General features: G+C 40.6%; 4 protein-coding genes, 1 long non-coding RNA gene and 1 pseudogene across 6 annotated transcripts; 3 read left to right on the plus strand and 3 right to left on the minus strand.

Moving 5' to 3' along the window:
* Nucleotides 1-1,708: 1,708 nt before the first annotated feature.
* INTS2 (integrator complex subunit 2) lies at nt 1,709-65,551 on the minus strand. Its single transcript, XM_039476859.2, has 25 exons — nt 65,232-65,551; nt 63,704-64,181; nt 61,721-61,859; nt 60,068-60,170; nt 57,364-57,477; nt 54,127-54,257; nt 53,707-53,880; nt 47,814-48,040; nt 44,149-44,274; nt 38,824-38,895; nt 38,625-38,739; nt 36,405-36,473; nt 34,384-34,518; nt 32,170-32,346; nt 30,516-30,624; nt 22,102-22,206; nt 17,530-17,694; nt 14,757-14,958; nt 11,545-11,670; nt 9,614-9,812; nt 6,261-6,512; nt 5,793-5,900; nt 5,552-5,657; nt 4,361-4,537; nt 1,709-4,254 (listed from the first exon to the last, which is right to left on the minus strand). The coding sequence occupies exons 2-25, from the start codon at nt 63,994-63,996 to the stop codon at nt 4,085-4,087; spliced, it is 3,594 nt and encodes a 1,197-aa protein (XP_039332793.1). The 5' UTR covers nt 63,997-64,181; nt 65,232-65,551; the 3' UTR covers nt 1,709-4,084.
* Nucleotides 65,552-65,652: 101 nt separating this feature from the next.
* Nucleotides 65,653-94,763, plus strand: LOC141581779 (uncharacterized). Its single transcript, XR_012514511.1, has 5 exons — nt 65,653-65,791; nt 73,915-74,015; nt 84,336-86,357; nt 90,915-90,977; nt 94,297-94,763. It is a non-coding gene; the product is annotated as an uncharacterized LOC141581779 (long non-coding RNA).
* On the minus strand, nt 79,758-201,140 carry MED13 (mediator complex subunit 13). 2 transcript variants are annotated; one of them, XM_039476325.2, is made up of 30 exons: nt 200,951-201,140; nt 198,862-199,096; nt 188,689-188,857; nt 166,280-166,425; nt 164,949-165,146; nt 162,519-162,713; nt 160,928-161,090; nt 160,623-160,733; nt 146,600-147,283; nt 131,424-131,637; nt 128,797-128,878; nt 122,600-122,721; nt 120,502-120,592; nt 120,155-120,369; nt 119,671-119,867; nt 117,404-118,320; nt 111,189-111,350; nt 106,843-107,066; nt 104,624-104,813; nt 103,200-103,662; nt 101,281-101,500; nt 100,135-100,326; nt 99,418-99,641; nt 95,738-95,880; nt 95,057-95,215; nt 94,758-94,943; nt 92,182-92,330; nt 89,604-89,777; nt 84,373-84,473; nt 79,758-83,714 (listed from the first exon to the last, which is right to left on the minus strand). In XM_039476325.2, the coding sequence occupies exons 1-30, from the start codon at nt 201,014-201,016 to the stop codon at nt 83,582-83,584; spliced, it is 6,525 nt and encodes a 2,174-aa protein (XP_039332259.2). In that variant the 5' UTR covers nt 201,017-201,140; the 3' UTR covers nt 79,758-83,581. The 2 variants fall into 2 exon arrangements, with proteins under 2 accessions (XP_039332259.2, XP_074244170.1); XM_074388069.1 differs by lacking the exons at nt 166,280-166,425; nt 198,862-199,096; nt 200,951-201,140 and having other exon boundaries at nt 188,689-188,779.
* On the plus strand, nt 130,865-130,973 carry LOC120366930 (5S ribosomal RNA; annotated as a pseudogene).
* On the plus strand, nt 139,272-139,712 carry LOC101037908 (guanine nucleotide-binding protein G(I)/G(S)/G(O) subunit gamma-5). The gene has a single exon (XM_003929082.4). The coding sequence runs from the start codon at nt 139,306-139,308 to the stop codon at nt 139,510-139,512; it is 207 nt and encodes a 68-aa protein (XP_003929131.1). The 5' UTR covers nt 139,272-139,305; the 3' UTR covers nt 139,513-139,712.
* Nucleotides 151,555-160,616, minus strand: LOC141581778 (uncharacterized protein C9orf85-like). The gene is made up of 3 exons (XM_074388070.1): nt 156,644-160,616; nt 155,962-155,968; nt 151,555-155,806 (listed from the first exon to the last, which is right to left on the minus strand). Exons 1-3 carry the CDS (start codon nt 156,784-156,786, stop codon nt 155,714-155,716), a joined length of 243 nt encoding a protein of 80 aa, XP_074244171.1. The 5' UTR covers nt 156,787-160,616; the 3' UTR covers nt 151,555-155,713.
* Nucleotides 201,141-288,358: the final 87,218 nt, after the last annotated feature.

Below are 288,358 nucleotides of genomic sequence, written 5' to 3' on the forward strand. Positions count from 1 at the left end.
CATAATACTGAGTGCTTTCCCGGATACTAAAGCCAGAGAGAGACGCTGTCAGGTTCTCCAGCACCAGATCACTTCTACCTCCATTAAGGCTTTTATCCGGCCGGGCGCGGTGGCTCAAGCCTGTAATCCCAGCACTTTGGGAGGCCGAGGCGGGTGGATCACGAGGTCAAGAGATCGAGACCATCCTGGTCAACATGGTGAAACCCCGTCTCTACTAAAAATACAAAAAAATTAGCTGGGCATGGTGGCACGTGCCTGTAATCCCAGCTACTCAGGAGGCTGAGGCAGGAGAATTGCCTGAATGCAGGAGGCGGAGGTTGCGGTGAGCCGAGATCGCGCCATTGCACTCCAGCCTGGGTAATGAGCGAAACTCCTCCTCAAAAAAAAAAAAAAAAAAAGGCTTTTATCCGCCTTCCATCCCACCTAAGACCATTTATTATTTGCCAATAGTACTTTAATTTACTCAAAGAAAAGGAGATTCATCATGATCTTGCCTAATTATGTTGTTTGTTTTGAGATGCATTTTTGCTCTTGTTGCCCAGGCTGGAGTGCAATGGCGCGATCGCAGAGCCATTGCATTCCAGCCTGGGCAACAAGAGCCTCGCAACCTCCACCTCCCGAGTTCAAACGACTCTCCTGCCTCGGCCTCACGAGTAGCTGGGATTACAGGCTCGCGCCAACACGCCCAGCTCATTTTGTACTTTTATTAGAGACGGGTTTCTCCATGTTGGTCAGGCTGGTCTCGAACTCCCGACCTCAGTTGATCCACCTGCCTCGGCCTCCCAAAGTGCTGGGATTACAGGTGTGAGCCACCGCGCCCGGTCTAAATTATGTTTTGTATTTTTTTTTTAAATTCTGTATAACCTAAACTTGGCTCAAATAATAATATCTCCCAAAGCCAAAACCTAATATTGCTTCTCAAATTCAAGTTAACTAGTTTCCAGAAAGAGTTTGCTGGGAAGAAAAAGCAGGAGGGAGCTAGTTGATTTGTTTGCCTCACTGTCAACTGTGATATCTTACCAGAAATGACAAAACTTGTAATTATAAACTCTACCCTTTGACCTAGTAATCTGAGCTCCATATATTTATCCTAAAGACATAATCTAAACGAAAGAAAATGTGATACCTCAATTGACAATACCTATTTGTAATACTGAAAAAAATTATGAACTTCCCAGTCTAGTAATATAAAGGTGGTTATGATAGATGAATTCAATACATTATGAAACCAATAAAATTGTAAAAATTAAACTTGCACCAGGCGCTGTGGCTCATGCCTGTAATTCCAGCACTTTGGGAGACTAAGGCAAGCAGATCACCTGAGGTTGGGAATTCAAGACCAGCCTGACCAACATGGAGAAACCAGGTCTCTACCGAAAAAGCAAAATCAGCCGTGCGTGGTGGCACATGCCTGTAATTCCAGCTACTCCAGAGGCTGAGGCAGGAGAATCACTTGAACCCGGGAGGCGGAGATTGTGGTGAGCCGAGATCACGACATTGCACTCCAGCCTGGGCAACAAGAGCGAAACTCCATCTCAAAAAAAAATAAAATAAACTTGCAAGAAAAAAATCCCATATAAGGTTAAGTGAAAAAAAGCAAAGCAAGGATAATGTTTAAAAGTAAATCCCTAAAAATACCTTCAAATTATTTCTCTTTTATAATTTCTTAAAACACCAAATCTTTTGAGTCACTGCTCCAGGATAACTACTCTCATAAATTACTAAGGGTTTCAATTCGCTCTCAACTTGTATTGCCATTTAATGTATGTGGCGTAAAAGAAAGGGATACACGTCGGCCCTTGGAACCATACAGGCCTAGAATACAGTCCCTTGAACTGTTCCCTTCAGGTTAACTCTACTGGAATGAAACACAAAAAAACTACAGGTTGGTTTGATAAAGAATATGTATGTTTATAAATCAATATTCAAAATAGCTGCACACATCTGTTTTCACTTGAATAAAAAAATCCCATTGTGACAAATTTTATACCTTTAACTTAAAATACATGAATATTAACATTTACTAATATATTTACACACTTTATTTACATCATCAACAAATCTGATGAAAAACAGCAAATGTGATTATTTTAACACAGCAGGTTATGACCAGTCTTTGAAAATTGATCCAGGAATGTATACTGCATTTAGTTAGAAAACATACTTTAACTTTTTCTGAACTCCTAGGGCATATCTATTCACATAAAATATCGCAAGGCCTCAGTTTAAAAAAAAAAAAAAAAAAAAAAAGGAGCAGTTGTATTTAATCTTGAGACTACAAAACTGCCTTGTCTAAAAATATGAAAATTCTTATGCTATTTTTAAGCATATGCTTTTATTTTTCACATCAAAATTACTTAATTGAACATTAAGCATCTAATAAAAAGTTATAAATATTCCATCACGTGATACTATGCACTTCATGATTTGAAACAGCTACAAACTCATTCTCATAGAACATGAGGTAGGGCCATTTTACAAAGGAAGAAAATGAGATGTGACTATTTACTAATGAAAAGGCTGAAGTTAAATTTCATTTCTTAAAAACTACACCTTCTTAGTACCCTCACTAATTTTTACAAGTGAAGAGGTCTAGCTGGGTGGCTCACACCTGTAATCCCAGCACTTTGGGAGGCCAAGGTGAGCATATCACCTGAGGCCAGGAGTTCAAGACCAGCCTGGGCAACACGGCAAACCCTCATCTCTACTAAAAATACAAAAATTAGCTGGGTGTGGTGGTGCATGCCTGCAGTCCCAGCTACTCAGGAGGATGAGGCCTGAGAATTCCTTGAACCCAGGAGGCAGAGGTTGCAGTGAGACAAGATCACCCCACTGCACTCCAGCCTGGACAACAAGGTGAGACTCCACCTCAAAAAGAAAAAAAAAAAAAACCCACAAGTGAAGAGGTCAGTTTCAAGTGGGGGTAAGGAAGTGTGTGATTGAGGTATATCTCAGAGAGAAAAAAGGAAAGTACTTTCTACATTGGATACTTAATTTTTTTTTTTTTTCAAATGAGGATTACAGTTTACCTGAATGTGTCGGCCTAATCAATGGAAGTTACTGACAGAGGACTGCAAAATCATTCAGCAAGACAATATTTTCTACATTTTAATTTTTCCTGAGGTTCAAACACTGCAACTTCTTACTCACAGATCTTCTCAAAGTAATGTATGAATTATAATCCTAATGACAAGCCAAGTGCTCTTTAATCCAGTGGGTTTTATTGCTCTACCTTCATGTAATTTGATACATATTTCCCCCCTCTGGGCATTAGGTAAGTTAATAAAGCATTATAAAAATAAATGTAAAACAAAAAACTAAATGAGATCTCTCATGTTCTTCTTTGAACAAAGATGTTTCTGTAAACACTTTTATACCAGTATCTTAAAATTCCAAATTATTCAAGTACCTCTTCAAACATATGGCTTCATATATTAATAAAAATTGAAGCAAATATGTGAAATCTTTAAATCCTCATCTGTAATTCCACAGAAATCATTTACGAAAGCTATGTGCCTTTTTAAAAGCTTTCTCAATACTCTTTCTTGAGAACAAGAATTCCAACTTGCATTACTATCACTTGCATTGCAAATCTTTTGAGATTTCTACTTGGGTTTTTAACTCCTAATATTTCCTTAATTCTCCTTTCTCTTTACACTTTGTCCTCTCCCATCTTTGCATCTTTGTCATGCTCTGTTACAAGCTCAGAATTAAAATAAACAGTAGGGCTACCCACAGACTCATTTTTATAAGAAATTAAATTAAAGGCATGGCAGTCTTTCTTCACTTCAAAAGCTAAATACAAAGCCAAATTCCCTTTCCAGTAATGAGTTTCTTACATGTGCTCCCAGCGGGAAAAAAAGCTCAGCTACTACAATATAAACATACCAGCAAAGTAGATCCAAAGACGTGCCAATCAAACACAAGCAAGCATAATTCTCATAAAGTTCTAAATTATATTCATGTTGAAGTGTTTTAGTGATTGCAAGACATTACTGTTCCCATTCAGTTTAGAGTTATAATATGCAGATTCATGTTGGGTGTATGCAGCAAACAGTTTCATATTTGGGTTTTAAATTTTTTTTTAAATTCCACTAACACTCATATTTATTATTTCGATTACTGTTCTTTCAATACAGTGACAGAGCTGTACATCAGGATCCATGCTTCCAGTGTCCCTGGATCCATTTTTATAAGATGAATCTTTACAGATTTGAGACCATCCACTTGGTTTCTCCTTTATTTGTTGAAGACCTACAACATAAGAAAAAAAAAAAATTAAGGCCAAGAAATCTGGAAAGCAATTTGGCCTTTTTGTTTGAGATATTAAGATAATCCTTGAATATAAGTTACCACTTACGTGTAATTATTGGATCAATGTCTCTTGTCTGAGTGGCAACATCAGAGGCACAAACTTGCCCTATTTGGATCAGCAAAGACATAATATCCTCATACAATGGAGGAAATGCTCGACAAAAAGACACCAAACTTGGCAGAGTTGGCATAAAAAAAGCATACCGCTTAGCCTGGGTTAAAACTGTTGGAAAGAAATGAAACAATATTTTAGTTTACAAATATAAAATCAACATAGCTTATATAACATACCAATGGGTTCTATGCTCTGTACTGGAAATATGAAGTTCTCTAAACACAGCAGCCCCTGTCTTCCGAAAGCTCGCAACCTAGTAGCCTCTGTCTTTATCCAAGATACAAATTATGCCCAAGTTTTGCGATAAGTACATGACATGTATTATTTCATTGAATTCCTACAATTTCATGAGTGACCAAAGTACTATTATGACACTCATTTTACAGATGAGAAAATTCTTTAAAAAGCCTTAGAGAGGTTAAGAAACTTGTCAAAGATCACAAGCTAGTAAGTGGTGGAGCTGAGACTGAACTCAGGCAGTGTAAACTCTTAACCACTACAAATAATTGTAACAGGACGTAAATACAATGAAAAGAAAAACGACAGGGTATCATGGAAATATTATAGTGAGAAAGAATACTAAATCAACTAAGTCATAACATTAAGGGTTGAATTATAATTCATATATTTTATGGTAGTTTAAGACCATTTTATTCTACAAACCAGAAGGTAGTTAAAATGTCAGAATATGTTTTAGAACTTATGGACACATCTAATATATTTATCATTCATTTATACATATGCTGATATTTTTCTGGAACTGAGCATTTGTAATAAATGATCTTGTTTTCTACTGACATAATTATATTCAGAAAGTATATTTTTTTCCATTTATAATATCTAGAAAGCTTTTATTTACAAATCTATATATACTCATTCACAAAATGAAAAACACAATTTGCCCACCTATTCATTCCCACTACACTATAAATCACATTTGTAAACAGAAAAATTTTCAAAAGAAGAATTCAAAAGATAGCATAAATTAAATTAGTATTAACACATATTGTATCACATTGTCTCTGAGTGACACAAAAAACATATTACATCACTAAATTCAGAAAATACGGGTACTATTAACAATTTATGCCAGGTGTTTGTTGATGCTGATTGGCTACATACCTGTTAGCAAAGTTCCCATGACATTGACAGCTAAACGAGCCACACTAAGTGACTTTGGTAATGCATATTGGATACACAAGTGAGAAAGCAACTGGATAGCAAATATCTGCAATACAAAATCCAGATATTACATGTTTCTCAAGACTATCTTTAGGTATTAAAAACTATAAAATGTTTTGTATAACTAGTAAGACTGGAGAGAGAGACAGCAATTGTCCCAAAGCTCCAAAATGCTCATTACCTGTTTTTCAAGTTCTGGCTGTGCAATAAGCTCGGGTATGAAATCTAGACAGATGTGCATAGATGGAATACCTGCGACCGTCAGAGGCAAAAGTTCGCATGGATAACCCTACCTCAACAAGAAAGAGGAAAAAAGTCAGAAATAAAATAACTATAAAAGTCAAGTACAGATAAAAATACAAATGAAAGATTTCATTTCCTTTCTGTAAAAGTTGCTCAGAAGGCTACAGTGCCCTATATGTAACCTGGCATTTCACTTTTCTGATTCACTAGAATAGAGATTAAATTATCAAACATTTCATTAGGTTAAAAAAAAAACAACTAAAAACCTGGATTTTTCTCCATATTGCAAAGGCCCATGGATCATTTGTGTTTTCTTTGGTTTCTAAATGATCCCTGCTAATATAGTATTCAAAGCCCTCAAGAAAAACAAAGTTAAAACACAAAGCATCATTCTTTGGAAACACACCTGAAAGTGAACAAGCTTGGCAATGTTGGGATCTGCAATGTACATTTGATGCAAGAGACAACAGATAAGGCACTGAACTTCTCGAAGGTTACAGAGCAAATTGTCTTCTCCTTCCTCTATTCCCTTATTTGGAGTGCTGGTGGTAATAACACTCTGAACATTTCTTAACAAGCTATCTGGATTGACACCATTTGCTTTCTCTTCTTCAGTAGGTAAGCAAATCTCTAAGAGAATCTGAACAGCTGCACTATCCTAAAAGCAAACAAAGCATAGTAAATGTAAGAAGTTTCTGAGAAGTTGGTTTAAAAACCAAATCAGATTTTATTTTCACATGAACAGAAATGAAAAAATAACTAATTTCTTAAACACACACACACAGAGGTACTTATAAGAGCAAAAGTGAGCAATCCATAGAGCAGTGATTCTCACCTTTTTAGGATTATGAACCCCACAGAAATCTAAAGAAAATATAACCTCTCCCCATAAAAATTAACATACATAACCAAACAGCATTACATAATGATGTCACACATCTCTAGACACATCCATGGACTCCAGTTTAAGAATATCTACTAGACCAAAACCTAAAATGCAATAAAAAAAAAAAAAAAGAAAGAAAGATCTACTAGAAGAGTGTTATCAATTCAGTTATATCCAAAACAGGCCCTAGGCAAAAATGACTTCTACCAGAACATCCTTTCCTTCCTCTTAATCTCCCACTTTTCCCAGGATGCTATCCTGATTTCCCTTTTTTTCAACTTGGCTACCAACTACTTGATTGCTCCGAGGTTATTGTTAATAACGCCTAAAAGTGACTTCCCACAGCTCTTTAACTTGAATACAGACTGTTTAAGGCTTTGGTTTTACAAGGAAGGAGTCTACCTTACCATCCATTCAACCTGCACAACTCATTGCTCAGTCCACAGGCTTGAGCATCATTGTATAGAACAGTACTTTAAGGGGTAACGGCAACACACTTGAGGACTCTATATAAAAAGGAGAGCTGGCCGAGTGCAGTGGCTCACACCTGTAATCCCAACACTTTGGAAGGCTAAGGCAGGTGGATCATGCAGTCAAGAGATCGAGGCCATCCTGGCCACACTGAAACTCTGCCTCTACTAAAAATACACAAATTAGCTAGGCGTGGTGGCACACACCTGTAGTCCCAGCTACTCAGGAGGCTGAGGCAGGAGAATCACTTGAACCCAGGAGGCAGAGGTTGCAGTGAGCCGAGACAGGCCACTGCACTCCAGCCTGGTGACAGAGCAACACTCTGTCTCAAAAAAAAAAATAAATAATACAGCCAGGCACAGTGGCTTACACCTGTAATCCCAGCACTTTGGGAGGCCGAGGTGGGCAGATCACAAGGTCAAGAGATCCAGACTATCCTGGCCAACAGGATGAAACCCTGTCTCTACTAAAAATACAAAAATTAATCCCAGCACTTTGGGAGGCCGAGGCGGGTGGATCACGAGGTCAAGAGATCAAGACCATCCAGGTCAACATGGTGAAACCCCGTCTCTACTAAAATACAAAAAATTAGTGGGCATGGTGGCACGTGCCTGTAATCCCAGCTACTCAGGAGGCTGAGGCAGGAGAATTGCCTGAACCCAGGAGGCGGAGGTTGCAGTGAGCCGAGATCGCGCCATTGCACTCCAGCCTGAGTAACAAGAGCGAAACTCCGTCTCAAAAAAAAAAAAAAAAATTAGCTGGACGTGAGCATGTGCCCGTAATCCCAGCTACTCAGGATGCTGAGGCAGGAGAACCGCTTATACCTGGGAGGCAGAAGTTGCAGTGAGCCGATATTGTGCTACTGCACTCCAGCCTGGTAACAGAGCAGGAGAAAAAGGTAGACTCTCATGGTTTCTAATCATGGTGCTTGGGGAAAGGGGGTTTTGGTATTTGGTTATCGTTATTGTTATTGTTTGTTGTTGTTGACTCAGGAGCCAAAGTGCCTAGGAGTGAATCCTGGTTCTGCCATTTACTAAATATGTAACGGTGAGCAAGTCACTTAACTTCTCTGGGTCACATTTTCCTAATCTGTAAAAAATTGAGATAATACTCTATACCTCATAGGTAGGTTATAAAAATTAAATGAGTTAATATATTTAAGGAACTTAGGCTAGTACCTACCATATGGTAAGCATTATATAGATGTGAGCTTTTATGATCTTCAATCCCTTATCTGAATCTCCTAGGAACAGATTTATTTTATTTTTGTTGATGTTGACAGAGAGTCTCACTCTTTCACCCAGGCTGGAGTGCAGTGGCACAATCTCAGCTCACTGCAACCTCCACCTCCCTAGTTCAAGCCATTCTCCTGCCTCATCCTCCCAAGTAGCTGAGACTACAGGTGTGTGCCATCACATCCAGCTAATTTTTGTATTTTTAGTAGAGACAGGGTTTCACCATGTTGGCCAGGCTAGTCTTAAACTCCTGATCTTAGGTGAGCTGCCCACCTCAGCCTTATGAAGTGCTGGGACTACAGTCATGAGCCACGGGTGCTTGGCCTCATTCAACAAATATTTATTGAACTACCTACTATTGTGTGCCAAGTATTGCTGCAGGAACTGAGGATATAGTGGCGAAGAAGACAAAATCCTTGGTTATTTGTTTCTTAAGATCAAGTGGAAGGAAAAAAATGTCAAATTATGGAGACAGACAATAAACAGAAACATAAATGCAGGTATAGTAAAATGTCAGGCAGTCATAAATACCATGACGATATAAGCACTTCAACTTTATATTTAGAAAAGTTTTTTGGCCGGGCACAGTGGCTCATGCCTGTAATCCCAGCACGTCATAAGGCTGAGGTAGGCAGATCACCTAAGATCAGAAGTTTGAGACCAGCCTGGCCAACATGGCAAAACTCCATCTCTACTAAAAATACAAAAATTACCCACGCGTGGCAGCATGCACCTATAGTCCCAGCTACTCAGGAGGCTGAGGCAGAAGAATCACTTAAACCTGGGAGGTGGAGGTTGCAGCAGTGAGTCAAGATCACACCACTGCACTGCAGCCTGGGTGACAGTGAGACTTGTCTCCAAAAAAAAAAATTTGTTGACTGAATGAACATATAACTCTAAACTCAGAATAGGTAAATACTTAAATTTTATTAAAGTATAAATCTTATTTAAACAGCTGTTTCATTCATATCATGAAGATTATTCCTGATTTCCGAAATACAATATATGTGATATTCAGAACCAAAGGTAATATCGTAATTGATTCTATAATAAAAGAAATGCACAATATGTCACAAAGGACACAGAGGGCATAATATGCCATCTATTCTACTGATTACATTAGAGGCCTTGCTCTTTTTGACTAAATTTTACTTTAGCAAAATTTACCTGAGCAGCCAGTAATGCATTTTTCAATTCTTCTCTGGTAACTTCCGGAGCATCAGTTTGTCCAACTAAACCGATTGTATTATTCTGGGAAGGCCTGTCTTGCTCTGCTGTTTCCTTCAGATGAGCACTAAGGTAGGCTTTCGATGCAAGAAGATATCCATTCAACATGTGTAGAGTAATATCCATCAGTGGGGGACATCTAAACAAGAAAAGCAGAAAAGATAAATATATCAGAAAGAATTTAAATTATAAATTAGCCAGAACATGATCAATCTAGTTAAATTGCTGAGAAAAACCTGAGTAGCATATAGTAGCTTTTCTCACTGAAATATTCATTCTCAAAAGTTTAATATGTACTTCTTATTCTTTATATTTCAAAATTATATAAATAGTATCATTTGTTTCATCTTATTAGCTAAAGTCAAATATGTATAATGTAAACTCTAAAGAAAAGACGACGGAATGCAAGCAAAACAATAGTGCATGAAGAAAAAAACTGTAATATGTGTACAAAGAGCTGATATTGTTTATAAAGAGCTCTTTAAGTCAATAAAAAATATACGCTAAAATATAAAGAAGAAATTAAATGGCCAATAAATATAGTTAAATATCCAATCTAACAAGAATATAAATTAAAATGGGAATCTATTTTTACCTATCAAACTGGAAAACATTATATAAAATAGTGCAGTAAAGTATATAATATCAAACACTGCTATGGAATGTAAACCAGTTCAGCCTTTCTACACAGTAGAATGAAAACATGAATTAAAAGTCTTGAAAATGAACACGATACTTTTGCCCCAGTAATTCCATTTTTCGGTTCTAATGAAATACTCAGCATGGGGAAATGAACATGATCACCACAGCACTATTGATAATAGCAAAAAATTAGAAACAAAATATCCTAGGGGATTGGGTTAAGCATAGTGTATCTATAAAATGGAGTACCATGTAGCCAATTAATATAAGAATATAAACTAGGCAAGGTGGCACACCTGTAATACTCATACTGTTCTTTTTCTCAAAGTACCATCCTTGACTCCCTAATCCCCATCTTTACACTATTAGATGAACGAATACTCACCTAAACCCTATGTCCACTCTTCTTTTTTTAACGTTAAATAAAGCAGTGGGAGTGGAGAAGGAACAAAGAAATCTGTGACTGGTTGTGATCAATCAGTTGTAAATACCACTACACTCCAACCAGCCCTAACTCCATTCTTTAAAACACTACACACGCTCTCTCTCCTCTGCATCTTTCCTGAACTTTTAAGAACATTTATTTACTACACCATTCATCCACATGACCATATTATTTAACTTACCACTTACCTGTCTTATGTCCCCATGTAGATGATAATCACTTTAAAGGCAAGTCCCTCAATTTACATATTTGATAGTATTTATCATAACAAGTGTAACTCAAAGATTAATAATAGAAATAAACTAAATTCCACCTTTTGAAATGAAGCCACTTCAAAGCAATGCTTAAGTTTAGCAACTGGTAAGGATTCAGAACCAAATGTGGAATCAATAAAGCTAACATCACTATTGGGTATGCCAAAAAGGTCACAGTATTAATGCAGTTAATGATTCACAAGGTACCAGTTTTTTAAAAACCTTTTTAATGTGAGAGCAGAAATAGTGTTACTCTTTACTAGTCTAAATTGTGAGAAAGAGAAAAACCACTATTGATGGTACCAAAACCAAGAACGACATTTCTCTATTAATTACATATTAAATATTAAAATGAATATAAATTTCACGAATAAACATGAGTAAAAAAATAAGACAAAAAAAAGGACAGGTCATACTGCCTAGTTATCTGCAAGAATACTAAGATATAAGTTTAAACTGAATTTCATCAATTTATTTTGACTCTTCAAAGTACAGCTCTATAATAAAAATGAAACTCAAATGGCATGTACCTGTGGACTCTCTGGTCACACCTTAGGACAATGAGAGGATCTATCATCAGATCATTCTGAGTATATTTTTGTTGTCGTACAAACTTTATTGAAGGCTGAAGTGCATTAACCGTCATTACCCATAACCTGATGAGAAAATAATCACATGTTCAGAACAGTTGTTATATACTTAAAAGCTGTAGCCATCCAGTCCTTTCTATCCCTGGAAAGTTATATTCAATAAATAATTTAAAAATAGGTATGAATGAACTTTGAAAAAATGTAAGCTAAAGACATCTAACCTATTATAATATCTCTAAAAAAAACAGAGATAAAACAGTGAACACAAAGTGGTCTCAAAAACGTTCACAGTTGTAATGGAATAATCATGGCATATAAAATTAAAACCGTAGTTATAACATACTTGCTATGTAACTCTGTGTAAATCACTGAGGCTCTCTAAACTGTTTCCTCGTATGTAAATTAGAAATGATGTAATACCTGTAAATGAAATAAGACCAAAATATTCCGTATCTGGTTCCATAAATATGTCATTATTCTGCATTTATCATCATAAAGTCTCCAAGTGAGAGGCCACTTTGAGATTAAACATTAATAGATGATAAAAGTGGTTACTAAAATGACTGCACATCATAATTACTAAGGGATATGCCAATATGGAAGGTACTTGATCTTACAGTGAAATCCAGGAATCCACCAGAGAACTTCCCCCTCTTAGATATGAGTGTACAAACAAGGATCATCAGACACTTAAAGAAAGCTTTTACTTTGAAAAAGATTAAAATATACAAACAGAAACAAAGGAACTCCAAACATACACACACACACACACACACACACACACACACACACACACAGAAAATGCAGAAATAAGGAGAAAAAAAAAATCTTGAACTACTAATATCCTAAAAGAATAAAATATTTTATACATGAAATAAGAACAAGAGGCATTTCAAAATATTCAGATAACAAATAGCTCTTAGAAAAATTAAGAAGAGGGCTGGGCACAGTGGCTGACACCTGCAATCCCAGAACTTTGGGAGGCTGAAGCAGGAGGATTACTTGAGCCCAGGAGTTCAAGACTAGCCTGGGCAACACAGCAAGACCTCATCTCTACAAAAACTAAAAAAATTAGGCACGGTGGTGTGCAGCTATAGTCCAGCTATTTGGAAGGCTGAGGCAGAAGGATCATTTGAGCCATGTGTATGAGGTTACAGTGAACTACGATTGTGCTACTGCAGTCCAGCCTGGGTGACAAAACAAGACCCTGTCTCTAAAAAAATGTGAATAAAAAATAAATTTTTAAAAAATGAACTAGAAATCTACACTTAGGCTAAATGTCAATCACATAGGAGAATAATTCAACATCTCAAAAAAGCTTCCCACACTCCCTTTCTCAGGAAGCAAGATGAGTGTGTGTTCCATTCACTAAAATGAGGATATAAGAAAGAGAAAAACATGGAATCTCAGGATACAAGTAATGCTATAAGAAAGAGAAAAATATGGAATCCAACAAAGAAGAGTAACAATAGCAATTCTAGGATGGCAAATGTGTATGTGCCAGATGGGAACATGAAGACAGAAAGCTATGAAAGGAATGTCTCCAAGAAAAAAAACAGAGTGTTTCTTTTGTCTTTTTTCAGACAAGGTCTCACTGTCACCCAGGGTGGAGTGCAGTGGCACAATCTCCACTCACTGAAGCCTCGACCTCCTGAGCTCAAGCAATCGTCCTGCCTCAGCCCCTCAAGTAGCTGGGAATACAGGCACACGGCAGCATGCCCTGATAATTTTTGTATTTTTTGTAGAAACAGGGTTTCACCATGTTGCCCAGGCTGGTCTTGAACACCTGACCTCAAATGATCCACGCCACTCAGGCTCCCAAAGTGCTAGGATTATAGGCATGAGATAATGCACCCGTCCAAAAAAATGTTAATGATACATTTTCTGATGTGTTACAATTAACTGTGAAGTAAATATCCCCTCAATAATGAAGCCTGGGGATTAATTAGTAATTAGTTATTGAAACCAATTTAAAAAAAACTGAGCAAATGAAAACAAGGTAACTATTAACTAACCCAGGGTATACGCTGAGTATGGGGAAGGGCACTTGCATAAGAATGAAATTATAATCAAAGTATCATCACATAACTCAATTATGAAATCACTTCTGTAGTAATAATAATATGCACATTAAATACTGCTTTAACAAAAATTGTAATATACCTGTGTTGGGAGAAGCAGGAAAAGGGGAAAAGCATATTAGAAGAAGTGGGACTCACAGGAGAGGAAGCAAGAAGAGAGCTAACTAAGCTTCACCATGTAGAGTAGAAAATCAAGATAATTTCTAAATTGGAAAATCAGGAAATCACAGTCATTATACGAGATACATGGGGAGGATATAAATGCCAAATAAAAAGATAAAAGAGCTGAAAATGGTTGTCTCTGGGAAGCTAAAGTCAAAAATAGAAAAGTGTGAGGCAGACCTTACATACTATTTAACTTCTTAAGCTATGTGCATTTACTGACATAAGTAAAAATTACATTTCCAAAGTATAAATATTACCAGATCCCACCCAGGCCTACCGAATCAAAATCTCAGTTAACTCAAGCCCAGTATTGTTTGCTAGACCTGTCCAGGTGTTACTGATGCCATCTGTGAACCAGCAGAGACCCAATGACTAAAGACAAATTTTGCTGCACACTGAAATCACCTGGGGAATCCTTTTGAAAAGTACTGATGCCTAACTCCCACCCACGGTCTGATTTAATTGGTGTGGGTTCCAACCTGGGGATCAGCAGTGGTAAAAACTCTCCAGGTGATTTTAATGTGTAGCAAAACTTGGAACAACTGCAAAGATGCAAGATACAACAGTAATCTAAATCATAATAAGCCACAAGTAACTATACATGATAACCCAAGTTTCAAGAACTTCCTAAAGTTGGAAATACTGTAATGTTTCCGACTTTAGGAAGTTCTTGAAACTTGGGTTATCATGTATAGTTATTTGTGGCTTCTATTTCAATAAAGTTTACTTTTACTTAAAGATACAAGAACTATTTAGTAGGCTTCAGAAAGGAGATATTGCCATATACTCAACAAATACTTCTATAAGTGGTCTTGTGAAAAATTTTTTCAATAATTAAGTTTAGGTTACTGTATATTATTACTGCTATAAAATTATCTATTACATGTAACAATACACTGAATTTACCTTCTGGGCATCACAGTATTAAGAACCATCCATAGTTTATTGACTGTTTGAAGAATTCTCCGTGGAACCCCTGAATTCAACAGCTGGTTCATATTAGATGTTAACACTTCTGCATATGGTATAAGTTCACTGGCAGAGAGTAGGGTCAAGTGTTCTATAATCTGCATCACTTGTGTGTGATTTACTGGGACAGCTGAAAATGCTAAAAAGAAAATTTAGCAATCATAATCTAAATTCTATACAGTTTATCAAGCAGGAAGTAATATTGTTCTCTCAGACTATAGGCCAAACAAATCAAGAAAACAATTTGGCTAAAAAGTAACTATAGTTACTTGCTATTATTTCCTATGGAAACCTAGATACAGTTTCAACTAAATTTATTAAAATAAGGGCCAGCCAGATGCGTTGGCTCACACCTGTAATCCCAGCACCTTGGGAGGCTCAGGTGGGTGGATCACTTGAGGTCAGAAGTTCCAGATCAGCCTGGCCAACATGGTGAAACCCCCCTCTCTACTAAAAATATAAAAATGAGCCAGGCATGCCGGCAGACACCTGCAATCCCAGCTACTCAGGAGGCTGAGACAGGAGAATCGCTTGAACCCAGGAGGCAGAGATTGCAGTGAGCTGAGATTGTGCCAGCACTCTCCAGCCAGGGTGACAGAGCAAAACCCCATCTCATAAAGAATTAAAAAAAATTAAAGAATAAGAGCCCTAAGAAAAACTCATGGAGATGTCGTTGTTCTTTCATAAAGAATGAAAATATCTTTTTAAAAAAATAACATTAATGGGATGGGCGTGTTGGCACACACCTGTAATTTCAAAAATTTGGGAGGCTGAGGCAGGAGGACTGCTTGAGTCCAGAAGTTCAAGACTAGTCTGGGCAACATGGCGAGACCACATCTCTACAAAAAGTAAAAAACATTAGCTGGATGTGGTGGTGTACCTGTAATACCAGGTACTCAAGGGGCTGATACGAAAAGATCCCTTAAGCCCAGAAGATGGAGTCTGCAGTGAGCTTTGTTCCTGCCACTGGACTCCAGCCTTCAGCCTGGGCAACAGAGTGAGACCCTGTCTCAAAAAAAAAAAAAAATCACTTTACTGACCCAAAGACTAATCTCATTTTCTTGGTGATTCAGACTGCTTTTATTTTTTATTTATTTTTTCATTTTAGAGATGGGGTCTTGCTACATTGCCCAGGCTGGTCTTTTTTTGTTTGTTTGTTTGTTTCTCTTGCCCTTACCAATTAAGAGCCCAGAATGGTTTTGAATTCCAGGCCTCAAGTGATCCTCCCACTTTGGCCTTCCAAAGTGCTGGGATTACAGGCATGAGCCACTGCACTCAGCCCAGGGTAATTTTAAAAACAGGACTGAAAGGAAAATATGCTGAAGTATTGCTTTTGATAGCTAACATTCATTTGAAAGGTTCAAACTTCTTGATACTTTCCTCCAGGTGGCCCCCTTTACAGGATGTAAGCACCCAGAAGATTGCTGTTACTAAAAAATATCTAGAACTATGCTCTCCAATAATCACTAACTAACCACATCTGGCTATTGAGCACCTGCAATAACTAGCTCCAATTGAGGTGTGTTGTTATATGTGTAAAATATACAACAGATTGCAGACTAGGTGCAGGAGTGTAGTGAGGGGTAAAATATCTCATTAAAATTTTAATATTGATTACTTAGTGAAATAATTGGCAGGCCAGGCATGGTGGCTCATGCTTTTAATTCCAGCACTTTGGGAGCCGAAGGCAGGCAGACTGCTTGAGCCCAGGGGTTCAAGACCAGCCTGGGCAACACAGTGACCTCTTCTCTACGAAAAATACAAAAATTAGTTGGGTATGGTGTCATGTACCTGTAGTCTCAGGTACTGGGGAAGCTGAGGCAAGAGGATTGCTAGAGCCTGGGAGGCAATGAGCCAAGATTGTGCCGCTGCACTCCAGAATAGGCAACAGAACAAGACTGTGTCTCAAAAAAAAAAAAAGTGGGGGTAGAAAAAAGAAATAATATTGGCCATATTTGGTCAAATAAAATTATTATTTAAATTGCTGTTGCCTGTTTCTTTTTACTGGAAAGTTTATAGGTGTGGCTCGCATTATATTTCTATTTAACAGTGCTGATCTAAAACATCCTCCATTAACAGCAAGTACACAGTCCTATTCCACTACACTTACTTCTAATCAGTTTAGAACCTTTCTAAAACCACAGCACCTTTTTAGTGATATAATACAGGACCTATGAGAGAAAAGATACAAGCACATCAGAAATAAATGGTTAAAATTCCTGGCGAGGCTCATTTGGTTCATGCCTGTAATCCCAGCACTCTGGGAGGCCAAGGCGGGAGGATCACTGAAGCTCACAAGTTTGAGACCAACCTGGGCAACATGGTGAAACATTGTCTCTACAAAAACTAAAAAAAAATCAGCCAGGTCTGGTGGCTCACATCTATAGTCCCAGCTACTTGTGGAGCTTAGGTAGGAGAATTGCTTAAGGCCAGGAGCTGGAGGTTGCAGAGAGGTGAGATCATGCCACTGCACTGCAGCCTGGCTGACAGAAAAATAAATAAATAAAAAAGGAAAGGGAAGGAAGGAAAAAGGAAGGAAGGAAATGGTTAAAATTCCTTAAACCCAAAGAGTATTTTATATACTTAAAATATATTCACCAAAACATTGTTATATCCACTGGAAAGTTCTGTATGATTGTAAGATTTTAATTAGCCTAGCATCTCCTTGTACTACAAAAGGGGTTAAAGGAGTATCAACAATTTACTGTACCTTCTTGGAGTTGTTTGGGAGAATGATTTTTAGCATTATTAGTCAGGAGCATTCGCCGTAGCAGGGCATCAGTCCCTGTGATTTCTTCTTCACAGATCCAGTCATCCACAATACATAAATGTGGGTAGTTAGTAGCAAGGAGACGTAGTAAAGCTGAATGCAACCCTTGAAAATTTACAGGAAATCAATTGGATTCTTTATGCTCAAACACCAGAAGCTTGCCCACCCCTCTCATTTTTATCAAGCTATCAGCCCACAAGGAAAGAGAATTATACTCTAAGTTAGTGTTTCTCAAAGAATGATTAGGGCACCACTAGCATCATAAGCTTGGGAAAGTTTATTTCATGTGCAGAATGATGAATACCATCCCAGATGACTAGATCAGATCTCTGGAATGGAGCCCTGGGAATGTGCACTTCTTGTGCATGCAAACTACAGTTTAAGAACTTCTGTACAGTAGTCTGAGCAAAGGAAACTGCCTAAATGAAGATCCCCAAGTAATATGATAAACAGTGAGCAGGGAACTACTACTTATATAGAAAGCTTTCAACTTTCTTCCACCCCACGCAACATAACAGTCTCTTAAAGTTGTTTGAGATAGCAATGGTTCAAGAGTTCAGGGAAGAGGAAAGAAAAGGAAGAAAAAATAATGTCCATTTGTGGGCTATCATATAGGATTCGGAAAAGGTCCTACTCAGAAACACTGATAGGGTTCTGTAGATAACATGCCCTTTCCTCTAACCCTGTTGAGAATCATCGCTATAGATGTGTAAAATTAGTTGCCCACTTTGAATACCTAAAAGGTCTCAGGTAGTTTATGTCCATTTTTTCACCTCTCCCTAACATTCATACAAAGTAAACAATGCCTCCACTCTATTGTAAGGAACGAAACAGGCTGAAAGACATTTATTAATATTAACAACCCCAAAGTCACACAGCTACGTATGTCAGCCAAGAGAAGCAGTACTGATGATACCCGCAACAGGGGGTATTTTTTCTTGGTTCAAGCAGAGTTAAAGGAGTTCAAAAGAAATAAGAAAACTTCCTGTTACCAAACCAAAACCTTGTTTATAACATTTTACCTATATCACAGTTTGACTATTCACGACTATTATGTATAATGTTAATAATGAGAGGCCGGGTGCGGTGGCTCATGCCTGTAATCCCAGCACTTTGGGAGACCCAGGGGGATGGATCACTTGAGGTCAGGAGTTCCAGACCAGCCTGACCAACATGGAGAAACCCTATCTCTATTAAAATACAAAAATTAGCCAAGAGTGGTGGTGCACACCTGTAATCACAGCTACTCGGGAAGCTGAGGCACAAGAAGTGCTTGAACCTGGGACGTGGAGGTTGCAGTGAGCCAAGATCATGCCACTGCACTCCAGTCTGGGTGACAGAGCAAGGCACTGTCTCAAAAAAAAAAAATTATGACACCATAAAAATGTCTCCTTAATGAATTAATGAAGTACGATGCTAAGTGCTTCGTACATAAGTACCTAATAAATATTGTTGCTATCACACTATTATCATCATCATCAGAATAGTAAGACTATGCAGTAGTAGTAGGAATCAAAGTACTCGAGATCTAATTATCCCCTTATTATGCAAATCAAATGATACCACTGCTTAATCCCAGTAGAGAAAATATCCAATTCCTTTCTCATAGAAACAACTTAAAATTGATGTTTCTGTGTTTGAAAAGACATTGTATGCCAGGCACAGTAGCTCATGCCTGTAATCCCAACACTTCGGGAAGCCGAGGCAGGTGGATCACGAGGTCAGGAATTCAAGACCAGCCTGGCTAACATGGTGAAATCCTGTCTCTACTAAAAATACAAAAATTAGCTGGGCATGGTGACAGGTGCTACTTGGAAGGCTGAGGCAGGAGAATTGCTTGAACCCGGGAGGCAGAGGTTGCAGTGAGCCAAGATCGCGCCACTACACTCCAACCTGGGCAATAGAGCAAGATTCTGTCTCAAAAAAAAAAAAAAGAAAGAAAGAAAGAAAAGACATTGTAACAATAAAAAATGGCATTATTTTAACATTTGAATTTCTAAATGCATACAGGAATATATGTACAGTTAAAACTGTACCCAACCAGCACAAAAAAGACTGCTTGTGAAAGTGTAAACTTATCGACATTTCATACTTTTCAATAAAGCATTATCAATTGCCAAATGTTGTTAAAAATAACATTTTTTGGAAACAGATTATACAAAGAGGCCAGGCACAGTAGCTCACACTTGTAATACTAACACTTTTGAAAGGCTGAGTGGGGCTCTTCACTTGAGGTCAGGGGTGCAAGACTGGCCTGACCAAAATGATGAAACCCTGTCTCTAATTAAAAAAAAAAAAAAAAAAAAGCCGGGCGCGGTGGCTCAAGCCTGTAATCCCAGCACTTTGGGAGGCCGAGGCAGGTGGATAACGAGGTCGAGAGATCGAGACCATCCTGGTCAACATGGTGAAACCCCGTCTCTACTAAAAATACAAAAAATTAGCTGGGCATAGTGGCGCGTGCCTGTAATCCCAGCTACTCAGGAGGCTGAGGCAAGAGAATTGCTTGAACTCAGGAGGCGGAGGTTGCGGTGAGCCGAGATCGCGCCATTGCACTCCAGCCTGGGTAACAAGAGTGAAACTCCGTCTCAAAAAAAAAAAAAAAGATTATACAAAGACATAAGTAAATAAACGCTGCAGACATCTAGCTAACAATGACCAGTGAAGGCTTATGTTTCTCCTTGAAACCAACCATGATAAAGAAAGAAAAAGGCACGGTGGCTCACGTCTGTAATCCTACCACTTTAGGAGACCAAGGAGGGTGGATCACCTGAGGTCAAGAGTCTGAGACAGGCTGGGCCAACATGGCAAAATGCCATCTCTACTAAAAATACAAAAATTAAGGCCAGGTGCGGTGGCTCATGCCTGTAATCCCAGCACTTTGGGAGGCCGAGGCAGGTAGATCACCTGAGGTCAGGAGTTCAACACCAGCCTGGACAATATAGTAAAACTCGGTCTCTACTAAAAATACAAAAATTAGCCGAACGTGGTGACACACACCTTTAGTCCCAGCTACTAGGGAGGCTGGGGCAGGAGAATCACTTGAACCTGGGAGGTGGAGGCTGAAGTGAGCTGAGATCACATCACTGCACTCCAGCCTGGGAGACAAAGTGAGACATCATCTCAAAAAAGAAATAAAAATACAAAAATTAGCTGGGTTTGGTGGCAGACACCTGTAATCCCAGCTACTCAGGAGGCTGAGACAGGAGAATCACTTGAACCTGGAAGGTAGAGGTTGAAGCTAGCTGAGATCACACCACTGTACTCCAGCCTGAGCAACAAGAGTGAAACTCCGTTTCAAAAAAAAAAAGAAAGAAAAAGAAAATTCCAACTTAACAGAAAGAAAAACACCCACACTCAAACATTATAAGAGGTATTTAATTAAGAAAAGTCTCTAGAAAATTAGCTACACATGGTGGCATAGGCCTGTAGTCCCAGCTACTTGGGAGGTGAAGGTAGGAGGATGCTTGAGCCCAGGAGTTTGAGGCTACAGTGAGCTATGATCACTCCAGCCTGGGTAACATAGTAAGACCCTTTCCCTAAAGAAATATATATATATATATATATATATATATATATGAAATATATATGAAATATATATATATGAAATATATATGAAATATATATATATGAAATATATATATATCTAATTTCAAAAAACACGACTATATTTCTATGTAATATGATGTATAGTAAAAATATTACAATATATCCATACTATAGAATACGAAACAATCAGAAACAGTAAGGCAGATCTACCTGTACCGGTATGTAAAAATGTTCAAGACTCCAAGAAAAAAAGCCGCAGAAGAGGCAGGGGAGGCTGGGTGTGGTGGCTCATACCTGTAATACCAACACTTTGGGAGGCCAAGGTGGGCAGGTCACTTGAGGCCAGGAGTTCAAGACCAACCTGGGCAACATGGTGAAACCCTGTCTCTACTAAAAATACATAAATTAGATGGACATGGTGGCACATGCCTGTAATCCCAGCTATTTGGGAGGCTAAGGCATGAGAATCGCTTGAACCCAGGAGGTGAAGGTTACAGTGAGCCAAGATCATGCCACTCAAGATCTTGTGCCTAGGTGACAGAGTGAGCCACTGTCTCAAAAACAAAAACAAACAAACAAAAAAAGAGGCAGGGTACAATACTCTTCAGAGTTTAAAAGAAAAAAAATTTTTTTAACTTGTATAAGTATCTGCTAGGTTCGACCACATAAACCTGCTGTTTCTGTAGCTCTAAATTAGTTGAATACCTGCAATTTCACACAGTTCAACCTATAGGAGGAAAAAGAGTGAAAATATATACCAAACTGAAAACACCTAGGGTTGTGTTTTAGGGGGCAGGGTTGTTTACAATAACTGAAGTAACAGATTTACCGAGGGAAGCAAAGAGGAATTTCACTCCTGAATTGTCCAAATTTTTTACATTAAGAACCTATTACACTTTATAACATTATAAACAGTAAGGCTTTTTTAACAATAAACTTTAGCAATAAAATGCAAATAAAACATACCTCCCAACTCCTGCTGCAGCCCTTGAGCCTGTCGAATAAGGAATTTAATAGGAATCTGATCCATTAAAGAAGAAGAATATGATTTTGGCTTTCTTTGCATGGCAGCTATCAAAGATTAAAAAAAGTGTAAAATAAATAATATGTCCAGAAACAACAGCAGTCTTAACCTTCAATCCAAATGGAAACAAAAACAATGTCAAATTACTTTTAATGCACTTAAACTGCAAATATAGCATATAAAAGATAAAGAATGTTATGAAAACAAGTGGCTACACAGGAAGAATAAGAACATACCTGGGGCAAGATCTGGAAAATGCCCTAAAATTGAAAACTAGTCAGAAGAAAATTCATAACAGGTGAGAGAAGCCATGTGCAAAACTGTCCTACATTAAAGAACCAACAAATGAGTCAAGATTTTTCCCAAATCTAATTGGGAAGATCAAATGTGATCATGAACATATGGCCTAGAGCTTCATGATTCCAATGCATCTTATAAAAAGAAACTGTGGCTGGGTATGGTGGCTCACGCCTGTAATCCCAACACTTTGGGAGGCTGAGGCAGGCGGATCATTTGAGGTCAGGAGTTTGAGATTAGCCTGGCCAGGAAGGTGAAACCCCATCTCTACTAAAAATACAAAAATTAGCCAGGTGTGGTGGTGGGAGCCTGTAATCCCAGAAACTCAGGAGGCTGAGGCAGGAGAATCACTTGAACCTGGGAGGAAGAAGTTGCAGTGAGCTGACAGCATGCCACTGTACTTCAGCCTGGGCAAAACATGTGAGACTCTGCCTCAAAAAAAAAAAAAATTACGGTTCCTTTTTTTTGAAACAGAATCTCACTCTATCACCTAGGCTAGAGTGCAGTGGTGTGCTCTTGGCTCACTGCAACCTCCACCCCCCAGGTTCAAGTGATTTTCTTGCCTCAGTCTCCTGACTAGCTGGGATTACAGGTACCGACCACCACACCAGGCTAATTTTTGTATTTTTAGTAGAGACGGTGTTTCGCCATGTTGGCCACGCTGGTCTCGAACTCCTGACCTCAGGTGATCTGCCCGCCTCAGCCTTCCAAAGTGCTGGGATTACAGGCATGAGCCATCAGCTAATGTTATCACATTATATACATTAGTGGTGACTGACATTTTTTTCCCCGAGTCACTCTGTCACACAGGCTGGAGTGCAGTGGCTCAATCTTGACTCACTGCAACCTCCACCTCCTGGATTCAAGCAATTCTTGTGCCTCAGCCTCCCAAATAGCTGGAACTACAGGTGCCCACCACAACACCCAGCTAAGGTTTGTATTTTTAGTAGAGATGGGGTTTTGCCATGTTGGCCAGGCTGGTCTCAAACTCCTGACCTCAAGTGATCCACCAGCCTCGGCCTCTCAAAATCCTGGGATTACAGGAGTGAGCCACCATGCCCAACCTAATTCTTTTTAAATTAAGTTAGGCAATATGAATTGGACTTCCTTCTCTCATAACTCCTACCTTCAACCAGCCATGTCTACCCTTTTTTTCCCTTCTAAGTCCATTTTAATTTCTGTACTTTTGCTGCTATCCTAATTCAGTGCCTACTCACCCTTTGTTTAAATATCTTCTATGGCCCACCTTCCCTGTCTCCAATTTAATATATCCTTCACCCAATGGCCATAGTCCTCTTATTTAAATATATACTTGGCCACCTTCAGTGAATACTCAGATCATACAAAGTAAATGTCCTTGCCAGTCAACACTATCTCTGTCTCATCTCTACCATATTCTATATGCCTGGCACCCAAATCTCATTTCAAGGTACTTTCCTTTACACCACAAGAATATATGAGAATCTCAATCAGGGTGTTTGTAGTTCGAAAAAGGATATACAATGTTTACTCTTTTATAAACAACAAACAGTAAAGCTCAACCATTTTTCGTTTAAGGACAAGAAGTATGAAAGTGTAAGTGTTAGAGTAAAGGTTAAGAATCACTGTCTATATAGACCACATATATATCATATACTCTCTTTTTTTTTTTTTGAGACGGAGTTTTGTTCTTGTTACCCAGGCTGGAGTACAATGGTGCAATGTCAGCTCACCGCAACCTCCACCTGAGCCTCCTGAGTAGCTAGGATTGCAGGCATGCGCCACCACCCGCTCCCCACCGGCTAATTTTGTATTTTTAGTAGAGACGGGGGTTTCACCATGTTGGTCAGGCTGGTCTCGAACTCCTGACCTCAGGTGATCCACAGCCTCCCAAAGTGCCGGGATTACAGGTGTGAGGCACCACACCCAGCCTATATTCTTGTTTAGATACAATCTCCTTTTCAATAAATTAGCATAGTTTTTAATACGAATCTTTTATGAATTAAGAAAGCATCCGAAGGCAGTTAAAACGATAGTTACAGGTTCCAGAAATAGTCAAATCCTGGTTCCAATACTTACTACAATACTTAATACTAACTTTGGGAAGTTACTTAACTTCCTTGTGCCTCAGTGTTCTCCCTCGTCAAATAAACACACCACCACCTATCTTACAGAACTGTTATGAGGGCTTACATGAGTTAACTGTAAGAGTAAACAAAGGCAGGGCACGGTGCTCACGCCTGTAATCCCAGCACCTTGGGAGGTCGGGGAGGTGGACGGCGGGGGGCGCAGGTAGGTGGGTAGAGGACTTGAGGTCAGGAGTTCTAGACCAGCCTCGCCAACACGGTAAAATCCTATCTCTACTAAAAACACAAAATTTAGCCAGCGTAGTGGCAGGTGCCTGTAATTCCAGCTACTCAGGAGTCTGAAGCAGGAGAATCACTTGAACTCGGGAGGTGGAGGTTGCACTGAGCTGAGATCGCATTCCAGCCTGGACAACAGCGCAAGACTCTGTCTCAAGAAAAAAAAAAGAGCAAACATACATGTGTCCAATTAAAAAGCAGCAAAATTATTTCATGTTTCTATATACGAAGACTTAAAGATGTAAATTCTCTCTAAAATAATCCGTAAATTTAACATAATTGTTCTCAAAATCCCAATATAATTTTCATTTGTGAAATTTAACAAAATCATTATAAAGTTCTCAGAAAGATTAAATATGTAAGAATAGACAGAAATTCCAAACAAGAACTGACAAGGTCAAAGGCACAGAAAATGTCAAACATAAAAAAGAAAATCTGGGCCGGGTGCAGTGGCTCACACCTATAATCCTAGCACTTTGGGAGTCTGAGGCAGGTGGATCACCTGAGATCAGGAGTTTGAGACCACCCTGCCAACATGGTGAAACCCGGTCTCTACTAAAAATACAAAAATTAGCCAGGTGTGGTGGCACATGCCTGAGGTGGAGGCAGGAGAATCACTTGAACCCGGGGACAAAGGTTGCAGCTGAGATCATGCCACTGCACTCCAGCCTGGGCTACACTCTATCTCAAAAGAAAAAAAAAAATCCAGAAACAGATATAGGTTTTTAATAATACTTTGACATACGTAAAAGCAGTCCTCTAAAGTCATAGGAAAATGACAGGTATGTAATGTTAATAACCAATTATGAAAAAATAAAATTAAACCTGTAATCCCAGCACTTTGGGAAGCCGAGGCGGGCAGATCACGAGGTCAGGAGTTCGAGACCAGCCTGACCAACATGGGGAAACCCCATCTCTACTAAAAATACAAAAATTAGCTAGGCATGGTGGCATGTGCCTGTAATCCCAGCTACTCAGGAGGTTGAGGCAGGAGAATTGCTTGAACCTGGGAGATAGAGGTTGCAGGGAGCCAAGATCATGCCCCACTGCACTCCAGCCTGACAAAAGAGCAAGACTCTGTATCAAAAAAAAAAAAAAAGAAAAGAAAAGAAAAGAAAAACTTACAGTTTCTGGGCAACATAGCCCTGTCTCTAAGGAAAATAAAAATAAAAATAAATCAACCAGTTGTGGTAGCATGTAACTATAGTCCCAGCTACTCAGGAGGCTGGCAGGAGGATCACTTGAGCCAATAAGTTTGAGGCTACAGGGAGACAGAGTGAGACCCTGTCTCTAAAAAAAATAAAAATAATTTTTTAAATCATATAATTTTTCACAGTCTTTAACCTAGCAGTTCACCGAGGAATCTGTCCTAAAGAAAGAAATAATCATGACTGTGTACAGAGCTAGCTCTAGGAATATTCATTCTTCAACTGTTTATAATGACAAAACTTGGGAATAATGTAAATGTCCAACAATAAGGAATTTGTTACAAGTAATGTGGCCAGGTGCGATGGCTCACACCTGTAATCCCAGCACTTTGGGAAGCAGAGGAGGGTGGATCCCTTGAGGTCAGGAGTTCGACACCAGCCTGGCCAACACAACAAAACCCCATCTCTACTAAAAATACTAAAATTCACCAGGCATAGTGGCACACACCTGTAATCCCAGCTACTCAGGAGGCTGAGGTGTGAGAATCGCTTGAACCCAGGAGGCATAGGCTGCAGTGTGCTGAGATCGTGCCACTGCACACCAGCCTCGGTGGCAGAGTGAGACATTGTCTCCAAAAAAAAAAAAAAAATTAATGGTACATAATTATGAGAAAATATTATGTAGCTAGTTAAGATTTTTTTTAATTACCATAACAGGTAAATGTTTAAATGTATTATTAGAGTAAATAAGGCCGGGCGCGGTGGCTCAAGCCTGTAATCCCAGCACTTTGGGAGGCCGAGGCGGGTGGATCACGAGGTCAAGAGATCGAGACCATCCTGGTCAACATGGTGAAACCCCGTCTCTACTAAAAATACTAAAAAAATTAGCTGGGCATGGTGGCACGTGCCTGTAATCCCAGCTACTCAGGAGGCTGAGGCAGGAGAATTGCCTGAACCCAGGAGGCGGAGGTTGCGGTGAGCCGAGATCGCGCCATTGCACTCCAGCCTGGGTAACAAGAGCGAAACTCCGTCTCAAAAAAAAAATAAAATAAAAATAAAAATAAATAAAAATAAAAAAATAAAAAATAAAAAAAAATAGAGTAAATAAAAATATACATTATATCTGACCCCACTGGAAGCAAGAAAAACAAATACATATATACATACGTATATATGTATGGGTGTGTGTGTGTATATATGTGAGAGTGTGTGTGTGTGGATGAATGGATAGATAGATAGATAGATAGATACAGTAATTTCAACTTTGCAAAAGCTATCACATATGCAATGACTGAAAGGTTTTCTACTGAACTTCTAATGGTGATTACCTCTGGGCAGTAGAATTACAGATGGTGTATGCTTAGTTCTTTTCTCATTTCCTACATTTTCTCTAGCAAACACACTTCTCTTTTTTTGAGACAGGGTCTCACTGTCACCTAGGCTGGACTGTAATGGCACAATCACAGATCACTGCAGCCTCAACCTCCTATGCTCAAGCAATCTTCCTACCTCACCCTCCCAAGTAGCTGGGACCACAGACACGTGCCATCACATCCAGCCAATTTTTGTATTTTTTGTAGAGACAGGGTTTCACCATGTTGCCCAGGCAGATCTTCAACTCTTGGGCTCAAGCTATCCTCCTGCCTGGGCCTCCCAAAGTGCTGAGATCACAGGCATGAGCCACTGTGCCTAACCCAGTAGACATATTTTTTAATAAACATTTTTATTTTTAAAACCAGCTATTTTACATAAAGTTAGATATGTAAACTAGGTAAGCAATGAAATAAGCTTAAATTATTAAACTGTTACTCTACAATACAGTCATGTAACCGTTAGAACCCTTTTTTGTCAAAATTTGATTTAACTCTGTATTTTACAGCTCAGAAACTTTAAGCTGTAAAGAAGTAACATCTGTCAACATTTGCTTAAAAGCTCCTGCATTTTCAAAGAGGCAGATGGAATAACTCTCTTCTCAGAAGAAAATAATTAACTATCAAGAGCAAAGAAAAAATTCAAGTTCAGAATTTAGAGCCAGCAAACATAACAGTTTCCCAAGTACCATAGGATGTGTCTTGTTCTGCTGGTGACCAAGAAGGAAATTTCACACGTAACAGAAGGACAGAAGAAAAATTAAAAATTTATAAATGAAGTGAAACTTAAGGGTGAGTTAAATAAGTAAAATTTTTAGCTACTAAAAGAGTGAGAATAATCATGTTTATGATTCTACTGGTTACAGAAACAAATAGTTCCTTTTATGTACAGTATTAATTACTACTGTCTTAAACTTCAAAAATATCTAAAAATAAACAGTTTTACCTAGTAATAATGTTTTCAGGTGTAATAAAAAGGAAACAATTTTTTTTATCATAAAAACTTGAAATGAGCCGGGTGCAGTGGCTCACACCTGTAACCTCACTTTGGGAGGCTGAGGCGGGCAGATCACAAGGTCAAGAGATCAAGACCATCCTGACTAACACAGTGAAACCCCTTCCCTACTAAAAATGCAAAAAATTAGCTGGGCATGGTGGTATGCACCTGGAGTCCCAGCTACTCAGGAGGCTAAGGCAGGAGAATCGCTTGAACCTTGGAGGCAGAGGTTGCTGTAAGCCAAGATTACACCACTGCACTCCAGCATAGGTGATAGAGCAAGACTCCATCTCAAAATACAAAAAAATAAAAAATAAAAACTTGTAATGGTAACGTTCATATTTTAACTAGGTATACAGGGATTTATATTATTCTTTTCGATCAATACTTAATCACTATTTAACTAAAACTAATATACACACATTTATTATAAATATTTTTAAACAAATCAAAATATATACACAAACACTATTTTTTTTTTTTGAGACGGAGTTTCGCTCTTGTTACCCAGGCTGGAGTGCAATGGCGCGATCTCGGCTCACCGCAACCTCCGCCTCCTGGGCTCAGGCAATTCTCCTGCCTCAGCCTCCTAAGTAGCTGGGATTACAGGCACACGCCACCATGCCCAGCTAATTTTTTGCACCTTTAGTAGAGACGGGGTTTCACCATGTTGACCAGGATGGTCTCGATCTCTCGACCTCGTGATCCACCCGCCTCGGCCTCCCAAAGTGCTGGGATTACAGGCTTGAGCCACCGCGCCCGGCCCACAAACACTATTTTTAATGGCTATGGTATTCTAATTCTGATACTAATACTTGGCTTTATCTGAAATTTCAGCATTCCCTATTTGATCTTCTGTAGCTACTTAGCAGCTCCTAATAATGTTTATTATAAAACCATGAAATAGTTAGCAAGCTATTGAAGCTACAACACAATTTCATAGCCAGGAATAATTTTTTTTTTTGAGATGGAGTTTTGCTTTGCAACCCAGGCTACAGTACAGTGGCGCGATCTCAGCTCACTGCAACCTCCACCTCCCGGGTTCAAGCAATTCTCCCACTTCAACCTTCCAAGTAGCTGGGACTACAGGCATGCGCCAGCACACCCAGTGAATTTTTGTACGTTTTGTAGAGACAGGGTTTCACCATGTTGGCCAGGCTGGTCTCGAACTCCTGACCTCAAGTGATCCACCTGCCTCAGCCTTCCAAAGTGCTGGGATTATAGGTGTGAGCCACCACACCTGGCTGCCAGGAATAAATCTGAGGCAGAATAATTATACTTTTGGCTGAAGAAGAGCAAAACTCACTCATGCCATGACACAGCATGCAGCTGTTTATTCCCCTTTGAGATGAGAAACTAGACTAGAAAAAAATCTCCTAAACCAGGAGGAAGGCTTCCCTAAGGCAAGGTCAATCCCTCCAACTGTCTTCTACATCCCATCTACTTCCACCTATCAAGGACATCACTCCAGGAACTGTCCCTCCCCTGCATCACCAAGCCTTCCCTCTCTTCTAGATTATTCCCAACACCATATAAACATTCTCCTAGCTCTTTCATCTTTAAAAAGCATGATCTCACTGCAACTTCCACCTCCTGAGTTCAAACAATTCTCCTGCCTCAGCCTTCTGAGTAGCTGAGATTACAGGCATGAGCCACCATGCCTAGCTAATTTTTGTATTTTTAGTAGAGACGGGGTTTTGCCATGTTGACCAGGCTGGTCTCAAACTCCTGACCTCAAGTGATCTGCCCACCTCAGCCTCCCAAAGTGCTAGGATTACAAGCGTGAGCCACCGTGCCCAGCCTTTTCTATTGTTTTTTATTAGGTTGTTACTCTTCACACTAATGGAAGGAGACCAGGCAAAGACTGAAATCAAGAAAAAAATTCAGTTACAGCTCCATCAGGTTTATCTTTTAAATTTATATTTAGTAAATAAGACCTATACAACTGTTAAAATATAGGCAATTCTGTTATCTATTAATTTGGACTACTATAAGGAGGATTGAGCCATAAATTGTGGTTATGTACCCAAACATGCCTGATTTATGTATCAATTATACAATGCCCACATTGCAAAGATGATAAAACGATACTAGAGTTTGTTTGAATATTGCCCTTCTTTTATCAAAAAGCAGTTTGGAAAGTAACAAAATACAAGCTAATAAAATACTACCACTAGAACCACTCCTCTATGCATAACTTACCTAAAGTCTTTGTGTTTGCTAGAAGAGCTTCCTCATAAGACAGTATATAGTAGAGCACCAAAAGCTGAGCTGTGATACTGAAACGCTGATTAAGGCGAATGTTGTCACCCTGGAGGTAATATTATAAATACTTTTAAACACTGTTGAATTTCATGAGTGCTTTTTCTTTTCTTGGTAGTAAAAGAATCAAAATAGACTATTCAGCATTGTTGCTCCTAACTCAGGTAAAACAGGAGAAATGTTGCTGTGTTTGTATTAAACTCAAAGAAACAACATGAAATCTGAGACGGCATGAGAGATGAAAGGCAACACGCCTAGGTGGTCTTTAAGATAAGACAAAGAAAAGACTTCAGCTACTATTCAATAGCAAACCCATCAGGCTGCTTCTGAAAGACAAGAATCCCAAGTATTATATAAAATTACCATGAAGAAAAGAATTCTTACATATTTTATACTTAACTATATTTGTGAAAAATGCAACTGTTTTCCCTTTTAACAAACTAGGGAAAAAATACTGTCATCAAATTCTCCCTAAATAAGCCAGGAGCAGTAGCTCATGCCTGTAATCTCAGAACTTTGGGAGGCCAAGGCAGGCGGATCACCTGAGGTCAGGAGTTCGAGACCAGCCTGGCCAACGTGATAAAACCCTGTCTCTACTAAAAATACAAAAATTAGCCAGGCATGGTGGTGCGTACCTTTAATCCCAGCTACTCAGGAGGCTGAGGCATGAGAATCACTTGAAACTAGGAGGGAGAGCTTGCAGTGAGCTGAGATTGTGGCCACTACACTCTAGGTAACAGAGACTCTGTCTCAAAAAAAAAAAATTTCCCTAAATGAATCTAGGTGTAGCTTAGATTCCCAGGATGCTGAACAAAGCTATGTTGAATGTATTGAAATCCCACACAGTAACTGGATCAAACACACAATCTCCAGGGCACCCTTTAGACTTAAAATGAAACAAAAAAAATTCTTGGCCAGGCATAGTGGCTCACACCTATAATCCCAGAACTTTGGGAGGCCAAGGCGGGCAGATCGCTCGAGGTCAGGAGTTTGAAACCAGTCTGGACAATACGGTAAAATCTTATCTTTACTAAAAATACAAAAATTACCCAGGTGTGGTGATGTACATCTAGAGTCCCAACTACGTAGGAAGCTGAAGCCAGGCACGGCGGCTCATGCCTGTAATCCAGGCACTTTGGGAGGCCAAGGTGGGTGGATCACCTGAGGTCAGGAGTTCAAGACCAGCCTGGCCAACTCTGTCTCTACTAAAAATGCAGAACATTAGGCAGTTGTTATGGCAAGCACCTGTAATCTCAGCTACTCAGAAGGCTGAGGAGGGAGAATAACTTGAACCCAGGAACTGGAGGTTGCAGTGACTCAAGATCGGGCCATTGCACTCCAGCCTAGGCAACAAGAGCGAAATTCCATCTCAACAACAACAACAACAACAAAAATTCTTACACAGTGCCTATTTACCAAACTACTTGGAACTAATACCATTCTTTTAATTTTTACAGGTGTTCTAAGAAAATTTAATCTTATTTTAAATTCAGAACTACCTAGAAGTCCTCTGATAGGAAAATAAGAATATGGGATAAGTCAGAAGAATTAAAAGAAAAATAAGCTAACAGATATAAAAGAACCACTATTTTACCCCAATGACTCCTTGGAAAATATTGAGTATCTCCTGTTCCGTGACTGGTTGATTTGTGGCTTGTGGATTAGATTTCGATGCAGGAGTAAGTATGGAATTTATGTACACATCAATCAAAGGAAGTAACTGAGGATGAAGTGGAGTAGAAGTTTCACACAGCTGTCTATAAATCCAATCCTAAGAAAGAATGTTATAGACACTGAATTAATTGTGGCAAAAAGAAAAAGCAAGCAAAATTATAGAAGTACATACAGTTTTACATCAACTATGAATCAGTAAAACTATTAACTTTTGGCAGTTCCAAATTATTATCTAGTATCATAATTGCCTTTGATTTTAAAATATGAATTACTTTTATATCTGTATCATCTTAGGTGTACCTTCCACTTGAAGCTTGCTTTGGGTTTAATCTGCTAGTTTTTAAGTAGTGGGAAAAACATTTTAAGTCCCTACCATATCTGTATTTAAAGCACCATATGTGTCATCATGGGAGAGCTCACATTAGACAGGAATTTGGATAGAGAGATAGGTCCTTCACAGCAAACCCTCAAAGAGACTAAGAAAGTGTCTCTGACAGGCACTTACAGAGACTATGACTTAACTATCGTTGAATGGAGGACATGTAAAAGGTTGGGTGTGCATTTGACTTCTTAACTATTTTACTTGCTAAAAATATAAAGCAGCAGAAGATGCAATCTAGCTGGAAAATAATTTCACAAAATCAGAAAAAACAAGGGACAATCAAAAGTGATATATAATGTATATATTATTCACTGTTCTTTATAAATAAAAGAGCCTCTGAAAAAGGTTCAGACTACTTCACTTCCTGGGTTTCAATCTTCTCTTTAGAGGACCTTTTAACTGGTAGATATAGCCAACTAAGACAAATCAAAACATCTAAATTTTAAGTTAGGTGTGAGGTGTCCTTGTGATAAATCGAAAAATACTAGTCACGGCTGACCAGCAACTTCTCTAATTTGTAAAACAAAACCAGGCCCATTGCAGTGGCTCACACCTGTAATCCCAACACTTCGAGAGACCGAGGCAGGAGAATTGCTTGAGACCAGGAGTTCAAGACCAGACCAGCCTGGGCAACATAGGGAGACCCTGTCTCTACATAAAACACCTTTTATGCCAGGTATGAGGCCAGGATTACACCTGTAATCCCAGCACTTTAGAAGGCAGAGGTAGGTGGATCACCTGAGGTCAGAAATTTGAGACCAGCTTGGGGAACATGGTAAAACCCTGTCTCTACTAAAAAAAAAAAAAAAAAAATTAGCTAGGCACAGTGGCAGGAGCCTGTAATCCCAGCTACTTGGGAGGCAGAGGTTGCAGTGAGCTGAAATCACATCACTGTACTACAGCCTGGGCAACAGAATGACACTTCGTCTCAAAAAAAAGAAAAGCCAGATGTGGTGGCTCGTACCTGTAGTCCCAGCTACTTAGGAGGGTGTGGCAGGAGGATTGCTTGAGCCCAGGAGTTTGAGGTTACAGAGAGCTATTATCATGCCACTGCACCCTAGCCTGGGCGACAAAATGAGACCATGTCTAAAAAAAATAAAAATTAGAAAATGGCAGTTTCTAAGTATTCATGAAATAGCCATGTGTCATTATTGAGAATTTAAATGGAGTATTATACATTTTGAAAATGTTATACTGTTTTAAAAATCTGAAATTACTGTATTATTATAACTACATAATTATAACTATACCCCTAATTACTATACTTACATAAATGACTAGTAACTTAGCTTAATACCAGACATTTCCTACATAAAACCCACAATAAAGGCTACAAACTGACATACAACTAACTGGGGAGAAAGCATTAATTTAGGTTGTTCTTTGAAATATAAATATAGGCCAGGCACAGTGGTTCATGCCTGTCATCCCAGCACTTTGGGAGGCCAAGATCACAGTAGTACTTGAGGTCAGGAGTTTGAAAGCAGCCTGCCAACATGGTGAAACCCCGTCTCTACTAAAAATGCAAAAATTAGCGGGCATGGTGGCGCACACCTGTAGTCCCAGCTACCTGGGAGGCTGAGGCTGAGGCAGGAGAATCACTGTAACCCGGGAGACGGAGGTGACATTGAGCCAAGACTGGGCCACTGCACTCCAGCCAGGGTAACTAAGCAAAACTCCACCTCAAAAAACATAAAAAAGAAAAATAAACGTAGGGTCATGCTTTTATTTTGCTTATTTGTAGGGGCATACTTTTATTGACACTTTGTGCTTGGTAAAGGAACGGCTCCTGAGAAGCTGGTAAATACAATGAATAGGCAAAAATCCAGTAATGTTGGCACTCAGGTTGCTGGTGACAGGGACCCGAACTGCATGAGCAGTGACAACCTAAAAGGGAAAAATAGTATTAGTAATATAATAGAACTAAATATAAAATTATTTTGAAAAAGAGAGGATTAGTAAGTAGACTGCCAACACCTAACACAAGTGTGGTCACTAGAAATGAATGATGAAAATCAATTATTACATGTTTTAACTGTCTTTGAATGCTGAAGAAATGTACAGTTAGGAATTTACATAATTCCCCAATTTTTTGTTTTTAAACATAGATACATACACAGTGATGTGAGAAGGTTAAAAAAATAAAATTTTGAAGCATACGATCTGGGCTCAATGATTTGAGGAAGTCACTTTATCATCTGAATCTTTTTCACATCTACAAAACAGGACACTGCCACACCTGCCTCAAAGCATTGTTATGAGGGGAAAATATTCTTTTTGGAAAAACATCATATGAGTTATAAAGCGCCACATAAATATAAATAGAAATATTTATTTTCAATATGTCATACATAGCCTCTAATTGTTTTTTAAAGACCTTCTTCAAAGTTGCCTTCCAATTAGTTCAAATTTAAAGGCAAAAAATAACATATGATTCTCCCAAGTGCTGTATGACTATTGGTAATTTAGGAGGTGCATATACATGTTGAGGGTGAGAGGGAGAGTACAATATAGGAATAAAGATATTAATAGTCATAAAAAATCAAAATTATGGATCCATGAGTACTCACTCAAGTAGTTCATTTTTTAAGACATACATACTTCTTATATTTTAAGATTTAAATTAACAAGTGAATCTGGGAACTAATTTTAAATTTTAGAAGCCGGGCGCAGTGGCTCAAGCCTGTAATCCCAGCACTTTGGGAGGCCGAGGCGGGTGGATCACGAGGTCAACAGATCAAGACCATCCTGATCAACATGGTGAAACCCCATCTCTACTAAAAATACAAAAAAATTAGCTGGGCATGGTGGCGCGTGCCTGTAATCCCAGCTACTCAGGAGGTTGAGGCAGGAGAATTGCCTGAACCCAGGAGGCAGAGGTTGCAGTGAGCCAAGATCGCGCCATTGCACTCCAGCCTGGGTAACAAGAGTGAAACTCCGTCTCAAAAAAAAAAAAAAAAAGAAAAGAAAAAAAAATTTTAGAATAGAATCCTTCACTGAAAAATAAAACATCCTGGCCAAGTACAATGGCTCATGCCTGTAATCCCAACACTTCGGGAGGCTGAAGTAGGAGGATCACTTGAGATCAGGAGTTCAACACCAGCCTGGGCAACATAGCTAAACCCCATCTCTTCTAAATAAATAAGTAAATAAATAAATAAATTTGCTGGATGTGGTGGTGTACACTTGTAGTCCTAGCTACTTGGGAGGCTAAGGCAGGAGGATCACTTGAACCCAGGAGTTCTAGGTTGCAGTGAGCTATGATCATGCCACTATACTCCAGCCTGGGTGACAGGGTGAGACAAAGAAAAGAAAAGAATCCTTAGGCTTATCCATGGACAAAAGTGCTAAGGCTAAGTACATGTTAAGTATAAGAATAAGAAATTTAGACTCTAGCCTGTAATCTAGTTAGAAATGAATCTTACAGCCTAAAGGTTTAAATAGGTCTTCATTTTATTTTTCTCCAGACACATTAAAATGATTGCCCCTTGAGATGACCTATCATTGACATCTAAGAGTATGCTAATCACTATCTACTCAAAGTCTCCAAAAACATATAAATTTAAAAGATGCTTTGGTATGTTATGAGTAATTTTAAAAGTGTCTTTTAAATGGATTATTCTTTAAGAAAGTTTCAATGATGAAATAAATCATCAGGAGTGATTAAAAAGAAAACAGACCATATTATTTTCTTAAGGTAAGACACACAAGTTTTCTCCCAAAGAATATTGTAAAAGAAAGCTAAATAAGTACCCAAGAATAAAAAGAATTACCTGCTCAGTAAAAATTTCCTGTGTGAAGATCGTCTTCATCCTGCTCAAGGAGCTTGGCTTAATTACAATCTAAAATTACCAAAAGAATTCCAACAGCATGTAAAAATAAAATATATGAAACACAATTTATTCCAGGGAACTTATCTAAAATGGCTGTGATATACATTAATGTTCAAATGTTCAAGTATTCTACTCTGTTTTAGAAGTGCTGTCTCAATCCAACATTAAAATGTTAATACTTAGAACCAATATAAAAAGCACTTAATAAAGACTATTATTGCCATTTTCAGTCAGCTAGGGGAAACAGATTATATACTACTTGGAGCTGGGATAGCTACCCCTCTGGGAGGTCAAGAGAAATATATATGTGTGTGTGTGCATCTGTATATACACATATATACACCGAAAAATAGACGTATATATGTATACACAGATACACACACACACTTATTGCACATATCACACCATACAACAAAAGCACTCAAGTAGATTAAATGTTTAAATGTAAAACATGAAAGCACCAAAAAAACCGGAAGAAAATGTAAGTGATCATTTACATAAACCCAAGAAAGGAAAACATTTCTAAGCATAAGAGCAAAATAGAAACCACAAAAAGAACACTTAATATACTATATAAAAATAATAATGATAATAATTTCCACATGGCAAGGATAAATGGCAAAAACGACTGAAAAAAGTCAATTACAACATATTGAACTCTCCACTTTTAAAGATACTGTGATATACATCACTGACTTAATATTATAGTAGCTTTTCAAGAAAAAAAAAGTACGAGTTGGAACACTACCACTTTCACATTACATGGCAACTGAAAATGAATCCCAGTTTCTTTTGTGTGTGTGTGTGTGTGTGTGAGCAACATGGCTGTTTATTCACCTGGGTGCAGGTGGGCTAAGGCCGAAAAGGGCGTTAGCCCCAGTTTCAATATTGAGTGAAATATATGTCTTGAAATATATGAAGTAAGATGTAAAAGATATAATGGTATATCTTTCCTTTTAAATCAGTGAAAAAAAAAAAAAAAATCAAAATCCCTGCAGAAAAATTAGGATACTGATAAGCTTTTCGCAAAAGAAATAAACCAGTCAAAACACACAGATTTTAAATACTCAGGTTTCACTAGTAATCACAGAAATGCAAAATAAGTGAGACCACTGTTTATCAATGAAATTTACAAATATTAAAAAAAATAGTAATGCTCAGTCATGTTGAGAGTTTAGGAAAACAGGAGTTCTCACTCACTAATGATAACAGTTAAACTGATAAAATATTTCTAAAATATAATCTGGCAGTACTCATGAAACACCTTAACATAGTTATACCCTTTTCCTTAGCAATCATCTTCTAGAAATTTATCTTGAGAAAATGATCCAACAGATGTATGAAGAGATACATGTGTGAGTGCCTATGTGTGTATTTACATAAACGAGGATATTCGTCTAAGCATTATACAGAAACTAAAAAATCTACATGGGAAATAATAAGGGATCCAGTAAGAAGATCAAACAATGGACTGTAATACTATGAAGCCATTAAAAATCATATTTTGGGCCGGGTGCGGTGGCTCAAGCCTGTAATCCCAGCACTTTGGGAGGCCGAGGCGGGTGAAGCATGAGGTCAAGAGATGGAGACCATCCTGGTCAACATGGGTGAAACCCCGTCTCTACTAAAAATAGAAAACATTAGCTGGGCATGGTGGCGCGTGCCTGTAATCCCAGCTACTCAGGAGGCTGAGGCAGGAGAATTGCCTGAACCCAGGAGGCGGAGGTTGCGGTGAGCCGAGATCGCGCCATTGCACTCCAGCCTGGGTAACAAGAGCGAAACTCCGTCTCAAAAAAAAAAAAATTATATTTTATTAGAATATTTATTGATATGAGTAAATGCTCATCATATATTAGTTTTTTACATCACAACATACGTACGTCACTTTAAAGAAACAACAGACATCAGAATATTAATAGTAGTATACTAGGTATCTCTGAATCCTGGAATTCTATCTTTCCCTTTTCTGTGCTTTCCAAGGTTTTTGCGTGAGTATCTATTATTTTAGTAAATAAATGTTTCAAAATGCATTTTTTTCTAAGTGCTCCTGATGAAACTTCTATTAAACAACTAAAATTACTTAAGTGAAAACAATACAGTACAATAAAATGTCCAACTTAGAAACCCCTTCTTTTTAGAAAGAACTTAAAAGAAAATTACCTTCATCCCCAAAGTGGAACAGACCAAGTCAATGATAGCACTAAGCTGGTTGCTGTGAAAGTACATAGCCACCAATAATAACATCTCCCCAAAAGAAGCAGAGACGCCTGAAGTACTGTCAAAACAAAATAAGAAATATGAATTTTCCAAAGACAGAAGAAGAAAAGCTTTCTCAACTAACTAAATCAAACTATCTTACCTCTCAAAATACGCTTCTTCTTTTATCATCCAACTTAGCCACACCACCATCAGTTGTTCCTGTTCAGGCGTACTATATAAAACATACCAGAATGTCACTGGTTTAAATTAGATATACTAGTATATGAATAAAAAGCATTCTGAAGTTATTTTTGGTAGAAACTATTTTTCCAGTCCTATTTTCAAATATCAAGTCAAATTAATGGCTTGCTGAATTGGGCCATTAATTGTCATTGAGATATGAAGTAATTCTAGAGCTTAAGAATGAGGACCTTTGCTTTTTTTCATGGATCCCCTCTCAAAGTCTTAGTTACTGCTTTCACAGGTTGGAAAGAGTAAGCTTCCTCACATTCCTCAGAAAACAAAGGTCTCTGGGATTAACCTATTAAAACAGCTGATACTTACTTCATATAGAAAAAAGTCTAGTGTTGGCCGGGCGCGGTGGCTCAAGCCTGTAATCCCAGCACTTTGGGAGGCCGAGGCGGGTGGATCACAAGGTCGAGAGATCGAGACCATCCTGGTCAACATGGTGAAACCCCGTTTCTACTAAAAATACAAAAAATTAGCTGGGCATGGTGGCTCGTGCCTGTAATCCCAGCTACTCAGGAGGCTGAGGCAGGAGAATTGCCTGAACCCAGGAGGCGGAGGTTGTGGTGAGCCGAGATCGCGCCATTGCACTCCGGCCTGGGTAACAAGAGCGAAACTCCGTCTCAAAAAAAAAAAAAAAAAAAAAGAAAAGAAAAAAATCTAGTGTTAACAGTTAAGCATCAAAATACCGCAAACTAGTGCCAGACAGTAATGAGCACTCCATCCTATGGGAAAATGAAATTTAATTTACAGAAACCTTATGAGTAGAATTCTAAATTATAGAGAAATAAATGATTACTAATCATGAAAAAAAAGGCAGTCACAGGCTTACCAGATATGAAAAATGGCTATAAAAACAAAGTGACTTTTTTTTTGAAACAATATCTTGCTCTGTCACCCAGGCTGGAGTGCAGTAGTGCAATCATAGCTCACAATAGCCTCAACCTCCCAGGTTCAAGTAATCCTCCCACCTCAGCCTCCCAAGTAGCTGGCACTACAAGCGTGCGCCACTGCACCCAGCTAATATTTTTTATTTTTAGCAGAGAGGATGTCTTGCTATGTTGCCCAGTCTGGTCTTGAACTCTTGAGTTCAAGTGATCCTCCCGCCTAAGCCTTCCAAAGTGCTGGGATTACAGAGGTGAGCCACCATGCCTAGCCTAATAATGACTATTTAAAGGGAATTCCTAATTTTTTTTTTTTTTTTTTTTTTTTTGAGAGACAGTTTCACTCTTGTTGCTCAGGTTGGCGTTCAGCGGTACAATCTCAGCTCACTACAACCTCTGCCTCCCGGGTTCCAGTGATTCTCCTGCCTCAGCCTCTCAAGTAACTGGGATTACAGGGGTCTGCCACCACGCCCAGCTAATTTTTGTATTTTTAGTAGAGACAGGGTTTCACCCTGTTGGCCAGGTTGGTCTTAAACTCCTGACCTCAGGTGATCCACCCGCCTTGGCCTCCCAAAGTGCTGGAATTACAGGCGTGAGCTGCCAAACCCAGCACTAATTTTTAAATTGAAAGGTAGAAGCTAATGTTGACTTGTGAAAAATTTTTCACCAATCTCTTTCCACCTCATGCAGTAAAAATAGGTGAAACAAAAAGCAAATGAAAATACGCTTCTTCTATTACTAAAAACTAAGAAAATTAAAAAGATCCTTCTCAGCTATACCTAGACCATACAACTAATAAAAAATAGTGTTATGCGGTAGAAAGATTACAGCCTTTACAGCCTACCACACCTGAGTGAGAATCCCATCTTGCTTATTACTAGTAGTGTGATCTTGAAGAAGAAACTCAAATAATCTTTCTTTTTCTTTTTCACTGTATCTCTAAAATCTTAAGGAGGTTTTTTTTTTTTTTTTTGAGACGGAGTTTCGCTCTTGTTACCCAGGCTGGAGTGCAATGGCACGATCTCAGCTCACTGCAACTTCCGCCTCCTGGGTTCAGGCCATTCTCCTGCCTCAGCCTCCTGAGTAGCTGGGATTACAGGCACGCATCACCATGCCCAGCTAATTTTTTTTTTTTTTTTGGTATTTTTAGTAGAGACGGGGTTTCACCATGTTGACCAGGATGGTCTCGATCTCTTGACTTCGTGATCCACCCGCCTCGGCCTCCCAAAGTGCTAGGATTACAGGCTTGAGCCACCGCGCCCGGCGGTTTTTTTTTTTTTTTTTCGTTTTTTTGTTTTTTTGTTTTTTTTTGTTTTGTTTTGTTTTTTTTTTTCTGAGACGGAGTTTCGCTCTTGTTACCCAGGCTGGAGTGCAATGGCGCGATCTCGGCTCACCGCAACCTCCGCCTCCTGGGTTCAGGCAATTCTCCTGCCTCAGCCTCCCGAGTAGCTGGGATTACAGGCACGCGCCACCATGCCCAGCTAATTTTTTGTATGTTTAGTAGAGACGGGGTTTCACCATGTTGACCAGGTTGGTCTTGATCTCTCGACCTTGTGATCCACCCGCCTTGGCCTCCCAAAGTGCTGGGATTACAGGCTTGAGCCACCGCGCCCGGCCAACGGTTTTTTGTTTTTTTTTTAAGAAGTTTTGCTCTTGTTGCCCAGGCTGGAGTGTGTAATGGGGTGATCTTGACTCAGCAATCTCAGCAACCCAGGTTCAAGCAATTCTCCTGCCTCAGCCTCCTGGGTAGCTGGGACTACAGACACACACCACCACAGCTGGCTAATTTTTATATTTTAGTAGAGATGGGGTTTCACCATGGTGGCCAGGATGGTCTTGATCTCTTGACCTTGTGATCCACCCACCTAGGACTCCCAAAGTGCTGGGATTACAGGCGTGAGCCACCGCGCCTGGCCCAATAAAGCCGTTTTCTAAAAAGCAGAACAAGATGAGGGAAAGAAAAAGAGGAAAGAATAAGAAAATACGACAATCATTTCAAAAAATCCAATTCCAAATAAAAGGAGATTTCAGACAGAGAACACCCAAGAAGAAAACATTAACAACAAATTAATTCAGGGGAATTTTTAGAACTGAAGGACATGAGTTTGCAGGTTCAAAGGTCTTACTGAATGCCTAGGACAATAGACAAAAAGAGACTCAGACTAAGGCATATCATCCAGAAATTTCAAAACCCTAGGGACAAAAAGCTAATCCTACAAGTTACCATATTAAAAATGAATAGGCCACATAAAGGACCAGGAATCAGAATGTCAGACTTCTTAACAACACTGGAAATTAGAAGACAATGGAGCAACACCTTCAAAATCCTGAAAGGAAATTATTTCCAACTTAGAATTCCATACCCCATCAAACTATCAAATCAGATGACAGAGTAGAACAAAGATATTTACAGAAATATCCATTCTCAAAAAGAATTTACTTCACACATACCCATTCTAAAGAAACAAAATGGGGGCGGGGCGCGGTGGCTCATGCCTGTAAATCCCAGCACTTTGAGAGGCCGAGGCTGGTGGATCACGAGGTCAAGAGATTGATACCATCCTGGTCAACAACGTGAAACCTCATCTCTACTAAAAATACAAAAATTAGCTGGGCATGGTGGTGCGTGCCTGTAGTCCCAGCTACTCGGGAGGCTGAGGCAGAAGAATTGCTTGAACCCAGGAGGCAGAGGTTGCGGTGAGCCGAGATTGCACCATTGAACTCCAGCCTGGGTAACAAGAGCGAAACTGTCTCAAAAAAAAAAAGAAAAGAAAAGAAAAAGAAACAAAATGGCCAGGCACAGCGGCTCACACCTGTAATCCCAGCACTTTGGGAGGCGGAGGCAGGTGGATCACCTGAGGTCAAGAGTTCGAGACCAGCCTAGCCAACATAGTAAAACCCCATCTCTACTAAAAATACAAAAATTAGCTGGGCATGGTGACAGGTGCCTGTAATCCCAGATACTCAGGAGGCTGAGACAGGAGAATCACTTGAACCTGGGAGGCAGAGGTTGCAGTGAGCCAAGATCATGCAACTGCACTCCAGTTGGGCAACAAGAGTGAAACTCCATCTCAAAAAAAAAAAAAGCAGCGAAATAAGGAAGCGATGAAAAAAGATGATAACATGATCACGGCGCAAGCAAATAAAAGGATAGGTTTTCTTTTTAATTTTTTTTTTTGAACAAAGACAGGGGTCTCACTATGTTGCCCAGGCTGGCCTCAAGTGATCTTTCCTCCTCAACCTCCTGAGTAGCTGGGACTACAGGTGTGAGCCACCATGCCTGGCTAAAATGATGACATGAGGTAAAACAGGAGATCCAGCAAAGGAGATATGAAGCAAGTCTCCAAAATGATGAGTACTTTGTACTACCAGGTATAACTGGTAACCACTCCAGATCAAAATGCTCCTGAAGGAATCTCCTCAAGAAGATGAAATTGATAGACACCTAATGAGTCAAAACATCTGGAGAGAAGATTTAGACTGGCAGAGTTTGAGGTTACATGAATGGTACACACAACACGAAGAAAGTTAAAAGCACAAAACAAAAACACAGGATAAATATTCCAAAAAATAAATTTCACAAGGAAGTAAAAAATAATTATATAATACATGGTTGAGCTGTCAGTGGTTTACATAATCATAACAACTACATATTGATCTACTCTAAATTATTATAACTGTACTAGAAGAATGAGAAGATAGGAAGGATATGTATGGATGTATTTAGGACAGAGAAAAAAAAGAAAGAGAGCTAATTTCTCATCTTTCATAGAGGGAACTCAATAAATAATAACTAAAAGCAAAAATCAAAGAGGTATCAAATACAAACATGTTATTACAGATGTAGCGGTGAAACTAAAAATAAACAGCTAAAAGAATTGAAAAACACTTGAAATGGGAAATAGGAAGTGGGGAAGGAAGGATGGACTGCTATTAGCCTTAACAAATCAAGAACTCTTAAGTCCTTTTAACAATATACATATAAAACTTTAATAAACAAAATGAATCAGATGCTACTGATACCTTTATATTTTAAAAAAACACACACAAATAAGCTGGGACCAGTGGCATGTACCTGTAGTCCCAGCTACCTGGGAGGCTGAGTCAGGAGGATTGCTTGAGGCCAGGAGCTCAAGGCTCCAGTGTGCTGTGATCATACCTGTGAATAGCCACTGCACTTCAGCCTGGGCAACAAAGGAAGACCCCTTCTCTTAAAAGCTGGAAAAAAACAAAACTACAACTGTCCAACCTAGACCAGCTTTTGTAGAAAGCTCTTATCTAATACTATACACGCATTTTATTGAGTAAATAAAAGTAGACCTTGAGAAAATAGAGCGATTTATAGAGTTAGGTACCTGACAAGTGTAGAAAAGGCCAGTAGCATACAAAAGGAAAGTGAAACAAAGCGAACTCCAGCTGGCGTAGCAGGAGGACGGCTCGTCATCAACTGCAGTAATTGCTCAGCTTCTTCTTCAGTTGGTCTAAAAGGGAATACATCATCAGGCTTTACATTTTTAGTTGGAAGGAAGAAGAAAAAGTGAATTTTTAACCTTTTAGATACAAATTTTAAACTTTATAATGATAACTCACTATTTATCAAATCTTTAACATCTCAAATTGTCAATGCAGAACTGTTGAGAAATTACAACTATAGTGTTTTACTGTAGACACAGATACAGGCACTCCTTACTTTGCCCTGTAGTATGAGACCATAAAAATGACCATGCGAGCTGAAATCATGCAACTTTATCTTAAAAATCAATAGTGAAAATTATGATTGTACTGTAGCCTTTAACATTTTTGTCTAAACATTAAAAACTGTGTTGATTATAATGCATAAGCATTTTTTTTTTTTTTTTGAGACAAGGTCTTGCTCTGGCACCCACGCTGGAGTGCAGTGACAGGATCAGAGCTCACTTCAGCTTTGACCTCCCAGGCCCAAGTGATCCTTTCCCCTTAGTCTCTCATGTAGCAGGGACCACAGACATGCGTTACTATGCCCAGCTAACTTTTTCTATTTTTTTTTAATTAGAGAAAGGGTTTTGCCATGTTCCCCAGGCTGGTCTCAGACTCCTGGGCTCAAGCAATCCACCCACCTTGGTCTCCTAAAGTGCTGGAATTACAGGTGTGAGTCACTGTACCTAGCCAGGAATTTTTTTTTAAATAGTAAAACTAATATTTTTATAGTACTCTCATTGAAAATATTAAAAACATTGGAAATCGAAGTGTTTTCTTTTCTTTTCTCTTTTCTTTTTTTTTTTTTTTTAATGAGATGGAGTCTCGCCCTGTTGCACAGGCTGGAGTGCAGTGGTGCAATCTCGACTCACTGCAACCTCCACCTTAGGTTCAAGCAATTCTCCTGCCTCAGCCTCCTGAGTAGCTGGGACTACAGCCACTGGCCACCGCTCCCAGCTAATTTCTGTATTTTTAGTAGAGATGGGTTTCACCATGTTCACCAGGCTGGCCTCGAACTCCTGACCTCACTGATCCACAAGCCTTGGTCTCTCAAAGTGCTGGGATTACAGGTGTGACCCATTGCACCCAGCCGTAAAAGGGTTCTATTTCTTCGTAAAAACTTTATCAAGAGTAGTTTAAGGGAGTTTGAAAGATGTTGTATACTGTTAACGATTGTCTGCCCATGTCCTAACTGAAATACCATGATTGTTTATGGAAAGTATCTTTAATAAAGCTGGATACAGTTTGTCTTGGAAAGAAAAAAAAAAAAAGAGTAGCTTAAACAGCCCTTGCCTCCTTCCTGTGATTATATAATGTACAACATGAAGTAAGCATCTTTTTTTTTTTTGAGATGGAGTTTCGCTCTTGTTACCCAAGCTGGAGTGCAATGGTGCGATCTCGGCTCACCGCAACCTCCGCCTCCTGGGTTCAAGCAATTCTCCTGCCTCAGCCTCCTGAGTAGCTGGGATTACAGGCACGCGCCACCATGCCCAGCTAATTTTTTTTGTATTTTTAGTAGAGACGGGGTTTCACCATGTTGACCAGGATGGTCTCGATCTATCAACCTCGTGATCCACCCGCCTCGGCCTCCCAAAGTGCTGGGATGACAGGCGTGAGCCGCTGCACCTGGCCCAGTGAGCATCTTTTCTATCCTTGGTGAATTGTCAGTCTCCTCCAAATTTGGATCAGCTGCCAATATTTTATCCCTTGTACTTTCAGTCACGAAATATCTGCAAGCTCTTTTAATGTAAAAATTCAGGCCAAGATCCTATTCTCTAGAACATATTCATTCTTTGGTCACATTCACTCTTCTCATTTATGTCAACAGGTTTACCTTCACGAAGTTCCTCTGGCTATTTTATCTGGGATCTCTCAAACGGTAGCAGCGTCAACATTCTCAGAGTCAACTACTTCTTCAATTTATGTTTGGTTCAAATGTCATTTTCAGCATTACCATCTTTTGTTTCCTTGCTATACTTTCATCTTTATTAGCCAATTTCCTCTTCCAATTATCTGTTTTTGGAAGATAATGTTCCAAAAACTGTTTCCATGTTTTGGAACATGGGTTTATTATGGAGAGAAAGGAAGCAATACAGGTTGAGTATCCCCAATCCAAAAAATCCAAAATATAAAATGTCCTAAAAATCCAAAACATTCTGAGTGCTACCATGAAGTAATGAGCTCAAAGGAAATGCTCATTGGAGCATTAAGGATTTCTGAATTTCTGAATTAGGGATGCTAAACTGGTACGTATAATGCAAACATTCCAAAATCTGAAAAGTTCTAAAATCCAAAACACTTCTAGTGCCAAGCATTTCAGATAAGGGATATTTGACCTTTACCTATTCTGCTCTATGTGCATGAATCAAATAGCAGCTGTGCAGTAACCAGTCACAGACAGACTTTGAAAGAAGTGATGCCATTGGTCACTAATCATGATGTACATCTGTTATTTACTTAGTGATATGCGGCCTGAGGAGCTCACAAACTCTATACGTATAAAGTATTTGCTTAATGGCAACTGAAACGTGAACGTGTGGAAAGACCAGAATTATTTAACTAAACTGAGGTAACTGAAACTCATGCATATTGGAGACATGCAAATGAGGACTGTATGCACAATTATTAAGAACATTATTTAAAAGGATTCTGTATAGTAACTAAATAAGAAACACTGTACTGGCCAGGTGTGGTGACTCATGCTTGTAATCCCAGCACTCTGGGAGGCCAAGGCAGGCAGATCACCTGTAAGGAATTCAAGACCAGCCTGGCCAACAGGGTGAAACTCTGTCTCTACTAAAAAAAAAAAAAAAAAAAAAAAAAAAAATTAGCCAGGTGTGGTGAGGCAGGAGAATCGCTTGAATCTAGAGGCAGAGGTCGCAGTGAGCTGAGCTCCCACCACTGCACTCCAGCCTGGGTGACCGATGGAGATTCTGTCTTTAAAAAAAAAAAGAAAAAAGAAACACTATACTTATTAATCACATCACATCAATTTTAAACAATTTATGATAGCACTGTAAAAGGAAACAAAGGAGAGATTTACTTCAACTAGTCACTGGGATACGTAAAAGATCACCCACAGATCATTCACTATAGTTTAGTCAAGCTGTGTTGAAATTATAGGTTTCTTTAAATTATGATTGGAAATTGATAAACTGCTCTAGCTCCTCCCATATTTGTATAGTTCTGTTTAAAATCAGAACAAAATAGATGAATACATCTCTGCTAGGGATTCTTGGCCTTAGGATTTCATTCATTTAAAAAAAAAAAAAAAAAAAAAAAGACAGGGTTTCACCATGTTGGTCAGGCTGGTCTTGAACTCCCGACCTCAGGTGATCCGCCCACCTTGGCCTCCAAAGTGCTTGGATTACAGGCGTGAGCCACCACACCCGGCCCGTGAATTTCTTTCTTCTTATAGGCTAGCCTGCTACCTCAGATTCTGTTGAATCTCATGATTGAACAGAAAACTTGAATCCTCTAAATAAAAGGCTTTTGACTCACTTTCTTGAGAATAGAAACAAGAAAGTAAAATGACAAAAAGGTAAAATATCAAACTATTGAATACTTGAGTCCAGCGATCCCCATCAAAGCACAGTACAGACGTAAGAGTGCACTGGCTTTCACAACATGCTCTTCTTTCAGCCCCGAATACACAGACACATTGGGCTCCATGTCCACATCAGCTTCTTCCACAATTCGGGTGCTTCTTACTGTGGGAAGAATGCCCATCAACTCCAGAAGAAGTTGCCTTCTCATCTGCCATAGGACAGAACTGCTGGTCTCTCTTTTTCTCTGTAAGAAATATAGATCATAAGAGGAAGAAAGCATAACGCATTTACTAAACTGAAAAGGAGCTAAAACACAGCTCCCCATTTAAACACTTTCAAATTGGCCTATTTGAGGAGATTGTCATGTCTACAGAATCTCATTTTAACCATTCAAGCAAACTAAAAATCCACTAGTTTGAAGAATGAATATTCACCCTAATTTGGATTGGTTGCAAATGAAAGACTAAATTAGCAACAATTTGAATTGTGGAATATTATTTAAATGGTACTTTCAAATACATAAAGACTAACAAAGTGATATGTGGTATACGAGAAAATGCTCAGATTTTGAAGACATAAGTTCTTGGGTTTTTTGCTGTTTTTTTTTTTTTTTTTAAGACAGAGTCTTGCTCTGTCACCAGGCTGGAGTGCAGTGATGTGATCTCGGCTCACTGCAACCTCCGCCTCCTGGGTTCAAGTGATTCTCCTGCCTCAGCCTCCCGAGTAACTGGGACTACAGGCGCATGCCACCACGCCCAGCTAATTTTTGTATTTTTAGTAGAGATGGGGTTTCACCATGTTGGTCAGGATGGTCTCGATCTCTTGACCTGTGATCTGCCCACCTCGGCCTCCCAAAATGCTGGGATTATAGGCGTGAGCCACCATGCCCAGCCAAGTTCTTGGGGTTTAAATGCCAGCTCTACTATTAGATAACTATATACTTTTAGGTATGTTAGTCAACCTCTCTGAACCCCGATTTCCTTAGTGACAAGGAAATATTTTATCAACAATATTTACCTTATAGAACTCCTATAATTAAGAGTTTACAATTCTTGGCCTGATGCAGTGGTTCACACCTGTAATCCCAGCACTTTGGGAGTCTGAGGTGGGCAGATTACTTGAGGTCAGGAGTTCAAGATCAGCCTGACCAACACTGTGAAACCCCATCTCTACTAAAAATATAAAAATTAGCTGGGTGTGGTGGCGCATGCCTATAATCCCAGCTACTTGGGAGACTGAAGCACAAGAATCACTTGAACCCAGGAGGCAGAGGTTACAATGAGTCAAGATTGTACCACTGCACTCCAGCCTGGGCAACAGAGTGATACTTCGTTTCAAAAAACAAGAGTTTACAATTCTATAACCCCCACAGTTCTTTAGGCAGGGACAATGTCTTAGTCATCTTTCACTCTGCACAGTCTAACATTGTGCCTAACATACAGCAAGCTCTCAGTTTGTTAAGTAGATGAATGAACAAAGATAATACATAGCCGGGCGCGGTGGCTCAAGCCTGTAATCCCAGCACTTTGGGAGGCCGAGGCGGGTGGATCACGAGGTCAAGAGATCGAGACCATCCTGGTCAACATGGTGAAACCCCGTCTCTACTAAAAATACAAAAAATGAGCTGGGCATGGTGGCGTGTGCCTGTAATCCCAGCTACTCAGGAGGCTGAGGCAGGAGAATTGCCTGAACCCAGGAGGCGGAGGTTGCGGTGAGCCGAGATCGTGCCATTGCACTCCAGCCTGGGTAACAAGGGCGAAACTCCATCTCAAAAAAAAAAAAAAAAAAAAAAAAAGATAATACATATACAAAAGCAGTTCTAAATGACACAGGTCTAGCCAAATGTTATTATCTTTTAAGTGTTCCAAGTAAAACATGATAAGCCTGCTTTAATAATAACAGTAAAACGACAACTACAAACAAGATGAGCCTGCCAAGTACTTAATGCAGTACCTGGCATATATAAAGCATCCAATAAATAAATGTTAACTTTCTTTTAAAAAGCAAAGCTTAAAATCAGTTTTCAAATGGGCTATGAAGTAGAACTTGAATATTTTTAAAAATTGTGATTCAGTAGCATAAAAAGTAAGACTACAGGATCTGAGCAGTACACATGTTATCTGGCTGAGTGACCTCAACAAGTTAAATCGCAATCTATATTAGCTCCTTCATAGGAACTCTATTCACAGAGTTATTAGTTTTTGAACATTTAAAATATTTTGCAAGTTAAAAACTGTTGCAAAATACATATACATAAGCAGATGAATGTATAAAACAAAATGTTTATACAAGCCGGGCGCGGTGGCTCAAGCCTGTAATCCCAGCACTTTGGGAGGCCGAGGCGGGTGGATCACAAGGTCAAGAGATCGAGACCATCTTGGTCAACAGGTGAAACCCCGTCTCTACTAAAAATACAAAAAATTAGCTGGGCATGGTGGTGCGTGCCTGTAATCCCAGCTACTCAGGAGGCTGAGACAGGAGAATCGCCTGAACCTAGGAGGCGGAGGTTGCGGTGAGCCGAGATCGTGCCATTGCATTCCAGCCTGGGTAACAAGAGCGAAACTTCGTCTCAAAAAAAATAAAAATAAAAATAAAAAAATAAAAAAATGTTAATACATACAATGGAATATTATTTTACATTGTATTTACATTTTTATAGATTTAGGGGTACAAGTGCAGTTTTGTTAAACGGATCTATTGCATAGTGGTGAAGTCTGGGCTGTTGGTGTAGCCATCACCCTGATAGTGTACCCTGTACCCAACAGGTAACTTCTTATCCCTTACCCCCTTCCCACTCTCCCATCTTTTGGAGTCTATGATGTGTATAATCCCACACTCTATATCCATGTGTACACATGATTAGCTCCTACTCATAAGTGAGAATATGCAGTATTTGACTTTCTGCTTCTGTTATTTCACTTAAGGTAATGGCCCCCAGTTCCATCCATGTTACTATAATACATCATTTCATTCTTTTTTATGGCTGAGTTGTATTCCACATTGTGTGTGTTTGTGTTTGTGTGTGTTTATATACATATATATGTGTGTGTTTATGTACATATATACATATGTGTGTGTGTGTGTATCACATTTTCTTTATCCAATCATCTGTTGACGGACACAGGTTGATTCTATAAGATTGCTACTGTGAATAGTGCTGCAACAAACATACAAATGCAGGGATTTTTATGTAATGATTTCTCTACCCAGCAGTAGCATTGCTGGACAGAATGGCAGTTCTCCTCTAAATTCACAATGGAATATTATTCAGCCTTTAAAAGAAAATCCTGACACATGCTACAACATAGATGAACCTTGAAAACATGATGCTAAGTGAAATAAGCAAGATACAAAAGGAGAAATAATGTGTAATTCCATTTACTTGAGGTAGCCAGATAGGGTAAACTCATAGAGACAGAAAGTTGAATAGAGGTTACCAGGGGGTAGGATGATAGGGGTGAATGGGAAGTTATGTAATGGGTACAGAGTTTCTGTTAGGGGTGAATGGGGAGTTATTGAATGGGTACAGAGTTTCTGTTAGGGATGTTCTGGAAATAGGCCGGGCATGGTAGCTCATGCCTATAATCCCAGCACTTTGGGAAGTGAGGAGGGCAGATCACCTGAGGTCAGGAGTTCAAGACCATCTGACCTACATGGTGAAACCCCATCTCTACTAAAAACACAAAATCACCTGAGGTCAAGAGTTTGAAACCAGCTGGCCAACATGGCGAAACCCTGTCTCTACTAAAAATACAAAAAGTAGCCAGGCGTGGTGGTGGGCACCTGTAGTCCCACCTACTTGGGAGGCTGAGACAGGAGAATCTCTTGAACCCAGAAGGTGGAGGTTCCAGTGAGCCGAGATCAAGCCATTGCACTCCAGCCTGGGCAACACAGTGAGTGAGACTCTGTCTCAAAAAAAAAAAAAAGTTCTGGAAAGGAAGAGTGGTAATTATTGCACATTGTGAATATACTTAATGCCACTGAATTATATACTTAAAAATGATTAAATGGCAAAATTTTATGTTATGTACATTTTACCAATATAAAAACATATACACACATATATATTAAAATTTTAAAATATAATAACTTATTTCAATGACTTAATGCACCAGTTCTCATGAGTCTGGCCCAGAACCCTGGAGATTTCCAATATTCTTTCAAGGAGTCCAGAAAGGTATTAAAAATACTCAGACATAGGCCAGGCACGGTGGCTCACATCTGTGATCCCAGCACTTTGGGAGGCTGAGGCTAGCAGATCACATAGATCGGAAGTTCAAGACCAGCCTGACCAACATGGAGAAACCCCGTCTCTATTAAAAATACAAATTTAGGGCCGGGCGCGGTGGCTCAAGCCTGTAATTCCAGCACTTTGGGAGGCCGAGGCGGGTGGATCATGAGGTCAAGAGATCAAGACCATCCTGGTCAACATGGTGAAACCCCGTCTCTACTAAAAATACAAAAATTAGCTGGGCATGGTGGCACACGCCTGTAGTCCCAGCTACTAGGGAGGCTGAGGCAGGAGAATTGCTTGAACCCAGGAGGCGGAGGTTGCGGTGAGCCGAGATCGTGCCATTGCACTCCAGCCTGGGTAATAAGAGCGAAACCCCGTCTCAAAAAAAAAAAAAAAAAAATACAAATTTAGCCAGATGTGGTTGCACATGCATGTAATCCCAGCTACCTAAGAGGCTGAATCAGGAGAATCACTTGAACCCAAAGGCAGAAGTTACAGTGAGCTGAGATCATGCCACTGCACTGCAGCCTGGGCAATAAGAGTGAAACTCCATCTCAAAATAATAATAATAATAATACTCAGACATTATCTTTTTTTCTCATTTACTCACAAAAGTACAGTGAGGTTTTCCAAAGGCTTCTATGAAGCCAGACATTGAAGAGATTTGAAAAAAAGAAAAGAAAAGAAAACAACATCATTCTTCTCATTAAATTTTGTTTGGGAAAAGACAGTTTTCATTTAAAATACCTTATATTCACATTTAATAGGGTTATTATTGGCCAGGTGCGGTGGCTCATGCCTGTAATCCAAGCACTTTGGAGGCCAAGGCGGGCGGATCACCTGAGGTTGGGAGTTCAAGACCAGTCAGACCAACATGGTGAAACCCCATCTTTTCAAAAAAAAATAGGGTTATTGTTGTCTGTTTTGGGGTTTTTTTTTAAGAGATGAAGCCGGGCGCGGTGGCTCAAGCCTGTAAACCCAGCACTTTGGGAGGCCGACGCGGGTGGATCACAGGGTCAAGAGATCGAGACCAACCTGGTCAACATGGTGAAACCCCGTCTCTACTAAAAATACAAAAATTAGCTGGGCATGGTGGTGTGTGCCTGTAATCCCAGCTACTCAGGAGACTGAGGCAGGAGAATTGCCTGAACCCAGGAGGTGGAGGTTGCGGTGAGCTGAGATCGCGCCATTGCACTCCAGCCTGGGTAAAAAGAGTGAAACTCCGTCTCAAAAAAAAAAAAAAAAAAAAAAGAGAGAGATGAGGGCTCACTATGTTACCCAGGCTAAAGTATAGTGGCTATTCATAGGCACAATTATCATACACTATACCCTAGAACTCCCTGGCTCAAGCAAGCAATCTTCCTGCTTCAGCCTCCTAAGTTGCTCAGACTGCAGGCACATGCCACCACATCAACTGTTGCTATTTATAAAAGAACTAAATAAATATTTCAAATATTTATGTGTAAATTTTTAATATGATAAATATGAATAGAAAAAAGCCACATAAACCAAAATTCTTTGGTATCCTCAGTGATTTTTTAAAATATAAGGAAGTCCCTGAAACTAGAAAGTGTGAGAAATACTGGTTTAATGACTTCATTCAAAAAATGTTTTTTCTCTTTTACTAGCTGCTAAAATATTCTGATCCTTAGCCTATAAAGATATTTAAACCTCACCTGCTGTCCATTTCGGATAAAAGTTCCAAACCAAGTCCGGACTTTTGCATTTGTTCCAAGAAGCAAACCACTTACAAAACAAACCAAGTCACTCACTCCATCTTCGCAAGCTTCATTTTTAGTATGATCCAATGTCAAAGCCACACCAAGGCCTGGCAAGTGACATTCTTCCACCTAACACAACAAAGATAACAAACTGAATTCAGTATTATAAGCAAAAAGAGCAAGGATGCTTCCAAATCTAAAGTGTCTACAGTTTAGAGGAAGAAATCCTGAAAAACACAAAAACCCAGAGAGGGAGGTAACATATCTAGTATATAAATAAAATTCCCAACCTCTACAGGACTCTAAAACCGTCTTGAGAATAGTTCTTGGATGTAATACAAAGGCCTTTGTCTAATGCAACACAGGATCACTTACCACCATGCCTCGGACCTTGAGGGCCTGAGAAGGGTTCATTTTACACAAGAAGCGTAAGGCATCTGTCCTGCGCCGTCCTCCAAGACTTTCTTCATCTTGTCGTTCTCCATTTTTTATCAGGCCCCTACAAACTAAAATGATGAAAACCATCTTCTTCAGCCTTGAGAATTAATTATTTATGAAGATGAGACATAACAGAAGAAAAAGATTGGAGAATTTCAAAGCACAGCAACAGAAATTGGCCAAAATAAGGCACAGAATGAAAAGAGACTTAAGAATAGTAAACTGTGGAACATTACACACTCAAACACACTTGCAACCACAGTCCCAGAAAGATACAGAAAGTAGCCGGGCGCGGTGGCTCAAGCCTGTAATCCCAGCACTTTGGGAGGCCGAGGCGGGTGGATCACGAGGTCAAGAGATCGAGACCATCCTGGTCAACATGGTGAAACCCCGTCTCTACTAAAATACAAAAAGTTAGCTGGGCATGGTGGCGCGTGCCTGTAATCCCAGCTACTCAGGAGGCTGAGGCAGGAGAATTGCCTGAACCCAGGAGGCGGAGGTTGCGGTGAGCCGAGATCGCGCCATTGCACTCCAGCCTGGGTAACAAGAGCGAAACTCCGTCTCAAAAAAAAAAAGAAAGTAGAAGACAAAAATAAATTTGAAGAAGTTTTCCCTAGTTGAATGAAAACTCTAAACCCAGTTCAATTAGACCTAAGCAGGACAAATACAAAGAAAATCGTACCAAGAAACATGATACATCAAATTTCTGAAACCAGTGATAAAAAGAAAATCTTAAAAGTAACCAGGGCTGGCTGGGTGCAGTGGTGCATACCTGTAATCCCAGCACTTTGGGAGGCCACCACAGGTGGATCATAAGGTCAGGAGTTCGAGACCAGCCTGGCCAACATGGTGAAACCCCGTCTCTACTAAAAATACAAAAATTAGCCAGGCGTGGTGGTGGGTACCTGTAATCCCAGCTACCTGGGAGGCTGAGGCAGGAGAATCACTTGAACCCGGGAGGTAGAGTTTACAGTAAGCTGAGATCGTGCCATTGCACTCCAGCCTGGGCAACAGAATGAGACTCTATCTCAAAAAAAATAAAAAAGTAACCAGGACCAGGCGCAGTGGCTCACACCTGTTAACCCAGCACTTTGGGAGGCCAAAGCTTGTGGATCACAAGGTCAGGAGTTTGAGACCAGCCTGGACAATATGGTGAAACCCCATCTCTACTAAAATACAAAAACTAGCTAGGCATGGTAGCACACACGTGTAGTCCCAGCTGCTAGGAAGGCTGAGGCAAGAGAATCACCTGAACCTGGGAGGCAGAGGTTGCAGTGAGCTAAGATGTGCCACTGCCCTCCAGCCTGGGCAACAGAGCAAGGCTCTCAAAAAAAAAAGTGCCAGGCCCGGTAGCTCACACCTGTAATCCCAGCACTTTGTGAATCACAAGGACAGGAGTTCAAGATCAGCCTGGCTAAGATGGTGAAACCCCATCTCTAATAAAAATACAAAAACTAGCCAGGCATGGTGGCAGGTGCCTGTAATTCCAGCTGCTCGGGAGGCTGAGGCAGAGAACTGCTTGAACCCAGGAGGCAGAGGTTGCAGTGAGCCGAGATCGCGCCACTGCACTCCAGCCTGGGTTACAAGAGCGAAACTCCATCTCAAAAAAAAAAAAAAAGTAAAATCCATGACAACTGACATAAAGTACAAGAGGAAAAAGAAAATAAATAGAAAACAAATAAGAAGATAGATTCAAACCTAACCACTATAATAATCACATTAAATGGTCTATGTATACAGTCTAAACACTCCTATTAAAAGACAGTCACTAGATTAAAAAAAAAAAAAAAGACCCAACTATACCTGTCCACAAGAAATCCACCTTAAATATAAAGATATAGACAGATTAACGAGATGAAGCAATATATACACCATAGAAAAACTAACTGTAAGAAAGATGACATGGCTGTATTTTTCAAAGTGGACTTCAAAAGAAGGAAAATTACCAGGAATAAAGAAGTCTATTTTGTCATGCCTAGCACTTTGGGAAGTTGAGGCAGGCAGACCACTTTAGCCCAGGAGGCTGAGACCAGCCTGGGTAACATGGCAAAACCTCATATCCACAAAATTACAAAAAATTAGCCAGGCACAGTGGTACACACTGGTAGTCCCAGACACTCAAGAGGCTGAGGCGGAAGAATCACCTGGGCCTGGGAGATTAATGTTGCAGTGAATCATGACTGCACCAATGCACTCCAGCCTGTGTGACAGAGGGAGATACTATCTCAAAAAAAAAAAAAAAGTGTACTTTGGAGGTTAAAAAATCTCTACAAGAGGCCAAGCACAGTAGCTCACGCCTGTAATCCCAACACTTTGGGAGGCCGAGGAGGGCAGATCACTTGAGGTCAGAAGTTCGAGGCCAGCCTGGCCAACATGGTAAAACCCCATATCTACTAAAACTACAAAAATTAGGTGGGCATGGTACCATGTGCCTGTAATCCCAGGTACTTGGGAGGTCGATGCAGGAGAATCACTTGAACCCCGGAGGTGGAGATTACAGTGAGCCAAGATGGCACCTCGCACTCCAGCCTGGGCAACAGAGTGAAACTCTGTTTCAAATAAAGAAAGAAAGAAAAAAAAAGAGAAAGAAATCATGTATGACACAAACAAACAAAAAAAATATATATATATATAATTCTTTGCTACATCACACTTAAATTTGCATGTCAATACAAACTTTAAACTCAATACAATTTGTGAACTCAATATTCTTTAATAAATACTAACAAACTTTTAAAAGATAAACACTCAAGGCCGGGCGCGGTGGCTCAAGCCTGTAATCCCAGCACTTTGGGAGGCCGAGACGGGTGGATCACGAGGTCGAGAGATCGAGACCAACCATGGTCAACATGGTGAAACCCCGTCTCTACTAAAAATACAAAAAATTAGCTGGGCATGGTGGTGCGTGCCTGTCATCCCAGCTACTCGGGAGGCTGAGGCAGGAGAATTGCCTGAACCCAGGAGGCGGAGGTTGCGGTGAGCCGAGATCGCGCCATTGCACTCCAGCCTGGGTAACAAGAGCGAAACTCCGTCTCAAAAAAAAAAAAAAAGAAAAAAAAAAAAAAAAAACACTCAAATAGAATCCCATTAATGTTTCTTCTTAGGTCAAAAAAAATAGGTCCTATACATGTCCAAGCAAATCTCTTCAATATTCTACATTAGAATTATATTTACCTTCGTTAAAACTATCAGGAACATTGGCCACCAAGAGACACAAGAACCAGGCACCATTTCTAACATGTAGCAAGGCTTCAGCTACATCAACTATAGGAAGCAAGGAAGGGAGCTCTACAAGAAAACAAAATCGGTATTAGTATTTGTTAACAGTTACACTCCACCACACCCAGGTAATTTTTTTTTTTTTTTGTGGAGACTAAATCTCACTGTCTACCCCAGGTGGGTCTCAAACTTTGGCCTCAAGCAATCCTCCAATCTCAGCCTCCTGAAGTGCTAGGATTATGGGCATAAGTCACCATGCCTGTCCCCAGTGTTAAAGAGTGATATTTCTTTTTTCTTTTTCGAGACAGGGTCTTGCTCTGTTGCCCAGGCTAGAGTGCAGTGATGTGATTATAGCTCACTGCAGCCTCAACCTCCTGGGCTCAAGTGATCCTCCTGCTTCAGCCTTCTAAACTGCTGGAATTGCAGGTGTGAGCCACCATGCCCAGCCAAGAGTGACGTTTCATTGCATTATTAAATATATTTTGACATTTCACAAATGTCATCTGAAAGAAATTAAAGTACTTTCTTTTCACAGTCTAGAGCTAAGCTGTCCAGTAGGATAGCCACTAGCAACATAAGGATGCTTAAATTAAATTAAAAATAGTTCAGTTCCGGGCCAGGCGCAGTGGCTCAAGCCTGTAATCCCAGCACTTTGGGAGGCCGAGGCGGGTGGATCACGAGGTCGAGAGATCGAGACCAACCTGGTCAACATGGTGAAACCCCGTCTCTACTAAAAAAATACAAAAAAATTAGCTGGGCATGGTGGCGCGTGCCTGTAATCCCAGCTACTCAGGAGGCTGAGGCAGGAGAATTGCCTCAACCCAGGAGGCAGAGGTTGCGGTCAGCCGAGATCGCGCCATTGCACTCCAGGCTGGGTAACAAGAGCGAAACTCCTTCTAAAAAAAAAAAAAGAAAAAAGAAAAAAAAAGAAAAAAAGAAAAAAAAAAAATAGTTCAGTTCCTCAATCACACTAGCCACAGTTCAAGTAATCCATAGCCATACAGAACACTGAACAGCACAGCACAGAACAGTACAGGAAATTTTATAGAACTGGTCTAAAGAGTTATTTTCAAGAAAATCTTATTTACGTTTTTTTTTTCTTAAGACAAGGTCTCACTCTGGCTGGAGTGCAATGGCACAATTATGGCTTGCTACAGCCTCAATCTCCCAGGCTCAAGCCATCTTCCTGTGTCAGCTTCCCAAGCAGCTGAGACTGCAGGTGTACCCCATCACACCAGTTTTTTTTTTTTTTTTTTTTTGAGACGGAGTTTCGCTCTTGTTACCCAGGCTGGAGTGCAATGGCGCGATCTCGGCTCACCGCAACCTCCGCCTCCTGGGTTCAGGCAATTCTCCTGCCTCAGCTTCCTGAGTAGCTGGGATTACAGGCACGCGCCACCATGCCCAGCTAATTTTTTGCATTTTTAGTAGAGACGGGGTTTCACCATGTTGACCAGGATGGTCTCAATCTCTTGACCTCGTGATCCACCCGCCTCGGCCTCCCAAAGTGCTGGGATTACAGGCTTGAGCCACCGCGCCCGGCCTTACCAGGCTTTTTTTTTTTTTTTTTTTTTTTTTTTTTCATTTTTTGTAGAGACAAGGTCTCACTATGTTGCCCAGGCTGATCTCAAACTCCTGAGCTCAAGTGATCCTCCTGCCTCAGCCTCCCAAAGTGCTGGGATGACAGGCTTGAGCCACAGCCTTCTTTACAGTTTTCTATCCTCTTCTATTTCTATCATTCATTTCTATTATAGAGAATCTGGAAAATACAAAAAGGTACAAAAAGAAAATTAAAATCCGCTATAATCCCATCATTGAAAGTTAATATAAAATGTTTTCACACGCCTGTAGTCCCAGCTGCTCAGGAGGATCCCTGGAGTCCAGGAATTCAAGATTGCAGTGAGCTATGAACCTGCCACTGCACCCCAGCCTGAACAACAGAGAGACACTGTCTCTAAAAAATAAATAAAATATTTTAGCCGGGCGCGGTGGCTCAAGCCTGTAATCCCAGCACTTTGGGAGGCCGAGGCAGGTGGATCACGAGGTCAAGAGATCGAGACCAACCTGGTCAACATGGTGAAACCCCGTCTCTACTAAAAATACAAAAAATTAGCTGGGCATGGTGGCTCGTGCCTGTAATCCCAGCTACTCAGGAGGCTGAGGCAGGAGAACTGCCTGAACCCAGGAGGCGGAGGTTGTGGTGAGCCGAGATCGCGCCATTGCACTCCATCCTGGATAACAAGAGTGAAACTCCGTCTCAAATAAATAAATAAATAAATAAATAAATAAATAAATATTTTAATTCATCATGGGCATTCGTTTTGCTTTAACTTTTAACAAAATGGGGATTATATTTTATTTACCACTTTGTCCTTTGCTTTTTTCACTTAACATACTGTAAACATTTTCCAAAATCAGTAATGAGCATTAAAATAATTAAATCAAAGATACCATGTTAATATCTGCATAATATGTGACACTATGAAAATAATAAAATTTACTTAATCATTGTCCAACTATTAGTCACTTTTGACTTCAACTTTTAAAGTATGTATTTGTTACATGATCCTTAAAATAACAAAGCATACCAGGCTAAGAAGTTACACAGTATCATTTAATAAGAAACTATATATGAAATACATCTTAGCACTCAGTACAGTACCTGCTTGTAAAATACAAAGTACATCTGCAGCTTCCTCCAAATATACTGGACTCTCAAAAAGTTCAGAAGACTTGAAAAAAAATTCTCCATTTGACTCAGACACCTTAAAAAAGGAAAAAAAAAAAGATTTGAAGTCTATTAATTTAAGATAATTAAATCCCTATTTTTATAATTATTTCTTGAGCTCACAGATTGTCTCTTAATATATTACTAATATACCGCAGCAGAATATGCAGCATTCAATCAATTTCAACAATTTAACCACAGACAGCAGTCCTGTTAATTATTCAGATATGGGAGTATCAATCTCAAGAACTGATTTCTGTCAAAATATTTGGAGACAACTGGAATTAAAGGATAAGGCAAGCCAAATGCAACCTACATAAACTGCTTTTAAAAAGCCAAAAACAAGCCGGGCGCGGTGGCTCAAGCCTGTAATCCCAGCACTTTGGGAGGCTGAGGCGGGTGGATCACTAGGTCAAGAGACCGAGACCATCCTGGTCAACATGGTGAAACCCCATCTCTACTAAAAATACAAAACATTAGCTGGGCATGGTGGCGCGTGCCTGTAATCCCAGCTACTCAGGAGGCTGAGGCAGGAGAATTGCCTGAACCCAGGAGGCAGAGGTTGCGGTGAGCCAAGATCGTGCCATTGCACTCCAGCCTGGGTAGCAAGAGCGAAACTCCGTCTCAAAAAAAAAAAAAAAAAAAAAGCCGAAAACAGTCAACCTAAAGCAGTTTAACAAATATAAATTCATGGCAGGGTGCGGTGGCTCACGCCTGTAATTCCCAACACTCTGGGAGGCCAAAGAGGGTGGATCAACTGGGATCAGGAGTTCGAGACCAGCCTGGCCAACATGGTCAGACTAGCCAATCATCTTACATCTAATTCAGCATTGATACTCCCTACTACCATCATATATGAGGCTGTTAATGCTCATCCAGTGTCTAAATGAATCACATACATTTTTCAGTTATACTTCATTACACTTTATAGGAAGAATTATATCCTATAAAGGTATTAATTGTTAATAAATTTGGTAATCTGAACAAGTCTTAAGATAAATCCCCTTCTAAATTTCAAGAAGCCACTGTATGGATTCCATGCAGAAAAAATCCCTCTGATAGAAAATGCAGAACAGGTATAAATGAGAGAAAACGCTGATTAGAGAAAGCCTTTAAGGCAGACGTGTAACATATTTTCAGCCTTTCAAAGGAAAAAATATATATATAATTAGTAGAGTAGGCTGGGCGCGATGGCTCACGCCTATAATCCCAGCACTTTGGGAGGCTGAAGCAGGTGGATCACCTGAGTTCAGGAGTTTGAGACCAGCCTGGCCAACATGGTGAGACCCCATCTCTACTAAAAATACAAAAAATTAGCCAGGCATGGTGGCAGGCACCTATAATCCTAGCTACTCAGGAGGGTGAGGCAGGAGAATCAAATGAACCTCAGAGGTGGAGGTTGCAGTGAGCTGAGATTACGCCACCGTACTCCAGCCTGGGCAACAAGAGCAAAACTCCGTCTCAAAAAACAAAAAAAGAAATAAAAGTGGAGGAGAATTCAACCTGCCTGCCTTCTTGCCTCTTTTTCTGTCTACCTCCTTAGCATCAAATCATGCATACTTTGAGCTGTGGTTAAAAGAAATGCACCTTGTTCATAATTGCCAACAGTTCACTAAGCACAAGACGCAATCGACGAGGTGAATCACTGTGTTCAAACTCTAACGTCAGTCCATGCTGAAGCTGTGATACCAGGATGCTCTCTCCACTGCCTCCTCCAAGTTTATGTCTAATGAAGCACAAACATGTAAAACAATTATGAGAACACTGGTATGAAAATAATTACCTAAAAATTATCTTTTATTGAAATAAGCTACAAAAGGACATATAAAATATTCCAAAATGTTCTGTTACTTCTCAAATGCTATTTAGTTTGCCTATGTGTTTCAGGAATTCATATCCTACATATAATACTCCACCACAACTGACAATTAACACTCACTTCCACTAATGGTGGCTTGCTACTAGATTCACAATGGGCAGGGAAGGACATAGCATCTGCCCAGATTCTTTGGGAATATCTTTTTTTTTTTTTTTTTTGAGACGGAGTTTCACTCTTGTTACCCAGGCTGGAGTGCAATGGCACGATCTCGGCTCACCGCAACCTCCGCCTCCTGGGTTCAGGCAATTCTCCTGCCTCAACCTCCTGAGTAGCTGGGTTTACAGGCACGCACCACCATGCCCAGCTAATTTTTTTTGTATTTTTAGTAAAGACAGGGTTTCACCATGTTGACCAGGATGGTCTCGATCTCTTGACCTTGTGATCCACCCACCTCGGCCTCCCAAAGTGCTGGGATTACAGGCGTGAGCCACCGCGCCTGGCTCTTTGGGAATATCTAAGCTTTAAAAGCCTCCTTGCCAGGCACGGTGGCTCACACCTGTTAATCCCAGCACTTTGGGAGGCTGAGGCGGGAGGATCACGAGGTCAGGAGAGCAAGACTATCCCGGCTAATACAGTGAGACACTGTCTCTACTAAAAATACAAAAAAAATAGCCAGGCATGGTGGTAAACACCTGTAGTCCCAGCTACTCGGGAAGTTGAGGCAGGAGAATCACTTGAACCCAGGAGGCAGAGGTTGCAGTGAGCTGAAATGGCGTCACTGCACTCCAGTCTGAGTGACAGAACAAGACTCCATCTCAAAAAAAAAAACCGGCCGGGCGCGGTGGCTCAAGCCTGTAATCCCAGCACTTTGGGAGGCCGAGGCGGGTGGATCACGAGGTCAAGAGATCGAGACCATCCTGATCAACATGGTGAAACCCCGTCTCTACTAAAAATACAAAAAAAATAGCTGGGCATGGTGGTGCGTGCCTGTAATCCCAGCTACTCAGGAGGCTGAGGCAGGAGAATTGCCTGAACCCAGGAGGCGGAGGTTGTGGTGAGCCGAGATCGCGCCATTGCACTCCAGCCTGGGTAACAAGAGCGAAACTCCGTCTCAAAAAAAAAAAAAAAAACCCCTCCCAAGAGGCCAAGACCAGTGGCTCATACTGGTAATCCCAGCACTTTGGGAGCTGGAGGCAAGTGGATCAAAGTGGATCACCTGAAGTCAGGAGTTCAAAACCAGCCTGGACAACATGATGAAACTCAATTTCTACTAAAAATACAAAAACTTAGCCGGACATGGTGACAGGTGCCTGTAATCCCAGCTACTCAGGAGGCTGAGGCAGGAGGATCGCTTGAACCTGGGAGGTAGACGTTGCAATAAACTGAGATCACACCATTGCACTCGAGCCTGCGCAACAAGAGTGAAACTCTGTTTCAAAAAAAAAGCCTACCAAGTGATTCCAATAAATCCCTCTAATCTAGGGGAAGTTACCCTATCTACTTCCCACTGAAAGTAACTGGCCTAGTGAGTTTAGCCCACATACAAGAGCACACTGCCAAATTTCTCTAGACAACATTTTATAAATGGAAGTCCAAAGATTCTAGAATTGTAACTATCAATAGAAAAGACCTAAGTAAAATGCCCTCCTAAGTAAAATTCTCATTCTCTCTTTTCTGCAGAGCTCTGAAAAATATTTGACTCCCCATTCTTTGGCAAATCCAAATCCATATATTACATAAAATAACATTACCTAAGCTGCTGTTCTTTGCTGGCATCTTGTTCTAAAGCATGAAAGTCCACAGACAGCAGTGCAACAATGGAGTTGACAGCTTCCACTCCAGAGAGAAGGCGAAGGATGAGTTTCTTATCCTGAGCCCAGCTTTGGCTCTGGTCAGCAGGTGCACAAAGTGCCATCCGTACCAAGCAGGGCAGGAGAAGTCTTAATTCTGGATCACTTAAAGATGCCAGGCGAACAACGTCCACCTTCTGCATTGCCTCAAAAGCAAAAGGGCTGACAAACTGCAGACTTGTACACTCAGTCATTATTACTATTGATCCTAATGGTAAAAATACAAATCAAAGTAGGAGTTTAACTTCCGCGTGTATGAACACCCAACTTTCTAAAAGCCCTCAAAAACGTGGTGTATCTTTAATAGGCCCCTATGTTGGCGATGTTTCTGGCACAATCAAGACAGGGCTTCTCTGTCTCCCTAGGTTTATACTGTCATCTGGAAAATGAGAAAGAAAACAGTATATTAATGACTCTTGCAGCCTCAGAAATCTTCTGCTCTAATACTCATATTTTACAAAGAAAGAATATGAAGCCCAGAGAGATGAAGTAACAGGCCCAAAGTAATATCACTAGTTAGAGGCACAATCCAAGGCTGAATACTCATCTACTAAAATCCCAGTCCAAGACTTTACTTTCTCCACTATATCAGTCACATAAGCGCCACAAAATGTAAACAAAATTAAGTGAACGGTCATCGTTAAGTGCTTTCTTTCATACCCCGATAGTTTCACGTTACTACCCGATATACGTAAAGAACTATTTGGCTTTTTCTCATCCTCATCAAGTCGCTGGAAACATTAGCAAATCACCTCCCTGGGCAGAAGCAATGCCAGATTGAAGGCTCTGGAGGCCACATCACTATCCTGTGTCCCCCTGTGTTCCTGGGCAGATGTGGGGGTGCTATATGGGAAAGACACGTCTCACTAGGGCGCTCCTCTGTCTCCAGGAGTCAGGAGTCTCCAGGTACAAAAAGGAAACAAACAAAAAGGTAGCTGGCCGGGCGCGGTGGCTCAAGCCTGTAATCCCAGCACTTCGGGAGGCCGAGGCGGGTGGATCACGAGGTCAAGAGATCGAGACCATCCTGGTCAACGTGGTGAAACCCCGTCTCTACTAAAAATACAAAAATTAGCTGGGCATGGTGGCGCGTGCCTGTAATCCCAGCTACTCAGGAGGCTGAGGCAGGAGAATTGCCTGAACCCAGGAGGCGGAGGTTGCGGTGAGCCGAGATCGCGTCATTGCACTCCAGCCTGGGTAACAAGAGCGAAACTCCGTCTCAAAAAAAAAAAAAAAAAAAGCCGTGGGTAAAAACTGCCTGGTTTCCAGGGAGGGGCCGGCTGATGGAGCGGAGGCGCCAAGACCTGTGTGCTCCTCCATCTCGCCCCGGTCGCAGCCAGAACCAACAAGTCCCTCCGGCTGAGCAAAGTCCGGCCACTCGCCCACACAGACCGAAGAACGCGCTGAGGCCTGAGAAGCGCACGCTTCGTACCTTAAGATCTACCCTCCAAGCCTGACGGAACCCCACACGGACTCCGCGTCCTAGGCGTGGGACGCGGCAGAAATCGAGAGCGCGGTCCGAAGTCGGGCCTAGGCGATCATCGGGAACCCCAAACCCTCGTTGTGCCCCGAGTCGACTCGGGGCACCGAGAACTCAGACGCCCGGACCAACCGGGTCGTCGATACGAACGGGGAAGGATGTGGGCACCGCACAGAGGCAGAAACGGGGCTGTAGGGACGCGAGAGCGGGAGACTTGTTCAACCCGCTCCCAGCACCTCCATTCATCGCCGGCGTCTGACTCCCGTCGGCCACCGTACCGGCCTGAGGGAGGGTGGCGGCGAGAGGAGCTCCGGGACACGTGTGCGCGTGCGCAGCCCCGCCCCTTTCTCCGCCCTTCTCGCCCGGCCCTACTTCGTCGCCAAGAATTTGGACATGTGGTTCCAGTCCCTATTCCGGAGCGTGCCAGTTCCTTCCTTTCAGACCAGCCACCGAGTCCCTCAGAACTGCAATTTCATCATCACTGGATTGCCACGGCATTCAAATGGCGGAACGTATGTTAAAATTGTTCCCACTGTTCTTCGACACTAGTGGTACCAAACTGTACCTGCCTGTACCTTCCCAACACCAAAACTCTAGAATCCCAGGATTTGTAGAAGAATTTTAAAAAATTATCTAACCCCGAGGCCGGGCGCGGTGGCTCAAGCCTGTAATCCCAGCACTTTGGGAGGCCGAGGCGGGTGGATCACGAGGTCAAGAGATCGAGACCATCCTGGTCAACATGGTGAAACCCCGTCTCTACTAAAAATACAAAAAATTAGCTGGGCATGGTGGCGTGTGCCTGTAATCCCAGCTACTCAGGAGGCTGAGGCAGGAGAATTGCCTGAACCCAGGAGGCGGAGGTTGCGGTGAGCCGAGATCGCGCCATTGCACTCCAGCCTGGGTAACAAGAGCGACACTCTGTCTCAAAAAAAAAAAAAAAAAATTATCTAACCCCAAACTTTCTTCCCCTCCTGACCTCACACGTCCGCGGTCAGAAGTTAAACACCTTCCTTTCAGGTTCTTAGCTTGGGGAGTGCCCGTAGAACCTTAGAGGAGCAATGCATGGGGATTCAGGAATTCTCTAGAATACGTTCAGAACTGAGTGCTCGGGACTTCTGGGAAGAGGGTCCAAAACTTTGAACAACTTCTTAAAAGAAGTCTGATCACCCAGGAAAGAACCACTAGTCTATATATGAAGAAACGCTAGTCTATGTATCTTTATCGAACTTGTTCCTAGTTCGATCAACGTGTATTTGGCATCTTCTGTTTACCAGTTACTGTGCTAGGAGCTGGAAATAAAAATATTTTACAGAGACATAGTACTTTATAACCTCTTTAAAAATAACGTCTAGGCCGGGCATGGCTCTCCCCTGTAATCCCAGCACTTTGGGAGGCTGAGGCAGGTGGATCACCTGAGGTCAGGAGTTCGAGACCAGCCTGGCTAACGTGGCTAAAACCCATCTCTACAAAAAATATTAAAATGAGCCCGGCATGGTGGCGGGTGCCTGTAATCCCAGCTACTTGGGAGGCTGAGACAGGAAAGTCACTTGAACCTGGGAGGCAGAAGTTGCAGTGAGCAGAGATCATGCCATCACACTCCAGCCTGGGCAATGGAGCAAGACTTCATCTCAAAAAAAAAAGGTTTGGCTTTCAACATAGATTAGCAAAGGAAGAAAAGAATTGTATGTTGTAACACTTCTCAAAATTTTTCCCACCTGACCCACAGTAATACGTTTCACATTTTGACCCAGAACAAACATATGTATATATCCACATACAAAAATAATATAAGTATGAATGCATAAATTTATATGCTATATAAACATGTAAATATATAACATATAAACCCACATTTACATGGAAACAAACATTTTGTACAATACACACTGCATGTTATCTATTCTATTTCTCTTTAAAAAAGCACTGATCACTGCACATTAAAAGTTGATTTCACAATCTATTAATGGGTTGCCAACTGTGCAGCATAGTCATTTTTAAGCTAATATATGAGATTATTGAACATTTTCTAGGCACTGTAATAAATGCTTTATATATATATTATCTGATTTAAACCTGTGAGGTAGGTAATATTATTTGCCTTTTGTAATCGTGGAAATTGAGAGAGGGTAAGCAATTTCGTCTCCATGGATGATCATGTCACAGGAAAAATGTGAAGACAATGCAAACATTGGTTTAAGGGATGAATGGGGGGCAGAATGTCGGTATGAACTAAGTGATTTTAAAGATCCTTTCTAAGGCCGGGCGCGGTGGCTCACGCCTGTAATCCCAACACTTTGGGAGGCCGAGGCGGGTGGATCACGAGGTCAAGAGATCGAGACCACCCTGGTCAACATGGTGAAACCCCGTCTCTACTAAAAATATAAAAAATTAGCTGGGCATGGTGGCGCGTGCCTGTAATCCCAGCTACTCAGGAGACTGAGGCAGGAGAATCGCCTGAACCCCAGGAGGCGGAGGTTGTGGTGAGCCGATATCGCGCCATTGCACTCCAGCCTGGGTAACAAGAGCGAAACTCTGTCTCAAAAAAAAAAAAAAAAAAAAAAAAAAAAGATCCTTTCTAACTCTAATTATGATCCTCTGTTCACTAATGGAGGAACAATATGCATATTCGGTATCTCCATCTTGGTCTAGGGAGAAACAGAAAATCACATCCAGCCTGAACAAGATGGCTGAAGTGTCACATAATGAGGGCTGACACTTCCTCCAAGTCCCCCTCTCCTTCTCTTCCAACACCTTCTGTTGCTCAAGCCAGAAACCTAAAAGTCATCCTAGACGCCAGTCTCTCCCCTTTGTATTAATTTACCAAAAATCTTTATAATCATTGAAACACTGTGATGTTTGCCAATAAAACTTTTTTTTTTTTTTTTTTTTGAGATAGAGTTTCACTCTGTCACCCAAGCTGGAGTGCAGCGGCACCATCTCTGCTCACTGCAACCTCTGCCTCCCAAGCTGAAGTGATCCTCCCACCTCAGCCTCCTGAGAAGCTAGGACTATAGGCGTGCGTCACCACACCTGGCTAATTTTTTTTTTCTTGAGGCAGAGTCTCACTCTGTCGCTCAGGCTCAAGTGCAGTGGTGCAATCTTGATTCACTGCAAGCTCCGCCTCCGGGGGTCAAGCAATTCTCCTGCCTCAGCCTCTCAAGTAGCTGGGATTACAGGTGCCCACCACCATGCCCAGCTAACTTTTTGTATTTTTAGTAGAGATGAGGGTTTCACCATGTTGGCCAGGCTGGTCTTGAACTCTTGACTTCAGCTGGTACACTCACCTTGGCCTCCCAAAGTGCTGGGATTACAGGCGTGAGCCATCATACCCGGCCTCTCTCTTTTTTTTTATTTTTGAAACAAGTTCTCAAAAAAAGAGTGGCAGTGCAGTGGCAAAATCTTGGCTTACTACAGCCTCAACCTCCTGGGCTCGGGTGATCCTCTCAATTCAGTCTTCCAAGTAACTGAGACTATGGTCATGTGCCACCACACCTGGCTAATTTCTCTATTTTTTGTAGAGACAGGGTTTCACCGTGTTGGCCAGGCTGGTCTCAAACTCCTGACCTCACCTCGGCCTCCCAAAGTGCTGGGATTATAGTGTCAGCCATGGTGCCCAGCCCAAAGACAGAATTTTATTTATTTATTTACTTTTTGAGGCAAGGTCTCATTCTGTCATCCAGGCCAGAGTGGCTCTATCTCAGCTCTCTGCAACCTCCGCCTCCCAGGTTCAGGCGATTCTCCTGCCTCAGACTACTGAGTAGCTGGGATTACAGGTGCCTGCCACCACGCCCAGCTAATTTTATTTTTTTTTTTAGACCAAGTCTTGCTCTTTCACCAGCCCGGAGTGCAGTGGCACAATCTCCACTCACTGTAAACTCCATCTCCTGGATTCAAGCAGTTCCCCCTGCCTCAGCCTCCTGAGTAGCTGGGACTACAGGCATGTACCACCACACCCGGATAATTTTGTTTTGTTTTGTTTTTGTTTTTGTTTTTTTTTTTGAGACAGAGTTTCGCTCTTGTTACCCAGGCTGGAGTGCAATGGTGCGATCTCGGCTCACCGCAACCTCCGCCTCCTGGGTTCAGGCAATTCTCCTGCCTCAGCCTCCTGAGTAGCTGGGATTACAGGCATGCACCACCACGCCCAGCTAGTTTTTTGGATTTTTAGTAGAGACGGGGTTTCACCATGTTAACTAGGTTGGTCTCGATCTCTCGACCTTGTGATCCACCCACCTCGGCCTCCCAAAGTGCTGGGATTACAGGCTTGAGCCACCGCGCCCGGCCTAATTTTGTATTTTTAGTAGAGACGAGATTTCTCCATGTTGCTCAGCCTCTCAAACTCCCGGCCTCAGGTGATCCACCCGCCTCGGCCTCCCAAAGTGCTGAGATTACAGGTGTCAGCCACTGTGCCAGCCTTTGATTTTCTTTCTTCATATAAACTCCTAACTGTCCTTTAAGTCTCACCTTTTAGTGTTCCCATGCTAAGAGACCTTTCCCTGACAAACCACCTACCCCTTCACTAATTAGGTATCCCTAGTCTATTCTCTCAAGACACCTTTTGCTTCCTTCAGCTATAGGACTTAACACATTATATTGTAATTGTTAGAACTTGTTTGTCTCGTCTCTCCCACTAAAAGTATTTTGAAAGCAGGGACCATATTTTTTTTTCTTTGCCAAAGGCACAGTATAGCACTTAACATTGTTTTGTTGAATTACTGATTCAAGCATGAAGATACCAAAATGCATAGTTTGCAAATCTTCTTCTATTCTGCAGATTGTCTGTTTATGCTGTAGATAGTTTCTTTTGCTGTGCAGAAGCTCTTTTTAATTAAATCCAGTTTGTCAAATTTTGGTTTGTTGTGATTAGTTTTGGCATCTTTGTTATAAAATCTTTGTTCCTATGTCCAGAATGGTATTGCCTAGGTTATCGTCCAGGATTTTTATAATTTTGGGGTTTACATTTAAGTCTTTAATACATCTTGAGTTGATTTTTTTTTTTTTTTTTTGAGTTGGAGTCTTGCTCTTTTGCCCAGCCTGGAGTGCAATGGAATGATCTCGGCTCACTGCAACCTCTGCCTCTCAGGTTCAAGTGATTGTCCTACCTCAGCCTCTCAAGTAGCTGGGATTACAGGCGTGTGCCACCATGCCCAGCTAATTTTTTTTTTTTTAATTGTTAGTAGAGATGAGGTTTCACCATGATGGCCAGGCTAGTCTTGAACTCCTCACTGTAGGTGATCTGCCTGCCTCAGCCTCCCAAACTGCTGGGATCACAGGCGTGAGCCACCATGCCCGGCCAAGTTGATTTTTTATATGATGTAATGTATGGGTCCAGCTTCAATCTTCTGCATATGACTAGTCAGTTATCCAGCACCATTTATTGAATAGGGAGTCTTTTCCCCATTGCTTGTTTCTGTTAGCTTTGTTGAAGATCAGATGGTTGTAGATGTGCGGCCTTATTTCTGGTCTCTCTATTCTGTTCTACTGGTCTATGTGTCTGTCTTTGTACCAGTACCATGCTATTTTGGTTACTGTAGCCCCATAGCATAGTTTGAAGTCAGGTAACATGATGCCTCCAGCTTTTTTCTTTTTGCTTAGCAAACCTTGGCAATTTGGGCTCCTTTTTGGTTCCATACAAATTTTACAATAGTTTTTTTCTAGTTCTGTGAATAATGTCATTGGTAGTTTGATAGGAATAGCACTGAATTTGTTAATTGCTTTGGGAATTATGGCCATTTTAATGACATTAGTTCTTCCTTTCCATCAGCATGGGATGTTTTTCCATTTTTTTGTGTCTTCTGTGATTTCTGACAAGTGTATAATATCCAGCATCTCTAAGAAACTTAAAAAAAACTTTACAAGAGAAAGATAGTCCCATTAAAAAGGGGGCAAAGAATATAAACAGCCACTTTTCAAAAGAAGACATACATGCAGCCAACAAACATGAAAAAAGCTCAATATCACTGAGCATTAGAGATATGCCAATTAAAACCACAATGAAATATCTCACACCAGTCAGAATGAGTATTTTAAAAAGTCAAAAAATGATGCTTACTTTGGGAGCATATATGCTACAATTACAACAATACAAAGAAGCTTAGCAATTTTTTTTTTTTTGAGACAGAATCTCGCTCTGTCGCCCAGGCTGGAGTGCAGTGGCACGATCTTGGCTCACTGCAACCTCCACCTCCCGGGTTCAAGCGATTCTCCTGCCTTAGCCTCCTGAGTAGCTGGGATTACAGGTGCGCACCACCACGCTGGGCTAACTTTTGTATTACAAAGAAGGGAACAACAGACAGTAGGGTAGACTTGATGGTAGAGGGTCGGTGGGGTGGTGGAAGGAGGATGAAGATCAGGAAAAATAACTTTGGAAACTAGGTTTAATACCTGTGTGATTCGAGGTCGAGAGATCGAGACCATCCTGGTCAACATGGTGAAACCCCATCTCTACTAAAAGTGCAAAAAATTAGCTGGGCATGGTGGCACGTGCCTGTAATCCCAGCTACTCAGGAGGCTGAGGCAGGAGAATTGCCTGAGCCCAGGAGGCAGAGGTTGCGGTGAGCCGAGATCGCGCCATTGCACTCCAGCCTGGGTAACAAGGGTGAAACTCCGTCTCAAAAAAAAAAAAAAAAAAAATACCTGTGTGATTAAATAATCTGCAAAACAAACACCCATGACACAAGTTTATCTATATAACAAACCTTCACATATACCCCCAAACCTAAAAGCTAAAAAAAAAAAAAGATGGAATTTTACTAAATAACCTGCTGAATGTTCCTTCTCATAATCAGTTTATCAACACTGTCAAAATAAAAGATGAGATTAGCCGGGCGCAGTGGCTCTCGCCTGTATTCCCAGCACTTTGGGAGGCCAAGGCGGGTGGATCAAAAGGTCAGTTCAAGACCAGCCTGACCAGCATGGTGAAACCCCGTCTCTACTAAAGATACAAAAATTAGCTGACCATGGTGGCTCTCACCTGTAATCCCAGCTACTCAGGAAGCTGAGGCAGGAGAACTGCTTGAACCCAGGAGGTGGAGGTTGCAGTAAGCCGAGATCTCACTACTGCACTCCAGCCTAGGCAACAGAGCGAGATTCCGTCTCAAAAAAAGAAAGAAACACACACACAGAGTCGCTACAAGGTTAGCAACACACACGTGTGTTGCTAACCTTGTAGCATATGACCTTGTAGCATATGAAGAATGTCCGCACCTTGATACAATAAGTTGCATAATCAGTGTATTTGGTTTCTAGATCACTGTGCTTTTTTTTTTTCCAGTCTCTAAAAAATACTTAAATTTGGTTTGTTAAGTTTATTTTAGAAATTATAATTTTTGTTTATATTAATTTGAATTCTATCTTATTGAAATCTTTCCAGTTAGAAGGAGGTTCTAATATTCACATGTTCTAATGCTTTGTTTATTGTACAACAGCTAAATTTGGAGATACATAAAGCCTTGTTTTCTCTGTGTGGTTCAGCTACTTTCCATTTGGTATTACACACTCAAATTTACATTTATCAAAATTGCCATTTTATTAAACATTTTCACGCACAGTAGATTCAGGTTGTGTCTGAAAATATCTCGTGCTTTTTTGATTTTACTGAATTTAAAAGGATTAATCTGGGCAGACATTATGAAGAAGAAAGGTTGCGTTTAATATATTTTTTGAACTTTGTAGGACAAAACATAGCTGGTTAACCTTGAAATGACTGTTGTACCATGGTTGTGCACATGCTTCAGAATCATATGGAAGAGAATATTCCTACTTGCAGTAGTACATCAAAGGAATGAATGGTGGACTCTACTATTCATGTTTTGAAACATAAATGTTCATTTTAAAGCAATTGCCATAGTAGATAAAAACCTGAACTTTCATTGGATTTTTGTTAATTTTCCTCATTTTGGATTATGTGCACTACCATAGCTATATCAGTTTGATACAGTATTGAAAAATTATCAGTTATATTTTGCTGTTTATGATCTATTTTTAGATTAGGATTAAAATGGATTTAAGGCCGGGCGCGGTGGCTCAAGCCTGTAATCCCAGCACTTTGGGAGGCCGAGGTGGGTGGATCACGAGGTCAAGAGATCGAGACCATCCTGGTCAACATGGTGAAACCCCGTCTCTACTAAAAATACAAAAAATTAGCTGGGCATGGTGGTGCGTGCCTGTAATCCCAGCTACTCAGGAGGCTGAGGCAGGAGAATTGCCTGAACCCAGGAGGCGGAGGTTGCGGTGAGCCGAGATCGCGCCATTGCACTCCAGCCTGGGTAACAAGAGCGAAACTCCGTCTCAAAAAAAAAAAAAAAAAAAAAAAATGGATTTAATCCATTTTTAAGGCTGTGTGAATTTTTAAAAACTATTTGCAACATGGATTTTCACAGAGATTAAACCAATTAAACTTATCATTAGCAGTCTTGAGCACACGTTCATATAGTCAATGTAAAAATACACTAATGAGTATTTGGTAAATCTCAGTAGGCTTTTACCATTAGCATAATTTTGTGTTGTACAATTAAGTTACAGTTACATCTCTAATTTTGGATAATATTCATTGGTTAACGATAAAGTGACAAAAGCTAAAAAAAAAAAAAAAAAAAAGAAAGAAAATATGAGACTGATTCCAGTTACTCTCTTTTAGGTATGTACTGCATTGTTATTCATATCACTTTGGAGGACTTGTCCAGCTAATTATGTTCATACAAGTGTGTTTCCAAATAGATTGAAGGCTTGAGGTCACAGGTTTGTATCTTTCTTTTCTTTTTTTTTTTTTTTTGAGACAGGGTCTCACTCTGTCACCCAGGCTAGAGTGCAGTGGCTTGATTTCCATGCCCGGCTAGAGATTTGTATCTCATAACTAGTGTATAGAAGATTATTTTATTGTACAATCAATGTTTTAGTAAAATTATGCCAGCTTCTAATTAACTTTTTGGAAAAGTCAAGTAAATTTGTTAGAATTTCTGGGTGACAGAGCGAGACTACGTCTTGAAAAATAATAATTTCTGGGACCTACATTGAAAAAAACTAAAACTAGGAAAGTTGCTCATTTTCACATCAGCACCACCTTTCCATTTCCCACACCATTTCTGAAATCATATCTGCAAGTTCGTTCAGCACCCAAGATGTAATTCTTGTGGATCCAGAGACTTGAGCAACTAACCAGCTCCTTGAAATCTGTTAACTGTCTCTGGTTTGAATTCCATCATAAGCTTGTTACTTAGAGCTAGAAGACAAGCTGAGCCGGGGGCGGAGGGGTGGGGCTGGGGACAGAAGGGAGGTAAAGGTCTAAATCCTTTTTTTTTTTTTTTTTTTTCTTTTTTTGAGACGGAGTCTCCCTCTGTCACCCAGGCTGGAGTGCAGTGGCTTCATCTTGGCTCACTGCAACCTCGGCCTCCTGGGTACAAGTGATTCCCTTGCCTCTCAGCCTCCTGAGTAGCTGGAACTACAGATGCCTACCATCACGCCCAGCTAAATTTTTTGCATTTTTAGTAGAGACGGGATTTTACCATGTTGGCCAGACTGGTCTTGAACTCCTGACCTCAAGTGACCCTCCCACCTCAGCCTCCCAAAATGCTGGAATTACAGGCATGAGCCACTGTACTCAGCCAGGTCTAAACACTTTTTGTGTCTTATCCATCCTTACTCTTACTGCAACATATTTAAAAGTCCTTTTTGTTGTCTTTAATCGTCCACCTATTATGTTCACGTTTCCAAGTAGATGTTCTCTTGTAAGCCTTAGTTTATTCTGAATTTGGCTCTTCTAGAGAGCGTATGTATTAAACAATCATCTCTCACGCTTTAATAATTTTTTTTTTTTTTTTGAGACACACTCTTGCTCCATAGCTCAGGCTGGAGTGCAGTTGCATGATGATGACCCACTACAGCCTCAACTTCTTAGGCTTGAGTGATACTTTATAATTTTCAAAGGTATTTTTTTGCAATTTCCTTTGAGGTTCACAAAGCTGGTTAGAAAGGTATGGTTATCGTGTTCATTGACAAACGAACAACTTGCAACTTCAAGACGTTAAGTGTTTTGACTGAGTTCACAAATGTGGCAAACCTAAGAATATAGGAATCCTAACCCAATGATCCTAAACTATTTCGAATATTAAAACAAGAGTCCAAAGTAATCAGAATTTTTTAACTTCATTTAAATTATTTGCAAAACATGCTTCAGCCAAGTTCTGTAGTTTGAGGTGTTTTATCACAAAAAGTCAATTCAAAAATGTTTTTATTAAAAAATATTCAAGGTTGGCCAGGCGTGGTGGCTCACACCTGTAATCCAAGCACTTTGGAGGCCAAGGTGGGCGGATCACCCGAGGTCAGGAGTTCAACACCAGCCTGACCAACATGGTGAAACCCCGCCTTAAAAAAAAAAAAATTCAAGGTGACCAGGCACAGTGGGTCACACCTGTAATCCCAGCACTTTGGGAGGTCAAGATGGGAGGATTGCTTGAGGCCAGAATTTCAAGACCAGCCTGGGCAACATGGCGAGACCTCCGCCTCCACACAAAACACAAAAATCAGCTAGGTGTGCTAGTACACACCTGTAGTCCTGACTACTCAAGAGGCTGAGGTGGGAAGATTGCTTGAGCCCAGAAGACTGAGATTAGAGTGAGCCATGATGGTGCCACTGCACCCCAGCCTAAGCGACAGAGGAAGACCCTGTCTCTTAAAGTTTTTTAAAAAAAATATTTAAGTGCCTTACTCCAATGCTAGGTGTTGTGTTGGACTCTGAAGATACAATGATGTGCAAAATAGACCTACTTTCTGCCCTCATAGAGTTGTCTGAAGACAAATAATTATAGCTCAGGCAGAGTGGCTCACGCCTGTAATCTCAGCACATTGGGAGGCTGAGGCAGGTGGATCACCTGAGATCAGAAGTTCGAGACCAATCTGACCAACATGGTGAAACCCTATCTCTACTAAAAATACCAAAAAATTATTAGCCAGGCAGGGTGGCAGGCGTAATTTCAGCTACTTGGGGAGGCCGAGGCAGGAGAATCGCTTGAACCTGGAGGCGGAGGTTGCAGTGAGCTGAGACTGCGCCACTGCACTCCAGCCTGGGCAACAAGAGCGAAATTCTATCTCAAAAATAAATAAATAAATAAATAAATAAATAATCATCATACAATTATAAACTATGAAAAACACTACAGGCCAGGTGAGGGTGGCTCACACCTGTAATCCCAGCACTTTGGGAGGCCAAGGTGGGCAGATCACGAGGTCAAGAGATCAAGACCATCCTGGCCAACATCGTGAAACCCTGTCTCTACTAAAAATGCAGAAAATTAGCTGGCATGGTGGCACATACATGTAGTCCCAGCTACCTGGGAGGCTGAGGCAGGGGCAGAATCACCTGAACGCAGGAAGTGGAGGTTACAGACAGCCAAGATCACACCATTGCACTCCAGCCTGGGTGACAGAGTGAGACTCCATCACCAAAAAAAAAAAAAACCCAAAAAAACCCCCAAAAAACAAAAAGAAACAAAAACCACTACGAAGTCTCCATCTAGGGTATTATGAGTGTGTAACAAGGGAGCCTGATCTGAAGCAAGGGTGTATATGGAAATCAAGTGGAGGCTTTAAGGCAAAAAATACCCATGTGGCTTTCAAGGAACTCAAATGACTAAAAAGCCAGGAGGAAAACAGAGAGAGGCCCATTTTGAGTCTGTATTCATCTTTAGGGCAAGCAGCAGCCACTAAAGGTTTTCAGCTACCAAGGACCACAGATCAGATAGGAGTACCTGTATATTGCAATGGTCCACTCAGATAAGGTAGTTTTATCTACTACATGGCAATGGATAATGCTAATTTAGATGAAGACCAGGAGAGCAGAAATAGAAATGAACATATTTGATAGTCAATACACAAAACTTTGATAGTTTTTGATGAATGGTTACAAGGAAGTTTATGGTTTGCACAACAGGATAGACTGTAGTGCTGTACAGTGGCAAGGGACAAATGGTTGTTCTCTAGGGACCAAGTCGTTTTTGTAGACGATTGTTGGTTTTAGTGATGAGCTCTGAACAAAAAGAAATGACAAAACCAAGACTTAAACTCAGGCATTCTGAATCCAAGTCTGTAAGACATTATGTGGCTTGGACACATGGCATGATCCGAATTTATCACTTAAGATTTTTTTTTTTCCTCTGTAGTAGATAGTAGCAAAATAAGGAAGTCTTTAAAGCATCAGCCTTTAAACTTTTTTTTTTTTGTTTTTGAGACAGGGTCTCCCCCTGCTGCCCAGGCTGGAGTGCAGTGGCACAATCTCGGCTCACTACAACCTCTGCCTCCTGGGTTCAAGCGATTCTCAGCCTCCCAGTAGCTAGGGTTACAGGCACATGCCAACACAGCCTGGCTAATTTTTGTGTTTTTAGTAAATACGGGGTTTCACCATATTGGTTAAGATGGTCTCGAACTCCCAACCTCAGATAATCTGCCTGCCTCAGCCTCCCAAAGTGCTGGGATTTCAGGCATGAGTCACTGTGCCCAGCCTAGCCTTTAAGCTTTACAAAAGGCCATTCTTGACAGTTCTGCTGGGTTGCTCTAGAGAGAAAAGACAAAACAAACGCAGCTCTTAACAGTATCAGTTTCTATTAACCTCAAGCAAAATTTCTGATTATAGCTATAGTACTCCAAGAGTAAAGGTTCTTAATCTTCAATCCAGGATTGATAATTCCCCTACAGTAGACAGGAAGATGTTAGCAAAAGCAGAATAACAGAATAGACACTTCAGGAGTACATTCAAGACAGATTTAGCCAGGTTTGGCAGCTCAGGCCAAGGCGAGAGGATGGCCTGAGGCCACAAGTTTGAGACCAGCTCAAGCATAGTAAGATCCCATCTCTACAAAAAATTTAAAAATTAGCCAGGCATGGTGGCATGTCCCACCTACTCAAGAGGCTGAGGCAGGAGGATTGCTTGAGCCTAGGAGTTCAAGGCTGCAGTGAGCTATAATAGTTTGGTATTCCAAATTTTCAAATGTACCAAAATTATCAATGTACTAATACATACTGGTGCTCCATTGTGGCTGTAGCTGAATTGTTTTTTCCCCATTTCCTAAACTTTCATAGATTTTGAAGTTTAAAAATATTCATCTGTGTAGTTGTGCAAGTGAATACCCACTTAAAAAAAAAAGCTTGATTTGCATTTTTTGATATATGTGAGACTATAGTTAAAAAAAAAAAAGGCAGAAACAAATCAGAGGTAATATAATAGTGCTTAAGATCTGTGAGACAGAAAATAACTGAGGAAACATACAACTTTTTTTTTTAAAAAAACATTTGGGTCCCAACAATGCTTTCACTACCAGAATAGACACCACCTTGTAGTCGGCACCCAAGCAAAGGTATGGCATGCTAGTGTCTAACAACATACAACTTTTTTTTTTTTTTTTTTTTTTTTTTTTTGAGACGGAGTTTCGCTCTTGTTACCCAGGCTGGAGTGCAATGGCGCGATCTCGGCTCACCGCAACCTCCGCCTCCTGGGCTCAGGCAATTCTCCTGCCTCAGCCTCCTAAGTAGCTGGGATTACAGGCACACGCCACCATGCCCAGCTAATTTTTTGCACCTTTAGTAGAGACGGGGTTTCACCATGTTGACCAGGATGGTCTCGATCTCTCGACCTCGTGATCCACCCGCCTCGGCCTCCCAAAGTGCTGGGATTACAGGCTTGAGCCACCGCGCCCGGCCAACATACAACTTTTAAAGGGTCTTTTAGAAATTTTTTGCAGGAAAAACTATTTCAAAATGATCACAGTAATTTTGAGGTATGTTCTTTCATGGCTTAAGTCTGGACAAAAATATTTTATTTTTACTTATTTATTTTGAGACGGAGTCTTACTCTTGTTGCCCAGGCTAGAATGCAATGCTGCGACCTCAGTTCACTGCAACCTCCATCTCCCAGGTTCAAGTGATTCTCCTGCCTCAGCCTCCTGAGTAGCTGGGATTACAGGCATACACCACCACTCGTGGCTAATTTTCTATTTTTAGTATAGACGGGGTCCTTCCTCTGTGTTGGTCAGGCTGGTCTTGAACTCCCGACCTCAGGTGATCTGCCGGCCTTGGCCTCCCAATGTGCTGAGATTACTGTGAGCCCTCATGCCTGGCAATAAATATTTCAAATGTGTGCTTACAGAACATGGACAGAGCTATTTTTGAAGGATTACTCACTTCTAAACATTCTTATGATCAAATAAAAATAGAACACAGCTAAGCTTTAAATATTTGAAATGTCTGGACTACACAATAGCTAACTGGCCAGCCTGCAAGAAATTGGTAGGTATATAAATACACAATTATCCTACATAGTGTACATTGATATGTGATTAAAATCCTTTTTAAAATAAAATACTTCAGAGAAATTAAATACCTTTAATCAGTTTCTAGTCTGTCTCTTTCCATTTATAATGACACAGAAATATTGCCACTAATTTTTGTACAAATTTAAAATGTAAATCTTTTCAACAGAATAAGACACAACAATGAAGGCTTCATGAATAATTTATTCCATTTGAAGTTTTGTTTTTTGTTTTTTGTTTTTTTTAAAAAGTATAAACCTTTTCATTTCCTCAATCACAATTTGTACAACTCAGTGTTACGGCATTCGGCAGCAATAGTGTTTGTTCCTTATTCTCTTTTTGTCACGTTAAAAAGAAAAGCAATTGGACCATATTAAATGTCACTGCTAAACAACTTTAAAACGCCCCTTCATAAAGTGACCAAGCTATTTTGAGAGGGTTGATGCTGACATGTCCAGTAATGACGTTACAATTTGCAGCTTAAACTCGATAACTTTAAGGTCCACATATCCAGTTTACTTTGAAAACCAAAGCTAGTTTAAAACTTCATGAATACATCAACCTGAGGAGTATTTTAGGTCCCAAATCCAGTTTTAAATTTATACTCCACAAAAAAGAAAACACATATATAAAAATTTAAACCACAGTTCTGGGCCCATTAAAACACCAAAAAAAAAAAAAAAAAAATTCCAGCTCGTTTTTGAAGGAGTGGGACAAAATAATAAGAATGTATATTAAAAACATTTTCCCTTAATTCAGACAAACTAAAATCTTAAGAGGAAACCCAGATCAAAATATTACTCATGCAACATTAAGTGTATTAACTGATTGATATGCAATGTCATAGTGGATGAATAGCAAATTATATGATGCAATAGCATTTAAAAACTTTTTAATCTATTCAATTTGAACATTTTAAATAATGCAACATAGTATTCTGATATTACAGTATTAACATAGTGCTTGATTAAAGATCTGCAAATCTTTGTAGTAACACATTAAGTTAAAAAATTACCTCAGAAGGTAAATATGAAGACGAAAGGAGAATATTTTAATACAGTAATCTGTGCCATACTGACAATTGAGTACGAATACAGCTGAGGATAGCTGACTAAGTAGTAAGAGCTTAATTTTAGTGGTTTAAGAAAAGTTTAGAAATATTTAAAAATTACAGCTACTTTAAAATTTAAGGATTACATATAAGTACACTTGGTGGCCTCTGGCCAAACAATAAGGTGTACAGAAATTTATTCATACAGTGTTAATTCACAGTCCTGATAACTGAATGGCTTGCATAAGAAAGGTATGGCTAGATGTTTCTCACTGGCTGGAAGCAGACATTATAGAACTAATCTTTTTAAAATGCTGAAATACTGAACTTCCACCCTTCTTAATAATAATGAATAACTGCACAAAAGAAAGATGTTAGCACTGTAACAAAGAAGTCAAGGTGTTGGTAATCCACTGCTATAAAGTATATTCTGCTTACCTATTTAAACAGAACTACCCATACTTGTCTGTGACAGTACATTACTAAGTTAAATACATCCTGCACAAGAGGCTTAATTTCTCAAATAAGTCTATTGAACTTTTCTAATGGTTATTTAATAACTTTCTATTGAGTGTGAATGGATAGATAAAGGGAAGAAAAAAAAATCTTATCAATAAATCCTGTATATTTGGGCAGTATTCCCTGATTCCCAAACAAAAAAAGAATTGTATATTGGGTTCCCTCCTTATGGCTCCATATTAAATAATCTGTCAGGGAATAATTTTAAATCTACTTTCAAACTGAGGTGTGGTTACCACAGGTTAGTGATTTTAAATAACTGAGAATATAGCTTTTACTTTGTAAAGTCACTATTAAGTATATAAAAAGGATACTTTTTATGGAAATTCCAAATAAGCATCTTTTCCTTCAAATCTCAGACAAGTTTTTTTAAAGAAGTACAGAAGAAAACATACCAATATAATGTATGTTGTTAGCATAATTTAAAAACAAATGCAGAGACGTGATCTTTAAATTTAATATCAAAATATGCTGACCATTGGGATTGCATTATAATTTTGAAGAAATGATTGAAAACCTTCATCAATTGTTTGCTTCACAGAAAAAACAAGACTTGCTAATGTTTTCATATACACAATCTGAAGAAGTTATATTGTTCATAAGAAAGTTATATTTAATTCTAAGCATAGAGTGAGTATTCACAAAACAAGTTTCAGTTAAAAAAAAAAAAACACTGAATTAGAGTTTTGTAAATACAACTGATTTTGTCCTTGTGATAATTAGTGAATGTACAAATAGGAATTTTGCTAGACTGCTTCCAAGAAAGATAGGTAGACTCGGCGACTGTGAATTCAAGTCAGCAATGCAGGTAGGAGGCGAACTTGGGCTCTTTTGTGAGCAGCACTGTAGAAAGGATTTTTCGAGGGGGTAAAGCCTGCATAAAAGCAGTTATCTTGGCATGTGCAAACAAGAAGGGGGAACGTTGTATTGAAGGAGGGGTCAATTAAAGTCCCTAAAATTCAAGTCCCTTCTTTAGGGAGGTGAGAACCTCCTTGACATATGCACTACTTTAATCTGAGCTGTGTTACAGACAAGTACAGACTCTGGTGTTTGGGACTGACATCTCCAAACCAAGAAAATTAAATAAATAAAAAAGGCAAGGGAGTTTAGAAAATGGTTCTTTCACTAGTGGAATAGAGTCTGAATACCAGAATTCACTGAGAATCTATTTACACCACAGTTTGATTGCGCGCACACACACACACACCCCCATACATATGCATACTCTCACATACATTCCCAATTTTTAATTAAAAAAAAAAAAAGTCAAACAATCAAGAGTGATTGCTTGTAAAATAATTTGTTAAATGCCTAGAGCTGGGCTAAATTTCAACCTTATAGCAGACCATGAAGATAAATTTCTTAATATTCCCATGCCTAAATGTGCCACTGTCAAAACTGAAAAAAATTTAAGCATGTTAACATTAAACACCAAAATTAGTTTAAGCATTCAGTAGCAAATGTTTTTCTTGTAAAACTAAGTTTCTTTCACTGGAAATGGCCTGAAATATTAGTCATAGCCCTAAACCATAGTACAAAATATAACTGAAGAATTCTCATTTTATTCTAAGTTAAACCACCTAACAATACCACTTGTATATTGCCATCATGTTATTCTGTAAAGATGTGATATATAAAATGCTGTAAGACCTGGTACCTTTTCAATTTATAAACACAGTGAACTTCATTACTGTACATGTACTCTGCAACTACAGCTTAGCTGTAAATCCTCCACACACAATGGTATGGACATTATTCCCCCTCTATCCCCGTTAAACTGTACATTGAGACAATACAAATTTACTGTCCCACCCACCCCCTTACAAAAAAATAATACTCTAAAAGCAACCCTACTGCAACTTTTTAATTAAGACGATTACATATATTTTAGACCAATTGCTTTAAAGCAAGAAGGCAGTATAAACCTTCTAGGAAAAATTTTTATAAAAGAGGTTAAGAAATATAAGACAATTTATACATTTAAAAACTTACAATAAATAAGAGAAGAGATGCAGGCATTTTTGAATACTAGATACTATAATCCAATACAAGAACATCTTCATGTTCTGAAGCCATATGTTGAAATTCATTGTTCCTCATGTTTCCTCTCCATGCTTTTAATATTCATTTAACATGACTGGGTACTATGGCTCATTACTTTTCACAAATACTGTGACTGGAAAAAAAGGTTAATTTTGCTACGAAAATGTTATAATACGTTTTGTATGATCGGTCATCATCCTAAAGAGTTCAGTAGAGTCAATGAAAAATAGCAGGGTTATAGCCCCTCCCCCCAAGTCAAAACAATATTTGTTGAAGTAATAAGAATTAGGCCCCATCACAAATGACTTTCACTGAGAAAATAATTGTAACTTAATCCTGCAGCGAAATATCCATTTTTCCTTGTTCTTTTCTTGCACAGTTCCATCAAATGAAGATCACAGCATATTCATAATAAAGTTATATAACTGATTCAGCACCACAAAATGAATTGGGAGACATGAGCGTCTGTCCTGGATTGCAGGGTCACAGGTTAGCCAGGAGAGTGCATTGTACTGTTCCAAAACAAACCTGAAAAGTAAATAAACTGTGTAAGTCATGTATTTAACTCCAACGTCGACTGTGGAAGCAGTTTTCTTTTTTCTTTTTAGACGGAGTTTCACTTTGTTCCCCAAGCTGGAGTGCAATAGCGCAGTCTCAGCTCACTGCAACCTCCACCTACCGGGGTCAAGCTATTTTCCTGCCTCAGCCTCTCAAGTACCTGGGATTACAGGCATGTGCCACCACACCCGGCTCATTTTGCACTTTTTTTTTTTTTTTTTTTTTTTTTTTTTTTTAAGTAGAGATGGGGTTTCTTCATGCTAGTCAGGCTGGTCTCGAACTCCCAACCTCAAGTGATCCACCCACCTCAGCCTCCCAAAGTGCTGGTTATATAGGCGTGAGCCACTGCACCCAGCCAGCAGTTTTCTATTATGGTATTTAAGACTCAAAGTCACCTTAAAAAAGAGTACAAAGTATGGAACAGAGAGCCCTTGGGGTGAAAGATGAGCAATTTCCATAAAAATTATTCTCAAAAGTAGATTACTCATGTTAGAAAAGCAGTGCATATATTGATATCCATTGGTACACAACTATAAATTCTTTGCAAAAATGAGAAAAATATATAAGAATCAGTATTATATTCTTTTAAAGTTGCAGTGACAAACCATTAATGGTAAAAGAGCTGTACCTGAGGACATCTGAAGTCTGATTTGAGTCAAGTGGGTGGGAGTGTTTACTGTGAAGCAGCTCGTCAGATTGCACTGAAGGCACGTGGAGGTGCAAAGAGGCCTAAGAAGGTAACAGGTAATCAATCAGTCAGCCAAACACAAAAGAATCTGCTATTTAGTTTTACCTTATTCTCCCAATATATCTTCTAAAATGATTAAGTACATTTTAGTCCTATGTTATAAATGAAAACCACTATAAAAATGCTTGTTCTCTCTAACTAAATCATTACAGAAGTGATTTTTTTTTTTTTTTTGAGACAGAGTTTTGCTCTGTTGCCAGGCTGCAGTGCAGTGGTGAGATCTTGGCTCACTGCAATCTCCACCACCAGGGTTCAAGCAATTCTCCTGCCTCAACCTCTTGAGTAGCTGGGACTACAGGTGCACGCCAACACATCCACTTTTCTTTTTCTTTTTTTTTTTTTTTAAGTACAGACGGGGTTTCATCATGTTGGCCAGGATGGTCTCGATCCTCCTTGTGATCCACCTGCCTCAGCCTCCCAAAGTGCTCGGCCTGCGCCCAGCCAAGAAGTGATTTTTTTTTTCTTCAAGTAGGGACAGGTTCTTATTCTATTTGACTAGGCTGGTCTCGAACTCCTGGCCTCAAACAATCCTACTGCCTCAGCCTCCCAAAGTGCTGGGATTACGGGCATAAGCTATTGCACCCAGCCAGAAGTGATTTTTAAGTGCAAAACTTATTTTGAATCTTCCTTTTTCCTTTTCTTTAGCTTTACTGTTTTTGAGACCATACAATAATCCTTAAAAAAAAATTCTAATTATCTGCTAAGTTTAATTTGCCTAGATGTGCAAAGTAGATGTTTAAGGAGACACTAAACAGAGTAGCTAAACCTGAGAAGTCCGTCCCTAAGTTATAGGACACCCTTTATGACTATGCAGACATACCTAAGTCTAGCACTGAAAAAAGTAACAGGAATAAGCATAAGCAAATAGTTTGTTTACAGCACAATAAACCTCAAACAAAGTTGTCTTTGGTTGAACTGTTAACAATTTAAGTAGCAGAGTGCACAGATGCCTTCTTTGCCCACTCGATTTCATAACAGAGGGTTAGTAAAAACTGGCACACTTATTTAGGTATGGCAATGAATAGTGGGAGAAAGAAATGAGCTACTTCACACTCCAATTAAATAAAATCATTTTGTTTATAAGTCAATATATATAATAGTATTAAAAAGTTATGACAAACAATGGATGTTTACTGCAGTAACTTGGTAGATCTCATTGTATACACTGTAAAAGATACTAGTCCATATTTAGGTGCACTCTCCTCTGCAAATGCAATATATGTAGAAACTCGTGTAGTATAATCATCAATATAACCAAAAATATCTATGTTTGAAGTATCTATAAACTCTTGATTTATGGAATTTTAAGCAAGTCTCACACTGCAAATCACTACAAATTTTTAAAATGTAATTAGTACTAGTACTCTATGATAAAAAGGAATCTAGTTAACAACCCGTTATATTTCCAAGCAAAGAGAAAAAAACAGATGGCTTTACCGCCTACAGTATAAAACTAAAATGGGATATATGAAAAAAAGTGAACAAAAATTATGGTAAATTATGCCTTACCTGGTAGTTTATAACCAGAAGTTCTAATCTTGACAATGTACCTAAGGGTAAATGCCCGCTTTTTACTATCCTTTCAGCAAATACTGAGTAGGAACGGCTCTAGATAGTCCCTTGGACTTTTGTAAAGTTGTGTTTCCTGAAACACTAAGGTAATGAACTATTAACAGGTGTTAAATAATCCTTTCCTTGTGTATTAAGTTTGGAAAATGCTAGGTAAACTATCTTATTTACCTGTTTTTCAGAGACTTTAGTGTGCATACATGTATTATGACTAAAAAAGAGGACAGAGAGCATGTGAAGGACCCTTCCAAAGGACCAAAGAACCCTTTGTTTTGTGGAGACGCCAAGGACTACTGGTATACAGAAAATCTCTTGACAATATGTTCTTACAATGAGATCATTATAGACCACTGCACATCTACTGGAAGGGAAAGAAATAACATATGACAAAACTATTACTTGACACCCTGTAAAAATATTATCTCATCGGCCAGGCACAGTGGCTCATGTCTGTAATCCCAGCACTTTGGGAGGCTGAGGTAGGTAGATCACCTGAGGTCTGGAGTTTGAGAATAGCCTGGCCAACCTGGTGAAACCCCATCTCTACTAAAAACACAAAAATTAGTTGGGTATGGTGGGTGCCTGTAGTCGCAGCTACTCAGGAGGCTGAGGCAGGAAAATTGCTTGAACTCGGGAGGTGGAGGCTGCAGTAAGCCGAGATGGCACCATTGCACTCCAGCCTGGGCAACAAGAGCAAAACTCTGTCTCAAAAAAGAAAAGAAAAATATTATCTCATTAATAATCAATTCAGATCATCAGATGTTGTATCCTTTTTTTTTTTGAGACGGAGTTTCACTCTTGTTACCCAGGCTGGAGTGCAATGGCGCGATCTCGGCTCACCGCAACCTCCGCCTCCTGGGTTCAGGCAATTCTCCTGCCTCAGCCTCCTAAGTAGCTGGGATTACAGGCACGCGCCACCATGCCCAGCTACTTTTTTGTGTTTTTAGTAGAGACGGGGTTTCACCATGTTGACCAGGATGGTCTCGATCTCTTGACCTCGTGATCCACCCGCCTCAGCCTCCCAAAGTGCTGGGATTACAGGCTTGAGCCACCACGCAGATGTTGTATTCTTTAAAAATGTGGTATGTAAGTTCACTCTTTAATCTCAAATGTCATTGAGTCAATGGGATGTGATGCAAAGATATCATTTAATAGCAACAGGCTTAGAAGACAGCAAAAAAGCTACTGGTCTAGTACCCACTAAAATATAACCCTAAGAAACCAAAGCATACATACAATCCAACTTTTACTCCCAACAAGTAAAAATAAATTAGTATGGATATATGTATATATGTATGGATTGATTGACTGAGAAGCAGTCTCGCTCTGTCACCCAGGCTGGAGTGCAGTGTTGCAATCTCAGCTCACTGCAACCTCTGCCTCCCACAATCAAGCAACTGTCCTGTCTCAGCCTCCTGAGTAGCTGCAACTACAGGTGCCCACCACGCCCGGCTAATTTTTGTGTTTTTAGTAGAGATGGGGTTTCACCATGTTGGCCAGGCTGATCTAGAACTCCTAACCCAGGCGTCCCCAAACTTTTTACACAAGGGGCCAGTTCACTGTCCCTCAGACCATTGGAGGGCCACCACATACTGTGCTCCTCTCGCTGACCACCAATGAAAGAGGTGCCCCTTCTTGAAGTGCGGCGGGGAGCCAGATAAATGGCCTCGGGGCCGCAGTTTGGGGACGCCTGTCCTAACCTCAGGTGATCTGCCCACCTCAGCCTCCCACAGTGCTGGGATTATAGGCGTGAGCCACTGTGTACAGCCCAGTTAGCAAGTACTTAAATTAGCATGATTTATTGATTAAAACCAGTCCATTCTGTCCAGGTGCAGTGGCTCATGTCTGTATTCCCCGTACTTTGGGAGGCTAAGCAGGGCGGATCATGAGGTCAGGAGATGGAGACCATCCTGGACAATATGGTGAAACTCTGTCTCTACTAAAAATACAAAAATTAGGTGGGCATGGTGGCACGTGCCTGTTAATCCCAGCCACTCTGGAGGCTGAGACAGGAGAATCGTGTGAACCAGGGAGTCGGAGGTTGTGCCACTGCATTCCAGCCTGGCAACAGAGCAAGACTCCATCTCAAAACAAACAAAAAACCAGTCAACTTCTAGTGGGTTTACATAAGAATAAGTGAGTCACATCTGAATTTGTTATTCTGGAACAGTATTAGCAGCAGAAATAAATTCTGTATAGGGCTTCTGTATCTCATTTTATGATTTATCTCCACTTCACGTTATATTGCTTACTAACAAATTTGGTTTTATTTTTTTTTTGAGAGGGTCTCCTGTCACCCAGCTGGGGTGCAGTGGCATAATCATGGCTCACTGCAGCCTCAACCTCTTGGGCTCATGCAATCCTCCCTCCTGCTTCAGCTTCTCATGTTACTAGGACTACAGGCACATGCCACCATGCCTAATATTTAAAATTTTTTAGAGAGACGAAGTTTCGCTATGTTGTCCAGGCTGATCACAAACTTCTGGCCTCAAGTGATCCTCCTGCCTCAACCTCCCAAAGGGCTGAGTTTATAGGTGTGAACCCCTGTGCCCAGCCTGAGTTTGTTGTAATAAAATAAATCATTGTGAATCTGAGGGTCTCACTGCTGCATTTAAAAACCACTCAGTTTTAACACAGCAATCTACAAACGAGAAAAGCTTTTTTAAGTAGTAAATGAACTAAAAATCAAATATTATTACAAGGATTATAAATCTTTTAATCCCCAAAATAATGCAGCGTAACAGCAGTGCAGTATGATGCAATTCAAAGAATAACATAATAATCATTAAAAGACCCAGGTTTCAGTCTTGTATCTATTACCAATTTATGACTTTGGACAGGTGAGTTTTTCTGAACTTAAATATGCTCACCTAGAAAATAAGGTTAGACTAGAGGTAATATAAAGTTTCTCTCAGCTCTAAATTTCCAAACCTGCAGTCAAAATACAGACTGAACATCCCCAATCCAAAAAAAATACGAAAGCCAAAACACCTCTGGTCCCAAGCATTTCGAATAAGGGATACTCAATCTACACTAACAACAAGGGTCATAGGAGTTTAAGAATGAAGTTCTAAAAATGTAAATTTAAAAACTAGTTCTTTATTTTTTTTTGAGACGTAGTCTCACACTCTGTCATCCAGGCTGGAGTGAAGTGGCATGACCTCGGCTCACTGCAACCTCTGCCTCCCAGATTCAAGTAACTGTCCTGCCTCAGTCTCCCCAGTTGCTGGGCCTACAGGCATCTGCCATCGTAGAGACGAGGTTTTGCCATGTTGGCCAGGCTGGTCTTGAACTCCTGACCTCAGATAATCCACCTGCCTAGGCCTCCCAAAGTGCTGGGATTACAGGTGTGAGCCACTGTGCCTGGCTTAGTTGTTTCATAATTAGATAATTCTCTTTGTGATCTTGTTTAGAGAGTCACATACGGCAATGCATTTAAGAATTTAGATAAGCTATAAGACTTCAAAAAGCCACTTCTATATTTCTCAGGACTTAAGCTGTCAATTAGAATTATTTAAGAACTGGGACAGAAATGGCAATACCTTAAGAAAAAGGGGACACTGATATTGTGCTTGAGGACATGCTGACCAGAACCAGTTAGGTAATGGACCTGCTTTGGCAGTTGATACAAAGTAACCAAGGGCCAGTGGTTGCTGAAGAATATTAGGTACTTCTTCATGAGCTTCTGTTGAAAGTAGCCGATCAGTACCCTGACCCTTAAAAAGACAAAATTAAAAGTTTATTAGTTCATTCTGAATATAGATATATATTTATACCTCTATATCTAGATATATATATAGCTGAAACAAGATATGGCTTATGGCAATCAGTCTCATTATCTTATGATATCAGTTTAACAAAATACTGAAGGGTAGGAAAAAAATCAGTTTCTATACACTTAGGAGTATTAAAATTAGAACATTAATGTAACACATTTTAAGAATTGCATAAAATGAATATACCAAATGTTTAACAAGACTGTATTATTAAGCCAAGCTCATGTGAAAGTGTGTAAACCTTCATAGGTGAGTAAAAAATAGAAAACGTTTAATGACACTTCTAACTTATTTGCTAATATTCCTCTAAGTCCTGAAAACCACACCCCAATCCAAAAGGTGGATTCAATTTAGCTTTGTTAATCTAGCACTATCTATAAAATGCAGTTAACAGTATTGTGAAAAGCATTATGGTCACATGAAGGGACAACTACTAAATCACATTCATATCCTTTGGATTAGTCAGTGTATTTCCTGGTATTTAAGGAAATAGATAAAAGAAAAATAACATGCAGGAAAATGTTCATTACATCATTATAACAGGAAAAAAACACTTAAATGTCCAATATTTTGGAAAGGACATAAATTATGGCATAGCAAAAATGCAATATTAAAAAGCTGATTATACTTATTGAGAACTGCAATATAAATGTGGAAGGAAGATAATTTGCTTAAAAGTAAAAATGGAGCCAGGCGCAGTGGCTCACACCTGTAATCTCAGCACTTTGGGAGGCTAAGGTGGGCAGATCACAACATCAGGAGTTCGAGACCAGTCTGGCCAACATGGTGAAACCCTGTCTCAACTAAAAATAAAAAAAAAATTAGCCAGGTCTGGTGGTGTGCACCTGTAATCCCAGCTACTCAGGAGGCTGTGGCAAGAGAATCGCATGAACCTGGGAGGCAGAGGTTGCAATGAGCCAAGATTGCGCCATTGCACTCCAGCCTGGGTGACAGTGTGAGACTGTCTCAAAAAAAAAAAAAGTAAAAGTGATTTTATCAAGGTGGTGGGATTACTGATACTACTGAGCTATTGAAATAAATATATGTATGTCTTTCAATAATCTAATTTCTTTGCAGTTACAAAAAGGAGGAAGGGATGCAAAATAAGATTGGACAAAGATCCTCCCCTACTTTACAAGGGTAAATTTTAAACCTATGCATGCTACAATAATCAAATAACCAGTATATATAATTTCAAATAGAGATGTGTTATTCACTGAAGCCCAATTAGTTTTTACTTCAAATAGACAAAACAGCCTGCTTTCATAACTGCTAAAGATAAAAAGAGGGAGTGGAGGATGGTCAATGTTTTATCTGGTGTTATGAGAAAATTAATGTTTTTATTATATTCCTTGTCACAACCCTGACATGAATGGCCGCTCTTAGAGTTACATATAGTGAGTCTTAAAGATACTGTGATCCCGTATCTGAGTAAAAAGCTATGGTGAACAGCCACAAAACTACAAAAAGGATTAATGCCAAATGATCTAGAAAATACGGATTCAGGGAAAACAGAGCCTTAGACTACCTTAAAAATGTGCAATTCAGGGCCGGGCGCGGTGGCTCAAGCCTGTAATCCCAGCACTTTGGGAGGCCAAGGCGGGTGGATCACGAGGTCAAGAGATCGAGACCATCCTGGTCAATATGGTGAAACCCCGTCTCTACTAAAAATACAAAAAAAAGTAGCTGGGCATGGTGGCGCGTGCCTGTAATCCCAGCTACTCAGGAGGCTGAGGCAGGAGAATTGCCTGAACCCAGGAGGCGGAGGTTGCGGTGAGCCGAGATCGCGCCATTGCACTCCAGCCTGGGTAACAAGAGCGAAACTCCGTCTCAAAAAAAAAAAAAAAAAAAAAAAAAATGTGCAATTCAAAGTACTGATGACACAGAAATGCATGAATGTACTGTTAGTTAACCTCACCTCTTGATAATTTCCAAGGAAAAATAGTATTGCATTTCATATATTAATCCATTACTAAGTTAAGGAATGGCATTTAGAAAAACTAAATGTTTTTTTTTTTTTTTTTTTTTTTTTGAGACAGACTCTCACTCTGTTGCCCAGGCTGGAGTGTAGTGGTGCGATCCTGGCTCACTGCATCCTCTGCCTCCTGGGTTCAAGTGATTCTCCTGCCTCAGCCTCCCGAGTGGCTGGGACTATACAAGGTGTGTGCCACCATACCCAGCTAATTTATCTTTTTAGTAGAGACGGGTTTCACCATATTGGCCAGGATTGTCTTGAACTCCTGACCTCATGATCTGCTTGCCTTGGCCCTGCAAAGTGCTGGGATTACAGGTGTGAGCCACTGTGCCCGGCCCCCAAAAAACTAAAATTTTATAACACAGTTACCTTGCCCACATCACCTCCATGGGGGTAATGAGATCCTGGAGAATGTACAGGAGAACCAGTCGGAGAAGCAGGAAGGATATTAATGATATCAGGGTCAAGATCATCTCCTGTGTCTAACAAATCAAAGATACCCATTCCATCTGCTCCATCTAAACAGGAGAAAGAAAAGAAATTTAAAATTCCATTTTCCATATCCTATGATCATTCACAGGAAAGGGTCAAAATAAATGAAATTTTAACCAAAATGGGTTAATTTAACCAACATTTACTGAGTGTCTACCATGTGCCAAGTATTGTGCTAAAAGCCATATAAATAATTATGCATAAACAAGCATGTGGTAGTCTGAATAATGGCCCCCCAAAGATGTCCACATCCTAATCCCAGGAATCTAAGAATATGTTACCATAAAGGACTTTGCAGATGTGATCAAGCTAAGGATCTTGAGATGGGGAGATTATTCTGGATTATCCGGGTGGGTCCAATGTAATCACAGGGGTCCTAATAAGAGGGAGGCAGTAGGGTTAGAGTCAGTGAAGGAGATGTGATGACACCATACTGCTGGCATCCAAGATGGAAGAAGGGACCATGAGCCAAGGAATGCAGGTGGCCTGTAGAAGCTGGCAAAGGCAAGGAAACATTTTCCCTTAGAGCCTCCAGAAAGGAATCAATCCTGCTGACATTCTGACTTTGGCCCAGTGAGACTGATTTTGGACTTCTGACTTCCAGAACTGTAAGATAAAATAAATGGGTGTTGTTTTAAGCCACTAAATGTGTAGTACTTTGTTAGAGCAGCAATAGGAAACTAATACAAAGCAAATATGGTACGTAGGAAATGAAAATGTGTTTAAAGTGGGACTAGAGTATTCCCCCTATCCATGGAGGATGTGTCCCAAGACCCACCCCCATGCCCCCGTAGATTCCTGAAACCAAAGATAGTACCAAATCCTATATACTGGTTTTTCCTTTAAGTACACACCTATGACGAAATTTCATTTATAAATCAAGTACAGTAAGCGATTAATAACAATAATAGAACAATTACAGCAAGGTAATATAATAAAAGGTATGTGAATGTGGTCTCTTTCAAAGTGTCTTATTGTACTATATCATGGGTAATTGAAACCATGTAAAACTAAACCAAAGATAAGGAGGATTACTCTATTTATGAATAATACCATGTTCTTTCTTAAGTAAAATATTCGAGTTATTATATAACACACTAAAGACAGCATAGTAGCCATACTTGTGACTTTATAGAGATGTGAGATTTTTAAAGGTAGCTCACATTAACAATAAAATATTATTTATTTTCTCTTCTACTAAAATGCAACCTATAAATTCAACTGGAAAAGCTACATCTCTACTTTGGCAGTTTATCATTGCCCAGGCTGGGGTGCAAAGGTGTGATCTCGGCTCAACAAAACCTCCGCCTCCTGGGTTCAAGTGATACTCCTGCCTCAGCCTCCCAAGTAGCTGAGATTACAGGCATGCACCACCACGCCTGGCTAATTTTGTATTTTTAGTAGAGATGGGGTTTCTCCATGTTGGCCAGGCTGGTCTCGAACTCCCGACCTCCATTGATCCGCCTGCCTCAGCCTCTCAAAGTGCTGGGATTACAGGCGTGAGCCACTGCACCCAGCCATCTATTGCCTTTTAAAATAAGTAATGATGTCTGGGAATGGTAGCTCATGCCTATAGTCCCAGCACTTGGGGAGGCCGAAGTGGGTAGATCATTTGAGGTCAGGAGTTTGAGACCAGCCTGGCCAACATGGTGAACCCACATCTCTACCAAAAATACAAAAATTAGCCAGACATTGTGGCATGTGCCTATAATCAAAGCTACTCAAGAAGCTGAGGCACGAGCATCGCTTGAACCCAAGAGGCGGAGGTTGCAGTGAGCTGAGATCGTATCGCTGCACTCCAGCCTGGGAGACAGAGTGAGTGAAACTCTGTCTCAAAACAAATTTTTTTAAATAAAGATTTATGGGATAATTCATAGCACCAGTTCTGATACCCACAAGGTGAAAGAATGGTTGTATTAGTTTCCTGTTGCTGCTTTAATAAGTTACCACAAACTGTTGGCTTAAAAACAACACACATTTATTCTCTTACAGTTCTGGAGGCCAGAAGCCTGAAATCAGCTTCACTGGACTGAAATCAAGATGTCGGCAAGGTTGAACTCCTCTGGAGGCTTGAGGGGATAATCTGTTTCCTTGTCTTTTCCAGAGTCTGGAACTATAGTCTTTGGCTCATGGGCTCTTTCTCCATCTTCAAAGTCAGCAGCATAGCATCTTCTCCCTTTGACTCTGTCTCCCTCTGTTTCCATCACATGGCTTTCCCCTCTTCTATGTAGTCAAATCTCCTTCTGCCTCCTTCTTATAAGAGTACATGTTATTGCATTAAGGGCCCACCTGCATAATCCAGGATAACCTCTCCATCTCAAGATCCTTAACTTATCACATCTGCAAAGTCATTTTTTGGTAAAGCAAGGTATCATTCACAGGTCTCAGGTATTGGACATGAATTTAATTTGGGGGGTATTCTTCAGACTACCAAAATGGAACAAATTACCTACCATTATTGGGATTGAAAGCTAAATCCAAATTTTCAGTGGTATAAGTAGCTGAAGCTACTTGCACAGAAGCAGAAGTAGGAAACACAAGTATATGAGTACATGATGTATCCTGTGGGGTATTTAGCTGAGATGTCTGCATGTTTAGAGTAGTGCTTCTTCCAAATACAGAACCAGTTGACACAGAATCTGAAAATGAAAGATATTTTTTTCTTTTAATAAATGAGGAATAAATTTTATGTAATACTTAAAAACTTAACTGCATGAAGAATTAAATCTGATATAAACTAAAGATAGCTAACCTGGCATAATAACAAAAGAGCCTTGGGGCTCCATTGCGACCAAGCAAGCACTGAGAATGCTAGGGGAGTCTGCAGCAGATATACCACACATTCTACACATGTCTTTGAGCCTTTTACTTAGAGACTGCAAATTTCGACGACTCAGCAAACAGCTCCAATCTGTGGGTATCAACAGTAAAAAAACAAAAATCAAAGTAACAGTATTATTATTTTTTAAATGAGTTTAGTCTTTGAAAGGTAACAGCATTATTATCCTCGTAGAACCAAGTTAAAGTTAAAACATAAAAAGTTAATGAATTTTAAATTAGTGTATTCCTCAAACAGGAGTCATCATCAAGTTGCAATTCTTACTGCTTGATGCTACTCAACATCCTTTATCCCCCTAATTTTAGGATACACCACGTTCAATTGATAGCTGCTCAACAGAGGGCGAGTTAAATAACAATCAGAAAATGGAAAAAACAGAAGAGAACAAGAACAGCAGCAAGACTGGTATTAAAGTTAAATAATAGTAAAATGTCTTTTTAAAATTTGAATTAAGCCATTTGTGGCCTACACATATGTGGTTCCTTACTTGATAACCTTTGCATTTTATTCAACAGATATATCTAGATGTAGTCTGAACAGTGCATGAATTAACATAAAACAGAAATTTAAACACTAATAAAAGCACAATTTTACCTTTCAATTCTCCATGACCAATCCTTCCTAGACGACCAATTACAACTCTCCATGGTAGTGAACTCATTTGTACAAGTCCCAAGCACCACTCCCAAAGTTTCTGTAGACCAAATTTTCTAGCAGAACCTTTTTTCCGACGAGCCCTATTGTATGAATAAAGAGAGAGTTATAAATATTTCTAAAATTTATATGACATTTTAAGACAGCTCAAATTTGTGAAGAACAGGTCCCTTAATTTTAGTGCTTCACACTTTTATACAAGTCTTAAGCGAGAATATTCATAAAATCATAGATTTGGCATGTAAGTTTGTTTTTGTAATTCACACTACAATACATAAAACTGTTCAAAAAGTTTGTCTATAAAACAACTCAATTAGTCAGAAATACTGCTCTACACCAGCGATTTTTTTTGGAGATGGAATCTCTCACTCTGTCACCCAGGCTGGAGTGCAGTGGCACGATTTTGGCTCACTGCGACCTCCGACTCCTGGGCTCAAGTAATTCTGCCACAGCCTCCCGAGTAGCTGGGATTACAGCCACCCGCGATCACGCCTGGCTAATTTTTGCATTTTTAGCAGAGAGGGAGTTTCACCATGTTGGTCAGGATAATCTCAACTCCTGACCTCAGATGATGGCAGATCGCCTCAGTATCCCAAAGTGTTGCAACAGGCATAAGCCACTGTGCCCATCCCTGCAAACTTTTTTTTAAAGAGCCAGTACTTCAAGTGGGAATGGCCAGATTTGGTCAATGGTCTGTAGCAAGCAATGCCTGCTCTATGCTGTAAGTTGAAGAACAGCCAAACCACCACCCTTCTGAGTCCAAACAGCATTGTTGTATGTTTTCTGCATACATGTCCTTCACTAGGTAAATATGCAACATAAACGTTCTATGGCTGAGCAACAGTGGCTATCACTTTTTATTTATTTATTTATTTATTTATTTATTTGAGATGGAGTCTCACTCTGTCACCCAGGCTGGAGTGCAATGGCGTAGTCTTGACTCACTGCAACCTCCACCTCCCAAGTTCAAGCAATTCTCCTGCCTCAGCCTTCTGAGTAGCTGGAACTACAGGCGCATGCCACCATACCCAGCTAATTTTCAAAATTTTCATATTTTTAGTAGAGATAGTGTTTCACTATGTTGGCCAGGCTGGTCTCAAACTCCTGACCTTGTGATCCACCCACCTCGGCCTCTCAAAGTGCTGGGATTTTACAGGCGGGAACTGCCGCGACCTGCCAACAGTGGTTATCACTTATTGAGTACTCACTATGCAGCATCCATTGTGCCCAGTTTACATGTAATACCTCATTTCATCCTAACAACTCTATGAGACAAATAAAATTATCCTCCAAATTTTACAGATAAGCTGTAACTCAGCTGGCTAAGGTAGTTTTTCCAAGATCAGTAGTAGCGGGTTTGGGATTTCAGCCCAGGTTTGACTCCATCACTGTCTCCCCAAATCCCTTTTTTTTTTTTTGAGACGGATTTTTGCTCTTGACACCAAGGCTGGAGTGCAATGGCATGATCTCGGCTCACTGTAACCTTCATCTCCCAGGTTCAAGTGATTCTCCTGCCTCAGCCTCTCAAGTAGCGGGATTATGGGCATGTCCCACCATGCCTCGCTAATTTTTTTTGTATTTTCAGTAGAGATGGGATTTCACCATGTCAGTCAGGCTGGTCCCGAACTCCTGACCTCAGGTGATCCGCCCGCCTCAGCCTCCCAAAGTGCTGGGATTACAGGTGTCAGCCACCTCTCCCAGTCCCATCATTGCCTCTATTAACTATTCTCTCACTTCTACCTTATCAAGATAGTAAAATGCTAACACTATTTTGATAATGAAAAGGGTGGTATTTTTTTCCTCTACTTTCTAATACTTCGCGGATTAGCATATTCTTTCCCAAGCTCACTTAATTAGTATAAATATTCCATTAAAAAAAAAAAAATCAAAATTTTATCCAGGAAATAGGAAGCACTGTTCTACGGTTTATAATATAAAGATTAATAGACTTGTTAATCTTTATAACCAATAATATAATGTTTCTACATTCTTTTTCCCCAGCATAATTCAGACCTAATAATCATTAGATATTTCTGCATATATTCAATTTCTCACCTAAAAAAGAACAGGCCTTTATATAATAAAGAAGAAAATCAAAGAAAGAACCCAAATTCTTTTTTTTTTTTTGAGACAGGATCTCACTCTGTCATCCAGGTTGAAGTGCAGTGGTGCAACCTTACCTCACTGCAGCCTCGACTTCCTAGGCTCAAGTGATCCTCCTGCCTCAGTCTCCTGAGTTGCTCGGACTACATGCCCAGGCAAATTTTTGTATTTTTGTAGAGACCGGGTTTTGCCATGTTGTCCAGGCTGGTCTCAAACTCCTGGAATCAAGTGATCCGCCTTGTTTCAGCCTCCCAAAGTGCTGGGATTACAAGCATAAGCCACCATGCCTGGCCAGAACCCAAATCTTAAAACTAAAAATCATTTCACAGATTTGCTTTTCAGGTTCTCCTGGAGAGCATTCACTAGCCTTAAAAACATGTTTCAAGGCTTTATTAAAGCCTTGAAATGATTATTAAGTGATAATTCATTATGAGGCTCACCTGTTGGGACCTATTAATTATATCCTTCTTAAATAACTGGATGTGATATTTATTGCCAAGGAGAATTCTAAAACAGCCATCACATTCTGAAGACATCCAAACTATTTTTTTTTTTCTGAGACAGAGTCTCGTTCTTGTCGCTCAGGATGGAATGCAATGGCATGATCTTGGCTCACTGGTAACCTCTGCCTCCCAGATTCAAGTGATTCTCCTGCCTTAGCCTCCCAAGTAGCTGGGATTACAGACACCCACCACCACACCCGGCTACATCCTAACATTTAAATGATGAAATTTTAAATAGCCAATTTTAGGAAAGGAATTTAACTTATTCAGTTAATTAGGGGCTGTATCTTAGATGGTACATGAGAAAAGTTTAAATGTTCTATAGATATTTTACTAGACTTATTTATTATTTATTTTTATTTTTTGAGACAGAGTTTTGCTCTTGTTGCCCAGGCTGCAGTGCAATGGTACAATCTTGGCTCATGGCAACCCCCAACCTCCTGGTTCAAGAGATTCTCCTACCTCTGCCTCCCGAATAGCTGGGATTATGCACATGCACCACCACAACTGGCTAATTTTTTGTATTTTTAGTAGGGACAGGGTTTCTCCATGTTGGTCAGGCTGGTCTCGAACTACTGACCTCAGGTGATCCACTCGCCTCGGCCGCCCAAGTGCTGGGATTATAGGCGTGAACCACACTGCACCTGGCCTACTAGACCATTTGTTAATTGCAGAAGAGTTGTCTAACTACGTCTTTTAAAAATGTTCAGCTAAAACAATTGTCTTAAGCTTTATAATTCAGAAATTAGGGACCTTAATTTTTTTGCTTGTATAATAGATTAATCACAATTATTTTTAATTATCTTAGTTATAAAACATAAACATTCACTACAGAAAAAAGTAAAAAGCACCCACAATACCCCATCTTAATATTTTAATATATATAAAAACTTCAAACTGGTTTCTATTCATTAAAAATGAAACAAAATGTTTGTGTGTATGTGTGTGTATATATATGTATACATGAATTTTAAAAAATGGAATAATATGATACATTTAGGGAAATACAAATACCTATTTGGAACATCGATGTTAATGATACAAGTTTCTAAAAGTTCTCCATATAGATCTGTGCAAGATGCAAGAATCCACCTTTGATCATGTGATAAACAGTAGCCCACAAAAAGAACATTATATTTCTGTCCAGCTTCTCCAAATGTTTCTCCTAGCTCTGTTTGTTTGTCCTTCACTGGAGCCAGAATAAAAGGAGGTGCATAAAGTCGAATACACTCTGGTCTCTATAAAATAAAAAATTAAGGTATTATGATACTGTACAATCTTAGGGAAATATTGCATTGAAAATGTAATTATTATCTACCCAATAAGATAATTGGAAAATTAGAGCTAAACAAAAAAAATTGCACATAGTTTTGCATAATATCATAAAAATGTTGGGTAAGTGCAGTGGCTCATGCCTGTAATCCCAGCAATTTGGGAAGCAGAGGTGGGTGATCACCTGAGGTCAGGAGTTTGAGACCAGCCTGGCTGACATGGCGAAACACCACACACAAAAAAAATTAGCTGGGCATGGTGGTACATGCCTATAATCCCAGCTACCCAGGAGGCTGAGGCAGGAAAATCACTTGAACCCAGGAGGCCAAGGTTGTGGTGAGCCGAGATCACCCCAATGCACTCCAGCCTGGGCAACAGAGCAAAGCTCCATCTTGGGGCTGGGGTTGGGGGAAGTATGTATAGTCATTCAATAACTTTGATCATGAAAAACATACTTACATCAGGACTTCTAAGGGCAGTTTCCATGGCTAAACCTGGACCAAAGCCAGTCAAAGTTTTCACATTGGTTGATGTTGGAAGTGGCCTCCGACACTGGGTAAAGGCCGAGAAAGCCAGGGATTTTAAATGCTGGGTATAGATTTGTCTATCTTCATGCTTCACAGGTTGCAACAGGTACTGACAAGGAATAATCTAAGAAGTATAGGCAAATATTACAAATGTTAAACGTCCAAAAGAGAATAAAAGGAACTGTGGGTCTAAAACTCTAAACACTTTTTACTAGAAAAATTTAAACAAAACATAATTTAAATGAAAATTTAAGGATTGTTTTCTTATCTATTACGTAGGCTTTTAATAAGCAGCCAATTTTACTAATGGGTCCTGAACTAAAGTACCATTTAAAACCTTTAAAATTTTCTTGCCAGGTGCAGTGGCTCATGCCTCTAATCCTAGAGGTTTGGGAGGTTGATGGGAGCAGATCACAAGGTCAAGAGATTGAGACCATCCTTGCCAACATGGTGAAACTCCGTCTCTACTAAAAATGCAAAAATTAGCTGGGTGTGGTGGCATGCACCTCAAGTCCCAGCTGCTTGGGAGGCTGAGGCAGAAGAACTGCTTGAACCCAGGAGGTAGAGATTGCAGTGAGCCAAGAGTGAGCCACTGCCTTCCAGTCTGGCAAAACAAAACAAAACAAAACAAAAAACAACCTATAAAATGTTCTGTACAATGCTTATGTTAATTAATACTGCCACTGATTAGTCCTGGTGAAGTCTATAAAATAAATTCCAAATTTCTTCTAACAATATGGCTAATTGTTTTCTCTTTTTCTTGTAACCTGTCTTGTTTAGGTTCATGCTACATTTTTCTATTTAGGATTACGAATTTTAAAATTGGCTTATAAAATAACAGAAGAAATATTTAATGTACTTAATGCAATCTTTTTATTTTGTAATATTGCTGTGGTATGACTATGAAGTTTATCTTTTATAAATTCTTTAAGATTTCTATTGTGATATTACTTGAAGTAAAATCAATATAACTTAGCTTTTAGATAATCAATTTGAATACAGAAAAGCAGTATCTGAAACTTCTGACAACATCAAACTGTTTTACATGATTTTAACTCACAACATTTATCACTCTTACCTGTACAGAAACAGTACTCTTGATATGAGGAGGAAGAGTCTGGACCATTTCTAGAAAGCATCGAAGTAGCCCCAACGTCCACACATTAGAAGAGTTAGTGCTCTCATCTTTATTTTCATATGTAAAAGGATCAATTATATAAACAACGATTGCAGGTGGATAAGTAATTGCATGTGAATCACCATCTGTGGGGATTCCCACTTTATCCCGATCCATCGTGCTAAAATTTAAGGTAGAAATTAGATAAAAAGTTGTACTGTATGTGCTTGGGATAGCATCTAAGCAGGTTCTTAATATCCTCCTCCTCTTTTTTGGTGAAAGGTATGAGAAATCCTCTCTGAAAATTAAGGACATTTCTTCCTTGCCAAAGTGAACCATAAATAAAGTACATACAATTTCACAGTGTATAAAGACACTTGCCTTAAGAGGTCTTGCCTTACATTTACAAAAAAAAAATATATATATACACACACACACACACACACACACACAAACACACACACACACACACACATACATAATATATGTATATATTTATTTATTTATTTTAAACCATAGAATATTAGATGCCAAAGACTTAGATGCTTAGAGTTTAAGGGATAAACTGAGACAAAGATAGGTCTCTTTGTCTGAGACTATCTCAAATAGCTGCCCAAATTTATAAAGTTGGGTACAGGTAGAACTAGACCAGAAATAAAATACATTTCTAGACTTACTCAATGTTCTAGGACATTTTTAGACTATATGTATTTTTTATTCTTATCTTTTGAGATGGGGGTCTCACTATGTTGACCAGGTTGGTCTTGAACTCTTGGTCTCATGCAATCCTCCTGCCTTGGCCTCTCAAAGTGCTAGGATTACTGACATGAGCCACTTTACCTAGTCCCATTTTTAGTTCATATATATTTATTTCATACTTCATAGCTTCAATGAACAAATTTCATTCTCTGATGGGTGATTTAATTTTTTTTAAACTTCAGATCTATTCAGATGTTCAAGATGGGTAAATCAATCTGGGTAATGGTTTGTTTTTACCCATATATGAGTGTACTTTTGGGCACAACTGCATCCTGGGTAACTGACAGATATAATTAAGTTCTGGCCAACCTAGTCTACAAATCAAAAGGAACGCTCACAAAAAAACCTTTGTCATAAAAGGAGAGCTGTCATAATCATTCTTGTCACCATAAATAAATTGGAATCACTGTGTAAAGTATTTAATACATACTGTATCATATTACTCTGTTTACAGATAAGGAAGCAAGCTCAGAAAACTAGAGCTTCCTCTAAGTCACAAAGCAGGTAAGTGGCAGAGCAGAGCTGAGATTCAAACTTTAATAGGACTCACTATTGAACAGACTGGCTCAATAGTGACTTCTCAATCACTGGAGTGAATTGCACAGGCAAATCTACTTGACAGTTATGCCACAGAAGACTCGAATGTCATATGGTATTGGACTGTATGGTTTTCAAGTTCTTAATTCCCACTCTCTGATTCTAGAATTCCATGATAAAGACTTTATGAAGAATCTACATTACAATTTTATACATAAAATATTCAACACTAGGCCAGGTGTCGTGACTCATGCCTGCAATCCCAGCACTTTGGGAGGCTGAGGAAGGTAGATCGCTGAGTCCAGGGGTTCCAGATCAGTCTGGGCAACATGGTAAAACCCTGTCTCTACTAAAAATACAAAAATTAGCCAGGCGTGGTGGTGCATGCCCGTAATTCCAGCTACTTGGGAGGCTGAGGCAGGACAATTGCTCGAACCTGGGAGTCAGAGGTTGCAGTGAGTGGAGATTCCACCACTGTACTCCAGCCTGGGTGAAAGAATGAGACTCTAGTGTCAAAAAAGAAAAAAAGAAGCATCATAGTTTTTTTTTTATATTTCTGCAAGAATCAGTATTTTTAAAGGTACCTCTCAGACACATCAGGATGTGGCTGAATGGGAAGTGAAGATGACTCTCCAGAAATCCCAGCTGTCTGTAGAGCTGATGGCTGTTGCCCACCTAGCTGACCACTCTGAACTGTATTTGCTTGTGTAGGCATAGATCCTGCAGCATTACTGTTCATACTGCCAAAGGGTGGAAATGAAGGTAGTTTATTTGATGATACTCCACTATTCAAGTTGGAGGATGATGAAGATGAAGTTGAAGCTGTGGTCAAAGTTGAATTAGCTGTGGCAACTGAAGTAGATATGGCAACACCTGAAGTCATCGTCATAGTGGTGCTTGCTGCAGATGCTAAGGTGGCAGATGGAGTATTAGCATTTCCAGTATTTGCCATCTGAGATGGAGTAATCAAAGACTGACTTGTAGAGGCAACTAAATTTGGCTGGGAAAGTAGAGAGCTGTCCAATGGCAGGGAAGCAAGATAAGGACCTAAAGGATAAAACCAGGTAGGAAATTTAATTCTTTATTTCACCGACTTTTTTTTTTATTGTACTGTGTAAATAAAATAATCCAGTTGATATTTTCTTGGTAATTATAGCCCCTGAATTGCTTGCTAATGGTGTAATCTAGACTTACTTTCTATTTTCCCTTAGAAACTGAAGAAATATATTTAAAATGGAATTTTCACTCAAAATTAAAGAAATGAAAGTTTAACAAAATTCTAAGTATAATTAAATGTATGAAAAGGTATCCAGCAATATTCATCAAACTATTCAAAGGGTTTCTAAATCACAAATCAAATAAATATTGACTACATTGGGAGCTAATAAAAATATAAAATGGTATAATGTTGTTATGGGGTTCAAATTACAGGAATGTCTAATGAGATTCAACAGTTTGGTTCTGTATCTCCTTGGATTAAGTCTAAAGAAAGTCCGCTGATATTTATTTCAGGAGTATTTATAAGCAATACAGTTGCGCATGGGTAGAATGAAAGAAAAAAAAGGATAATCAGCAAGTCTTAAATAGCTGTCATTTTCTTAGCACAACAAAGAACTATTTCTTGGTTTTGTGGAGATTAACTATACATTATTTTATCTTTAAGCTGTAACAAATCAACAATCTTAATGTTAATAAACCATCAGACCCTACAGAAGCAACAGAATATTTGTTTATAACCCACAATTTCTTCGTACCTGATGGGATCCCTCATTAGGGATCAGCAAACTTTTTCTGTAAAGGGTCCTATAATAGTATTTTTGTCTTTACAGCCACATAGACTCTATCACAGCTACTCAGTTCCAGTGTTGTAGCACAAAAGCAGCCAGAGAAAACACATAAATAAATGAGGATGGTTGTGTTCCAATAAAATTTTATCTACAAAAACAGCTGGTGGACCAGGCCACACTTTGCCAATACTAGCCTTATACAGTAAATACAAACTCAATACCTAGATCATATCTGCAGACTTGTGCATAAAGCTTGAGTTTAGAAAATGCTTCATTGTTACCATCAGCTGCCTGAGAAAACCATTCTGCTACCAACTTTTCTGATAGTTTCTTTGATGCAGTAGATCCAACTCTCATGATCCCATCTGTTAGCAGTCGAGAAACAGGTCTATGTTGACCTAATCGACAGGACTACAAATATACATACAGAAAGCAGAATTAGTAAATTTATTATAGTATTTTAGGTACATATTATAAAACCAAGCATGAAACTATTTAAAATAAGCTTAACCATTTGCAATTCACAGCTGTGACAAAAATATCAAGGGTGTTTCTAGAAGTAGGGCAAAAAAATAAACATATCAAAGGTGAAATAGTGCTATAGGTCTTTTTCATTTTTACATTAGAAATTCATTAAATTTTTTTCAAAATTAAAATATCTCTAATGAAGAAACACCTAGATAACACTAGAACCATTTGGTTTGAATAATAAAAGCTTGCAGAATGCAGAAATAAAGGAGCATAAAAATGCAGTCATTTTAGGTATACATTAACTCCAATTCATGTATTATAAATACACATATCCCTAAATCAAAGCAAAATAAAAACTGGTATATAAATATATTTATATACTCTCTCCCTCTAGTTCTGTGAGTCACTGATTTTTGTTTTAAGAAGCCTAATGGTCTGATAAATTTATAACATTGGAGTAAGCAAATTTAGAAGACTTTTTTACAGTAAGAATTTCAAAACCTTTAATAACCTAATATGAATTATGAGTCTCTAAAAGGTAATATAATATACAATGTTTCCCCAAGCCCATGGAAGTTTTTTTCTGAAAGAGTTTTTTTATTTTAGGCAAAGTCTTGCTCTGCCACCTAGGCTGGAGTGCAATGGCATGATCTTGGCTCACTGCAACCTCCACTTCCTGGGTTCAAGTGATTCTCCTGCTTCAGTCTCCCAAGTAGCTGGGATTACAGGCACCCACCACTACGTCCAGCTAATTTTTGTATTTTTTTTAGTACAGATGAGGTTTCACCATATTGGTCAGGCTAGTCTCGAACTCCTGACCTCAGGTGATCCACCGGCCTCGGCCTCCCAAAATGCTGGGATTACAGGCATGAGCCACTGCACCCAGCCTCTGAGAGAATTTTACCAGACTAATGTTCCAAATAACACCCGTTAGGAAATGTTCATTTATTAAAAACATACTACAGAGACCTTGTAAGTATGTGGAAAATTTTACAAGGAAGCTAAACTAGCATATACTAATATTCAGAGTGTAAAATGCATCAAAATTTAAAGACTAAATTTCCAAGCCTTTGTGGGAAAGAGGGAATAATAAAGTAAGATTTTATGTACCATAACACTTACAATTTACAATTATGCCTGGTGATAGATAACGTGAGAATTATAACTTAAAAGAATAGGCAAGAATTTCAGACCTGAAATAGACTTTAGAGATATCTAGCATAGATTTTTTTTTAAATGTATTTATTTATTTATTTAGAGACGGAGTTTCACTCTTATTGCCCAGGCTGAAGTGCAATGGCATGACCTTGGCTCACCGCACCTTCTGCCTCCCAGGTTCAAGTGATTCTCCTGCCTCAGCCTCCCAAGTAGCTAGGATTACAGACATGTGCCACCATGCCTGGCTAATTATGTATTTTTAGTAGAGTCCGGGTTTCTTCATGTTGGTTAGGCTGATCTCAAACTCCTGACCTCAGGGGATCTGCCTGTCTCAGCCTCCCAAAGTGTTGGGATTACAGGCATGAGCCACTGCACCTGGCCAAATTTATTTTGCAGATGAGGAAAGTGAGGTCTAGTGTCACTACCTGAAATTCTAGAGAATAAAGACTAGAATTTTTATAAATGTAATTTTTTTTCCTGGCTATTTAACATTGTTACCCTTCGTCTTAGAAAAGGTCACATTAAATGGGATACATATCTATATGCCCTCAATGTTTCTTCCTCCAACAGGCGTATAGCCACTCTGACCCACAACATACATATCTAACAGACTGGGTCAAACGCAGCAAAGAATGTAACTGGCTAGTATGAGAAATAAACATCTAATCTGACATCATCACTGTGTCCCAATCAACTAAATTTACCAGTATGCCATATATATATATATATATATATATATATATATATATATATATATCTCAATACAAATCATAAGGTAGTTTTAAAATGTCATCTCTTTTTAAACACCTACCTCATATATTGCAGTAAGATCTCTAAAAAAGCTTTTGGCTCCATTTAACAAGGCTTCATTCTCTGGACACAGTACAACATAGGCTATATCTCTTTGAGATCCATAGGGTTCCAGCATAAGTCTCTCCCAATAAGGAAGAGCAAATGGAGAAAGCACCAGATAATCATAATCATAACCCAACAAAAATGTGGGGATTGGCAGTGGTTCTGGGGATTCATCAGTTCCTAAATAAGAAAGATGTATTTTAAGAAACACTTAAAAACAAGACATGTCTCCTTTTTATTTAAATGTCAAAAGTTAATGAAGTCATTATTAGTGAAACTTTTTTATTAGAGACAAAAATACTTAATGGTAGTTGATTAAGACTTTTCAACAGCTAGGAATTTCCTGAACAAGTCTTTTTTATTTATTCATTTATTTTGAGATAGGGTTTTGTTCTGTTGCCAGGCTAGACTGCAGTGGCACAATCATGCCTCACCACAGCATCAACCTACTGGGCTCAAGCAATCCTCCGGCTTCGGCTTCCTGAGTAGCTGGGACTACAAGTGTGTGCCATTATGCTTGGCTAATTTTTAAAGTTTCTGTAGAGATGGGATCTTGTTGTGTTGCCCGGTTGGTCTCAAACTCCTGAGCTCATATAATCCTCCCTCAGCCTCCCAAAGTGCTGGGATTACATGTGGGAGCCACCATGCCCGGTGTGCATTTAAATTTTTGGCATGAAAATACACTGTAGGCCAGGTGCTGTGACTCATGCCTATAATCTCAGCACCCTGGGAGACTGAAGCAGGAGGATTACTTAAGCTCAGGAGTTTGAAACAAGCCTTGGCAACACAGTGAGACACCATCTCTATTTATACATTTAAAAATAATATAATTTAAAAAACAGGAAAAAAACTTATTAAGAGCTCAGGTTAAGTATTCTTTTTTTTAGGTTTTTTTTTTTTTTTTTGAGATGGAGTCTTGCTCTGTTGCCCAGGCTGCTGTGCAGTGGCACAATCTCCACTCACTCCAACCTCCACCTCCTGGGTTCAAGCAATTCCTGCACCTCAAGCTTCCTGAGTAGCTGTGATTATAGGCGTACATAACCATATCTGGATAATTTTTGTATTTTTCGTAGAGATGGGGTTTCACCATGTTAGCTAGGCTGGTCTCAAACTCTTGACCTCAAGTGATCTACCCCACCTTGGCCTTCCAAAGTGCTGGGATTATAGGTGTGAATCATCAGGCCTGGTGAGTGTTCTTACCACAATAAATTTTTTTTTTTTTGAGACGGAGTTTCACTCTTGTTACCCAGGCTGGAGTGCAATGGCGCGATCTCGGCTCACTGCAACCTCCGCCTCCTGGGTTCAGGCAATTCTTCTGCCTCAGCCTCCTGAGTATCTGGGATTACAGGCACGTGCCACCATGACCAGCTAATGTTTTGTATTTTTAGTAGAGACGGGGTTTCACCATGTTGACCAGGATGGTCTCGATCTCTTGACCTTGTGATCCACCCGCCTCGGCCTCCCAAAGTGCTGGGATTACAGGCTTGAGCCACCGCGCCCGGCCCTTAAAAATTTTTTAAAAGAAAATGACCAACAACCTAATAGAAAAATGGGTTAAGAACATGAAGAGTACAAAACAAAAATATCTCTTACACATAAAAAGATGCTCTTTCTCATTAAAAAGAGCAATTTAAAATTAGTAATAGCAAACAATGATAATGCTATGTGCTAGGTACTATTCAAAGCTCTTTGCATGTACGACTCATTTAATCCTCACAAGAAAACACAAGGCAGAAACTATTACTAACTTCATTTTAGAGATGAGAAAACATAAATGAAGAAAAGTAATTTCTCTAGTATTTTACAAGAAGTAGCAGAGCAGGAATTTAAACCCAAGAAATCTATCCCCACAGTCTATACCATGTAATCTCTCAAACTGTAATAGGAAATAACCATTTTTCACCCACTGACTCAGCATCCTACTGGGCAAAGCTTTGGGAAAATAGGCACTTTAACTGGTAAGAATTCAAATTGATATTACAGAGGCCAGGCATGGTGGCTGATGCCTGCGATCTCAGCACTTTGGGAGGCCTGGGTAGGTGGATCACTAAAGGCAAGGAGTTCAAGATGAGACTGGGCAACATGGCAAAACCTCATCTCTACTATAAATACAAAAATTAGCCAGGTGTGGTAATGCATGCCTATAATCCCAGCTACTCATGAGGCTGAGGCAGGAGAATTTCTTGAACCGGGTAGGCGGAGGGTGCAGTGAGCTGAAATCATGCTACTGCACTCCAGCCAGAGCAACAGAACAAGACTGTCTTTTTTTAAAAAAAAAAAAAAAAAAAAAGTATTACAGAGAGTGATTTAGCTTTTTGTTTTTCCTTGAAATACACATTGCTGGGCACTTATAATCTCAGCCCTTTGAGAGGCCCAGGTGGGCAGATGACTAGGGACCAGGAGCTGGAGACCAGCCTGAGCCAACATGGCAAAACCTCATTTCTACAAAAAAATACAAAAATTAGCTGGGTGTGGTTGCACGCACATTAGTGGCACACTACTTGAGAGGCTGAGGTGGGAGGATCACTTGAGCCCAGGAAGTTAACACTGCAGAGAGCCATGACTGTGCCACTATACTCCAGCCAGGGTGAAAGAATGAGACCCTATCTCAAAAAAATAATAAATAAAATAAAAATACACCATGCTTTAAAGCCAGGGGTGTGTATGTTACTGAAAAATAGCTGTAATGATCATGGTGGGTACAATCTCTATGTTCATAAACACTGCATTGGTAAAATATATTATCATATGTAAAGAACAATGGAATACATATAGCCATTAAAAAAAAAGATAATCTCTATGTATGCAGACAGAAATGATCTCCAAAATCATTAAGGTACAGAGATAAATAAATAAATGTTTACTATCTTAGTTTTTAAACTAATGTAAAGGTTTATACTAAAATGTATTTTCTGTCCAGGTGTGGTGGCTCATGCCTGTAATACCAGCAGTTTGGGAGGCTGAGGTGGGCAGATATCACTTGAGGCCGGGAGTTTGAGACAAGCCTAGCCAACATGATGAAACCCTGTCTCTACTAAAAATATAAAAAATTAGCCCAGGCATGGTGGCGTGTGCCTGAAATCCCAGCTACTCAGGAGGCTAAGGCAGGAGAATTGTGTGAACTTGGGAGGCAGAGGTTACAGTGCGCCAAGATCACGCCACTGTACTCCAGCCTAGGTGACAAAGCGAGACTCTTGTCTCAAAAAATAAATAAATAAAACAAAACATATTTTCTTGGACCTCCATTTTTCACAGAGTATTAGTTTTGTAATGAGATTTAAATTATTTTAGCCATTAAAAGAGGGAGAATGGCCGGGCGCGGTGGCTCAAGCCTGTAATCCCAGCACTTTGGGAGGCCGAGGCGGGTGGATCACAAGGTCGAGAGATCGAGACCATCCTGGTCAACATGGTGAAACCCCATCTCTACTAAAAGTACAAAAAATTAGCTGGGCATGGTGGTGCGTGCCTGTAATCCCAGCTACTCAGGAGGCTGAGGCAGGAGAATTGCTTGAACTCAGGAGGCGGAGGCTGCGGTGAGCCAAGATTGCGCCATTGCACTCCAGCCTGGGTAACAAGAGCTAAACTCCGTCTCAAAAAAAAAAAAAAAAAAAAAAAAGAGGGAGAAAAGGAAAATATAGGTAAATCTACTACTTTCATATATGATATACTTCAAACCAATAAACAGAAGTCAAAGATTTCAATTTTAAGAAGTATTATTCCAAATATATTTTTAAAACTCCAATTACAGCCCACCTGTCAGAGACAATCTTCAACAAACAGTTCAAATATTTGGAATGTTCTTTTCATCACAGCTGACCATAAATCTGTATACCTACTGAGAGTATTCATTTACTACTCTAGTCATAACTAGCAAATTTCTTCTTTGTTTTAATTCTTTTTAAATGAAGAGCTTAGGGCCCCTTATCAGTAGTATAACCCTCATTCCCCACTCCATCTCCCTTTTTCATTTAATTTTGTAAAATAATTGAAAACAAAAGCTTTTTTTTTTTTGCCTTTGAAAGAAAATCTTCGAAACATCCCCTTTCTTCATGAAAAAGATTGAGGGAAAGCCCCCTATAAGAAAGCCCCCTAAGAGAAGCCACTCCTTTTGAAGCAGGGTTAGAGTTGAGTAAACTGAATGTTAGAAATGGTGGGGGAAAAAAGCTAGGATTGGACCAAGGTGGCCTTAAGAATATACCACAAAAAAGATTTAAAGAAGACTAATGTGCTTATTCTAGTTGGGCACAGAAATCTGAGGACTGATATAAAATCAGTCATTACATATCACTATAAATTACTTACCATAAGATCCTCGGCCAGCCATTTTATGAAACTGTTGCCAAGTAAGAGGACCTTGAACACCCCAAGGTCTTACTGTTCTTTTTTTCTGAATGGCATCCTGAAGAACTGGCTGAAGAGAGAGGAGCATTCGAAGTATATCCTGTGAGCACTGCATACTCACATCTACGAGCATTAAAAAAAAAAAAAGTAAATAAGAATTGCTATTGCCAGCACAAATAAAATTTTAACATAACACAAAATACATATAGGGAAGTTCAGGTCTTCATCATCAAGAAGATTAAACCGTGACCTGTGCAGAGAACTGTATTAAGTTCTATAAGATGATCTACAGAAATGGTTCTTCTAGATACTTAGAACCAAAAAGACACACAATAAAAAGTTACTGTTGCTGGGCGTGGTGGCTCAAGCCTGTAATCCCAGCACTTTGGGAGGCCAAGGCAGGTGGATCACAAGGTCAAGAGATCGAGACCATCCTGGCCAACATGGTGAAACACCATCTCTACTAAAAATACAAAAGAATTAGCCGGATGTGGTGGTGTGCACTTGTAGTCCCAGCTACTCAGGAGGCTGAGGCAGAAGAATCATTTGAACTGGGACGCAGAGGTTGCAGTTAGCCCAGACTGCGCCACTGCACTCCAGCCTGGTGGCAGAGCAAGACTTCATTTCAAAGAAAAAAAAAATTATTGTTAACTTATCTCCATAGTCATTCATTAGCTGATTAATCAAATTTAGAAATTAATCAAATATATTTATTTTTGCATTTATGCTGGCTGTTTTGGTGCTGTAGGTATTTTATCAGAAAGAAGTCTGCCTCACATTGAAACTATATCCCACAATTAGCACTATTATGGTAAACTGAATAGGTAAGACTGGTTATAATAGTTAAAGCTTAATTTGAAAAAAACAGTAGACTTTAACAACTCTAAAATACAGAAATTATACAGTAACTTGCTCACACTGCTAAAAAGTATATTATCTATAGATATTTTATAAACTTATACATCTTAAAGACATATAGATTATCAAATTATGACCTGCATTTCTGACCAATTATCAGAATGGTGATACAGAAAGGTGCTCCTCATAAATGTCAAATGGCTCAAAGAAAAATCACTAAATGATATTGATAAAATAAATGTGGCCCCCAGAATGGTCCAGTTGTACCCTAAACCTGTTTAGGCACACTGCTATATTAAATCATTCCATTTTAATTTGTTATTACCTTTGCCTAATTTATCATTATAGGCTTTAATTTCCTATACCTAAAAATTTTATCGGCTGGGCGCAGTGGGCTCATGCCAGCACTTTGGGACGCCAAGGAGAGCGGACTGCTTGAGGTCAGGAGTTTGAGACCAGCCTGGCCAACATGGTGAAAACCTGTCTCTACCAAAAAATACAAAACTTAGCTGGGCATGGTGGTGCATGCCTGTAATCCCAGCTATTTGGGAGGCTGAGGCAGGAGAATCGCTTGAACCCAGGAGGCAGAGGTTGCAGTGAGCCAAGATTGTGCCACTGCGCGCCAGCCTGGGCAACAAGAGCGAGATTCCATATTAAAAAAAAAAAAAGATTAAACAAAATAGGACTCAGTGAGTCCACTTAAGAGTAATAAAAACATGTCCATATAAAAACTTGTATGCAAATGTTCATGGGAGCACTATTCATCATATTCATAACAGCCAAAAAGTGTAAACAACCTAAATGTCCATCAACTGATGAAGGGCATAAATAAAATACGGTATCTTCATACAATGGAATATTATTTGGCAATAAAGTATTAATATGTGCTATAGCATGGATGAACCTTGAAAATATTATGCAAGGTAAAAAAAGCCAGTCACTGAAGACCATACAGTATATAATTCTATTTATATAAAATGCCCAAAAGCAGCAAATCTAGAGAGACAGAAAATACACTCATGGTTGTCTATAGCTTAGGAAAGAAGGCTGGACGGAAAAAGGCAGTGACTGTTAAAGGGTAGGGGGTTTATTATGAAAATGTTCTAAAATTGTGTTAATGACTGTCCAACTCTGAATACTAAGAGCAGTAAACTGTACATTTTACATGGTTACCCATGTATGGTATTAATTTTTGTTCAGCAAGTATGTATTTTTTCTAATTAGAACAGAGCCTTTTCTATCTTCAACAAAATAAACGTTGCCCTTAAAATATACAAACTATACTTTGTAGACTTTTAAATTCAAACATACCTTCTTTCAAGATGTTAAAACTAAATAAATCCAAACAACCATTTTAATATCCTGATCATCTACTGTGTTCACTATTCTAGGTGTTTATAGACAAAAACCTTTGCCTTTACACAGAACTTTGTAAAGAGTGTACTTAATGGGGGTAGGAAACAACAATAAATTGTATTGTTATGTTAGAAGGTAATAGGAACACTATGGAAAGAAGCAAAGCAAGATGGAGAACATGAAGAAAGGTTTACAATTTTATAATGAGAAGATGACATCTGACAAGATTTAAAGGAGACAGTTATCCACATAAATACCTGGAAAACAAACATCCGAGGAAAAGGAAACAATTAGGCCAAGGTCTCTAATGCAGGAGCTTGCCACTATTTCATGATGCTACTATAATTTAATCAAAGTATTCTAATATTTCACACTTATGTTTTCCAACATTATTTGTTTTTAATACTGAAACTTTTTAATTGAAATATAAAGGCTTTTCTTTCTTTTCTTTTTGGTAGAGATGGGGTCTTGCTATGTTGCTCAAGCTGGTCTCAAACTCCTGGTCTCAAGCATCACTCCCATCTTGGCCTCCCAAAATGCTGGGATTACAGGTGTGAGCCATGGTGCCTGGCCTCATTTCTCTCTTTCTTGTACTAAATTACTTTCTTTGGACAAGTTCTTAAGAAGAAATTAATTTTTATGTCTACAGCTTTATATTTACATCATTGCTTACTGTTATTCAAAAAACGCATACCAGGTAAAGCTCAGTATTTTCCATTATTTGGCAAATAAGTTGATTCTTAAAAACAAAACAATAATAAATAAAGAGTCATTACCACTGCTAACATTTGAGTTATCACTATATGCCAAAAACTGTTTTTTGGTTTTTTTGAGATGGAGTCTCGCTCTGTCACCCAGGCTGGAGTGCAGTGGTGCCATCTTGGCTCACTGCAACCTCCATCTCAGGTTGAAGCAATTCTCCTGCCTCAGCTTCCCGAGTAGCAGGATTACAGGCATGCACCCCTATGTCTGGCTAATTTTTGTATTTTTAGTAGAGATGAGGTTTCACCGTGTTGGTCAGGCTGGTCTTGAACTCCTGGGCGGCTCATGCCTGTAATCCCAGCACTTTGGGGGGCCAAGGTGGGGGGATCAGCTGCTTTTTTTTTGAGATGGAGTCTCACTCTGTCGCTCACACCACAGTGCAATGGCGTAATCTCAGCTTACTGTAACCCCCGTCTCCCGGGTTCATGCAATTCTCTAGCCTCAGCCTCCCAAGTAGCTGGGACTACAGGCATGTACCACCAGGCCCTGCTAATTTTTATATTTTTAGTAGAGACGGGGTTTGCATGTTGTCCAGGATGGTCTCAATCACTTGACCTCATGATCCGCTTGCCCTGGCCTCCCAAATTGCTGGGATTACAAGCCTGAGCCACCACACCCAGCCTGCTCTGTTTTATGTGTATTATTTCATTTGATTCTCACAACACCCTGTAAATTCTCACAACACCAATAAATCCATTATTGACCCTACTTTAAGAAACTGAGGCACAGAAAGGTTAACTAACTTGGCCCAAGGTAGCAGGTAGTATATAGTGCTACAGTCATGTTTCAAACCCAAGCAGTCTGAGTTCACAGCCTATGTTCTTAACTACTCTATATGGCTTAAAATAATCTTTCCCTTTTTTTGAACACCTATGATATTTATTTATATTTTTCCCTTTTAAAATTTGGTCCCTGAGAATAAATAATTGGATGAATGCTGAAATTATGTCATGTACATAAACTTAATCACTGGTCCATGTGTTGCTCTTACAGTTCAAAAATTTCCTTTAATAATAAAATGAACAACTGTAATCTCACTGTCTAAGAACTGGAACATTACCAAAAACAATCTTACTAAATATTTCTTCCTATCCTATCTTGTGGTCACTTTTGGACATGTGAAATTTCAAGAATTAACCAATATCCTCAATTTTATGTGCATGTAAATAATACATTTAGTTATGCTTGTTTCAGAACTTTATTAAAGGAAATATATTAAAGATATTATTAAAGGGTATCTGACTACATGTAATCTGGGATTTGTTCCCTCTTCCTCTCCTCAATTAAGATTCATCTATTTGTTATATACAAAAGTATCCATTTTCAGAAGCCATATAACATTCCATCTGTACTATCATGATTTCTTAGCTATTCTCCTGTTGATGGGCTGATTTTTACTTCTTTCAACCTTGCGTTACATGGCCATTTTTTACTTTTTGGACAGAGTCTCACTCTGTCTGTTAAACGGGTTGGAGTACAGTGGTATAATCATGGTTCACTAAATCATCCACCTCCTAGGTTCAAGCTATCCTCGCACCTCAGCCTCCTAAGTAGCTGGGACACCAAGCATGTGCTACTACAACCAGGTAACTTTTGTATTTTTTAGTAGAGATGGGTTTTTCCATGTTCACCAGGCTGGTCTTCAACTCCTGGGCTCAAACGATTTGATCTGCCTGCTTCAGCTTCCCAAATGCTGGGATTACAGGCATAAGCCATATTTGTCAATATAAAAAAATTCCTTTCCTATAGGATCACTCCCAACGCACTCATTAAAAAATAACAATAAGCCTCTCCTTTAACCCTATTATCCAATTTCTTTGCTATTTACAGCAAAAGTCCCCGCAAAATTGTTTAAGTTTGCTTCTCATCCCATTCTCTTGTGAACCCACTCTAATCAGGTTGACTGAAACTGCCTATCAAGGTGACCAACAACTTCTATGTGGTCACATCCAATAGCCTGTCTCAGTTTTCACTTTAATGTATCACAGTATTTGATAGAGATGATCACACTTCTAAAGATTCCCTATACTTGATTTCTAGGATACCATACTCCCATGGTTTTCCTTCAACCTTCTTCTCAATTTCTGTTCCTGGCTCCTCCTCTCCCTCCCCACCTCTAAATGTCAGCCCCATCCTTGTACTACTCTATCTACAATTACTCTTTAGGTTATTTCACCAGATCCACAGCTTTTCATAATGATAACTCATGAAAATTTTCCATTTTTTGTTTATTTCCTATCTTCTCCACTAAATTATAGGTTCAAAAAAGGCAAAGAATATGTGTGCTTTGACATGTATGTTCACTGTAGCACTGTTTACAGTGGCAAAGACCTGGAACCAACCCAAATTCCCATTGATGACAGACTGAACAAGAAAAATGTGGCACATATACACCATGAAATACTATGCAGCCATAAAAAACGATGAGTTCATGTCCTTTGTAGGGACATGGATGAATCTGGAAACCATTCTCAGCAAACTGACACAAGAACAGAAAATCAACCACTACATGTTCTCACTCATAGGCAGGTGTTGAAACAATGAAAACACATGGACATAGGGAGGGGAGCATCACACACTGAGGTCTGTTGAGGGGGGTCCTCGTGGAGGGACAGCAGAAGGTAGGGAGTTTGGGAGGGATAACATGGGGAGAAATGTCAGATATAGGTGATGGAGATGGAGGCAGCAAACCACATTGCCATGTATGTACCTATGCAACAATCCTGCATGTTCTGCATATGTACCCCAGAACCCAAAGTGCAATAAAAAATATTTTTAAAAAAGTATCTTAAAAAAAAAAAAAAAGAATATGTGTGTTTAGTTCAACAGTGAACCTAGGAAAATACCTGGCACATACAAGGTGCCCACCTATACTTAATGAGTGGAATAACGTTGAATAAAGCAGACAACCAGCAATGTTGTGCTAATAAACATATGCAAAGTGCCTTTTATATTCCTACGTAAGTATATAATTACACATTTATAACAACAATACTTTTATTGGTGAAATTAAACTAAAACTGCTAAGAAATTCTCCCTTTAAAAATGTCATCCTTAAAAGAATTTCAGGCCCAACTTTAAATGTCTTTATTTACTACATGGGAAATTGCCTTAAATACTTTTTCCTAAGAAAGAAAAGCAAAGTCATACAACTAAAAGGAAATAAGCAAACAAGAAAAGTATTTTATTAACATACTTACCATTTCTTTTGGACCAGGGGTGTAAGCATGAACTCTTCACAAGTGCTTCATCAACTTTTCCTCCTGACATGTTATCCATGAACTGACGCCCATGTTCTAATGCAAGGTAGCAGTCATTGCAACAGTCACGCTCTTCAACACGTACCCAATTGCTAATTACACCACTTTTAGGAAAAGGATCTTGGTCTGCTGCTCCGAAGGGTGAAAATAAATTAGTGCATTGATCTTGTAGCAATAATATCAAATCATCAGGCAATTTTTCAGATTCCCTTAGTCCTCCATTAATATGTTCAGTAGAGGTAGCCCTGAGAGCTTCAAAACGTTTTTCTGCTTCTTTGCCACAGTCTGTATTGCGTCCTATGATATCTAGTTCATCTTCAAGAAATAATCCTGAATTGTTTCCAAATTTTCTGTTCATGACAGCACTGAAGCCGCAGGTACACCTATATTGTACTTCCTGCGTTGGATCTGGAATGTAAACTCCAACATCGGCACCCTTGATATTCATGTTGCAGACACAGATGCAACAACTATCAAAGTTACAGTCTTTAAACAAATTCATAACTGATTCTGAAAGGATGAGGTTTACATAAAGACTGTGTGCTTCAGGGATGGAAGGGACAGTTGCAGGTTCAACAGAATTAAGGGGTCTGCATGTAGATGGGGTGGAAGCTGGTGAATACAAGTCTGAATTTTCGTATTTGACTGAACCTTGAGCACTAGCAGGTCCACCAGCTCCACGAGGAGTCCGAGGAGTCCTTGGAGTCCTTGGAGTTGGAAACCGAGGAGTGGATGGAGAAGGAAGAATTCCTGCTCCACTGTTACTAGGAGGTGCACTGCTAGGAGGCATTCCAAAAGAAGTATGAGTTTGAGGTGTATAGGCAGGGCCATATTCTTGATCCATATTACTTCCATCACTATCATCACCAGGGTAAAAGAAAATAAAATACATACGTAAAGAAACATATTAGTAATGTGAAATACAATTAAAAATGTCCCAAATGTTTTTCAATTACATAGGAAATTATGAAAGGACAAGTATTGCAAGAATTACCAGTAGAGTCAATTCTTATTTCTGGTTAACATATCTACTGTAAGTAATTGTGTGGGCTAAGGATCAATCTAGTTCAAAAATCATTAATAAATTCTGTATACACTAATACATACCTAGACATATATATTTACTATCTGTAAATTTCGTTTACTAGAAATACTTAAAAGATGCTACTGACTATAAAAAAATGATTTTAGAGATGCTTATGTGTAAATAGGGAAAAAATTGTAATTTTAAGACGCATTATAAGACATCTCAAATTCAGATTTTTTTTTTTTTTTTTTTTTTTTTTTTTTTTGAGACGGAGTTTCACTCTTGTTACCCAGGCTGGAGTGCAATGGCGGGATCTCAGCTCACCGCAACCTCCATCTCCTGGGCTCAAGCAATTCTCCTGCCTCAGCCTCCTAAGTAGCTGGGATTACAGGCACGCGCCACCACGCCCAGCTAATTTTTGTATTTTTAGTAGAGACGGGGTTTCACCATGTTGACCAGGATGGTCTCGATCTCTTGACCTCGTGATCCACACGTCTCAGCCTCCCAAAGTGCTGGGATTACAGGCGTGAGCCACCGTGCCGGTTCAGATTTTTTTTTTTAGCCTTGAATTGAAACTGACAAATTCAGATATGGTAAAACGTGAAAAGTGTGGAAAATACGGCAAATGTAAAAACGGGAGTGATTATAAATTGCACCTCAAAAGAAAAGGTGCTTCTGAATACAAATTAAGCAGAACAGTCTTAAGTTTTCCAATAGTTTATCCATACCCAATTAACCACTGCAATTTTTTTTTTTTTGAGATGAAGTATCACTGTGTCGCCCAGGCTGCAGTGCACTAGTGCGATCTTGGCTCACTGCAACCTCCGCCTCCCGGGTTCAAGTGATTCTTGTCCCTCAGCCTCCCAAGTAGGTGGAACTACAGGCACATGCCACCATGTTTGGATAATTTTTCTATTTTTAGTAGTGACAGGGTTTCACATGTTGGCCAAGCTGGTCTCAAACTCCTGACCTCAAGGGATCCACCCACCTTGGCCTGTCAAAGTGCTAGAAATACAGGCATGAGCCACTGTTCCTCACCAATCATTATAGTTGATTAACCACAAATAATTTTTAGAATTTTCAAAAACCAATTTTCTTTTTCCAGTATGCCAGGTAAATCTACAAAAAAAATTAAAGCTGTATAAGCATTCATATACTATTATAATAACATAAATCATACCCCTCTTTGATGAATGGCATTGCAGGCCCTGAAGGAAGCAATTCCAATTTTCCGACAGTCCAACTCTGACGGTAAATACACTCTTCCGGCAATTTGATAGGGGGCAGAAATTGGCTTGGTAGAGTTTTTAGAGGTGCAAACATGGAACATCCCACTAGAATTTGACAATTTTCTGGCTTATAGACGTAAGAAAAATCCTACAATATAAAGATGATAGGTTTTCAGTTTCTTATCTTCGGGGGGAAAAAATAAACAAAAAATTCAAACAAGCTCTGGACCTTTTCTCCTTTCTTTAAACAGAATAAAACGTAAATGCAATCCTATTCTTTCTATAAGTGCAATCTTAATAATGACACAACAATTCAGTCCTCAACTTAGCCACAAAACTGCAAACACTATCAAAGAATTTTTGAATATAGCAACAAACTAATTCTATAAGAAAACATACGAAGTGAATTATTCTTCTAGAAAAAAAAATACTTACTTTAATTTCAGAAGGTTTGGGGCTACAGAACCCCTCATCAACCTCAATTTTGAACTGCGCTCCTACACCAGAACTATTTCCTTCTAGAACAGTTCCTCCAGGTGTTGTATCCATACTACCATATTCTTTATTGTTCATATTCATTGGGGAAAATCCCATAATATGTTGTTCCAATGATGGTGGTGTAGGATACATTTTATGAAGATCTGCAGTGCCTATATTTAATAAAAACATACATTTTAACACACGACTAAAAATAGGTGACTGTTTAAAACAAAGGGAGTGGGGAGCTTTTTTGAGATTAAAAGTTTGCAAATTTATCTCGAGCACAGATGTGGGACGCTTACTTATGCAAGATAACGGGTCCAGATTTCCTGTCTTTGATTCCTTGCAGCTGACTTTATCATCTGATCCATTCGCTGATTTTTTAGATCCAGGCTATTTAAAAAAAGCACACATTTATCTAAAATTTTACATCCAATGTGATCTCAAAATAGTAATCATTCAGATATAACTTAAAAGTAAAGCCCATTCATTAAAAGTAATATTTTGAATTTGATACAGCCAAATACATACTAGTGTTGAAAGATATAAAATATTTCTTAGACGATCATTGACTCCAGATTAGTTTCTCTGAATACTTATTGGTAAGCCTCCAAATTAAAAAGGAAAAGTTCCTCCAAAGAAAATGACCAATACTTTCAAAATACGCACAAGTAAGGTTAATCTTAAATTAAAATCCAAAATAAGAGGCTGGACGTGGTAGCTCACCCCTAAAATCCCAGCACTTTGGGAAGCATAGGCAGGCAGATCAATTTGAGGCCAGGAGTTTGAGACCAGCCTGGCCAACATGGTGAAACCTCATCTGTACTAAAAATACAAAAAAATCAGCTGGGCGTGGAGGGGCATGTCTGTAATTCCAGCTACTCAGGAGGCTGAGGCACAAGAATTTCAGGAGGCTGAGGCGCAAGAATTGCTTGAGCCTGAAGGCAGAGGTTGCAGTGAGCCAAGACTGCACCACAGCACTTCAGCATGGGCAACAGAGTGAGACTCTGTCTCAAAATAAAATAAAATAAATAAAAATAAGAAAACCTGCAATAAGAAGGAGTTGTAATTAACATTAAAAATGCTTCTTAGTAAAAGATACTTGCAAAGCATTTGTCTCCTTAAGCTGAATACATTAAAGTTTGTGTTTTTCCTATATATTCAATCACCCACTTCTCTGAACTCCTATTTGTACTTTTACCTTGTTTTGATAATCTCCTTACTCCTATAAAAATACTGCAACAGGTAAAACTAAGTACAAACTTCAGAAGATCTAATGACAAAGCAATAGGGTTCCTAAGTTTTAGTACATTGAACAAACAAGTTTTACTATCTCCAAGCTATTACCAATGTTTTCAGAGCTAACATTTGTTCCATGTCTTCTGTTAGACAGTTTGTGATAAATATTACTATGCAGACCACGTTCTGACTACAACCTTTTTATCTTAGAGGAACCACAGCTGATACATGAATGGTAGTAGACAGAAAGTATGAATGTGTCAAAACATTCAAGGATGTATTTGCCTAGTGAAGGGTATCCTAAAATGTACTACACTATGGGATATACAGTAAAAGTTTATGTATCTGCCATATATATCTATATATATGTATGTATGTATGTGTGTACACACACACATATACATAAATATACATATATAGATACATATGCTGAGAGGAATAAATGCATATGATATAGGAAAAGAAAGACCAAATGTACCATAGAAGTTTCCAAGCTACCTTTATGCAGATGAAAAGGAATTCCCTTTTATGATAATGCAGCACCCAATTCATTAATTTGCCAGAGACTTGACATTCTAGGGAATCTCATTTTAAGCTTTAATTTCTTTTATCTTCACCTTTCTCTGCAAATGGGTGTTAAAGATCAAATATTACTTTTGCTTCCTCTTTCATTGTTGTATCACGTATCTGTCTTATAATAATAGCTGTGATGTCAAACAAATTCAAAAGAACTGGTATTCCTTAATAAATTGACAAAGCAAGTAACTTTAGTGTCAATTATTTATGTGTTCTCTGAATAAGTAAATTCCAGGGTCATTTCTCAAACTACAGAATCAAAAAGGAAAATAATTCTGCTTCCTAAAACCGCAAAATAGAACATACAGCAGAGGTCAAATTAAGGTTAATCATGTGTTCCCCAAATGTAAAAACAAAAGGAGAAATAAAAATCTCTAAGTTTACAGGTGACATTATGGCAAGACTACTCAAACATGAGATTAAAAAAGAAACCAATGAGATTTTACTGTAAAATATCTCTCATTGTTCAGGGCTAAATCACAGTATTAAACTCTCAAATCACTTCTAAAGAATAATATATATATATATATATATATAAAATCAAGGAAAGTAAATTATAATCCTATTCATTAACGAGATACTCACTGTTAGTTCATCTTCATCAGAATTGAAGAGATTATCAAGATCAGTATAAGAGACAGCCAGATCTGAGTCATAAATCAAACTTGTTGATGGAGGACGGGCATGACTAGCAGGGCGTGGAGCATCTACAAAAGTCAATCAGAAAAATAAAACTGCTACTACTGACCAAATAAGTATTATTCTGTTTAAATTAGACATATAACTTTGAGTTCATAAGGGTATTATGCAACAAGAAACTGTAATTCACTGTTTAAAGTCCAGAAAGTGTTTTTAATAGAAAAAATGTTATAAAGGTGTAAGGGGCTTATACCTTTTCCAGGAAGCTCACTATAAGGTCAGGTAATCCAAAAAATAGCTAAGTACTCTACATGTATAATTAATATATCAAATAAAAATATAAATACTATTTAGGAAAAGAGAATTAAATACACACACATATTTGCAGTTTTTTTTGAGATGGTATCTCACTCTGTCACCCACCAGGCTAGAATGCAGTGGCACCATCACACCTTACTGCAGCCTTGACCTCTCAGGCTTAAGCAATCCTCCCACCTCAGACTCCCCAGTAGCTGAGACTATAGGCATGTGACACCATGACCAGTTAATTTTTTTTTTCTCGAGTTGGGGTTCTGCCATGTTGCCCAAACTGGTCTTGAGCTCCTAGGCTCAAGCAATCTGCCTGCCTCTGCTTCTCAAAGTGCTGGGATTACAGGTGTGAGCCACCTCACCCAGCCTGTATTTTTCTCTTTTTGAAATGTAAAGGAAGAACAGAACAATGATTAAGAGGTGACTCTTGGGCCAGACTTTAATTTGAATCCCAGCTCCACCACTAAACAGTATGACCCTCGACAACTTACTTAACCTCTCTGTGCCTCAATACCAAGAACTGAATTAAATCTAATAGAATATAGGTTAATATGCTTTGCCCATTGCTAGGTGCTTAAGTCCTAAATATTCCCTCTTAGTTACTGAACTACAATTTTATTTTCCTTCCCTCCCACCCCGTTTTAGGGGAACAAATTACATGATCCCAATTCCAATGAAAATTAGGCTCCCAATATATTCCTGCACAAGAAAAACAATTTGATACATAACTGTCCAAATCATTCTCTGTCAACTGACTTGAGATAATCCTCGTTTTCAGAAAGAGAAAAGTCACTTTCCCAGGGCCTCTGTGTGTGAGTTCTAAAGATCCACTAGAGCTGTAGCTTTGAAATTTTTTTTTTTTTTTTTTTTTCTGAGATGGAGTTTCGCTCTTGTTACCCAGGCTGGAGTGCAATGGTGCGATCTCGGCTCACCGCAACCTCCGCCTCCTGGGTTCAGGCAATTCTCCTGCCTCAGCCTCCCGAGGAGCTGGGATTACAGGCACGCGCCACCATGTCCAGCTCATTTTTTGTATTTTTAGTAGAGACAGGGTTTCACCATGTTGACCAGGATGGTCTTGATCTCTTGACCTCATGATCCATCCACCCGCCTCGGCCTCCCAAAGTGCTGGGATTACAGGCTTGAGCCACCGTGCCCGGCCTATATACCACATTTTAAAAATCTAGTCATCCACTGATGGACACTTAGGTTGATTTCATATCTTGGCTACTATGAATAATACTGCAATGAACATGGAAATGCAGGTATCAGTATTAACATGCTGACTTCACATTCTCTCAATATATGTCCAGTAGCGGGACTGCTAGATCATAAGCAGTTCTATTTTCTGAAAAATTTCCATACTGTTTTCCATGATGGCTGTACAACATTTACCTTTCCCCCAACAGTGAACAAAGATTCCCATTTCTCTACATTCTTACCAACACAGTTTTCCTCTTTTTGATAATAGCCATTGTAACAGGCATGAGGTGATATCTCATTGTGGTTTTAACTTGTATTTCTCTGATGATTAGTGATGTTTAGCACTGTTTCATATACCTGTTACCCATTTGTATGTCTTTTTTGAGAAACATCTAATCAAGTCCCTTACTCAATTTTTAATTGGGCTGTTTTTTGGTTTTTGGTTTTTTTTGCTATTGACTGAGTTCCTTATGTATTTTGGATATTAACCCCTTATCAAATATACGGCTTATAAATATATTCCCCCATAGCTTGTCTCCTCACTGGGGATTTTTTCCTTTGTTGTGCAGAAGCTTTTCAGTTTGATGTAATCTCATTTTGCTGCTTGTGCTTGTGGGGTCATATCCAAAGAAGTCTTTTCCCAGATCAATGTCATGGAGCTTTTCTCCAGTTTTCTTCTAGTAGTTTTATAGTTTTGGGTCTTAGATTTAAGTTGTTAATGCATTTCGAGTTGATTTTTGTATATGATGGGAGATGAGGATCTAATTTCATTCTTCTGCATGTGAATATTCAGTTTTCTAAGCACCACTTACTGAACTGACTGTCCTTTCTCCACTGGGTGTCCTTAGCATCTCTGTTGAAATCAGTTGACCAGAAACAGGTGGATTTATTTCTGGGCTCTCTATTCTGTTCCATTGGCCTATGTGTCTTACGCCAGCATCATGCTGTCTTACTTAGAATAGCTTTGTAATAGATTCCCCGCTTCCCCGCCTTTTTTTTTTTTTTTTTTTTTTTTTTGAGATGGAGTTTTGCTCTTGTTGCCCAGGCTCGAGTGCAATGGCTGCGATCTTGGCTCACTGCAACCTCCACCTCCCAGGTTAAAGCGATTTTCCTACCTCAGCCTCCTAAATAGCTGGGATTACAGCCACATGTCACCACACTCAACTAATTTTTGTATTTTTAGTAGAAATGGGATTTCTCCATGTTGGTAAGGCTGCTCTGAAACTCCTGATCTCAGGTGATCTGCCTGCCTTGGCCTCCCAAAGTGCTGGGATTACAGGCGTGAGCTACCACGCCCAGCCTATTTTTATTTTCTAATTTTTAAAATATTTAACATTTGATTGGTGGATTGATTGGAGATGCAGTTTCACTCTTGTCACCCAGGCTGGAGTCAAATGGAGCAATCTTGGCTCACTGCAACCTCCGCCTCCCAGATTCAAGCAACTCTCCTGCCTCAGCCTCCTAAGTAGCTGGGATTACATGTATGCGCCACCACGCCCAGCTCATTTTGTATTTTTAGTAGAAATGCGGTTTTGCCATATTGACCAGGCTGGTCTCAAACTCCTGACCTCAGGTGATTCACCCACCTTGGTCTCCCGAAGTGCTGGGATTAGAGACATGAGCCACCATCCCCAGACTATGTATTTTTTTTACACTGACAGGGTCTCACTATGTTGGCCAGAGTGGTCTTGAACTCCTGGCCTCAAGCAATCCTCCCACTGTGGCCTCCCAAAGTATTAGGATTATAGGCATGGGCCATGATACCCGGCCTTGCAGCAGATTTTCAAATCAGGTAGTATGATGCCACCAATTTTGTTCTTTTTGCTCAAGATTGCTTTAGCTATTCAGAGCCTTTTGTGATTCTATACAAATTTTGGATTGTTTTTTTCTGTTACTGTGAAAAATGTCATTGGAATTTTGATAGATATTGCTCTGAATCTGTAGATCACTTTGGCAAATAATCCACATTGTTGAATATCCAAGCTACCTAGATTTTTTTTCTTATTTTTGGTTATCCAGAAACTCAATTTATTCCAAATATTAAAACTTTGTCATCAAAAAAACACACACCAGAAGATGACTTACTTTGCCCACATCAAAAGTTAAATGGATTTTGCTGTACATCGTGGTGACTAATTAACAACATATTGTATATTTTCAAATTGCTGAGAGTAGATTTTAAGTGTTCTCACCACAAAAAAAAAAAAGTAAGTATATAAGGTAATGTATACATTAAATAGCCTGATTTAGCCATTCCACTATATACATACAGTGAGATATATACATATATAGTGGAATATATATATAGTGGCATATATAGTGGAATGGCTAAATACATACACACACACACACACAAAAATAATTCCAAGTGTTTGCTCACTGAAGACCTGACAGTACTTTTAAGCTTATCGTTACAGGGGTTAGAACAGGATACTATATTTTCCTCATACCAGTCTCCACTGTTTAAATTACAATTGAAAAAATGATTTAGAATAAGCTCAACTATAATTGTGCTGTAGCACAGAATATGAGTAAAATGTAAAAAAAAAAAAGTAAATATATATATTTTGGTGTATATATATATATATATATGTATATATATATATATACACACACATACATACACACACACACCAAAACATCATGTTGTATACCATAAATGTACACAATTTTTACTTGTCAATTAAAACAAATTATTTTAAAAGTTAAATGGGTTTTATAAATGAACTACCATATTGTGTCTCGAGTTAAGTCAGACTCCGTTTTTTTTTTTTTTTTGAGACGGAGTCTTGCTCTGTTGCCTAGGCTGAAGTGCAGTGGCAAGATCTTGGCTCACTGTCATCTCCACCTCCCGGGTTCAAGCAATTCTTCTGCCTCAGCCTCCTGAGTAGCTAGAATTATAGGCATGTGTCACCACACCCAGCTAATTTTTGTATTAGTGGAGACAGGGTTTCACCATGTTGGTCAGACTGGTCTCAAACTCGTGACCTCGTGATCTGCCCTCCTTGGCTTTCAAAAGTGCTGGGATTACAGGCGTAAGCCATTGTAATCAGCCCAGACACTTTCAAAGTGGAGACTTGACCACTGTATCCCCAACTCCCAAACAGTGCCTACACATAACACGTGCTAAATATTTGTTGAATTAGTGGCCTCAGAACAGTTCTTTTAACTTGTGTGTGTGGGAAGAAAATGACAACAGAATTCCAGTAAAGCTTAATTTAGAAGTTGTGGTTTTAGATCCAAAGGACTTTATCTCATTGCATAGGTGAAAACTTTTTTAAAAAACATTTTGCTCATTTATTCCATGTCACAACACAATCATAGTTGAGCTTATTCTAAATCATTTTTCAATTTTTATTTATTTATTTTTTGAGATGGGGTCTCGCTCTGTCACCAAGGCAGGAGTGCAGTGGCACGATCTCAGCTCACTGCAACATCCGCCTCCTATGTTCAAGCAATTCTCTTGCCTCAGTCTCCCAAGTAGCTGGGATACAGGCGCCTGCCACCATGCCTGGCTAATTTTTGTATTTTCAGTAGAGACAGGGTTTCACCATGTTGGCCAGGCTGGTCTCGAACTCCTGATCTCAAGTGATCCACCCGCCTCAGCCACCCAAAGTCCTAGGATTACAAGTGTAAGCCAACATGCTTGGCCCATCTTGGCTCACCACAACCTCCACCTTCCAGGTTCATGCAATTCTCCTGCTTCAGCCTCCTGAGTAGCTGGCACTACAGACATGCACCACCATGCCTGGCTAATTTTTGTTTTGTTTTGTTTTGCTTTGAAGTAGAGACGGGGTTTCACCATGTCAGCCAGGATGGTCTCGATCTCTGGACCTCCTGATCCGCCCACCTTGGCCTCCCAAAGTGCTGGGATTACAGGCATGAGCCATCACACCCAGCCTAATTTTTGTTTTAGTAGGGATGGGTTTCACTATGTTGATCAGGCTGGTTTTGAACTCCTGACCCCAAGTGATCCACCCACCTTGGTCTCCCAAAGTGTTGGGATTACAGGTGTGAGCCACCACACCTGGACTCATTTTTCAAATAATTGAAACAATGGAGACAGGTATGAGGAGAATTTATAGTCTCCTAATTATAATCCCCATAGCTATAAGCTTCAAAGTAGTGTCAAATCTTCAGAGAGCAAACACTTGGGAGTTATTATGATGAAACAGTTTACTGTCAACCAACTGGACATCTGTATCCTTCTCCTGTTTTTTTTCCAAGTGTTTTTTTCCTGGATAGTGTAACTATACCCATGGCATAGTATAACAATAGCTTTTTCTCAATCAGTTTCCATTCAATACGTACCTTCATTCTTTTATTTCCTTTCGCATAGTTCCCAATAGGAGGGTGTGGGAAATCTATTACAGAAAACTGAGTTTTTAGTGGAAAACTACTTTTATATGTAAAAACAGCAAACAGGTTGCAACAATTCAAAACACAAATTCTATCACCTGAACTTCCTTCTTCCAATAAAAGATAACCAATAAATCTACCATTTAAGAAAAAATCCTTTTTATGAAATATAATGAATTATACAAAAAGGAATATTAGAAGTCAAACAATATTAGATCAGCCTGTAGTAACAATCCTGGAATACAGTATTTTGATTAAGAAATAAAGGTTTTTACCTTGCTTGATAGAGGGACTAAATAATGACATGGCATCTTCTTCATGTGATAACACTGTTACACTTGATGTCCCATCTTCTACCTGCAAACAAATACTGCATGTTAGGCTGAAATACATAATTTACCAACAATAAAATCTACCAATTATTGAGTGGTTATGTGTCAGGCATCCTGCTAAGTGTTTAACATACATTATCCCTGATTCTTATAGTTAACAAGATGGAGTCTTGCTCTGTCACCAGGCTGGAGTGCAGTGGTGCTATCTCAGCTCCCTGCAACCTCTGTCTCCCAGGTTGAAACCTGCCTCAGCCTCCCAAATAGCTGGGACTACAGGCATGTGCTACCATGCCCAGCTAATTTTGTATTTTTAGTTGAGACGGGGTTTTGCCATGTTGGCCAGGATGGGCTCGATCTCTAGACCTCATGACCTGCCTGCCTCAGCCTCCCAAAGTATTGAGATTACAGGCATGAACCACTGTGCCTGTAAGTATGCTTATCCTACAGACAAAAAAAGTAGAGACTCTAATGTGCCCAAAAATATGGCTGATAAGTAGTGAAAGCTGAACTTCATCCTAAATCTGTCAAACTCCAAACTCCATGTTCTTTTTTTTTTTTTTTTTTTTTCCATGAGACAGATTCTCACTCTGTCACCCAGGCTGGAGGGCAGTGGTGCAATCTTGGCATCGTAACCACCACCTTTCAAGTTCAAGATTCTTCTGCCTCATTCTCTGGAGTAGATGGAATCACAGGCGTGCACCACTACACCTGGCTAATTTTTGTATTTTTAGTAGAGATGGGGTTTTACCATGTTAGCAGGCTGATCTCAAACTCCTGACCTCAGGTAATCCACCCACCTCGGCCTCCCGAGGTGCTGGGATTACAACAAGCGTGAGCCACTGCTCCGGGACAATTCATGTTCTATTATTCTTGCAGCTTTCTCAGCTACCACTACTCTCACACTTCCAAAAAGACAAAATTTCAAGTACCTGGCACATAGTAGGGTTAAGTAAAACTTTGTGAAATTAATTCTTTGTATTAAACATACCATACAAAGAATTTTGTATAATTTCAAAAGTAAAACTTTGTAAAATTAATTCTTTGTATTAAACATATTATTGAGGGCCAGTCGTGGTGGTTCACACCTGTAATCCCAGAACTTTGGGAGGCTGATGTGGGCAGATCACCTGAGGTCGAGAGTTCAAGACCAGCCTGACCAACACGGAAAAACCCCATCTCTATTAAAAACACAAAATTAGCTGAGCATGGTGGCACATGCCTGTAATCCCAGCTACTTGGGAGGCTGAGGCGGGAGAATCGCTTGAACTGGGAAGGTGAAGTTTGCAGTGAGCCAAGACTGAACCATTGCACTGCAGCCTGCGCAACAAGAGTGAAACTCCATCTCAGGGAAAAAAAAAAAAAAAAAAAAAAGAAAAAACCCCCAAAAAAACAAAAAACATATTTTTGCATCTTTTTCATAGCTCTACATATTTCAATTTTCTTTTTTTTTCTTTTTAGATAGAGTCTTGCTCTGTCACCAGGCTGGAGTGTAGTGGCACAATTTTGGCTCACTCTAACCTCTGCCTCCCTAGTTGAAGCAATTCTCCTGCCTCAGCCTCCCAAGTAGCTGGATTACAGGTGTTAGCCACAGCGCCCAGTTAATTTTTGTAGTTTTAGTGGGGACACGGTTTCACCATCTTGGCCAGGCTGGTCTCGAACTCCTGACTTTGTGATCCACCTGCCCTGGTCTCCCAAAGTGCTGGGATTACAAGTGTGAGCCACTGTGCCTGGCCAATTTTCATATTTTGTATTTAAGACAAAATTCTTGTGTAGCACAGTTATTCTCATATATTGGACTTTTAAATTTTTAATGTAATAACTATTATCTTGCACTTCATTTTTACTTTTAGGTGTACTGTAAGTTCCTGAATCACATATTCAGAAATATCACAGTCTTTAAACTCAGTGATGTATAATGGTATTTGTAAACAACAAAATCTTTTCATTATCACAGACCAGGTATAACTGGTACCATGTGCTTGATTTACTCATTTTAAAAAAGTGTGTTTTTGTCTACGGCCACATCACCCTGAATGCACCTGATCTCGGAAGCTAAGCAGGGTTGGGCATGGTTAGTACTTGGATGGGAGACCACCTGGGAATACCGGGTGCTGTAGGCTTTTGAAAAAAAGAAAAATAAATAAAAAATTTAAAAAGTGTGTTTTTCTTTTTTTTCCTTTTAAAGAAGTGGCCTGATCTTGGCTCACTGCAACTTCAGCCTCCTGGGTTCAAGCAATTCTCCTGCCTCAGCCTCCTGAATAACTGGGATTACAGATGCATGCCACCGTATCCAGCTAAGTTTTGTGTTTTTATTAGAGACATGTTCACTATGTTGGCCAGGCTGCTCTCAGAATCCTGACCTCAGGTGATCTGCCTTCCTCGACCTCCCAAAGTGCTAGGATTACAGGCATAAGCTACTGCACCTAGCCAAAAATACATTTTTCTAAATAAATGATTACTCTTTCTATTCTAAGACAAAATAAGTGAGATAAGTGTGGTACTAACTGTGTTACTATATTCAGGGCTACAAAATCAACAGTGACCCTTTGGTGTACTGTGATTTCTCTTACCTTGTGTTTTTTTCCAGCTTCTCTCTCACTATTTTGTCTATCTTTTTTATCAGGAAAAAGGAATTCCTCATCTCCTTCAACAAATGCGTATGGATCAATTTTAGGTTCTTGTTCTGCATCAGATGCTATTGCTGAAAGATACTGATTTTTAATTTGATATTGCTGCACTAATTCATCAGAAACTTTTAAAGGTTTCTTACATTGCACCATTAACCTGCATAAAAAAATTAAAAACAAAATTATCCACATAAGTATTAAAAATTTCCAAAACAACGTAAGTATCATAAGGTTTTTATATTTACTTAAAGATTATCTAACCTGCAATCCCTTATTTCACAAAAGAGGAGGCATGGAAATATTAAATAATTTATTGAAGTCTCAAATTTAGCCATAGAGAAATTAGGCTAAAATCCAAGTTTCCTAACTATGTGATCTATCAAAATATATTGTCTTTAGGTAATTCATGGTTCTCAAGTTCTTAAGCACATTACATTGTCCAAATCCATTCCCTGAAAGGGGCTCTTAAATCTAAACTGCTCCAGTACAGTGACTCAAAGTGGGGGTTTTATAGTGAGGTAGGATACTTTGAAAACAATTTATACAATGAAAATGATTATGCATTGTTTTACTGCCATGAATAGATACAGTTTAAGTTTCAAAATTTTGAAGGGCTGATTTGTGGTTCATGAAAATAACATTATTACTATTAATCCTGGCAAGATGTTTCACAAGGGAAGGTGAAGTTTCAGTGGAAGTATCTCAGAGTTCTTTTCTAATCACATTGGCACATCAGTTTTTAAGTTTAGTCTTCTGGTTTAACACAGTGATTGAAAAATCCTTCTCTTTACTCTTCTAAAATAACCAATAAAACGGCAAGAGATGACAGAACAAGACAGAAGACAACAATGAAGTCAGAAAGATGAACTAAGTGGAAACTGACAGACTATAGAAGGCTGAAATCTAAGGACTAAAGAGAGAAGCCACAAGAAGTAAGCTGATCTGTACCAGAGAACCCTGGAAAGCATCAGGACTTTTCTCTCTCTGAAGACCAGACTGCCTGGTGGGCATGAACACAGAATCACTAGCTTCTGGTTTGTATGAGACACGTTTAGACTCTTAAAGTCCTGTTCTCTCAGGTTTACAAAGCTAATGTTCTCAAGCTATCAGTAGCTAGCAGCCAAGTCAGATCATGTTCAGAATCTTGCAATGACTATTTCACTCCGAGAAAAAAACCAAAGTCCTTATATCATCCTATGAAAACCTTCCATCATCTTGTTGTTTTCCTCTCCAAGTGCATCTTCTACGATTCTAGTCCTCTCTTAGACTGCTTCCAAGGGCTTCCTTTAGGTTCTTCAATGGGTTCCAGACCCATTCCTGGCTATTTCTTTTATTGGGAATATTCTTCCAAATAACTGCATGGCCAACTCACTCACTTCCTTAAAGTCTTTCTTTAAATGTCAACTCTCTCTGAGACCAAAACTACCTTATTTTAAATAGCAATATGCCCAACTGCCTCAAAAATAATCCCCCTTACCCTGCTCTATTTTCCTCCATAGCACTTATCTTTTAACACATTACATAATTTATTATGTTCATAGTTGACTGTCACTCACACTAGAATATAAAAGCTCTACAAGGACAGGGATCTTATCTTTGTTCACTGACTTAGCACAGATGCCTAGACTGCCTACATACCATAATACTTGGTAATGAATAAATGAAATCTAAAAGTCATAGACTGAGATGTTTGTGCATTAGTACTACTAAAATACAGTATCTTAAACTTTGAAATGAACAATTTTTACATACTAGAAAGTACCAATGCCAGTGCTTATCTATACTGAGTACTGAGACAAAAATTATAAGATATGTAAGGTCTGGGAGCAGTGAAGGTATTTGCAGACTGTAAATTCTTTGACTGACAGGGAAATCATATCTCATTAACATATTCACTAATGCCTAGCACTAGCAGCACTTGATCTCTTACAAACTAAGGGTAAAACAAGCCATCAAAACAAAAACTGATTTCTAAACAGGCTATAAAATATTCAAATACATATCATTATTACTCCAAATATGCCCTAGATTTATTCAAAAAACTAAAATCCCAAGCATACAAAAATTTTCTTCTGTGGGAACATAATGTTAACATACTGTCATTGGGGATATGTTTTATAATTAATCACTAGAATAGTTCTATTCTATAAACAGATGATTTTCAAGTGTAGTTTTTTTTACCTCACAACATTAGACTCTTACTGCTGGCTGAATTGTCTACAAAATATTCACTAATGCAAATCTTTTCCAAATAGTAAATCTAGCTACTTTGATATGTACTTTTCTTATTTAATACTTAAAATAATCTTTTACAATAGGAAATGAAGGGTATTATCCCTGACTTTGATGTAGAAATTACATAAAATCAAGGGCTTTGCTAAGGTCACATAGTGGCAAAGTTAGAGCTGAAAAGATTTTAAGTATTCATATTCAAATAACTATTCTCAGGGAAGAAAGTATAAGAAATCTCCCTTCCTCCAGTCTGAAAGACACTACTACTCTCTGTAGAGGTAAATAAAACAACTCTGTTGCATATTAACTTGTCCTCCTGCAGAAGTGTAAAAACCTTCACAATGTTTACATAAGCAGTTGCTAGACTACTGTGCAGTAACATTATTAAAAGGACCAATTCTACTGCACAGGGCTCTATTAAAATAAAAATTAGTAAACCAAATGCATTACCTAAATATGACTTTTTGTTATTTTATTGAATCATTCTCACAGACATTATGCGCAAATAATTTAAATGTAGTCAATTTCAAGAGTATCAAGGCACAATAAATTTAAAAATATAAATCATTTACATTATACATTCTTCTATAATTAAAGCTGACAAAAAATTAAAAATTGTTACTTTTAAGAGATGCCAGATAAAAAAACTCCAATTATCATACACTTTTATGAATGCAAATAACTTATCCTTTCCTCAAATGAACTTTCACATACAGCCAAATAATTAACTACACAGACAGTTTCAATTAGACATAAAACTACATACAGACAAACTGTGAAAGGATCAGGTACAGTCATGAATAGGAAGTATTACAAGGCCCAAAGCAAATTTAAATTATTCATTAATTGCATCTCCTTCCTTTTACTATGACAGTAACGTATTATCCTGAAACGTACTCATATAGAATTTAACATGGCTCATGGCATGGTAACATATGCTGTTATGCCTTTATTCAATAAAAATTCTTCCAGATGAGGTATGAGAGTATTTAAGGATCGACAATTATAGAAGGAGATAAGCTATAGAAGGAAAATTAAGGAACAAATGAAGGCAATAATGTCAAAATCTCCCCACTTTTTTTCTTTTTGAGACAAGGTCTTGCTCTGTCACCCAGGCTGGAGTGCAGTGGCGTGGTCTCAGCTCCCTATAACCTTCACCTCCAGAGCTCAAAGTATCCTCCCTCTTCAGTTTCCTGAGTAGCTGGCACTATAGGCATGTAACACCATACTTGGCCAGTTTTTAATTTTTTGTAGAGATAGGATCTCCCTATATTGCCCAGGCTGGTCTTGAACTCCTGGGCTCAACTGATCTTCCTGTGTTTGCCTCCCAAAGTGCTGGAATTACAGGTGTGAGTCACTGTGCTCAGCCTAAAATCTCCCACTTTTTAAAGGGTATTTTTTCTATTATGATCTCCCACATTCAGAATCAATCCTTAAACTGAGTCAAGGTCACTGTCAAAAGGAAAGCTTTATTGCATTAAAATAAAACAGCAAATAAAGAAGACTTAAAAGATTTAGAGTACAGTAAAAACAAAACAAGTTTATTTCATCACAGACTTTCTGTGAAACAAAGGCATTCAGAACTACCTTTTAGAGATCAAATAATGCATTCTGTAACTAGACACACGTATCTGGTATATTACTAATTACAACATAGGAGTTAGTTCTATTGATGAACATCATAGTTAAGATATCCTGACATACTTTGGCTAGAGAATAAAACATGTAAAGAACTATGCTCAAATACAGTTCTTTCTTTGCTCAGGGTTTAGAAAGGTTTCCCTCTGAATCAGAATAGCAGACTAAACAATGATAAATTCTTCTAAAACTAACTGCTAAACCCTTAAAAAAAAAGATATGCTTCTTGCCAGAAATTTCACTATCTTTAAAATTTATACAATTCTTAGCCTCTATCCTGAAATACATGCTATCATTAACTAACAGAGAAACTAAAAAGAATCAGAAACCAAAAAAGGATAGATATTTGCCACAAATGTCTTACATATGGATTATGCTATGTTCCACTACAACCTCTCCTTTCCTGCACGTAAATTCCAACAAATTAGAAAAGGAATTTTACTTTTTAAAAAGTCATTTGAAAGTTAAACATAAAACTGCTGCACATTAAAGTCTAAGTATAAAAAAGTACTTTGAAATGATAAATTCTGTTACTCTATACTAGTTAAGTAGCTGTCACCACCTAAAACTGCTGATTAGAAAAATCAAGAGGGCCTGGTGCAGTGGCTCACACCTGTAATTCCAGTGCTTTGGGAGGCTGAAGTAGTAGTACCCACTGAAGACCAGGAGTCAAGACCAGCCTGAACAACATAGCAAGATCCTGTCTCTACTAAAAAAAAAAAAAAAAAAAAAAAAAAGTTTTCAATTAGCCGAGCAGTGTTGTTGCATGCCTGTAGTTTTGGCTTCTTGGGAGGCTAAGGAGGATGGATCGCTTGAGCCCAGGAGTTCAAGCCTGCAGTGAGCCATGATCATGCCATATTGCTCTCTTTCACTAACCCACTATTATGGACAGTGCCACCTTTCAACAGCAATTAAAGAAAACACTTACTTATACCAAACAGAAAATGGAGTTTCACTTAACATAAGTAAAACAAAGCTTTGAATTTCTCCTACTGTAATTTTCTATAAAGGCACACACCTGTAAACATTCCACTATTATAAATCAACTAGTTCTTTATTTCTACTGATGTATTCTTATCCTTTTGCATTATGTATCTACTTTAACTGGGTTATTAACATTCCCCTCTATTAAATTTCAGACATGATCCCAACTGCCTGATGGAATCTCTCAGCAGGCACCTCAAACTGCATTCACATTTTTACAATGTACTCACATTACATACACATAGCTAAAGTCATGTAGTATAAAAAGAGATCGATGAAAAGCGTAAGTATCTCAATCTCTCTCCTTCAAGATAACAGACTATTTCTATCATCAAATTAAGGTGGAAAAAACCCTAACTATATGCCAGCAGATATGTTTGTACATATGTACTTTGTTCCTAATCTATGTAGAGATCTTCCTATATCAGCCTATATAGATTTCCTTTGCTTATTTTAGTGGATATGCCATTATTAATTAGTCAGACGTTCCTTATTTAGCAAGACCTTACTTTCATAAGGTATCAAGGCACTTCCATTTAGACATGCTACTTTTAAAAAAATCAGAAAAATTAAGTTTGGTAAGATTTAGCCTAAAGTGGGTAAAAAGAATGGTAGGAAGAAAAAAAAAAAAAAAAAAGAGTGATAGAGACACCTTCAAACCTATTGTTTCTCATTTACACCTCATGAACTAAATATGCTTGGCCTTAAACTCTCCTGTTATTCCCCTACTTTACTATTCAACTGACTGCAAAGTTCTTCAAAATACATTCCACAGCATCTGTAACATTCATACATCCCTGCTGCTTCTAATTCCCTAGTGTCAGCCTCACATCATTTTTGCATGAGCTCTTTGAACATGTCCAAACTGATCTCCTTTCATACAGACAGATCTTTTCATTTCCAGCAGCCTTTCAATAACATTACTTGGTTTTTCCAAAATCCTTATTTTCCAAAACTTGTTATTTTATCTCACTCAATACTTACAACAGTCACTCCATGATCTCAAGATAATATAGAAACTTAGGAATATCATTCTGCTATTGCATTCTATAGCCCTAAGCTTTTCAGGAATCGTTTCTCATCATGACACACCAAACTACATAAAACTGCTAAATCTTCATAAATAGAATTAAATTACTCCCCACTCTGTGTCTGTACTATATTTTATTTACAACTCTATCAGATAATATGTTATTTTTCCATTAGACTACAATTTAATTTATGGTCAAGAGTAAATTTATTTTATACACCAACAGTGCTCCAAAGCAACCTCTATAAGAGAAACTTCAGTTTTATTCAAACTGATAAAAAAAGAAATACCTTTGAAGAATATGAACTTAAAAAGAGAGATAATATTCCTAAGAAGAGATACAGAATGCAGAGAACTTGCAACAGCCCTCTAAATAACTTCATTAAAATTAATTGCTAAGCATTTAAAGGCACATTCAAAACTCAAATGAGAAAAAAATAGATGTAAACAATGACTAGGTGATAGAAATTCACCAATTTACTAATACAAACAAAGTAGGCTTCTGAATGGATTACTCTATGACTAAAAAGGTGTTTGATCATATTACATCTTTAAAATTCTAAGTGCTTCTAGAAAGAATTTAAGAAGGTTGTTTAAATGCCATCAAGGCTGGGCGCGGTGGCTCACGCCTATAATCCCAGCACTTTGGGAGACCAAGGTGGGTGGACCACGAGGTCAAGAGAACAAGACTAAAATGTATGGGAACTCTCCCCCATGAAGTCAATCAGTAAGCATGCCTGATCTTTCTAATAACCATTACTTTAGAGTTCAAATTTCTCTTGCAAATTATTCATGAAAGGCCCTCAACACTTTTAACACTTTGAGCTGGATATTTTTTTGTTGGGAGAGGAATATCCTGTGCACTGTAAGATATTTAGCAGCATCTCTAACTTCTGCTTACAAGATGCCAATAGCATACCCCAAGTTGATAACCAAAAATGTTTCTAGACATTGGCAAATGTTACCTGGGGATGGGGCTGGAGGGATATAAAATTGCCCCAGTTGGGAAATACTACACAAAACAATAATTCCAGGAAAAGGCCAGAACCATCCAAATGATTTATTTTTGTTTGTTTTTTTTTTTTTTGAGACAGAGTCTCGCTTTGTCTCCAGGTTCACAGCAACCTCCGCCTCCTCGGTTCAAGCGATTTTCCTGGCTCAGCCTCCTGAGTAGCTGGGACTACAGACATGCGCCACCACGCCCAGCTAATTTTTATATTTTTAGTAGAGACGGGGTTTTACCATGTTGGCCAGGATGGTCTTGATCTCATAACCCACCCATCTCCCAAAGTGCTGGGATTACAGGCATAAGCCACCGTGCCCAGTCCGTCTAGATGATTATTTTTAAAATCAAACTTCTAACCTACCAAGTATAGAACAATTATATTCCATGAATGCTTCTTAGTTCACACAGCAGCAAAGCCTCTGAGAGTTCACCTTCTGGGATATTTACCATATTAACTCATCTATTATCATACTATAAAAACAATGCTTATATCTAAAATTGAATTGTGGCCAGGCACAGTGGCTCACGCCTGTAATCCCAGCACTTTGGGAGGCCCAGGTGGGTGTATCACCTGAGGTCAGGAGTTCGAGACCAGCCTGACCAACATGGTGAAACCCTGTCTCTACTAATAAAAAAAATTAGCCAGATGCATGCCTGTAATCCCAGCTACTTGGAAGGCAGAGGCAGAAGAACTGCTTGAACCGATGAGGCAGAGGCTGCAGTGAGCCAAGATTGTGCCAGTGCACTCCAACCCAAGCAACGAAAGCAAAACTCCACCTCAAAAAAAAAAGTGAATAGTGACACAATACACATTTCAATAACCAGTATAACCAAAACAATTCTCAAATAAGACATAGAATTCAAATTGGTCTGGCCCCGTCGACCCACGGCCCACCACCTACCGACCCACAATCGGCCCGGCCCTCCAGTACACCATGTCTGACTCCTCCAGCGTCGCCGTTATGAAGAAAGTGGTTCAACAGCTCCGGCTGCAGGCCGGGCTCAACCGCGTAAAAGTTTCCCAAGCAGCTGCAGACTTGAAACAATTCTGTCTGCAGAATGCTCAACATGATCCTCTGCTGACTGGAGTATCTTCAAGTACAAATCCCTTCAGACCCCAGAAAGTCTGTTCCTTTTTGTAGTAAAATGAATCTTTCAAAGGTTTCCCAAACCACTTCTCATGATCCAGTGAATATTCAAGAGAGCTCCATTTGAAGCCTGTACAAAAGCTTATCCCTGCAACACTTGTGCCATAATATACAAACTTCTACTTCTGTCAGTCCTTAACATCTACCTCTCTGAATTTTCATGAATTTCTATTTCACAAGGGTAATTGTTTTATATACACTGGCAGCAGCATACAATAAAACTTAGTATGAAAGGTTAAAAAAAAAAAAGACATGGAATTCAAATTAAAACCCTTTTATTAAACTTTTTTTCCTTGTCTATTAAGTCAAAAAAAAAAAAAAATGGTGGCAAGGAATAGGCAAAGCGAGTTATTTCCTTAACTTATATAATCACGATCCAGTACCACTCTACCCCTCATGCTACTTTTCTATATTATGCTTCCTCCTTCTCATTCTTATTCAATGACAAAAATGTCAAATAATTTTAGAACAGATTTTAAGGTCAAACTGTATTAACTTCTAAGAGACCTTCATTTTACTTACAGATAGTCATGTACATGAGCAGCCAATACACTTATTTTAAGTTAGGGCTAGAATTCACAGATCTCACGAACACAATGTACCCAAAAAAACTCACTATTAAAGTTTTTAAAACCCCAAAAATTCATACCACCACATTTTTACACACAAGTACTAAGAAAGTATAACCTGGAGAGAAAGTAAGTTTTCAAATAGTATTTTAGGGCCACACTGTCATTTCATTCACCCAAATATCTGCTGAATTTCTGTTGTGTGCCTAGAATTGTTCTAAAGGGTCATGTGTATTTATGATAGAGGAATACAGCAGTAAACAAGACAGAGTCCTTGCCCTCATAGAGCTTACATTCTAATAGGGAAAAGATCATTAGCAAATACATAATATAATTTCAGATATATGCTAAGGAGAAATTAAAAGCAGTGTACAGGATAAGGCAGTCATTTGAGAGAGAGAAGAAAAACTATAGTTTAAATGGTCAGGAAAAACCTCCCCGAAAAGATAACTTTTGAGCAGCACTGACTGATAAGAAGGGATGAGAACCCCTCTTTATAACGCAATTCTAAAAGGCCATGAGGAATGAGCTTGGCTGTTTGAATAATTTATCAAGGATGCTGGTGTAGCTAAATCAGGAGACAAACAGGATACCAGCAGGTAACATGGGTGAAGAAGCAGGCAGGCAAGAGACTGCATACAATCTTACAGATCAGGAGAAAGGGGGTGAATTTTATTCTAAGGGAAACTATGGGAGGGATTTAAGCAAAAAAGTAACACAATATTTTACTTGCAATGATTACCCTCACTGCTGTGTAGAGAATACAAGTAGAATAGAAACAAGGAGACTAGTACTCTCAGGCGATAGCTGAGGCTGGCTTAGACTTACATTACATTTAACAAGCATAAGATTAAGATCTTTTAAGGCTTGTTTCTAAGACATCTAAGACTTTTTTTTTTTTTTTTTTTTTTTTTTTGGAGACAGAATCTCTCTCTGTCACCCAGGCTAGAGTGCAATGGAGCAGCCTTGGCTCACTGCAACCTCCACCTCCCAGGTTCAAGCAATTCTCCTGCCTCAGCCTCCTGAGTAGCTGGGATTACAGGTGCATGCCACCATGCCCAGCTAATTTTGTATTTTTAGTAGAGACAGGGTTTCACCATGTTGGCCAGGCTGGTCTCAAACTCCTGACCTTAGGTGATCCACCCGTCTGGGCTCCCAAAGAGCTGGGATTACAAATGTGAGCCACTGCGCCTGGCCCTAAGACATCATTTACTTTCAAGAGATCTGCTATTAAGTAAGCTCACTGTCTTCCATAATCCCTAACAGTATACTGATATCTATCAATTTAAAATCCAGATTAATTTTAATTAAAAATAAAATCATGGCTGGGCACAGTGGTTCATGTCTGTAATCCCAGCACTTTGGGAGGCTGAGGTGGACGGATCACTTGAGGTCAGCAGTTGAAGACCAGCCTGGCCAACATGGTGAAACTAGTTCTTTACTAAAAATACAAAAGCTATCTGGTTGTGGTGGCACATGCCTGTAATTCCAGCTGTTTCTGAGGCTGAGACATAAGAATTGCGTGAACCTGGGAGGCGGAAGTTTCAGTGAGCCAAGACTGCACCACTGCATTTCAGCCTGGGTGATATAGTGAGACTGTCTCAAAATAAATAAAATAAAATAAAATAATACTGAAATGCTTTTAGATCAAAGGGCCAGAAGCATGGGACTTACCTGCTAAAATGACAATAAAAGCATTTTAATTTACTAATATTTTTTAAGAGACAGGGTCTCACTGCTTCCCAGGCTGGAGTACAGTGGCTATTCACAGGTGCAATCCCACCACTATCAGCATAGGAGTTTTGACCTGCTCTATTTCCAGCCTAGGCTGGTTCACCTGTCCTCAGGCAACCTGCAGGTCACCATACTGATGCTGAACTTGATGCAGACACTCAACTGGCATAGTACACAGCAGCCCGGCACTCCTGCAATCAAGCAATCCTCCCGACTCAACCACAGCACTCAGCTAGGCATTTTAAAAGAGAATACATCTCTAACAGTAGGAAAAATGAGCGACAGGCTATAAATGGACAAGATGTTTCACTAAGTCTCAGGGAAGCTCAAAATAAGATAAAATACAGCAGAAAAAGTTCATAGCCTAGAATATGCAAAAGAAAGGATTATATAGCCCAACCATATAAACAATAGGAGAGTCTATCTGCCTGGAAAAGTTAGAAAAAAAACTGGACTTTCATCTCTAGAAAGAAATGAAAACAAAGGTTACTTTGGTTACACTGCCTATGGGGGTAGCCCTGTTCTGCAAGGAGCAGTGAAAAAAGAGGAGGAGGAGGGGGAAAAAAAAGCAGAAGGGGCAGGAAGCAGAAGAAAAACACAAATGAGAAAAAAAGCTGAAAACGGGGCAACAAGAAAGGTTTCTTTTTAAGGAAAATGAATAAACTACCTGGTGAAAGTAAGTTTAACATCCTCTTCATTCTGAAATTTTAGGAATGGTTACCTTCCCTTCCAAAAATTCCCTATCCAGTTATCATATACTGAAGTATCTGACATACACATTACATACTATTTACTGAATGAGCAAGGAGCACCAGTCAAGCTATACCTATATACAAAATTTCCAATCAGTCTATCTATTATGTCGCTCTACAATATGTACAGACAGGCCAGGCAAGGTGGCTCATGCCTATAATCCCAGTACTTTGGAAGGCCAAGGCAGACAGATGGCCTGAGGTCAGGAGTTTGTGACCAGCCTGGCCAACATGGTGAAATCCCACCTCTACTAAAAATACAAAAATTGGACAGATTTGGGGGCAGGTGCCTGTAATCCCAGCTACTTGAGAAGATGAGGCAAGAGAATCGCTTGAACCCAGGAGGCAGAGGTTTGCACTGAGTTGAGATCTCGCCACTGCAATACACAAACAACAACAACAACAACAACAGCAACAGCACCAGCAGCCAGGCTCAGTGGCTCACACCTGTAATCCCATACTTTGGGAGGCAGAGGCGGGCAAATCACTTGAGGTCAGGAGTTCGAGACCAATCTGGCCAACATGGTAAAATCCCATCTCTACTAACAATACAAAAATTAGCCAGGCATGATGGCACACACCTATAGTCCCAGCTACTTGGGAGGCTGAGGTAAGAGAACTGCTTGAACCCGGGAGGCGGAGGTTGCAGTGAGCCGAGATCACGCCACTGCACTCCAGCCTAGGAGACAGAATGAGACTCCATCTCAAAATAATAATAATAACCAGAGGTATGACAAGAAAAATCCAAGTAAAGACCAAGACCAAAATAAATTCTAGAGAAAAGGAAAATCATAGAACATCAAACAAGAGGATATTATAAAAAAACAAAAACAGAGTTGATCATGTTTTTAAAACATGAGAAACAAAAATTCAGAATTCAAGAAAGTTGAGAAGTCCCTAAGAGAACAGAGCACCATCAGAATCCTGAAAGTTTCAACAAGAATTTTTTTTTTTTTTTTTTTTTTTTTTTTTTTTTTTTGAGACAGAGTGTCGCTCTTGTTACCCAGGCTGGAGTGCAATGGCACGATCTCGGCTCACCGCAACCTCCGCCTCCTGGGTTCAAGCAATTCTCCTGCCTCAGCCTCCTGAGTAGCTGGGATTACAGGCACGCACCACCATACCCAGCTAATTTTTTGTATTTTTAGTAGAGACGGGGTTTCACCATGTTGACCAGGATGGTCTCGATCTCTCGATCTTGTGATCCACCCACCTCGGCCTCCCAAAGTGCTGGGATTACAGGCTTGAGCCACCGCGCCCGGCCTTCAACAAGAATTTTTTAAATGGAGATGGTATTATCTAAGAAAGAGAATTTCCAGGCTGGGTGCAGTGGCTCATGCCTGTAATCCCACAACTTTGGGAGGCTGAGGCAGGTGGATCATGAGGTCAGGAGTTTAAGACCAGCCTGGCCAAGATGGTAAAACCCATCTCTACTAAAAATACAAAGAATTAGCTGGGCGTGGTGGCATGCACCTGTAATCCTAGCTACACGGGAGGCTGAGGCAGAGAATTGCTTGAACCTGGGAGGTGGAGGGTTGCAGTGAGCTGAGATTGCACCACTGTACTCCAGCCTGGGCAAAGAGCAAAGACTCCATCTCAAAAAAAAAAAAAAAAAAAAAAAAGAAAGAAAGAAAGAAAGAGAGAATTTCCAAATGGCAGAACAAAAAGCCTTACAAATTGAGTTATCCCTTCAAATGCCCAGCACAGGATTAGAAAAAAGATTATACCTACACATATTCTTGTGAAATTTCTAAAGCTTACAGAAGACCCTAAAAGCCTCATAGATCATTTTTTTTTAAATGACTAATAATGAAACTCATATTACACATTTCATCTGAAGCACTAGATCAGGCGTCCCCAAACTTTTTACACAGGGGGCCAGTTCACTGTCCCTCAGACCGTTGGAGGGCCGCCACATACTGTGCTCCTCTCACTGACCACCAATGAAAGAGGTGCCCCTTCCTGAAGTGCAGCGGGGGCTGGATAAATGGCCTCAGGGGGCCGCATGCGGCCCGTGGGCCGTAGTTTGGGGATGCCTGCACTAGATATTAGAAGACAGTAAAACAATGTCTATGAGTTCAAAGAAGAAATGATTTTCAATTATGAAACCAACATGTAGCCAAATTATCAATCCAAGCATGAGGGCAAAAATCAAGTCATTTTTAGAAATACAAGGATGCCAGGTTTATCTCCCACTCTCCACCCCTCCATCCCCCAGGGAGCTAAAGATACTCACTAAGAAAGTAAGGGCAAAACCAAAAAGCAGCCACTAGTTATAAAAAAAAAAATTGTGGTATTAACTCGAGTCTATTCAAAATGAAATCCTAGAGAGCTGAAACAAGTCTAGAAAGAAATTGGTTCACATTATAACAGAAATAAGAAAATAAACTCCACATAATAGTTACATTATCTGGAGCAATAAAACACATAAATCAATAACGAAAATGTGACATTCTAAGCAAATAAAGTCTAAGACATTATTTAACCTATTAGTAGCATTTAAACAATAAGAATGTAATTCCCTGAAAAAAAAAATTCACTAACAATGATCTGATAAAGAAGGAATTGTAATCTTTGTATATTCCTTGACCTTGCACTAATAAATAGGTAGTCACTTCTATTGAGCATAATAGTATTTTACTGGTTGATTTTCACCTTTTAGAAAAAACTACATGTAAAAGGATTACTACACAGACTATAAATGTATTCATAACAACACAGACAGTCAAGGGATACCTGGAAAAAAGCCTTCTCCTGCCCAAAGCGTAACATTAATAAAATAGACAAGGCAAACCACTGAGGGAGGAAGATACCTACAGCACATAAAACTAGTGCAGGATTAATACCCAGAATATGCAAAGAATACCTCAGAAGAAAAAAGAAAAATTGACTTAAAAAAGATGATGAATAGGCAAGTCAGAGAAGAGGAAACCTAAATACCTCCAAAACATTTTAAATGATACTCAACCTTACTAGAAATCTGGAAAATACATATTTAGACAATGAGATGAAATTTTGCATGCTATAGATTAGCAAAATTAAGTCTCATAATACCAACTATAGAGGAAAACATAGTGCAACAGCCATTACCATACACTGCTGGTTCATGAGGGTTTAAACTATGTAACAGCTGTTTAACAGCAACTAGGCAACAATCCTTAATGTGGAAAATGGACATAGCCATAGTGAAATGGCTTTTATACATATTTCCTTAAAAAATTCTTATACAAGTACACAAGGAAATGTATACCAAAAAACTGGAAAATGTTAGGGTGAAAAATTGAAAATAACCAACATATCCATCTTTAAGAGTTTAAATATTTACCATATATTCATAATAAGGAAATATCATAAGGCAATTAAAATGAATAACTAGAAATACACTTATAAAGACAAGTACTGAAATAAGAAGTACCAAATTCAGTCTGGGCACAATGGCTCACACCTGCAATCCCAATACTTTGGGAGGCAGAGGCAGGAGGATCACTTGAGGTCAGGACTCTGAGACCAGCCTGGCCAACATGGTGAAACCCCAACTCTACTAATAAAGTACAAAAATTAGCTGGGCATGGTGGCACACACCTGTAATCCCAACTACTAGGAAGGCTGAGGAAGGACAATCACTTGAACCCAGGAGGTGAAAGTTTTAGTGAGCCGAGATTGTGCCATTATACTCTCTAACCTGGGCAACAGAGACTCTGTCTCAAAAAAAAAAAAAAAAAAAAAGTACCAAATTCAGGACAGTGGAAAAAAGACTAGAAGGAGAAAAATTGTACACAGGAGTTCTAACTCTATGTAAAATCCTTAAGTTGGCTGATGTACAAGTATTTATATATTATTTTTTCCACTTTTTGTGGCTAAAGCTATCTTATAATAAAAAAGTTCCCTGAGGAAAAAACACAGTAAAGGAATAATGCAAAGTTAATACTCAATGTATTTATTCTTGTAAATCCTACCTTGAATCCAATACTAAGAACTTGCATCACTTCCACCCTTAAATTATAAGTGACTATTAAAAAAAATACATACTCTGTAACTGACGTTACACTTTCCTGTCCAAAAGGTCCAACTGGATCATCCTTGAATTTATCACTTGGAAGTTGAGGTGGTAAAAACTCTACATCTTTTTTCTTTGGGACCTTGTAATACTTCCAGGCTATACTGGCTTCATCTTCTTCCAAGTTCACTGCTGTACCAACATATACTGTAGGTTCTACAGCTTCCGGGAATTGAGGTGGGAAAGACTGGGACAAACTGTCTATCCTATCTTCCACTGGTTTAGAAGGAACCAAGGGATCTGGTGTTGGCATTTGATAAAAATGTTGACTCTGAGGAGTTGAAGGTGTTTTAGTCACTCCTTCATCAACCACATCACAAGGGTGAGGACTAAGTGGGGGTGGTTGAGGTGAATTTGCCATTTCGGTGCCATGCATCTGAGGAGTCTTTGCTACATCATTAGTTCGGATATTTGAAAATCTCACTTGACTGTCTGGAGCAGAGATCACAAGTCTCTGGCTGGCTGAATCTGTGTCCATGGCAACATCATCACTGATAGACACACGATGGTGAAAAGGAGTCAAAGGGCGTTTCTGTGGCTTTTCACTCTTTTCTTGCTTCTCATTGGTCTTGTGCTTAGGAAGTATTTGTTGTTGCTGACCTAAAGTTGGTGCCTGTCCTTGTTGTCCAGCATTTCGTGGCTTGAGATTTTTGTGCCTGAAAAGTTAAAATAAAGGTTTCATATTTACAGTGTCACTATTATGGCAAAGTATAATACTAGCTAACCGTATTAGACATTTCAGGTATCATCTGTTTTTCACAAATAATCCTAAAAGTAAAATAATTTGAATTTAAGGGGAAAAAATACTTTGCTCAGTGACCTAAATAAAAAATATAAGGGCATGCAGAAAGATTCATAAAAGCCAATTCTCTCATGCTAATTTAATAGCTATGTGATCAGACAGCCAAAGATGATGTCTTATATGATTTAAATATCTTAGTATCTGATTTAAATACAGAGGTATGATTCTAGCTAAGGTTAAAAAGTATAACAAGGCTTGAAATTTACTCATTTCTAAATGTAACTGATATTTTCTTGTTAGTTATAAACTAATGGCTTGGCTAAGCTCAGTCATCACCTGCACTCCTACAGCAACTGGCTAAAAAGTGTATTCTACTCTACTGAATAGGGTTACATCAGTCTCAAAAGTGCTAGAATTGACAGACTGATGGGCCTCGCACCATATCTACCTTCTCCAAAGACTTAGCACCACAAAAAAGAATGAGCTGACTAGAAAAGGAAAAGAAAATGCCTAAAATAATTTCTTCCTTATAATTTTAAGCAATTATAAAATGAAGAACTTAAATAATATACCTAAAAATCTAATTAATTTTGTTGAGTTTAAGATTTCTAGGCTATGTGCAGTAGCTCACGCCTGTAATCTCAGTACTTTGGGAGTCCAAGGCAGGTGGATCATCTGAGGTCTGGAATTCAAGACCTGCCTAGCCAACATGGTGAAACCCCATCTCTACTAAAAATAAAAAATTAGCTGGGTGTGGTGGCACACACTTGTAGTCCCAGCTACTCCGCAGCCACAGGCAGGAGAACAGCTTGAACCTGGGAGGCAGAGGTTGCAGTGAGCCGAGATTGTGCCATTGTACTCTAGTATGGGTGATGGAGCAAGACTCCATCTCAAAAAAAAAAAAGAAAGATTTCTTTCAGGGCACACTGAGATTTCCAAACTCAATAAGGTACATATATATATATATATATATATATATATATATATATATATATAAAATATTATTTTAACACTAAGAAACTTTTAAAATGTGGTAAGATATTGAGTTTACACATTCGGTATCATGTTTTTCTTTTCAAATTTATTTTACTTTTTTGTTGAATCAGAGCTATCCAGAAAGAGTATTAAAAAGCAGTGTCAGGCACTTATTTGAAGAACGCTCTGTTGAGAAGACATGCTGAGACATCTTTTTGTACAAAGCTTGGGAAATCTTATTGTGCATGGAGAAAAAAGAACCAGTTATAAAAGAAAACCAGACTTGTTTCAAAAGGACGTAGGAGAAATCCACCATTACCCTGATATCAAAATCAAAGATATTACACAAAAAGAAAATCATAGACCATTCTCTTTTAAGAACACAGATGTAAATAATTAACAAAATATTAGCAACTCCAATCAGCAAAATATGAAAGGATAATACATCACGACCAAATGAAGTTAATTCCAGGAATGTAAGGTGTAGCATTCAAAAGAAAAAAATATCATGCATCACATTAACAGAATAAAAGCAAACCATATTATCTCAATAAGTACAGAAAAAGCCCTATTAATACTATTAATATATTAAACCCCTATTCATATAGACTCAGTAACCAAGGAATAAAAGAGAATTTGCTTGATTTGATATATATCTATAAAAAACTACAAGTAATATCTTACTTGATGTTTAAGTGGGACTAATTTCTCCTTAAGAACAAAGGAAGAATATTAGCTCTCAACCTTTAATGTTTTATTGAAGGTCTTACCCGATGCAATAACCCAAGAAAAAGATCAGAGATTTCAGAGGAAGAAGATAAATTGTCTTTATTCACAGTCAACATTATTACAAACTATACAGTTAGGCCAGGTGCGATGGCTCACATCTATAATGCCAACACTTTGGGAGGCTGAGGTGGTAGATCATGAGGTCAGGAATTTGAGACCAGCCTGGCCACCACGGTGAAACACAGTCTCTGCTAAAAATACAAAAATTAGCCAGGCGTGGTGGTGGGCGCCTGTAATCCTAGCTACTCAGGACACTGAGGCAGCAGAATCGCTTAAACCCAGGAGGCGGAGACTGCAGCAAGCTGAGATCACACCAGTGCACTCCAGCCTGGGCAACATAGTGAGACTCTGTCCCTCTCCTATCCCCGTCAAAAGAAACTATACAATGAAAAGGGTCAGACTGATCCCCACCTAATCAATCTTAACATTACTAGACATGGGCCAACCAGATACCATGTCTCTCTGATGTGACACAATACAAAGCAACACAGATACCATCTATGAAGTACTCTTGCCCAAAATATTGAAGTTGAGTCTAATCAAGTAATCAAGCCCCAAGTCCAGAACTTTCTGATGATGGGAAGTTCTGTATGTATGTATACATATGTATTTTTTAAATTTTTTTTTTTATTTTTTGAGACACAGTCTTGCTCTGTCACCCAGGCTGGATCTCAGCTTACTTGCACACTCTGCCTCCTGGGTTCAAGCAATTCTCCTGACTCAGCCTCCTGAGTAACTGGGATTACAAATGCATGCCACCACACCAGGCTAATTTTTTGTATTTTTAGGAGAGATGGGAGTTTCACCATTTTGTTCTGGCTAGTCTCAAACTCCTGACCTCAAATGATCCATCCGCCTCAGCGTCTCAAAATGCTGGGATTACAGATGTAAGCCACTACACTCAGCCTGTATATGGCTCTTGAGCACTTGAATTGTGGCCAGTGCAACTGAGGAACTAAATGTTTTTCAAGAGACAGGGTCTTGGTCTGTCACTGAGGCTGGAATGCAGTAGTACAATCATAGCTCATTGTAACAAACTCCTGGACTCAAGTGAGCCTCCCAAAGTGCTGGGATTACAGGCATGAGCCACCGCACACAGCTGAGGAACCGAATTTTTAATTGTATCTAAATCCAATTATTGTAAATTTAAATAGCCAACAGTAGTTACTAACACAGCTAGTATTGGATAGCTCAGCTCTGCAGGTACCTTCCATTTACAGAAATGCAAAGGAAAAAGGAATAAATTAAATGACACTAACAGAAGTAAAATTACATGACAAGTACAACGAAAAATCAGAATATGAAACACTCTATAAGAGAACTGACCTAGTTTTAGCAAACAAGTCAATGTCCTGAAAAGGGAGCAACAGACAACTACAAAGAGAGATTTAGAAAACATAACTACCACATGTTTACCCCTTCTTTGAATCCCAGTCAAATAAACTACCTGCAAAAAGACATTTCTGAGACATTCTGGATAAGGTACCATAACAACAAAATTAATAGTCACATAAGAAGATATTCATATTTTTTAGAGCTGCACACTGAAGTACTGCAGAAATGTAATATTTAAGATTTGCTTTAAAAATCTTTATCAAGAGCATAGCATAGGGAACTTACCAAATAAAGTAGTACATATCTATAAAATAAAGTATTACGAACTTTTCAAAAAGAGTGAATCTATAAGTGCTAACATAGATAAATACCCAAGCTGCTTATCAAAAAAAGAATACGTTGCAGAAATATTGCATGATTCCATTTGGGTGAAAGAAAGCAGACAGGGCAGACCTACATACAGAGGAGGGGAACCTGTTAATTTTTAATTTTATATTCTTGTGTATTGTTTGAACTTTTTATTTTTATTAATTTTTCTGAGATAGTCTCACTCTGTCAACCAGACTGGAGTGCAGTGGTACAATCCCAGCTCACTGTAACCTCTACCTCCTGGGTTCAAGTGATTCCCCCACTTCAGCCTCCCGAGTAACTGGGATTACAGGCACCCGTCACCACATCAGGCTTGCTTGCTTGCTTATTTATTGATTTATTTACTGATTGATTTGTTGATTTAATTTTTAGTAGAGACAGGGTTTTGCCATGTTGGCCAGGCTGGTCTCGAACTCCTGACCTCAAGTGATCCACCTGCTTTGGCCTCCCAAAGTGCGGGGATTACGGGCATGAGCCACTGCACCTGGCCTGAATTTTTTAAATGAGTTTTTGTTTGTTTGTTTGTTTAACACAGAAATTTGTCATAAAAACAAAACAAAACAAAACACTCCAAGCAGGTCCTACCCAATTTATGAACAATCTTTTTTTCCCTCATGCCGTTGCCCAGGCTGGAGTACAGTGTGGCGATTAGAGCTCACTACAGCCTTCCAAAGTAACTGGGATTCCAGGCAAGAGTCACCCCACTGGCTTGAACAGTTTCTTTTTGAATATTTTCAATGACAAGCACCATATTACTTTATAAGAAGATACATCCTCATCATCAAATAGTTCCAATTGTTGTTAGAAGATAAATTCTTAACACTGAATAGAACCTCATGTTTTCTGTATCTTCCAGCCCTTTAGACCTTTAGACCTCTTTTCACATTTTTTGGAGACAAAGTCTCATCTGTTGCCCAGGCTGGCATGCAGTGGCCCAACCTCGGTTTCCTGCAACCTCCACCTCTCAGGTTCAAGCAATTCTCCTGCCACCACCTCCTGAGTGGCTGGGACTACAGGCATGTGCCACCATGCCCAGCTAATTTTTTTCTATGTTTAGGAAAGACAGGGTTTCACTGTGTTGATCAGGATGGTCACGATCTCCTAACCTCATGATCTGCCCGCCTCGGCCTCTATCTAATTTCTAAAGCTGCAGTATCCAATAATGGTAGCCACAAGTTACATGTAGCCATTAGACACTTGAAAAGTGGGTAGTCCAAATTGAGATGTGCTATAGGTGTAAAATACCAGTTTTCCAAGACGTTATAAAATAATGCCAAATATCTCACTAGTGTTTCATCACAATGACTGTGTGTCAAAAGAATATTTTCAACAAATTAAGTTCAATAAAATATACTGGGCTGGATATGGTGGTTCATGCCTATAATCCCAGCACTTTGGGAGGCCAATGTGGGCAGATCACCTGAGGTCAGGATTTCTACACCAGCATGGCCAACATGGTGAAACCCATCTCTACTAAAAATACAATAAAATTAGCCAGGTGTGGTGGCGGGCACCTGTAATCCCAGCTACTCAGGAGGCCGAGGCAGGAGAATTGCTTGAATCCAGGAAGTGGAAGCTTCAGTGAGCTGAGATCATGCCACTGCACTCCAGCCTGGGTAACAGAGAGAGACCCCGTCTCAAAAATAAATAAATAAATAAAATTTAAAAAACAATTTTTAAAGATCGTCAGCAACAGAAAAGGTCTAGATGAAGCAAACATAGTAAAGTGACATGGATGACTGATACGAATTCCTTGCCCAATTCACTTACTTTTGTCCATGTTTTAAGTTTCTAAGAACTAAAATGCTAAAAACCAACAAACAAAAAAAAACACAGTACGAAAGATTTGAGACACAAGATTAAAGTATTCCCAGATCCTTGTTCATTCCATAAAAAGAACAAAGACTCTAATTAACTTTAGACTTTAAGGAAAGCAGGCACAATAAATGATTAAATCAATTAACGAACGAATAAAAATAGAACATCAAACTTCTAAATCAGGAGAAGAAACTGAATAAAAGAATATAAAAAGGAAACAAGTAACAGTATCATTCACTTATCAATTATTCAAATATCTGACTGTCTACTAAAGCAATTTTCAAAGTATGGTCCATGAACCCTCCTTTTTACGAGTTTTAGGGGTTCAAAACTATTTTCGTAATAGCACCAATAAACTATCTGCCTTTTTTATTATGTTGAAATTTACAAAAATGGTGCAAAAATAGGCAGTAAAACTTCTAGCAATTGAACATGAATCGAGGCAGCAGTATCAACTGTGATAGCAGTAGTATTGTTTTCTCCACCACCACACATTGTTTATTTTTTATGATAGTATTAAGAATGTCCTTCATGAAGACAGTAAATATAATTTATATTAATCTCAATCCTTACACACATCCTTTTGTACTATGTATAAAAAATAGGAAGAAAGCATTTCTGCTATGTATCTGAAGTACAATGGCTACTTTGAGGAAAAGCACTTGTACAATTATTTGAGGTACAAGCTGAACTAGCTTTTTTCATGAAACACTAAAGAACAAAAGGACTAGTAGATAAACTAAGATTATTCATATTTGGTCATTTGGCAGATTTGGTTATTAGTTTATCAAACATGAACAAAATGAGTTTGTCATTTAAGAAAGAACTGATGATTTTGAGCCTGACTGATAAACAATGACTGCTACTGCTAATACAGCTGGTACCACTGCAAGATTTAGAATTTTGGAAAACTTTATCTGACACAGTAAGCTTGACAGCTTTCTAACACTTAAATACTTTTCAGATGAGATCACTGGTAATATTAATAAATGAAATATTTTGATACTCTGTATTGACTGAATTCCACGTCCTCAAATTCAACCAACCACAGATAAAAATATTATTTTTCAAAAATGAAAAGTTAACAGTACAACAATAAAAAGATATAAATTGTAAAAGCAATACAGTGTAACAACTATTTACATATCACTTACATTGGATTAGGTATTTATTATAAATAATCTAGAGATTATTTAAACAACACTGAAGGACCAGGTACAGTGTGGCGCACGCTTGTAACCCCAGTACTCTGGTAGACTGACATGGGTGGATAACTTGACGCCAGGAGTTCAAGACCAACCTGGCCAACATGGTGAAACCCCATCTCTATTAAAAATACATACACACACAAAATTAGCTGGGTGTGGTGGCACATGCCTGCAGTCCCAGCTACTTGGGAGGCTGAGGCACAAGAGTCGCTTGAGCCAGGAAGGTGGAGGTTGCAGTAAGCCAAGATCACACTACTGCACTCCAGCCTGGGCAACAGAGCGAGAGCCCGTCTCAAAAAAAAAAAAAGAAGTATACTGAAGAATGTACATGGGTTAGATGAATACTGTATCATTTTATATGAAGGACTTGAGCATCCATAAATTTTGTTATCTGCGAGGGTTCTAGAATATCAATCCTCCACAGATGCTTAGAGATGACTAGATATAACAAAACGTGACAACATTCAGATCTGTATAACCCAGTGAACCAATATTTTTCAAATGACAATGCATGTTACAAAATCGAAAGATCCATTCAGTTATTGGTAGAGTACAACTACCAACAGGGCTTTAGATTCCACATTGCAACTAACCTTTAAGAAACTACCACTTGTCAATTTTTGGTGTAGTAGCACAAGAATAATATCTGAAAAAGTTATTAAATACTCTCCTCCCTTCTCCAATTGCATAGCTACATGAGGCTGGATTTTCTTCATATACTTCAATCAAGACAATATTCAGCAATAGGCTGAATGCAGAAGCAGATATAAGAATTCAACTATCTTACTACATTCAGTATTAAAGAGACTTGCACAAGTGTAAAACAATGTCACTCAATTATGTTTTTGTTACTGTTTTGGAAAATATAGTGGATGTCTATAAAAATAATTTTATTCATGTTAATATACAGAGATTATTTTAATAAAATAAGTGATGCTTTAAAATTTCTCCAAAATATAAACAGATGTAATTAATAAAAGTACTCTGCAGTCTTCAATAATTTTTAAGACTTTAAATAAGTTTTAAGACTTTAAATAAGTTCTAAGACAAAAAAAGTTTGAGAATTACTCTACTTTATGCAAGGATTTTAAATCCCTACATAGGATTCATTCATCTGAGGAAAGGATTCATTCATCTGAGGAGAATTATTTAGTTATGTCCCAAGTACACAAGGGATGTGAAAAGTAAACGGCCATACATTCACTTACCCACCATTAAGAGTAAAAAAACTATTAAAAGGGGCTACATACTAATAGCAGTGGGTCTCTAAATTTTTGACAACATTAAATCAGCCCTTTTCTTCTATACAGACCTCCTTCTAAAAGCGAGTTTCTTCAGAGAGAACAATTTAATTTCATGCTAGAACACAAACACACTGAGGAATCTGTAAAAAAAGAAACTGTCCTCAAAGCACAAACCAACAGAGTTTCTTCAAATTGTTTTTTCCTATGAACGTTAGGTATGCAGTACTTCAGTGTTAACATGTGAAATTTAATGTATTGCTTTTTACTTTGCAGGCTGCTTTCAACGTGACGTTTTCCCACGAACATTCCACCACACTAAAGTCTAGCATCAATAAATGTGTGCTATTCAATCTTGCTAATGAAAAATGCAACAAACAATTTTATGCTTCTCACTTATTATAATGGCCAAAAAGTAATTTTGAAGATAGTTCTCAAATCAGTAAAATCACAAGAAAAACCAACATTCTTTATATGCAAAAAGTGTTAGTAAAATTGGTAGCATCTTTTTGATGTCACATCTACTTGCCTACAACTCTTTATCGTATCACCAATCTAGTTTATTTCCTTCCTAGCACTCATGCGAATTTTTTAAAAAATTTAAAATTCTTAAGGCTGGGCACAGTGGCTCACATCTGTATTCCCAGCACTTTGGGAGGCCAGGGTGGGAGGATCACTTGAGATCAGGAGTTTGAGACCAGCCTGGCCAACATGGTAAAACCCCATTTCTACTAAAAATACAAAATTTACCTGGACGTGGTGGCATGCCCCTGTAGTACCAGCTACTCGGGAGGCTGAGGCACAAGAATCACCTGAATCCAGGAAGCGGAGGTTGCAGTGAGCTAGGATGGCATCACTGCACTTCTACCTGAGCAACAGAGCAAGACTCTGTCTCAAAAAAAAAAAAAAAAAAAAAAAAATCCTTCTTAAAAACAAGTGATCTGCCTCACTTCCAATAGAATGCAGACTTCATAATAGCAGGAGCTTTGTTAGCTAGTGTATTCTGAGCCTAGGACACCTTCTGCCACAGAGTAAGTGTTCAAAAAACCTAATAAATAATTGATAGTTACAGTAATAGTATTTTAGGTAAGCACAAGCAAAAAACACCCATGGAAATAACCTGTATGTATGTCCATCAAATCCAGAATGATTATATGAACTATAATACTTCCATTCAGTGAAATATTAATAAAATTTTTTTCATTTTTCTTTTAAAAAAGAGAGTACTGTGACATTGTCCAGGCTAATCTCAAACTCCTGGGCTCAAGCAATCCTTCTCCCTTGGCCTCCCAAACTGCTGGGAGGCATAAGCTACCACACCTGGCCCCAGGAAAATTTTTAAACAATGAAGCAGAACTGTAAGTAACTAATATGGAAAGATATGAGCCACATTAAATGAAAAAAATTGGCTATGAAAAATACATCAGAGTAATACTTACGTAAGGCCGGGCATGGAGGCGCATGCCTGTAATCACAGCATTTTGAGAGGCTGAGGCAGAAAGATTGCTTGAGCCTAGGTATTAGACCAACCTGGGTAACATAGCAAACCCCATCTCTACAAAAAATTTAAAAATTATCTGAGCATTATAGCACATACCTATAGTTCTAGCTACTTGGGAGACTGAGGCAGGAGGATCATTTGAGCCCAGGAGTTTAAGGCTATAAATGAGCCATGATTTCATCACTGCACTCCAGCCTGGGCGACAGAGCTAGTCTTTAAAAAAAAATTTATTTGTTGCCGGGCGCGGTGGCTCAAGCCTGTAATCCCAGCACTTTGGGAGGCCGAGGCGGGTGGATCACGAGGTCGAGAGATCGAGACCAACCTGGTCAACATGGTGAAACCCCATCTCTACTAAAGATACAAAAAATTAGCTGGGCATGGTGGCGCGTGCCTGTAATCCCAGCTACTCTGGAGGCTGAGGCAAGAGAATTGCCTGAACCCAGGAGGCGGAGGTTGCAGTGAGCCGAGATCGCGCCATTGCACTCCAGCCTGGGTAACAAGAGCGAAACTCCGTCTCAAAAAAAAAAAAAAATTTATTTGTTGAGAGGAGAATACATAAAATTAAACAGGGAGAAATAATATCTAATTGGCAACTAGCCACTTCTAGGGATGAGCAGTAGGATTGAGGGAGAGAAAGGATGGTCAAGGGGAACTTTAGCTTTATTCATATACTTTAAACTTTTAAAAATAATTTATATTCATGTAAATTGTCTGTTACAGTTACGATTTTTTTTTTCCCCCCAAATCAATTTTTAAGAGAAGCCAGTGTTATTAGGCAGGGTCTAGGCATATAACTGATACAGAAGAAAATCACTGTAGAGAACTGGTTATACAAAACAGAGAAAAGTGAGGCAGCCCAGAGAGAGTACCAGCAGGCAGCTTCTATGACTTCAGGCACTGAAAGGACAGTGATGATGTCGTCCCCCATATCCCAGAAGCTCAGGATGGTGCTAGAACCATAGCAACATCTGCTCAGTAGTAACTGGGACCATGAGGAAGGGGCTGTGTTCATGGGACACAAGGGAGGTGCTGCTAGAGTTGGCTCAAAAAGGGGTTGGTAAAGACCCTGGCTTCTTCCCTCCTCTTATCCTACAACCTTCTGTTAGTGCTTCCTATTAGCCAACTCCAGAAAGCAAAGGAGTCTAGGAAATTTAATTCCCACCAATACAGAACAGAAGAGAGAAAAAGCAGAAATGGATTTGAGAGTGAGCTACAGGTTCACAGAGTCAGTTATCAATGTATGCCCTAACTTCCTATATTCTATGGCAGAAGAGAATACACATGTAGTAACTCACGATCTGTTTTACCTTCACTTAAGAAACAAGAAACTAGATTTGTGGTGGGCAGAGAACCTAAAGTACAAAACGTAATCGTATTTTTTTTTTAAGCAAATGATTAGAAATGCTGTATTTACTAGAGCAGCAAACTAACCAAAGCAAGTCACATGTACAGATTATGTAAAATTTTAGCATATTAAATCTCTACATGCCTATGAGGAATTTCTGCCACAAAAAGAATAAAATAACTAGGAATACAGCTAACCAGAGAGATTAAAGATCTCTACAATATGAATTACAAAACATTGCTCAAAGAAATCAGAGATGAGGCAAACAAATGGAAATACATTACATGCTGATGGATAGGAAGAATCAATATCCTTAAAATGGTCATTCTGCCCAAAGCAATTTGGACTCAATGCTATTCTTATCAAACTACCAATGACATTCTTCACAGAACTAGTAAAAACTATTTTAGAATTCATATGAAATCCAAAAAGAGCTTAAATAGCCACAGCAATCCTAAGCAAAAAAAATAAAGCTAGGGGCATCATGTTACCTGGCTTCAAACTATACTACAGGACTACAGTAACCAAAATAGCATGGTACTGGTATTAAAACAGACACACAGACTAATGAAACAGAATTAAGCCCAGAAACAAGACTACAAATCCACAATCATCTGATCTTTGACAAAGCTCACACAACAAGCAATGGGGAAAGGACTCCCTATTCAATAAATGGTGCTGGGATAACTGGCTAGTCATATGCAAATGACTAAAACTGGACCCCTTCTTTACACAACAGACAAAAAAAATATCAACTCAAGATAAAGACTTAAATGTAAAACCCAAAACTATAAAAACTCTGGAAGACAACCTAGACAATACCATTCTGGACAAAGAAATGGGCAAAAACTTCACGACAAAGATGTCAAAAGCAATCACAACAAAAGCAAAGACTGACAAATGGGATCTAATTAAACTAAAGAGCCTTTGCACAGCAAGAGAAACTATCAACAGACTAAACAGATAACCTACAGAATGGGAGAAAATTTTTGCAAACTATGCTGACAAAGGTCTAATATCCAGTATCTAAAAAATTTACACAAATTTATGAGGAAAAAAAATCCTATTAAAAAGTAGGCAAAGGACATGAGCACTTTTCAAAAAAAGACATATGTGCAGCCAACATGCATATGTACAAAAGCTCAACATCACTGATCATGGGAGAAATGGAAATCAAAACCATGAGATAGTATCTCACGACAGTCAGAATGGCTATTATCAGAAAGTCAAAAAATAACAGATGCTGGCGTGATTGAGGAGAAAAGGGAACATTTATACACTGTTGGAGGGAGTGTAAAATAGTTCAACCATTGTGGAAACCAGAGTGGTGATTCTTCAAAGAGCTACAACTACCATCTAACCCAGCAATCCCATTACTGGTTATATATCCAGGGGAATATACATCATTCTGCCATAAAGACATATGCACATGAATGTTTACTGCAGCACAATTCAGAATAGCAAAGACATGGAATCAACCGAAATGCCCATCAGTGACAGACTGGATAAAGAAAACGTGGTACATATACACCATGGAATACTGTGCAGCCATGAAAAAGAAGGAAATCATGTCTTCTGCAGGAACATGGATGGAGCTGGAGGCCATAATCCTTAGCAAACCAACACAGGAACAGAAAAGCAAATACTGCCTGTTCTCACTATATAGCTAAAAGATGAGAACTCATGGACACAAAGAAAGGTCCAACAGACACTGGGGGCTACTTGAGGGTAGAGGTTAGGAAGAGGGACAGGAGCAGAAAAAGTAATAAATGGGTACTAGGTTAGTACCTGAGTGACAAAATAATCTGTACAACAAACCTCTGTTACATGAGCTTACCTATTTCACAACCCTGCACATGTACCCCTGAACCAAAAAACTTAAATTAAAAAAAGAGTGGGTGGGGAGGGGTAAAAAATAAATAAATAAATTTTAAAAAAATTTTTTAAAAATTTTAAAAAAAAGAAATTACTCTGCAAAACCCAATGCTGTGTTTACTATTTAAAAAAAGACTGTAGGCCAGGTATAGTGGCTGATACCTGTAATCCTAGCACTTTGGGAAACCGAGGGGAGGATTGTTTGAGGTCAGGAGTTTGAAACTGGCCTGGACAACATACCAAGATCCCCTCTCTACAATTTTTTTTTTTTAATTAGCCAGGTGTGGTGGCACATGCCTGTAATCCTAGCTATCTGGAAGGCTGAGGCAGGAGGATCACCTGTGGCCATGAGTTTGAGGTTGCAGTGAGCCATGATCACTCCAGCCTGGACAACAAAGCAAGACCCTGTCTATTTTTTAAAAAAGAACCCTAGGGTGAAATTTCTCAGGCAGTACCATCAAGGAAGGAATGTTTTTCTCAAAAGATTTGTATGCCTTTTATACCTTATAGATGCTATATATATGACAGCCCAACATAAAACTGTCTTTTGTTTAGTCACTAGGAAACAAAACTTTCACCATTCACCTCTGGTAATGGTGAATGAACTTAAGGCTTATATTTAGATGTACTTCTAAAATCAGCTTCAAATTCCTGAATTATTTTTCTTGAATTTTCTTTTGAAAAAAAATCCTAATATATCATGTTCATGTAAGCTATCTCAAATAAAGTGGGCATAAGTATTCAGTAGCATAAGAAACTATCACACATAGGCATCAATCAATGGGAAAATAATCTACCTCAAACAACTGCAATTTGTTCTTTGTGTGGCTTCAACAAAATCCCAGGATGCCACTTTAGCAGCTGTCTCTTCTTCACATAGACCACCTGATGAAGCAGAATACTTCCTCCTAAGATTTAAAGTTATAAAATTCTTTAGAATTCATAACATTTTCTATTAAACCTGAATTTAGCATTAAAATGGATTTTAAACATCAATGTTTTGAGTAAAGAAAAACCATACAAATGACTGTTTATACTTTAGATATCTTCTAATTCTAATTATCAACATGCAATGTTTGAACTTATAAATGAAAATACACACTTTTTCTGTGCTCTGTTCATATTGCATTCTTGCCAAACTCTATCCACCACATGATTTGCTAATTTTCTGGGTATTTTCCCACCATGGTGGCTAGTACTATCGGAGTTGAAGCCATCAGATACTGAAGAAAATTTGACCCACTTCTGAGCAGACTGAGGATCAACTGAAAACAAAACAGAACAAAAAAACAGATTGTAGGAGAAAAAAGGTAGGTTTAAAGTAACATTGTTTGGGTTTTTAATTATTTTGTGAACAAGCTGCTCCAGCTATCTGGTAAACTCATATTTTGAGACAAAAAGTAAGTTACTCTTTGGAACCAGATCTCATTCGGCAAATGTGGCAATCAAGTACATCTCTGCAACCTCACACTCTCAGTGCCAAAAGTGGGGTTCTCAGGAGCCAGGTAGGGTCAGCACAGGGTGGTATGTGGGAAGAGGTGGGCTGAGGGTAAAGATGGAAGTGTCCCATGGATCATGCTGTATAAGCAAACCAGACTATCCTGATGTGTCCAGAGTGATGTCATCAAGGTTGGGGGGCTGGCCAGAGGGGGATAGACTGGAAGGACTCAGGAGTAGTGGGAAGGGGCCCTGGACACTAGCTATGGAGATGCTGCACAGAGCCTGGCTTCCACATCGAGGTGGGGATTGGAGCCCGAGATGAGCTTCTGCAGTGGCACTCTGGCCCTTCTGTCCCTGCCAGCTTCTGACCTGGGTCAGGCAATGATTGCTGGACTCTGGCCAAACATTTTGGTGTTCTTATCTAGTTGGAAATCAGTCTTTTTTTTTTAAGGTCAACTGAGCATGAGCATATTTCCCCTCCAATTTTAAAAAGCTGTTGTGTTTTTGTATATTTCTCCTCTGCTGTAAAAAGTTCTTCTGTGTTTTTGTTTTAAAGGTGGACGAGGGAGAGCAGGGATATAAGCCTGTTGCATGAGTTGATGGGTCAGAACTTTAGTATATGCATGCCTCTTTCTGAGTGACAGGGCATTTTGCAGAAAATAAGCACCTTGGTAACTAAACCCCTTTTAATAGCTAAAAAGCTTTAGTTCTGTATTGACAGTTACCATAAAAGTTTGGGTTTATTTTGTAGGACTTAATGCCTAAGAATTAGAACACAGCAATGGGCTGCTGTTGGAGTAATGTAAATTAAAATTATAAACACACAAAACTCTAAAAATAAAAGTGCGCAACTTTTAAATACAGAAAGCAAAATATCTAAAACAGGGAATGCAAACTGGATGGCAGTGTATCAGTGCTGATTTTCTGACTAAGAGGATAGAGTAATAGTTGTATATCAGAGTGTCCTTAATTTTGGGAAATACATTGAGTACACAGGAGTGATGGGACATTATATCTGTAGCTTGTTCTCAAATGGTTCAGAAAAAGACCAATGATAATGAATGTACATATATAGACAGAAGGTGATGAAGTACGTAATACCAAGTTTGGAAATCTGGTTAAGGAAATTCTTTGCACTATACTTGTAACTTCTTAAGAAGTTTTAAACTATTTCAAAATAAATTATTTCATAAATACTTACTGTACACAACATAACAGATTGCCAGAGTTGATGAGACAAATTACTGCAATACCTGTTTGGACTTCCTCAGGAGACGTAGGTGGTGTAAGCGTAACTGAAGACATAGCAGGATCTCTTGTGGAAGCAGGCACTTGGTGGACACCCAAGCAAGATGATGAACAGTGAGTGGATCCCACAGAGCTAGGAGTAGGAATGTCTGACTGAGGGACTAGAACAAAGCATGCTGGGTAGATCATTCGGACACCAGCTGAAAGAGGAAAACAGGAACAGGAAAACCAATTACCTTTGTGACTAGTGAATTAGTTTCATTCAAAAGCACTACAATGTAAAAGTAGGTGTATCTGTACAAAAAAAAATGCATTTTTATAAATATAAGCTTCTTTGGCATAAGTTTTTCTTTTTTTGAGAAGAAACCACAATAAGCTGTTAGTAGTGGTACCTTTGCTAAGAGAGATTTGGAAAAAAGCAGCTTTCCTTTTCATTTTTTTTTTTTTTTTTTTGAGACAGAGTGTCGCTCTTCTTACCCAGGCTGGAGTGCAATGGCGCGATCTCGGCTCACTGCAACCTCCGCCTCCTGGGTTCAGGCAATTCTCCTGCCTCAGCCTCCTAAGTAGCTGGGATTACAGGCACGTGCCACCATGCCCAGCTAATTTTTTGTATTTTTAGTAGAGACGGGGTTTCACCATGTTGGCCAGGATGGTCTCGATCTCTCGACCTGGTGATCCACCCGCCTCGGCCTCCCAAAGTGCTGGGATTACAGGCTTGAGCCACCGCGCCCGGCGCCCTTTTCATTTTTATATTTCTAGAAATGTGTTTTTTAAACCTTTATTTGCATCTTTGACCAACTTAATGTGTATTACTTTTTCAATTTTATTTTGTAATTTTATCAAAGGTAATCTGGACACTAAAATTATGAACCATTTTCTATATGCCTCTATTTAAAAAGTCTAAAAACTGTGTTTTGTTTCTGTTTTTGTCACAACTGCTCTGATAGTAATGTGTTTATTAAAAGTGAACACTGGTAATCTTTTTATAAAACAAAAAAACCAGGCTGGGCATGGTGGCTCACACCTGTAATCCTTTGGGAGGCTGTGGCGGGCAGGTCACTTGAGGTCAGGAGTTCGAGACCAGCCTGGCCAACATGGTGAAACCCCATTTCTACTAAAATTAGAAAAATTAGCTGGGTGTGGTGGCAGGCACCTGTAATCCCAGCTACACAGGAAGGTGAGGCAGGAGACTGGCTTCAGCCTGTGAGGCGGAGGTTGCAGTGAGCAGGGATTGCACCATTGCAGCCCCCTGGGCAACAACAAAGCAAGATTCTGTCTCAAAAAAAAAAAAAAAAAAAAAAAAAAAAAAAAAAAAAGAGGTAATCTTCAGGTATAACCTAACATTACCTTTAGATTCCATTAAATACAATATGGTAGATTCTAATTCCAATTATCTGCTAAATTATACTTTCTCCATGCCTCCTCTCATGCCTAAGGTGGAGTGTATGTCTTTACTCCACTGTCAGGCTGTGTGACTTGCTCTGGAATGTAAGCATGTGATACGAGCCACATCCTAACAGAAGCTTTAAGTGTTCTTGTAGGGTCAGTGCAGTTTCTCTTAATTCTGTCTTCTGCTATGAGATTAACATGTCAAAGTACCCATATGGGTACTTTGTTAACCTGTGTCCCTGAATGAGAGGACATCAAGAATACAGCCAATCAAAAAATCTGACCCTTTGAGGCTGGGCACAGTGGCTCATGTCTGTAATCTCAGCACTCTGGGAGGCCGAGGAGGGTGGATCACTTGAGGTCAGGAGTTTGAGACCAGCCTGGCCAACACACCTAAACCCTGTCTCTACATGGTGGCCTGTGCCTATAATCCCAGTTACTCAGGAGGCTGAGGCAGGAGAAGCACTTTAACCCGGGAGGTGAGGAAAGTTGCAATGAGCCAAGACAGTGCCACTGCAATCCAGCCTGGGCAACAGAGCAAAGACTCTGTCTCAAAAAAAAAAAAACAAAACATACAACACACGTTGTCAACTTTTCAGCCTCCAAATATTACTTCATTCATAATTAATTGGCCCATTCAAAGCATGGTTCTCTCTAGACAGAATATATTTCCCTGCCCCAATGACTTTGGATTGGCCATTTAACTAGTTCTGTCTAATGCAATATGAGCAGATGCTACATACATCCTAGCAGAAGCTCTGAATACACGCATATGGTTAGGCTCAGTCCCTGTTATTCTTCTGTTCTCATAAGAACAGGTGTCCTAGACACTGGGATATTCATTTAACCTAGGTTACAGAATCAGCAGATACATGGAGCCAAACCACAGCTAAGATGTACCCCTTAAGTAATGTGGGCAGGAAATAAGAAATAATGTTTGGTGTTGAAAGCCACTGAGGTATTAGACTTGTTTGTTACTTGGCAAAATATAACTAATATACACAATCATGCGTTTTCCCTTTAGGAATAATACTCAGGATCCATACCAACAAGAACTTCTACTGCAGCTAAAGAATCATCTTCCCAATCCATATCTTCCTGTTTTTCTTCAGACATCTCCTTCAAGCAACATGAGATAGGATAGAACTGTTTCCATTCACCAATTAATTTTTTTGTAGCTGAATCAGACATCTTGAATGCCTGTCCTGTGAGAGTGCCATTTAGTCCAAATGGGCATAAGATAACTAGAAACCCAAAGCAGACATCAAATAAGTAACTAAGGACTGTTTTACCAAATAAGAACACAGTGAACAATATGGCAAGTAATTGTGCAATTATAAAAAAGAAAAGGAAACTAATAACCATTCCAGAGAAAAATCCATTTATTACACTTCATTATTGTGAAGAGAAAGTTCAACACTGAGCTTATTATATAAACTGTTAACAATTTGTCTGCCCAAACTAATAGAAAGAAGCTGGGAATATTTGTGTATCCTTCAATTTACTTTGACTCCCACTGAGAAAAAGCATTCTAAGAAAAAGCAATCTGCAGAAAAACAATACAGATATATAAACCTAAATATTTATAATGTACTGCCACGTAAACTTTAAAAAGCAAATATTAGGTTTAAAGTTAAAATAAGAATACACTGCCAAGCCTTAAAAGCAAATCAGCAATCTTATAAAATATTTCTTCTAGAATTCAACCATTTTCATAGTATAAATAGTATTAAAAGTCCCTTTGTAGCTATGTTAAACATGGCTTTGACCAGGCGTGGCGGCTGACACCTGTAATCCCAGCACTTTGGGAAGCTGAGGCAGGCGGATCACTAGAGGTCAGGCGTTCAAGACCAGCCTGGCCAACATGATGAAACCCAGTCTCTACTAAAAAAATACAAAAATTAGCCAGGCATGGTGGCATGTGCCTGTAGTCCCAGCTACTCAGGAGGCTGCGGCAGGAGAATTCCTTGAACCCGGGAGGCAGAAGCTGCAGTGAGCCGAGATCAGGCCACTGCACTTCAGCCTGGGCGACAGAGTGAAACTGTCTCCAAAAACAAAGAAACAAAATATGGCTTATATGACACAAGATTACCTTGAAAACTTTAACACATATAATCACAATATGCTATCTAAGAGAACATTTTAAACTACGTCACTGTTCATGGTCAAGGATTGTTTGGTAATACCTGTATTTAAAAACTTATTTCACTGACTTAACACGCTAATGGGGGAGAAAAAAGTCAATGACATCAAAATCATCATTAGGCTAAAGACCGGGGAGAATTCCATTAATCCCAAAATGTAAAATTATGAAGTTCAATAAGGATCTTCTTGAAACAATAAAAGATCAAATACCTACTATAATAAAATAATCTACCTTGAAATGGGCTATTAGACTGTTGAGCAAGGGTGATATGCTCTTCACTGAGAAGGTATACAGGTTGATGTTGGTTAATTTCCACACTGGTACAAACATTGCTGTCTCCATGCAAGAAAAAGGTGAAAGAGCAGGACAAGTGTTCACTAATAAAGAAGAAAAAGTTATATTTTAGTGATGACTAGTGGCCAAAAATTATGTTAACTTGCTTTTGTTTATTAGGAAGTATGCAAAAATGCATATTCTATTTTGCTCGGAAATTCTACTTCATCAGAAGAAAAAAAACATAGATATGAGCAAAGACTTAGCTATAAGAAATGTTCTTCACAACACTGTTTATAATAGGAAAGGCTGCAAATAGAGGAACCAGTTAAACGAGTTAGGTACATTCACACATAGAATTATTATATAGCCACAAAAATAAGTTAAAGTAGAAGAGTAGGTTTATTGGAAAGGGACAGGCTACCAAAATAGCAGGGTCATTTTTTTCTTTTTCTCTTTTAAAGAAAGAGACAGGGTATCACTATGTTGCCCAAGCTGGCCTATAACTCCTAGGCTCAAGGGATCCTCTTGTCTCAGCCTCCAGAGTAGCTGGGACTACAGGCATGTGCCACTGTACCCAGCTCTCTCTTGTTTTTAAGGAAAAAAAATTTTTCTTTGGTTAAAGAGAATCAAGGCAGACAACAGAATGGTGGCTTAACTTTTATCTTTGCCTATTTCCCCTTCTCTCTGTCTAAGAAACTAAACACAAATATGTTTTCTCATTTTATTAATTCTCAATTGGGCTAATCAATCATTTCATGCAATCCCCTCCCAACAAACAGCGTTATTTTAAAACAATAATGGGTCTCACAGTTGAAGGCATCCTAGAATCAAGAATATATGCAAAATAGTACACCTTAATGAAATTCAGGTATGGCTGAGTATACAGGTTGAAAAATAGAAGTTCCCAAGGACATCAGAGGTATCCTCTTTAAGATACAATTTAGAAGGGTCAAATTGCCCAGAAGAGGATAAGACTAAGAAGAATAAACTCTTCTCATTCCTTCTCCATACATTTACCTTAGAAATTCATCTTAAAGAACCAGTTTCTTAAACTATGACAATCAATCAACTCAAAACCCGTTATACATATATATATAAGCCCTCTTGAATTTCTTCTGAATAAGCAGAACACAGTGAATTAAAATTAAGTTATAGTAAAAGTAATGCTAGAGTTAACAGAAGTACAGATGGTAGAAAAGAGGTGAAAAGCAATACAGAGCTAAAATTTCTTCATCTTATATACATGAAGGAGTCAATACAAATGTCTAAAGTTGATAGAACAAGAAATAGAAATTTAAACATGTTATTTAAGTTACAAATGTAACTGACAGAGGCTAGTCTGAAGGTAGTAAGTTATCTCAATTGACTGTTCAGTTAGTTGCAGATCAAACTCTTTGTTCTACTCTTTCCCCTCTTTCCACTACCACACATGACTAGTCTAAAAAATGTGTTTAGTACAAAAGAAATTTTTTAAGGCTGGGCACAGTGGCTCACGTCTGTAATCCCAGCACTTTGGGAGGCCAAATGGGTGGATGATTTGAGGCCAAGAGTTGGAGACCAGCCTGGCCAACATGGTGAAACCCCCAGATCCCTAAAAATACAAAAAATTAGCCAGGTGCAGTGGCATGTGCCTGTAATCCTAGCTACTTGGGAGGGCAAGGCATGAGAATTGCTTGAACCTGGGATGTAGAAGCTGCAGTGAGTCAAGATCACACCACTGTACTCCAGTCTGGGCGACAAGGTAAGATTCTGCTTCAAAATAAATAAACAAGTAACATAACAGAAAAACTAAAAATAATATAAAAACCTTATTGTTCTTGGTAAGAAAGCAGTGACACTGGCCAGGAGTGGTGGCTCATGCCTGTAATCCCAGCACTTTGGGAGGCCAAGGTAGGTGGCTCGCCTGAGGTCAGGAGTTCAAAACCAGCCTGGTCAACATGATGAAACCCCGTCTCTACTAAATACAAAAAAAGTAGCTGGGTGTGGTTGCAGGTGCCTGTAGTCCCTGCTACTCAGGAGGCTGAGGCAGAAGAATCACTCGAACCTAGGAGGTGGAGGTTGCAGTGCGCTGAGATCATGCCACTGCACTCCTATCCTGGACAAAAGGGAAACACTTTGTCTCAAAAAAACAACAACAACAACAAAAAAAGGCAGTGACATTTGTTGAAAGTTAATAGGGCAAGTCTCAAGAGGCAGTATAAAAATCTCTGGACTTATGACAGTAGCTACCAGAAGTAAAAATAAAAAATAAAAAAATAAACAAAAAAACACATACAAAAAACCAACCTGGTTGCTTCTGGGAATGGGACTTGGATATTTGAGCAGGAATCTTTAAGGTTTTTAAATTTATAATACTATTCTGTTCTGCTTGAATTATATTAAAGTTTTTTAATTTTCAAAAATTATAAATTCTTTTTTTTTTTTTTTTTTGAGACGGAGTTTCGCTCTTGTTACCCAGGCTGGAGTGCAATGGCACGATCTCGGCTCACCGCAACCTCCGCCTCCTGGATTCAGGCAATTCTCCTGCCTCAGCGTCCTGAGTAGCTGGGATTACAGGCACGCGCCACCATGCCCAGCTAATTTTTTGTATTTTTAGTAGAGACGGGGTTTCACCATGTTGACCAGGATGGTCTCGATCTCTTGACCTCGTGATCCACCCGCCTCGGCCTCCCAAAGTGCTGGGATTACAGGCTTGAGCCACCGCGCCCGGCCAAAAATTATAAATTCTATATATGAATCAGTCATTACTATACATTTCCTCATGCCAATAATTTGTATTTTTATTTAATAAAGTTTTATTTAGGAATAATTTTAAGTTTACAGAAAAGTTTCAAAGACAGCATAGGGCGTTCCCATACACCTTTCACCCAATTTCCCCTAATGTTAATGAACATCTTAGATAATTAACACTGATATATTACTCTTAGCCAAACTCCAGTCTTTATTTGGATTTTCTACTTATGTACATTTTCTGTTCCAGGGTCCAATCTAAGATACCACATTGCATTTAACGAACAATTTTTAATAGAAAAGAAAAAAAAAAAATAGCGGGTACAGTGGCTCACGTCTGTAAGCCCAACACTTTGGGAGGCTGAGGCAGGCGGATCATCTGAGGTCAGGAGTTTGAGACCACCCTGACCAATATGGTGAAACCCTGTCTTATTAAAAAAAAAAGAAAAGAAAAAACAGTAAGTTAAGCTTGTTTCTACTCTGATTAAAATGTTAATCTTGGCCAGGCGAGGTAGCTCACTCCTGTAATCCCAGCACTTTGGGAGGCCGAGGCAGGCGGATGATGACGAGGTCAGGAGTTCAGAGACCAGCCTATCCAATGTGGTGAAATCCTGTCTCTACTAAAAAAATACAAAAATTAGATGGGTCTGGTAGCACATGCCTGTAGTCCTAGCTACTCCCGAGGCTGAGGTAGGAGAATCACTTGAATCCGGAAGGCAGAGGCTACAGTGAGCCAAGATTGAGCCACTGTACTCCAGCATGTTGACAGAGTAAGACTCTGTCTGGAAAAAAAAGAATTGTCATCTTATTGGAATAATTATTGAAGAATCATGAAGACTAATGACATTTGCTTTAGTAAAAATGGTATATATCTTAAATAACCACCACATCAAAATGAGTAAAGAGACTGTTAATAAAAACTTTTGAGAACTATCCACTCAGAAGCGGACCACCGCTATTGCTCATTTAAAGTAAAAAACTGAAAACCAGGTATGGTAGCTCATACCTGTAATCCCAGCTACTGGAGAGGCAGAGTTGGCTGGGTTACTTGAGGCCCAGATTTCAAGGCCAGACTGGCAAAATAACAAAAGACTGTCTCTACAGAAAAATTAAAAAACAACAAGCCATGGTGGCACACATCTATAGTCCCAGCTACTCCAGAGGCTGAGGCAGGAGGATTGCTTGAGCCCAGGAGCTACAATCGCACCACTACACTCTGGCCTAGACAACAGAGCAAGACCCTATCTCTTAAAAAAAAAAAAATTATTTAAATAAATAAAAGAATATGACCAGACTGGCCCATGGCCTAAGTAGAATTTACGTATGGAATTGACCTCTACCTAATCTGTAGTTTGAAGCATAAAGTATGGCATCAAATGGCTGTAACCTTGTCCCACCTCTACCACCTCAAGTTGACCTCCAGTTACATGAATGAGAATACGTAACTGCTATTTTTAAGCCACTAAGTTTTGGGGATGGTTTAGTTACAGCAAAATAACTGATACAGAAATTAGTACCAAAAGCGAGGTGCTGCCAAAACAAAAACCTGAAACATGTGGCTTCTGCTTTGGGACTAGAAGATAGGTGGAAAGTAATCTATACACCAGAGAAATGAGAAAGCTACTATAAAACACTGGGAAATGATGCCCCATGCTATATAATAGAGAAATACTTTGTAGAATTATTGCCAGAAATCATCTGCAAGGCAGAAAATGTGCCTAATGAACTCAAAGAACAGATCAAGTAAAAATGTAAATTGGTTTTTAAGAGCTATACTTGATAAAGTACTAAAAGAAAGAGATAAATAAAGAACAAAGCTTACTGGCTTGCAAGCCTAATTTAGATAGAGAAAATACAAACAACTCAGGACCAGCAGGGTTGGAAAATGAAACAAAATAAGCGGTGCCATTACACAGCCTCCGGGAAAAGATCAAATCAAAGTGTGACTCTAATATCCTCTGTTATAAACATCAAATATCATTTTTGATACCAGTTGAAACATTAAGATTTGGGTTTTTTCCTCATAGTTTTAAGCCTCTATTCATTTATTTTTCTCAAAGAAAGTATTAAATGTAAACAACCATATGCTTTGAGTTTTCTTCTGTGTGGGAGTGCACATAAAGCCATATTTGAATGTCCTCCTTCCTGACACAACTTTTCTATATAACTAACGGTGAGTTACAAAGTATATAAAAAAGGTAATTTCTAAATATTTTTATCTTAGCAAACCACTTATATTTAATAATTAATTCTGAGAAGAGTATGTCCATTATGCTCATTATATGTACTGACATGCAACACATGCAGAAGCCAATTTTCAAAGCATTTTACTCTCTTCACTATAATAAAGGACATGAGAATCTAAAGGCAAGACCAAATGCTAAAAACTTAAATGAAAACCTGACAGTCAACCAGCTAGAATTACTGTGCATTTTTCAATATTACAAGCTTTTTACAGGTTTTTCAGGCAATCTTAGAAGACTTACACATTATCTTGGTAGGGGGACAAACCTTTAAAAAGTATTTTAAGAATTATTATCTAAAATACCATGCCAAGGAAAACATGAGGAAGAGTTGGGTGTGATGGTGAGTGCCTGTAGTCCCAGCTACCCAGGAGGCTGCGGATACTTGAAGCCAAGAGTTCAAGGATGCAGTGCACTTTGATCAAGCCTGTGAATAACCACTGCACTCCAGCCTGGGCAACAGGGTGAGACCCATTTCTACTACTACAACAACAACAAAAAGATTCAAGCAAGAATAACCTACTATGTAGAGAAATTGTAATTTGATTAATTTTAGGGTAAGCATTCTACAGAAATGATTACGAAAGCTGTAAGCTTACTTAGCAACTGAACAGAAAATTTTTAAAATCTGAATTGCCAATACTTCCAAGAATATTTATCAGTAAAAGCAATAACCTAAAACGGTCTCATAGTCTTTTATCTTTAAAAGACAAAAAAGGCCAGGTATGGTAGCTCACACCTGTAATCCCGGCACTTTGGGACGCTTAGGTGGGCAGATCACCTGAGGTTTAGGAGTTTGAGACCAGCCTGGCCAACGTGGCAAAACCCCATCTCTACTAAAAACACAAAAAAAATTAGCCAGGCATGGTGGCGTGCACCTGTAATACCAGCTACTGAGGAGGCTTAGGCAGGAGAATCATTTGAACCCACGAGACAGAGGTCGCACTGAGCCAGGACTGCGCCACTGCACTCCAGCCTGGGTGACAAAGCAAGACTTCACCTCAAAAAAAAAAAAAAAAAAAAGACAAAGAGGCCTGTAATCCCACTTTGGGAGGCCAAGGAAGGCAGATGGTTTGAGCCCAGGAGACCAGCCTGGCCAACATGGTGAAACTCCATCTCTACTAAAAATACACAAATTAGCTGGGTGTGGTGGCACACACCTGTAATCCAAGTTACTCAGAGATTGAGCCAGGAGAATCACTTGAACTTGGGGAGGCAGAGATTGCAGTGAGTCGAGATCATGCCACTATACTTCAGCCTGCGCAACTTCACCTCAAAACAAAAAAAGACAAAGCGGCTAGGAGACCTGAATTTTATAACCTCATCTTTAATCAGTGGAGTGCAGTTAAAAAACACAGCTTTAAGTTCCGTTTCATTTCACACATGAAATATTAAATAAGAAAATTTAAAAACGGTCAGGTGAGTGACTCATGCCTGTAATCTCAGCACTTGCGAGGCTGAGGCAAGAGGACTGCTTGAGCCCAGGAAGTTTGGGACCAGCCTGGGCAACATGTAACACAAAAAAACTTAAAAATTAGCCAGATGGGGTGGTGCACGCCTGTGGTCCCAGGTACGTGGGAAGCTGAGGCTGAGGTGGAAAGACAATTGAACCTGGGAAGTTGAGGGTGCAGTGAGCTATAATGACACCACTGTACTCCAGTCTCAAAAAAAAAAAAAAAATTCAAAATGGATTTTTCTTATGACAAAGCATTTAAAAACATTTATGTAAGTATACATGTATCTATTTATTTGATGGAGTCTCATTCTGTTGCCCAGGCAAGAGTGCTGTGCTGCAGTCTCGACTCACACTGCAACCTCCACCTCCCGGGTTCAAGCAATTCTCCTGCCTCAGCCTCCCAAGTAGCTGGGATTACAGGTGCCTGTTACTAATTTTTTTTTTTATTATTTATTTATTTTTTTTTTTTTTTATTTTTTGCATTTTTAGTAGAGATGGGGTTTCACCATGTTGGTCAAGCTGGTCTTGAACTCCTGATCTCATGATCCACCCACCTCAGCCTCCCAAAGAACAAAGCACCCACTGTGCCCGGCCTAAAAATTATTTTAAAAGCACTCTTAGCATTTTAAAAATCCATTTTCCTGAAAACATTATATGGGAAATGTTTAAAAGTACATTAATTTGACCAATCTTAAACATTACTTAGGAAGATAAATTCAGTATGTATAAAATTGTAAAAGTCATCTTTCAACTTTCCTAATGATCTTTCCAATGAGCACTTACCCACTTTATTTTTTTAATTTATGGTTTAGAGACAGGTTCTTACCGGAGTACAGTGGTACAATCATAGCTCACTGCAGCCTCAAACTACTGGGCTCAAGCAACCCTCCCATCTCACCCTCTTGAGTAGCTGGGACTACAGGTGTTTGCCACCATATCCTGCTAATTTTTTTTACTTTTTTCTAGAGATGGGGTTGAGGGGCCTCACTATGTTGCCCAGGTTGGCCTCAAACTCCTGGCCTCAAACAATCCTCCCACCTTGGCCTCCCAAAGTGTGAGATTACAAGCACGAGCCAACCTCATCTGGCCCCATTTTATCTTTTAAATAAGAAAACAATTTGGCTCCTCGATGTAAAGGGATAAATTGGTCTCCAAGGGGTCTCTGTAGCAGCCCAGTATTCCAAAGTGCAAAACATTTGACCAATGCTTTCAGCTCCCACTGTTTATCTGCCACTACCCTACTTACCAGCAACTCTCAATCCCAGCAGTCTGTGATCAAAGAAAAATCACTACCTCCTATACTGCTAGCATATAATCCCAATATACAATTAGTTTGAGCTTATAAGATAAAATGATTTAAAATAAACCAAGTTTGTATGTGATATTAGAGGGAAAATATATTTTAAATATGTGATAAAATTTAGGGTTTTTTGTTGTTGTTGTTGTTGTTTGCAGGAGGTTGGGGGGGAGACAAAGTCCTCCTCTGCTGCCCAGGATGGAGTACACTGGCATGACCTCGGCTCACTGCAGCCTCCGCCTCCCAGGTTCAAGTGATTCTCCTGCCTCTGCCTCAAGAGTAGCTGGGATTACAGGCACCCACCACCATACCCAGCTAAATTTTGGTATTTTTTAGTAGAGATGGGGTTTCATCATGTTGGCCAGGGTAGTCTCAAACTCTGACCTTAAGTGATTGGTGGATCACTGTGACCTCCCAAAGTGCTAGGATTACAGATGTGAGCCACTATGCCCAGCCTACATACATACTTTTTTTTTTTTTTTTTGAGACAAAGTTTCATTCTTGTCGCCCAGGCTGGAGTGCAATGGCAAGATTTTGGCTCACTGCATCCTCCACCTCCTGGGTTCAAGCAATTCACCTACCTTATTCTCCCGAGTAACTGCAATGACAGGTGCCTGCCACTGCACCCAGCTAATTTTTGTTTGTTTGTTTTTTACTAGAGATGGGGTTTCACCATATGTTGGCCAGGCTGGTCTCCAACCCCTGACCTCAGGTGATCCGCCTAACTCGGCCTCCCAAAGTGCTGGGATTACAGGTTTGAGCCACTGCGCCAGCCCAAGATTTTCTTTAACAGATGGCAGTCTCCCTATGTTGCCCAGGCTGGAGTGCAGTGGCTATTCACAGGCACAGTCGTGGAGCACTACAGCCTCAAACTCCTGACTTTAAGAGACCCTCCTGCCTCACACTCTTGAGTAGCTGGGACTACAGGTGTACACCACCACACCCAACCCTCTGAAATCCTTATATAAAAGGTCATAGTCTAGTCAGAGAATATTATAAAACAATCAGAAAATACCAACATAGTAAATTCAGACTTGCTTTCCCCAAGATGAAATGTTATTTATAATATCATCCCATCAAACATTTTTGGCATTTAACATTCAGAAAAGTAGAGTTAAAACAAAAACATGTAACTACAGTAACAATCCAAAGTATTATTAGCTACCATATAAGACTGCAGTGAATACTGCTCTCCACATGCTTACACTGTAATATCTAAAATAAAAATGAATGAGGCAGAATTTTATAAATAAAACTTGAAAAATCTTCCATTGTGGGAAAAAAACGTTCCTCAGATTAAGTACTGAAATTAATTAAAAGATTATTTCTAAAACAGAAAATGAAGACATGCTTACAGATTAAAGCTAACTGCTGTAATAGCAACAATTCCATATGTATGCTAGCTTAGGCAGTGCCACATCAAACCTATTTTTAGCAGTTAAGAAGCTACAGAAAAACGATATCCCATTTCCTGGTAGACAATCTGAGGCACAAAGAGGTTAAATGGCTTGTGTGAAAATCATAAAACTGGTAAAGGCAATGCTGACTTCAAAACCTAAATACCCTATCAATCGATTTAAAAAATGGGCAAAAAAATTCAACAGGCGTTTCTCCAAAAATGACATACAAATAGCCAATAAACACATGATGACATGCTCAACACATCTCTAATCATTAGGGAAATGCAAACCAAAAATACAAGATACTACCTCACACCCATAAAAATAGCTTAAAACAAACAAACAGGAAATAACAAGTGTTGGTGAGGATGCGGAGAAACTGGCACTCCTCTGCATTGCCTTTGGAATGCAACATAGTTTAGCCACTGTGGAAAGCAGTATGGAAATTGCTCCAAAATGTATACTTAGAATTACCATATGATCCAGCAATTCCACTTCTGGGGATGCAGCACCCAAAGGAACTTAAAGCAGGGACTAGATGGGAGATTCGTAGACCAATGTTTATAGCAGCATTATCCACAATAGCCAAAAGGTGAAAACAACCCAAATATCCATTTAGAGATTAATACATAAACAAAATGTGGTATATACATACAACAGAATATTATTCAGCCTTAAAAATAAGGAAAATTCTGTCACATGCTACATGAATGAACCTTGAAGATTTTATACTAAGTGAAATAACCCAGACCAAAAAAAAGGACAAATACAATGATTCCACTTATATGAGGTACCTAGAACAGTCAAGTTTTTAGACAAAGTAGAATGGTGGCTACAAGGAGCTGAAGGAAAGAACTGAAAAGCTACCACTCTTTTATGAGTAGATTTTCAGTTTGGGATGATGAAAAAGTTCTGCTGATAGATAGTGATGATGGTTAACTACACACTGAAAAATTATTAAGTTTTATGTTATGTACATTTTATCACAATATAAAGAAACTGTAGTCATCTTCCCCCCACCCCCCTTTGAGACAGGGCCTTGTTCTGTCACTCAGGCTAGAGTGCAGCAGTGTGATCACAATTCACAGCAGCTTCTACCTCTTTTTTTTTTTTTTTTTTTTTTTTTTTGAGACGGAGTTTCGCTCTTGTTACCCAGGCTGGAGTGCAATGGCGCCATCTCGGCTCACCGCAACCTCCGCCTCCTGGGTTCAGGCAATTCTCCTGCCTCAGCCTCCTGAGTAGCTGGGATTACAGGCACGTGCCACCATGCCCAGCTAATTTTTTGTATCTTTAGTAGAGACGGGGTTTCACCATGTTGACCAGGATGGTCTCGATCTCTTGACCTCGTGATCCACCCGCCTCGGCCTCTCAAAGTGCTGGGATTACAGGCTTGAGCCACCGCGCCCGGCAGCAGCTTCTACCTCTTAAGCTCAAGCGATCTTCTTGCCTCAGCCAACCAAGAAGCTGAGACTATAGGAGTTAGCCACTATGCCCAGCTAATTTTTAAAATTTATTTTCTGTAGAGATGAGGTCTCACTATGTTGTCCAGGCTGGTTTCAAACTCCTGAGCTTAAGCGATCCTCCTGCCTTGGCCTCCCAAAGTGCTGGGATTACAAGCATGAGTCACTGTGCCCAGCCCCCACCAGCCATCTTAATTCTGAGATTATTTTTATTCCGTGAATTCGAAAGTTTCCAAACTTGTCTTACATTAGGATATTCTAAAAATTCCAAAGCCCAGACTACAGCCCCAGGTTAAGACACAAGCATCAATAATTTTTTGTAAGCTCTCCAGATGATTCCCACATCCAGACAAGTTTGGAAATAATTAATCTGTATTTCTACAGCCTTCAGAGTAACTGTTTTAAATTCTTAAATTTATAGGTATAATGCCAGCATCAGGCATTATTAACAAAGCTCCATGAACAAAAGATCTATATTAAAATCCGGACGTTAACATCTTACCTGTGAATCCTGTACGTATTTCTGTTTACTCAGTGAACACATTACTTAGATTATACAGTAAGTAATACTTAGAAAGTAATAACATTATTCTGGTTTACCACTTCAGGTGTTCTGCAAATGCTGCTTTTTATTGTCGTTTTTAAGTATTATGTTTTAACTATTTCCTATAACTTAAAAAATATATATGTGTAGGAGATATATGGGTCTACAGGGTCCATAATCTATCTCATACTTTTCATGCCTAAAATGCGGCTCCAACATTTGATAGCTTTATGAGCTTGGACAGATTTTTAAGAGTCTACAGTAAGAATCACAGGAAAAAAATACGGTAAGAAAGGCCAGGCATGATGGCTCACACCTGTAATCCCAGCACTTTGGGAGACTGAGGCAGGAGGATCACTTGAAGCCAGGAGTTACAGATCAGTCTGGCCAAGATGGCTAACAGAAAAATACCATCTCTACCCAAATTATAAAGCTTAATCAGGTATAGTGGTGCACGCCTGTAGTCTCAACTATTTGGGAGGCTGAGGCAGGAGAATCGCTTGAGCCCGAAAGGCAGAGGTTGCAGGGAATCAAGATTGTACCACTGAACTCTGGCCTAGGAGACAAAGCAAGACCCTGCCTCCAAAAAAAAAAAAAAAAAAAAAATTACGGTAAGAAAATCTCAACAAGGAAAAAAAATAGGAGACCGAAAAGTCTTTTTTAGTGCTTAATTTTTCTCATAAATGTTCTAGAAAGCATGAACATGTAGAAAACTGACAATGCAAATTCTAATGACATCATCACATAAGATTTCAGAAATGATACGTATTAAGAACAAAACAGCACAGATAGGCTACAGAAAAAAAAAATAAAAAGGCATGTCAAGTCTGCTGACGTAACTATACCTAATTTAGCAGATAGTCGGTACTCTGACTGATAGATAGAAGGTATGGGATTCTTCTTGCCTTTGAGATTCTAGAGCATACTCACAATTTAGCATACAATTCCAGGAAGGTTCACTGACCACCAGACAAGGTATCTTTCACCAATAAACACTACCAAGTTCAACTGGGCTTAAAGCCCTAGAACTGTGTTGTAAATACAACAGCCAATACACACATATACCTATTAGTGACTTAAAATGTGGCCAATCAAAATTGAGATATACTTTAAGCATAGTACACACATCTAATTTCAAAGACAGTACAAAAAAGTAAACTATTTTGTTAATACCTTCTGTATATTTAACTATATGCTGAAATGCTATTATTTTGGACATACTGAATTAAAATATATTACAATTAATTTTGCCTATACATTTAGTTTTTTTTTTTAACTTTTTAAATGTGCCTACTAAAAAATTTTGAATTACGTATGTGGCTCACATTATACTTCTACTGGACAGTACTACATTAGATGACACGAAGAGAGGAAATTAGTCCATAAAACCTAATAGCAATAGCTCCTAGCTTCTCTAGAAATTAGGCTTTTCAGTGATAGTTAGAAACCCAACCAAAGTACATCCTAATGCTACTAATGGTTAATAACATATTTCCAGTGGAGATTTACATTTCATGGTGCTTATTTTTAATCAGTTTTGGAGATCATGAGATAAAGTAAAAGCCATACATACAGCAGAAAATAAACACAGATTTATGGGTGAAATTTAAAGCATATTCTTTCATTTACTTCCATAAAAAAAACTTGGGCCAGGCACGGTGGCTCACACCTGTAATCTCAGAACTTTGGGAGGCCGAGGCGGACGGATCACCTGAGGTCAGGAGAAACACTGAGAAACCGCGTCTCTATTAAAAACACAAAATTGGCCAGGCGTGGTGGTGCATGCCTGTAATCCCTGCTACTAGGGAGGCTGAAACAGAAGAATCACTTAAACCCAGGAGGCAGAGGTTGTGGTGAGCCGAGGTCATGCCATTGCACTCCCATCTGGGCAACAAGAGTGAAACTCTATCTCAGGGGGGAAAAAAAAAAAAAAAAAACTTGATGAATTTCTTTATTGAAACACCAAAAGTACTGTTTTAATTATAAAGATTCTTGTGTAAATAAAGATTTTATGCAACACTACCCAAAAGAGTAACTTTTTGCACTGATGAAAATGTTCTAGATCGGCCGGGCGCGGTGGCTCAAGCCTGTAATCCCAGCACTTTGGGAGGCCGAGGCGGGTGGATCACGAGGTCGAGAGTTCGAGACCATCCTGGTCGACATGGTGAAACCCCGTCTCTACTAAAAATACAAAAAATTAGCTGGGCATGGTGGCGCGTGCCTGTAATCCCAGCTACTCAGGAGGCTGGGGCAGGAGAATTGCCTGAACCCAGGAGGCGGAGGTTGCGGTGAGCCGAGATCGCGCCATTGCACTCCAGCCTGGGTAACAAGAGCGAAACTCCATCTCAAAAAAAAAAAAAAAAAAAAAGAAAAGAAAAGAAAATGTTCTAGATCTACATGGCCCAATAACAGCATAGCCATTTACGATAGCCATCCTTTCCTTCCTGTGAACTTTTACTGCTTTATCCCACAAGACCAAAAATTTATCACTGTCTATGGAGAAGGTTCTTTACTATTAATTAATTTCAGGGCTCTCTTCAACCTGATACAAAAGGTTTAGAACATATTAAACCAAACATTTAATCCTATTTCCTTTATGTTATATCCAGCAAGGATTTATTATATCCTCTGTTTATACGTCTATATATATACACATATATGTAATAGACATATAAGCACATGTATATAACATGTAATAGTCTATATTGCCTTTTAAAATTAAAGATAACTACTTTACATAGAGTAAATCTATCAAAAAATATTTAACAACTTATATTTTCCATAGAAATCATATACAGTTGAGGGAATGGGGTAAAATCAAACATGCTCCTTATTAACACATTTCCCTCCTATACAATCTCATCTGCCACTTAACAAAACCTCCTATGTCAACATATATTGTAAGATACTAAACTAGCTAACTAAAAAAAGAATTCTTTACTAGTATCTTTCTATTCTGTATACCCTCCTAGAAGCATTTAAAACTTTTGCTAAGTACCCAAACTTTACTGCCTACTCAGCTAAATGGCTGTAACAGATTCGACATTACAAAAAGCTTAACCAAATAGAAACTTAAGAAAGTTCTTGGCCAGGCGTGGGTGGTGTGCGCCTATAGTCCCAGCTACTCTGGAGGCTGTGGTGGGAGAACTAATAAAGCCCTGAAGTTTGAGACTACAATGCGTTATGATTGTACTACTGCAATCTAGCCTGGGCACAGAGCAAGACCCCATCCCAATTTTTTTTTTTTTTTTTAAAGGGAAGAGGGCATGGTGGCTCACACTTGTAATCCCAGCACTTTGGGAGGCTGAGGCGGGCGGATCAGGAGGTCAGGAGTTCAAGACCATCCTGGCCAACATGGTCTCTACTAAAAATATAAAAACTAGCCAGGTATGGTGGTGGGTGCCTGTAATCCGAGCTACTTTGGAGGCTGAGGCAGGAAAATTGCTTGAACCCGGGAGATGGAGGTTGCAGTGAGCCTAGACTATGCCATTGCACTCCAGCCTGGGTGACAGAGCAAGATTCCTTCTCAAAAAAAATAAAAAAAGGGAAGAAAGTTCTTATTCAAGATAATCTTATTCAAATGCACTCTCAAACATCACAACTTTGGAATGTATTTTATAGAAGAGACTAAAACCTACATTAAGTTGATAGTAATTATTACCACCCATTTACTTGTGGTATCACTAGTAAACTCAATGCCTGTCACACGATCCAGTCCCCGGCAATGTAGGAAAACACCTAAACTATTCAACAAAACACTGGTCATCATTCTTTTAATCAATTATCTTAAGACTGGTTTGTTCCTGTGGTTTGTTCCTTGTGGGGTTCTTCACAGGTAACCTAGCTGTGTCCCTATCTGATTTCATTTCCTCTCTTTCAGTCCCTGAAGACTGTTAAACAGACAACCATATGCAGGCCCAGATTATCAGAAAATGAGAATTTTTATTTAAAAAATTTAAAGGAAGAATAAAAGATAAAAAGGTAAGGAATATTATTTTCTCCTTTGTTCAGGTCTAATCAGTTTCACAGCATAAATCTTCTTCCTTAACAACTCTTGTTCGTCTTTCAGAATACTTAATGCCAAAAGTGAACTGATCAGTAAACAAAACCAGTCTATATGATACTTTTTCAGAATGGTCTAGAAATGCATTAATTTTAAATCAATCTTTATCTACCTTCCCTGTATCATTCCACTGAATTCAACAGAAAAGAAGTCCCTAATCATAATTAAAAGAGACTTAGCTGCTTGATTTTTCTCCCACTTGCTTTTCCAAAGGAAGAAAAAATGCTAAGAAAGTTCCTGTAAAAAAGAGATTTGAGGACCAGCATTTATTTTTCCAGAATAAAGTCAGTTCTTGTATCACAACTATGCTTCAAGAGTAACTCAAAAGAGCATATACTATTTCTGGTAACACTTCACTAATAAAATACTATCTTAATTTAGTTCCCCTCCTAAATGGGTCAGCCCATGCAAAAACACTAGTGCTCAATTACATGGTTAAATAATATGCAGAATCTGTTGGATTCATGAAAATCTCCAATTAAAAGTTGTATTTTCAGCCAGATGCACTGGCTCATGCTTGTAATCCTAGCACTTTGCAAGGCCAAAGGAGGATAGCTTGAGCTCAGGAGTTCAAGACCAGCCTAGGCAGCATGATGTTACCTTATCTCTACAAAATATACAAAAGTTAGCCAGCCTTGGTAGCATGCACCTGTAGTCCAGCTACTTGGGAGGCTGAGGTGTGAGGATTACTTGAGCCTGGGAAGTTGAGGCTGCAATAAGTCATGGTTGGGTCACTGTACTGCAGCCTGCGTGACAAAGTGAGAGACCTGTCTCAAAAAAAAAAAAAAAAAATTATATTTTCAATTTTCTTTCTTTCTTTCTTTTGAGACAGGGTCTTGCTCTGTTGCCCAGGCTGGGCATGATCCTAGCTCACTGCAGCCTCAATCTTCTGGGCTCAAGTGATCCTCTCACCTCAATCTTCAGAGTAGCTGGGACTACAGGTGTGTGCCACTGTGCCCGGCTTTTTTCCCCCCGAAAAGAGATAGGGGTCTGCAGCCATAAAAAATCAATGAGTTGGGCTGGGTGCGGTGGCTCACACCTGTAATCCCAGCACTTTGGAAGGCTGAGGCAGGTGGATCATGAGGTCAGGAGTTTGAGACTAGCCTGGCTAACATGGTGAAGCCCTCTACTAAAAATACAAAAATTAGCCAGGTGTGGTGGCAGGAACCTGTAATCCCAGCTACTGAGGAGGCTAAGGCAGGAGAATCAAACCAGGAGGTGGAGGTTGCAGTGAGCTGAGATCACTCCACTGCACTCCAGCCTGGGCAACAGAACAAGACTCCGTCTCAAAAAAAAGAATGAGTTCATGTCCTTTGCAGGGGTATGGATGAAGCTGGAAACCATCATCCTCAGAAAACTAACACAGGAACAGAAAACCAAACACCACATGCTTTCACTCATAAGTGGAACCTGAACAATGAGAACACATGGACACAGGGAGGGGAACATCACAGACTGGGGCCTGAAAGGGATTAGGGAGCAAGGGGAGGGAGAGCATCAGGACAAATGCCTAATGCATACAGGGCTTAAAACCCAGATGAGCCGGGCGCGGTGGCTCAAGCCTGTAATCCCAGCACTTTGGGAGGCCGAGGCGGGTGGATCACGAGGTCGAGAGATCGAGACCATCCTGGTCAACATGGTGAAACCCTGTCTCTACTAAAAACAGAAAACATTAGCTGGGCATGGTGGCACGTGCCTGTAATCCCAGCTACTCAGGAGGCTGAGGCAGGAGAATTGCCTGAACCCAGGAGGCGGAGGTTGCGGTGAGCCGAGATCGCGCCATTGCACTCCAGCCTGGGTAACAAGAGCGAAACTCCGTCTCAAAAAAAAAAAAAAAAAAAAAAAAAAAAAACCCCAGATGATGGGCTGATACATGCAGCTAGCCACCATGGCACATGTATACCTATTAACAAACCTGCACGTGTTCTATACATGTATGCCAGAGTAAAGTAAAAATAAATCAATAAATAAAATAGGATCATTTAAAAAAAATAGACAGACTGGGTCTAGCTATGTTTCCCAGGCTGCTCTCAATCTCCTGGTCTCAAGCGATCCTCCCACCTTGGTCCCATAGTGGCGGAATATAGGCATGAGTCCGTATTTTCAATTATTAATAGGCTATTGAGAGTTTTTCATAAAACAAACGCCAGGTGCAGTGGTTCACACCTGTAATCCTAGCACTTTGGGAGGCTGAGCCAGGAGGGTCACTTGAGCCCAGGAGTTAGAGACCAGCCTGGGCAATTAAGTAAGATTCTGTCTCTACAAAAAGTTAAAAAATTAACCAGTTGTGGTGGCACATACCTGTGGTCTCAGCTACACAGGAGTGTGCCATCACTGTGCCACTGCACTCCAGCCTAGGTGACAGATGCAGACCCTATCTACCCCAAAAAAGAATTTTCATAACGAAAAATACTTCCAGGCTGGGCGCGGTGGCTCACGCCTCTAATCCCAGCACTTTCGGAGGCCAAGGTGGGCGACAAGGTTAGGAGTTCAAAACCAGCCTGGCCAACATGGTGAAACCCTGTCTCTATTAAAAAAATAATTAAAAAAAAAAAAAAAGTCAGCTGGGTGTGGTGGCGGGCACCTGTAGTCCCAGCAACTCAGGAGGCTGAGGCAGAAGAATTGCTTGAACCCAGGAGGCAGAGGTTATAGTGAGCCGAGATCACACCACTGCACTCCAGCCTGGGTGACAGCAAGACTCTGCCTCAAAAAAAAAAAAAAAAAAAAAAAAGAAAAGAAAAAGAAAAAGAAAAGAAAAGAAAAAGAAAAATACTTCCAGTATCTTGCATGGCTTATTAAACACATTCATTTATCTCCATCTTCCCCATGAAACTGTCTCCATAAAGTCAGTAAAGGGCAGGAGGAAGACGAAGAGAATGGTGTAAGTGGCAGCAAAAGACAAGAGACAGCCATAAAATTTGAGAAGCTAGTGAGCAAAGGCAAAAATTCTAACTGACTTAGATAAGGCAAAGGAGAAGCCAAGATACAAACTGAGTCAAACCACAGAATACCAGAAAGGCTCAGAAGTTGAAGGCACTGGCGGGGCGGGGAGGGCATGTGAGTGTGTGTGTGTGTATCCCTGAAGATGAATGTACAGGTGAACATGAAAGGAGAAGGGGTTGGGCGCAGTGGCTCACACCTGTAATCCCAGCACTTCGGGAGGCTGAGGTGGGCAGATCACTTGAGGCCAGGAACTCAAGACAAGCCTAGCCAACATGGTGAAACACCGTCTCCCTAAAAATACAAAAATTAGCCAGGCGTGGTAACATGTGTCTGTGGTTCCAGCTACTTAGGAGGCTGAAGTATGAGAATTGCTTGAACCCAGGAGGTGGAGGGTACAGTGAGCCAAGATTGCACCACTATACTCCAGCCTGGGTGACAGAGTGAGACTCAAAAAAAAAAAAAAAAGAAAGAAAATTCAAATATATTACAGACTCTCCACTTTCCTCCAGCTCAGTGAAAAACTTAAGAGGTCCATGCTTAAATGACTGAAACAGAGGGACTCAAAACTAGAGATATTCATATACAGCTGAGGTGATGTATTTAAAATATTAAGTGAAAATCTAACTGCTACATTAGTGAGCCCCAACCCTAAACCTCCTTTGCCCAACAGGTTCACTAAACACTGGCAGCCAAGCTTGTACCCACTAGTCAGAGCACTGAAAGTCTCCTCTGGGAAAACCAACTGAAGTAGGTGACAGGGGCATACAAATAGTGACAGTTAGGTGACAGGCACCCAATATATAAAAATGGTCAAGTCCCCACACCATTCACTCAAGTAAAGCCTGCAAGATCATAAGCTACTCACATACACAGAACTTCCAGTTAGCATTTTAGTGCCCAGAAGTCTAAGAGGGTTGCTAATCAAAGATTCTATATCCAGTCAAAACTATCAATTATAAGGGTAAAAAAGAAATAAACTTAAGGGCCTGTGATTCTGTAGTTTGACTCAGAATTCCAACATTCAGGATCTCAAAAGTATTACTATCCTTGCATTCTCAGGAAACTACTCTCAGGTTGGGCACCACCATAACAGTAAACAAGACCAAAAAAATAGAAATGAGATTTAGGAAAAGAGGATCTAACACAAGGGAAAAGCAAAGGTAATTCCCAAGATGACTGCTATGAAACGGGACTACAGAACCAGTAATCCAAATAGGAAAAGAAGAGTGAAGAGTAACAACAGGGACATTAACAAAAGAGGGGGAAAAAAGGAAACTAGTAAGATTATACAAAGTCCCTGAAGGTAAGGAGGAGCGATTTATACTTCTAGTAGATACTCTAGGGATGAATTACCAACTGGTACATAGATTAGGAGTCAGTAAACTACAAAAAGTCAGATAGTAAAAATTTCACACTAAGTATTTTTGGCTTTGCAGGCCAACTGTCTCTATCATAACTATTTAACTCTTCTCTAATGTGAAAGCAGCCATAAAACAATCCATCAATGAATGAGCATGGCTGTGTTACAAGAAAACTTTATTTATAAAAACAGGCGGTAGAGTACAGGCAGGAGTTCACCAACTCCTAATATAGATAATTAAGTGAAAAAAAAAAGATAATCACCTAGGAAAACAAAAAGATGTATAAGAAATGAAATGTGTTTCAATATATTATGCTCAGTTACAAATAATATTTATATAATTATAAGAGTAGAAACAATAAATACTGTTTTTACCAAAACTTAGAACTATACTGGCAAGATAAGGAAAGAGAGAGGGAGCTGGGCACGGTGGCTCACACCGGTAATCCCAGCACTTTGGGAGGCTGAAGTGAGTGGATCACTTGAGATCAGGAGTTCGAAACCAGCCTGGCAAACGTGGTGAAACCCTGTCTCTACTAAAGACATGAAAATCAGCTGGGCATGATGGCAGGTGCCTATAATCCCAGCTACTGGGGAGGCTGAGGCAGGTGAATCACTTGAACTCTGGGGGCAGAGGTTGCAGTGAGCTGAGCTCACACCATTGCACTCCAACCTGGGCAACAGAGTAAGATTCTGTCCAAAAAAAAAAAGGAAAGGGAAAGAAGGGAGAGGGAAAATAAGAGTGTGTGCAAGAGTGCCAATGTCCAAGTGTTCAATGAGGGGAAGTAAGACAGCTAACCTCTCAACAGAAAGTCAGCAGAATTCCAATGATAGGCTGTTGTGACCAAAAAAAAAAAAAAAGTCCACTAGATTAATCCTAACTGATAATTCAAGAATAAGCATGTTATTTCCTTCAAAAGTTTTAATCAGGTAACTTAAAAGAAACAGTAATTAAAAGGGATTGCTTCTGAGGAGCAAATCTATTAACTGGGACTCAGGATCACAGCTTTTCATTTTAAATCTTGGTAATCTGTTTGACTTCTTAAAACCATATCAATGTATATGGCTGGCCGGGAGAGGTGTCTCATGCCTGTAATCCCAGCACTTCAGGAGGCCGAGGCAGGCAGACTGCCTGAGTTCAGAAGTTCAAGACCAGCCTGGGCAACACAGCGAAATCCTGCCTCTACTAAAATTACACAAAATTAGCCAGGTGTGATGGCACCTCCCTGTAATCCTAGCTACTTGGGAGGCTGAGTCAGGAGAACTGCTTGAACCTGGAAGGTGGAAGTTGCAGTAAGCTGCGACTGCACCACTGCACTCCAACCTGGGCAACACAGTGCGACCTTGTCTCGAATGAATCAAAGAATGAATGAATGAACATGGCAGATATTGCTAACTGCCTACCCAATATCCATTTCCATTTCTTCTGTCTTTGGTATCTATCTAATATCTATTCCCCCTTTCTTCTTACTAACATAAACTTCATTTTGTTCAGAGCAGCTGTTTCCAAATAAAAGACATTTGTTTCTCTTACTATGGCCAAAAATATGTCAGCTAAAGTTTTCAGAAAATAATTTACTTTATGACTCTGGTACCACACCTTCTTATTTCCTCCCTTCCTTTCTCTTCCTGCCTGGAATCCGCTGTGAGATCTTGAGGTGCAACACCCGGGAGGACCATGAGGATGTAAAGATGGCACAGCAGAAAACTCTGGGGAACCCTGAATCCTTGATGACATTATTGAACACATATACCAGCAGTAAACTATCTACCTCCATACTCCTTGCTATTGAGAAAAATCAATCCCTACATAAGGCAAGTAGTTAATGTTTTTCTGTCATCTGCAGCTGACTGCATTCTGAACTTGTACAAATACCTTGTTAAAATAAAGGTTTATATAAATTTTCAAAGAGAAAAAAATGAAAGCACCTTTATTTATCCAGGCTTACCTACTCATCTAGTCTACTAAAACTAAAAACTCCAGGTGCACATGAAAAAAGATGCACATATATGAAATAATGAAAGATGGTACCTCAAAATGATTACAATCTCAACCAAATGTTCACTTCATATCCTCTCACATTTTTCAGGAAAATACTATAGTAAGTTCCTTTTAATTGTCTCTTCCCCACATCCCATCCTTCTTCCTACTGGTTCGTATCTCTCAAAGCCTCACTAACTCAATGACTACTAGGAACTTAATCTTTGGACAGACTACCTAAATCACAGAGAGGTATAGTAACCTGAAGCTTTTAACTGCCTCGGAAAAGGAGGTATCTATCAAAAGTTTTCTGTGCCTCTATCTGCAACTACTCTAATAATTAGTGTCATAAATTTGCTTAATTAATTGCTCAAGAAAATTATAAACTCTCCAAGAGTAAATGGTCTTATATGGAAAACACAAATATAAATTATTTTACTTAAAGGGAATTGAGAGATTGGGAATGAGAAGGGTTAACTTAATCCAAAACCTAATCACAGATCACTATCTTTAACAGGTGTTAATATTACTTAACTTTAACATCAGAGTGCTGTGCATTTATTTCCATGAGTACTAAAAAAAAAGAGAGAGATACTTCCATGCCTAAGTCTCTGCTTTAATCCCAAATTTTGTCTATCATCCCAAATCAAAATTTAGGCCACTGTATTAAAATGCAGCCTATTCCTACTGTAAAAAAATTCTTAAAGTGTGTAAAGGGAAAGGTAAAGTGGTTAAAAAAAAAAAAGAAGCCTGAAGATACCTAGTACTTTGTCAAAGATAACCTCCTGAATATGTCTGTATGATTTTAGCTTGTTTTATCCCACATTCTCTGTTAAGACACAAAAACAAATCTAAAGAAATATACGTCAGAATTTAAGATAGCTTACCTTTTATTTATAGGTTTTTCATCTTTTTCATAAGGCTTTACAAACCACTTGCCAATACGTACAAAATTCCTGTTCATTAAACACCGTTCCAAGAGATTGTGAACTGCTTTGAAAAGCAGAGTACGGCATTCATAGGAAAGTCCATTCTCCCACACTCCATCTTCTTCTTCTAAAAGATAAATGAAGAAAACAATAAGTAAAAGAGTGGCACTATATCTATTTAGAGCCCAGCAAGAAAGGTTACAGTTTAAATTCTGGATTAATCAACACTAGCTCACCCCAGAATATTAAGCTACAATCACTTTGACATATCTCTAGACATTATCAGGTTTCAAAGTTACTCCACAAAGAATAAAAGGTCTAAGTGCCATATATTCTATTAAACTACCTGAAAAGTATTTTTCCACCTTATAAAAAGGTAATAACATCATGAACACACTGAATTGGTTTCTGTATTAATGAAAAGGACACTTGTTTGTATAACCTGGAAAATATTAAACACACTCTATACTTATTATGCCAAATTTTAAGCTGGCTCAGTTGTTACTTTGTCCTAATTCCCCCAGTCATTCACTTGCCAAAAAAATTAGCCAGTTAATAATTAAAGTCAGAACTTTTCATGTCCATAAGCATTCTAATCCAAGACTCCACTATAAAACTAAGAGATGAATAAAAAGGAAGCTGTTGGCACAGAGCCTAACAAACAGTGCACTATCAGCCACCTTAGGTCTCATTTCAACCAAATGATTCCCATGATTATTATTCAGTATAGGATCCTTTACTTGGGGGAGAAATTTTAAAATTTAAAGACTTAAATTGTAAATGGCACTTCTGTCATATAAAATTACAACTATCTTCACTAACTATATAGTTTCAATTTTGCCAGCAAATCTATTAATCATTCCAAGTTAATTTACCAAAAAAAAAACATTAATATAGTCATTTTGAGATAAATCTGGGTGTGGGTCAGAAAAAAAATTTTTGGACTCTATCCATTTCATATTGGTCACAAAGCATCCAATAAATCCTGCTACAAATGATGATACCACTTCAGCATTTTAACTTTCATTACAAGATTTTAAATTGCTTAGTCCAAATGTAATTAACTATCCTTCTAGAGCCTATATGCCCTTCATAAACACTTTATAAATATGAGCCATCCATGTTCAATTTTTAAGTAAAAATAAAAGACAAACCTTTCTCAATTTGACACCAAAAATGCATACACTATGCCCATAGAAAAAATAAGACAAAATATGGGCTTTTGAATAAAAGTCGAGACATGTAGTAAGAGTCACACATGCTTTATATGTGCAACTTATACAACAAATGGGTAGAATAAGCATTACCTAAAAAGCATAACGAAAGTGGACTTTAACTGCACTAGAAATTCTGTGCTACTACTACAAAGGCTAACGTTATGTTTTTTCCTAAATGATAGTCAGGTCTTTCAAAGCAACTATTTTTTTTTTTTAAATAAGCTTTTAAATAAGCTTTATGATGGCTCACGCCTGTAATCCCAGTACTTTGGGAGGCTGAGGCAGGCAGATCACCTGAGGTCAGGAGTTTGAGATCAGTCTCGCCACCGTGGTGAAACCTCATTTCCACTACAAATACAGAAATTAGCCAGGAGTGATCATGCAGCCCTGTAATCCCAGGTACTCGGGAGGCTGAGGTGGGAGAATCACTTAAACCTGGGAGGCAGAGGTTACAGTGAGCAAAGATTATGCCACTGTACTCCAGCCTGGGACAAAGCGAGACTCAGTCTCAAAAAAAAAAAAAAAGGTAAGCTTAGGGAAAAAAAAAGTGGAATAAGCTTTAGAAAATGACGATATTTCAGAATAGGAATAACTTTTTAAGTCATTAATATTATTCTTAAATATTAAATAGGAAAACTTCACATTCGATTATATCAGAGACACCCTTATCTACTTCCATTTAAAACCAAAACATTTACGGGTTTCACTTTATTAAAGAAAGTCTTAGGCTAGGAGAAGAGACAAGTGGTACAAAGTGACTTCCCTTATTTAAAAGTTCTAGATCACAAGCATATTTGTGAGTCGATGACAAAAAAAGAGAAAATAATCTTTCTCAGTTGGTCTGCTTTCAATTTAATGAGGTCCTACAATTTCAAACTTAAGTAGCTACATTAAGACTTTTACCTCAAATTATGAGTCTATGACTACTAGAATATACATGTTCTTAATTCCAGTAGAATTATGTAAGGAATATCTCCCAATTCTTCACCTCTTTATAATCAATTTAGTATCTTTTATTTTTATTAGCTTTTATTTCAAAATCCCTACCTTCCGATGGTTATAACACTTGTTCTACATACGAAGCCATTACCAAAATCTTTTTCCTAACTACTTGTAAGTGTTAAAGCATCAAAGACCCAAGACAGTTACCATTTATAAGTATCGAAGTTGTAGAGTTGCTATAAACTTCAAATAAACCATTTGAAGACACAGTTACCATTTATAAGTTGTACAGTTGCTATAAATTTCAAGTAAATTATTCACTTAAAACTAGAGAATGACTTTGCCTTCCTTCTTCCTAAAACAGTAAATAAATCTTGACCAGACGCGGTGGCTCACACCTGTAATCCCAGCACATTAGGAGGCTGAGTCAAATGGATCACTGGAGGCCAGGAGTTTGAGACCAGCCTGGCCAACATGGTAAACCCTAGTCTTTACTAAAAACATAAAAATTAGCTGGAAGTGGTGGTGCATGCCCGTAATCCCAGCTACTCAGGAGGCTGAGGGACAAGAATCACTTGAGCCTGAGAGGTGGAAGTTACAGTGAGCCGAGATCGTTGGGCAACACAGCAAGACTCTGCCTCAAAAAAAAAGAAAAAGAAAAAAATTTGCAATAGTAAAAGCTAAAACACATTAATTTATAAATTTTCCCATGAAATTCTAAAAAGTTATAGTATTTTTTAAAATCTATAAATGATTTAAGAATACTGAATGTGAGGTCACGTGCAGTGGCTCATGCCTGTAATCCGAGCACTTTAGGAGGCCAAGGCAAGAGGATCATCCGAGGTCAGGAGTTCAAGACCAGCCTGGCCAACATGGTGAAACCCCATCTCTACTAAAAATACAAAAATCAGTCAGGTGTCGTGGCATGCACCTGTAGTCCCAGCTACCTGGGAGGCTGAGGTAGGAGAATCACTTGAACCAGGAGGCGGAGGCTGCAGTAAACCAAGATCATGCCACTGCACTCCAGCTTGGTGACAGAGCAAGACTCCATCTCAAAAAAAAAAGAAAGAATACTGAATATGGTTTAGAAAAGTCATCAGTATTAATCTTCAAGCATTTCTCCCTCATTATTCTAATACTTTCAGAGGAGGTAGGCATCTTACGTCCCTAAATGCCCACAATTCTCATTAACACTAAGTGAGACATTAAATGTGAGACATTTAGTGTCTCATTTAACACATAAAACAAACAAGTAGACACCACCTGTTGTGGTTTTCTAACTCCAACATCTGAAGTATATCTTCATCTATATGGCAAGCAACTAAGCAACCATTACACTAAAGTAATATAATTTCATATTTCGTTGCTGAGAAATATGAGAATAAGTCCTAATAACACTCAATAAAAAGTCTGAAGGTTTTTGGTTTTGTTGGGAATCATTTAGAATCAAAAGGCCTACTAAGCCAAGCTTCTAATATTCTGACAATAACCACAATAAAAGTACTTTCTATATGTTGTATTCAGACAGGGAAAGTGAAATGATACAACCAACCCATCCGACACATAGTGATATGTACTACTTACACTAATTAAAACAAGTTCTTGAATCTCAACACTAGCATTATAATAGGGAGGTGTGGGAGAAGAGAACACTCAGCAAATCTTTACTTACCTCTTTTGAACTTAACGACAGTCTAATTGAAAAAGTCTGCTTAATCTATTTAAATACTTTCCTCCTCTAGCCAGGTGCAGTGAGTAACTCATGCCTGTAATCCCAGCTACTTGGGAAGCTAAGACAGAAGGATCACTTGAGGCCAGGAGTTCAAGACTAACCTGGCAACATAGGTTAGTCTTGAACTCCTGGATTATATTTGCTTGGATTATAAAAAACCTTATTCTTAGTTAGTGGGTCACAGTGGCACATGCCTGTAGTCCCAGCTGCTGGGGAAGCTGAGGTAGGAGAATTGCTTGAGTCCAGGATTTGGAGGCTACAGTGAGCTATGAAAAGTTTCAACTCTGCATTCTTAGTACTTTTCTGTTACTATTAGCATTACAGTTCTTAATCACTGGTGTTTTTTGAAATTTTTATAGAGTATTTATTAGAAGAAAACATAAAAGCACAAATGCTAAATCTGATTACCGTATTTTTTTCCTGAAGATACAGATTACAGTGGTGCCAAAGTATGTGATAGGTCATCAAAATAATTCTCTATCAATGAGAAAAAAAAAAAAAGCAGATATACCCTGCACTAAATATTTTTCTCAAAACTGACAGCTTTAAATATCTCCATAGGGAAGAGCTGGTAAAGAGGGAATCTCCTATGTCATTTTGCTAAACTATTAAAGTGTAACATACGCTAATGAATAATGGCTCAAAAATTAACATGGTAGAAAATACCACATATTTCCTGAAAAAATAAAAAGAAATGTCTAAATGCTAGATCAGTATTTTTTCTGAATAATCATTAATAACCCATAAATTCAAAAAATATACTGAGAGCCTTAAGTTGGCTGCATCATTATCTATGGCAAAACTTGAAAAACTCATTTAAAAACAGCCTAGTATGTTATGCTTAACCTGAAAACTTAGAAGATACCCTTGATCAAAAAGAACAGTATGCAGAAGAAATACAGCAAATGAAGTTGTCACCTAGAAGACTAGCCAATTTTAAGAGTTGGGTCACATCACAAGTAAATTTTACAGCAGCAGAAATGAATTACTCTCTTTAGACTACCTGGGGCACAAAACAATGTTTTAGTTTAGCTAGGACTAGATTCCTACACCTGGCTGCTGTTTATCTATTTGTCAATTCTATTAACAGCTGTCGTTTAAGGTTAAAGTCCACTATAGTTAATATCCTTCAATAAAAACATCCAAGATTAAATTCAGAACAACAGTCCATTTAGTTTGAGCACAATTCATTATGATGAAATTCTGGTATAGTGACACTATCTGGACATGTTACTAAAACTCACTTTACAGACCTCAGGAGCCAGGAAAAAGAACAAATATTTTTAGCCCTGAGGTGTTTTTTTTTTTTTTTAGTTCACAAGGTATCAGTTTTCTCAAGGAGTCTCATCATAGTCTAACTTGCTATGATTTTCTTAAGATGACAAACGGGAGAGGACGCAGTTTTTGCTTTTATTTTTATTTAAATGGAAAGAATAAAAGCAATGACAGCAATCGAATTCCAACAAGGTTAGAACACAGAATAAAAATACACAGAAAACTCTCCTTCAAGAACACACTAATGAAAATGAAACAATCTGGCTCTGAAGCAAATTAACAGTACACTTAAAAGTACCGGTCCTACCCACTATCGAGATTTTTGACCAAAGGGACTAAGCTAAGATTTTCCCATCACCAATTTTATACCCATCACCCACTATTACACAACCACTAAACAAAGTCAGCTACAAAATTTAATTTTTTTAAAAAAGGCTGTAACCAGAAAGGAGTTTTATTCCTAATCCTCTTTGTATCAAAACATATCGACGCTGATTCAACTATCCATTATCCTATAGAGGATAAAGCAAAAAGCAAAAAAGTAATCCATGTTTAGCTTTGGAATTCAAGAGATTTTTAAACAAATATCCTTCTGGAATGTTATGGTTAGGTTAATATTAGTTAGCACAAATCCTGATCCAAAAATCACCCAGCCTTTGCAAATTACTTTGCTCAATAGTATTGACTTACTGCTACAAAATGAGTAACTGAGTTTAAAGTATATATTAAATCAGATTTGATTTGCTGTAACTGATCTTTGCCAGTTAGCAATAAAATCAGTTTACATTATATTTCTACACATCAGCTAAACTTGAAAAGAAGGTAACCTAAACAAGTGCTAAGTGACGTAAGAGAGACTGAAATTTACAATGCACTATGGAATCTGCGCAGACTCTTCACAACTGCCTAAATCATCAAACAAACCCAAGGAAAGTTTGAGAAACTGTCACAGTCCAGCAAAGCCCAAGGAAACATGACAATTAAATGTAATATGGGTATCTTAGATGGAATCCTAGGGAAAAAAGGGCAATTAGGCAAAAAAAAAAAAAAAAAGGAAATTCGAGTATACACTTTCATTAACAATAAAGTATCAATACTGGTTCATTAAAGTTTATTTTTTAAAATACACTGCATGACACAAAGGAGCTAACGAGGTTAAACAAAGGCAATTCTGTATTTTTGTTATTGAATATTCCAGTTAAGAAAACTGAAAATTATAATCTTTGAAAAAAGGAATGCTTTCCCTCTTCCCCACTACCAAGAAAAACAAGGGCAATATTATCACCATAATAAAAACCACTTCAGTAACAAGATGTAGTGGGTGCTGAACCAAACAGAAGGACACTGCCTGTGAAGAGCAGGCTCAAGCTAAATTAACCAGCTTTTTAGCTACCACCTGGGTCCTTCCGGTTCCCCTTTCCTCAGTGCTACACCTCTTGGAACTCAGGACTGCCTCCAGCAGCTGATGCTACCCTGTAGTGTCCAGCTGCTCTCTTCTCAGGGGAGCTTAAAAGAAGGAAATAGAGTGCCACAGATGGGAAGAAATGAAAAAGGGGTTAGCTTGAGAGACAGAGGCAGACTAATTACCCCAAGAGGGAGGCAGACGCTTTCCCCAGAGCAAAGAAAAGGGCAAGACAAATATATTCCATCTGAAAAGACCTTATTATTCTTTAAGGTATCTCTGATTTAAGTAACAACATTCTAAAGTAAATAACAGATTTTTAAAGAAAGCTAAAACATTATATAAATACTACTGACTATGCAAACTAAAATAGTACAGGACAGGCTTTGGAAGAGTAAATATGATCACATACCACTCCTAATTGTATTTCAGTTTACTATTTCAATCACTTCCACGCTGATAAATTTTTAAAAGTTATTTATAGCCGACAGCAGTGGCTCATGCCTGTAATCCTAGCGCTTTGGGAGGCCGAGGCAGGTGGACTGCCTGAGCTCAGAAGTTCAAGACCAGCCTGAGGAAACACGGTAAAACTCCATCTCTACTAAAAATACAAAAACTTAACCAGGCGTGGTGGCATGCACCTATAATCCCAGCTACTTGGGGGGCTGAGACCGGAGAATCACTTAAACCCGGGAGGTGGAGGTTGCAGTGAGCCAAGATCACACCATTACACTTCAGCCTGGGTGACAAAGCGAGACTCCTTCTCAAAAGAAAAAAAAAGTTATACTGGCCAGGCACAGTGGCTCACGCCTGTAACCCCAGCACTTTGGGAGGCTAAGACAGATGGATCATGAGGTCAGGAGATCAAGATCATGCTGGCTAACACAGTGAAACCCCATCTCTACTAAATACACAAAAAATTAGCCAGGCGTGATGGCACGTGCCGGCAGTCTCAGCTACTTGGGAGGCTGAGGCAGGAGAATCACTTCCAAAAGGTGGAAGTTGCAGTAAGCCAAGATCGCACCACCACACTCCAGCCTGGGTAACAGAGCGAGACTCTGCCTCAAGAAAAAAAAAAGGAATTTACTATTCGATAGCATTCAGTAAAATCTGACAGCAGTTAAAACCCAACCTCCCAAAATTTCTTTTTTTGAGACTGAGTCTCACTCTGTAGCCCAGGCTGGAGTGCAGTGGCACAATCTCGGCTCACTGCAACCTCCGCCTCTCGAGTCCCAGTTCAAGCAATTCTCCTGCCTCAGCCTCTCGAGTAGCTGGGATTATAGGCATGTGCCACTATGCCCAACTAATTTTTGTAATTTTAGTACAGATGGTGTTTCACCATGTCGGCCAGGCTGGTCTTGAACTCCTGACTTTATGATCTGCCTGCCTCGGCCTCCCAAAGCGTCGGGATTACACCGTGCTAGACCCCAAAATTACTTTCATTCATGTTCACAATCACCATCTATTTCAAAGATACAAGTAACTACCATTTTTGAAAACTATGCTAAAAACCAAAGCTAAAAATGTTTAAGACATTTTTCTTAAATGTCTTAAAGAAAGACTTTTCTTTCTTTAAGAAAGAAACCTAGTTTCAGTAGAGAAAACGTATCTGACTGGTAACACGAAACCTAGAAAAAAAACTCAACTGTTTTAACAATTTACATCAAAGTGCTCACATCTAACTTTAATAGCCTTTTAACTTTCGCAATATTATTCTAGTATTGTAAAACTAGGCCAGGTGCAGTGGCTCACATCTGTTATCCCAGTACTTTAGGAGGCCGAGATGGGAAGACCACTTGAGGCCAGGCGTTCAAAACAAGCCTGGTCAACACAGCAAGACCCCATCTCCACTTAAAAAGAAAAGAAAGAAAGAAAGAAAGAAAGAAAAAAATCAAACATTACATATCTCTTAAAATTATCTTTCAGTCTACAAAGTGTATTTCATGGAATTTTAAAAAAAGATGTGTTTAGTCTGCTTAGATGCTCTGTCAACTTTAAGAAGACCAAAAGCCCCTAAAAGTCAGTATTATATAGCTTTTTCAATGTTTTATCAACAAGTATAGTTTATCAATAGTTTACAGTTTTTCAACAATGTTATACAGTCTCCAAACATTCTGGTAAGGTGATTTTTATGAGCACTTAATGATTAGAACAACTCAAATACTATATCCAAGTCAATGAAAGAAAAAGGAAGCTGGGGGGCTTAGCTTTTGGCATGACGATTACAAAGCATCGTCTATGCTAAAACCACTATACATACGTACATCATATGCATGTACATATATATGTAAACACAAACACATCATTTTATACATTTAGAACTACTTGGAACACACAGAACTAAGGACTCTGCGGGAGGCATCTTAGCAGAAAAACTACGTAAGCTGGAAACCTTTCTTAAAGAATTGCAATCACTCTAAAAAATAACAACACTGGAGAGTGTGTTCATTAGAATGTAAAAAGCAATTATCAAAACAAATGTAACAAATACAATCCTACATAAATGTTGATCTTACTAAGTACCAGTTCAAGATACAGACACCTAGGAATACATTCTATCCAAAAATAAAAGAGATGCTGTAGTAAAATGGACAATAATAGAAACTTCAGAGTACTCAATTTCAAATAAGAACTTTAAAAAAATTATCTAGACATCCAATCATAAACTATCTTACTGAAGTCTTTGGTATCATATAACATAGAACTAATCATTTACATTCCTATTATCTAAGATTCAGTTAATACTGACTTTGACAGTTTAAAGCTTCAGTAATTATATAAAAAGCTATAGTTTCTCTTTCTAAAGTAGCATTTGGTCCTAAAAGTCAAGAAAATAAGGAAGTAATCACATTGATTTGCTCACAATAAAACTGTTTGTGTAACCTTTTAGATTATGATCCCACATCCTATAAAAGCTAAACAAGTTGGCACTTGTCTCTTATTATGTTTGACAGAACAGTGTATGAGTCACTTTCCAAAAATAACTAAATTAACATATGCCTTCATATGTTAATCAAACACAAATGACAGTAACAAAATACTTTTATGCCTTAAAACACACACACACACACACACACACACACACAGAGAGAGAGAGAGAGAGAGAGAGAGAGAGAGAGAGAGAGAGAGAGAGGATACATTTCCAGCACTTTTAGAATTATCTGCCTATTCATGCAAAAGACTCAACTTCAGCAGTGGCTGAAGTGACTCAAAAGTTACATTTGGCTTCAAAACTATTACATGACTTCCTTAGGACTTTGTTTCCTGATTCCACTTCTTCAGATTAATATAACATGCCTCCCTTGGGCCCTAACTACCTGTGAGGAATTAAGAAGGAAGAGGGGTGGTGGAAGGAGAAAGTCATTCAAGCATTAAAAACCCAGGTATAACATGGATAATATAAGTAAAATAAAATAATCATGGTGAAATATGAAGCTGAATTTTTATCTGGCCTCCTACCTCAGTGTCCCACAAAAACAAACAAACTGAATTTGTAACACAAATGATATTGTGGGAGAACTATACAATGCTGCTATATCATTAGAACGGTAAGTTGCTTTCACCTGCTAAGTCATGGTGAATAAGGTCAGCAAAATTGGGGTCTTCACCCCACCAAAATATCCACAATTCTCTTCTTCCAGGTCTTTGATCTCGCCGCCAAACACCAAGTACATCTGCCTTAAGGCAGCGACTAAAACTGCTCAAAATGGGGTCTTCTTCTGTCACAGGAAACAGAATAGGGGCAGAAGTTGGGCCTTGCCATACATATCTTTTCCATTTAATTCCCGTCAAGTCAGCCTGAAGGAAAGAAAGCATGATGTTTTATTATTGCACATTCACTGAAGTCAAAAGTACTCAATATGTCTTTTATTTCATTAAGGCATTACAATTTTTCAATGTATGCTAGAGATATCGAATGCAAATTAGGACAAAAAAAGATTTTATAATTCAACAACCAAGAATTTTAGGGAAAAGAATCGTGTTAAAAATTAACAAACACCACCATGTCACTGATTAAAAAGCAAATATGTACCCCAGTAGAGACAAAAGAAACTGAATGAAGTTAAACATAACATACACTTCAATATGTACACAGAACATACATTTTTCTCTGCCCTAACTGGTCACATTTGTTCATTGGTGTGAAACTTTTAACTAAGAATCAATGATTAAAGACCCTATCGTGGGTTTTTATTCCACATTTACAGAAGAAATGTCTCTAATAAAAAGACATCTAAACAAGTCCTGAAAAAAATTCGTGATAATTCTTCATACACCCAATCGGAAAAGTCAAATCGCCGCTCACAAAGAACAGTGAGATTTGTGCTATTCTATCTTCAAAGAACCTGATCCTAAAAGTACCAAAAATAGACTGAGTTGGATAAGATAGAAATATAAAACCCGGCGTATGTCTTACTATATGTGAAAAGATGCTGATTAACGGACATTGAAAAGAAAAACTTATTGTAGAAGAGTATTAAAGATCTCAACTTAGCATCTGGAAAGAAATTCGACAAGAGGAATTCAATAATTATTTAATCTAACTTAAAAGAGCAAAGCATAAGGTGCCAAAAATGAAACTGCTGATACATGACTGGCAGTTTACACTTGCCAACTAGTTGTGCTCCGCCCACTTGACTCACTTACCTATCATATACTCTTTTAATACTTCTCATAGCACAAGGGAGAAAATGAAAAAATAAAGTCACCCAAACTTAAAGTCATTGATGAAGCTCAGCTACTGTCCCATACAGGACAAGTTATTTGCAACAGTTGGTACTTTTGAAAGTCGTAACTGTAGGATGTTACCAGACCCGAGCTAACCTACACAATGGTCATCCCTACATCCAGCTTCCCCCGACTTTCCATTTCAATCAAACAAGGAGCAGCCTGTTCAAAACATTCTAAAAAAGCAAGCAAACCACAATAAATAGAGAAACAGTGCAAAATCACAGCACCTCGTCCATCAGCCCCCTCCACTCTCACAAAAATACTGTGTTCCAATAAAAGCAAGATGGCTAGAAATTGTCAAAAATGGCAAACTGTTTTCAAAGTTTAAAAAGAAAACATGAAATGGCACCTACTGGTTTTTACAGAGAGATCTGAAGTCACCCAAAGAAGAAACTAATCTTGCCTTAGCTTGACTTATACCGAAAAAAAAAAAAAAAAAAAAAAGTAAAACGAAGAAAACGAAGACAGGTTTCTAGGGCATAAGTTCTGGGGTCCTATTTACATGGGGAAACCAAATTACCAGGGTGAGACTTAAAGGCAGTGGGGAGCAGGGGCAATAATGGAAAGCGTGAGGCAGGGATACAGCACGGGGCCAATAAGGAAAAAAGCAACAGTTAAGCAAGACGGAGGGAAAGGTTAGCGTCCTGCCAGGTCAGGAGGAGCCCAAGTTGAGGACGAGACTACGATGAGAGTCCGAAACAAGACGAGAAAAAAAATGCCAGCACTCCCCCAACAGAGCCCGGCACTGCGGGCGAGCGAACGCCGTCTCCCGGGGTTGCCCGCGGAGCTTCGCAGGGCGCCGGCTCCGGCTGGGCCTCGCCCGGGGACTCGGGCATCTGGACCCGACCCGGCCCCCTCCCCCACGGCCCGGGGCGCACCTCGCGGCCCCCTCCCCCGGCGCCCGCCGGCCCCGCCACTCACCAGGCAGAAGAGGTTACAGTGACAATCTTCCAGGCTGGCCCCGTTCGGCACGAAGGAGGCACTCATCGTCCCTCACAGCAGCCGCCGCCGGCGCCACAACCCACCATCCGCCATTACCGCCGCCTCCGACCAGAGAGAGAAACACAGACACCGGGGAGGGCGGGGGGGGGGTAGTGGCTGGGGGGGCGGTGGAAGAGGAGGCCGCCGGGCCGCCCGCCCTCCCCACCCACCCCCCGCCGCCGCCGCCGCCGCCGCCGCCGCCGCCGCCGGGAGCAGCCCCCGCCGCCCGGCCGGCACCCAGCCGCCCGGGGCCGAGGGCCGGAGGCGGGAGGGCCGCGCCGCGCTCGCCCGGCGGGCCGGACTGCGGAGCCCGCGGACGCTCGTCCCTCTCTGCGGGACGGATGGGATGTGTGCCCCTCCCGCAGGAAAATAATAAATGACACAAAAAATAATCAAAATCGAGTCCGAGACGGCAGAGCCCAAGCCCCGGAGGGTTCTCCCGGGCGGGAAGGGCGAGAGCCGGGAGAGCCGCGCAGGCCCCCGGCCCGGCGGCGGCGGCGGCGGCGTCCTCAAGCCCGGAGTCTCCTCGGCGGCGGCGGTGGCGGCGGCGTCCGCGGGCTCACACCATTCTCTGGCTCTGTCTTCCTGCCGTCCCCGAGCCGAGCCGGCCTAACGTCTGCCCTCCTGCGGCCTCACCGCCTGGACGCCGTAGTCTCCCCCATTTTGTGAGCCCAGCGGGCGGTGTTTTTCCCCCTTTAATCCGAATTCACGGGTTTTCCCTTCGCTTTAATGGCGGCCACAGGGACCAGCTCGCCCTCTCTGCTCGCCCATTGGCCGCCGTGAGGTCACGTGGGCCCGGACTCCGTGGGGAGGGGGAGAGAGGAGCGAGCGAGGGAGCGCCGGGAAGCTTTCGGCCGAGGCGGTGAGCCCCGGGGACGGGGCAGCCGGCGGGCGGCGACCAACACAGCGCCATCTGCCGGGCGCCCCGGGCAGTGCCAAATGACCCGGAGCCCTGGCCCTGTATTTGCGAGGAAATTGACAGTCCGGGAAGGTTCATTTCACAAATCAATGAGGATTACGTAGAAATCAGTTTGAGTTCTTTGGAAGAGAAAGTGTTGGCAAAAATTCCAAGACATTCTCATTTATTTCGCGAGGCTGCTGGGGTGCCGCGCGAACCTCTGGACTTTGGGAGTCAGACGATCTGGATGGGGACAAGACTCAGCCACCTTCAAGTTGTGATAGGAAGATAGAAACTTAAGAAACAAAATATTGCCCTGTAGTGAATAGGCTGGGAATCAGAGCCGTACTGCCTGGGTTCCACGCTTGAGCAAGTCACTTCCTGCTCTGTGTCTGTGTCTTCATCTGCAAAACGGGGAAAACATACCCCTTACCCCGCAGGCTTACTGTGATAAGTTAATACAAATTAAGCAGGTTGCCCAGTGCCCTGCACAGATAAGCATTGTTAAGAGTTAACTATTATTGTTGTCATCATTACCTCATATAGTTATTGTGAGGAGCAGAACTAGTGCATGCAAAGGTCTCACTACTTGTTTTTCTTTACTTGTGTCTTTCTAGTGCCTAAAAAAAGGTCCTAGCACACAGTAGGTGCTTGATATTTGTATATTTACAAATGACTGGGTGTTAAGAAGTAAGAACCAAGCCAAAGGTTCCCTCTCTTTCCCATAAAACACCCAGTGCTTGGCTGGGTTACATTTCAATATAAGAGTTCAAGACAGTTTCTCTGAGGGTTGTAGGACTACAAGAAACAAAGAAGAAGAAAAATATGATTCAGAAACTAGAAACATCGGTGAGTTAGATCTTTAAGTATTACAGATAATTTTAAGTATTTCGGATACATAATTATGTATTATGTATTACAGATACATAATTGTATCTGTAAAATGAATGGTAAACTCTTCTGTATCACTTCTTCAGTCATAAAATGAAACAAAGTTCTCATTCATCCATTTGTTCGTCTGTGGTGGTGAAGAGCCCAGATCTGAAGCCCAAAGCCTGGAGAAAAAGTTCTGCCCCTCACTACTTAGCCTTAGATCAAATTTGACCTTAGATCAAATTAATTTCTCTTACTCTCAGTTATTGTAAAATGAGGGTAATAAAAGTACTTTTCTCCTAAAGTGCCTGGTGAACGAAACAATGTAGATACAGTGCTTGCCACAGCAGTGCTTACTTAATGTTAATTATTAATATAATTTTTTAAAAAAATTATTGAGAACCTGCTGGCTCTGAGTGTGTTCTTGCTCTAGGCGTAGGATATAAATAGGAATAAGATACCCGCCTGTCCCTCAAGATTCCTGAAGAGAGGTACTAAAGGAAACATTTTCTACAGAATAAGGTAAAATACAACGGGGCAATTGCTTGAATGAGGTGTGTATCTACTAGGCCACAATAAGAGCACCGGAAGAAGAGCATCAAAGTCAGAGAAGGCGTCATAAAGTAGGTAGCATTTGAAATCAGATTTGAAGGAAAAAATGAGTTCTTATAAAGCCCTCTGAAGCAATGAAATCTTATTAAACCTAATTCAAACCCAAAGTCCACATATCTAAGTCAATTATGCAACCAGGACTCATTCAATCCAGGAGCTGAAATCAACTTTATAACTGAGTGCCAGCACCAGGAGACAGCAATCCCCAGATCCAATGAGGTAAGGGCTCCTCTACTCATTTCCCTTTCCCTGAGAGACTGCTCCGATCTTTGTTCCACTGCTTTCCTCAGGCTGAAACGCCTTCCTCGACCTCACATCTACAGGGGTCTCCATTCTCCAAAGTGTTGCCCTCCCATTGCCTGGACCCCCTGACTTAAGCACCATCCTTAGGACTCCAGTGGCAGGTAGAATATACTCAAAACCTACCAGGTAGGAAGTAACATTTGATTTACTTTTCTGTTTGAATGTCAATCTTTTCAAAAAGAAGGGGGAGACAGGGAGACAGAAGTGAAGAAAGGAGGAAGACCCAGAAGAAAAAGTCTGACGAAGGATCGCAGAAGGGAGCAGGAGAGACAGAGAGACAGGAATAAGAGAATAGAGAAGCAGAGTGGAATAGAGGGAGATCCCGGTTGTGAGGGGAATGGAATCATGGGGAGGAGGGAAAGAGAAGAAATAAATATTTTCAGCCCACAAAGAATATATTAGTAACCACTTACGTTCTGTAAAAATGACATTTTGTGTGATTTAAAGAGTAATTTATCGACTTTGGGTGATGATGATGTGTCCAGGTAGGTTCATCAGTTGTGGCAAACGTACCATTTTGGTGGGAGATATTGATCATGAGGGAGGCTATGCATGTGTTGGGGCAGGAGTTACATGGGATTTTTAGGAAGAAATGGAAATAAATAAAAATGTTACACACACATTGTTGGCCAGGCACGATGGCTCATGCCTGTAATCCCAGCACTTTAGAAAGCCGAGGCAGGTGGATCACCTGAGTTCAGGAGTTCAAGACCAGCCTGGCCAATATGGTGAAACCCTGTCTTTACTAAAAAATACAAAAATTAGCCGGGCGTGGTGGCAGGTACCTGTAATCCCAGCTACTCCAGAGGCTGATGCAGGAGAATCCACTGAACCTGGGAAGTGGAAGTTGCAGTGAGCCGAGATCCTGCCACTACACTCCAGCCTGGGCAACAGACGGAGACTCTGTCTCAAAATAAGTAAATAAAAACATTACACACACATTGTCAAAAGTTTGGCAGATACATAAAAGCATAAAGATGAAAATTTTAAATGTACATTACCCAAAGGAGTCCATAACATCACTATTCATAATTAAGCACTTTTTAACATTTTGATGTATTTCCTTCCAGACTTTTCCCTATATACATTTTTCCTACGTGGTTGAGATCATATTATATAACCAGTTAACTACACACATTTATTAACCATCTAGTATGTGTCAGGTCATGTGTTGACAAAATAGAGCATGTACAAGCAGTTCATAATCTTTCTTACAATGGCTCTTGGAAAGTTAGACCAACTGGGATCAAAACTCCATGCTTGGCTTGGCACAGTGGCTCATGCCTATAATCCCAGCCCTTTGAGAGGCTGAGGCAGGCAGATTGCTTGAGCCCAAGAGTTTGAGACCAACCTGGGCAGCATGACGAAAACCCCACCCCCAGCAACAAAAATATAAAAATTAGCTAGCCGTGGTGACACGCACCTGTAATCCCAGCGACTCGGGAGGTAGAAGTGGAGAAATGGATTGAGCCTGGGAGGTGGAGATTGCAGTGAGTTGAAATTGCACCACTGTACTCAGCCTGGGTGACAGAGTGAGACCCTGTCTCAAAAAGCAAGCAAGCAAGCAAACAAACAGAACTTCATGCTTGCTAGCTCCCTAACTTCAATTTACCCCTTTGTAAAATGTGTATGTAATAATGGCACCTAAATGTCAGAGTTGTTGCAATGATTAAAAGGGATAATCCAAGTAAAATAGGACCCAATTGGGAATTTTAAGGTTAATTTTAGAGATTACTTTGGGTCAATAATCTGGGTCAATAATCACCGATTGTCTTCTATTCTTTGAAATGTGGATACACTCAATGTTCTGCATTCAAACTGTTCTGTAACCCCTTCGACCTTGTAGGGGCTCCATTCTGAATGAGACGGTGGAGGCACTGGCTTACAAACTACCACTTGGCCTCCATGAAGGTGACAGAGTTACATCACCTGAGACAGACAAGTCCAGGAAAGGGCACCTGATGCTCCACATGTGATTCTGAAAAATCTGCAAGTTCTAGAGCAGCACTGTCCAATAGAAATGCAATAACAGCTAAAACCTATTTAAATGAAAAATAAAATTTTTAAAAAGATGCAATGAGAGCTACATAAGTAACATGAATTTTTTCTGTAGCCATGTTAAAGAAGTAAAAATTAAGGCCTGGCACAGTGGCTCACGCCTGTAATCCCAGCACTTTGGGAGGCTGAGGCAAGTGGATCACAAGGTCAGGAGTTCGAGACCAGCCTGCCAACATGGTGAAACCCCATCTCTACTAAAAATACAAAAGTTAGCTGGACATGGTAGTACACACCTGTGGTCCCAGCTACTTGGGAGGCTGAAGCAAGAGAATCGCTGGAACCCGGGAGGCAGAGATTACAGTGATCTAAGATCACTGAGATCACACTGCACTCCAGCTTGTGTGACAGAGTGAAACTGCCTCAAAAAAAAAAAGTAAAAACTAACAAGTGAAATTAATATAAAGTACACATACTTTATTTATCTCAGTATGTCAGAATCATTAGCATTTTATATGTAGTGAATATAAAAAATAATTGAGATAGTTTGCATTCCTTTTTTTAATCAGATCTTCAAAATCCACATTTATTTGCCCTTATAGCACATTTCTGTTTAAACTGGCAGATTTCAAGTGCCCATCAGCCATTTGCAACTAGTGGCTACTGTGTTGGAGAGTACAAGCCTAGAGTCAAAAGCTGAAAGCTAAGGACCAATTAAGCTGTGGAGTGAGTGGTCTTGAGCCTGGGGACAATATTGATTTTCTTAAGGTAATTTTAATCGTTTAATGTTGTACTTAATTCAATAGAAAAAAAGGCTAAGAAGTTGCAAACCATTTTATTTCATGAATGCGCAGACACTACTTCATTGAATATAGCAATAAACAGACCTAAAAGAAATCAGCAGGTTGAAAAACTTAAGAAAACATTTCAATTCTAAGCATCAAATATCCTGAGTTTCTCAAAAGTTGCCGACTTGCCATTTTTCTCAGTAGTATAGCATCCACTCTAAACTTTTTTATTTCATTTTAATATTAAAGCCAACTTCCCCTAATTTTCTTACTTTGAAATTAGGTTTGTAAATCGTGCACAAATCAGAAATTCCCCTCCTTTATCTTTATCCTACTTGAGCCAGTCATTTGACCTCTCTGGATCTATTTTCTCAAACATGAGGAAGCGATTGGCTTAAGTAATTGCTATGATTTAACACCTAATATGTGACAATGTATGTCAGACACCGTGTTAAGTAGCTTTGCCACACTTTCTGATGTATTATCCCAGATAGCTTGAGATACTGAGGTTTAGAGAGCAGCTTGCCTCTTTGGCCCGAGGCCAAAGAGGTCTGTAACGTAAGCTAAGGAAGTCTAATCTACCAAGAGGGGCTCTAGAGAAACTCCTTAGGGGAAACAGTTGAAACGAAGTCTTGAAGGATGAGCCGAGTTGAGCCAGAAAAAGATTGAGAAGGGAGAAGGCACAGGAGGAAGGAGGGGAGTACTGGACAGCTGAGTGTTGACAGGAAACGATTTTGCTGGAGAAGTAACCCCAGGAACAAATCATGAAGAGTTTGGATTTTATCCAGAAGAGAACAATTTTTTTTTTTTTTTTTTTTTTTTTTTTTTTAAAGACAAGGTCTCTCTCTGTTGCCCAGGCTGGTGTGGTCATAACTCAACTGCAGCCTCAGTCTCCCGGGCTCAAGCAATCCGACCAAGTAGCTGGGATTACAGGCGAGTGCTGTGATGCCCAGCTAATTTTTTTAAAAAAGATTTCTTTTCTTTTTTAAAAAAATAGTTGGGGCGCGGTGGCTGACGCCTATAATCCCAGCACTTTGGGATGCCGAGGCAGGTGGATCACGAGGTCAGGAGTTCAAGACCGGCCTGGCCAAGATGGTGAAACCCCGTCTCTACTAAAAATACAAAAATTAGGCTGGGTGCCGTGGCTCACACCTGTAATCCTAGCACTTTGGGAGGCTGAGGTGGGTGGATCACCTGAGGTCAAGAGTTCAAGACCAGCCTGGCCATCATGGTGAAACCCCATCTTAAAAAAAAAAAAAAAAAAAAAAAAAAAAAAAAAAAAAAATTAGCCGGGTGTGGTGGCAAATACCTGTAAGCCCAGCTACTCAGGAGGCTGAGAAGGAGAATTGCTTGAACTCCAGAGGCAGAGGTTGTAGTGAGCTGAGATTGCACAATTGTAGTCCAGCCTGGGCGACAGAGCAAGAATCCATCCCAAAAAACAATTTTTTTTTTTTTTAATAAAATGAGATGGAGTCTCACTGTGTTGCCCAGGCTGGTCTTGAACTCCTGAGCTCAATTTAAAAAAATTTTTTTTTGATATAGAGTCTCGGCCCACAGCTAAATCCACCTCTCAGGTTCAAGTGATTCTCTTGTCTCAGCCTCCTGAGCAGCTGGGATTACGGGTGCCCTCCACCATGCTTGGCTAATTTTTGCATTTTTAGCAGAGACGGGTTTTGCTATGTTAGCCAGACTGGTCGAAAACTCCTGGCCTCAAGGGACTGCCCGCCTTGGCCTCCCAAAGTGCTGGGATTACAGGCATGAGCCAATTTAAAAATTTTTAGTAGAGGTGAGGTCTTGCTGTATTGCCCAGGTTGGAAAACACTGAAACACTCTAAACATGAGAGCGATGCGCGAAGATTTGTTTTTAGAAACAAGATACCAGGAAACTTGTCCAGGGCATTGTGATAAGACAAGCAGGAAGTGAAGAGACCTGAACTAATTAAGAAGAGCTGGTCTAAAAACATCCTTCTGTTTTGCATCTATTCCCTCAATCATGGCATTGACAAGGAAAGTATAGAAGTAGAAGAAATCACTTTTGCAAACGGCTGAGTATTCTTTTCTCACTGAGCAGATGATTTTTCTGAAAGTGCCCAAAGCTGAAAGAAGAGACAAGTGCAGTTCTTTGAACCTGCTCCTCCTGCTAAAAAGTTCCAGGCAGGGCCATTCATGGTGGCTCACGCCTGTAATCCCAGCACTTTGGCAGACTAAAGTGGGCGGATCACCTGAGGTCAGGAGTTCGAGATCAGCCTGACCAACATGGAGAAACCCCGTCTCTACTAAAAATACAAAAAGTAGCCAGATGTGGTGGCACATTCCTGTAATTCCAGCTACTTGGGAGGCCGAGGCAGGATAATCACTTGAACCCAGGAGGCAGAGGTTGCAGTGAGCTGAGATCATGTCATTGCACTCCAGCCTGGGCAAAAGAGCAAAACTGTTTCAAAAAAAAAAACAAAAACACAAGAGTTACAGGCAGAACTTTTGTCTCACAGGAAAATTATTCCTGCCCAGATACAAACCAATTTGTAATTTTATTGTTCTCTTCCCCCAAGAAAAGGTTCAAAAGATGTGACCAGCCAAGGACATAGAAAGATTATTCTAGAATCTCTTGACTCTACCAAGAGTTTATAAGGGATGTGATAATAATATAAACAGTCTGGGCGCAGTGGCTTACGCCTGTAATCCTAGCACTTTCAAAGGCCGAGGCAGGAAGACTGCCTGAGCTCAGGAGTTCAAGATCAGCCTGGGCAATGTGCTGAAACCCCGTTTCTATTAAAATATAAAAAATTAGCCAGGCATGGTGGCCCACACCTATAATCTCAGCTATTCGGGAGGCTAAGGCATAAGAATTGCCAGAACCCGGGAGGTGGAGGCTGCAGTGAGCCGAGATTGCACCACTGCACTTCAGCCTGGGCAACAGTGTGAGGCTCCATCTCAAAATAGATAAGTAAATAGTAACATAAACAAAGGTACTAGAGCTTTATAACATTTCTACCACTGCTTTTGACATTCATTCATTCATTACTTAATAATTTTTATGTTTACTATGTGCAAGTTTCTATGCTAGGTACTGTGATGATTGAGCAATATGCAGCAGTACATCAGAAATTGATCTGACCCGCAAGAAGATTTTTAGTTCTCAGATGATTAGACATGAAATAAATAACTATAATTTTTATTTGAAAATGCCAAAAATTGATATAGATCAAATGTTGTAGAATCGTAGGAAGAGAGGGATACCCCAGGTCATGAGGAAGAAAAGGTCAGTGGAGAAAAACTGCATTTTAAATAGATACAAATTGGTGAATAAGATTTGAAGTTGCAGAGATGTGGAAAAGAGCAATTTAGGCCAGTGTTTCTCAAACTGACGTTTGAGAACAAGGTTCTAAAGAACGTTGCTGGGAATTCCATGCAAAAAAGTTCTTGGTTGTGCTGTTAATTTGCCTCTGTTCTTTCTTTTTTTTTAACGGAGTCTTGCTCTGTCACCCAGGTTGGAGTTCAGTGGCACAATCTTGGTTCACTGCAACCTCTGCCTCCTGGGTTCAAGCAATTCTTGTGCCACAGCCTCCCTAGTAGCTGGGATTACAGGGGCCCACTACCGTACCCAGCTAATTTTTGCATTTTTGTATTTTTAGTAGTGACAAGATTTCACCATGTTGCCCAGGCTGGTCTTGAACTCTTGATCTTAAGTGATCTACCTGCCTTGGCCTCCCAAAGTGCTGGGATTACAGGTGTGAGCCACCATGCCTTTTTTTTTTTTTTTTTTTTTTGAGATAGGGTCTCATTCTATCACCCATGCTGGAGTACACTCTGGAGTACAGTGGTTCGAACATGACTCACTGCAGCCTCGACCTCCTGAGCTTAAGCAATCCTCCTACCTCAGCCTCCTAAGTAGCTAAGACCACAGGCGTGCACCACCATGTCCACTTAATTTTTGAAATTTTTTATATAGACAAGGTCTCGCCATGTTGCCCAGGGCTTACTGTCTCTAGAGGCTGCTCCTTGCAAATGACATTTCTCAGGCTCCCTTACCAATTTCCTTGTGGTTTGGTTTGGCCAATGGAGTGAAGGGTGGCAAATGAGGGACCATGAGAAAACTAGGATTTTCCCTCTCCCTGCACTTCAGCGTTGGCTGTATCTTTTTTTTTTTCTTTTTTTTTTTTCTTTTTTTTTTTTTTTTTATGGAGTCTCACTCTGTCGCCCAGGTCTGGAGTGCAGTGCACTCCGGTGCTGGATCTTGGCTCACTGCAACCTCTGCCTCCCGGGTACGAGTGATTCTCATGCTTCAGCACCCCAAGTAGCTGGGACTACAGGCATGCACCACCATGCCCAGCTAATTTTTTGTATTTTTAGTGGAGATATGGTTTCATCATGTTAGCCAGGATGGTCTTGATTTCAGACCTCATGATCTGCCCACCTTGGCCTCCCAAACTGCTGGGATTACAGGCCTGAGCCACTGTGCCTGGCTTGGCTGTCTATTTATGGTGCTAACTGCAGAGAACAGTTCTCTCCACAGTCCCAACTCTGCTGGGCAGTCCTGGCTCCTAGGCTATGCTATGTTTGTTATCTATCTCTGTATAATAAATTACCTCTGAACGTCACAGCTTAAAACATCAAGATTTTATCTCACACAGTTCCTGAGATTTAGTAACCTGCCAGTGACTTAGCCAGGTGGTTCTGGCTCAGGGTTTCTCATAAGGTTTCAGTCAAGATGTGGGCTAGGGCTGCAGGCATCTCAAGGCTAAGGTAGGGCTGAAGCACTCACTTCCAAGTTCAATCACACAGTTGTGTACAGGACACAGTTTCCTTCTGCCAGATGGGCTTCTCAGAGCTGCACACAACATGGCAGCCTGCTTTTCCACCAGGAAGAAGAAGGTGGAGAGAGAGAGAGTTCAAGACCAAGATGGAAGCTGCAGCCTTTTTGTAACCTAATCTCAGAAGTCATAGACCATCACTTCTGCCGCATGCCGTTGGTCACACAGACTAACTGTGATACAGAGTGTGCAGGGGCTACAGTAGGCTGTGAATACCAGGAGGCAAAAATAATTGGGAGCTGGCTGGGCACACTGGCTTATGCTTATAATCCCAGCACTTTGGGAGACCAAGGAGGGTGGATCGTTTGAGGTCAGGAGTTCAAGACCAGCCTGGCCAACATGGTGAAACCCTGTCTCTACTAAAACTACAAAAATTAGCTGGGCGGTATTGGTGCGTGCCTGTAATCCCAGCTACTCAGGAGGCTGAGGCAGGGGAATTGCTTGAGCCTGGGAGGCAGAGGTTGTGGTGAGCCAAGATCGAGCCACTGCACTCCAGTCTGAGTGGGTGACAGAGTGAGACCCTGTGTCAAATAATAATAATAATAATAATACTAATGATAATGATAATTGGAAGCTATCTTGGAGGGTAGCTACCATAGTCCACCCTCTGTCCCCAGTGCTTTGCTGCTCCCACATGCAAAATACACTCACTTCTTCCCAAAGTCACCAAAGGTCTCCTCCTTTTACAGCATCATCTTGAAGTACAGGTGCAGATGAGGCTCCTTGGGTACGACTCCTTAAGCAGAGCTCCTTGAGTACAGTTCCTCTCCACCTGTGACACTGAAAAGACAATTTATCTTCCCCTTCATATACCCAACATGCAATGATGAGACAGGTGTAGCAGGATAAAGGCTATAGTTATTCTTGTTCAAAAACGGGGGGAAATGGCAGGTGCCAATGGCCACTGACCCACTTTTATTCTGAAATGCTACCCCACCACCAACTTTGTAGGTCTGTGAACCTTACTGGGGTTCACTCCATTAGACAAAAGTCAGACCCACAAACCTCTTTCAGGTAAGCTCTACTCCACCTTGATCTTCTAATCAGATCCACTTAAGCTTCCTAGCCGTTCAGTCACTTTACTGAGAGAATACAGTATGGGAGGCACACTTTCATCTCTTTCAGAGCTTTTTGGCTGACTGAATAGTACTCTGAGGCACAACCTTAAATCTTCCTGAGATTTTATTTTTATTTATTTATTTATTTTGAGACAGTCTCACTTTGTCAACCAGGCTGGAGTGCAGTGGCACGATCTCATTGCAACCTCTGCCTCCTGGGTTCAAGCAATTCTCGTTCCTTAGCCTCCTCAGTAGCTGGGATTACAGGCATGCACCACCACGCCCAGGTAATTTTTGTATTTTTAAAAATAGAGATGAGGTTTCGCCATGTTGGCCAGGCTGGCCTCGACCTCCCAGGCTGAAGCAATCCATGCACGTCAGCCTCCCGAGCAGCTGGTGTTACAGATGTGCCTGGCTAACTTTTTGTATTTTATCTTATTTTTTGTAGAGAAGGGGTTTTGCCATGTAGCTCAAGCTGGTCTCAAGCTCCTAAGCTCAAGGAATCCACTCTCCTACGGCCTCTCAAAGTGCTGGGATTACAGCATGAACCACAGCACTGGGCAACGTTACCTCATCTTCTTGCAAGCCTTCGCCTGCAGCCATTTCAAAGATCATGGTGTTTCTATTAATAACTTCTGTGAGGTACTTTAGACTTTGACTAATATTCTGCTCAAAGCCCACTGCCTAGTTCCAAAGTCACTTTCACATTTTAGAATTTTGTTCCAGCAAAACCCTACCTCCAGTTACCAAAATCTGTATTAGTTATCTATATTTTTGTGTAACAGGTTACTCTGAAATTCAGCAGCTTAAAACAACAAATACTTATTATCTCACACAATTTCTGAGAACTGGTAATATGGGACTTGGATTAACTCAGTGGTTCTGACGTAGGAGGCAGGACTTAACTCCAGAGTTGGAAACTCGGACACTGGACCAGATTGAGGACTGCCTTAAAGGGAGAGGGATGGCTGGTGTGGTGGCTCATGCCTGTAGTCCTAGCACTTTGGGAGGTGGAGGCGGGTAACTCAAATGAGCTCAGGAGTTTGAGACCAGCCTGGGCAACATGGCAAAACCCACCCCTACAAAAAAACACAAAAAAATTAGCCAGGTGTGGTGGCACAAACCTGTGGTCTCAGCTACATGGTAGGCTGAGGTGGGAGGATTGCTTGAGTCCAGGAAGTCAAGGGTGCAGTGAGCTGAGATCATGCCATTACACTCCAGCCTGGGTGACAGACTGAGACCTCATCTCAAGAAAAAAATAAAAAATTAAATAAATGTTAAAAATAAAAAGGAGAGGGGAGACGGGAAAAGCAGCTTTCCATAAGACAAACCTACCAGTGTGACATGCCCACCAGTGTGCCATATCAGTTTACCATTACCATGGCAACAACCGGAAGTTATACCCTTTTCCATGGCAATGACCTGATGACCTGGAAGTTACCACCCTTTTCCTAGATATTTCTATATAAACCACCCTTAATTTGCATGTAATTATAAGTGGATGTAAATGTGACTACAGAACTGCCTCTGAGCTGCTATTGGGTGCCTCTGTGGCTGCTGTATACTGCTGTTTCAAAAAATGTTGCTGTATAACACCACTGGCCAACCCTTGAATTCTTTCCCATGTCAAGCAAAGAACCCTCCCAGGCTAAGCCCCAGTTCTAGGGCTTGCCGGCCCTGCATCAGTTCTGGCTCAAAGTTTCTCACAAGGTTGCAGGCAAATTGTCAGCTAGGGCTGCAGTTATCTCAAGGCTTACCTGGAACTGGAGATTCTGTGAGAAAAATCTGTAACACACCTGAGGAGTAATCCCTCCTCCCTTACTCCCTACAGTATCTCCCTCATGTTGCTTATCTCTGGGTTGTCCCGCCATCGCTCTGTTTGCCCTTTGAATTCCTCCCCCACATTTTAAACTAGTTTCTCTCATTATTATATTCCTTGTATGAACTCCTTGGCCTAGGTAGTGTTTTCTGGATCCTGACTTATATAATAGTCAGCTAAGTATTATTGAGCTGAACAAAGTTAAACAGAATTCTTACAAAAGGACTTTTCAGAGTTTTTAATGTACATTATAAATCTCCCAGAGGAATCTATAACATGCAGCATTTCCCGTACTTTCTTTGTTCACAGTCTTCTGTTGTTTTTTTTTTTTAACGTGTAACTAGTAGCTAGCATGCAAAAGGCATAAATTAGAAACGTCATAGTTCAGTTTGACTGAATCAATAAGTGTGTAAAGGAAAACAGTACAAAATATGATGAAAAGAGGGTAGATGCTGAACCATATAGAGTAAGGTGTTTACATTCGATCCTATAGGCAATGGAGAGTCATTGAAGGTTGCTTCCTGCTAGGTTAAAAGTTAGAATTGTCGAGCTAAATTATTTAATCACAGTAATACACTTTATTTTTCTTCTATACTCTGAACTACTTAATACAAAAGGAAAATTACTTTTTTCTTTGAGTTGGAGTCTTGTGGTTATTGCCTGGGCTAGAGTAGAATGGCTATTCCCAGGGATTATCATTGTGCACTACAGCCACAAACTTCTAGGCTCAAATGATCCTCCTGCCTCAACCTCCCAAGAAGCTGGGACTATAGGCACATGCCACCATGTCTAGCCGAGGATTACATTTTAAACCTTTTTCTTTCTTCTGCCTTTACCTTTGGTTCAATAGGGTTGAAGAGCCTTGGCCCAAACTGCAGGAGCCTCATATTGTCTGCCTTACATTTTCACTATGGTAGAGGGAACTGAAGAAACGATGGGGAGACCCTTGGGAGATAAAATGTTTCAACATATCCCCCCTAAAACAGAGCATTGTCAGTGGAATTAAAACGTGAAGGAATTCTTCTGAAAATAATTGGTGATAAGAAAGGAAGATGGAAGTGTATCTCAGGGAAATAATTAGCTAGTGATTAGGTAAAGAACAAACATCCTGTCTGAAAACCAACATTTACATGGCAGCACATATATGACTTATTTATTGCTGCAAAACAAATTATAGCAAAGATTTGTGGCTTAAACAACAATTTTTTTTTTTTTTTTTTTAGACAGAGTCTCACTCTGCCGCCCAGGCTGGAGTGCAGTGGCAAGATGTTGGCTCACTGCCACTTCCACCTCCTGAGTTCAAACAATTCTCATGCCTCAGCCTCCCTAGCTGGGACTACAGGCATGTGCCACCACACCCAGCTAATTTTTTGTACTTTTAGTAGAGACGGGGTTTTGTGATCTTGAACGCCTGGCCTCAAGTGATCTGCCTGTCTTGGCCTCCCAAAGTGCTGGAATTACAGGCATGAACCATCACACTGGGTCACAACAGTAAACATTTCTGCCTCATAGTTTCTGTGTCTGGACAGTTCTAATTTAGAATTTCTCGTAAGATTCGTTTAGATGTTGGCTGTGATTGCAGTCATCTGAAGGCTTGAGTCAGGCTAGCAGATCTGCTTCCAAGGTGCTCACTGATACGGATGGCAAGTTGATGCTGGTGGCTGTTGGCAGGAGGCTTCCTTTTCTTTGCTCATGGGTCTATCTCCAGGGGTCCTTGTGTCCATGGAAGCTGGCATTCCCCAGAGTAGGGATCCAAGATGCCAAGGCAGAAGTTACAATGGCCTTTATTATCCAGCCTCAGAAGTCCCACACTGTCATGTCTGCAGTATTCTATTTGTCATACAAATCAACCCTGATACAATGTGGAAAGGGAATACCATGATATAAAGATCATTCGCAGGGTGTGGTGGTGCCTGTCTGTAATCCCAGCACTTTGGGAGGCTGAGGTGGGTGAGTCACCTGAGGTCAGGAGTTCGAGACCAGCCTGGCCAACACAGTGAAACCCCGTCTCTACTAAAAATACAAAAAAATTAGCCAGGCATGGTGGCACATGCCTGTAATCCCAGCTACTCAGGAGGCTGAGGCAGGAGAATCGGTGGAACCTGAGAGGCAGAGGTTGCAGTGAGCAGAAATCACGCCATTGCACTCCAGCTGGGCAAGAAAGAAAGAAGGAAAGAAAGAAGGAAGGGAAGAAGGAAGGGAAGAGAAGGTGAGGGGAAGGGAGGGGAGGGGAGGGGGAGGGTGGGAAAGAAAGAAGAAAGGAAGGAAGGAAGGAAGGAAGAGAAGGAAGGAAAGAAAGATTATTCTGGGTTACTTTGGAGGCTACCTTCCACATCATGTTTTTTACCTTTATAGGTTCCTTTCCTGATATTCTTTTCATCAACAAAGCGACTTACAAAATAGATAAATCTTGAGTAGCCAAATCAAGTACATCATGCTGAAAACATCACAGTAGCTGGTCAGATGTTAAAGAATTTCAGTGCAATTTCGGCCACTCTTCTGGCTATCTTTTGAAAAATGTATAGCTTTCCTGTTGCAAAAATGAAGCAAGTCAGGAATCGCTCAAGAACAAGTACTGGTCCAAAGGCTGAAAATACAGTATTAACGGAGAAAACAGTGTGTGATATTAGTTTTGGCATTCTTCTACTCACTGTTAACAAATTCATCTGTATTTTTTTTCTAGGAGAGGTATGTGTAATATTCCACATGCTTGATTTTAGAAGACTTCTTTTCTATTTTTATGTTTTTGAGACAGAGTCTTGCTTTGTCACCCAGGCTGGAGTGCAGTGGCACGATCTCGGCTCACTGTAACCTCTGACTCCCAGGCTCAAGCGATTCTCCTGCCTTAGCCTCCTGAGTAGCTGGGATTACAGGCACATCCCATCGTGTCTGGCTAATTTTTAAATTTTTAGCAGAGACAGGGTTTCACCATGATGGCTAGGCTGGTCTTGAACTCCTGACCTGATGATCTACCCGCCTCCGCCTCCCAAAGTGCTGAGATTACAGTTGTGAGCCATGGTGCCTGGCCAGAAGACTTTTTTTTTTTAAAGCATAAAAACAATATAAATATTTAATAACTTTTGTTTTCTTTTAAAAGCCCAGGCTGCATCCATTCAAAACCTTTATCTTTCAATGTGGAATAAATTACTCAAAGTATATGACCAAAATCAATGTTACATTTTAATTAATAAAAGGATGTATTCTTCTCACAGGAACAAACTCAACCTTTATGTAGTTCCCTACTATGAAATTATTCCAAAGATAAAGGACGGCACTTTCTGTCTCTGATCTGCCAAACAGAGGCAGTATGGTCTATTCAAAGTATCACCTCTAGAATTAGACAAGGCTTTGTATCCTCACCATGCTAGCTGTGTGACCTTGGATAAATTAGCTAATTTCTTCAAACCTGTTTACTAATCTATAACATGGGGGAAAGAACACCAAACTGTTGTGAAGGTTACACGATAAATATAGTTATAGCACTTTGCACAAGGCCTGACCACAGTAAGAGCTCAAAAAAATTTTTTTGAGACAGTTTCACTCATGTTGCCCAGGCTGGAGTACAATGGCACACTCTCAGCTCACTGCAACCTCTGCCTCTTGGGTTCAAGCAATTCTTCTGCCTCAGCCTCCCAAGTAGCTGGGATTATAGGCATGTGCCACCATGCCCAGCTAATTTTGTATTTTTAGTAGAGACAGGGTTTCTCCATGTTGGTCAGGCTGGTCTCGAACTCCTGACCTCAGGTGATCCGTCCCCCTCGGCCTGCCAAAGTGCTGTGATTACAAGCCTGAGCCACTGCGCCCGACCAATGATAGTTCTTGTTCACCATTTGGACACTCAATGTGTTCACTTCTCAGTCATCAGTTTTTGTCCATTTTCTCTGCATAGCATCCACAAATATCCTGATTTTCAAATGTTGAAGTGAAGGAACCAAAAAACAACAATGATTGTAAAAAGCTCAATTTATGGATGCATTGGAATTTTAAGTTTTCTCTGGCTACTAAGTAGCCCATTTAATACCCAAATCAAATATGAACGATAAAGTTCTTTAAAAATTTGCTTTTTCTTATAATAATGGCTTTCAAGAAAAATGAGACACCACAACACCACAAAATGATCATTAGATTGTCATTCTGGGATTAATTTTCCCATACTTTGGAAAATAAGATGCCATAAATCTTGAGACGTTTTAAAAGTATAACGTGAACTTTGGGGGTATTTGCCTTTTTAAGATTTTTTTTTTTTTATCTATTTTTTCAGGTGGAAGAAGGGGAGGAACAAGACTTTCCAAAGGCTTTTTTGTATATTCAAATGCAGAGTAGCCATGATCAAAGAGAGGAATTACGAAGAATAATCACGACATAATCTAAACATGTAGGTATTTTTAATCAGTAGTAAACGATTTTGACTTCATTGCAAAACAACTTCATAAATTGTGTATATTTATGCCTTAATCTTTTTTATATACTTAAAAAACTTAAATGAGCTTAACACTTAGAAAATATACAAAGTGGGCCGGGCGCGGTGGCTCAAGCCTGTAATCCCAGCACTTTGGGAGGCCGAGGCGGGTGGATCACGAGGTCGAGAGATCGAGACCGTCCTGGTCAACATAGTGAAACCCCGTCTCTACTAAAAATACTTAAAAAAAACTAGCTGGGCATGGTGGCGCGTGCCTGTAATCCCACCCACTCAGGAGGCTGAGGCAGGAGAATTGCCTGAACCCAGGAGGCGGAGGTTGCGGTGAGCCGAGATCGCGCCATTGCACTCCAGCCTGGGTAACAAGAGGGAAACTCTGTCTCAAAAAAAAAAAAAAAAAAAGAAAAGAAAAGAAAATATACAAAGTGGTCAGATTCACTTACAGAAAAGAAAATATGAGTAAATCAAATTAAGAATATGTTGTTTTGGCCAGATGCAGTGGCTCACACCTATAATCCCATCACTTTGGGAGGCCAAGGTGGGTGGATCACATGAAGTCAGGAGTTTGAGACCAGCCTGGCCAATAAGGAGAAATCCCATCTCTACTAAAAGTACAAAAATTGGCTGGGCGTGGTGGTTCACACCTGTAATCCCAGCACTTTGGGAAGCTCAGGAGGGTGGATCACCTAAGATCGGGGGTTTGAGACCAGCCTGACCAACATGGAGAAACCCTGTCTCTATTAAAAATACAAAATTAGCCGGGCATGATGGCTCATGCCTGTAATCCCAGCTACTCAGGAGGCTGAGGCAGGAGAATCGCTTGAACCTGGGAGGTGGAGGTTGCAGTGAGCCGAGATCACGTCATTGCACTCCAGCCTGGGTAACAAGAGTGAAACTTCATCTCAAAAAAAAGAAAAAAAAACAGCCAGGTGTGGTGGCACGCACCTGTAATCCTACTCAGGACGCTAAGGCATGAGAATAACCTGAACCTGGGAGGCAGAGACTGCAGCGAGCAGAGATCTCACCACGGCACTCCAGCCTGGCAACAGAGCAAGATTTTGTGTCAAGGAAAAAAAAAAAAGAATTATTTTTTGCATACTTATAAAACAGTGGCAGATATTCCATTTCATTATTAAAGACTGTTAGTTAATGGCCAGGTATGGTGGCTCACACCTGTAATTGCAGCACTTTGGGAGGCCGAGGTAGGTGGATCACTTGAGGTCAGGAGTTCGAGACCAGTCTAGCCAACATGGTGAAACCCCAACTCTACTAAAAATACAAAGATTAGCCAGACGTAGTGACACATGCCTGTAGTCCCAGCTACTCAGGAGGCTGAGGCAGGAGAATTGCTTGTACCCCGGAGGCAGAGGTTGCAGTGAGCCGAGATCGTGCCACTGCACCCCAGCCTGGGCGATGGAGCAAGACTCCATCTCAAAAAAAAAAAAAAAAAATAGCTAAGCATGGATAAGATTTTACAGCCAGGAGCTGTAGCTCATGCCTGTAATCCCAGCTACTCAGGAGGCTGACATGGGATGATCTCTTGGGCCCAGGAGGTTGAGGCTGCAGTGAGCTGTGATCACTTCACTGCACTCCAGGCTGGGTGATAGAGTATGACCCTATCTCAAATAATAATAATAATAATAATAATAACTCAAAAAATACTCGCTGAATGAAAGAATAAGTAAAAACTATATTGAATATTACATGTAGTCAAACATCTTTTCTCAGACATTTCTGTCTTTGTAGCTTCATGTGGATTTAACTCCAAAGACCTTACAGATACATATTGCTGCGTTTATAATAAAATCAACTGAAATTATTCCTAGTCTGTTGTGATGGCCCATGCCTGTAGTCGGAGTTACTCCAGAGGTTGAGATGGGAGGATCACTTGAGCCAGGGGTTCCAGTCCAGCCTGAACAACATAGCAAAACCTCAATTCAAAAAAAAAAAAAAAATTAAGAAAACTCTATGACCTACCTCCTTTCTAGCCTACTGCTAAAGCATTTCTCTGTAGAGATTGCTCCTCTTCTGTTCAGAAATTCTTCCGTCTGTGATATAAATGAAGCTGGAAAACAGAGATAATATCTGTGCTTTACTCTCAGCTCATCTTTCCAAAGGAAGTTGCCCAAATCTAGATATTTGTGTATTAATTTAATACAATGATTAAAAATACTCACTAGCTGTTTCTCTGAAACTTCAGTTCACAATCTTGGCTGAAGGTAAATGATACCAAACATCTTCTCTTTTGAAGTTGCTGGGAGTTGGGACAAACGCGAGCGTCAGAGGCCAGGCGAAGGCCTCATGAGGTCAACAATGAGCAATGGTCTCTACCTCAGTCTTTCCATGGCTCCTACAACTCTTCCCTGTCGTTGGCTTTAGAAGTACTCACTCTTCAGCCACTCATGGGGTTCTAACACCCCTATCTTTGAGCAATGCTTGACTCCACTTCTCTTAAAAATAACACATTAAACAATTGTAGAGCACTTAAAAGTTTACAAAATGCTTTTTACCCCCATGATGTTATTTAAATCTTGTTTAATCTCTTTCTCTTCAAACACATTATTACCTTTTTTTTTTTTTCCCTAGGAGAACAAAGCAGGAAACTGGAGTATCAGATGTGGGAAAAGGAAGTTGTACAGATAGTGATCCTGACTAAATGCTAACACTGTGATCATGGCTGAACCAAAGCTGTTTTGATTGATTTAGGTATTTCACTCCAGATACAACTCATTTATTACCTTCCAAAGACTGTCTTTTTTCTTTGTCCTCTGCTGCCTGGATCATCCGTAATTAGTCATGTTAGAAGTCTGGTACTGCTCCAAAGGGAAAGTAGGTTCCACTCGTTTTTCAGTCTACTTGCTACCTGGCTCTGTCTTTCTTGCAAGCCAGAAACTGGCAGCTCCTTACCGCATCCTGCCTTTCCCGGCAATCTCTCTCTTGGGTTCGCTCCATCACCTGTTGGGGGCCTGTTGCTGACTAAGAAATAAATGATTCTTCCTTTTATTCTGACATCTTGCCCCTAAATGCTTTCTCCTGTCCACCTGAGCTTAGAGCTGGAGCGTCACTCTTGTTGCCCAGGCTGGAGTGCAGTGGTGCAATCTCGGATCACTGCAACCTCCCTTCTTGGGTTCAAGTGATTCTCCTGCCTCAGCCTCCCGAGTAGCTGGGATTACAGGCATGTACCACGAGGCCTGGCTAATTTTGTACTTTTAGTAGAGACGGGGTTTCTCCATGTTGGTCAGGCTGGTCTCGAACTCCTGACCTCAGGTGATCCACCACCTTGGCTTCCCAAAGTGCTGGGATTATAGGTATGAGCCACTGAGCCCAGCTTTGGGGACTCTGGTAACAATAAAATAAGAATAAATACCATTATTGAATATTTACTGGCCCATAGTGCTAAGCAACTTACATAGATGATTTTTAAAATATGGGTTTCTTGGTGTCTTTTTTTTTTTTTTTTGAGAAGGAGTTTCGCTCTTGTTATCCAGGCTGGAGTGCAATGGCGTGATCTCGGCTCACTGCAACCTCCGCCTCCCAGGTTCAGGCAATTCTCCTGCCTCAGCTTCCTGTGTAGCTTGGATTACAGGCATGTGCCACCATGCCCAGCTAATTTTTTGTATTTTTAGTAGAGACGGGGTTTCACCATGTTGACCAGGATGGTCTCGATCTCTTGACCTCGTGATCCACCCACCTCGGCCTCCCAAAGTGCTGGGATTACAGGCTTGAGCCACCGCGCCCAGCCTCTTGGTGTCTTTTAATAGATGATTTGATTTCATCCTCTCCACAACCCTATGAGGTTAAATTTGAGCAGATAGGTCTACAGAGGCTTTATTTGCGTTATTTGCATGATTATAAATTAAACCATTTACAAAAGACAGTGACCAGCTATGTTAAGCTATATGACTAGCCCTATACATGAAGATGTAAGTGAGCTGTAAGAGAGGAAACTCCGGCATACTTTTACGAATCCTAGGAACTACAGATAAAGCTGATACTACTATTTCTTGCAGCCCCCAATCAACCGCGGCTGCCAGCACTTACACCCTATGTAGTCTCCTCCTCTTGAATAAGGGCCAGGCCTATGACTTGTTTTAAGGAATAGAATATAGGAAAAGTGACTCATTGCCTCTTCCAGCCCTAAGCCTTAAGAAGGCCTGGCAGCTTCCACTTTTATGGTTTTAGGAGCCCTGAGCTACCATTTGAGAAATTCACATGGAGGAGGAGATTCCCTGGGAGTATACGGTGAGAGAGGAGGTCTACCCTTATCAGCATCCAGCTAAGCCCAGCGTTCCAGACATCTCTGATAAAGTGTTAAACACGTGAGCAAAGCCATCCTGAAGATGCCAGGCCTGACTGCTGTCTGACTACAGCTACGTGAGACACCCAAATGAGACCAGTGGAACTGAACAGCACAGCACCTACCAGTCAACCCACACAATCATGAGAAATTAAAAAAAAAAAAATAAAGGCCAGGCGCAGTGGCTTATGCCTGTAATCCCAGCACTTTAGGAGGCTGAGGCAGGTGGATCACGAGGTCAGGAGATCAAGACCAACCTGCCCGACATGGTGGAACCCTGTCTCTACTAAAAACCAAAAAAAAAAAAAAAAAAAAAAAACCTAAAAAAAAAAAGCTAAAAACTAGCTGGGAGTGGCAGTGCATGCCTGTAATCCCAGCTACTTGGGAGGCTGAGGCAGGAGAATCATTTGAATCTGGGAGGCAGAGTTTGCAGCAAGCCAAGATTGCACCACCGAACTCTAGCCTGGTGACAGAGCTAGACTCCATTTCAAAAAAAAGATTGTTGTTTTAAGACACTAAATTTTGAAGTGGTTTTTACTAAGCAGCAATAGATAACAAAAACACTACTAATGTTAATAATGTTAAAGGTTATGATTGGTTTGGAGTCCTATTAGATAATATTAGGTCAAGAGGCACGAACATACCAGAATCCTACCTTAGACTGTAGCTATTACCTCCTCCCTTGCCCTCACCAACATCTAGAGGGAGACATCTACAGATAAGAGACAGAGGAAAAAGTAAATCGAAAACAACACCACTAGGGCAGCCAGAACCTTGCTTAGTCAAACCAGCTACCAGGCTAGGCACGGTGGCTCACGCCTGTAATCCCAACACTCTGGGAGGCCAAGGCAGGCGGATCATTTGAGGTCAGGAGTTCGAGACCAGCCTGGCCAACATGATCAAACCCCATCTCTACTAAAAATACGAAAATTAGCTGGGTATGGTGGTGCACACCTGTAATCCCAGCTGTTCGAGAGCCTAGGCACAAAAATCACTCTAACCTGGGAGGTGGAGATCACGCCAGTATACTTCAGCCTGGGCAGAGTGAGACTCAAGAAGAAATAATAATAATAATAAAAGACATCCGCTGAAACAGGCTGCACCTTCACAGTATGACTGTCCTCCTGGCTGTTCCCTCTCTCTAAGCTTGAGAGCAGGCCTGGGTTGGAGTGTCACTGCAATCTCATCGAGAAGGAAGAAGAGCCCCAAAGGGAGTCACACCCCTGTGCAAGCATGTCCTGCATGGTGCTGAACACTGGGAAAAAATAGCCCAGTTAATGTCTTGGAATCTGACCAACCAGATTAGCCACTTCTCTCATGGAAGGGAGGGGGAACAATAGGAGGATATAGAAGAAACTGAAAGTGTCCCCTTTCCTAGACCCTGCACACGTTGTCTTATTTAATCCTCACAATAACTCCAGAAGGTAGATATTTTTCTTCCCCTAGTATCCATGAGAAGATCAAATATTAGAGAGATGGAATACTTTCTTCAAGGTTACATAGTTAGTAGGCATTTGGAATTACAGGGGCAGGTTGGGGGAGTTACCTGGCAAAAATGAGAAGAGATGACTTTGGGGTATGGCGCATTGTAAATTCATTCACCTTGTTACCTCGTTTTTTGTTCAAGTAAAAAAAACCTTATGAAATGAAAGTGCTGTACCGTTAGAGGCACCCAAGGAAAGAGGGCCCAAAGTCAGTCTTTTTTGTGGCTTGATTGTCGAACAGGTGCAGGGAAAGCAGCTCTTTCCACTTCAGCAGAGAAGTGGCTGCAAGCTGGCTGTAGCTGGTGATATGAGTCAGGAAGTAACCACTCAGAAGTGCAGAAGAGGCTTCCCCGACCTCTGTATATCCTTGAAGATACAAAAGGGACCTGTGGTACTAACGATCTCCTTATAAGGGCTGCTATGGTCCGTAGTATCCAAGCGTACTGCCATACTAGACTGGCCTGGAGAAATGTGTGTTACCCAAACATTACATCTCTGACCAAAAAAACTATGTTTGTTCCACCCCCACATTCTTCACTCAAGTTCCCAGAAGTTTGCAATTATCCTCAAAAGAAGTTTCCAGACAAGGCTTACTCAGCTTTGGTTTTCAGTGGGATGAGATTGTTTTGTTTTTTCATCTCTTCAAATTTGGCTGACCATTGCCATTCCACCCCGGATGGTGCATACAGGCCAGTCATGAACCGCAAACCTGTTTCCATTCACTCTTCACCTGCTTGTTCTTTTTGCTCCTCTCCCTGGATCTGTGGCCCTACATTCCAGCTGGATCTGTGCATCTCCCTCTTTTGTTTCTGCCAACCTCACTACATAACCTGCTGGACTTTCTTCAGGCCTCTTGGACTTTGACCTTTGCCCAGTTTTCAGCTATGTTAACTCCTCTGGCTTGGTATCCCATATTGACTTAGCTGAAATTCTCCATACTAAGTTCCAGTACTGCAGAATTCAACCAGCCAACTAGACCTGGGTGGCATGTCGTGTCCAAGCCTATGCACTGGGAAAGAAACTATCTGGAAAAAACAGTGGCAGAGACAAAGGAAGAGGTTTTGTTTGTTTGTTTGATTTTTTTTTTTTTTAATAGAGTTTTGCTCTTGTTGCCCAGGCTAGAGCGCAATGACATGATCTTGGTTCACTGGAACCTCCACCTCCCAAGTTTAGGCAATTCTGCCTCAGCCTCCAAGTAGCTGGGATTACAGGCATAGGCCACCACCTCCGGCGAGTTTTGCCCTTTTAGTAGACATGGGGTTTCACCATGTTGTTCAGGCTAGTCTCGAACTCCTGACCTCAGGTGATCTGCCTACCTTGGCCTCCCAAAGTGCTGGGATTACAGGCATGAGCCACTGCTCCCAGCCGAGTTGCTTATATTTTTATTATTTATTTATTTATTTATTTTTGAGACAGAATTTTGGTCTTGTTGCCCAGGCTGGAGTGCAATGGCGTGATCTTGGCTCACCACAACCTCCGCCTCCTGGGTTCAAGTGATTCTCCTGCCTCAGCCTCCCGAGTAATGGATTACAGGCATGCACCACCATGCTCGGCTAAAGAGTTGCTTTTAAACTGTACTTGCTGGCACTACCAGCGAAATTTCTACCTGCCTGCCTCTGCACCTCTTTCCTCTAACTCCAGGAGATTTGAAAGTATAAAAAAAATCTCCTTGGTTACAGCAACTTTGGAACACTGGCAGAATCTACTAAAACTGAACATATGCACATACTTTTACCCAACAATTCTACTCCTAGATATGTACTTAACAGAAATGCACACATATGTTCTTCAAAAGACATGCACAGCAATGTTCATGGAAGGACAGTCTATTCCCAGTAGCTAAAAACTGGAATCAATCCAAATGTCCAACAGCGGCAGAATGGATTAAAAATAGCATATTCATACAATAGACTATATAGTAATGAAAAAGAATGAACTATGTTATGCACAACATGGATGAATCTTACAAACACAATATTCAACAAAAAAGCCACACAAAAAAGAATGCATAATATACACTCCATTTCCATGAAATCTAAAACAGACAAAATAGATCAATGTCATTACAAGTCAGAATAGTGGTTATTATATGGGGAGTAGTAATCAGGTTGGGACATGAGAGGACTGGGTGATGGTAATGGTGTGTTTCTTGATCTGGGTACTGATCAGTGCATTCACTTTGCAAAAATTCATCCAGCTGTATACTTGCAATTCATGTACTTTTCTATATATGGATATACATGAACAAAGTGAATGACAGAAAGAAAAATGTCCTTGCTTTCTCCTGAAAATGTAGCTATAAAGGATACCCAAGGTTAGTGACTGAGTAGATGAATTTTCTTGTTTCCCATTTGTCATTTGGGAAAACCTAGCAATGTGTGATTCTTCTGCTGTAATGGATACCTGTCCCCTGTGCAAGCGGACATCGTGCTATTTGGCGGGACATGACCATGGTGTGGTTCACAGCCAACGTGACACAGTTCTTCAACTCTTGGTTCTCAGGTGGACTGGAAGGATCATCACTGTAGGCCTAGCTCTGAGAGGGATTTGGAGGGTGTCCTGAGATGAGTTAACCAGATTGTCTGGATGAGACAGCTTGCAGGCTGCAGAGCACAGGGCCACAGCAAATGTGGACACCGTCAAGGTCTGAAGATGGAATAGAAGAAGAAGGAGAGTATCTTAGAGAACTGCTTAGCCAGAGAGGTTAGGCAGAACAGCAGAAGCTAAGTGCATGACAACAGGACCAGGACACAGCAAGTGGTTTTGGAAGAAATGGAACATGGGAATGAGCAGTCACAGGCTTTCTATAGGGTTTTGTTTTGGGTTTTTTTTAGCGTCTATGGGATAGGCGAGAGCTTTGGAAGTGCTGAGCTGCTATAGACGAAAGTTCTATACTCTTTCCTCTACTTTCTGGGCTTTTTGTTTTGGTGACAGCCCCCATTCACATTCTACCTCCAGACTTTCCTTCCAGCTTCCAGGATTTTGTTTCCCTGAATGTTTTTCAGCTCTTCTGGCTTCTACGATTTGGGCATCTCCCATTGTCTGGGGTAAAATTTGTACACTTTAGACAATGACATCCCAGCCCTAACCCCTGACTCTCCCAACACCTTTTAGGTCAACCATATTCCTCTCCTGCAGTCACTATCACCCCGCCAGGGTGCAGATTCCGGATTTAAAACAACAGCAAGAGCAGCTGGAACCAAGCAAGCCTGTTGCTTCAGAATTCAAGATCATTTCTTTGCTGCTGAAGCCGCTGTACTCCTTCTCTGACACTCAGTCCCTGCTCCAGTCTGGTCCCTTTTGGACTGCGTTATTGCACTTGGCAAACCATGCAAGTGGGCTTGGGAATCTTTTTTTTTTTTTGAAATAGAGTTTCTCTCTTGTTGCCTAGACTGGAGTGCAACGGCATGATCTTGGTTCACTGCAACCTCCGCCTCCCAGGTTCAAGTGATTCTCCTGCCTCAGCCTCCCGAGTAGCTGGGATTAACGGGCATGCACCACCACCCTCAGCTAATTTTGTGTTTTTGGTAGAGACAGTGTTTCTCCATGTTGGTCAAGCTGGTCTCAAACACCCTACCTCAGGTGACCCGCCCACCTTGGCCTCCCAAAATGCTGGGATTACAAGCGTGAGCCACTGTGCCCTGCCGGCTTAGGAATCTTATAAACAGGTCCCCTAATGTGTCTTCCATGTTGGGAATCCCTCCAGGCTTTAGTCTTTTCTTTCTCTTTTGTTTCTAATCCTGGCGTTTTTCCACATATGTTGGTTCTATACCTTGGCACCCCTCTAGAACAGTAAGGGTAACAGGCACCCTACTCTGGTTGCTCTAGGATGCCACCCTACTTGGCCATTATTTCATTTTATGCTATCAGGATAGGATAATCAGAATTCATTTGTTTCTATGCTCTTTCTTGCCGTTTACCGATAAACGGCAAGAAAGAGCATAGAAGTTTGATATTCTCTTTCTAAAATGCTGCAAACAGATCTTAGCCAACAGCAGCAATAAACAGTGGTGGAAGTCTGCATTTTGGAAACCAATGGAATGGGGTTGAAATTCTGCATCTGTCCATCACCTATTAGCTAGAAGACTTTGTGCAAGTTACTTAACCTTTCTAAGCCGTAGTTTCCTCATGTGTAAAATAGGAATCAAATCTTGAAGGGTTGTTGGGAGGCTTACAGAATATTATGTGAGGATAACATCTGGCCTATATGAGCGACTTAATAAATGTGGGCTATTATTGTTGGATTCTCTGTTATAAGAGCAGTCATTATCTACCTTCCCAGTTACTGAATGGTGTTAAGGAGTCCAGTTTATCTAAAAAAAAAAAAAAAATGAATGCATTTGCTGAGAAGTACACAAATGAATCCCTCTTTATGAGTGTCAGCCAAGAGAAGCATAAATAGCAAATTCTGCAAAGAAACACATTCTGACGTATGGAAGAATGCAATTCAAGAATACAAATTAGTCTGGGCACGGTGGCTCATGCCTGTAATCCAGCACTTTGGGAGGCCGAGGCAGGTGAATCACTTGAGGTCAGGAGTTCAAGACCAGCCTGACCAACATGGAGAAACCTTGTCTCTACTAAAAATACAAAATTAGCCAGGCATGGTGGCGCATGCCTGTAATCCCAGCTACTCAGGAGGCTGAGGTGGAGAATCGCTTGAACCCAGGAGGCGGAGGTTGCAGTAAGCCAAGATTGCGCCATTGCACTCCAGCCTGGGCAACAAGAGTGAAACTCCATCTCAAAAACAAAACAAAACAAAACAAAAAAAACAAAAACAAAAACAACAACAACAAAAAAACAAATTAAACACCAAAATTGCATTACACAATAAAAGGCACAAATATTAAGAAATTGAAATAATAAAAAGAAAGTCACAGTCCTAGAGTATTGCTGGTCTCAATAAATGGTTTTGGATTGTAGTAGGCCCTAAGGGAAGCTAGTTCCAAGTAGTATATGTTGGATCTGCCTATAGAGAATTCTAGAAAGAGATGGTAGTTATATTGAATGTGGCAGCAGGCTGAGGGTCTGAGAGCACCAGGCCACAACAAGAAATCCAAGAGTTTGAGCGGCAGTAAGACAAAGGCCAATTAATCAGGAGTAAATAAATATCAGAGGGCAGAACAAGATAATATGACCAAAGTACATGCAAACAGTCTACAGGGAGCAGAGCTATTGATCAGTCAAACAGTTGGCCTCAGAGAGGGTCACAGAAAAGCTGGAAGAGAGGTAGCATTGGAGGGAGAGCAGACAGGTACCCAGAGCCAGAAGAGGAGAGCTTGCAGTACGGAAGCAATATCCTCTCTCAGCTTCAATAGCCATTTTAGTTCTCTCACCCTGGCGAGACTGCATCCGTAATGAGCTTGGTCTACAGTCTTACAGGTAATAGTAATTGGACGGAGAGGCACGGGGCTGAGACATTACAAGGTTCTCAGGAAAAATATTTCAGGATGGTTTTCACTGGCTTCTTGGATCCAGGTTTACCTGGGTGTCATTGATAGAGAGAGAGGACTTGATTGGAGCATGGGTCTGATCAGTAAATCCCCCATGCACAGCCCTCAGTTCCATAGCCTTCCCAGTTAAGAAAACAGGATTATCCATGGTCACTTTCTGAAAAACATTATTTAGTATATCTAGCAGTCTTCCTGGTTATGGTCTAAACAGGGAAATAGAGGAAACATTCTGTCTTGGGGTCAGGTTTTCCTTTTAGATGGGTGCAATGCCAAATGTATCTTTATTTTTTTTTAATTTGCTTTTGAGACAGGGTCTTCCTCTGTCACCCCAGGCTGGATGGCAGTGGTGTGATCTCAACCCATTGCAGCCTCAGCCTCCTGGGCTCAAGCCAGCCTCCTACTTCAGCCTCCCAAGTAGCTGGGACCACAGGTGCACACCACCATGCTAGACTAACTTCATGTATTTTTTGGTAGAGACAGGGTTTCGCCATGTTGCCCAGGCTGGTCTCAAACTCCTGGGCTTAGTGATTCACCAGCCTTGGCCTCCCAAAGTGCTGGGATTACAGGCGTGAGCCACCACACCTGGACTTGTACACATTATTTAGCCAGTCTGAGTCTTAGTTTCCTCACTAGAAAAAAATGGAGATAATATCTATTGGAAAGAGTTGTTATGAAGGTTAAATGAGATACATCTCACCATGCCTGACACATGGAAGCTAAGGACACACAGTAATCGGTCCTTCTCTTTCCTTTCTGCTGATCCTTGATTGAAAGAGCTGTATCTTGGTTGGGCACAGTGGCTCATGCCTGTAATCCCAGCACTTTGGGAGTAAGGTTGAGGTGGGCGGATCACCTGAGGTCAGGAGTTGAAGACCAGCCTGGCCAACATGGCGGAACTCCTTCTCTACTAAAAATACACAAAATTAGCCAGGCATGGTGGTGTGCACCTGTAGTCCCATCTACTCATGGAGGCTGAGGCAGGAGAATCGCTTGAACCCGGGAGGCAGAGGTTGCAGTGAGCTGCGATCACACCACTGCACTCCAGCCTGGGTGACAGAGTGAGACTCCATCTGCTCCCCCAAAAAGAAAGAAAGAAAGAAAGAGCTGTATCTTAGTTCTTATTGTGAGGTTCCCTCCATCTAGCAACCTACTTGGGCTTTTTAGACATACTTGGTTGCTACCTTGATCCTGGATGGTCCCATAAGAACACAGAGGAATTTGTTAATTACGGTGTGGTAGAAAGAGTAATTGCTCCCTCAAAACAGCCATGATAAATCTCTAGAACCTGTGAATATTATTACCTTACTTGGCGAAAGGGACTTTGCAGATGTGATTAGGGTTAAGGACATTGTCCTGGGGAGATTATTTTGTGTTTTCTGGGTGAGCCCAACCTAATCAATGAATCCTGAAAAGCACCGAACCTTTCCCAGCTGAGGTCAGTCAGAGGGAGATGTGACTGGAGAAAGGTCAAAGAGATGTGTGTGTGAGAAGGACTCACTGTTGCTGGCTTTGAAAACAAAGGAGCAATGAGCCAAGCAATGAAAATATCCTGTGGGAGCTAAAAAACGCTAAGAACTGACTGGGTGCGGTGGTTCGTGCCTGAAATCCCAGTGCTTTGGGAGGCCCAGGTGGGAGGATTGCTTGAGCCCAGGAGCTCAAGAGCAGCCTGGGCAACGCAGGAAGAACCTGTTGCTGTAAAAATAAGTATGATGAAAGCCGGGCGCGGTGGCTCAAGCCTGTAATCCCAGCACTTTGGGAGGCCGAGGCGGGTGGATCACGAGGTCGAGAGATCGAGACCATCCTGGTCAACATGGTGAAACCCCGTCTCTACTAAAAGTGCAAAAAATTAGCTGGACATGGTGGCACGTGCCTGTAATCCCAGCTACTCAGGAGGCTGAGGCAGGAGAATTGCCTGAGCCTGGGAGGCGGAGGTTGCGGTGAGCCGAGATCGCGCCATTGCACTCCAGCCTGGGTAACAAGGGCGAAACTCCGTCTCAAAAAAAAAAAAATAAATAAGTATGATGTGCCTATAACCATAGCTACTCAGGAGGCTGAGGGGGAGAATTGCTTGAGCCCAGGAGCCCCAGGTTGCAGTTGAGCTATGACTGTGCCACTGCACTTGAGCCTGAGTCACAGTGAGAAACCCCATCTCTTAAAAAATAAAAACAGTCTAGGAAACAGGTTCTCTCGAGCTTCTGCAGAGGAATGAAGCCTTGCTAATACCTTGATCTTAGCCCAGTGAAGTTTGTATCAGACTTCTAACCTACAGAACTCCAGGATAATAAGTTTGTGTTATTCAGGCCATTAAATGTGTGATAATTTGTTTTAGCAGCAATAGAAAACTAATCTATACAGGCACTGAAAAGGGCTCAAGACCATGAGGGTAATTGGCAGTGTGGCTGGATGATTCATAATCAAGCAATACGCATGGATGATGATTTCATAAAAAAAGGATCTATCTTCCTAACTCCTCTTAAGTATTGTTCTAAAATAATGTTTATTTCTTATTTCTGATATTCAATTTGAAAATGCAGATTTGGCCAAGCAAACCTGTTTGCGCTTGCTCAAGGGTGATAAGAGCATTTTCTTAAAATGTGTGATGATAAAATAAGGTGTGTGTGGCAGGGGTGCTAGGTTGAGCCTAAGCTGTGTCTCCACACTGAATTTCAACATGTCCAGCCATCTCAAGAGCTGGCCACAATCCCAGCCACAGAAAGGGATAATGTGCTTCATGGGATATATAATAATTGGATTCCTCAGGGCTCTTATGCTGTGGCTAGGGCTGCCTAAAACTGAGACTCCTAAGAAATGGCAATTCATTCAAGTCACCTTTAGTAATAAATGGTTGATTGTAAAAGCACACATTCATGGAAACCCAGGAAAGGCTGAGCAATCAGGGCCAAGAAGATCAGGACTAAGAGCCTGGCTATAGATTCAAGGCCGTTCCAAGACCTCAGCCACCGGATTTTGTGAATCTTTCCTCTTAGGTGACTCAGATATTCCCTTTGTGTCTGCCACACTCTGCTCACTAGACTGGCGTTCATACCATCTCATCTGTGTCTTTTCTGCATCATAGGTTCTGCTGACTCATAACTTGGCTTACTCATAACCTGACTTTAGCCAAACCTTTGATTCATTCAAGTCCTCTCTTGACTTCTCCAGCTTCTCTTGACCCCGTAGCCTTTCAGCTTTATTCATGCATTTATTTGCTAATTTGAAAAAATACTATGGAGCACCTACAATGTGCCCCCATGCACTTGATTATCATACTCAAGAGGCAACAATCAAATAATTACAAAAGTGTTACAGGTGCATTCTGAGGAACTCAGCTCATTTGTTCAAACAGGGCCTTCGGATGTACTGCTGGACGCTTCATAAACTGGCTGCCTTCAAGGGCAGCAGCAATGAACCGGCAGGCCTGTTTACTATCACGTGACCTTTCCCCGCCCCCAAAGTCCAGATACACCTGATTAAACTACAGATTGGCATTTGACCAAGGACAATTAATACTTTGGCTGGCCAGCAACCAGCAGTTTAATTCAAATTAATAAGCTTCCCTTAGAACGAAGAAATTACAGCATCACAGACATTATATGGAATCAACATGTTTTCCCCAGGGGGATACATTTTATATTCCAGAGCAGTAATCTAAATGTAGAAGGACTTCACAGAGAACTTTCTTATTGGGAAAGAGAAAGTTAGAGGGCACGTATTTGACTGAGGAACTCAAAGCAAAGAGCAGGGCAGAGAGCAGGGTTGGTTTTGCAGAGAGCACAGGGCTGTGTTTATCACTCAAATGATAGCCAGGGTGAGGCTTAGGGAAACTGTACCACTCTCCTTGCAGGAAAGTATCATAGTCCCAGTTAGGACTAAATCAGTTATAGTAATCATGAAGTTTGCTTCTCAGGGATTCTCTGGGACAGACCTTGGTTTGGGCCTAAGTGCATATGTTTCAACACAGCACTGACTTATGCCAGACTCCAGGTCATCACATTGATCTTAAGCAATTGTCTTTACAAAAAAGTTGAATTGGGCTAGGGGTGGTGGCTCATGCCTGTAATCCCAGCACTTTGGGAGGCCAAGGCAGAGGCAGGTGGATCACCTGAGGTCAGGAGTTTGAGACCAGCCTGACCAATATGATGAAACCCTGTCTCTACTAAAAATACAAAAATTAGCTGGGCATGGTGGTGTGCACCTGTAATCCTAGCTACTTGGAATGCTGAGACAGGAGAATTGCTTGAACCCAGGAGGCAGAGGTTGCAGTGAACTGAGATCCCACCATTCCACTCCAGCCTGCGCAACAAGAGCAAAACTTTGTCTCAAAAAATAAAAAAATTTAAAATATGAATTTAGTTAACTAATTTTTTTTGGAGACAGGATCTCCCTCTGTCACCCAGGCTGGAGTGCAGTGGCATGATGATAGCTCACTGTAACCTCCAACTCCTGGACTCAAGCAATCCTCCCACCTCAGCCTCTCAAATAGCTAGGACTACAGGCACAGGCCACCATGCCAGGCTAAGCCTTAGGCAATTCTCAAAGAAGAATTGTAGAGATGCCATGGCATTTTAGACAAACCATACAAAAGCATCATGGCACAACTATAGCACATGATCTTGAGTTCCCCTGCTGGAACCCACAGTTAGGAGTTTATGTAGATAAGGTCAGACTGAAAGGCAGATCCTTACACTGTTGATTGTGGGTTGGCAACAAAGTCGGAATGGCTCAGTTAGCTATAGGTTCTGTGTCATGTCACTGCTGGAAAGGAGGTAAGGCCTCAGGAATGTTGAATAGTAATAGCATTTTCTTTTTATTTTTGTTTGAGATGGAGTTTTAGTTGTTGCCCAAGCTGGAGTTCAATTACGTAATCTCAGCTCACTGCAATGTCTGCCTCTCAGGTTCAAGCAATTCTCCTGCCTCAGCTTCCCAAGTAGCTGGGATTACGGCCATGTGCCACCACGCCTGGCTAATTTTTTTTTGTATTTTTAGCGGAGATGGGGTTTCACCATGTTGTTCAGGTTGCTTTCAAACTCCTGACCTCAGGTGATCTACCCACCTCAGCCTCCCAAAGTGCTGGAATTCCCACGTCTGGCCACAGTAACATCATTTGCTAAGAGGCAGATTGACTGAAGGGCTGGCAGCTCCTGGGAGTCTGTGTACTCTGCTTTTGGGAATAAAATCTTGGCACATTTGTTCTTTTGTCTGGAGATAGCCTTTATTTTGAAATAGAAACACACAGAGAACTGAGTTTCCTCTGAGACCATCAGGTGGTGTGTCCCAAAGCTGATTTGGAAGGAAGGACAGTGAGGTTACTTGGGGTTATTGTGGTATATGCAGACCCAAGTCACAGGAATCCAGAGCTACAGATCTGCCAAGAACAGAACATGGACCAGCAAATTGTAGGTATTATCCCTGGGGTTGGGAAAAACCAACAATGTAAGATATTTCAGTATCTGGAAGACCTCTAACTGCTGGAGATCATGGGCATCCCCCATCCCCACTTTGTAGGACGCATAGGGGCTGTCTGGTTCAGCTTTCTCACGTTGTTGGTATAAATACCAAGGCCTGGAGAAACCAACAAACCTTGCCTACTCCAATTAATGGTTGAAACATGAATAAGACTCATGGGATGATCTCCTTTTTAAATGAGATCTGGCAGGAAATAATCATGGTCAGAGCTAAAATGGAAATGTCTTCTGTGTGAGCATCACATTCACACACATGCCTGAGAATCCATGTGTTCAACGGGTCGTCAGCAGGTAGCAAGGGTGTTGATAAAGTTGTCCTAGGTCAGCCAGGTATGGCAGCTCACGCCTATAATCCCGGCACTTTGGGAGGCCAAGGCAGGCGGATCACCTGAGGTCAGGAGTTCGAGACCAGCCTGACCAACATGGAGAAACCACATCTCTACTAAAAATACAGAATTAGTCGGGGATGGTGGTGCATGCCTGTAATCCCAGCTACTTGGGAGGCTGAGGCAAGAGAGTCGCTTGAACCCCGGAGGTGGAGATTGCAGTGAGCCGAGATTGCACCATTGCACTCCAGCCTGGGCAATAGAGCGAAATTCCGCCTCTTAAAAAAAAAGAGTCCTACATCCACATCCTCGGTAATGACTGGTGAATAGTATCATTTCATCGTGGAGTTGGGCAAACCAGAAGCCTCAGTGGTCCTTGATCCCTGCCCACATCCAGTCTATCACTAAGTCTTGTCAATACTGCCTTCCAGAAACCTCTTTTTCTTCAGAACTGGGCTCATGACCATCTTCTCTTGCCTGAGCTTCTGGGACAGTGTTCTAACGGTCTGCCCACCTTTCCTGCAGTTGACTTCTCACAGCAGCTGATGGACTTCCGTCTACAGCCTTATATTTTTATTGTTAACTAATCAACTTTATTTTTTAGAGCAGTTTCATAGGTTTACATAAAATTGAGCACACAGTACAGGGAGTTCCCTCATGCCCACTCTCTATGTCACTCACAGTTCCCCTGTTATTAGCATCTTGGCATTAGCGTGGTACATTCCTTACAACTGATAAACCAATATTGATACTTATTTTTAACCAAAGACTGTTATTGTGAACCAAAGCTTACATTATGGTTTACTCTCCTGTTGTATAGTAAATATACGACATGTATCCACCATTGCAGTATCATACAGAATAGTTTTGCTGGCTGGGCGCGGTGGCTCACACCTGTAATCCCAGCACTTTGGAAGGTTGAGATGGGTGGATCAACGGAGGTCAGGAGATAGAGACCAGCCTGGCAGACATGGTGAAACGCTTATCTTTACTAAAAATACAAAAATTAGCCAGGCACGGTTGTGGGCACCTGTACTTCCAGCTACGTGGAAGGTTGAGGTGGGAAAATCTCTTGAACCTAGGAGGCAGAGGTTGCAGTCAGCCAAAATCACATCACTGCACTCCAGCCTGGGCAACAGAGAGAAAGCTTGTCTCAAAAAAAAAAAAAAAAAAAGAATAGTTTCACTGCCCCAAAAATCCCTCGTACTTCACCTAGTCGTCCCTTGCCAGTGGTTGTTTCAAAAAGTAGATCCTGTGGCTGGATGCAGTTATTCACTCCTATAATCCCAGAACTTTGGGAGGCCAAGGTAGGAGGATCACTTGAGGCCAGTCTGGGCAATATAGCGAGATCCCATCTCTACTAAAAAATTAACCAGGTGTGGTGGTGTGCACTCCTGGCTACTCAGGAGGCTGAGGTAGGAGGACTGCCTGAGCCCAGGAGTTCAAGGCTGCAGTGAACCATGATCGCACCACTGCACTCCAGCCTGAACAACAGAGCGAGACTCCATATAAAAATCAAAATGCAGATCCTTATTAGAGCAAAACATACCTCCAAAAATGCAGAGCTTCTGTCTCTCCCCTCGCTCAGCCTTACCTTGTCCCACTGTCTATCATTCTGACTCCAACCGGACAGGTCTTTTTGTTTCACTTCCTCAAGCCACACTCAATTCTGTCTCAGAGTTTTACTCATGCTGTTTCTTCTTCATGAAACACCCCTTTCTACCTCCCGGGTCCAACTGCAGGTCTTATCACAGCTGCCTCCTTCCGAAACTGTGAGCTCCTCACTGGCAAAGCTGAGTTATTATACCCATGGCACCCAGCACGTAGTGGATGTGTAATAAATATTTGCTGAATAATATTAATAATAAAATTAATAGATGAACAGAACAACAGTGCAGAGTTTCATTTGATTGTGTGGAGCTTGGGAAGGATACTGAAGGTTTGCAATGATGGCTAGGAGATAAAAGGGAAGAAAATGCTGAGAGGAAACAAATAAAAAGGCTTATTCAATAGGCTGAGAACACAGCTAAAAATTTGTAAAGGTGGCTGGGCTCAGGCCTGTAGTCCCAGCACTTTGGGAAGCCAAAAGGAGAGATTGCTTGAGCCCAGGAGTTTGAGACCAGCCTGTACAACATGGCAAGACCCTGTCTCTACACACACACACACACACACACACACACACACGCATATTTTACTTAGCAGTGCATGGTGGTGCACACCTGTAATCCCAGCTACTCAGAAGGCTGAGGCAGAAGGATGCTTGAGCCCGTGAGTTTGAGGCTACAGTGAGCTGTGATCATGCCACTGGAATCCAGCATGGGTAAAAGAGTGAGACCCTGTCTCAAAAAAGAAAAAAAGGAAAAGAAAATTTGTAGAGCCCTCAACCCATCATATGGTGTCAGGGGAGAGAGCTGGATGAGTAGTTATAGTGATAGAGAGTTTAAGATTTGCAGGGTGGATCTGTTCTGGTAGTGACAAGGTACAGGGTGTGGTCATAGGAGTCCACTGAAGAGAACTGGAAGTGAAGACGCTGAGTATGAAAGGTCAGGAAAATAAGAAGCTGGGTCATTGAGGGGGTGGTCCACAAAGTAAGCAAAATCTCCCTTCCGCCCAGGAAGAAGAAGTGAGACAGGTATTTTAAAAATATGGCTGATGGATGACAGCAATGAAAAGAAAGAAAGTGATGCATTAGATGTCATGGATTTCAGCGAAGCAGAGGTTTCTCATAGGGGAGAAATTGTTAGGAAGGTCTTAGAAAACTAGAAGAATGTTGTTGCTAGTGCCTCCCTGTCTTGGGGGCATGAAAGAATAAGTAACTTCTACTTGAAAGGAGTAGAAGGGAAGTGGTAACCTCGGGGGAAAGCCAGGTTTCAGTTCAGGCTACAAGGTGAGGGGGTTTGCAAGGTCTCTGCATGTAACAGAAGCCAGCTCCAGCTATCTGTGGCCAGTAGGGAGTGATGGGTTGAGGGAGTTGAGTATCTTGTACACTCGCACAAGTTGGTAGCCACAGGCCTATCATTATGGGTGAGAAGATGCTATGATGGTCTTGATGAGCTGGGAAGACACTCCAAAAAGGTGTCCACTTTAGATAGTTCCGTGAAGAAGTTAAGGAGGTAGGAGAATTTGTTTACCAACAGACAGGGGTTCCATAGGACACAAATATTAATAGAATATCTGGAAGAGCAGAGAGAAACAGAGGTACAGAGAAGTATGGGGATTCGAGTGGTGTCTGGGTTCTGAAGGGTGGTATCAGGAAGGTGCTATCTAGAATGGTAGATACAGGAGGCCCTACAAGCACATGGTGACATTTGTCCCATCTGTCCAGTACCTGAGCCCCTGATTTATTCCAAATATTGGTCTACTCCCTGATTCATCTTCAGCCATTGAATTCAAGTTTCTTTCGATTTTTATTTTGTGGGGATGGAGTCTTGCCTTGTTGCCCAGGCTGGAGTGCAGTGGTGTAATCATAGCTCAGTGCAGCCTGGAACTCTTGAGTTCAAGTAATCCTCCTGCCTCACCCTCCCGAGTAGCTAGATCTAGAGGGGCACCACCACACATGACTAATTAAAAAAAAAATAATTGTAGAGATGGGAGTCTCACTGTGTTGCCCAGGCTGGTCTGGATCTCCTGGCTTCAAGCAATCTTCCCATGTTGGCTTCCCAAAGTATTGGGATTACAGCCGTGAGCCCGGCTGAATTTGAATTTTTGACCTCCTTCACTTCATGCCCTTTCTTTGCCCCAGGACATCTCTTACAGCTTGACTGTGCCACCAAGACTGCTGCTACCTCCCTAAGAAGCTACCCTCTGGATTATTTCTTAGACACCCACTGTGAAGGGTTTGATGCTGACCCAGCCTGCTCCACTGAGCCCTGTGAAGCCCCCACCATCTTCTGACTTACCATATTATATTGCAATATTTGTGTGTGTCTCTCTTGTGTTCTAATCTGAGAGTTTCTTCAAGAGCAGGAATCATTTCTTGTTCTTATTTATAGTCCTCCTCTGTAATGTCTAGCACATTACTGTGACCCAGACAGGGACTGACTTGTTGAATGACTGACTGAATGACTGACTGAGTAAATGAACTTTGATCTCTTATTGTCCTGTCCCTGTAGTCTAGAAATGTTGGACTCAGAGCTACCCTCTCTGGCAAGACTTTCCCATTCTTACTTACTCTTTTACCTAGTTACTGATTCCTGCTGTTGATTTCTTTCTATTTTTTTGAGACGGAGTCTCGATCTGTCTCCAGGCTGGAGTTCAGTGGCTCAGCTCACTGCAACCTCTGCCTCCTGTATTCAAGTGATTCTCCTGCCTCAGCCTCCCCAGCAGCTGGGACTACAGGCGTATGCCACCACACCCAGCTAATTTTTGTATTTTTAGTAGAGACGGGGTTTCACCAAGTTGGCCAGGATGGTCTTGATCTCTTGACCTCATGATCTTCCCACCTCAGCCTCCCAAAGTACTGGAATTAAAGGTATGAGCCACCGTGCCCGGCCTTGGTCTTGATTTCATGCTTGCCAGACATAGACCATTTGCTGGGCTAAAGAAACCCTGTGCCAATTCTTCCTGGCCTGCCTTCCGAGGATCCTCCTAGAATATGAGTCTGAGACATATTGAATATTTTCTCCACTTCCTAAAATGACATCTCTACAATATGGGTTGAGTCCCCATCTCTCAACACTTGGGTTAGGGTCAGGATTACCTTGTCCATATTCCGCAAACTGGCTCTTTTCCCACCTTCAACACTTCTACCATTGTAGCAGAAGGGAAGCCCAGGTTAAGTGAACAGAGTGACTGAGAAGGTACATGGTCATGATAATGCCTGATTTCAGGAAAAGGATTCCTTCTGGAAAAGCAGGAAGATGACATGAGAGCAGGCACAGGCTATGGGAGCTTCAACTGTATAGTGGATCTTTTTTTTTTTTTTTTTTTTTTTTTTTGAGATGGAGTTTCGCTGGTTACCCAGGCTGGAGTGCAATGGTGCGATCTCGGCTCACCACAACCTCCGCCTCCTGGGCTCAGGCAATTCTCCTGCCTCAGCCTCCTGAGTAGCTGGGATTACAGGCACGTGCCACCACGCCCAGCTAGTTTTTTGTAATTTTAGTAGAGACGGGGTTTCACCATGTTGACCAGGATGGTCTCGATCTCTCGACCTCGTGATCCACCCGCCTTGGCCTCCCAAAGTGCTGGGATGACAGGCGTGAGCCACCGTGCCCGGCCGGGATCTTTTATTTCTAAGACGGGAACATACACATTCACAATTCCTTAAACCTCTCTCTTTTTTATTTATTTTTTATTTTTTGAGACGGAGTCTCACTCTGTCGCCCAGGCTATAGTGCAATGGCGCGATCTCGGTTCACTGCAATCTCTACCTTCTGGGTTCAGGCGATTCTCCTGCCTCAGGCTCCCAAGTAGCTGTGCGCTACCACGCCCAGCTAATTTTTGTATTTTTTTAGTAGAGACGGGATTTTGTTATGTTGCCCAGGCTAATCTCGAACTCCTGATCTCAAGTAGTCCACCTGCCTGGGCTTCCAAAAGTGCTGGGATTATAGGGCTGAGCCACCGCACCTGGCATAAACGTTTTGTAATCCTGAAACATTTCAATGGCAAAGCTTAGAATGAGAGATACTCAGCTTTTGCCTTAGTGGAATGCCTGCAGGTGGACCTGGAGATAGAGTCAGTAGTGGCTGATAGACTCTAGGGGTTTAGGGGAATTAAATCAAAGTGTTCAGCAGAGAGAGGACAAAGGGGCAGCAGAGGGCTTCTGGGCTCAGGGCCAACATCTTGGACCACGAGGCTATAAGCTCAGTTTGACTGACTGTAAAAGCCTGTGAATCTGTTGTGATCACTGGTGAAAATCTTCAAAATAGGCAATCCCCAGCTTATTAGTTTATTTGTTGGTCTGTTGTCTGGAACTGGGAACAAGTTTTCCTATAGAAACAATATTATAAACGGTGGCTCTGCCCCAAGGCCAGCCCACAAAAGCTCACAGAACCGTAATGTACCTGAAATATTGTACTCATAATACGAAAGATCTGACCGCTATTTATAACAGTGTTTCTGTGGGAAAGTGCATTTCGAGTTTTAATGCCGGTAACACATATTCCTCAGCCCTGTGAGTCCTCTGGACTCTTGACCTTATTCCCACAGTGCTGATTCTTATCAGAGTGGCACCATAAGCAGCAGGAAGGCAAGTTAGTTGCTTTCTGTTGCTACAGAATTCAAGTTGAAGCTTTAAGCAATTCATCTTCACTGAGGTGACCCCAACCCCTACCATGTACCCTGGACTGTGATCTAAGTTTAGCCTTTTAAACACAACACAGAGCCTCTTATGCAAAACATGCCTTGTGCACCCATTCGAAGCCAACACATAAACTCTGTCACATTAGGGACTCAATTTGGATATTTCTGGAATGTCAGAGATGAGCAGTCTTCATCTGATGAGGAAAATGGTGTGGAAAATTTTGGGACTAGTAAAATCCCTGAGACACTGGCAAGGGACAGCTTTTGAATAGCGGATCGCATAATCAAGTAGAGAAGTCACCTGATCTTGACTGAAATGAGATGAAAAAATGTCCCTAAGGAGGCTAGGCATGGTGGTTCACGCCTGTAATCCTAGTGTTTTGGGAGGCTGAGGTGGGTGAATCACTTGAGGTCGGGAGTTTGAGACCAGTCTAACCAACATGGATAAACCCAGTCTCTACTAAAAATACACAGTTACCTGGGCATAGTGACACATGCCTATAATCCCAGTTACTTGGGAGGCTGAGGTAGGAGAATCGCTTGAACCTGGGAGGTAGAGGTTGCAGTGAGCCAAGATCACGCCACTGCACTCCAGCCTGGTGACAGAGTGAGACTATGTCTCTAAAACAAATAAACAAAAAAAAAAAAAAACCCTTTTGCCTGAGGCTGGGCATAGTGGCTCACCCTTGTAATCCCAGCACTTTCGGAGGCCAAAGTGGGAGGATATCTTGAGCCTAGGAGTTCCAGGACAGCTTGGGCAACATAGCAAGATCCTGTCTTTACATTAAAAATTTTTTTGCCGGGTGCGGTGGCTCACGCCTGTAATCCCAGCACTTTGGGAGGCTGAGGCGGGTGGATCACGAGGTCGAGAGATCAAGACCATCCTGGTCAACATGGTCAAACCCCGTCTCTACTAAAAATGCAAAAATTTGCCGGGCGCGGTGGCTCAAGCCTGTAATCCCAGCACTTTGGGAGGCCGAGGCGGGTGGATCACGAGGTCGAGAGATCGAGACCATCCTGGTCAACATGGTGAAACCCCGTCTCTACTAAAAGTGCAAAAAATTAGCTGGGCATGGTGGCACGTGCCTGTAATCCCAGCTACTCAGGAGGCTGAGGCAGGAGAATTGCCTGAGCCCAGGAGGCGGAGGTTGCAGTGAGCCGAGATCGTGCCATTGCACTCCAGCCTGGGTAACAAGGGCGAAACTCCGTCTCAAAAAAAAAAAAAAAAAAAAAATGCAAAAATTAGCTAGGCCTGGTGGCGCATGCCTGTAATCCCAGCTACTCAGGAGGCTGAGGCAGGAGAATTGCTTGAACCCAGGAGGCGGAGGTTGTGGTGAGCTGAGATCGCGCCATAGCACTCCAGCCTGGGTAACAAGAGCGAAACTCCATCCAAAAAAAAAAAAAAAATTTTTTTTTAATTAGCCGGGCATAAGGGTGGGTGTGGTGGCTCATGCCTGTAATCTGAGCAGTTTGGGAGACTAAGGCAGATGAATCACCTGAGGTCAGGAGTTCGAGACCAGTCTGGCCAACATGGCAAAATCCCATCTATATTAAAAATACAAAAAATTAGTAGGGTGTGGTGGCTCTTGCCTGTAGTCCCAGCTGCTTGGGAGGCTGAGGCAGGAGAATTGCTTGAACCTGGGAGGTGGAGGTTGCATTGAACTGAAATCATGCTACTGCACTCCAGCCTGGGCAACAGAGTGAGACTCTGTCTCAAAAAAAAATTAGCTGGGCGTGGTGGCATGTGCTTATACGCCTATAGTACTAGCTACTTAGGAGACTGAGGTGAGAGGATGGGTTGAGCCCAAGAGTTTGAAGTTAGAGTGAGCTATGACCACACCACTATAGTACAGCCTGAACAATGGAAGGAGACCCCATCTCTAGAAACAATTTATTTTTTAACCTGACAAGGCAAAGCTGGGTGGGTAGAAGGAAGGTTAATATAAATGTTATTCTGGGAATAGGTTATGAATTCCTAGCCCTGCATCATGCAATTTACTCTGATGACATGATAAATATGTTGGCCGTATTCAATGGTAACTATGGTTTTGTCTCATTTATTTTGGGAAATAAATACATTCATTTATATTAATAGAAAGATTTTTAGGAAAACAGGCAAATTGCAATGCCATTTCTTTGTCATCATTTAAAATAACAGAGTTAAGATTCAACGGTAGTTTAAAAATAACAATGGAGAAAAATGTGTCTGAAAATGGCCAGTTGGCCAAATGAAGTGAAGTATGTTTCAACTCAACTAGTTGGCATTTTCTTTTATTTTTATTTATTTATTTATTTTCTGACACAGAGTTTTGCTCTTGTCACTCATGCTGGAATGCAATGGCATGATCTCAGCTCACTGCAACTTTTGCCTCCTGGTTCCAAGCCATTCTCCTGCCTCATCCTCCCGAGTTGCTGGGATTACAGACCTGCATTACCACGTCCGGCTAATTTTGTAGGCATTTTTTATGTGCTGTGATTAGCAGACTGGGTGGCTGAGCTTGGCTGAGAAAGGGCAGGCTACTTTATTCATCAATGCCTGATCCAAAGAGATGCCATCTACTGCACAGGATGATCATCTGGGCCTCAGGCTATGGGACAGCCTGATCCTCGGCCCATGGAGTAGCCTGGTCCTTAGTCACAGGACATGTGTCCCATCCCAGTGGAGTTCAGGTTTGTGGGTTCCACTCTTGAGGATCAAAACAATAATGGACCCAGGGGGCTCAGGCAGCTTTCTCCGGTCCAGTTGGTCTCTCTCCCACCTGAGCTCAGGCCACTGAAGCACAGATAGAAACTAGGGACACTAATGTGCATGCTGCCTCCCGATGTCTGGCTTCCACTGGAGGCCCAGGACTCAACCTTGTTCCGGAAACCCCCCACTCACCCTCTAGCCTTTGCTATATTTCCACCATCATTATAGCCTGTGCCTTCCTTCACCCTCCCCCTGCAGCCAAACCCTATCTCACCCGTGATCTCTGTTTCCAGAGTTTTGGCTCCGCATGAGAGTTGGAGCAAAGTGCTTTTAGACACAGAAGTGAAGCTGCTTCCCTGTTATGTAAATGGGACCATACAATAGATCTGGTGCCATGTGACAAGACTTCCCATATATTCCTTTCAGAGGCAGAGACCTTAAGCAGCTGTCATTGACCTCCTCCTTTTTGTGACAGTTTTAATCAGCCTCTCCACCTCCTTCATCCCAGCTGCAGTGCCCTTTGTGATAAAGGTGATACAGAAAGGGTGCAGGCCTGGATGCAGGAGGCGGAGAGGCTGACACGCAGGGCACTTTATGCCTCTCCAGAATTACCACTTCTCTAAGTCCTCCATCTCTGTCTGCTCTGATTTCTAACTGCTGGCACAGGTCTCTACAAAATAAAAATTTCAGGGAGGCTGGGTGCGGTGGCTCATACCTGTAATCCTAGCACTTTGGGAGGCAGAGGTGGGTGGATCACCTGAGGTCAGGAGTTCAAGACCAGCCTGGCCATCATGGTGAAACCCCATCTTTTTTAAAAAACAAACAAAAAAAACTTCAAGGAGCCTCCATCTTTACCCAGATTTGGAAGGAAAATGAAAGAAAAACTGCCTTATGGATTGATTGCTAAGTCTAAATCATGGCATTGCCTTTTGCCTAGTTAGTGTCTCAAGTCACTTAAGGAACAGCATTGTGTGTGACTTTGGGGAGGTCATGTGTACCTACACAATCTCCTGAAATACTTTCCCAATCTGACATAAGCCCAGGAGCCAAGTTCCTTGACCACTGGCCATAGTGTCACTCCAGGCCAACTCCAGGAAGTGGGCTAGAGATCCCCATGGTTATGTACATGCTGGCCATAAACTTTGTACCCAGCCGGGTACACCAAAGGCATTGAATTATTCCTGGGATTCTTAAAGCCTTCTGCTTTTACTAAACCAAAATTTACCTTCTCAAAAAGAAGTTTCCCTCAGTTACAGAGTGAGATTAAGCACTCTAGCAGTTGAAAACTTGCTTGTGTCTTTCCCAGCTTTGACTTACCTGGACACAAAAAGCCCTACACCATTGAAACCAACATCTTTAACAGTACAGTGGGGTCACGTGGCCCCAAGATGAGTGAGCTGTGGCTGGCGCAACAGTCAGTCTTTGCGGAGGAAGCTAGCCGGGTTGATATCAACTCTAGATACTTAAGAAGGGGAATCAGGGCCGGTCACGGTGGCTCATGCCTGTAATCCCAGCACTTTGGGAGGCCGAGGTGGGTGGATCACGAGGTCAAGAGATTGAGACCATCCTGGTCAACATGGTGAAACCCCGTCTCTACTAAAAATACAAAAAATTAGCTGGGCATGGTGTCGCGTGCCTGTAATCCCAGCTACTCAGGAGGCTGAGGCAGGAGAATTGCCTGAACCCAGGAGGCGGAGGTTGTGGTGAGCCGAGATCGCGCCATTGCACTCTAGCCTGGGTAACAAGAGCGAAATTCCATCTCAAAAAAAAAAAAAAAAAAAAAAGAAGGGGAGTCAGGTACCATGGCTACCTTCAGGGTCTGGAAGCATCATCTCCAGGTATCCAGCATCCTGTAGGAATGTGTTTGGACCACTAGAGCCTGGTGCGGTCCAGACAGACCTAGATGAACACTTAGGTGTTTTGATTTTATTATCTCCTAAACCTGGCAGTGATAAGGCCGGGTGACTTCTCTATTTCAAAAACCTAGGGAGCAGAGGAAACATTTCTATTCTGGGAAATCCTTTAGTAGTCACAACAAACAAAAGCAATCCAAACATCTGATGTTCATGGTGCCTAGCACAGGCACCTAGCATAGAGCTAAGTCACCCAGGAATAAGCCAGGGAGGCACCATGAGACTTTTACCAGGACCAGTGGCTGGTTTTTTACAAGCAGAGAGCCCTGTCACAAGCACTTTGCCTCTCTATAAGGGTACTCTAATTCTCACTTCACATACCGCAGAAGGAAACCCTGCTGATTTAAAGCATTAAATAGAAGAAGATAACATCTGGTTGGGTGCGGTGGCTCATGCCTAGAATCCCAGCATTTTGGGAGGTGGGCCAGTCACCTGAGGTCAGGAGTTGGAGACCATCCTGACTAACACGGTGAAACCCTGTCTCTACTAAAAATACAAAAATTCCCTGGGCGTGGTGGCGCGTGCCTATAATCCCAGCCACTTGGGAGAGGCTGAGGCAGGAGAATCACTTGAACCTGGGACGGGGAGGTTGCAGTGAGCTGAGATCGCGCCACTGCACTCCAGCCTGGGTGACAGAGCGAGACTCTGACTCACAACAACAACAACAACAACAACAACAACAACATCTTAAAATACTAGAAGAAAGTGTGATAAATATTCATCTTGTCTCTTAAATATCTTGTAATCATTAAATCAATTTTTAAAATGCCAAAATAAATAAATTCAGTTACATAAAAGAAATATATTAGCTAAAGCAAGTTATCATAATAAAATACATACTGGTTGGGTACAGTGGCTCATGCCTATAATCCCAGCACTTTGGAAGGCCAAGGAAGACAGATCACTTGAGATAAGGAGTTCAAGACCAGCCTTGCCAACATGGGGAAACCCCACTAAAAATACAAAAATTAGCGGTGCATGGTGGTGTGTGCCTGTAATCTCAGCTACTTGGGAGTGTGAGGCAGGAGAATCTCTTGAACCCAGGAGGCAGAGGTTGCAGTGAGCCGAGATTGTGCCACTGCACTCCAGCCTGGCGACACAGCAAGACCCCATCTCAATAAATAAATCAATAAATAAATGCCACTAATTAATTAGACAAAGGTTAATATATTCTAAAGTCTTTATTTAAAATAACATAATTAAATAGAATAAAAACTTTAAAATATATTTTCTTATGCATTTAAGTAAATTCTTAAGAAAAGCACTGTGATTCAAGTTTATAAAAATAGGTAAGACATGGGCCTGGCACAGTGGCTTATGCCTCTAACCCCGGCACTTTGGGAGGTCAAAGCAAGCAGATCACCTGAGGTTGGGAGTTCAAGACCAGCCTAACCAACATGGAGAAATCCCATCTCTACTAGAAATAAAAAAATTAGCCAGGTGTGGTAATCCCACCTATAATCCCACCTATAATCCCATCTACTCGGGAGGCTGAGAAAGGAGAATCGCTTGAACCTGGCAGGTGGATGTTGCAGTTAGCCAAGATCATGCCACTGCATTCCAGCCCGGGTGACAGAGCAAGACTCCATCTGGAAAAAAAAATTGCTCAGATTCTTTGACTACTAATTTTATTTTAAGATCTAATCAGAAACGTGAATGTACTTTTATGCACAAAAGTGTTCATCATAGTATAACTTAGAACTGAAAACAACCTAAATATTCAACTATAGTGAAAGTGTTATAGTAATTTATAGGATATATATAGATAAAATTCATGGCTCCCACATGCAGTCATTAAAAATAATTTTGTTACAGAAAGATACTTGTGAGACAATGGTAGGTGTAAAAGACAAAAATAGCAAACTGAATACAGACATAAACTATATTTTTGAAATAAAATTAAAAGACCAATTAAAGCCTGGGCACAGTGGCTCATGCCTATAATCCCCGTATTTTGGGAGGCCAAGGCAGGAAGATCCCTTGAGGCCAGACTGGGCAACATAGCAAGATCCTGTCTCTTAAGAAAAAAAAAAACAAAGACCAATTAAAATTGATGGGAGTAGAAATAATTTTTTGTTTATTCTTTATCCTTTTCTACATTTTCCATATTTTTGTAGCCCAATAAATGTTTTTTAAATTACTCTGAACTTTCTTTTTTTTTCCTGAGACGGAGTTTCGCTCTTGTTACCCAGGCTGGAGTGCAATGGCGCGATCTCGGCTCACCGCAACCTCCGCCTCCTGGGTTCAGGCAATTCTCCTGCCTCAGCCTCCTGAGTAGCTGGGATTACAGGCATGCGCCACGATGCCCAGCTAATTTTTTGTATTTTTAGCAGAGACGGGGTCTCACCATGTTGACCAGAATGGTCTCGATCTCTTGACCTCGTGATCCACCCGCCTCGGCCTCCCAAAGTGCTGGGATTACAGGCTTGAGCCACCGCGCCCGGCTTACTTTGAACTTTCTAGTAGTGCTTTTTTTTTCTAAAACTTTTTTCTTTTTTCTTTTTCTTTTTTTTTTTTTTTGAGATGAAGTCTTGCTCTGTCATGGATGTTGGAGTGCAATGACACAATCTTGGCTCACTGCAACCTCTGCCTCCCAGGTTCAAGCAATTCTCCAGCCTCAGCCTCCCAAGTAGCTGGGACTACAGGAGCTTCCGCCACGCCTGGCTAATTTTCTGTATTTTTAGTAAAGACAGGGTTTCACCGTGTTAGCCAGGATGGTCTCGATCTCCTGACCTTGTGATCCACCCACCTCGGCCTCCCAAAGTGCTGGGATTACAGGCGTGAGCCACCATGGATGACCTTTTTTCTACAATTTTTTTTTACCACAATGAGATTTCTGATGGTGCACAACAAACTGCAATTTATATAATAACAGACAAATCATTTTTACTCATTAGATAATTGCATATTAAGTAATTTTGTGTTTTAATGTCTATTGTCTTAGAGGATAACTGAATGAATCAGTAGAGTTTACTTTAGACTGAAATAATAATTTTACAGTTTAGTCTGAATGGCTTCAGCACTTTGAGCAAGCCCCTCCCAGATGGCAGCCTGCAGGACAGATGCTCTGTCAAAGGCTCCTGGCCTCTGCTACCTTTGTCTTGGGTCATATCTCTGTGCTCCATCCTTTATCTCACTCTCTTGGCCATGTCTGACTTCTATGTAGGGTCTTCAACTCAAATCAGGTTCCCAGTATCTCCCAACGCTCTCATCTTGACATCTTAACAGTTTCCTACTTCTTCAGCTTGATCTCTTTGACATGATAGTTTCCTGAGGCTCTGTGTTTGCTTAGAGTCTTGTCCCAGGTCTCCAGAGTTCCTGCCCGGCATGGCGCCTGCAATAAGCCAGTAAGGCACATGCTCCTCGATTGGTCCTCTCTCCTTTCCCTAGCTCAGCCAGTTCTCCAAGAACAGTCCCCTGGGCCAGTTGAGAATGTGCCCGGGCCAGCTCCCCATCCTGGGGATCTGGCACCCTCCGGTGGCCATGGGTGGGTGTGCCTAGCCTAGCAGTAAGTTTCAGTGCTAGGGCCTGATAAAATGTCCCCAGGCCTATTAGCACCCCCCAGTGACAGTTTAATGGAGCTACTTCAGAGAGCTGCTATCAGATCCTGGCATGCCTGACTTCTGTGGAGTCCCTTGTAATTCACCTCCTGCAACTTGCAGATGTATCAAGATAGACTAAGATCCACATTCTTAAAGGAGAAGCCTTTTGAGGTTTTGCATTTGGCAGGAAAGTCATAAATACTAACTTGAATGCCAGATACTGAGCTAAATGCTTTACAGACATTATCATAAATAATCTTCACAACAACCCTGGAAGGTAGGCACCTATTTTTAATCTCCACTTTACAGAAAAGGAAATCGAGGCTTACGGGGGCAGGGGGCATTATATAGAAGTCAAGGTTAAGCTGAAAGGTCAACAGTTTCCCGTTAGTTGATGGCTAAGCTTGGATTTAAAACCGGCTCAACCTGACTCAGGTGCTCTGCTTTACTAAGCCATATAGGCTCGTCAGGACGTTGGGATGCTCTCAAAAATCATCATATAAAGGAAGTTGGTCTGTATGAAGAAGAAAGAACTTTCTTTTCTTTTTTTGTTTTTTGGGTTTTTTTGTTTTTGTGTTTGCCCCTGAGGCAGAGTCTTGCTCTGTCGCCCAGACTGGAGTGCAATGGCACGATCTCGGCTCACTGCAACCTCTGCCTCCCCAGTTCAAGCCATTCCCCTGCCTCAGCCTCCTGAGTAGCTGGGACTACAGGTGCATGCCACCCCACCTGGCTAATTTTTTGTATTTTAGTAGAGAAGAGGTTTCACCATGTTGGCCAGGCTGGTCTCAATTTCCTGCCCTCGTGATCCATCCGCCTCAGCCTCCCAAAGTGCTGAGATTACAGGTGTGAGCTACTGCACCTGAACAAGAAAGAACTGTTCAAAGCTGGGCATGGTGGCGCACACCTGTAGTCCCAAGGTGCATGCGAGGCTGAGACAGGAGGATCCCTTGAGCACAGGAGTTGGAGGCTGCAGTGAGCTATGATCATGCCACTGCACGCCAGCCTGGGTGATAGAGTGAGACCCTGTCTCTAAAAACAAAGCAAAACAACGACAAACTAAATTTATAAAAAGGAATAAAAAATATGTGGAGAGAAGCAGAGACAAGAGAGAGCTAGAGTCCTAACAGGGCTCGATGTCTTAATTCTAGTTGTTCCTGAGGCCCAGGAATATCATTGTCTTTTTCCAGACTTGGTTGTTTCATCAGATACTCCAGGCCTTCCCGTAAATTCCCCTTTGTAGATCAGTTTGATGTGGCTTTCGGCCACTTGCAATGTCAGAACCCTACTAAAACAGGAAAGAAGTAGGGGACTTTGGAATATACTCTAGGTACTAACACGCACAGCAGCATTAGACAGGATACTGATGAATTGTCTGATCCACACTGTGTTGTTTTGGTTGCAAGACACAGACAGTCAATTTACTAAAGGCAAGTTACTCATTACTCAGAGACAATTCAAAAGGATGGTTCATAGGAAAAACAAAAACGTACTACGTTCTGAGTCAACTGAACCACAAAGCCTTCGAAAGGACTGGAACTGTAGCAGTAGCACTAGGGAACAGCCACTGCCTCCTTTCTCTCAGGGCTTTTTCTTTTCTTTCTTTTTTTTTTTTTTTTTTTTTGAGATGGAGTTTCGCTCTTGTTGCCCAGGCTGGAGTGCAATGGCACAATCTCGGCTCACTGCAACCACCGCCTCCTGGGTTCAAGCGATTCTCCTGCCTCAGCCTCCCAAGTAGCTGGGATTACAGACATGTACCACCACGCCTGGCTAATTTTTTGTATTTACTAGAGACAGAGTTTCACCATGTTGGTCAGGCTGGTCTCGAACGCGTGACCTCAGGTGATCCACCCACCTCGGCCTCCCAAAGTGCTGGGATTACAGGTATGAGCCACTGCACCCAGCCCTCTCAGGGCTTTTTGACCTCTCAGTGAATCAGCACCGTCCTCTCTGGACCAGCCTTCTCAGCTTACTCCTCTTGCCCCTGGCTGGAAAAAAAAAAAAAAAAAGGCCACTCTAGCTGCTGAAACTCTGTGGCTTTCTAGTTTTGGCTCATATCAAAATCAAAGTTTTCCTTTGTGACACGTTACTGTGAGTTCCCAAGAGGGAAGATTTGACTTCTGCTTAACTTTAAACCAAAGCTCAAGAGGCATAGGTTACTGGGTACAGCTTATGGCCACGCCTTCAGACCAGGTGACCAGTTAGCTGCGGTCATGGTCATGTGGCCCATTGCCCACTCAGTAAGTTGAGTGGGTAGGGATTTTACCCCAAAGGAATATGGGGAGGGCCAGTAATAATTGGCATCTCTAATCAAGCCTTCTTAATTGTAATTTGAACTCTTGCCAATAAGAAAAATTAAACACGTTGTAAACATGGGCAACCCATTCCCCAAAGACCCTCTCTAATTATCTAGTTGGCAAGAGGTCTCACCTTCTGGTGCTTGTAGGCATGTGTGTATCCTCTAACTCAAAGTGCTCCTTCTTCAAGTCCCCAGTCTCGCCTGCAACTGCCTTAAACACTCTGCAGTGAGCTAGACTACTCCACTCACTTGAGAGTCTATTAATTTTTTTCTCCCCTTAACCACACTAAAGACTTTGCTTAGTAAAGCATTTTGAAGATTTAGAAAGTGACTGCTCAGTCTGCTTAGGATTTATATCCCAAACAGATGTGCCAAGAAGTCATAGGAATCAAACTGCTATTCTGTGAGTAGAATAATATATTAACTTGCCTTTTAGTAGTTTCGATTACACAGCTGTACAAATTGCAATGGAGTCTTCAGCTAAAGTTGCTTTTATCAACAGCACATTGCCTCTTCAGGGTGGAGGTTTTAGCATAGCAGGCACCACCTTGCGGGACATGCATGCATCCTTATAAAATACTGCTCATTAGTTGGAATAAAATCTTCTGGGTAATTAAGATGTGGTAGTACTGAATTCACCTTGAGGAATCCTCTGCCCTTCATCATCACTAAACTGTATCTTATTTCATAGTGAAAATAAGGAGTTCCTCAATAACGATACCATCATCTTACACTTTGGCCTCTCTGACCCTCAGTATTCTCAACTGTCAAATCGGGATATTGATACCCATCTTATAGGGTTCTTGCAAGGAGCCAATGAGATAATGTTTATAAAGAGTTTAGCCACCAGGCATGATGGCTCACGCCTGTAATCCCAGCATTTTAAAAGGCCAAGGCGGGTGGATCAGGAGGTCAGGAAATGGAGACCATCCTGGCCAACATGGTGAAATCCTGTCTCTACTAAAAATACAAAAATTATCTAGGTGTGGTGGTGGGTGCCTGTAATCTCATCTACTCGGGAGGCTGAGGCAGGAGAATGGCTTGAACACGGGAAGTGGAGGTTACAGTGAGCTGAGATCGCGCTACTATACTGCAGCCTGGTGACAGAGAGAGACTCCGTCTCAAAAAAAAGAGTTTAGCAAGCTGCCAAACATAATAAATGTTCAATAAATGTTAATTGCTATAAAAATCATTAAATTTCGTTTATTTTTACTATTTTTCAAGGTTCTTTTGTTTAAGCACAGTTTCCCATTTTAGTCTTATAACAACCTGTGGGTAGGCATGGTGGTAATCATATCCTCCTTTTTTTTGAGACAGGCTCTTGCTCTGTCACCTAGGCTGGAGTGTAGTGGCATGATCTTGGCTCACTACAACCTCCACCATCCTGGTTCAAATGATTCTTGTGCCTCAGTCTCCCTAGTACCTGGGACTATAGGCATGTGCCACTACACTTGGCTAATTTTTTGTGTTTTTAGTAGAGACGGGGTTTCACCATGTTGGTCAGGCTGGTCTTGAACTTCTGACCTTAAGTGATCTGCCTGCCTCAGTCTCCCAAAGTGCTGGGATTATAGGCATGAGCCACCATGCCTGGCCATCCTTATTTTATAGTATGAACAGAAACAGAACGGTTGATTAATTTGCCAGGGATAAGAGTTTCCTAAGGCAACATAGATAATAATCCACATCTCTGACTTTAAATGTTCCTTCTACAGAAAACCTAAGTTCTGTGATAGGAATTTCGATGAAAGGAAAGCTTAATATTACACTAAAGAAAGAATCCTCCACAGCTTTTATCCAAGAATTGTTACTTGGCTAGAAATACTGTGTGAACATCTATTTTTGTCAGCCTGGAAAGCTGGATAAAGGGCCCATTAGCTATGATACATTAACAAATTTACAAATTAACAAATTCAAAACTACAAATTAACAATTTGTATGTTAATACACTCTTAAGTTTTTCTGGAGTCTCATGAAAGGGGTCAAAAAGAAAAAAAAAAAAAAGTGAATTCAAACAAGAATGGGAAGCAAGAATCATAAAAGCCAGAAAGGCTAGTACCAGCGGGTACCAGTCCTAGAACAGGGAGAGTAAGCTTGGAACTCCACTGCAAGGTGTGGCAATTACACCTGAGATTCATTGAGTCTGATTCTGCAAAGGGAGCTTCAGAGATCCCTGATCAATTGTATCCCAGAGCTTCCTACAGAATCAAACGCAAGTACTCTCTGGAGGAAAGCAACTCTCAATGTGGGTCCTTGGGATTTCCACAAATTAAGTTAAATAAAATACGAGCCCACAATTTAAAGAAAAATCACCAGCACATAAGACACTATGAGTTACGATGAATAGAAACAACAAACAGTAAATTTATATCTATAAGAACTGAAGAATTTGAATGAGAATTATCACATACAGATTATTAAATAAGCTTTTATGAACCACTAAAGTAAATCAAACATGGAATGAAATAGAGAAAGAAGCAAGGAACTATTAAAATGACCAGAAAGATTAATAAAAGAACCAAATAGAACTTTTAACCCCAACAGATACAGATTTCGAAATTAGCAACTCAGTGAATGCGTTAAAAATAGAATAATGGTCAGGTGCAGTGGCTCACACCTACCATCCCGGCACTTTAAGAGGCCAAGGTAGGCAGATCACCTGAGATCAACGGAGTTCGAGACCAACCTGGCCAACATGGAGAAACCCCACCTCTACTAAAAATACAAAAATTAGCTGGGTGTGGTGGCAAGTGCCTGTAATCCCAGCTACTCAGGAGGCTGAGGCAGGAGAATTCGCTTGAACCCAGGAGGTGGAGGTGGCAGTATGCTGAAATCATGCTACTGCACTCCAGCCTGGGCAACAGAGCGAGACTATGTCTCAAAAAAACAAAACAAAACCAGCTAAAAATAGCTAAAGACAGAATTAGTGACCTGGAAGTTATATCTGAGAAAATCACCAAAAATGCAGTGCAGAGAGTACAGGAGATGGAAAATATGAAAGAAAGGTTAAAAGGCATGGAGGGCAGAACAAAATTCAACATATGTCTGTGCTAACCTACCCTGTGTTAGCCTGACAGACTCCATCTTGCTGAGAGCCAGACAGACTCCATCTTAACCTCCACCTCACCCCTCCCACCATTTCTCCCTTAAGTGCATACCTGGCTCATGCTACTGTGCTGGGTCAGGCTGTGCTTAGAAGTATAGAGGCATATAACCATTGTAACCATATCCTGCTTGGCAAGCCCACGTGCTATTGTGAATACGCCCCTTGATTGATTGTATGGCCAGTACTGAATGTCCCCCTTGGTAACCAGCAATCATGGGAACCACTTGTGTGTACCCTCCTTAGTAATCAACAATCATGGGAACCTCCTGCCTCCTAGCTACCAGACTCCTTATCTAACTTGCTTGTTCTGCTTCTGCAAATTCCACTTCAGCTAGACTCCCCCTCCCCTATCTTAAGCAAGGTATAAAAAAAATCAAGCCCGCCAGGCGCGGTGGCTCAAGCCTGTAATCCCAGCACTTTGGGAGGCCGAGGCGGGTGGATCACGAGGTCGAGAGATCGAGACCATCCTGATCAACATGGTGAAACCCCGTCTCTACTAAAAATAGAAAAAATTAGCTGGGCATGGCGGCGCTTGCCTGTAATCCCAGCTACTCAGGAGGCTGAGGCAGGAGAATTGCCTGAACCCAGGAGGCGGAGGTTGCAGTGAGCCGAGATCACGCCATTGCACTCCAGCCTGGGTAACAAGAGCGAAACTCCGTCTCAAAAAAAAAAAAAAATCAAGCCCTTTCTTCTGGGCCGAGAGATTTTTGTGTGAGCCGACTCTCAGTTGCCGGCAGTAAAGGACTCTCAATTAGAACTCAGAGTGTGTTGCTTTCCTTCTAACTCACTTAGGCATAACATGTCTAATTATTCTTTCCAGAGGGAAAGAATATAATAGGAAAAAGGCAATATTGAGAAGTATCAGTTCAAAAATTTTCCTGAGGCCAGGTACAGTGGCTCACGCCTATAACCCCAGCTGTTTGGGAGGCTGAAGGCGGTTGGATCCCCTGAGGTCAGGCGCTTAAGACCAGCCTGGTTAACATGGTGAAACCCCATCCCTACTAAAAATACAAAAATTAGCTGGGCATGGTGGCAGATCCCTGTAATCCCAGCTACTCGGGAGGCTGAGGCAGGAGAATTGCTTGAACCTGGAAGCTAGAGGTTGCAATGAGTTGAGATCGAGCCACTGTACTCCAGCCTGGGTGACAAGAGCAAGACCCTGTCTCAAAAAAAAATAAAAAAATAAAAAAATAAAAAATCCTAAACTGATTAAAGATGAATCCATGGACAGAGAAAGCACAGTATATATCAAGAATGACAACTCCATACCTAGACATATTGTGATGAAACATCACCAATGCCAAAAATAAAGACCTTAAAAGTCCCAGAGAAAAAAAGCCAGAGAACCTAAAAAGAACTAGCTACCAGAAGACTTTTTTTTTTTTTTAAAGGAAATATAGCAATAGTTATATTGGTGCTCGCATCAGACTTATATACTAATTACTATTATTGTTTCTGTATTAAGGTAAGGCAACTGGCTGAGAGAGAAAGCCCAAGATCCTGCAGATACACAGCAACAAGGATGTAGCTTAGAAACACAATGTTGAGAGAAAGTAATAAAACACTGCTTCAGCTGTTTGTAACAAAGTAGATAAATCTTAGAAACACTGCTAAGTGAAAAAAGTAGATGGCAGGAGATGACATACAGAGTATCAGTTTTATAAAGCTCTCGGCCAGGTGCCATGGCTCACGCCTGTAATCCCAGCACTTTGAGAGGACCTGAGGTCGAGAGTTTGAGACCAGCCTGACCAACATGGAGGAACCTTGTCTCTAATAAAAATACAGAATCAGCCCGGTGTGGTGGTGCATGCCTGTAATCCCAGCTACTTGGGAGGCTGAGCCAGGAGACTCACTTGAACCCAGGAGGTAGAGGCTGGGGTGAGCCGAGATGACGCCACTGCACACTCCAGCCTGGGCAAAAAGAGCAAAACTCCATCTCAAAAAAAAAAAAAAAAAAGCTGTCAAACAAAACTAAATAATATATTCGTTAGAAATACTGACATGCATGATTAAATTACTTTTAAATGCAAGAGTGAGTAAGGTGATCTACAGATGTAATCCCAGCACTTTGGGAGGCTGAGGTAGGCAGATCACCTGAGGTGAGGAGTTTGAGACCAGCCTGGCCAACATGGTGAAACCCTGTCTCTAATAAAAATATAAAAATTTGCAGGGCATGCTGGTGGGCACCCGTAATCCCAACTGAGGTGGGAGAGTCACTTGAACCTGGGAGATGGAGGTTGCAGTGAGCTGACACGGTGCCACTGTACTCCAGCCTGGGCAACAGAGTGAAACTCCATCTCAAAAAAAAAAAAAAGAAAAGAAAAACCTTCACTTTTCTCATATCGAAATTTTATGAACCAATTAGCACCGTTTTAAAGTAAATAAATACACCTGGGTTTTTATCACAGTAAGAGATTTACTCAATAAACTTTGCATGAATGTATTTGTACTAGACTGAATTTACATATTAATCAAGTTTGAATTGCTTTTTAAAATCCATTTTATGCAAATATATTTACTACTATTTAAATATTTTTCTGAATGGAAAGTGCCCAAACCAAAATCACTAATTAACAAGTTAGGAAACAAAATCAAATTGTTAGATATTTTCACATTGCATCTTAGAGAAAGAACTCTTTGAAATGATATTGTCTTGTTTTTCAATCCTTTTAATAAATTAAAAATTACTAGACCAATTTAAAATGATTTTTCCTATTCTCTATATTTTTCCTCATACTTTAATAGTTTATAATTATTATTAACACATCTTTGGCCAGGCGTGGTGGCTCATGCCTATAATCCCAGCACTTTGGGAGGCGAAGGTGGGTGGATCGCCTGAGGTCAGGAGTTTGAGACCATCCTGGCCAACAGGGTGAAAACCCATATCTACTAAGAATACAGAAGTTAGCTGGGGATGGTGATGCAGGTCTGTAATCGCAGCTACTCGGAAGGCTGAGGCAGGAGAATTGCTTGAACTGGGGAGGCAGAGGTTGCAGTGAGCTGCGATTATGCCACTGCACTCCAGCCTGGGCAAGAGTGAGACTCCATCTCAAAAAAACAAAACAAAACAAAACAAAAAAGAAAAGAAAAGAAAAGAAACTTTGCATTCAATGAGTTACCCAGCACTGACATTAAGTTTTACTTGTTTGGGGTGTGTGTGTATGTGTGTGTGTGTTTAATGGAATAATAGAAGTCTACAGTATTTCTCTCTCCGAAGTCTACAAACTTGATCTTCCCTCAAGAATTTTATCAAAAAAATTTCAGCATCTCATATTCTCTTAGTGTAGTAGAGTACTTAGTAGACATAATACATTCAATTTTCCCTTCATGAAAAATGAAGATTAATTTGTTTTCATAGGAATAAACCAGCTTAGTGGTTTATTAGGTTTAATGCATTATGAATTGGAAGACATGATTTAAATAATTTTCTGGGCTGGGTGTGGTGGCTTATGCCTGTAATCCTAGCACTTTGGGAGGCTGAGGCCAGTGGATCACTTGAGATCAGGAGTTTGAGAACAGCCTGGCCAATATGGTGAAACTCTGTCTCAACTAAAAATACAAAAATTACCCAGGCGTGGTGGAGGGCACCTGTAATCCTAGCGACTCAGGAGACTGAGGCAGGAGAATTGCTTCAACCCAGGAGGCGAAAGCTGCAGTGAGCCAAGATCGCGCCACTGCACTCCAGCCTGGACAACTGAGCAAGATTCACCTTGGGGAAAAAAAAAAAGAAAAAAGAAAAAAATCTGTTGGGTACTAGGCCTAGTACCTGAGGGATGAAATAATCTGTACAACAAACCCCCATGACATGAGTTTACCTACATAACAAACCGGCACACATACCCCTGAACCTAAAATAAAGTTTAAAAAAAATTTTTAAGCATTTATTATATTAAAAAAAAAATTCACAGCTGGGCAAAGTGGCTCACGCCTGTAATCCCAGCACTTTGGGAGGCTGAGATTGGTGGGTCACGAAGTCAGGAGTTCAAGACCAGCCTGGCCAACATGGTGAAACCACATCTCTACTAAAAATACAAAAATTAGCTGGGTGGGGTGGCAGGAGGCTCTAATCCCAGCTGCTTGGGAGGCTGAGGCAGGAGAATCACTTGAACCCGGTGGCAAAGTTGCAGTGAGCCAAGCTCGAGCCACTGCACTCTAGCCTAGGCCAGAGAGTGAGACTCCATCTCAAAAAAAAGAATCCTTTCATTAAAGAAAGGTACCTAAACCAACTCGATATTACTTTTGCAAACAAGATTTCAGGATTCAATGAGCACATCAAGGAAGTAGCACGCCTTAGAGAAGCCTACCCCTTCCTATCTGGGGGGTTCACAGGTTACACGGTGCAACTAGCTTTAGGTGATAAATTTAAAAAAGCAAAAGGATGTCAGTGTGCCAGCTCTCTGCAGTATAAGTAGTATCTCTATCTTTGAAGCCAGAATACTGAAACCAGATGCTTAGCTTTATGACTTCCTTCTCTCAAATGACAAGATAAGAAGAAAAACATATAAGTCAGTTAGTTTTATCAGGAAGTGATTATTAGTTTTGCTGAAAACATAATGCCATTGGGGCTTTGAATGAAAGTACTAATTTAAACCATTTCTGAAATGAATAAATACTCAAAAAAAGTAGTGCATAAACTTTGCTTGCCTAGGACTAACGTATTTATGACTCTATCATGTGTGTTCATCTTTGGAATTATTCTCTTTCATCTGACCAAGTCTTTCACCTGGATACTCTTTTGAAATCAAATTTAGGTTCAATGACAGGTTGAATTTTCCCCTGCTTATAATAAATCAATTAACGCAACTCCTTTCCACTGGAACAGCCCACTAATGGCTGAGTGAGCATGCTTTAAATTAACCCAATGTACAAGAGCCTGTTACTTTTTTTTTCTTTTTTTGAGACAGAGTCTCACTCTGTCACCCAGGCTGGAGTGTAGTGTCGCGTTCTCAGCTCACTGCAACCTCCACCTCCCAGGTTCAAGCAGGTCTCCTGTCTCAGCCTCCTGAGTAGCTAGGATTACGGGCATACACCACCACATCTGGCTAATTTTTGTATTTTTAGTAGAGATGGGGTTTCACCATGTTGGTGAGGCTTGTCTCAAACTCCTGATCTTGTGATCCGCCCACCTCAGCCTCCCAAAATGCTGGGATTACAGGAGTGAGCCACCAAGCCGGGTCTCTAAGAGCCTGTTAAGTTTTAAATCTGTGAATTAAAGTCTTACCATATCTAAATCTCTGTTTTGTAAGAGTTCCTTAAAATGTTTCCATTTTATAAGTAACATTTTAGCAACATCAGGATTGAAATTACATACAATGTCTTACAAGAGTCTGTAAACCCCTCAGAACAAGGACTATGTCTTTCATATCTTTTTGTTCCCAGCACACCTTGTTGGGGTGAATTGGCAAGTTGTCTCGTAGTGTGGGGGGTTGGATTAATAAACAGTAATGGGAGAGGTAGGCCAGAAGAGAAAAGACGAAACAGTATGGAAAGCATGTGATTCCAGACTTAGCAAATGGGCAGAGCCCAGGGCTAGGAAAACATGGAAAAGCCATGTGGGCAAGGATGAAATATATCTAGAATACAGACATTGGCAAATTTCCCTTGTGCCACTTTTTTGGGGCTGTGTGTATTTCAGTGAGTCAGGATGGCAGTGAGCACAGATGGAGGAAGAGACCTTGCTGTTAGATAAAGATCCACCATTCAGCTGCTGTGTCCGTATCTTATTAGTTAAAGTAAGTGTATGTGTGTATCTCAACCACAAATTCAGGTGTGCTGGGAATGTACATTTATTTTCCTACGACACTAAGTTTCTATTATAAGCTTCCATTCCATCAAGTATATCAGTCAGGATGTAGAAAGAAAACAAAAACTGCTGCAAATGTTTCAGGCAGGAAGGGATTTAATATAAGGAATAAGTTGTGTATCACTCTTTGGAAACGGCTGGGAGAGCAAAGGTCAGGGAAAACCAGCACTAATCTGAGGAAATAAGGAAGTTGCAGAAATCTTTTTTTTTCTTTTTTTTTTTTTTTGAGATGGAGACTCACTCTGTTGCCCAGGCTGGAGTGCAATGGCATGATCTCGGCTTACTGCAACCTCCATCTCCTCAGTTCAAGCAATTCTCCTGCCTCAGCCTCCCGAGTAGCTGGAATTACAGACATGTGCCACCATGCCCGGCTAATTTTTGTATTTTCAGTAGAGACAGGGTTTCACCATGTTGGCCAGGCTGGTCTTGAACCCCTGATCTCAAGTGATCCACCCACCTTGGCCTTCCAAAGTGCTGGGATTACAGGTGTGAGCCACAGCACCCAACCTGGAAGTTGCATTAACCTTAAAAGCTATCTCAGCTGCCTACATGGTCAAAGCAGAATGAATTCAGGAAGACACCCAGTGGCTTACTACAAAATGTTGGTAGAGGACCATGTGCCTTTGATATTGGAGAAATAATGGTGGCTTCTGCTTCTCTTTCACCTTTCAAACCTTACTGGAATGCCTCCCATTGACCGGATCTAAACCAGGTTGTTAACAGCAGAGCTTGGGGTAAGTAGTCTCAAGGTTGCCTGTTCCCACAGTAGGGAGTGCTTACAAGAATAGGGACGCTTTTGAGTACCAACAGACAATATCTGGCATGTGAGAAGTGAAATTTAATCTCAGTTAATTCAATGATCCTTTACTCTTTCTCTGGGTAGCAAATGAGTTCTGGGCGATTTATGTAATGTCAGGAATTTCGACAGTGGGTAGCAGGGAGGATGTATTTAGATTTTAGTTTTTATGGGACCTGAAGTTTATGCAGTTGGGGAGGAGGGAGTCTATTAAAAACAATTTAAAAAATACAAAATTAAATGCAAATGTGAATTTTTATTTAGAATGAGAAAAAAGTCAGAAAAAATATCAAAGCATGGTATTTCTGTTAAGGTGTTTTTTGGCTTCGCAATTCTTAATTGGTAATGTCATGTAAATATTTAGAATTGTCAAGTCTGGAAAAACTTGAACCAAGTGCATTTCATAAAGTAGCTATAAGATTTCAGATGGGATTTTTGAAATATTAATCTCAAGTTTCGAATTGATCAGCTCATTAACCAGTTTATCACTGGCCTCATCGCAGTCGCAAGTTTTAGGCACTTTTCTCAAGGTTGGCATTTTATGTCATATCAAAGAAATTTAAATTTTTGGCTGGTCTGAGTGCAGTGGTGATTACAGCTAATTGATCACAACCAGTTACAGATTTCTTTGTTCCTTCTCCACTCCCAGTGCTTCACTTGATTAGCCTTAAAAAAAATTATTTTTAAAAACGAAATTTAAAATTGTTCCCAATGTGTTTACATGCTGTATTTCTCTTTACTGATTGGATGGTCAAAACAATCTAAAAGTCTATTAATCACCTTTCTTTTAAATTTAACTTGTCCTGTTAATGAATCACTGCTTTCATTATGATTTGAGTTTTGTGGGTTTTTTTTTTTTTTTTTTTTTTTTTTGTTTGTTTGTTTGTTTTTTTGAGACAGTGTCTCACTCTGTTGCCCAGGCTGGAGTACAGTGGCACAGTCTCAGCTCACTGCAACCTCTTCCTCCCGGGTTTAAGGGAGTCTCCTGCCTCAGCCTCCCTAATAGCTGGGACTACAGGCACGTACCACCATGCCCACTTAACTTTTTTTTTTTTTTTTTTGTATTTTTAGTAGAGACAGGATTTCACCATGTTAGCCAGGATGGTCTCCATCTCCTGACCTCATGATCTGCCCGCCTCGGCCTTCCAAAGTGCTAGGATTACAGGTATGAGCCACCGCCCCGGCCAAGATTTATTTTTGTTATCATTTGCTTCTGGATATAGAATAATGTCCATTGATTTAATTGCTGATCTTTATCACTCTGCTTCATATTTTATTAATTTTTTCATAACTGTTAATTTTTATCTGGATTTTCTTTTTTTTAAAAAAAAAAACACATTTAAATTTGCCAGGCGTGGTGGTGCACACCTGTAGTCCCAGCTACTCAGGAGACTGAGTTGGGAGGATTGCTTAAGCCCAGGAGTTTGAAGCTGCAGTAAGCTATGGTTGTGCCACTGCACCCCAGCCTGGGTGATAGAGACCCTATCTCCAAAAAAAAGAAAGGAAAGAAAGAAAGATTTCATTGAGTGATGAAAAAACAGTCATTTCCCAGGCTGGAATGAGCTGCTCTCTTGGCTGACTGCCACCTCTGCCTCCCAGGCTCAAGCAATTCTCCTGCCTCAGTCTCCAAGCAGCTGGGATTACAGGCATATATGCCACTGCACTATGCTAATTTTTGTATTTTTAGTAGAGACAGGGTTTCACCCTGTTGCCCAAGTTGTTCTCAAACTCCTGGGCCCAAGTGATCATGCCCAGCAGGAAGTATATCTATTTTTTTTTTTTTTTTGAGACAGAGCCTCACTTTGTTGCCCAGGCTACAGTGCAACAGTGTGATCTCTGGTCACTGCAACCTCCACCTCCTGGATTCAAGCAGTTCTCCAGCCTCAGCCTCCCGAGTAGCTGGAATTACAGGCACCCACCACCACACCTGGCTAATTTTTGTATTTTTAGCAGAGTCGGGGTTGGTCAGGCTGGTCTGGAACTCCTGACCTCGTGATCCACCTGCCTCGGCCTCCCAAACTGCTAGGATTACAGGCATGAGCCACCACACCCAGCTGAAAGTATATCATTTTAACTACAATAAAGACATTTTGAAATGTTTCATGATTGGGGAACAGTGGCTCACACCTGTAATCCTAGCACTTTGGGAAGTTGAGGTGGGTGGATCACCTGAGGTCAGGAATTTGAGACCAGCCTGGCCAACACGGTGAAACCCTGTCTCTACTAAAAACACAAAAATTAGCCAGGAATGGTAGCACACACCTGTAGTCCCAGCTACGTGGGAGGCTGGGCAGTGGAGGTTGCAGTGAGCCGAGATTTCGTCACTGCATTCCAGCCTGGGCAACAGCAAGATTCTCTCATAAAAGAAAAAAAAACACATACTTTCTTTTTTTCTTCTTTTTTCTATGATAGAATACGCTCTGTCACCCAGGCTGGAGTACAATGGCTCAATCTTGGCTGACCGCAACCTCTACCTCCTGGGATCAAGCAATTCTCCGGCCTTAGCCTCCCAAGTAGCTGGAATTACAGGCATGTGCCACCGCATCCAGCTAATTTTGTATTTTTAGTACGGATGGGGTTTTGCCATGTTGGCCAGGCTGGTCTCAAACTGAGTGAAACTTCATCTCGAACACAAAAAGGAGGAAAACAAAAGTAAGTGATCTTGCCACACCAGTCTCCACTTGTTCCCCTCCTAACTTGCCCCTCTGCCCCTCTGCACATTATCAGATGGGAATGGGGTAGGTTCCTGAGCATTGCAGCTCCCTTTTCTCCTGTATCCATATTAAGTTTCCTTTCCTGCCCTACCCCAGCCATTGCCACCCTACTTGAGCCTGCTGATTGTTCCGTATCTGTAAGTCTCCTACTATAGCCCCTTGAAGGAAATTACATCCTTCGGAAGGGTTTCCAAGGTCCAAATCCAGAAAGTCTTGTAAATAAATCCACCAGGCATATAATAAAGGGACAACTGTTGTAATCATCCTCCTCTCTCTCTCTCTCTCTCTCTCTCTCTCTCTCTCTCTCTCTCTCTCTCTCCTCTCTCTCTCCCTCCCTTTCTTTTCATCCATGTCTCTCTCTTATTCATTCCATCTTCAGCTGGGTCTGCAGCTTCCACAGCTAGGCTGGGAGGTCACAGAAGCAGAGTGTCCCACGTTCCCAAGCCTCTTTGTGATGACGGCAGCAGCTGGGGAAGGCTAGTGAGGCATGGCAGGGAAAGTAGGAGAGAAATGGAAAGAAAGAAAGAGCAGGTGGTGTTTCTGGTTTGGGTTTTGCTCTTCATTGGGATGCTGTTCCCCAGAGCACATTCCGCATTTTGAGGTTCTGGGTGCCCTGTGATTTTCTGCAGGACAATGATAATTTGTCATCCTACCATACCTCAGCCTCACCTTCTTTTCTCCATAGTTCCTCTGTGACTCTCAAGATCCACCTTCCCATTCTCTCGCTCTCTCCCTCTCTCTCCCTCTCTCTCTCTCTCTCTCTTTTTTTTTCTCAGAGGAAGTCTCCCTCTGTTGCCCAGGCTGAAGTGCTGTGGCACCATCTTATAAAATGGCCCAGCCACCTTCTCAGGTTCTAAACCTCTCCCCACCTCACCTCACCTTCACCATTATTTCAGCTGGACTATTCCCTATCCCTGAATTTCTTGGAACGTTTCATTTACCCTTCTGTTACGGCGCTGATCACCTTGAGCCTGTGGCATACTCTAAGCCAATGCCTCGTTGCCCTTGACAGAGGTGGGTGACCACCAGCATTCTTTGGGCAGGATCCCAATCTGGTTTGTACCTATGCCCCGCCCCCAGCACCCCGGCACCTAACACAGTGTCTTTTCCATTGCGGATGTGTGATAACGTTCTCTGAGTCAGCCTCCTGGCCCTCGCTCTACTGTCATTGCCTTCCCCTCCATCCTGGGGTTCTGTGTGTGCGCATTTCAACTCCCTTGCCTACTTGGAAACCCTCTGTCCCTCTCCTCTCCTTTCCTGTTCTTTTCCACTACAGTTTCCATCTTCCACCCTGCTTCCCGGCCTGGTGTTCTAGTTAAACCCCGGCAATGCTCCTTTAAAGATACGCCCTTGGCCGGGAGCAGTGGCTCATGCCTGTAATCCCAGCACTTTGGGAGGCCGAGGTGGGCAGATCACCTGAGGTCAGGAGTTTGAGACCAGCCTGGCCAACATAGTAAAACCCGGTCTCTATACTACAAATAGAAACATTAGCTGGGTATGGTGGTGGCTACCTGCAATCCCAGCTACTTGGGAGGCTGAGGCAGGAGAATCACTTGAATCCAGGGAGGCAGAGGTTGCAGTGAGCCGCAACCATGCCAGTGCACTCCAGCCTGGACAACAGAGTGAGACTCCATTGCAAAAAAAGAAAGGAAAAAAAAAGATATGCCCTTTTGGCTGGGCACTGTGGCTCACACCTGTAATCCAGCACTTTGGGAGGCCGAGATGGGCAGATCGCTTGAGGTCAGGAGTTTGAAACCAGCCTGGCCAACAAGGCAAAACGCTGTCTCTACTAAAAATACAAAAAAAAAAAAAAAAAAAATAGCCAAGTGTGGTGGTGGGCACCTGTAATCCCAGCTACTTGGAAGGCTGAGGCAGGAGAATTGCTGAACCCAGGAGGCAGAAGTTGCAGTGAGCTGAGATTGTACCACTGCACTCTAGCCTGGGCAACAGAGTGAGACCCCATCTCAAAAAAATAAAAAAGAAAGAAAGAAAGAAAGATACCCCTTTTTGCGTGGTGGGTCATGCCTATAATCCCAGCACTTTGGGAGGCCGAGGCGAGTGGACCACTTGAGGTCAGGAGTTTGAGACAAGCCTGGGCAACATGGTAAAATTCTGTCTCTACTAAATATTCAAAAAAAATTAGCTCAACATGCTCGCTTGAACCCAGGAGGCGGAGGTTGCTGTGAGCCGAAATCGTGCCACTGCACTCCAGCCTGAGTTACACAGTGAGATTCCATCTCAAAAACAAAAATAAAAATAAAATTAAGTCATGGTATGTATGCCCTTTTGGCAATTGCCAAACTCTCCTTCTACCTCCTGCTCTTCCTGATGTTTACACCCTTACCTCTGTTGATATCGGCTGTCCTAGAAGCTCGCACGAACCAGATTTCACCTGTTCAAAATGATAGGCAGAAAGACCTCAAACTTCAACTTGCTCCCAGTCTCACCCAGCCCTAGGAAGGGCTCTTCTTGGAACTGAGCCCAACATTAATAATACAGTAAAATGGGGAGACAAGAGTAGCACCTGCCTTATAATCATGGTACATTAGACTTGTAATGTAAGTCATTTTTCTTGTGGGAGGCAAGATCTAACTTGTTCTACATATGAATCCATGTAATGATAAGCTGTGATCTACTGTAACTTACATTTACCCTTTTGCTGATCTCAAAATACTGAACTTCAAAGAAGAGAATATGCCTGTTAGGGCTGAATAGTCTGAATTTTTCTAATCTATGAAACACACACACACACAGAGCTTTTGAGAGAAATTTTTCTTAACATGACTTTGCTGTAATTAGAGGAGAGGTATACCTGCCATGTTCTACCAAGGAAACTCTTGGGCTTAAAGAGGTCTCCTGTCTGGTTCAAGGTCCTAAAGAAAGTGACTCTGTTCTACTGATTCAGGACAACGAAGAGTTCAAAGAAGGTCCTACAAAATGATCTAGCCCAATTCTCAGTTTCTTACACATGAGGCCTAAATTCCCTTCTTAGGAAGAACATTGACAATGTGATGTAGGGTGAGCTATAATGGAAATCAACATAACTATAGCAGATCCTACTAGTCTCCTACCCCAAGTACGCTCTCTCCTTCTTCCTTGCTACTTCCTTTATCACTGAGGGCATCAATGCCCCCAGCTAGAAGACCAGATTCCCTTTAAAACTACGTGGCCTCATCCAGGTGCGGTGGCTCACGCCTGTAATCCCAGCACTCCGGGAGGCCAATGCGGATGGATCACAAGGTCAGGAGTTCGTGACCAGCCTGACCAACATGGTGAAACCCTGTTTCTACTAAAAATACGAAAATTTTAGTTGGGCGTGGTGGTGCATGCCTGTAATCCCAGCTACTCAGGAGGCTGAGGCAGGAGAATCACTTGAACCCAGGGGGCGGAGGTTGCAGTGAGCTGAGATTGCATCACTGCACTCCAGCCTGGGTGACAGAGAGAGACTCCGACTTAAAAAACAAACACAAAAACGATATGGCCTCATATGGCCTCATGACTAAATTCTGAACAATTAGATAAAAGCAGAAATGTTATGAAGGACTTGGACAGACTCCGCAGAGGTAAACTTAACTCGTCGGGAGATGTGATCCCTTTGCCCTTCCCCTTTTTTTCTGCCGGGAATGTGAATGTGAAATGTGATGGCTGGATTTCCAGTAACCGTCTTTAGCCATCACTTGCTATACACTAGGATGGTTGATTTGTAAGACAGAAGGAAGCCAGGTATAATAACTGCGAGGCTACCAAACCACCCCAAACACCTCATCCCCATGAAAGATAAATGAACTCCCTTAGGTAAGCCATTTTTTTATAAAAAACATTAGATTCAGGGGTACTTGTACAGGCTCTTTACACAGACATATTACATAATCACGGGACTTGGGCTTCTGGTATACCCATCACCCAAATAGTGACCATGGGACCCAACAGGTGATTCTTCAGTCCTCACTCCCATTCCCACCCTCCCCACATTTGGAGTCCCCAGTACCTATTGTTCCCATCTTCATGTCCATTTGTACCCACTTTTAGCTCTCACTCATAAGTGAGAACATGCAGTATTTGATTTTCTGTTTCTGTTATTTCACAGATAATGGCCTCCAGCTCCATCTATGTTGCTACAAAGGACATGATTTCATTCTTTTTAAAAACAATTGTTATTTTAAATCTTCAGTTATGTGCAGCTGAATCTAATCATGACCGACAAACAGGCCTACTAACACATTTTTATTGAATTTTAAATGAACAAATTAGGAAGTACTTGAATATCTTCCTCCCTTTCAAATACATTATTAAGTGACTATAATCCTATTTTAACTTTTTTTCTTTTCTTTTCTTTTTTTTTTTTTGAGATGGAGTCTCACTCTTGTTGCTCAGGCTGGAATTCGATGGTGCAATCTCGGCTCACTGCAACCTCCACCTCCTGGGTTCAAGTCATTCTCCTGCCTCAGCCTCCTGAGTAGCTGGGACTACAGGCGCACACCACCACGCCTGGCGAATTTTTTTGTATTTTTAGTAGAGACGGGTTTCATCATGTTGGCCAGGACGGTCTCAATCTCTTGACCTCATGATCTGCCTGCCTCAGCCTCCCAAAGTGCTGGGATAACAGGCACGAGCTACCACACCCAGTCTTATTTTAATTTTTAAATAATATCCATTCTCGGCCAGGTGTGGTGGCTCACACCTGTAATCCCAGCTAATCGGGAAGCTGAGGCAGGAGAATGGCTTGAACCTGGGAGGTGGAGGTTGCGGTGAGCCGAGATCACTCCACTACACTCTAGCCTTGGCAACATAACAAGACTGTGTCTCAAAATAATAATAATAATATCCTTTCCTTTTGAGGAACAGGGAAGTTTCTGGGATGCTGATACTGCTTGTTTCTCCATCAGATGTGTTCAGTTTGTGAAAATGCACTGGTTGTAAGAATATTTCAGGTATTCATATTTTTCTGTATATATTTTGTACATCAATAAAAAATTTCAAAATATAGTCATTGTAAATTTATCTTTTTAAGTAGAACTAAGCAGGCTTAGGTAGGATTAGAAATTTTAAAAGGCCAAATCCTCCGAAAATTGTGACGATTGAATAATGAATGAAAAATGAATGTAAATTGTTACATTTTAACCTATTTATGCATCCCATTAATATTTTTGGAGAGCCTACTATTAATTTAGTATATGGATCATTCCTGTAATCCCAGCACTTTGGGAGGCCAACGAGGTTGGATCACAAGGTCAGGAATTTGTGACCAGCCATGGTGAAACCCTGTCTCTACTTAAAATACAAAAATTAGTTGGGCGTGGTGGCGCATGCCTGTAATCCCAGCTACTCAGGAGGTTGAGGCAGGAGAATCTGCTATTACTATTAGTGCTAATGCAATTGTTTGCCTATTTTTGTTGTTGTTGTTGTTGTTGTTCCTTTCACTAGACTGTAAGCTTCATGGGGACAGGGACTAATCTGTTTTGTTCCTGTTGCATGCACAGTCGTCTGACACTAATCTGTTTTGTTCATGGTGTACACACAGTTAACACAGTGCCAGGCAATAAATGTAGTGGCTCTTAAGGGAATGAAGAACTGAGTCAATATATTAGAGGTTAAATAAGCTCCTGTGGACTCCTAGGACACTGTATTATAAGCTCCAAAACAACTGACTGACGTGATCTTTGGGAATTCATTTGTAAATTAGGAGCAATTTATGGCTTTTCAGCATCAGTATTAAATCATGAAGTAAAAGTGAAATTTCACGTGATTCTTTTAAAGCTTCGGAAATTATGTAGTCTAAAACATAAAGCCAGATGCAGCGGCTCACGCCTGCAGTCTCACCACTTTAGGAGACTGAGTCGGGTGGATCAACTGAGGTCGGGAGTTCGAGACCAGTTTGACCAAGATGGAGAAACCCCGTCTCTACTAAAAATACAAAATTAGCTGTGAGTGGTGGCGCATGCCTGTAATCTCAGCTACTCGGGGGGCTGAGGCAGGAGAATTGCTTGAACCTGGGAGGCAGAGGTTGCAGTGAGCCGAGATTGTGCCATTGCACTCCAGCCTGGAGAACAAGAGCAAACTCTGTCTAAAAATAAAAAATAAAAATAAGAGGGTGAAAATCATAATGCAATTATCACAAGAAACCGTCAAAAGCCCTTAACTACACTAGTTAAAAAGAGTGGAACAGATTAACTTCTTGATATCATAATGAAAATGCAAACACTATGACTAACACACCATATCAAAATAGAACATTTTCGTTGCATGGCAAGAAAGAAAAGATGTCTGTGTTTTAAGCAATCAAAGAACAAAATTGAAAATGCAAGCAACTGGAAAATGGCAGTCTTAGAAATTCTCTGTGAAGATATAGTAAACGTATGACTATAAATTTTCAATATAATTCAAAGCATACTCCTTGGTGGGTTAAAAAACATCTAGATTCAAAAAGAGAAATATCAGTAGGAGACTTACTTTGGGAGTGCCTACTCAGCCCCCCATTTTCTGTGGAAACTGTCTCTTGACAAAAGAACAAGCCTAGATAGTCATTGTTGTCAAACACTCCCGTCACAGTGTATTGGACAATTGAAGATGTCTTGACCTAAGCTGAACCACTGAGAATCTTTATCCTGAGAACCTGAATTAAAAGGCCTGAATTTGTAGATAGTGGTGGGCTCTAGAGCTGAAAGGCCAACTAGAGTTGGAGCTGAGGTTGGCACTATGGCTAACCAATGTTTAACAAAAGCCAAAATCGGTGGCCAGGCGTGGTGGCTCACACTTGTAATCCCAGCATTTTGGGAGGCCGAGGCAGGCAGATCACCTGAGGTCAGGAGTTCGAGACCAGCTTGACAAACATGGAGAAACCCCATCTCTACTAAAAATAAAAAATTAGCCAGGCGTGGTGGTGCATGCCTGTAATCCCAGCTACTTGGGAGGCTGAGGCAGGAGAATCGCTTGAACCTGGGAGGCGGAGGTAGCAGTGAGCTGAAATCACGCCAGCAAGGGCAACAAGAGTGAAACTCCATTTCAAAAAAAAAGCCAAAATCATGGAGGAGCAGAAAGTATAAGTAAGCAAAGGAAGCCCACTTGAAAAAAAAAAAAAAAGGAAAATGGAATGTATGCACACGAGAGCGGAGGCAAAAGATGCTGGTTGAGAGGCATGGTAGGAAAATGAGTTCTGTTTTTGAATTTGCAGTTTCTGTGAACTCTGGCTATGTTTCTTACTTTTAAAAATCATTCAAGTAGGGCCGGGTGCGGTGGCTCAAGCCTGTAATCCCAGCACTTTGGGAGGCAGAGGCGGGTGGATCAACGAGGTCAAGAGATCGAGACCATCCTGGTCAACATGGTGAAACCCCGTCTCTACTAAAAATACAAAAAATTAGCTGGGCATGGTGGCACGTGCCTGTAATCCCAGCTACTCAGGAGGCTGAGGCAGGAGAATTGCCTGAACCCAGGAGGCGGAGGTTGCGGTGAGCCGAGATCGCGCCATTGCACTCCAGCCTGGGTTACAAGAGTGAAACTCCGCCTCAAAAAAAAAAAAAAAAAAAAATCATTCAAGTAATTAACTAACACTCCTTTTCCTGCCCAGTTTCCCCGATTCTATGTTTTTTGAGACAGAGTCTTGCTCTATCACCCAGGCTGGAGTACAGTTGCCATCTCAGCTCACTGCAACTTCTGCTTCCCAGGTTCAAGTGATTCTCATCCGCAGCCTCCCACGTAGCTGGGATTACAGGTGTGCACCACCATGTCTGGCTACATTTTGTATTTTTTGTAGAGACAGGGTTTCTATTTTTTTTTTTTTTTTTTTTTTTTTTTGAGACAGAGTGTCCCTCTTGTTACCCAGGCTGGAGTGCAATGGCACGATCTCGGCTCACCGCAACCTCCGCCTCCTGGGTTCAAGCAATTCTCCTGCCTCAGCCTCCTGAGTAGCTGGGACTACAGGCACACGCCACCATGCCCAGCTAATTTTTTGTATTTTTAGTAGAGACGGGGTTTCACCACGTTGACCAGGATGGTCTCGATCTCTCGACCTTGTGATCCACCCGCCTCGGCCTCCCAAAGTGCTGGGATTACAGGCTTGAGCCACCGCGCCCAGCCGAGACAGGGTTTCACTATGTTGGGCAGGCTGGTCTCGAACTCCTGACCTGGGACCACAGGCTGGGACTACAGGCGCATGCCAACACGTCTGGCTAATTTTTGTATTTTTGTATAGAAGGGGTTTCACTATGTTGGCCAGGCTAGTCTCAAACTCCTGACTTCAGTGATCTGTCTGCCTTGGCCTCCCAAAGTGCTGGGATTACAGGGGTAAGCCACCATGCCTGGCCCAAGCAGATTCTTTTGGTTGCAAGATTAAAAACTCCACTTAAACAATTTCAAATAAAATCTTGGGTGAAGTTCACCATAAGCCAAATAACATATTCTTCTCTCATAGTACCTTGGGCTTATTGCATTCACTACACTGCATTACATATCTGTTTATATATTCATTTTGATTATCCCACTTGACCCCAATAAGTTCATTGTTTTCCCTCTTTTGTTTACTACTATATCCTTGGTGCAAAGAACACTGGCAAATAGTAGATGCTGAAGAAATATTTATTCCAATAAAAAGTAGGATTGGAGGCTGGGCACAATGGCTTATGCCTGTAACCCGAGCACTTTCGGTGACTGAGGTGGGCAGATCACTTGGTCAGGAGTTTGAGACCAGTCTGATCAACATAGTGAAACCTTGTCTCTACTAAAAATAGAAAAAATTAGCTGGGTGTGGTGGTGTGCGCCTGTAATCCCAGCTACTCGGGAGGCTGAGACAGAATTGTGTGAACCCAGGAGGCAGAGAGGCAGAGGTTGCAGTGAGCCGAGATCTTGCCATTGTACTCCAGTCTGGACCATAGCGTGAGACTCCATCTCAAAAAATATTAAAAATTTAAAAAAAAAGAATCTATTTGAACACCATATTTATTTATTATATATATATATATTTTTTTTTCTTTCTTTTTTTTTTTTTTTGAGACGGAGTTTCACTCTTGTTACCCAGGCTGGAGTGCAATGGCGCGATCTCGGCTCACCGCAACCTCCGCCTCCTGGGTTCAGGCAATTCTCCTGCCTCAGCCTCCTGAGTAGCTGGGATTACAGGCACACGCCACCATGCCCAGCTACTTTTTTGTATTTTTAGTAGAGACGGGGTTTCACCATGTTGACCAGGATGGTCTCGATCTCTTGACCTCGTTGATCCACCCGCCTCGGCCTCCCAAAGTGCTAGGATTACAGGCGTGAGCCACCGCACCCGGCCTGTTTTGTTCTTTTTTTTAATTTCAATAGGTTTTGGAGAACAACTGGTGTTTGATTATATGAATAAGTTTTTTTGTGGCGATTTCTGAGATTTTGGTGCACCCATCACCCAAGCAGTTTACACTGTATCCGCTGTGTAGTCTTTTATCCCTCACCTCTCCCACTGTTTTCTCCCAGTTCGCAGAGTCCACTGTATCATTCTTAAACCTTTGCATCCTCACAGCTTAACTCCCACTAATGAGTGAGAACACTCGATATTTGGTTTTCCATTCCTGAGTTACTTCACTCAGAATAATAGTCTCTGATTCCATCCAGGTTGGTGCAAATGTCATTATTTCATTTTTTTTGTGTGGCTGAGTAGTATTCCATGGTGTGTGTGTGTGTGTATTTTTTTTTTCTTTATCCACTCGTTGATTGATGGGAATTTGGGCTGGTTTCATATTTTTGCAATGGCAAATTGTCCTACTATAAACATGCATGTGCAGCTATCTTTCTCATATAATGACTTCTTTTCCCAGGAGTGGGACTGCTGGATCAAATTGTAGATTTAGTTCTTTAAGGAATCTCCATGCTGTTTTCCACAGTGGCTCTACTAGATTACATTCCCACCAAAAGCGCAAAACTTTCCACCACATCCACGTCAACATCTATTATTTTCTCATTTTTTGATTACGGCCATGCTTGTAGGAGTAAGGTGGTATCACATTGTGGTTTTGATTTGCAATTCCCTGATAATTAGTTATGACGAGTAGTTTTTCATGTTTGTTGGTCATTTGTATATCTTTAAGAATCGTCTATTCATGTCCTTAGCCCACTTTTTTTTTTTCCTGTCTTTTTTTTGAGACGGAGTCTTGCTCTGTCACCAAGCTGCAGTGCAGTGGTGTGATCTCAGCTCACTGCAACCTCTGCCTCCCGGGTTCAAGCAATTCTCCTGCCTCAGCCTCCCGAGCAGCTGGGACCATAGGCATGCGCCACCATGCCCAGATAATTTTTTTGTATTTTTAGTAGAGATGGGATTACAGGAGTGAGCCACAACACCCAGCCCTTAGCCCACTTTTTGATGGGATTTTTTTTCTTGCTGATTTGTTGAACACCTTATTTAAATAAATATTTTTAAACATATTTGTATCTATCCATCTATTTTTTTAGAAAATCTTGCTCTGTTGCCCAGGCTGGAATGCAGTGACATGATCTTGGCTCACTGCAATGTTCATCTCCCAGGTTCAAGTGATTCTTGTGCCTCAGCCTCTCAAGTAGCTAGGATCACAGACATGCACCATCACATCCCGATAATTTTTGTATTTTCAGTAGAGATGAGGATTCGCCATGTTGGTCAGGCTGGTTTTGGACTCCTGGCCTCATGTGATCTTCCTGCCTTGGCCTCCGAAAGTGCTAGAATTACCGGCATGAGCCACTGTGCCTGGCCTAAATGTGTGTCTCTCTGTGTGTGTGTGTGTGTGTGTTCTACAAAATTAAAGTGGCACTTCTCCCTCCCCAAGTGTGGTTAAGAATGCAAACAGCGGGCTGGGCACGGTGGTTCAAGCCTGTAATCCCAGCACTTTGGGAGGCCAAGGTGGGCAAATCACGAGCTCCGGGGTTCGAGACCAGCCTGACCAACATGGTGAAACCTCATCTCAAAAAAAAAAAAAAAGAATAGAGACAGTGGTTCGTATCTGAGTCATGGCACCAGAAAGAAAAGAACCAAAATACCAACAATAAAAAAAAAAAAGAATGCAGACAGCTTACCTAGGTTAAATTTAGTCTCCATCACTCATTAACATGTGACCTAGCACAGATTACATAATCTGTGTTTGCATCTGTTTTTTATTTTACCTCGTGGGATTTCTCTGAAGACTGAATGGGACATTTATATAGAGAGCTTTAGAAGCATACCTGACATTTAACAAGTATTCACCAATTGTTAGTTGCCATTTTTATTATTGTTGTTGCTGTTAATCTCCTGTGTGTTACAACTTGAAGTGTCAGCTGGGAAAGGCTGGGTAGCGGTACTTGCATGTGATTGCCATATTTAAAGTCTGGTCCTCAGCTTTGCTAAACTAAATTTTGTTAGTATACACTGAGACCAGCTCCCATGAGTCATACTAGCACATGTATATCAATGTGCCAGTTATTTTTCCACAATAATTTTGTTGTTACACAGGACATTCTGGTGAAGGTCCTAGCTCCACTAATTTAACGCAGCTATCAGAGACCCAAGCAGACCAGTCTCTTCCTGTTAACATATTCTCTTTAAAAGCAGTGTAAAAATTTTGTTTCTGTTTTTGTTTTTTGAGACAGAGTCTTGCTCTCTTGCCCAGGCAGGAGTGCAGTGGCACTATCTTGGCTCACTGCAACCTCTGCCTCCCAGGTTCAAGCAATCCTCCTGCCTCAGCCTCCTGAGTAGCTGGGATTACAGGCACCCACCACCAAGCCTGGCTAATCTTTATGAAGTTCCACCATGTTGGCCAGGCTGGTCTGGAACATCTGACCACAAGTGATCTGCCTGCCTCCGCCTCCCAAAGTGCTGGGGTTACAGGCATGAGCCACCGTACCTGCCCCCAAAATAGTAATAACATCATTCTAGGCCTGCTTGCTCAGGGTGCTTACAGGTCATCTTGATTGGATTTGGGGTGTGCCCAACCCTTCAGTCTTACCAGCAGATTTCTCAGCTCTGTCATTCCTGCTGATGGATAATATCATCCATCGCCTTTTGAGTGTTTTCTAATTTTATTTCTCAGAGAGAAACCTCAACTTCAGCTTTAGGGGTAGAGTTGTTGCTAATATGAAAGATCATGTGAACCGTTTAAAAATAACTTTTTTCAATTTAAAATTGAATAAATTTTAAATTGTACTGTGTACTTTCAGCCATGATAAAATGAAGTCGTATTCTTTGAGTCTAAAATTGTCTTCTTCCCATCTTCTTGGAATCCTTGCTATTCAGATAACTCCAGAGGGGCAAATGCTTATAGTATTGACTTGTCTACATGAGAGAGTGCTTGGCACTTAAGTATGCTTTAATAGCTATCACTCTACAGAACAGATGTTTGTATGTTTCGTGGGCATCATAAATATTAAGAACGATGCTATAAGGTTTGGAAAGCATTTTCCATTAATTGTTAATGCTTACTGCATGGATAAAAGAGGGAAATTCCTTGAGGGAAAATCAGGAGACATTTTTACATCTAACATTACGGTATTTCGATTTCAGGGCTGAAGCTGGAGGGAATTCCTCTCTGATTTCTGGAATATTATATGAAAAATCTAATTACTGTAATGCTTGAGTGTCCCTTGTTCCTTATAGCTCTGTATTGAGATATGTAGTGTGTAGTGATAATAGCAAATATGGTGGAAGGAAAAAGCAGGTGGATTCGAAGGCCGCTTCCACCTCTTCCTGGCTCAAGGATCATGGATTTACTTAGCCTCTTTGAATGTAGTTATTTAACATGTAAAATGGAGGCTAATAAAAACTACCTCATGGAGTTATGACAATTTAATTAAAAATACGTGTAGGCCGGGTGCAGTGGCTCACACCTGTAATCCCAGCACTTTGGGAGGCCGAGGCAGGCAGATCATGAAGTCAGGAGTTCAAGACCAGCTTGGTCAATATGGTGAAACCTCATCTCTACAAAAAGTACACAGATTAGCTGGGTGTGGTGGCGTGCACCTGCAGTCCAGCTACTTGGGAGGCTGAGGCAGAAGAATCACTTGAACCAGGGAGCCAAAGGTTCCAGTGAACTGAGATTGCTCTACTGCACTCCAGCCTGGGCGACAGAAGGAGACTCCGTCTCAAACAAACAAACAAACAAACAAACAAACAAAAAAACTGTAAAAACCCTAGGTCAGTTCCTGGATTGCAGTTAATTCTTCTTTGCATCAAATTAGAGAAGTAAGTGCTTGATGTGGGCTATGCTCAAAAAAAGGCAATGTGTCCCTAGATGCTTCACATTTTTGGCAAGTAAAGATTGCTTAGTGTTTCTTACCATCACATAGAAAGCTTTGCCCAGTGAGACTTGAGGTCATTCACTGATGTTCCATATGCAGGTCTAGTGCCTGTCAATCATTTCTATCTGTTCATGGCATTGATTCATTCATTTATTGAGGGCCCACTTATTGAGGGTGCCTACCATAAAGACAACATGGCCTCTCACTTAAACAAGCTCATAGTCTAGTAAAGGACATTGATGCAAAAACAATTACAATATCATGGTAAGTATTACATCTAATCAAAGCAAGTTAAAGGGTGGGGGAAGGTGAGAGGGAGCACACAGCTCTGTTTAGGTAAGGGAAAGAAGCATATTAAGGAATAAGAAATCCGGCCGGGCACGGTGGCTCAAGCCTGTAATCTCAGCACTTTGGGAGGCCGAGGCGGGTGGATCACAAGGTCAAGAGATCGAGACCATCCTGGTCAACATGGTGAAACCCCGTCTCTACTAAAAATACAAAAAAAGTAGCTGGGCATGTGCACTCCAGCCTGGGTAACAAGAGCAAAACTCCGTCTCAAAAAAAAAAAAAAAAAAAAAAAAAAGAAATCCAGGTACCGCAGGCACCAGGACACACTGGATGCCACGAAAACAAGAAATGTGCTGGTTAACTTAGGTTTCTGTACAAAACTCCTTACCTTGCTAGTAAAAGATAATTTGCTTCTGCTTGCACCAAAGAAGACAATGCTTTCAGATGGAAATTAACAAAACAAAACAAAAGACAAAAACCTCCTCTCCAGAGCTGACCTATGTCTGTTGATTAGTTTTACCATGAGCAGCTGCAGATGAAGTCAACTGAAATTCTGAAATCAAATCATGCATAGCACCAAGCTGTTTTTTCTGGAATGAATTTTAAACTGTTGAACAAAGTCTAAATTTTAAATTCTTTGGTACATCTCCCAAATGGTCTGATTCAGTAAACTGAAAAAAAAAAAAAAAAAAAAAAAAAAAAAGAGAGAGAGAGAGAGAAAGAAATGAGAATAAGAATTATAGAAAAACAAGGCTGGGAGCAGTGGCTCATGCCTGTAATCCCAGCACTTTGGGAGGCTGAGGCAGGTGGATCACTTGAGGTCAGGAGTTCAAGCCAGCCTGGTCAAGATGGTAAAGCCCTGACTCTACTGAAAATACAAAAATTAACCAGGTGTGGTGGCACATGCCTGTGTTCCTAGCTACTAGGGAGGCAGAGGCAGGAAAACTGCTTGAACCCAGGAGGCAGATGTTGCAGTGAGCCAAGATGGCACCCCTGTACTCTAGGGGGGTGACAGAGCAAGACTCCATCTTGAAAAAAAAAAAAGAAAAGCAAGAAAGAAAAAGAAAAGAAAAGAGAAAAAAAGAAAGAAGCTTGGCATGGTGAATCTGGGTGAATAGGGAGCATTTATTTTTCTTCACTTCATCTCACATTTATTTGAAGGTCTGCCTACATTTGCTATCGCACTTTCCACTCATTTCTCAACTCACCACAATATGGCTTCTGCCTGTGCCATACCAGGTAAAGGGCTCCTTCCACATCACCAATGTGTAACATCTTTTAGGCTGGCTGACTGCACTACAGATTACACCATGGTAACCTCTGTGACCTGCACGGACACTCCAGATGAGTTCCTAGAACTAGAAAGTCTGAAGTAACTGGAAGGTCATGAAAAAGGGAAGAATGATCAACCCCTGTGAGGCTTAATTAACTTGAGACATTCTTCTATTGTTCCTTATTCCTGCCTCAACTGCTAAGGCAATTGGACTTTGTAACCAACCTCGGTCAACCTCATAACTCCAGACCCTATGACCCCCCTCTCAGCTTGCAAAATCATGCTAAACTGTAACTTCTGTAACTTTCCACTGCCTACCCCAAACCTAGAAAACCAACTCCTACCCCACCACCCTCCACTGACTCTCTTTTTGGACTCAATCCACTCATCCAGGAATAAACAGCCATGTTGCTCACACAAAGATTGTTTGGCGGCGGTGGGGGTGGGGGGGTCTCTTGATTCAGAGTGCATGTCTTAACACAATGACTTTCTCGTTGGTAAATGCAAGGGGCACTTCTTCAGATCTTAATTTATGTCTCTGTACTCTGCTTCCTCTTCTTGAGATGCTTGCTTCCCTTGGCTCTGCTTCCTCTACCTGACCCTTATATGTTAGCACTTCTTAGAGATGGTCCTAAGTCTCTACTCTTCTCACCTTCACCCTCAACCATGGACATCTCATTCTATGGCTTTCGTTATTCTTTAGAAACCAATGATTCAAAAATCTATCATCTCTGGCCAGGCACGGTGGCTCATGCCTGTAATCCCAGAACTTTGGGAGGCTGAGGCGGGTAGATCACTAGATCAGAGATCAAGAGCATACTGGCCAACGTGGTGAAACCCCACCTCTACTAAAAATACAAAAAAGCTACGTAACACTAGAGGAGAAATAGAAGTTGAGATGAAATGATGTGTTCCATTTTGGAGTTTGAGGTGCCTTGTCTGTAAGCCAAGGTAGAAGGTAGATGAAGACGGGGTTTGGTCTCACAAAAGGAATCAGGGTAGAGATGAGATTTTTTTGTTTTAAAGACAGAGTGTTGCTTTGTTGCTCAGGCTGGAGTGCAGTAGCACCATCTCAGCTCACTGCAACCTCTGCCTCCCACGTTCTCCTGCCTCAGCCTCTCGAGTAGCTGGGATTACAGGGGTGTACCACCACACCTGGCTAATTTTTGTATTTTTATAGAGATGGGATTTCACCATGTTGGCCAGGCTGGTCTCGAACTCCTGAGCTTGAGTGATCGGCCCACCTTGGCCTCCCAAAGTACTGAGATTACAGGTGTGAGCCACCACACCTGGCCCATTTTAACCATTTTTTAAAGCATGCTATTCTGTGGCATTAAGCACATTTACATTGCTGAATGGTGCAACCATAACCACTATCCATGTCTTGAACTTTTTCTTCTTCCCCTGTTGAAATCCTATACCCATTAAACATTAAATCTTAATTCCTTACTATTCACTCAGACCCTGGCAACCACCATTCTACTTTCTGTCTCTGTGAATCTCATACCACATATAAACAAAATCATACAGCATTTGTCTTTGTGATTGGCTTCTTTCACTCAGCATAATATCCTCAAGGTTTATCCATGTTGTACCACGTGTCAGAATTTTCTTCCTTTTTTAAGGCTGAATAGGACTACATTGTATGAATAAATAGAATGTCTTGTTAACCTGTTCATCAGTTGATGGACTCTTAGGTTGCTTCTACCTTCTGGCTATTGTGAATAATGCTGCTATGAACGTAAGTGTACAAACATCTGTTTGAGTCTTTGCTTTCACTTCTTTTGGGTATATACCCACAAGTGAAATTGTTGGACCTTGTGTAAATTTTATTTTTTATTTTTTGAGGAACCACCATATAATTTTCTGTAATGGTTGCACCATTTTACCTTCCTACCAGCAAAGCACAAGGCTTCCAATTTCTCTACATCTTCACCATACTTGTTTGTGTTTGTTTGTTTGTTTGTTTGTTTTCTGAGGCAGAATCTTGCTCTGTGACCCAGGGTGCAATGGCATTGAGAGAGGAGAAAGGAAGAAACCCGTCAGGCAGGCAGTTAGGGTGGGTTCTTGGTTGAATTCTTTCAAAGAAAAAAAATAGCCTGCAGGCACAGATAATGGAAATTGCACAGGTGGGTTTGCCTAAGATATGCCTACAGCTGCACAGATAAGAAAGGCTATACAGGTGACTTACCCGGTCATGCCTGCAATGGAAAATTCTGTCCCCGACACAGGCACAGTAAAGGGAACAAAGCAATATAGAATAACTAAAGCTAAGGATCTGCACGTGCACTAGAGGATGGTGTGGAGCTACCAGAAATTGGTGCATTATACAAATGAGACAGCCAGACCTCATCAATTTCTTATAAAAGCCTTTGAATTCAACTGTAAAAATGACAATCTTATTCTGAGTCCCCTGTCTGCAGTGTTATCCTAATGGGTGTGAAGGGGTCTCTCACTGTGCTTTTTTTTTTTTTTTTTTTTTTTTTTTTTTTTTTTTTTTTTTTTTTTTTTTTTTTAAGACCGAGTTTCGCTCTCGTTACCCAGGCTGGAGTGCAATGGCGCGATCTCGGCTCACCACAACCTCCGCCTCCTGGGTTCAGGCAATTCTCCTGCCTCAGCCTCCTGAGTAGCTGGGATTACAGGCACGCGCCACCATGCCCAGCTAATTTTTTTGTATTTTTAGTAGAGACGGGGTTTCACCATGTTGACCAGGTTGGTCTCGATCTCTCGACCTTGTGATCCACCCGCCTCGGCCTCCCAAAGTGCTGGGATTACAGGCTTGAGCCACCGCGCCCGGCCTCACTGTGCTTTTGATTTGCATTTCTCTAATGATTAGTCCTGTTGAGCATCTCTTTTTCTTTCTTTCTTTCTTTCTTTCTTTCTTTCTTTCTTTCTTTCTTTCTTTCTTTCTTTCTCTTTCTTTTTTTGGACGGAGTCTCTATCACCCCAGGATGGCGTGCAATGGTGGTGCGATCTTGGCTCACCGTTAACTCTGCATCCCTGATACAAGCGATCCTGATACATCCTGCCTCAGCCTCCTGAGTAGCTGGGATTATAGGTGCATGCCACCATGCCCGGCTAATTTTTTTTGTAATTTTAGTACAGACGGGGTTTCACCATGTTGGTCAGGCTGGTCTTGAACTCCTGACCTCATGATCCGTCCACCTTGGCCTCCCAAAGTGCCAGGATTACAGGCATAAGCCACCACGCCCCGCCCTGTTAAGCATTTTTCATGTGCTTATTGGCCATTTGTTAATCTTTACAGAAATATCTACTCACTTCTTTTGCCCATTTTTTGATCAAGTTGTTTGGTTTTATTGTTGTTAAGTTGTAGGAGTTCTTTATAAATTCTGATTATTAATCTCTTATCAGATATATGATTTGCAAATCATTCCTCTAAGGCTGCCTTTTCACTCTGCTGATAGTGTCGTTTGATGCACAGAAGTTTTTAATACCGATAAAGTCCAATTTATCTATTTTTTTTTTTTTTTGCTTGTAATTTTGGTGTCATATCTAAGAAATCATTACCAAATCCAATGTCACGAGGCTTTCCTCCCATGTGTTCTCGTAAGAGTTTTATAGTTTTAGTCCTTACATTTAGGTCTTCGATTCCTTTTTCGTTAAACATCTAATTCAGATCATGATGCTCCCCTACGTGGAGTCGCTGATGGTTTCCCATTTCAAGCAAAAGTAAAAGCCAAAGTCCTTAGGCAAGGACAAAGAACTGCGCTCTTCCCACCTCTCTCTAACCTTGTCTCCTTCTACTTTCTCCCCATTGCTTAAGCTGCTCACAGCCTCAGGGGCCTCCTCGCAGTCCCTCTGGCAGGCCACGGCTCCCCAGGGCTCCTTCCCTCACCCCTGTTAAGTCATTGGCCAAGCATCTTCTTTTTTTTTTTTTTTTTTTTTTTGAGACGGAGTTTCGCTCTTGTTAACCAGGCTGGAGTGCAATGGCGCGATCTCGGCTCACCGCAACCTCCGCCTCCTGGGTTCAGGCAATTCTCCTGCCTCAGCCTCCTGAGTAGCTGGGATTACAGGCACGCGCCACCACGCCCAGCTAATTTTTTGTATTTTTAGTAGAGACGGGGTTTCACCATGTTGACCAGGATGGTCTCGATCTCTCGACCTCGTGATCCACCCGCCTCGGCCTCCCAAAGTGCTGGGATTACAGGCTTGAGCCACCGCGCCCGGCCTAGCCAAGCATCTTCTTAAAGAGGCCTTCCCTGATCATCCTATTAAAAAATGACTTCCACTCAAATGCCTGCATTCTATACCCCTGTCCAGCCTTTTTCCACCCATAGAACCTATTCTTTGCTAACATACTATATATTTTACATTTATTTGTTATTTGTTTTTAGCCTATTTCCCCCACACACTAGAATGTAAATTCCATTAAAAAATAGGAATTTTAGTGGCAGTGCGCGGTGGCTCATGCCTGTAATCCCAACTTTGGGAGGCCAATGCTGGTGGATTCCCTGAGACCAGGAATTCAAAACCAGCCTGGCCAACATGGTGAAACTCTGTCTTTACTAAAAATACAGAAAATTAGCTGGGTGCAGTGGCTCACGCTTGTAATCCCAGCACTTTCGGAGGCTAAAGTGGGCGGATCACCTGAGGTTCAGGAGTTTGAGATCAGCCTGATCAATATGGTGAAACCCTGTTTTTTGTTTTTTGGGTTTTTTTTTGACAGAGTCTTGCTCCTTTGCCAGGCGCCAGGCTAGAATGCAGTGGCGAGATCTCAGCTCACTGCAACCTCCACCTCTTGGGTTCGTTCAAGTAATTCTCCTGCCTCAGCCTCCCGAGTAGCTGGGACTACAGGCGCGTGACACCACGCCCAGTTAATTTTTGTATTTTTTTGTAGACACAGGGTTTCACCATGTTGTCCATGTTGGCCAGGATGGTCTCGATCTCTTGACTTCATGATCCGCCTGCCTCGGCCTCCCAAAGTGCTGGGATTATAGGCGTGAGCCACCGCAACTGGCCTGAAACCCTGTCTTAAAAAAAAAAGAAAATACAAAAAATTAGCTGGATGTATGCCTGTAATCCCAGCTACTTGGGAGACTGAGGCAGGAGAATTGCTTGAACCTGTGAGGGAGAGGTTACAGTGAGCTGAGCTCACGCTGTTGCACTCGAGCCTGGGCAACAAGAGTGAAACTGTCTCAAAAATATAAATAAATAAAAACAGGGATTTCTGGACTAGTGCGGTGGCTTATGCCTGTAATCCCAGCACTTTGGGAGGCCAAGATGGAAGGATCACTTGAGTCCAGGAGTTTGAGACCAGCCTGGACAACATTGTGAAACCCTGTCTCTACAAAAAAAAAAAAAAAAAATTATCTGGGTGTGGTGGCTTGTGCCTGTAGTCCCAGCTATTCAGGAGGCTGCCAGTCGAGAATCTCTTGAACCCAGGAGGTCAAGGCTGCAGTGAGCCAAGACCACACCACTGTACTCTAGCCTGGGCAACAGAGCAAGATACTGTCTCGAAACAATAGAAAATTGGGATTTCCATTTGTTTTGTTTATTGTTGTATACCTAGAGCCTAGAGCAATTTAACAAATGAATAAAATAAATGGATCATATTATACGTTTCCCTGTTTCCTTCAGGAGATTCTAAGTTCCTTGAACGTAAGATTTATGCCCAAGGTTATAGCCTTTGTTGTATTTACACATTTACAATGGGCAACAAACCAGTGTCTGATACTCCTAAGTGTCTTGGTAGTCAATTATTTGTGAGCTACTGAACAAATTACAGTACAGTATGACAATGTATTAAGGGACACTTTCACATGTTTCTGTGCTTTGAGAATAGGAAAGAGAACAACTGGACTTTTGAAGCAGGAGCAGTGTGTAGCAAAGTGAGGGTGGAGGCAGGGACAGTTTACACAGTTGAGCTTTAGGGCCCTGAAACTGTAAGCAAAGTGTTTTGTGTTTGTGAATTTTTCTGGGAAGAATCTATAAGTCGCATTACATTGTTATTTCCCAGAAAAGGTTAAGAAGAACCACTGATGTTAGTACTTGACACCATTATCATCGATCTTAGAACTGTTCTAGTTCTACAGAGAGAAAAATGAAGGAGGAAACATTTTTGAGAAATTCGTAGGGTTGCCAGGTAAAATGTTGATCGCCACTTAAATCTGAACTTCAAACAACAAATAATGTTCTAGTAAAAGTATGTCCCATGTGACATTTATATGAAGTTCACATTTAACTGGCCTTCCTGTATTTTTATTCACCAAATGTGGCAATCCTAGAAATTCACTCTCATCAACAGAGAAAACGTGACTTGTGTTTTGATGAGCTTGCCTTCCAGATCTTGTTATAACTCGTTCCTGCTGGCAGAGAGCAGGATTGGGATAATGATGTGTTTAAGAAGCAAAAATGAAAGTCAGGCAGCAGCCACACTTAGGACTATTAGACACCTTAGGGATTATTTTGAATTGAAGCATGTTACCTTATTGATACCACAGCAGATTCAAGCTTTGTATGGCCTGAAATCTATATGGTATTGGGGATCTTCCTTGGGAAAAAGAAGGCAAAATTGCAAGAACAAAATCAGGTATAAATATATATGTTTTTTAATTCAAATCAGAAAAGAAAGCACAATAAACCACTACAGCCTTGATATTTAGAATAGCACCAGGTGGGCTGGGCGCAGTGGCTCACACCTGTAATTCCAGCTCATTGGGGGGCCGAGGCAAGGCGGATCAGGAGTTTGAGGCCAGCCTGGACAACATGGTGAAACTCTATCTCTACTAAAAATATAAAAAATTAGCCAGGCGTGCTGGTAGCCGCCTGTAATCCCAGCTACTCGGGAGGCTGAGGCAGGAGAATCGCTTGAACCTGGGAGGCGGAGGTTGCAGTGAGCTGAGATCGCACCACTGCACTCCAGCCTGGGAGACATAATGAGACTCTGTCTCAAAACAAATAAATAAATAAAAGAATAGCACCTAGTACATAGTAAGTACTCAATAGATTTAAAAAATAGTAGAAATCAGTGTTTTCTGTGCATGACACAAAGCATAAATAGTATCGGGAAGTCTGAAATTGCACTGCTACTTTGGGTTTATGTAATTGATGAAGGATTAATGTCTTGTACATGAGGGTACTTAATAAATATTTGTTAATGAATGTTTAGTTTCTCATGGGGATGTTTGCCAGGAATGAAGGGCAGAAAAATGTCACATTTTCTGAAGTGAGCAAAGATACTTGGGAAAACATGAAATATCTGTATGACTTTTTGAAAACAATATATAAGTTGTACCTTTTCTGAATTTAACTTTTCTTTTCCTTTTTGAGCATTTTGGTTAACAACTGCATGACAGGATTTTAAGTCTTGAAATATTGGCTTTAATATTTAATATAGCCATTTTCCCTTTTTCTTTCTTTTTTTATTTTTTTTCTGAGACAGGATCTTGCTCTGTCACCCAGGCTGGAGTGCAGTGGTGCGATTATGGCTTACTGCAGCCTCTATAGTGATCCTCCCATCTCAGCCTCCAGAGTAGCTGGGACCACAGGGGCATGCCACCGTGTCTGACTTTTAGTTTATTTTTTGTAGAGGCAGAGTCTCCCTAGATTGTCCTGGCTGGTCTCAAACCCCTGGCTTATGTGATCCTCCTGCCTCAGCTCCCTAAAGTGCTGGGATTACTGGTGTGAGCCACTGCACCTGACCCTTTTTCCCTTTTCCTTAAAATGAAGAGCTACCTGGTCTTTTAAAGAAACCATCTATAGGGCCGGGCGCGGTGGCTCAAGCCTGTAATCCCAGCACTTTGGGAGGCCGAGGTGGGTGGATCACAAGGTCAAGAGATCGAGACCATCCTGGTCAACATGGTGAAACCCCGTCTCTACTAAAAATACAAAAAAAAACATTAGCTGGGCATGGTGGCACGTGCCTGTAATCCCAGCTACTCAGGAGGCTGAGGCAGGAGAATTGCCTGAACCCAGGAGGCGGAGGTTGCGGTGAGCCGAGATCGTGCCATTGCACTCCAGCCTGGGTAACAAGAGCAAAAACTCCGTCTCAAAAAAAAAAAAAAAAAAAAAGAAAAAAAAAAAAGAAACCATCTATAAAGATCATATGCTCATTACAGATTCTATAATTTAGTAGTAAATATAATGTAGTAATTTCTCAGTTGGTCTTTGTATTAGATACATCAATGTAATACATATCAGAATCAGAAAAACCCACGTAGCTTATTTTATTTTTTCCCTATATGTTACATAGGTTTTTGGTTTTTGTTTTTGTTTTTTTTTTTTTGAGATAGTTTTTTGCACTCGTTTTGCCCAGGCTGGAGTGCAATGGCACAATCTCAGCTCACCACAACCTCCGCCTCCTGGGTTCAAGCGATTCTCCTGTCTCAGCCTCCTGAGTAACTCGGGTTACAGGCATCCACCACCACGCCTGGCTAATTCTGTATTTTTTTTTTACCAGAGACGAGGTTTCTCCATGCTGGCCAGGCTGGTCTCAAACTCCAGACCTCAGGTGATCCACCCGCCTCAGCCTCCCAAAGTGCTGGGATTACAGGCGTGAGCCACTGTGCCTGGCCTGTTACATAGGTTTTTTTAAAATGAAGAGTTTTTTTTTTTTTTTTTTTTTTTTTTTTTTTTTTTCAGTTTAAATTGTGCTTTAAAAAATATATACAGGCAAGTATGGATTAAAAGCCAAGCTTTTAATTTATTCCATATTATACGTCATATGCAATACTAATAGAGAAATTCTTAACACAGTTTCTTCTCAAAGCATTTGAAAGTTCATATAAATTTATGCATGGAAAATATATGAAAGGGCACCCATCAAAATGCTAGTGGTAATTATCTCCTGGTGATAGTAAAATTATAGGCAATTTTATATTCCTTTTCCTTGTCCATATTTTCTGATTTTTCTCAAGTAAACATATT

This window comes from Saimiri boliviensis, chromosome 17, assembly GCF_048565385.1.
Source record: "Saimiri boliviensis isolate mSaiBol1 chromosome 17, mSaiBol1.pri, whole genome shotgun sequence".
Classification (NCBI taxonomy): Eukaryota; Metazoa; Chordata; class Mammalia; order Primates; family Cebidae; genus Saimiri; species Saimiri boliviensis.

What these genes read in the sequence shown, in the direction of transcription:
- INTS2 (XM_039476859.2), bottom strand. Translation starts at nt 63,996, where the DNA reads ATGACTGAGTGTACAAGTCTGCAGTTTGTCAGCCCTTTTGCTTTTGAG. An exon ending in AGCAAAGAACAGCAGCTTAG is followed by an intron (nt 61,860 to 63,703) that starts GTAATGTTATTT and finishes GTGCTTCATTAG; the next exon opens with ACATAAACTTGGAGGAGGCA. An exon ending in GTTCCACTTTGGGGATGAAG is followed by an intron (nt 36,474 to 38,624) that starts GTAATTTTCTTT and finishes TGGTAATTTTAG; the next exon opens with ATTGTAATTAAGCCAAGCTC.
- LOC101037908 (XM_003929082.4), top strand. Translation starts at nt 139,306, where the DNA reads ATGTCTGACTCCTCCAGCGTCGCCGTTATGAAGAAAGTGGTTCAACAG.
- LOC141581778 (XM_074388070.1), bottom strand. Translation starts at nt 156,786, where the DNA reads ATGAAATCATGGCTCATTTATAGCCTTAAACTCCTGGGCTCAAATGAT.
- MED13 (XM_039476325.2), bottom strand. Translation starts at nt 201,016, where the DNA reads ATGAGTGCCTCCTTCGTGCCGAACGGGGCCAGCCTGGAAGATTGTCAC. An exon ending in GTCTAATAGCCCATTTCAAG is followed by an intron (nt 165,147 to 166,279) that starts GTAGATTATTTT and finishes TTGGGTTTCTAG; the next exon opens with TTATCTTATGCCCATTTGGA. An exon ending in TGCAGTAGAAGTTCTTGTTG is followed by an intron (nt 162,714 to 164,948) that starts GTATGGATCCTG and finishes TTCCTCTTTCAG; the next exon opens with CTGGTGTCCGAATGATCTAC.